Source organism: Oenanthe melanoleuca, chromosome 2 (genome assembly GCF_029582105.1).
Source record: "Oenanthe melanoleuca isolate GR-GAL-2019-014 chromosome 2, OMel1.0, whole genome shotgun sequence".
Lineage (NCBI taxonomy): Eukaryota > Metazoa > Chordata > Aves > Passeriformes > Muscicapidae > Oenanthe > Oenanthe melanoleuca.
Genome location: NC_079335.1, coordinates 67,932,454 through 68,220,811, shown reverse-complemented (window position 1 = coordinate 68,220,811; position 288,358 = coordinate 67,932,454). Strand labels below are relative to the sequence as shown.

The 288,358-nt window shown below is 40.3% G+C and overlaps 4 protein-coding genes and 1 long non-coding RNA gene across 27 annotated transcripts in view; 2 read left to right on the top strand and 3 right to left on the bottom strand.

Annotated features, from left to right (window-relative positions):
* The window catches only part of IKZF1 (IKAROS family zinc finger 1), a 70,265-nt gene extending 25,640 nt beyond the window's left edge, over positions 1-44,625 (top strand). For 3 of the 11 annotated variants that reach the window (XM_056484631.1, XM_056484629.1, XM_056484630.1), the window contains exons 4-10: positions 18,277-18,330; positions 20,154-20,213; positions 22,372-22,632; positions 28,154-28,321; positions 30,877-31,002; positions 35,356-35,490; positions 39,639-44,625. In XM_056484631.1, coding sequence (XP_056340606.1) covers positions 18,277-18,330; positions 20,154-20,213; positions 22,372-22,632; positions 28,154-28,321; positions 30,877-31,002; positions 35,356-35,490; positions 39,639-40,342 — 1,508 coding nt within the window. In that variant the 3' untranslated portion in view covers positions 40,343-44,625. The remainder of the gene's footprint in view (positions 1-18,276; positions 18,331-20,153; positions 20,214-22,371; positions 22,633-28,153; positions 28,322-30,876; positions 31,003-35,355; positions 35,491-39,638) is intronic. The other 8 variants (XM_056484633.1, XM_056484632.1, XM_056484634.1 and 5 more) reach the window with 7 other exon arrangements.
* Positions 44,626-58,911: 14,286 nt separating this feature from the next.
* On the bottom strand, positions 58,912-63,968 carry FIGNL1 (fidgetin like 1). 3 transcript variants are annotated; one of them, XM_056483891.1, is made up of 3 exons: positions 62,973-63,301; positions 61,700-61,849; positions 58,912-61,612 (listed from the first exon to the last, which is right to left on the bottom strand). In XM_056483891.1, exon 3 carries the CDS (start codon positions 61,602-61,604, stop codon positions 59,538-59,540), a length of 2,067 nt encoding a protein of 688 aa, XP_056339866.1. In that variant the 5' UTR covers positions 61,605-61,612; positions 61,700-61,849; positions 62,973-63,301; the 3' UTR covers positions 58,912-59,537. The 3 variants fall into 3 exon arrangements, with proteins under 3 accessions (XP_056339866.1, XP_056339865.1, XP_056339864.1); XM_056483890.1 differs by having other exon boundaries at positions 61,714-61,849; XM_056483889.1 differs by lacking the exon at positions 61,700-61,849 and having other exon boundaries at positions 62,973-63,968.
* Positions 63,969-66,382: 2,414 nt separating this feature from the next.
* Positions 66,383-138,557, bottom strand: DDC (dopa decarboxylase). 2 transcript variants are annotated; one of them, XM_056484728.1, is made up of 15 exons: positions 138,372-138,557; positions 122,398-122,815; positions 116,465-116,702; positions 109,834-109,947; positions 109,057-109,176; positions 104,552-104,686; positions 100,674-100,817; positions 94,338-94,404; positions 92,141-92,235; positions 90,273-90,340; positions 85,140-85,216; positions 81,345-81,364; positions 80,514-80,612; positions 73,722-73,823; positions 66,383-70,251 (listed from the first exon to the last, which is right to left on the bottom strand). In XM_056484728.1, the coding sequence occupies exons 3-15, from the start codon at positions 116,663-116,665 to the stop codon at positions 70,036-70,038; spliced, it is 1,458 nt and encodes a 485-aa protein (XP_056340703.1). In that variant the 5' UTR covers positions 116,666-116,702; positions 122,398-122,815; positions 138,372-138,557; the 3' UTR covers positions 66,383-70,035. The 2 variants fall into 2 exon arrangements, with proteins under 2 accessions (XP_056340703.1, XP_056340702.1); XM_056484727.1 differs by lacking the exon at positions 122,398-122,815 and having other exon boundaries at positions 66,383-67,253; positions 70,009-70,251.
* Positions 138,558-144,353: 5,796 nt separating this feature from the next.
* Positions 144,354-285,199, bottom strand: GRB10 (growth factor receptor bound protein 10). Of its 8 annotated transcripts, none has more exons than XR_008839737.1 (18): positions 285,044-285,172; positions 249,135-249,232; positions 225,548-225,641; positions 199,843-200,059; positions 196,880-197,021; positions 167,962-168,118; positions 162,172-162,287; positions 160,102-160,176; positions 156,937-157,074; positions 156,323-156,433; positions 154,982-155,080; positions 153,453-153,530; positions 152,642-152,794; positions 151,734-151,800; positions 150,672-150,759; positions 147,928-148,021; positions 147,245-147,475; positions 144,354-146,858 (listed from the first exon to the last, which is right to left on the bottom strand). XR_008839737.1 is itself a non-coding variant. In XM_056483510.1 (18 exons), exons 3-18 carry the CDS (start codon positions 249,183-249,185, stop codon positions 147,329-147,331), a joined length of 1,791 nt encoding a protein of 596 aa, XP_056339485.1. In that variant the 5' UTR covers positions 249,186-249,232; positions 284,725-284,928; positions 285,044-285,171; the 3' UTR covers positions 144,354-147,328. The 8 variants fall into 8 exon arrangements, 6 of the variants coding, with proteins under 6 accessions (XP_056339485.1, XP_056339486.1, XP_056339484.1 ...); XM_056483510.1 differs by adding an exon at positions 284,725-284,928 and having other exon boundaries at positions 144,354-147,475; positions 152,678-152,794; positions 285,044-285,171; XM_056483511.1 differs by having other exon boundaries at positions 144,354-147,475; positions 152,678-152,794; positions 285,044-285,199.
* Positions 244,027-249,118, top strand: LOC130249105 (uncharacterized). Of its 3 annotated transcripts, none has more exons than XR_008839741.1 (3): positions 244,027-244,159; positions 245,566-245,700; positions 247,000-248,155. It is a non-coding gene; the product is annotated as an uncharacterized LOC130249105 (long non-coding RNA). The 3 variants fall into 3 exon arrangements; XR_008839740.1 differs by lacking the exon at positions 247,000-248,155 and adding an exon at positions 248,476-249,118 and having other exon boundaries at positions 244,043-244,159; positions 245,562-245,700; XR_008839739.1 differs by having other exon boundaries at positions 244,043-244,159; positions 245,562-245,700.
* Positions 285,200-288,358: the final 3,159 nt, after the last annotated feature.

Genomic DNA, 288,358 nt, shown 5'->3' with positions numbered 1-288,358 from the left:
GGCTTCTGAAGGAATTGAAAAACTTGAAGCTGAAATATTTTAGGAACTTTTAAAAATAGGGAAGTCAGGAATCTCCCCTCTTGTTTGGTCTGAAGCCCCTGTTTCTAACCCCAAAGTAACATTCCCCAGTATGGACTGGTAGTGTATGCTCTGAGAGCCTGCCAGTATGATGTATATTTTTTTTTAAGGAGAATGCAGGAGATATTTTTATCAGGATTATTTTCATTTTGTCTGCAAAACTCTTATGGGGATTTGTATAGAGGGACATGGGAGTGGTTTAGTTGACGAAGGCATGTGACAAATTTCATGAATGCCCTTAAATATGCCATACAGGATATAAGTGATATTCCAGCCTTCAGAGGTATGGTTTGCTTGGGCATAGTGTGAAACAGTGTGTTAGAGTAAGGTGCAGAAGAGCTGGATATATGGGGCCATTGGGAGTTTTCTGTTGTGCCAGAGACAAGCTCTGATCTATGTAATGACTTAGGACTTAAAAAAATGTGCATGAAGGCAAATGGAAAAATGCCTGTTACTGAAGGTGAATTCCTCTTCCAAATTTTAAAACGCTTGCTGCAAGTAATGGAGGGTGACCATTTTCAGAATAAACTTGCAAAAAATTTGTGGAAGTAAGAGTGACCCAGCCTGGAAAACAGCTGCCACAGCTCCAGCCTAGGCTGTGCTACATTATGAGCTCAGTTCTCTCAACCCATGCAAGGCCAGATCAGGCATGTAAAAATCTGCCCTCTTGATGCAACCACAGCACATGACAAAATCAGATCCTTGAGAACAGAACTGATCCTAAAAAGAGTTGTACTTTTACAATGATTTTTATTTAGTTTTTTGATGATTTTTTTTACTCAGAAGTATGACAGCAGTATGATTTGTGTTGCCACTGTGTGGCAACGTGATATTGCAGGAGATGTTGAGGCTATGGGTTTTTTCTCCAATTTCTCTGGAATTGTGTAGCTTTTGGAGCTGCAGCCTATGAGCACCTGCTGGGTAAAGCTGTGTTTTCAGAAGAGAACATCAGTACAAAAGTCAGGAAAAGCCTGGGAATTGTGCAAGTTTTGTTTCTTCAGTGTTTGAGAGTGGCAAGCATTGCTTGAATAGGGAGAGCTGCAGTGTGTTTAGCTTCATGGCTTTAGGTACAGAGGTTGAGTCTGCTGATCTAAACTGCAGTGAGAGGAAGTTCTCTTTATCTGAGCAAAAGAGATGTGCCTCAGAGATAAGCCCCATTCTAGCTGGGGAGTTAAATTTATCTAGCAGGATCTCAGCAGTGGCTGCAGCTCAACTCAGAAACACCAGGCTCTGGCTGGAAGATAGGCATATTTTAAGCTGGGGAGGACATCTGTAACTGCAGCTTGCAAAAATTCTGGTTATTTTAAGGGAATGATTCTTCATGAAAAGGTTGGATTGGCCTGTCCACACCTGCCATCCCTCTGTTCTTTTTTTTTGCTTGCTCCTTCTTATAGGCTTGCTTTTTACCTCACACAAGTTTTCTTTCATCCTGAGTGTTCTTCAGGACTGGATCCTTACAGAAAACTTGATCGCTGGACTGAGGCATGGTGCTGGAACTGCTTGCCTCTACAGAGGTGCTGTTTCAGAACCAGCTGCTCTTTTGGTTTTATTCAGCCACTCCTCAAATGTCTTGTAATTTCAACTCCTGCTATGGTGGCTCCCTGGGCAGAGATGATTTCTGGCTGCAGAGGAGCTGCAGCTTTGCTCTCCCCTCAGGCATGAACTTCCCAGGCTCTGTCCCACAGTAAAATGTGCAAACACAGTGTCACTCTGGCTTGATCCACCACACTTGAGATTTGCAAGGAAGGATATGCAGTGTGGCCATGCCTCCACAGTTTTCCCCAATGTAGAATAAGCCCTTTATGATAAAGAGAGGGGATGGAGAAGCTCCTTTTTAGAGCAGTAGTCCTAAAGCCAGGAGTGAACACCACTCATTGCAGCAGGACAGAGCTTTGTTCCCAAACTTTTTCCTTTGAGCTTCACTATGTGAGGTTTCTTGAAGCTTCAGATGGTCTCTCTTTGCCCACCAGGCAGTAGGTAGGTGTGACATAGCCACCAGTGAAGGCTTACCCTCAGCATGTCATTTATGGTGAAGGTGTGGGACCACAACAAACTTGTGAAGGTGGATCAGCTCACACACCAAGATTTTGGCTTCCAGAGACAGCTTATTGGGAGCTGTCATGCTTCATCCAGCTGCCTCTCTGAACAAGTGAGCAGACAGCAGCCCAAAAGCAGGCTAGAGCTCAGCCAGCAATGTGAGACATCCTGCTACTGCCTCCCTCCCTCCCTTGCTTCCCTCCACACCCACAGATAGATTCTGTATTATAAAGGTGCACATGCAGGAACATAATTCCAAGTGAATTAACCCTGGTGTATGCTTCTTTCTTTGTTTTTTACACATTTTGATGTTAGGAAAAATGCCCAGTTCTTGTATTGCAATTTAGAGTCATGTTTCTCAGAAACAGTAAGGTGTTTAAGTTACTACATAAAAAGATCCCAAGAAGGTACCTAATATATCATTTCACCGTTAGCCATAGTGACACCACAGGCACCAAATAGGATTTTTGGAAGTAACTCTTTTTGGAAGGTACTCTATTGATGCAAATGTGATGTCAATCCTAACATGGCAAAATTGGATTAATAACCTGATTGAAGGATTGCAGAAAAAAAAAATGGCGGAGCAAGCACAGATTTTTTTCGCAATTTTCAGCCAAAACAGCCTGATCCAAAAAGAAAAATTAAGGCACATATTTTTCTCTTTGTTTTTCACATTCCTTTACCCTTGTTTTTTCTCCATCCCCAAAGATAGTCTGAAATTATCTTGCTTGAGAAGAATAATAATTGTAGCAAAAATGGAGAAATATGATGGCATGAATTGACTTCCACTCTTCCAAGCCATACATCAGAGAGACAGGAAAAAAAAAAAAAAAAAAAAAAAAAAGAGGGGAAAAAAAGGAGAAGAAACTGAAGAGTAAGGAGAACTTTCACATGAGCCATTTTTTTTACCCTGGAAATGTTACTTCTGAGGAAGTGGCTCTTACCAGAGTTTTCAGTAACTTCTAGATTATTTCATGGAACAATATGAAACTTGCTTGTTCCCTGACACTTCCTTAAAAAAATAAATAATAATTAAAATTTTTAGAATAAATTGCTAATTCCTTCATATAACAGAGTATCTGCACATGATTTTGCCTTCCATCTTGATTAAGTAACAACAGAAATGTTTAATGCAATGAAAAGGTGGGTTTAAACTAAAGTTGGTGACACTTTCAGCTTGTGTTGCAATTAATAGAAGAGGAAATATTCATTCTCCATATTTCATCATTTAAAAGCATCCTGTGTTTGTAAGAAGCTGTGATCAGCCAACATCCCTGCTATGGATTTGAACTTCCCAAATCTTTGGTGGTTTCTGAGTTTTGGGGGTTTTTGTCTAAGCTAAGAGTTTTGTGTTCTGATTTTTAATAGTGGCTTAGGGGTTTTTTGGAGGGAGATCTGTCCCTTCTCATTCACAGTGCTGTGCATCTCAGCATTAAATGGGCCAAGTTATGGAACCTGTTTTTTCCTGCTGTGAATATGTGTTGCAATGCTCGGAAGTGGTGGCAGTGGCTGGTGTTGAAGTGGGATGGTTTCACTAGCACCAAAATGGGGACTGCAAGCTGGGGAACACTGCTGTTTCTGTACCCCTCATGCTGCATCTGCATTTCAGATACATCTTTCCATATGAAAATTTATGTTCAGGGGAAAAGAGCATATGCACCTATAGAATTCACTATGAAAAATATGTTTGCCTTATTGTGGGGTGCTTGGGTTTTGTGCCCAGGTTTGCAAAGCAAAAGCAGCAATGAGGCTGAGGGAAGTGTCAAACTGGGCATGAACCATCTGCACCCTGACCTCCAGCTGGCTGTTATTCACAATTCAAGCTGTGAATGTCTCTGTCTTTCCAAAGCAGAGCACTCCTCTCAGTTTTCCCAGATTGAAGCCATGAGCAGAGAGGTGAGAACATCTCCTCTGCATTTATATAGCACCTTCCTTTCTGAGTCAGGGTGTGCTTCCTCCTCCCAGAATCCAACTAATTTTTTAACTGGCACCTCCTGTGACTGGACAGTGGAGGGGAGGTGGGGAAGCCCCATTGGCACTTTGTCTGCTGCAGGTGTGGATCTACAACAATTTATCTAGAAGTCAAATGGGAACTAGGCTTTTCTGGGGAGGGGTTGAGTTTCCTGCCCATTTGTCCACATAATGGCAAGTAGAAGTAAAAATGAGAAATGATAATTGTGCTAGTAAAAGGCTTCAGTGGCTTTGGAGCCCAACACATGATATATATGAGGGAGGAATAATGGTAATGAGGCATTACCTCTGTTGTAGTATCACATTTGTTTAATCTTGCCACTACATTACTAGTAGATCCTAGTAAAATTGGTATCCTATCACGGGCTTATTATGGTGCTAAGTGGAATTCTTTTTCTCCTTGCAAAACAGACTAGAGAAGTCTGATATTGTTTATTCTGTAATTACACATTAATGAGTCTGTAAATTTGCTGTACAGTATAAGCATTAATAATAATGCTCTTTCCTGTGTTCAAAGCAAGAGACAAATTTATACCGTGCATGATACAGACCTTGGTGTTTAGAAGACAATGCAAATATGTTTATTATTTCTAAAGCTTTTTATAATACATTTTTCTCTTTAACACTGCCTTTGAAATTTGAAATGGCAATGTATTTTCCAGCCATCAGGAGCCATTTGTTCCATATTCTCCCTTTTTGCATGTTTATATGTACACCTATACACATATGTACATACAAATATGTCTGTCAGCACACAAAATTATGTGCCTGCAAAACCAAGTTCCTCTATGTTTATGTCTCTGTAAAAAAGAACATTTATCTTGAAATCTGAGCTTTTCCTTCTTCTTAAGACCAAGCAAACACACACTCTGCAACATAAACACATGCCATAAAAATATTTTCTTCAAACCTAAAAGAGGAAAAGGTTAGTTCCTGCTAGCTTGTATGTATCCCTATAAGAAACCTAACTGTAAATTCCATTTGGGAAGTGGGTAACAACTGAGGAAGATCCGTTTGTACCCATTGTGGTTTTTTTGTCTGCATAAAGCTGCTGGGCCAAGGCAGCTGTGAAGGTCATGGTACTAGAGGATCCACTAAGGAGTTAATGAAGATAGAGGGAGATGGAGAAAGGAGAGAGAGAGAAACACACAGAGAAACAGCCAAAATCTTCTTGCCAACATTCTTTGCCTGAAAAGGCTCTCCTGCCTGCCCCTAGTGGCTTAGAAGTGAGGGGTACATGGGTCCTCAGGATTCTCTCCTCTAGCTCATAAGTGCTATTCCTCCTTGCATTCAGCTGTTCTGCTTAGTTCCTTGCAGTATAATATAAGTAAGGTCTGTAATGGAGAGACAGGGAAACATTCGTGGAATGTTTTTCTGCAGAAGATTCTTTTGCAGTCCTATACCAACTTGAGTATTGCATAGTGAAACTTTAGGGGGCATATAATACTCATAGCAGAGGGACAGATGGTGACATATAGAAATAATCTAATGGAAAATGCAGATATAGTATCTTGTATCTCTCATTTGAGATACAGCTTTCCACTAAAATCTTATGCATGCCTAACTTGATAATTTTCTTAGAGATGTTTCAGTAGCTAACTAAGCTAACAAATACAAAAGCACAGTTAAAAGTGCTACTGTAATAAAGGTAGTGATGGGCCCCTCTGCTCTTCTGTCCCAGAAAGCAATCTGTATTCAGGAAATCTTCTTATGCACATCTTGGGGAGCTTCAGGTAAGTTCAAAGTATAACTCCTCACAAAGACCAGGCTAGTTAAGCACAATGCAGTCTCCTGCCTTCCTGTGTGAGAACTCATGTTTTCACTGCAATGGTGGTTTTTTTCACCCCTCTTTTTTGCCCTCAGTTAGACAGAGCACAAATAGTTGCCTACTTCCTGAGAACAGAGTGATCCTCACATTCTGGGCTGTGGGTTGTGTTTTTCATGTTCAGGCATAGGATGGGAGTTAATCAGATAGCCATGGGCAGCTCTAGCAAATAGCACATTTGCATCAGCAGAAGCTAGTTTCAGCAGACTTGCTGGGAAGGTTTGCTGCAGCATGCCACCATCCTGCCCTACTGACAGGCACTGCACGTTCATTCGATAAAACAGACAACAGTAGGAAATGAAACTTCTAACGTTCTCTTCTTCAAACACTTGAGAAGCCCCTTATCCTGAAGGTGTGAACCTGTGATTCACATCAGCTTTCCTGGGACTCCAGAATGACTTTGAGGTAAAGGAATTTGAAGCTATGGATGAGCCGTACTTCATTTATCCAGGTGGCAAGGAGAGCTCTTAGAACCACTCTAATACAAGTGAAAATCCTGATGACTAACAGTTTCCAGGAGTCCAAAGGCCTTCAAGTAGAATATTGGAATAACTGGGATTTGAGTGTTTTATGTGCTCAGAAATAATCAGCCATTACAATTTTGTGTTGGACAAGTCACTTTGGACTCAAACTTGACTTCTTCTCTCTTCTAAATGGACAAAGCATCATTCATCAGTCCCAAATTTTTGTCTCCAGTTGCTGACCAGTTTACCAGGTAAAGGCTGATTTTCTGAAAACCAAGTCTGCATACTTTCTGCAGCCTCTGACAGACTTACCTGGCTCAGCCTGTATGACCAATAGCCCAAACTCTATTTCTGGTTATATGTGTTTGTAGGTGATGAAGTTAGCAGGATTTCATTTCCTTTCTCGACCTCACTATGCTCCCCAGTGCAGCACAGCCATGGCAGATGCCAAAGTTTATTTTAGCGAATAAGAAGTAGCAACTTCTGTAAAACTGTTTTGCTTTTTAATGAGGAAGGTTTTTCAAGCTTTCCATTTGCCTCACACTTAGTCCTACCACTCTTTCTGGGTGCTAGTATGAAATTTAGGTGCTTTATGAATGCTGGGTTGGGCACTCCTGTTGTTCTCTCTCTGGCTTGGTAGCAACAAGGAGCTGCAACTTGGTAGTTCATGGGAAAGAAGGTTTCCTAATATATTATGGCACATTAGGACACACATTTGTGTGTTTCTATCCTGATAATCCATCATATTTGGTGAAAATGCAATGCAATATCTTTTTCTGTGGAATATTTGTAAAGCACTTTAAACATAAACTAGGCAGATGCTTTTAAAAGGATTCTTCCAAGTAAAAGGCACTTATGCTGGCTAGGGCGTGCAACTAGGAGCAGAGAGGAAGTTTGACAGAAACTTTGCCTGCTAGACACTTTCAAATATTCCATATATGCTGAGATGGCAGGAAGTGCCAACGATGATAGTCTAAATAGATCATTAACCCTTACAGGAGACCAAGTGTTGATCACCCTCTGAATGCCTGGCACCGGTTTTCACAGCCCAGATCTTGTGCTGCTTGCATATATCTGTGTGTCCTCTAGCTCTTGCTGTTGGTGTAAGACTGAGAAAGGGAGTGAATTAAGCTTGGAGTTTTTCTACTGCCATTTTTTTCCAATTTGGGAGTTTTGTGTCTCTGATTTTACGTTGTGGCACAGGGCTCCTGGAAAAGAACCTCTGTTACTCTAAACACTGCACAAACACCAACAGAACACCCCAAAGAGTTTACAGTCTAATTAAGGCTATATATATACATAATTGATTAATTAGGCTTTACAATTCTTAGCCAAGGTAAGGTAGGGCAGAATTAAATGTAATCAATTGTGCTGTGCGAGCTAAACCATATACAGTATTCTGGAGATCAGAAAGCAAATTTGTTTATCTAAGAGATGCAGCAAAACAATGTTCTTGTGTGTTCTTCTCCAGGGTGCAGTGAGATTGGTTTGGTTCAAAGTACTCAACTTTGTTTTAAACCACATCTCTTTAGCTTGAAAAGTAAGACTGAAAAATATAAAGCATGTAAAAGTAAATAAATTAAGGATTTGGTGATTACACATGAGGGAATAAAATAAATATTGTCAATGAATTATTAAGTCATTCAGGGAATCAGGAAGTAATTAGTTTCCTGACTTCTAATTAGTCTAGATCTTAGTAGAGGAGCAATCTACTGTATCACTTGGACTTCTGGAAAAAGAGGAGACCTGATTCCAAGCTCTGATTTTGAAAGGCAGAAATCCTGGGTTGTACCAGCACAGTGAGTGAAATTCCAGCCTGGTGCTGATGAGACAGAAGTGAGTGAGGCTGGTCTTAGGAGGCTGGGCAGCTGAAGATAAAGCAGGGACATAAGCCCAAATTTCAGGATATCAAATCCATACCCTGCCCCAGACTTTTCTTTATGATGTTTCTAAAGATCCTTTGCATTTAAGAAAAAGTACTCTAGCAATTTGGTTTTGGAGTGAGATTTCACACCTCATAACTGAACATGTATGAGAAGAGCTATGCAGCTGAAGATGACACATTTTCATTTTTAGGTCATTTCCCACACCAGAGGTACAGGCTGAGCCCCTCTTTTCTCTCCTTTCTCAGACCACTGATTATTTTCCATGCTGGCTTCAGTGTGGAGGATAATTAAAAACTGCTTTGGCTAATAAATAGCTTATACTTTTTTCTTTCCTTGAGGTAGTTGTCTTCGGGATTTTTCATCTTTCTTAGAACACCGTGATAGCATGGGAAAAGGTCAGCTGAGGAAAAATACATTTCTTTCCTGCTTCTGTATCAGTCTGAGGAAGAAGAAATTTGCTTTTTGGCCTTGAACAATCCTGGATAAGAGAGAGCTGGCTGAAGGCTCCAAGCATTTGATATCCAGTATTTTATGGGTAGAACCAAGATTTATGAGACTGGACAGTAATTCTACCTTTGTATAATTCTGTAGGATGCATCACAGACTATGAATAACATTGTCACAAATACCTAAGTTACACATTTTTTTTGAGCTACAACTTCTACCTGCGCTATGGTCCTTAGTCTTCTGTGGAACACATACCAGGAGGGTGGCCAGATTTCAGCTTTATGTGTTAGAACACTTAAGAGGCATGTTCCTGAGTATAGGAATCACTCTAAGCAGCAAAATGGCTTTTGAATTCCCCATTAAAAAAAAAAAAAAAAAAAAAAGAAAAAACCCAACTGTCTTCTCTCCATTTAAAAAGAATTGAAAAATGTGCAGATAGGGAAGTAAGGGCACATGATGGATTAAATGCCTTTCCCATGGCCACACAGGAAGTCTGTGGCTAAGCTAGGAATTAAACCTAGATTTCCTCAGTCTGCATCCAGTGCCTTGCCCCCATTTCAGGCTGTTAAATTTTGTTTGTTATCAAATTGTCTGTAGGTTGAAGCAGTAGAACACTGAGTGTGAGAATGAAGAATATTAGAGAATAGATACTATTGATAATTGGTGAGAAACTGAGAATAGTTCTGGATCAAGTATTGCCCACTTCTATTGCTATTTAATGTTCTCTTTTTTCCAAGCTGACATCAGCATAAAAATCCCCTTGTGGTATTGTTCCTTAACCAAACTACTTGTGCCTTTCCCTATGGCTAGGGTTGCAGTGCTTAGCTGTTTCCAACTGTTCTGGTTTAACAGTAAGTAATATTATGACTGGATTGGCATAGAAATGATTCTATTTATGTCTCTCTTGCTTTACATTTCTCATCCAAAGTCAAATAGAAAAATTACATCCATTTCCCATAGAAAACATCCAGATCTATGTTCTCTTTTACCATGCTCATTTGATTTAACAAAATATTATTTTTCTTGAACTGCTGAATGACTGAAATTTATCCTTGGAAATGCTGAATTATATCAAGAGGGGCTCCATTGAAGTCAATACCAGACCAGTAAAGCCAGAAGAAAACAAGTCATGTCCCTCAAATCTGAAATAAACAGAAGCCCATCTCTATAGTAGGTAGGATATGACAAGCTAGGCAAAAGTTTCACAGTGGTTGTAGTTCCTCTCACATGAATGGACTGGGTATTGCACAGCTTGGTCACTGCCAGCCCTACAAGAACAATGCACTGGATAAACTCTGCCCCTGTAGACTAGATGTACTGATGCTGTACCTGTAGAGAACTGGGAGAGCAGCCACAGCTGCAGGATGGGATAAGCAGTGCAGGTCTCCAACAGTGATTCCAGATAAGACAAAAACTGGAGCTTGACTCAAAAATGGTGCATAGCTGTTAGTGTCATGATATTTATATAGGATCATTTCTCACATTTTTACTTTCTACTTAGCTCTTTATCAGACAAATTCTTGCTGAAAAGTCCCCAAGAAATTAAAGAGTGTAAAAAGCTGGTGTTGCTACTCTGTTCTTAAAGCAGTCCATGTTCTGTTTTGTATCTATTTTGCCTGGAAATGAAGAAGAGAAAATCCTTCATGTGAATCTGGAGCTTTCTGCTCCAGCCAAGTTTCATTCTGAACAAGTGGGACACATGATCTCAGTGGAAGGACTTCCTAAGTTGTCTGCTCCATCCACTGCCAGCCAGGCAGGATTGCCTAGTTAGGCAATCCCTACTTAGCCAATTTCCTTCTGTACTCTTCCATCACTCTGTCCCCCCTTCAGCAAAAAAGACCATTGCCTAATTGTTCCTTTGATATGAAGGTAAGAAATTGCCTGCTGGTTAGTTCAGGTTTGAAGGAGTCCAGCTGCACACAGAGCACCACAGTTTGGTGCCTGTCTTAAAGTAGGGACTACATGTCATGTGTGTGAATGTCAGAGAGGAATGAAAACATGGAAGATTAGTGGAGAGGCAAAAAGGTCTAAATCTCTCTATTTTTTTTAATGCTAGTTTTAATTATTTTTTTTTCTGCTAAGCCACTAAGTATAATTCCTGGTCTATGCTTCCCTTTCTGTCACTTCTCCATAATTCTTAGCATTTCAGTTGGGCTGCTGTCTCTCGGCTGCTTCCTCTTTTCCTGCTTTCCTATATTTCATTACTTACCCTTCTTCCTCTTAGAGTACTTTTATAACAGAGTGAGGAGGATGTGGAAATGTTACAATATGACACATAAACTGCAGTGTCACAACTGCAGCTCTTTTGTTTCACCTCCAGGAATGCAAAGAAACAGATCTGAGTGGAGAGGCAGGAGTTGGTAGCTGGTGAAGGAAGGGAGAGATTTATAAATAGGGAAGAGAAATGACAAAAAAGTCAGAAAGTTTCCAGCTTGGTAACTTGAGATAACAGCTTTGCACATAGTTAAAGATAATCCCAAACTAAACCATCACTGTATCCTTGAATGCAAAGGAGAGATGCAGGCAGTACCAGTGTAGGGGCCTCCCCAGTACTGCTGCAACAGAGGATTTGGAAGATCTAGACCTGTATTGTACACAGTTCTTAAAGCTGTCCTTTCAAAACAACAATAAATAGAACCTCAAAAGAAAAACTACTCTTAGGGTCCATGTCTGTATGTGAAGTAAACCTTAGGAAGATAACGTGGCTGAAAATGAGGTACCGTAGCTCTCTTCAGGTATCAGGCAGCTGGAAAAACTCACTCCCAAGGACTCCCAGGGATTTTCTCTATCTGCTTCGTAGGGCACCCATTAGTAAGAGGTTCCCTTCCCTTCCCTTCCCTTCCCTTCCCTTCCCTTCCCTTCCCTTCCCTTCCCTTCCCTTCCCTTCCCTTCCCTTCCCTTCCCTTCCCTTCCCTTCCCTTCCCTTCCCTTCCCTTCCCTTCCCTTCCCTTCCCTTCCCTTCCCTTCCCTTCCCTTCCCTTCCCTTCCCTTCCCTTCCCTTCCCTTCCCTTCCCTTCCCTTCCCTTCCCTTCCCTTCCCTTCCCTTCCCTTCCCTTCCCTTCCCTTCCCTTCCCTTCCCTTCCCTTCCCTTCCCTTCCCTTCCCTTCCCTTCCCTTCCCTTCCCTTCCCTTCCCTTCCCTTCCCTTCCCTTCCCTTCCCTTCCCTTCCCTTCCCTTCCCTTCCCTTCCCTTCCCTTCCCTTCCCTTCCCTTCCCTTTTTAATGTCTGTGGTCTCCTAGAAACCTTCCAACTTGGCTGATTTAAAATGACATTATAGCAACTGGTTTAGGAGTTGATCCAAACTTCTAGGCCATGACAAATGCTAAGGAGACAAACAACTGTGGGTAGGGAGGAAATACGTCCAGGCTGCTCTTTGTGGAAGGAGTTAGAGGAACAGTAGGTAAAGGTTTCCTGTTTTAAGCCAAAGGGACAAGGGGGAAGCTGTAATAGCTTCTCAGCTATGGCTGCAATTGGACTCAAGTTCCACAGCATTCTCAGTGTGGGTTTACTTTTTCTCCACTCCCTCCAGCCTCCCACCACAGTAAGCTCAGGTTGTTTTAAAAATCTGAATATCACTAAAGTCAAAGAGATTTAAGGTCCCAGATAATTTTGATACTTCAAAATTGCTCTCCTCTACCATACAGTTGCCTATCTATGTGATGCTGCAGTGGACCAAGGATTTTATAGTCTCCCTCTGCTGCAGATTGGAAAGAATAGCTGAACCATCTCTGGAATTTTAAATGCCAATACATGTCCTTTATTTAAGTGCTGCACCACTGATCAACTTACAGGTTATAACAAACAGAGTTTGTGAGCAGGTAACCAATGCCTGCCTGCACGCTAAACAGAGGAAGTTTCGGAGATAAATGGATGCCCAGATCCAGAGCTCAAGACAGTGGTCTATTTTCTTAGTGGATCAGCCATTTCCAGGGTGATCTGTTTTCTGATAATCTCGTTTAATTAGTCTCTGAAGCTGGGGGGCCTCAAAGCATTAGTTGCCTTTTGTAAAATTCTTTTGCTGACAGACAAACATAATCTGTAGGCCTATTGAAATGACTGGAAGCGTGTTTGAACACTACTTTTGACCATCGTGGATTCTTCTGTTCTATACCTCATCCAGAAATAAGGGGTATGATGGAATAATTTCTATGGTCTGAGTTACATAAGTTTCTGATGTTCATAATAGTCAGTTTTGGGGTCATTGTCACAGTTTAGTTGAGTGATTTGAGCCATTGAATACTATTCAGTTTAAAAACTATTTTTGAAAAACTTGTCCCTTGAAGTTCTGCCAGTAAGGTGTTGGCTTGGATGATTTTTTGTTCTATCCAAGTTAAGGAAATGTTTGCATTTTGATGTAAGATACCCAGCATGCTGATTGTGACCGTCTGAAGATTGTGATCTTTACTGTGTTTCCAGTGAGTTTCAAATGTCAGATTACTAATTCAACAGAGGTAAAATAATTTTAAATCACCTTTTACACTCACTAGTCTTAGATATTGCTGAAGAATTGTTCAGAGGTTTAAGAAACTGCACCTGAGTGGATTGCCTCTCTCTTCTGGAAGCATGGTAATACCTGCACCAGAAACTCAGCTAAACTTCAACTCTGCAGCATTCTGGTTTTGGACACACACTTCAGGACAGTAATAGGGATTCCTAAATTCAGTGGTTTGAAATCACAGCTGAGGTGTGATTGCAGATCAGAGTTAGGAAGTTCAGGTAGGATGCTGCAATATCTTTTATATATAAAATTATTTTGTCTTAACTTCTGACTCTATATCTTTCTGAGAAACAGATCTTTTAAAAATATTATCTCCTTCAGCTTTTGCAGAAAGCTAGTGAAATATAGGTTTTTCTCTTAGCACTGCCCTCAAAGACCCAAGAAAACACTATTCAACTTTGCAATTGTGTGCCTCACAGAGGAGGCCTCCAATGTCAGGGGTGATTTATCATATATGGTTAAGGATGGATTCTGTTCATGAAGGAGTATGTGTGCTTGTTTTTCCTGAGGTAAAAGCAAGAAAACTGCAAGCATGAAAAATGGTTAAGAAGTAAGGAAAGACAAGAAGTCTCTTAAAAATGTGTACTAAACTGAGTTTGTAGACTTTTAGAATAATCCAAATCTCTGAGTGCTTGAGAGTCTGCCAGGATCATTTGGGGTTTATTGCCATTTCAGCATAGAGGACTGATTGCCAGTGAGAGAATATAGGTCCCTGTAGCAAGGTATTGTCTGTGATACACAGTGGGAAAGAATTTAAATTGTCCTGACATTTTTCCCCTCAGGAACTATCAGGTTTGCCCATATTCAGGGAATTTATTTGAGATTTCTGCAGATTTTTTTTTTCCTTTTCCCCAGAAGATGTAGATTAGGATTTGCTTTTTCTGGAATGTTGAGCACACTCTAACAGCAGTTTAGATTGCAAAACTTTCTAATAAAATTTCTAAAACCCAAAAAGAAAAATCTTCAATAGCATCTGGAACAATAACTGAGGGTTAACACAGCTAAAGCAGGCTTTGTAGCTCAGCAACTTGTTTGCACGATTCTCAGAGAGAACATCTACAAGCATCTACTTTATCACTCATAAAGCATGACTGTATTTTATTTGCTGTAATCTAAAATAAACTTTCAATATCCCTGGGTTTTTTTCCCCCTGTGACAGATAAGGAGGGCACAGAAGACTCTGCTCAGCAATTAGAGTAGGCAAGATAATAAGATTTTCGTAGTGTATTCCCTCCCAAGTGCTGAAATGGCTGGGTTCCTCTCCATTTCATCCTCTGACCTCTTCTCAAAAGAGGACATTGACAGTGCACAGCTTTGGCATGACACCCAAAGGCACCTCCCCAAACCTAAACACAGCTGCTTGGTCTAAATTTAGATCTACTGACCCTTTGACAGCTACGAGGAACTATGTACATTTGGGTAAAATGTTGCTCAAGGCATCATCATGGCAGCTGAATGGTCCCTAGAAAAGTCCTTGGTCTGTTCACTGACAGTGAAGGCACAGCATGGACTTCTTAACACAGATGGACTTGCAAGGGCCTGACCCCGAGCCAGGGTAGCTGTGTGCCATTCCAGGCACTAAAATAAGGATGTGGAAGCAGCTCACTGGGCTGGTACATGAAAAGGGGAGGGCTTGCAAAGAAGGGCTAACTTTGCATGCAGGGCAAAGCAAATTTAGGTTCTCTGAAGCAATATACAAAATAGTTCACCTCCCTGCTTTTCCCTGAACCACAGAAGCAAGGGCACTTCATTGCTCCCAAGTGGTAGTTTTGCTCTTCAGGGCATCTTATCTGGTTTTAATAGTGTTTCTGCACTTTTTAAGCCCTTTGCCTTGTTAAGAGATGTCCACAATAACTCCCAGGTAAGGACAACTTCCAGCCATTGACAGGCTGGCTTCACAGAAGAGCTTCTGTGGAGCTTCTGGTCTGTCTGTTGAATATCAATGTAGTCATTCCTCTTCTCCAAAACACTAATCTTTGCAGGCATGCCACGTGTGATGGCTTTTAGCTAGAATTTTGTTGCATTAGTTGAGGATTGGTTAACACCCATGACTTTCACTAAAGCATGTTTTGTGGAAGGATTAGAGAAGGCAAATGTCTTATAAATGTGTATATCTGAGGCTTTGCTTCTCTTGGATAGCTGTTGCTGTGTGGGGAAGAGCATAAGCCACAATGATTGTAGTTGTAGTCTTTTTGGAAACTATGCAGTTTCAGAGGTTCCAGTCTCAGCACATAAATATGTGTATTCACAGACACACCTGTGAGTTGAGACTGTTTTCAAGAAAGGTAGTGTTTTTATCTCACTATTGTGTGTTGTTACTTAACGTTACTTTGCTTTTTAAAAAATTCCTGCTAAGGGCCTACTTACTATTCCCTCATCCTTTAATACCCGTATTAAAAAAATGTGGTGAAAACAGAAGAGACAAAAAATTTGAGGATGAAAAGTGCTGTTCTTACTATAATTTGTAAGCAAATCTTCGTCTCTGATTTGAAAGTGTTCCCAGCTTAGTTCTCAAAGCAGATAAGTGTCAATAAAGTCTGTAACCAGCAAACCTGCTTTAGTTCCCTTAGTTTCTCCATCATGCAGCCAGTAAAAGATGCAGAGCGTTTCCAATATAGGAAGCATGGATTACACATACATGTAGAACTTGAGAGTTTAGTACAGCATTTTCTTCCAGTGCTCTTTCTCTTGCATTTAAAATTTAATTTTACTTGTAGGTCAGATGATGAACACTGAGCATCCAGGTATTTAGCTGCGCTTTGGAAAAACAACTTGAATCCAGTACAAAATGTACCAGGAAGTCACAACAAAGACAAGAAATATGAACTAGACCAGCCCCTTGGTTTGGTTACAGATCATTTCCTACTGAAACATAAATTTAGAAAGGTATATAAAAGGCACATATCTTTAAGTGTATATTTGAGAGCATTATTTGAATCTGTCTTTATCCAATGCATCTTTACTGGTCCTTTAGAAAATTCCTGTAGGTAACTAACAGGAGACTAGTGGGAGAACACACAATGGAGCAAAAGCCACGTTTTGTACCTAGAGAGGACATACTTTGTTGGTTGTTTTGTTCATTTGTTCAATTCTGTACAGTTTGATTTCACTGCAGCTCCTAGAAAAACATGTTGATGTGCTTTGCAATGCAGTGAAGCACAGTTCCCTGCTCGCTTCTGCTGAGGACAGGCTGTGTTTGCTGTGTGTGTGTGTGCTGGCACATGGGTTGGGCACCTCCCCCAGACAGCAGCAGGAAGAAGTAGCAGTCATGGGTGATGACATGGGTGGAGCTCCTCACACCAGTTGTCCCATGGGAGATAGCTTATCTGTGAACGCCTGGGTTTCTGGAATAATATCCATTTGATTGAAAGCCAGAATTAGAGTAAGGAAGAAATTGGCTGCTAAGGGCTGATTGGCACTTGGAGTCAAAAGAAGCAGCATGGACCCTGCAGGGAGGATCTCCTTATCCGTCAGCACCACCCTCTCTACCTGCAGGTGTGTCCCAGCAGTTCCTGCCACTACTCTTCCTTCTGTTATTTTTTTTCCCTTTGAAAATGCCCTCTAACTTTCAGCTTTTTTCACAGAGAGACACCATAGACAATTGATTAACTGGCCAATGCAGTGCTATATGTAGAAAGGAGGGAGCAGAAAAGTAATTTTTAAGGGCACTTGGGTGCATCTGCTTTTTCTGTAGCTAAATAACCAGTTAGCATGATCAATCCCATCTGTGTTCTGTTGTGTCATCTGAATGATACTGAAGAAGAGCTCAAGGCATTGCATTATGGTTCCTCTGCCCAGATCTTTTGTTGTTATTTTTCACACCCACACAAGTCTTGTCACTTCAGAGCTCATAAGGGAAAGATACTATTAATGGAAACATAATTTAAGTTAAAGAATTCGTCTTCGTTGTTTGTTGTCAAGTCTGGCTGGTAAATAATGACTCCTTCAATATTCTGTGGAAAAACAACTTTCATTTCTGAGAATGGTATCCTCAACCTGCAGTGCTCTTGTGGGGCGAGAACAGAACTGACACCACAGTAAATGACCATGATGTAAAAAGGATGGGGGGAAGGGTTTCAGTGCAGTGCATAAAGCCGAGTGCTAAAATTTTCAAATGCTAATACAAAACAGAATATCTGTTATGTCTTGTATCAGAAATAACAGGTGGAATTGCTGACAATATTCTGTTTTATGAGTACCTATGTAAACAAGAGGAGATCCTGTCTGCATTTATTGACACGTGTTGGCATGCTGAGGTGATTTATATTGATCAGTAGGGTTTCTTCATCTTATTCTGCCTTTTTTGCAACATTTTCTATCATTTGTTAGAAAGGATGGTGTTAAAGATTTTCTTCTCACCGTTACAGTGATACAGTACTATTCAAATCAGTCAGGTGTGATTGCTGGTTGAATAGTTATGGTGTTTTTATGAAAACTCTTGGATTTTAAAGCTACCATTTAAGCATCAGCTAAGGTCAACAAAATACTTTTGACTTATCTTGGAATAACAAGTGAGACATGAAAACAAAAAATTACATGCACCCAAAGTGTTTGTAGGCACTTTAAGAGAGATCTTTCTCTGCTCTCAGCTACAAAGTACAAACAAGACATTGCATGACACAAAACCAAATTATCAAGGTTATTTTCAAAGAAAGTGTAAAGGATAAGGTTTTCAAGGCAGGTATATGCCACAAGATACAGTTAAGTACTTACTGGGATAAAAGGTCAAATCCCATTAAAAATCAAAGAGATTAAGGAAACTATTGTTTAAATGCCTCAGAAACTTCAGTGTGATTTGTCTTTCTCTGTTACTTTTTAAATACCTTTGACAGCCAGGTCTTACGCTTTTTACTTTTTCAAAAATCCCACTGGAGAACAATATGACTCGGGAGGTGAATGCCCCTTTCCAAATGGAATTATGGCCCAGGTACTTAGACCTATGCCATTGCCAAAGTTTCACAAAACTGAAAGACTTTTACAGCTGGGAGGGAGTCCCATAGTTAAAAGAGAAGGTAAATTGGCAGTGGATTGAAAGCAAATTACTAATTGTTCCCGTGCATCTTTTTTCCAGCTGCCTATTTCTCTGTCCTTCGAAAGCCACCTTCTACGTCCAGTTTCCCAGGAGGTCTGTGTGTTTTCTCCTTTCTGCTTACTGTTAACTCATTGCAAAATACCTCCCTTCCTTGTCCATGTTGCTCAGCTCTTTCCAGGGAAGCATGACACTGTGTGCTCTCATACCTGCTTTCCTGACTGCCCTGGCCCAAGTCTGATGTGGAAACAGCAATGCTGCTCTTCAGTGATAAACTATATCATCACCTCTCTCCCCTTCGACATACCAATTTTTTTTTTTTCTAAGACTTGCCTAAATCACCTTTAGCCATAGAATACTGAACAGATGTTTTAACATTAATTTTAAATGCTCTTCAGAAAATCCCAAGTGAAATTCCCAGTAAACATAAGAGAGCACAAGAGACTCAGCCAGTGTCCTGCTTTTGGGTATTTTTTCCACACTCTGGAAAGGTAAAAAAGGAGTGAGGGAAAGCTGTCAGTTCAGTGACATCAAAGAACTCCCCACTCCTTCCATATAAAAAAGGGTTTGTATTAAACACCCCTGAATTGGGATGTGTACAAAGGGAATAAAATGCAGAGCCTTTTAAGGTCACCTTCAACCAAAGTGAAGTAAATTAATTAATGAGAAATTTCTTAGTGGTGTTACAAGGCCAATGAGAAATTATTACCATGAGTTATTTTAAAGCTAATTAATGTCTGCATATGTGTGCACATAGCTATGGATTTCCACAGAAATTATTTCTACAAAAACTGTATCGGAGCACTGTTTCAGAAAGTGGTACAAAGTCTGAGTATATTCTTAATCAGTGCACGTTAAAAATACTGTTTACAGGTATTTTTCACATCATCATTGCTCCATAAGTGATTTCTCCACTATAACAAGGGACGGACAAGAATCACTCTTACAAAAGTAGAAGTGTTATTTCCAGTAGAAGTCTCCATGGGGGAAAAAAAAAAAAAAGAAAAAATTATTCAGATTTAATAAAAGTCCTTAGCATTTCTACTGAAATGATTTCTCTGTCCTGTTGTGTCTCCTGTATCAGTGAGGCCCTTTTCACTAGTTCTCATATTGCAGACAGATTTGCGAGAAATACTACCTGGTCTGCATGGGATCATTCATTGAGCAGTACAGCTGCAGCAGTTATAGCTGCAGCTATAGAGAGCTTCAGTGAATATTGACTGGATCAATATCCCTGTCACTGCTTATGAAGTAATGAACTCCAGCATTACCTGTATCAGCATCTGTTTTTTGTAAATACAATTTGAGGACAGCCCTTAGAAATACAAACCAAAAATATGCCAATATACACAATAATAAATACATATATATGTAAACTGAACTCCCTCTTCTTCCATTGCATAAGACCAGCAGGCATGAGAAAAAAACTACACAATTTCTCGTTTTATAACTGCAGAGACTAGAAACAAGGATGTACAATTTTTCTGTGACAATTTCTGTCACAGAAAGGAGGCATATTGACAAAAAATAAATTCTGAGGAAGCTGCACTGTAGGAGCCTGCTTTGACCCTTTTGAGACACATAGGCAAGAGTTCCTCTTGACTTCAGCAGGAATTAATGCTCAAGCAAGGGGAATACCCAAGAGCACATTATGCTTCCAGATAACATGATAAAACTTGTTGGCTGCTTTGGAAGAAAAGGGCATTTTCGCAAATGGGAATTGTTCTAGACAAGTCAGGATTCCCCTGCCATCTGTCCTTCTCCTGTTCCTCCTTCGTCCTAAACTGCTTATGTTGCTTCTGTGATGATAGTTTTGTCTTTCTCCTAGGTATTTTTCTTATAGCAATAGTGCCATCTTCTTTTACATTTACTACTAGCAGTACCACAAACCAGCATCCTGTTTGCCTTCTTTATTGCAGCTGCATACGAGGCGGAAGGCTTTAGGGACTTTGATGCAATAATTCCCAAATCCTTTTCCAGTAAGTATACTGAAACTCAGTTCACTAAAGAGCATTTCCATCTAGTTCCTACTTGTATGATTTTTGTTTGTGTCATTTCATTTCTGAGTAATGTATGTTTGTCTGCATGCACTTAAGCAGTCTGATCTTTTTGTTTTGTTTATTTGTATTTTATTTTAACCTAACAGAAAATCTGCTTTAAAAGCCATGTTCTCCAAATCCCTGGCAGGCAAGGAGCCTATCACTGTTTAGTATAAATATATATATATATATATATATATATATATATATATATATAAAGATATTATAATATATATAAAATAGATATTATAATATATATAAATATATTGTAATACATATTATATATAATATATTATATATTATTTATAACTGAAAGGAAGAAAATTACACGTAAATTGTGGAAAATCTTGTCATATACTCAAGCCAAATACTTCTATTGCTTCCATTTGCCATGTGAAAACAGCAGTATGAGGTTGTAGCATATTACATCTGCAGAATCACTTCTGTTTAATCATTCATGACATCTTTTTAAGTCATGGTTTGGTCATTGACTTTTTTTGTCTATCACTAAATTATTCCCCTTTTTAAAACATGCTTTTTAAAAGATAACTGCTATTTATGATATGCTCTTTTTCTGTTTTGCATATGATTTCTATTAAAAGTGTAAAAATAGAAAAATCATTAAAATACCTAGATTGGTAGACTTTTTAAGAGGTGTCCAGTCAAGCAGTATTCATAAATGTGGACACCTTTAGACTTATGTTTCCCAGTAGGATTTTGGGTCAGATACTCTTGTCAGGTTACATCTATGCAGTCCTTCTGGGACACCTGTGAGGTTGCAGGATGTATCAGAGAAGAGCTTGTCAATCCTCTCCATTTCAAAGGGGTATCAAGGTCTTTTGGTCTATTGAGGTAATTACTGCCAGTAGCTTATTGTTATCACAGTGCTACACCATCACTTTTGAATGAGGCTACCATAAAAATGTTGTTACACAAAAGGAAAAGACTTGGGCTTTATTGGATGAAACAAATCCCTCATATTCTTAGCTACCCACTGAAGTAAATTCTTTCTTTTTTTGGGGTGGGGTAGGATAAAGGTAGAAGGGTTTTTACTGTATAGAAGGTAAGATTTTGGGCAATGAAATTCTCTTTTTCAGACAAATTAATAAGTATTTTTTCACCAAAATCACCAGATTGGAAAAAAGGGAAATAACAGCAATTTTTTTTTTTTCCTACACAAAACGTAATTCAATCCTACAGAGAAGAGAAATGAATACTGGCATGAACTTGTCTGAATCTTGACTCTTTTCCTTAATGTTAAAGTCTGTTGTGTTCATATCAGATGAAATTTGCTAGTCTCTATGTTGTGAGGTTATGGCAAATTTACACCTAAATTATTCTTCTGGCTGCAAGCAACTGTTATCTATGGGATTACAACGAAAAGGATTTATCCAATAAAGTCATAACAGTTTTCCCAGACACCTTTTTTATTTGATTGGTTTTTAATTATAGCTTCTGACTCTAATCATATCCTATTACTCAGCAATCCTAATCCTGCTGTCCTAGAAACACAACTGTCACTCTTATAATTTCCTTAAATTCTTTCTTCTGTCCTTCCCTACCCTGCTTTCTTTATCAGTGTTTGTACTCTGCTTTCCCATTGCTGTTGCTTACCTATTAGAACTACAAACCAAAAATTTGGATTCAGTACAATCCTTGGAATCTTCCTGCCAAGTGGAGAATGTTGCATTTTCTGTTCGTTTTGTCCATTGAGTTGAGTTACTTGCTTTCACAATTGTTTTGGACAAATCCCTATGAAGTGGATTTATTTTAAGTTTCATTCCAAGTAGCCTGATTATCAGAATGAAAGGTATAAACACAAAACTCTCAAAGCAACCTAGAAACAGACTTGTAACATTATTTGGTTTCCCAGCTCCCTGGATGCCTTGTATTTGTTCTACTGATATTCACTGTTCATTGCTCCATATGTTACAAACTCATCACATTGCCCATAGAATTGTAGTTGAGGTTGTAGCATTTGTTATTTAGTGATATTGTGCCTGCTGTTTAGAAGTTAACTCCTTTCATGTGATTGTTTTTTTGCCACGTTATTTGTTCTGTAACCAAACTGAGTGGCATCCTGTATTGTTTCTTTCAGCCGGTAATATTAAAATAGAGACTCAGAGTGATGAAGAGAATGGGCGTGCCTGTGAAATGAATGGGGAAGAATGTGCAGAGGATTTACGAATGCTTGATGCCACAGGAGAGAAAATGAATGGCTCACACAATGGCCCAGGCAGCAAGGCTTTGTCAGGAGTTGGAGGCATTCGACTTCCTAACGGAAAGCTAAAATGTGATATCTGTGGGATAATTTGCATCGGTCCCAATGTGCTCATGGTTCACAAACGAAGCCACACTGGTAAGGCCTGCCATGGTTTTTCCTGTAGCTGACAAGAACTGGCCACATATTAATAACTAAGATTTATTTTCTGTATCATGCACATGTAATGCAGCATTGGTGAGCCTTTGGAACTCAGTTATTTTGGTACATCCTTTATGGCCTGCACAGGAATTGCGACTTCTTCATGGAGGTCCATCTATTTGGCTAGAAATTGTGCTGTTTGTTTAGTTTGAAACAATAAAAAATTTGAAAAATCAAATTTAAGAGAAAAGTAAAGAAGTATAGTTTAATTTCCAAGAAATTTTTAAGAACTGCAGAAAAAAAAAACATTTGTAGCTAACTCTGAAATTAACCCAGTTGTAGTGTTTCCAACAAAACAGCAAAGCTCATTATGGATTAGTGAATCTGAAAGTGATTGGAAAAATACATATAAAGAGAACTGTATTGACAGGCTTAGTCAAAAAACACTTCAAGTCCAGAGTTCCATGAAGTAAAAACAAGTATTGTCATGAGTCAAATGTGCACTAAAGTGTTTCCACCAGGAGACTAGAAGAAACATTTAAGGATTATGTGTTCCATAGGGGTTTCATTATACAGTGCTGTGAATATTCTTGCCTCAATTTTCTAATTCTGATTAGTGTCAAAGAGGGCCAAAAATGAAGAGGCTGAAAGAAATGAAAAAGTAAAGACTGAGTCTCACTTTACCTGATATGTCTAAAAATTAGGCTTCCAATCTAATGTCATTCATAGCTAAAAGAGAAGAACTGAACTGTACTGTTGCTTCACAAAGGTTGCTTTGAAAATAAAATGGGAACTTGGCATTTTTATGTGAATATTCCAATGAGAGAGAATTTTAAAATATTTTTAAGGTAAGAATGATCTGTCTTACAGTTATATTCAACTGAAATAATTATGCCAATAAACACATAAAGACATACTTCCTCCATATCCTCACAGTCTTGCTTAAATAACTTTCCCAGAATTACTAAATGGAGTGAGATTAACAAAGTGCTGTCAGAGTTTAATGGAAAGGATCCATTAAAAGCCCCAGTGTTCCATTGCCCTCAGTGTTACTGTTTATCACTGTAACTGTGTCTGTTCCAGCTATGGAATGGTGTGATTTGTTAGTGTAACATAGGCTAGTCACGTTCAGAAGCAATGCTGTTACATTGCCTCCCTCAAAGTACTCTTCAATTCTATGTGAAAAATCCTTCTTTCAGGGAAGAGCAGATCATTATTGGAAAAGCCACAACTAGTACTCAGAAGAGAGGCTGTAGCCTACTTTCTAGATATAACAAAGTGCTTGTTGACCTTTTCCTTTTCCTTTTCCTTTTCCTTTTCCTTTTTCCCTTTCCTTTTTCCTTTCTTAATGGTCCTTTAAAAATTGTTAAAATGAAATTACAGAAAATTACTTTGCATAAGGCCTTTTAAACAGACCCATGGGATGAAGAGGATGCTGTAGTGTTTGAAACAGTATGTTGCAACTTGAAATGCAATTAGAGGTAGAAGTCTGTTCTTGTCTAAGCAGACTGCTCTTTTGTTAAAAACTACCCCACTGTTGCTGGATCAGAAGAGCTTTATCAGATCTCTAAGGGTCCATGGCAGTGTTTGCATCGGGGCTGAATGGCCTGGGTGAGGACACACCTGACTTTAAGGGAGGTGGTGGGCACAGCTGCCTTTGTTTCTCATTAACTCCTTGGTACCCAGCCTGCTGTCTTGGAGCATGAGCTGGGCTGCCTGGTCCCTATGGCAATATCCCCAGGGGCCACCTCACTGGGTGCCAGGTTGTTTCTCCAGCACTAGACCTTCAGCTCCCTGAACTTTGTGCCTGGCAGAGGGACCCATTTGCCTGCCAAGGGTGCTTGGGCTACCACACAAGGATTGTCACTTGAAGATTTCTCCACCCTTTGCAGAGCTCTTCCCTTGCCAACTAGACCCTCTTTTTAATAAGGGAATGTGGTTCAAGCCTACAGTAGAAGCACCCCACAAAAGACTCTTTGTTCAGGACGACCCCCTTCTTTTACACTCAATAAAACTAAAAAGTGTGAAGTTTTGTCCCTGGGTTCTTCCATGGGGAGAATGCCTTTGCCTTCCCTCCTGCCTCATCCTCAGCTCCTCCCCTGAGCAGCCTCTTTGAATGAGCTCAGATGGTTTCTCAGGGGCTGGCAAGAGTGGAAGTTGAGAGCTGGTAGTTTAAATTAAAGGGACATCATGGGGAAACCGTGGTGACTGCTTTTCCTTTCAGCTGTGCTGTGAAAATTAAAGTCAAAATGGGATATACTATTACAGACATTTAACTGACTATGCTGAAGCCCATTTCAATACATGCCTGGTGAAGGAATAAGCTTCACAAATGAATTACTTTGCTGCTAATTCATGTAAAACCTGCATATGCAGTGAGGTTTTCTTAAATAAATATTTGATAAGTGAACAAAACTCTAGCGTACTAAAGTGCCAAAATAAAATGACTGCCTGACCTGATAAAAGACGTAATTGTTTTTAATGAATACACCTGCCAAGTGCAGATATGCAGAGCAGCACCTGGTATTTCTGCCCTCTCCTCTCTGCAGGCAGCTGTACAGCACTGACTGCTTCCTAGCACCTCACCTGTTGCTTACATCTGCAGAGCAAATACCACCTCACAGATACCCAATTCTTCTCACTACCCTTTCAGCACATTCATTTTCTACAGCTTGCCACTGTCTTGTTTGGTGTTTAAGAAAAAGGAGATCTTGAAAGGAGAAATAAATTTCTGCTCCTGGGTATATTCAGGCTTCTCTTGCTCACTGTGAATGTATCTGCATATACATACATATCTGTGTATGTGTGTGCATAGGTGTATATATTTCTCCTTATATGCACATTAAGTTAAGTCACCAGTTAGTTCACTCATATCTTGTTACTTGGAATGTCTTAAATTTGTTTAGAAAGAGAGCTCTGCAGGTCTCTGAGTGTTAGGTGATCTTGCCATTGTTTAGGAAATTGGAAATATTTGAATTAAGATGATAAGTATTCTTCATTGAATAAGTGGTCCATGGCCCAAGCTCCATCTAAGGTTTGCAAATCACTGCAAAAGTGTTAACCGTTGATTGAATTCAGGGTCCCATTGCAGTTTTTGTTCCTGGGTCTATGTTTGGTCATGGCTACATGCCTAGGACAGGTATGTACTGTTCAGACCTGGAGAAAATAGCACTGGTTAGACTGTTTAGAAAAAGAGTCAGTATGTATTTTTTCTTTCCTTTCTGTTCCATTCTCATTTTTGGAGGTGTCACTACATCCAGTAACCTTCCATCAATGGGCCAGCCCAAGCTACACGTAGCTTCAGGGTCTTTTGGTGACATTGTTGTTTCCCTTCTACAGCAACATGGGTTCAGGCTTCCCTGAATCCCAGTCTAAGTTCTGTAGAAGCATTTGGTATGCAGCACTCTCATTTGAAATGCTCCATCTGTCTTTTCTACCCAGTGCAAAACTTCTCTTTAATTGGGAGAGCTGTAGGCTAGAGATACATTGCATTCTTACTTTGCTTTACATTTCATTCCTGGAGTACTTTTATGATTCTTGTATTGTCTTCTTACAGTCCTCTGAGTAAAAATAACAGAAGTGAATGCTAGAAAGTCTGTTTAGTAAGAATTAACTATTTCTTCTGAATGTGTCCCCCTTGCTGAGCTGACTTCTTCCATTTACTGTTTCGATCCATTTCTGAAAACCACTTTCTGCACTGAGTAACCCCAAAGATTTAGAAAGACTAAGAAGTTACGTAGAGAGACACTCACCTGTTTTCTTTTCTCCCTACACCATTCCATGCATGGCTTATGAAGTACATTGCCAATTCCTGTAGGGCTTATGCTGGCATTTTTGCATGCCACCCCAGCTGAACCACATGGGTTTAGTTTAGATGAAAGGAGCTACTTGACAGACAAAGAAAGTGAGCTCTTTTGGCTTGACAAGCACTATGCTGCTCTGCTTGAAAATGACCAATGAAAATGTCTTTCCATAAAGGGGATCCATTTTGCTGTTTGCTGAACACTAAAGCTGCCAGCCCTGAGGGCAGTTTTCATATTTTTGGGTTGGGACAGTGCTGCTGTCTAATTGATCCTCAGCTGTCCTGCTGCATTACCCAGAAGTCAAAAATTATCATGCTGCACATATATGCACATAAAAGGTCATCCTAGGTATGCAAAATGATGTTTAAGTGAGAGAGAAGGAAGAAATTATTTAATTTTTTTTTCTTACAGTATCTTAACTTCAGCATTGAAATCTTAAATACAATCTTATTGTTACACACACAAAAAAAAAAAAAAAACTATGAATGGGTCATCTTTGGGCTGTTTCTAATGTTGATGCACTATAATTGCTACAACAGATTGAGCTGATGCTTAAGAGAAACAAAATTCAGCAAATGTATTTTAAAGGCTAGTTTGACTTAGTTGAGGGCTGTACAGAAACAGGCATGCAGAAGCAGTTCTTGCTGATAGAATGCTCTTATGTGTAATTTTTCTTTTATTCCTGTACGGTACAACTGGAAACATATTTTATTTCCCGCTGATTTCAGAAAAGGCCTCATCCATTTAAATTAAAAAAATTTAAAAAAAAAAAAAAAAAAAAAAACAAACAAGAAAAAACCCCAAACTGATAAAAGATCATATTGATTTTAAACAAAACTAAAAAGCAGACAACAGCCATATTAATTTTTGCAAAGGTTTTGATTCACTTCCTTGATAATTGGCACCAGTTTAGATAAATCAAGGCAATGTCTCTTCAAGTTTTTCCACATCTGTCCAAAGTGTAAACCATCAGAGCCTGTCGTTGCAGCTCCTCTGTTTGTACCTTTCCCAGGAAAGGGTTGGGACTTAGGCATGGAAGTACAGGGCTTCCTTTGCACTGTCTCAACTTCTGTGATTTTACTCTCTAGCTTTCTCTCTTTTCTCTGTCTCTTTCCTGATTTGGCTGCTTAGGGACAGACAGGTAATGGAGAAGAAATTGAAAGGGAAAATACAGGGAAAATGTAAATGAAAAGAAGTTATTATAACTGTTATAATGAAGTGCCTTTCATTTAAATATAAGAATGTAACGCTGAAATGAACTTGTGATCCTGAAATGCATTTTTAATGAGTTTCCTTTTTATTTTGCTGCTTCAGTGGCATATTTTAAAGACCCTTTGAAAAAAGCCACATTAAAAACCCCACCAAATGCCACAACATGCAAAATTGGATATTGGTTTATTCCAAAACTGCTGATCAGGAAGAGTGGCTCTTCAACACAAAATGTTGCAGTCACTTTATTTAAATGAGTTTGAATTTGCATTGTGATGTGCCATTCTGATTTAGAAAAAAAAAATTAGATTTTCAGATCAAATTGACCCAGCCAGTGAAGCATTAAGAAACTGGCAGGTTTAGTCTGAAAGCCTCATGTTATATCAAACCTGCAGCTGGTGGAAGTCACAGAGCAGCAGTAAGAAAACAACTTTCTCCCTGAAATCTTTCTCTTGTTACTGTGTAAGATTTTTTTGTTCTCACATATTTTGTCCTTCTTCCCAAAGGAGAACGCCCTTTCCAGTGCAATCAGTGTGGAGCCTCCTTTACCCAGAAGGGCAACCTCCTGCGCCACATAAAGCTGCACTCAGGTGAAAAGCCCTTCAAGTGTCACCTGTGTAACTACGCTTGCCGCCGCAGGGATGCCCTCACGGGACACCTGAGGACTCACTCAGGTAAGTGAAGGTTGTGGGAGCCCAGGGTGTTCCCCTGGCCTCCTGGGGGGTCTCAAAACCCCCCTGGCGAGGGTCTCAAAGACCCCTAAGTGAGACCCAGCTGTCTCAGGCACTGAATTCAAACCCCTGGGGGAAATTACCAACACAGAGGGAAGGGAAGCAAGCCACCAAAATTAGTAAAGTGTAAATTAGACTATTAGAACGTAGATAAATAGACTTTTGGGGATGTTTGTGATAAGGGACACGTGGCCAAGATGGAGAATTTGGGGTGTGGATACCTCTTCCTCCTTCTTCTCCATGTCGTCCATGCTGGGTGATATGCTGGCACTTTCAGATTGGATGGGGACAGAGCTGGACCATTTAACAAAGTTGTATTGTATTGGAAAGTTGTTATAAATATCTAGTACGTAATTTAGAGTATAAAAGATAAGCCCTGCCTTTACCAGGCAGATTCCACCCTGGATGCCCGGCTGAGCAGACCGCTGTTAGCCAGGCAAAGAGTTCCTGAGACAAGAAACAATAAACAATCCTTGAAGCCTCTGAGAACTGTCTCCTGCAATCTCTCAGCAGCAGCTTTGGGAAAAACCAGGATTTAAACCACTTGCATGTCCTCCTGAGGTGATCTCACATCTAAGGCGACACCTCGGGCTGTGGCATAGGTTTGGGAATAACCAGGACTGCTTATCACCATACCTGCTGAGGAGACGGGGGTAGGCACCAATCCTGAGAGCTCTTCTCACCCTGAGGAGCTGAGAAGCCCCATCTTGGGTTTAACCAAGCTGTGAGCTGGCCACAGCGTGTTAGCAGCAAAGAAATGACTAAACACACATCACACTCACGACCCTTCACCAGAAGAGCTGGGTTTTTTCCCATACTTCTTGGCTGATTCAAAGTTTCTGTATTAGAGTTTCTTACAAGCCTCGTGTGAGTAATCCATTTCATGGAAGTACGAACATGACTTAAGTTGATGAATGTTTTAGGGTTAGAGATAATATAAAGTTGAAACACAGTCTTGTATTCATCTTCAGCCTAAGGAGTGAACACTGCCTATAGCATTTAGCAAGAATTATTTGTTGGACTTTGTTATTACAAGTACTTAGAGAGTGGGGAGAAGGCAGAGGGTGGGAGAAAGAAAGATAATAATCTTCCACAAAAGAGGACTCTCATGGAGTTTTTCAGTGTCTGTCTCAACAGTAATATGGAGATATGAATAAATACTTTTGAATAGCTGCGCTTTCCCATTGCCATGAACCTCTCATTGTTTGACCAAGAAACCACAGTCACTTACCTTCTGTGAAGTAAAACCAATTTAGCACATTTAAAGTGCCTTTAAAAGCAGAGTGCCATCTCATCTAGTTTCCCAAGCTAAGCTGCAAATGCAAATTGCTATTTGGATGGGAGACCTCCAGTACACATTGCTGGAATTGACTCTGGTAATGTTACTTGTGAAAGTTGGTTTTGGGTTCTGGGTGGCAGAAGGGGAGCTCTCAAAGTGATTTTTGTGCTCCAAAAATTAGGGAAATTCTTCTCTAGTGCACATATTGAATAATAAGATCCTTAGAGTTGATCCCACATTTCAAAAATAATTCCATTTGTCCTGTTTTTTTCCCAGCCTGATTGAGGAAGGCACATATTTTAAATAGTATTTTTCCTCCCTCTCCCTTGTTATTGATTTTCATGGAAGGACAATTTGAAATATAGTTTTTCATGTATAAACATATATATATATGCGTGTGTCTATGAAATCTCACATAGACACTCTTGGCAAACTGTGAGGATTCCGTAGTTAAGAGCACAATGCCTAAATTATAATGATTAATTCAAGCAATTGGCAAATTGACACCAATACATTAAAAAACAAGTTGGATGTCTGAATCTGATTTTCACCTAAGAATCTGTAAATAAAATTCAAAAATTAAACTGTGTAACTATCTAAAATTGTGAAATCACATATAAAGTGACAGTCTTGTCAAAATTCAAGTCCATTACACAGAAAACTATTGTTGATGAAAAATTCCTAAAACTAGCTAGATCTGAATTGGTATAATATAGAAAATAAATTTTCATGCCATTTATCTTGAATTTCCAGAAGCAGAAAACACGCAAAATCTAAGATTGTCTTAAAAGAGTTGAGCTGGTTCTGTTTACACCAGAATTGACCTCCAGCCAAGCGAGTCTCTGCCTACACCACCAGTTCATCCACTGGCAGTCTCTGTGTGACTGGACACTAAAGAAACTGCTCCCAGACTTTTGAGGGTGTCTCATTTTCTAACCTGTGTAGATGCTGTTTTTAAAGATTTAATGTCACAGTCTTTATCTGATCTGAATCAACTACAATCAGTTTGCAGCACCCATAGAACTGGCCTGTTGATGTAAAGATATACAACCAGTTTTCCATTACTTGTGTTTCATTTAGATTTTTAAGTTGATGAAATCTTCCTACACCACAGCATGGCTTTATTTTTGGGGTGGTCTTTTTGTCTCCTGTCCTTACCATTGTTAATATGCTGTTGAATGCCTCATCTGAATCCCATAATGACTTGTGTTTTCTCCAGTTGGCAAACCCCATAAGTGTGGATACTGTGGTCGCAGTTACAAGCAGCGCAGCTCTTTGGAAGAACATAAAGAACGCTGCCATAATTACCTTCAAACCATGAATCTCTCAAGCAGCATCTATCCAGGTAATAAAGGTGTCCATTTGGGGAATACTGCTGTCCTGTCATAAATGCAGAGAAAGAAGTGCAAAAGAATCAGTAGTACCATTTGTGGCAACTTTTGCTTTGGAGAATCACACATATCTCCTATATGTATGATACTGAGTCTGGATTTATTCTTTATTTGATAAATGTTTCGCTGTTTTTTTCACTTTGTTTAGCTCCAATAAAAAGCCAAAGTACAATTCAAATATGTAGCAAAACACTTGCAAGGCCTGGAAAACATCATTTTGTCAGCTCAAGACAATATGGCTGCATCACCTCACTGCCTTCTCTTGGAGGCCTGTATTGCAATACCTTATGGATGCATTTTTAATAAAGAGTTAATTCCAGTGTTCTAGATAGGGCTGCACATCTCCTCCCCTTCCCAGGCATGGCTTAAAGAGCTTACTTGACCACTGGGACTAACTAATCTAACAAGGATGAGCTATCTGGCTTTGATCTCTGCCAAGCAAGAGGACATAAAGCCAGAGATATTTGATTTAGGCAGTTTGACTTGAGACAGTCCAGAACAGCTTTCTTCCCAATCTTTCCCTTGAAAGAAAACTGGGGGGAGGTAAAGACCTGGGTTTAGATTAGTGTAATGATGAAGGTAAAGTCCCTTTATTGGAGAATATCAAAATGCCCAGAAAGAGAGCAAGCAGATATTGGGGCTTGGATTATATTTTTTAGCAAAGATCCAGAAGATCTGCATGGGATTGATCACAGTAATTAGCCAGAGTCCTCTTGCACGTGCAGTTTTAGATGCACAAGATCCAGCTTCTCTGGCAGAGTTTAAACACAGCCAGTAAGTTCCATTACCTGCATACCTTTTTAATCCTGTCAGTTTAGTTTGTCAAATGGCAAAAATGGAAAGTTCTCTCTGCCCTCTTTGCAATGATGCTTCATTTAATATTTTATATCTGTACAGAACCTGATATGTTTTTACATGCTATCAAATAATGTAAAGTATATGCACATAATGATAGCAGTGAATACAACTGAGATGCTTCTGCAGTCAGCATGTTAGAGCAGCGCCCCTTCTAATTTTATTGAGGGGCTGCAGAATACATGAATAGAAAACCTCAATGTAATAATAAACAGTAGGCAGCAATACTTATTTCTCAAAGAGGTGACAGGATTTAGAAGCAAATATTCTGGTTTGGGATTTCAGTCTTCAGTGTCTGGCACATGGATTTAAATGCCTGCACACTGAATTTGAAAATCTATGTGAATGGGTAGCTGAGCTACTATGAAAGTCTTAGTAAGATAAAACTCATGTCAGGAATCATAAACTTTAATAAGAAATGAAACTGTTTTAGAGACTGACCCTTGTTGGAATCATAAACTTTAATAAGAAATGAAACTGGTTTGGAGACTGACCCTTGTTTACATCAAATTCTGATAGGAGAGCTTGTGATAGCTTACAACTAAATATCTAATAACTCAGTGGGATAAAAACTTGGAGAATTAATTAATGTTTTGAAAGAATCACTTCTTGTATGTACATTAAAATATATATATTTCTTCTTATATATTCTTCTTGTACTATTGTATACTATTGTACTAGTATGTATACTATTGTATATTGACATAATACGACTGCTTTTGCAAATTAGAAAAAAATTAAATTACCTAAAGTGTTTAAAGCTCATATTCAGCCAAAGACTTCACTCTTAAAGAAATTCAATCCTCAGTTAACAAATCAATTCTATACAATTCTAAAAAAAATTAAAATTTCCTGCATTTTTCCTAGTATTTTGCATGATGAAAATGTAGAAAGAAGAGTTGAGAATGAGTGGATGTCCTGTAAATTTTACTGTATTTTATGATATATCTAGATAAGCAAGTAGCTATAATATCACTGTTCTTAAACTATTTCAAGGTGTGATGTGGATCTGGTAGAGCCATTATTTGGACTCCTTTTCCCCCCAGCCTCAAAAAAAGCTGGTACAAAGATATCTGCTAGAGTATCAGATTTGACATTCTGCCACTGCAAGATTGCTTTTTACAGCATTTTTAAAATACCTTTGGCAGTATGCAGTAGAAAGAACCTAAACTTGTAGAAGCTTTCCATCAGCTTGTAAATCTAACTAATGTAATTGAGAAAGAAATAAGGGAGAGAGTAAAATGGAGTATGACAAGGAACAGGAGATTGAACTTACGTTTTAACTTTTGTTTTCTCTCTTTAAGAGAACGAGATATAACACAAAATTGGAACCTGATGAATTTAATGGCAAAATTTTTATTTTAGAGGACTATAATTTCACTGTCTATGTGAAGTTCTTCTCTTAGAAATATTACCTGGAGTTTTGCATCTGAGTTGACTGGAAATATGCTGAAGTTTTACAGGCTTAAATAAAAAGCAGGAGAATTAGTTTATGAAGCTTCACTGGGAATTTTTGTTGAAATTAAAATTATTTTTTTTTAAGTTCTCAGACACCAAAGTTTAGAGACATAGTTACTCATTTGGTAGCAAACTTCAGAGGGTTTCAGTTGCAAGCACTGGGGATTAGTACATGATTCGATTTGCCCTCTTTTTCAATAACAGTTTTAGAAGTTTGAAAGTTTAACTGTTGAATACACAACTCACCCTCTCTTGAACTGATGAGAAAAGGAATGTTATTATATCCTAAACAGATATTTCTTGATCATTTCAAGTTTAACTGAATATTCAGTCTTTTGTGTCCCTGTTGAATGTCTGCTTTAAAACATTCTCTGTAATTCTCTTCCTGAGGTGGTACCTGGAAGCCTTGGTCAGCACAAGATGCTGGTGGTGTGCTTGTTCAATGGTGTCTATGTACCATAAACATTCTTTACTCTTCTACACCCTCATGACTAAATTCTTCTCATTTCCTGCATTAGTCACAATCTTTAGTGTCTTATGGGGCTGGAACATATTTCCATGAAACTCCATGTAACTGGCATTGGCATTGGCATTGGCATTGTCAGCATCACTGTCACTGCAGTATGTGCTGCTGCAGCAGGATCAAGAACCAGTTGTGTACTTCTGAGTTAGGTTGCAGGATGCAGTTGAATAGGACATTTGACCTGCTCCTCACAGTTATCCATCAGACCTGATTCCATATATTTCAGGAACAAGAAAATTTTCACAATCATCCTTTTATGGCTGTGGAATATTGTCAGAATAGCATTGGATTACAACGATGTGTTCTCAGCTGTTGAGAAACACCCAGTTACCAGAGTAATGGGTCCTGTGAACCAGTAAATCCAGTGATAAAACAAATTCTCAGCAGGCACAGAAGGAAAAATGTAGCAGAATGGGGCACTCAATTGAAACAGCTCAAAGAATCAAAGTATAAAAATAATCTTTTGCGTCTTCCTTTCATAGCAACTCAAAAGTTCAGGGAAAATGTCCATATCTTGGTAGCAGATAAAAATAAAATTAACCCCTTTTTCTCCCTTGACAAACAAACGAAAAAAACCCAAACCCCACAAACAAAAAACTCCCCCAGCAAAACAGTTGTACTGTTATCTGTGCATCCACTTTCCTCTTAAATGCTGGAAGTCAGAAATACCTTTCCATACCATTTTCACAGTCATTGTTTTGACAGTGCATTTTCATACATCCCTTTTGTTTCTGCAGGAAAGTACTGAAGTAAAATATACTGAAAGTGAAATAGTCTCCTTTTCCTAGAGCCTCACAGTTAAGCTCCTAATTCTACAGAGTCTCAGCAGCAGCAGGAGGTTGGGAAACAGGTTTGAGTATTGGAAATCAGTGTTCCACTGAAGGTGTGATTTTATCAATTAAAATTGCTAAAGTTTAGAATAGCATCAAGGAAGTATTGAAATATTTTCTACGGGATAAAAGGGGCTGGAAACAAGGGTTGGTGTAGCTTGCAAATACATCTTCCACTTCTGGTATTGAGAAGTTTATCCATTTTTCCTGCTGAGGAAGCAATTATCATAAAGGGGGTTTCACTGGGAGAGGGGCAGAAGGACATTGCGGGGGGGGTTTAGTGGGAGAGTGGAAAGATGAACTGCCTTTGTGTCCAGGATGAAATTAGGACCTCATTTATTCACAGAAATGCAGGGTGGCTGTAGAACAAGGGTGGAGTGATTATATGACTTACAGGCAGAAACCTTGCAGTTGCTATCTCATTTTTGTGTCCTAAATGAGGAAAACATGAGCATGTACAAAGATTAATCAGCGTGAGGGAATTTGTTACGGAGAGTCAGAACTGTCCTGTGTCTCATAAGCTGAGCTCCTTCATCCAGCTGCTTGGGAGCTAAAAGACATTGACTGACAAACAATAACCTAAGACAACAGTTCCATTAAAATGGAACCTGCCTAACCCTTCTGATGTCATTTGATTTCAGTCATAAAAGACGAAAATAACCAGAGTGAAATGGCTGAAGACCTGTGCAAGATAGGGTCAGAAAGAGCCCTCGTGCTGGATAGACTAGCAAGTAACGTCGCCAAACGTAAGAGCTCTATGCCTCAGAAATTTGTTGGTAAGAGTTAAACGTTTGCTGTCTCCTAAAAATAAAATAACACAAAGCCCCCTAAAAAAGTCACACCATTTTTACTTTTTGCTAATAACTTCTATAATTTTACTTGTTTTGTTAAATTAACAATATGTATCTCTATAAAAGCAGATACAGAGATGTACTGGGGGAAAAAAATAACTAAACATCTCCAGCATAAATTTCTGCATGTTTATTTTTTCACATCTGGAGATCAGTTTTAAGTCTTTTTCCTGCCTTTTTAAAAGCTTATGGACCAGATCATTACAAAATCTGGACAGGTTCTTCAAGTTGCCTTAAGAACCTGAAGGTAGGAATAGAAGTTTCTTGTTGGGATAGCATTTGACCACACTTTCAGAGTTATTTTATTGAATTCTTGAATGACATTCAGATCTGGGCATATTGGTGTTTCTGAAAGCATTTGTGAATAGTTGAACATAGACTGGGTAATATTCTTCACCCTTTGAAAAAATCTGTTCATTTTTACAGCCCAGATTGATATGTCTGAAAACAGTACCTAAGTGAAAGGACCTTTGTGTATATTCTATGAACAATGCAAAGACTTAATACCCATTAGCACGTAGCAGTTCTTGTCTTAACAATGAAACATTTTACATTAAGCCTGTAAAAATGTAGGCTACACATATTGTTCTGTTTATTAGGCCTGTGCTAAGTAGAGATTACACCAGTTTTGTGAGATCCACAGACAATATTTTGTCAGCTATGTAAGTTTAGTCTTCAATAAATAAAAGTATGGGAGATCAGAGGATAGCATGTACCGGTATTTAGTTGGTTTCTTTTTTAATTCTCTGTACATTTAAAAAAATGTAATTCTATATGAGACAATTAGAATAAAGTCTCTTAAACAAAATGCACATTAAGAAGGTCTTCAGTCAAAAGTTGAGACAAAAAAAGGACCAGTTTATATTTGCCAGAAAATGCAAATATACTTTCTTCAACAAGGACACAGGGGTGAAAGTAAAATTAGTATTTCCTAGATGAGGAAAGGGAAGTTTCATCTATATCAGGATGTGTACCAAAAGGTTTTAAATTAAATTCCAAGGCTTTTTTCAAATCCAAAGACAACAATTCTAGGAGGTAGTCAAGGATAAGAAATGCTTATGCTTATAAAAGGGCAGTAGTAGAGATAGATACCAAAAATATATCAACTATAATATATATGTAAGGCAAACCAGACTAGTTTAGACACTCTAGTAACTGCTTGCATTAGGCATGATACTAATTCTATGAAAGTTCCAGGAAGAACAGAAGTGCTAAAATTTAAAAGGTACTAGCAAATATCCTTGGGTGTGGACTGGCTATTTCCCTCTCTTTTTCTTTGTTCACCCTGAGAAACAGTAAAGACAGCCAGTTTAACTATGAGTTTTAGGAGGGCAGAGTTTCCTGACAGTTTTTCAGGGTGCAGTGTAGGAAAAGACAACCTACTGACAGCAGATATTTATAGAAATTTGCAAATCTTCAAAAGGAATAACTTTTCTAACAAAAAAATGCTCCCAGATTCTTTACTTTCCAATCCTCATCTGCTGCTTCATACAATAGAAAAATTCCTGATTAATGCAAGGCTGAGCTGGCTGGTGAGAAGAGCTTTTGGGTGCTAAAACATGTTTATTGCTCCTGTAGATTATTATGTTACCCCAAAACCTGTGCTGAAGTACAGGGAGAAGGAGCAAATGGCATCCTTCACCTAAGGGATGGAGAGTCTTCTGCTTCACTAGTTTTTCTCAAGGCTAAATTAGTTACTTTTCAAAAATTATATTGTTCAACAAATTCATCCAGTTACCTGTAAAATTCTCTCTGTATTTCAAACTGGAGTTGTTCCCAAACCCAAAAGAACTGGGCCATCCAAACCAGAGAGTGAGAACTGCATGAAAAGTTGACGTATGGTTATAATGTTTAAAAGAATAGGCAGCTAAGAATGGGATTAAAAAATACCAAGAGGAAAGGTGCCCACGTGCAGTGAGTGCATTTTTACTGTTTAAGTACCTGCTGCAGAATCCTGAGCAGTGCAAACCTTGAAGTGCATCAAACCATTAGCAGTTTAATTTACTTATGCTCTAATAACCACAGAAATGAGCTATTATTTTTAATGAGTGCAAGTATTACTGCATTGCCCAGATATAGAAATAGTACCTGCCTACCCTAACTTTGTGTCTGATTCAGACACTTTGCTTGGAAAAATTTTTCTTATGAACACTTGATCCTCTCAGCACAACTACCAACTAGTTATGCTTCATAAAGCAGATACTACCCAAAAAACATTTTAAAATCATGCCTTCTGGATGCCCAAAATTTTGTTTATAATGAAGACCAGTCCCATTTTTCAGTGGTGTGCCGTTCCCATGGAATATGAATGATTTTGGCTTCATTTTTTCATCCTTGAATAAAGTGTATACATTCATATTAGGAGAGTTTTTCTGTATTTAATTCAAGAGTCTTTTACAATGCCTATTTTTAATCTTAGGCAATTCTGCCTGAAAAATATAACATTCTAAAGGATAAAAAAAGAATGCAGCCTGAATTGGCAGAATGATTGGGTAAGAAAACAAGAGGAACTGGAAGCTTGTGTAGCATAGCAGCTAGAAGGTGTCTGTACCCTACGTCTCCCATAGGAACTTATGCAATGATCAGGGTGTTTCTTTCTCTGCTTGCAGAGCATGGAACTGGTATGAAACCATATCTTGTGGGAAATGTAGACCGCAGGATTTCCTACACTTTAGCTTCCATCATTGCAAAAGTGTCATGCTAGAAGGTTTTTGGTCTCCTCACTGACTTTGAATGGTCAATCTGAATAGAAACTGGGGGGCAAATTGTTGATAAATAATGTGCAGATCTTCTGGTAAAATTTCCATGCTTCTGTTATCATTTCTTTCTACAAATTAGGACTTTCCAAGACCTTCCAGTAAATTTCATGTTGTTCAGGAAATGGTGACAGCATCTTATAGAGATGATTGTGGCTTTTAGTGTTTCCCAAGATCTGAAGAGCTAGAAAATCCATCCAGACTATCAAAAATATGATATTGGTAGACCATAGGAGCCTGTGAAAATCGTTTACCTCTTTAGATTTACTTGAATTTGTTAAGCCCCTGGTAATAACTTTAATGGTTTACATTGTTAGAGAAGACTTCTCAAGTTCATAAAATCAGCATCTGTGCATTTAAATAGTTTTTTCCACTCCTAACTTTTGCCTTCTCTTTTTTGCTATCTGTCCAGTAATTTGGAGGAAATTGTAGTGAAACTCAGTGTTCAATATCTAGATAAATATACATTAGTGCAGTGATTAAAAAAAAAAAGAAACTTACAGATTTACCCCTTACTTTTGGCATCCCATCAGAATCAAAACTACCAGTAACAAGTAATCATGCTCTAGATAGGGCCTTCTACCTGGAAAAATATGCTCCAACTACAAATGCACTTAAATTTATTACATGATTCTAGGTTACTCCTGTACACAACAACTTTTGGACACAAAATATTTAGGAACATGGGTAGCTTCTGGTAATGTGTCTGACACAGCTTATGGTAGGTGTGTGGGGATGGTGACAATATGAAAAATAAAGTTTTTATTGATTTTTCTCCAAAATGCCATGTATGTGACCACATTGCTGATATGGGTTATTTCTAAGAAACCGAAGGTCTGAAACTTAACCATACAATTTCCAGTCAAAGAATGTAATACTTTAGGTAAAAATATTGATAATGTGCTTCATGCTCTGAAGCATCAGGCCAAGCTTGCTGTGGCTGTGTGGGCACACCATCTTCACCAGCCACAAAGGCAGTGCCTTGCTCACTGTAGGAGGCAGATGAGGGACACCAGTGAGAAAGGAGAAAGGCATGACGAAGCATTAGATCTGTAGCTCCCATGAGTCCCCATATAATTTCCAGAATTTCTTTCATCCATTTGCTTTTCCAAAGCCCTCAAATTATTTTTCAAACTAACACAGACTGCCAACCTACCACTTTTCTGAGCAGCTGTATTAGAGAACTGCGAATGCTTTAGGTGGATTTCAGAGGTGTATTCATTCAACTCTCTTCTTCTTTGTTTATTAATCCATGATGTTCATTTCCTTAACCATGTAGAAATCAGCCCTCTAACTCCTCACTGTGTTTCACTGCAGGTGACAAATGTTTGCCCGATCTTCCATACGACGCTAGTCTCAACTACGAGAAGGAGAACGAACTCATGCAGACACACGTGATCGACCAGGCCATCAACAACGCCATCAGTTACCTGGGGGCAGAGTCCCTGCGTCCCCTCGTCCAGACTCCTCCAGGGGGCTCCGAGGTGGTGCCTGTCATCAGCCCCATGTATCAGCTCCACAAACCTCTCGGGGACAATCAGATTCGCTCCAACCTCCCTCAGGACAGTGCAGTGGAAAACTTGTTGCTGCTTTCCAAAGCCAAGTCTGTCTCCTCTGAACGAGATGTCTCTCCCAGCAACAGCTGCCAAGACTCAACAGATACAGAGAGCAATAATGAGGAGCGCAGTGGTTTGATCTACCTGACAAACCACATAGGTGCCCATGCAAGAAATGGCATTTCTATAAAAGAAGAAAACAGGCAATACGATGTCTTGAGAGCAGGTACTGACAATTCCCAGGATGCTTTCAAAGTGATCAGCAGCAATGGGGAGCAAGTAAGGGTTTACAAGTGTGAACACTGTCGAGTTCTTTTCTTGGATCATGTGATGTATACAATCCATATGGGCTGCCACGGGTTCCGTGATCCTTTTGAATGCAACATGTGTGGCTACCACAGCCAGGACAGGTACGAATTCTCTTCCCATATAACTCGAGGGGAGCACCGTTTCCACATGGGTTAAACACTGGCACACATCAAGCTTCAATGGCTGCATTATTGAAGCTGCACGAGCCATGACAGCAACAAAGCAAAAGTCAGCTGGACAGTAAAAGTCACACGAGAATCAGAAGTTCAGCAATGTTCTCCCACAAGAACAGGGATTTCATTTTGGTAGCATGCATTGCAACTCAGTTTTCTAAAATGAGTTTTTACTGAAAATGTTTGATCACCAAAAACCTTTAGTAATGTAAGTAGAGCTTTTGTAGTCACATAGCTGAAAGCCCTTCCCTGAATTGATGCTTCTTGCAAGCCCCCTTTGCCAGAACTCTTAACCACGTGCAGAAGGCTCCACACGACGAGGACACAACAGGCAGCAGTGGCCAGGCTTTCTCTCTTAACACCTTGAGCATAGGGCTCTTCTACCAGATGTGTGGTTTTTTGATTTCTGGAATTATTTGACTCTTTTGAGAACATTGAACTCAACTAAAGATGGAGGGACCTATCTCAGAGAACTTCATGGAGAGCTAGGGTGGGATGAGGTTCCCCCCAGCCAGAGGGTTCTGAGTTGCTTTGGTGGTAAGAATTAGAACATTTCCACCTGCAAGGGTACTACTGCTATGGATAGCACAGCATGCCTTGTTCGTGTCACTAGGCAGGTAAGCAGGAATGCAAAAGATGGAAGAAACACCCTTGTAATATATTCTGTGAAGTATGGATTGCATTTAATGTATAGAAAAAGGGTATTGTTGGCTTTTCTTTGAATAAATATTTTCTCTTCCTATTCAATAAACCCCCACTTTTTGTTAAGCAACCTGTCCTTTCTCTGCATATAAAAGTTACAATGTATTTCATTTTTCTTTCTCTTTAAAGCTTTAGTTATTTAGAAAAGTATGATGTACAGTTGAGAAAGTAGATAAGTATATGTGTGGGGAGTCTCCTTAAGCACATTTTTCATCTTTTTAAACTGTCTGGAAAATATCCAAATGTCCCTCTCTTGGATATAAAAAAATCCCATTTTGCTTACATAGAAGATGTCCTCTTGTAAATTTTGTGGCTCTACTCATAAGTATTGCACTTGATTATTTTTAAATCACTGAGATGAATTAAACCAGCCAGTCAAAATTTGCAGCTGTCTTCTTTTTTCCTGGCATTTGCCGTTTAATGAGGGACCAAGGCCCACAAAAGTGTGGAGAGCCTTTACTTCCTATCCTACCAGTCATAAGTGCTTTGAGTTACTTTTACTTCAGTGGAACTACTCTTAAGATATAAAAATGTTGGGTTTTGCAGAATGGAGACCAGAGGCTACAGAACTTTGCAGAGTACAGAAAAGTCCACCAAAATCTTTCTCCGTGGTGGATTCTGCTGCAGGTGCTGTAGCTTCAGTAAGAATCCAAACTTCTATGACAAATAGATTTTAACTCCAAACACATCTGATAAAAATCTCTATTTTAAGCTTCTACTTAGCTTTCTCTTCCAAATATTTCATTTTTCTCCCTGAACACCCTCATGCTTTAAGACTGGGCAAAAATAAAATTTTTGCAGCTGCATAAAAATCTGTTATTGGTGCTGCAATATATCCTGGGCAACATTCATAAAAATAACCCATCTTATTAACTTAATATATGAATACTTCCACTCCATATAAGAAATGGATATTTTGCAGAAAACACAAATACCCAACCAGACTAGCAGTCTTGTCATACATTTACACATTTTCCATTCACAAGTGCATGCAAGCACTCGTATTTACTATAAAACAGATTGTATGGGACCATGAGCTGCTGGTACCTGGGCCAATGTGGCCTGATACTGCATTTGCAGCTATATTTGATAAACATTTCCTATATACACATACTGTTACAGGCATGCCAAGTTCCTTCTTCTGCTTTCACTTTTGCAGGTGTAGGTCAGGAGCAACAACACTGAAGCTGAGGAAGGACACTGATGGAAAAATGAATCACAAATGTGTGCTTGTACAGCCTCAAGCCTTGGCTTGAAGTTCCTGCCAGCTGTGAGGCACTTGTTTCACTGGACACGTGGGCACAGCGGTGTTTTTACACCAAACATGCAGGAGAGCCTGGCAATGCAGTGACTTTGTCAGCAGAGGTGAATGTGTGTAGGAATGCCCACAGACCAGTGCATACATCCACAGCAGGGAAAACACACTCATTACTAGTACAAGTTATCCCCCAAAAATGAGCAACATGAACTACAGACCCCAAGGTGATCACCTCTATTCCCACATTAGAACTCGATTGCCTCGAGGGACTTTATTGATGCCCTCTACTCCTGCCTTATAACTCAGCTGAGATGTTATTGCTTGTTACCTTCCAGCCCAAGAGGCTGCACAAGGGGTGGGCACAAGGAGTCCCTGGCCCCTTTCATGCCCCAGCCATGGTCTCATTATCAATGCCTGCTACACATTCAGCTTCAAGACAGACCGTACCTGGCAACAAGGTGTTGCCAAATATTTTATATAGGATTGATCTGAAAAGGACTTTGCAGGGGGTAACTTACATGGATGAGTTTCCTTTAATTTTCTTACCTTTAAGTACAGTTGGAATGGGTTCATTTTTCATAGCTGGTAGGGATACATTCAGCTATTCTTACCCCTCTCCTATTTTGACTGATGCCAAATGAGAGGGGGCAAAGTAATTTCCAAGCCCTGCTGCAATGTTCTGTGTGAGATCAGACATTGGCTTTACAGAAATATTCTGCTTTTATTGCTCTTAGAGCTCCTTCCTGTTCTTCTTAGATTTGGGTCACTATGTACCCCATGTCCTAATTTTTTCCACCCTTGATTTTAAGGCTCCCCAGCTGTAGAGGGGAGGGGGACAGCAGCTCACTCAGGTGATTTTGTTTCTTTGCTTTTACCCAACAACCCAAGTAAAGCCATGTTCACAAACCGTGTAAACAAGCACAGCTCCAGCAGAGTTCAAGTGTGCCTCAAACACAGCTTTGAAAGGGATTTCTGATTCCTGGGTAGGTTTACTACCTTCACCACATCTCTGTGCACAAACACACGTGTCTGAGTCCCTGTGTCTCTCCTCTTGTTGACATGCACATGCCCTCTCTGTGGCTTTGTGTATCATTAATATTTTATATACATTTGTATGTGTATATATATCTAAAATGGTTTGTATGACATTGATGCACTGTCACTCACAGTGGGTTTGTTTCCTGGCTCTGGAGTTTTCTTATTTATACTATAACAGAATATGTTGATGTTGTATAATAAAAAATACGGTAGTATAAGTAAGTATATTAAGACACAGTGTATCAGGGCATAGTCTAAAGGCAGAGCAAATGGCATTCTCTGTTCACTAAAGGGCTTTTTTAGGTTTCCTTTTTTCCAGTGTTTTTTCTCTTTTGCACAAAATCATCTTCAATTTGTTTAGAAAAAAGTGTTTCAGTAATTTAATTTATGAACATATGCAAGGATGGCATGAAAATAGGATGTTGTGTATGTGTGCATTGAAACAAACTGTGCCCTCAGAAAAGTTTAGTGTAATCTTTTTTTTCTCTTTTTTTGCTATGGTGCAATACCCTGATATGGCTTAGTTGACCTTTAAAAGGAGTAAATATGTAAGTGGTTTTAAGTTTGTATCTGTTTTTAAAAAGTAAAAAATAATTGCTTCCCATTCCTTCCCCAGGCACTGCCTTTTCTAATAGAAAAAGTTGTATTTACACTTTTTTTTTTTTTGCTGTGGTTTTATATTGTAACTTCGTTTTCTTTGAGAATATTGTATTTAAAACAAAGCAGTTTCATAAAAATTGGAAATGTTATTAAATTATGTCTGCAAGCTGAGATGTATCTTTTGAGACAAGAGAACAAGATAAAAACCCCAAGCCCCAGAATATTTTTGTCACTCGTGGGTGAAGGAGGCGTTGGGCACAGCTCTGTGTCTGTGGGTGGTGGCAGTGTGGGAGGGGACGCAGAGTGAGGAGAGGCGCAGGCAGAGCCCATCCACGCTGTCCCCGCACCAGGGAGAGTCCATGCATGCTGGCCTTGCAACCCAAACTCCACGGCCAAAAACGCCAGGCTGTGCCAGCCCCCTGCCCTCAGCCCCGAGGCGAGGCAGCCTTGCTCAGCCAGCTCCAGCGAGGATCAGGCCCTGAACTGGCTGCTGCTATCCAGAGTGTCCCTGCCCATCCCCATCACTCCGGTCCTGCCAGCAGCTGACTTCCAGCAGTGCTGCCCCTCCAGCCCTCTCCTCGCACCCTTCCCTCCCACCAGCCAGATGGAGTCATTACAGAACACAATTACTTCTGCATGTAGAGCCATGGCAATTCAAAATAAAACACTGAGAAATTATTTCTACTATTTGCCATAACAAAGGTGATTTCTCTGTGGGTGTCCCTGTTTCCTTCGGGTTCCAGCACAGTAAATTTCACATCACATATTTAATGCAAACAAGAATCACTGTTTTGCTCAGAAAAAGCACCATTTATAAAGTTTCAGAAATATTTCCATTTGTTAAACTGTATTATTATGAACAAAATGAGATTTTTAAAAAATGAAAAACAACCCCAAAACAAATCCTAATAGTATTGCAATTAATTCTTTTACAGGTTCCCAAAATCTAAATTTTCCCTAAGTTCCTTAAGTTTTTGTGGTATAGTTTCATCATAAACTATGACTACATAATATAAGAAGGAACTAGCATACTAATTTCTTTGTTCCCCATCAAAGCTGGTTCTCAGCAAATGAAACAAACTACAGACTTCTGTTTCAGCTGGTGACTTTTCTCCAAAACAAATATGACCTGTTTAATAATAATAATAATAATAATAATAATAATAATAAACACAAAATTAGACCAAATTTAATACTCTCAATCAGTGTTATTAAATCCTTGAGCTAGAGACATCCACAGATTTAAATGCAAGTTTGGATACCTAAAAATCTGCTCTGGGTCTCTTATCTATTACATTTCAAAGACTTCCTTCAAATCAACACATTTATATTTTTTCCTACTCCAATAGCTTGATTAATTTACATCAGAAACTGTGGCGGGTGCCAAGATACAAATTGTCACAGAGACAAAACCTGCAGCTACCAGCAGTGATAATTTTCAGCCTGGAGTGCCCAGACTGGCTCCCCAATCCATACAGTGGCATCAAAACACCGAAACAGCATTAACCTGTGCTCAACAAATAATGTTTTTGAAATCGAGAAATACAGTAAAAGACACACAAATATCTTAGAGATACCAAAATGAGAACTCAGAGCCAGACCCAGAGCATGTGGATCTGATAATGTAACAATTTTCTGACTTTTTGATATTGTGTGTGTATTTGTGTGTGTGCCTGTATGTGTGTGTGAGAATCACTCAACATCTTACTTGGGAAAAAGGGGTTAGAAATGCTCCTGACTTTGCCAATACACTGGATATCACACTGCTTTTATCAGCTTGTGAGATGGTCAAAAATAAAGGAAAAGCTTTCACTGAAAGCTTCATGTTTCAGCAGCAGCACCAACAATTTGGAAACTGAAAATGTGGCAGCTAGAAAATCAAAATATTTGATTTCTGAACAAACTGTTCATGCCTGTCTTGTGGGTCAGATCTCCAGGACATCCTTCCTTGCTATGGGCCAGCCAGGCTGTGTCCACCAGCATGAAACACAGGAAGCTTCTCGTCTGGAAGGAAAATTGTACGTGAGAACAAATGCTGGTCAAAACATACCATAAAAGACAAAAATTTTTCAGGCCTGGCCTGTAGAAGGCAATAGAAGTCTTAATCTTAACAGGACATCCATTATCCCAATTTCTAAATTTTGATGCTTGTTTATTTTGGCCATACAAACTTCGACTTTTCAGGGCTGCTGAACTGAAGTCACTGGCAGCAGCAGACATGCAGCATTTCTGAAATCCTGCTTTAATGGCCAGAAGATGGACATGCAGAAAAGAGGAAGGGACAAAAATTTGCAAAGTTTCACAGAAAAGAGGTTAGATGGAAGTGAGAAATCCAATGCTGGGCTTCAGAGAGCAGGAGTCAATCACACTTAAACAAAAAAAGGCTGCACAAATATGACTTAAACCCCACTCTTGCCAAATGAACAGATCCCTGTTAACTACAGTTTTTAATTTTTGCTTTTCATATAGAGAAAGGTCTCACTGCTTTAAAGCCATCCCAGGACAAGGAACAATTCCTGGTTTTGTCTGTCCTGACCACACGTATGAAAGGTGAATGACAGAGAGCAGCTGCTGCTGTTCCTGCTGCTGGCGCGGCTGCAAATCACACAAACCAACGCCTTCCTGTCCCTAGGGAGAGAAGTGAAGGTTCTGGTTTATGAGCAGTTAGAGAAGAAAAAAAAGCAAAAAGTAGAAAAAAAATCTACACCTTGCAGCAGACAGTGAGGCAGGGGCTGGTGGGGGTGAGGAAGTTAATCAGCCCCAAGCAGGCTGTTCGGGATGAGGCCGAACAGATGGCTCGTCTCCGAAAGGGCAAAACGGGAAGCAGATGTGGCCACCGCTTCTCCCCATGCATAACTGGGAACCAGCCGGTGGGTGAGGAACTTTGCATAACAAGGATAATTTGGTATCAAAACTGTCCCTAGAAGTGATCTGAATGGATCTGGGCACAGTTGACAGTTTTCACTTCTTGTTTCCCACTCAAGGTTCGACCAGATTAAATCTTAAATGTGACCCTACTGCTTGCCTGGGGTTTGCTCTCAGCTCTCTTCTAGGGAAACCTCTGGTGGGAGTCCTCAGGTCTCCACTGGAGCTTTCAGTACTAAAACCCTGATCTCTGCTCAGTCAGTTGACATTTTAGTGGCCAATTTCAGCATGCTCTGATTTTTCAATCTGAAGTCCATAAACTTTTCAACAAGCAGCAGAACTGACCTTGAGCTCATCTCGTCTATTTTCATGCAACAAAACTCATAGAGCCTGGATACAGGATACCACAAGCCTGGGCTAACATCCCCTGTAATCTCCTTACCACTAAGAACAGAGCCAAGGGCCCCAGGGGAGCCTGGCATCTCTTCCTGGGGAAAGATCATGTGCCTGGGGGAGCAGAGGGATAGGAGAGCCTCTGGCTGCAAAGCCTCACCAACATGTCAGAGCCTTTGCACCTGCCAGCCCTGCATGGACTTCACCAAAATAACTGGGAAAATAACCTGAGTATTGAGGGGCCAGTTTAAAACATAGATGGGATGTGTACTACAAGTAAAAGAGGGGTTTTTCTTTTTCTATTCCTCCCTATTTTTAGCAAAGGAGATAGTAATGTCAATTTGACTACAGCTTTTACTTTATAGTGTCCCTGTTGCGTCGACAAGGATTAAAAAAACTACAGTCTTAATATGTCATATAAATCAGAGGAGAGATCCACAGAGCTCTTAATGTTAAGGGTTGTTCAAATCTGGATTCAAACACTCCAGGTTAATTCACTGACAGTTGCAGTGTATAAAAATATACCTTTATCACCTTACAGAGATTCTTCAGTGTAGCCATGGGAGAGAATATAGACTTATTCTCCATTGTGTTGAAGAAAAAGAAGAGGGTGCAAATACTTGCCAAAAACTTATTTCTGGGCAATAACCAAAGCCCTGTTACATGAATTTTACTTTTTTTTTAGCACAGCACATAAATTATTTACTCCCCAAGTCCAGATCTGAAACATTCACAAACTGTATTTTTGCTTTGCATCCAGTCACTTAGTTCCTGGCTAATAATAGAGATGGTGTTTTATTTGCATAGTCTAGCAAATGCTCATGGGAATTGTGCTGAGCACTCACATGTACGGAGGGGGTTTTTGGACTCATTAAGTATTCGTACAAATTAGAATGGTTACTTCTGCTTTGGAAACATCTGTCTTGCCACCTCTCTGTAATCAAGGCTGAGACATCAGCCAGTCTTATAGGGTATACTGTAATTATATTATGATATTATGATAGTACCTGACAAGAGAATTTCTTCTGCAGGGACCTGGGTAAAGCCGAGTAAGTGAGAATACTCAGGCTCCTGAGGATCACCCAGCACCAGCAGACCCTGCAGCTGCTTCTCCCTGAGTCACAACTCCATCACTTTTAATTGACCTTTAAACAAAGCTGGGATCCTGATCAGCAGAAAGAGCAGAGGAAGAAAAACTGTAATGGTTTTAGGAAAACAGTTAAATGCATGTGTTAATAGAACAAGTCATCTAAAATTAAGCATTTTCAACAAAATTCCAAAGTCCAGGCCAGGAGAAGGAGACAACAGACATCTGCCTGAGTTTCAATAACTACTTCTTGATAGCTCATTGGTCATTGAAGGTAGGAGGAAATGTACCAGAAGTGATAGGCAGACCAGAAGGGAAATGAAGGGTAGTAGAAGATTGGGTGGAAAAATTAACATATCAAGTTCAGCAGTGAAGAAATTACTCTCTACCATAAGGGTTATTACCACAGAATTAAGAAAAGCCAAATCTAGTGCATTTCAGGGGGAAAAAAATCCACTTTTCTTAATATCTGCATGCATATTATAGTGCCTACTATACTATGGGAGAGCTGCCCTCTTCTCTTGATTATCCTTAAACCTGAAATCAATTTTTGAACTAAAACTATTCTTCCATTTGGATCTTAGTGACAACTCCCTACGCCCCACCCCTGCCAAATCCAGGCAGCCACCACGTGTTCCCACCATACATTCACACTTCCTTTTTGTCTTCAATACCTGAAAAACAGAGAATTGTGTGGCTTAAGTTCTTTTAAATAATTCCTTTGATGCTGTCATTAATTAAAAGAAAAATCTTTTATTATTATCCAATTCTCTGGAAATACAGAGTTCTGGAGAATATCCATTTTTGTTTCCAATACAGCAGGTGTGTAGCTCTGTTGACTTTGGGATGAGTGCATGTCTGTGTGCCTAAGATTATGAATGGAAATTACTTTGAACCAAAAGGTGAAATAATTTCTTCCTGTTATCTTTAAATTTACTCTATAATTTCCAAAATCCAAGATATTTTTTCTGAAAGGTTGAAAACAGCAGCACCAGTGTGAAACAACTACATCCATCCCTTCCCTGAAAGGGAAATTGAAGCACAAAATGCTCCCTGAATTCCTTATGCAAGCTCGTGCAGTAGGGTTTTGACATCAGGATTGGGAACCAGGTCTCCTGATACTTGTTTATTCTCCAGCCACAGATTAGGCTTCCTCTTTGGCTGACAGTAAACTCAGGAAACCCCACTTGTAGATCCTTGCACTAACAGCTAAGAATTGAAAAAAGGCCACAGGATTAAGAAGTCAGGCTTTACATTACATCAGAGTATGTGAGTGTTTGTGCACATGTACTATATGTGTAAATACCACATATCTGCCTCATTCAAAATATTCAATAATTTATACCTTTTAAAGAAGAGCTGCCAGTTTTTCTTCCACTTCTTTGTTAATGAAAACATCTTTAGTTGCCTAAATTTTGACCAAACATACCAAAACACATAATCTGTTCCATGATTAGTTGTTGAAGTTAGACAGCTTTTGCCTTGCAAATGTCTTTAAATGATGCACAGATAAAAAAATGGAAAACAATGCTGGGACAGGGGCTCTCTGTCAGGTGTACAGCCCTGTGGGCCCTCTCTCAGTTTTCCTACAGATATGTCATGTTCTCAAACACCTCTTTTATGGTGACCAACTGATTTGACAAGTTGGGATGCTTTTCTAAGCCTTCAAAAACACAACACAAAATTACCCCATTTGCCCTCCCAACAATGCCAGGGAAGAAACAAACGAACAAACAAAAACAACAACAATTTTAAAAATTTAAAAAAAGAAATTAAAAAGTCAGCCTATGAGGGCTTTAGTTAGAGACTCATTTGCAACTGAAAAGATGAGGCTCGCCCAAACTTTGCACAAATAGGAACGTGCAAAATAGAAACTTCAGATAAGCTGTGGAAAGAGGGTGGGATTTCCAGAAAATAGGGAAGAACTTGTTACACCCTCCTTGTCTAACTCTGCAGGATCACCGCAGCTTCTCTGGAGAAACACTGTGTGCCGAGGGGGAAAGCAAAGAGCTTTCCTTTTGGTTCTGCTTCTCCTGTATAAACTGCTTGCCTAATTTCCTTTGCAATCAGGGAAATATTCGACTCGAACCCCCTCGTTTCCACATCTAACTCTGCTGTGTGCTTTTGTTACAAAGTCTTCTGCTACTCCCATAATTTTGTGCCATGAATATTGTACCAGGACCGTAGTTCTTCTCCAGCCCGGGGCTGCACCAGTGCTAAGCAAGTTAAAGCCTTCAGGGCAGGGGGAAGAGGGAGAGGCTGGAGACACCCAGCCCCACAGAATTCCCTGACAAGTTTGCTAGCATGGGGTTAGGAAGGAAAAGCCTAGAAGAAAACATGCCAGGAGGTTTGGTGGCAGCAGAGAGATGGAAAGAAATTTACACAAGATAAAAATGTATTTTGGAGGGAAGGCATTAAAATACAAAAAATAATTTCTTCAGGTCTACTTGTCTTCTTTAGACTAAGCCTGTCTCTGCACCAGGAAAACACTGGGAGGGATGAAGGCAGGCGTTGGAAACACTGCACTGAGCTTTCTAAAAGTTTTGCAGAAGTGATAAGGAGAAAAAAAAAATATATATATATATATAAATAATAGTACAGTCATCACATGCAATCACAAAAAGTGGGCCTGGAAAGAACTGCCCCAAAGATGGATATTACAGAGAAGGGATTTAAGGTTTTTTTTACGGTAGTCTCATATCAGTTTCAATTTTAATTGTGTATCAGGAGAAAGGAATGAAATAGGGATTTTGGATTGATCTGTGATGATCTCAAAAAACTACACAACAAATTTCTGGACCCCTTAGGGTACCTTGGCCTGCTTTAGGCACGAATATTCAGTACAGGATCCAAGAGTGCAGTCCCGCGTGTCCCCATGTCCACCACCCTCAGCGGGATTCCAGCAGCGCTCGGACCCGCGGGACAGACAGACAGACAGACAGACAGGGATGCTGTCACCATTCCCTCCCCTCGGGCTCTGTGACAAACCCTCCCTTGGGAGAAGGGAATTGCAGCAGCAGCCCCGGGCTCTCCCCGCCCACCCGCGCTGCCTTCCCAAGGATTTGCGGAGCACCAAACCCGCTCCAGAAACGTGCTGGCCCGACAGGAGGGAGGGCTGGGGGAGCTGCCCGACCCAGAGCGTGCTTCCTGCTCTTGGCAGAAAGTGAGACTCCACTGTTCCCCCTTGCTTCCTTTAAAAACAGTGCCAGGAATTGATGTAAATTGGCTTCAGAGCATCTGACCCACAAAGCAGGGAAGTGAGAAACTGCAGGACTCGGGGATAGAGCAGCATCAGCCATCTGAATACACGCGGGGCATCAGCGATATTCCCTCCGAACCTGCCCGGGGGCTGCAGCCTCCAGCGGCTCCAGAGGGTGATTTCTCCGGAGAAATCGGTCCGGTGGTTTCTTCAGCCACAAAAGCTCCGCACACCGGGCTCTGTGCCCGGACACTCGGTGCCAGGCCGGCAGAGGCTGAGCCGAGCTTTAACCCTTAGGCAGCTCCCAGGAATGCTGCCGGGGCCGCCAGTTCGACCTGGAGACACTGCACAGCGGCTTTTCCTCTGAGACACTTCTAGAGAGCAGCAAACGCTGTTTACCATCAACCAAAACTCCAGTGAATAGAGACTTGAGTCAACCGGACTCAGTGCCTCTTACCTGATGTGTATCCACATCTTTTAAAACCCTAGCTTTGTTAAATAGGAAGTTCTAGAAGTGTCAGCCTGGTTTTTGCAGCTCCCTCAAAAGAATTTTAAAAATCGAAGTCCACCCAAAAAAAAAAAAAAAAAAAAAAAAAAAAAAAAAAAAAAAAAAAAAAAAAAAAAAAAATTAATAAAAGTCCAGTAACAAAGCATTGACAATAGATGATTTTAAGTGACAAAACAAGGAAGTAATATTGACTACCCTCGGGCTTTCCTTAAGAGATTGGGCGGACTTCTTTAGGAAAATAACTCCATCTGGTGGCAGGCTACAAAAAAAAAGCAACTCAAACACTACGGCTGTGTTCCCCTCCCTGGAAAAGACTGACACTACTGGAAATGAAGAGGAGTCCTGGGAATAACCATTTCTCCATAAACTTCTAAGATTTCTGTAGGACAGACTGAGCAAAGCATCTTTCAAAGCAGGCTTGTCCTGAACGCAGGCAGAGCTGATGTTTCTGAGCTCACCTGGCTCCCACACCCTGCTGCACATTTTCTGCAGCTGCCAGAGCAGTGTGAGACATCCCCAGGCTGTGGGCGATGAGGAGCAGCAGTGCCATTGCCACCTGATCCGCAGGCATGTGTGTCCTGGATACTGGGATTCACGCACAGACAGTAACCACATCCATTCCTCCCTAGTGACATAAATAAGGCAGCATCACTTTTCCACTGCTCCAGGGGCAACAAAGACTCTTAAAACACGGATTTTTTTTTTTTTTTAAATGGGATTGTTCTAAAAGGTAACATTCCCTGGCATGAATTCCCCTGCTCTGGGATGACTAGAGGTGAGTTCCAGTACCACAGCTATTTTTAAAAGCACATGAAAAATAGTTTTCAAGAATGAAACCACAATGGAGCAGTCCCCAGCATGCTCAGCCTTGTCCCTTCTGAGACATTTACAGAGTGTTAGTGTATATTTGCAGCAGATGACAGCAAAAGTTTCTGAAAATTTGATCTTCTGTTTCTTTGATGCAAAACTTCTGGTTTTGGAATGACTTCTGATATCACAATGTTTTAATTATCACATTTAATTTTTTTCAGTCAGCTCTCAGACTCACTGTCATATGACAGTAAGGCACCACATTAAGCAGGGTAGAACCTTTTAAATTTAGCATTAAAATCACTGAAAAAAAAAAAAAAATCACAAGGTATGTTCAGAAAATAATGAACTGATTACAGAATTGTCACTGCAAGCTTCTTCTTTCTCTCCAGTTGTTGCTGTGCCAGCCCAGAGATTCTGTGACCTTCCTGAAAGTGGAGTTTTCCTGTTTTATCCCATCACCACTCAATGTATGTTTTTATATGACATTAAGCCATCGACAAGTATTGAAAAATATCTCATCAATGACAAAACAGCCTGAAAGAACAAACACATTAATTTACGTGTAACCGATCTCCCCACCCACAGTACTTTTCAATTTTTGATCCTGTTTGAATTTTCTCTCTTTTTTTATTAAGAGAAGCTGGCACCAGAATAGTTTGTAGACACCAGCTTTCAGAGTTTATGCCCTCTCTTGAAAACAATTCTCCATCACTTAAGAAAAATCAGGAGTTTCTATAATGCTTTGTATTATGTTTTGCTGTGTCCTTCACTATACCAGATCTACATAATTCTGTAGTGCAAATAATTGGTGTGATAAAAATACAATATATCAAGTGAATTCAAGCTCCCTATGTAACTATTTACTCTTCTTGTTTTTTCTTTCCATACTTGATAAAACAAAAAAAAAAAAAAAAAAAAATCCACAGGTCAAATAAGTTCTCTTTCTTTAGAATAATGAATTAAGTATGTGAGCATGAGCCATTTCATAACAACTCTTGTAAGAAATCTCACTGGTTACATCAGATCAGCAAGGAGAAGCAGTCACTGGTTGCAATGTCACAAAATAAAATCTGACTCATGTGTGAAAGAAGACAGACTTGTAGGTCTCCACCACCACTGAGGAATATTTGCACTGGAGACATTTATTAATCAATATGATCCTGCACAACAGGCTTAGGTGGAACTGCCCCAGCTGGCAGAGACACATCTGCCTTTGGCTGTAGGCAAAAAGTTATAAAGAGGGTTTTACTTATACCAGTAATCAAAAATCATAAAAAACCCTCTAAATTTAAAAGCAGAAGCCTAGGAAATTTAATCTTATTATATTTTAACCCATAGTACAGAACTCAAAACCTGTAAGAACTGGGCAGGAATTTTCACAAGCCACTGCCCAGAATTTTGTGATCTACTTCTGAAAAGAAAAAAGCCAGCTTATTTTTTTTTCCCTCTATGAACACATAATTGTTCCAGACAGTCTTTCAGAGCAATGCATCAGCAGGCTGGCCATCATTTAATTCTTAGTGCTCAGGTGTTTCCATTTTACAAAACCCAGACAGAATTTCAGATTGCAGCATGCCAGCTCCAAAACCAGGCAAACTAATCTGAAACTGGAATGTTCAATCAGCACAGTTTAGGGAAAGCCTGAGCTCCTGGGAGCTTTCCTCATGGGGCTTTGCTGGAAAGCCTCAGAGCAGCCTGGCTGTGTTTGATTAGCTGCAGCCAAAGGAGGATGTGATAAGATCAGAGGCGTGACTGAACACAGGATGCCACCCTGCCCTGACCCCTGCAAACCAGCCCAACTCAAACAGAAGGGCTCTCTTGGGTTTAGGGTGCTGTTTGGGAATCTGGGAGACCACCTCAGCTGCACCCATGGGCTCCTGGTTGTGATGCTACACCCAAATCACATCCACAGCAGCCCTGAGCTCCGACAGCTGAAAGTTCCCCTTTTCTGTTCCCCCCTTCCCTGCCCAGCTAACGACTCCAGTCATGCCTGGGTGCAGAAAGGGAAGATGTTCCCCTTTTCCCCAGTGACCTACAGTGAGGAAGCACTGCACCATCTCTCCCTCAGCCAGAAAGCAGACCTGTGTCTTCACAGCATCCCTGCAGCTTTCATTGACTTTCCTTGACCCTCAGCTTCTGGAAGAGAACAATATTGCCTTTTGCTTACTGCTCCATCTTTGCCACAAGAAAACAACTTAATATTCCTTTAGAACAGGTTATGTGCCTTGGTAATGTGGGAATATGGACACAGGACACACCTGCTCTGAGTCTTTCCTGTGATACTTTATGAAGATAGAAATTATCAAATTTTTGTAACACCTCTGCCCAGTTAATTGTAAAGCCATAATCAAAGTGCATTAAGAGCCAAACAAGGCATGCCAGAGGCTTCACTTGGTCTTTCCTGCAGCAGTGGCAATGGATGCATTGGTGACTATTAGTGATGGAAGAGGGAGACCCTTCTGGGTAACTTTGCTTTTGAAACCAACCTGGGCAAGATGGAAAACACAGCAACTTCAGGAGAACTTTGCTGAAAATGAACAACACACTGAGAAGTTCATCTACCACCCTGCACCCATGGCCAGCCCTACTCTGCTCCAGTGCCATCCCTTACCACTGACAAGCACTGTCATTTGGGGCATCAACACTGAAGAGAGATGAGCACATGGAACTGGTCACAAGTCTAACCACCAGGGAATTATTAAAAGGAGTGGAAGAGTGACATTTATTTAGTACAGTAGAATTATAGTGTCAAATGATGGTGAATCTCAACTGTTTCAGGTACCTGCTACAAAGGGGATGATTAAACCCTTTCCCATGTCTGTGATGTGAGCAATACAGACAGGATAAGGCACAGAACACTTGCATCACAGTAACAGAGATGAGACATTAGGGAAGAATTTTACTCACCTTCAATCTTGCCAAAGAAGAATCCAGGCAAGAAAGCCACTTTATTAATGGCTAACATTAAACATTTACCACTCTGTGTTTGCATTGCAGCATCTACTGAATACATCAGGTCCTGAGTGTGATCATGTCATTAGTATGGGAATGAAGCCCAAAAACAGACCAAGGTATTTATAAGTACTGAATGTTTTTAAAGAACAAACCAGGCAGAACATGCACCAGGAATCACAAAAATTAATTCACCTTATACAAAGTGAGAATTTGAGGATTTCTTATAGTCCTTTCCAGACCCATAACTCTTTGATAACACTGTGTTGGCTTCACAGCTGTGACCCAAGGTTATATGAAGTTTCTCACCTAATGGAACAAAAAAAAGTACTAGAGACCTATCAGTACTACAGCTGCTTGTGTCTACAGCATCTTACACGACTGATTTTCTACAGATAAGATATAGAATGGTAACAAAATATTAAAAAGCAAAGCTGAGAAATGTGGACTTTGGGAATATTGTGTTTTGCTAAGCCTGCTTTTACATTGATTGTCCTGTGCTGAGTGTAGGAGTGAAGGTGTCAGTAGGGGAGGGCTGCAGGGTGCCCTCCTTGGGGCCAGCAGACCCATGGAGCAGATGCCTGCACTGCAGCCCAGGGACAGACCACACTGGTTTGTGGAATGGGTTGTTGTCCAATGTCACGTTGGCTTGTGACCAGTTCCATAATTTCTCTTAGAAGGAAATGCCTTATTTCTAAAGGACAATCTTACTGAAGCTCTTAAGAGGCCAGTCTGGTTTCCATCCACTCACCATTAGCAGGTGATGATTATTTCTGCCTCATCAGCTTTTTCCCCTACATGTGCTGGCACAGTGTTCTGTAAATGAAAATCCCCCTGGGGACTTCATCCAGCTCAGACAATTTAGCTAACTCAAATCCAAGATGCACTGAGAGTCTGAATTGCCTTGTTTATTAATAAGACCTGACTTTTCCAGGACTGCAATTATTTACCTTTAAAAGAAACTGAGAGATTGTGCACCCAACGTTGCTGAACCACAAAACCAGAGTCCTGCATTTCTTCTTCCAAAGATCAGCCAGCCAAAAAGAATAAATAATGAAGTACATAGGTTTCTGCATACACTAAACAGATCCATTAAAGTGGATTTATCTGCACCATTTCCCTTAAATTACAATCATGCCCTATTTCTGTGCAATTTTCTGTATTTTGTGAAATTATGTTCCTGGCAGTCGAATTGCTGTGTGGTGGCACTGTTACAGAGGGTTATGAAACTCATCTTGGGCTGACACTGCAAGTCCTGCTGCCCCTGAGCTCTGCAGCAAAGAATGCCACATGGCTGAAGAGATGGTTGTGCCCCCTGCATCATTACTAAAACACAGTAAACTTTATCTAATAGTCTCTTTCAATATTTCTACATTTCCTTAAAAAAAAAAAAAAAAAAAAAAAAAAAAAAGGCACATTCATGTAATTCTTGTAATGAATAACCTCAAAAGTAGGAGGAAGAACATATCTGGTTCTACCTTTTATCCCTTTGCTAAGTTACACTTTGCAGAAGACAAACACAGAGGCACAGAACTTTTGTCCCAGCCCTTGTTACCTCAAGAGGAGTTTTATTCACCTTGTAGAGCTCTTCCATTAAAATGTGAAAATTCAGAAAGAGATGACAGAATGCTCAAATAGCACACCAGAGTAATTCCCAGCATAAATAAGGCACTTATTTAATAATTTATAAGGCATTTATTAACCCTTGAGCTAACCTTAATTTGACTAAACAATTAAAATTCTCTAGGGTTTCATTCACTTGCCTGAACAATGAATTTAAAGAAATGTTTGGAGAGAGAAAAAAATCTTGCCTAGTACATGTTTACAGCTCTCTAAAACTGAACTTGTAAGAACAGACTTAATCTCATAATCTTTACCCAAGTGGCACAAAAATCAATTGGTTTGGACAATATCACATATTTATTCTTACAAAATAATCTAATTATTGTATTTTCACTATTTCATAAATGAAGATATATTCCCAAACCTGAATTTTCACATCTCTGCAAAACAATTTCTAATATATATGTCACATTTTACTAAAATCATGACCTATGAATAAAACTGACTCATTTGTTTAAATCAGGATAAGCTGTAAAAAAATTCTAGGCCTTCCAAATTATTCTGAATTCAAGGCTCACTATAGTCTCCTGGGCCCTGTAGTTTCCAGTGTCTTTAAAAAATGCTAGCTAAAAAGCATTCATCCAATTTCAGAGAAATCTGAGGAAGAGCAGCTTTTAAGCTCTGCATTTTCCCCAACAGGAGAAAAAGTTCTTTAGAGGAACTGAAAATGAAGCAAAGGCAGGAGAGCAGCCAGCTCTGCCACACTGACAAAGGAATCCAAAGGAAAGATTTCCATTTATTTTCCTTTCAGGGACAGCTGTGCTCAGCCAGTGGGCAAGGACAGGTTATGTGAATAAAGGCTGTGCATTCTTTCATGCCTTAGGTATGAATGACAAATACAAGATAGCCAGGAATTTTACCATTGATACATGAGGACTTTTTAAGAAGCAGTGGAAGCCAGGAGGTTCATGGGACATGGCATTTCTCCTTGCTGACCACTAGAGCCCAGCACTCCCACAGTAAGGCATCTTCCATCTTAATTGATGGATGCAGCTGCTGCTGTTTCTGCCTGGGGTCCAGCCAGGAGAGAGGCTGAGCCCCTAATCCAAGCCATGGAATACAAACACACACACACACACACACAGACACACAAGGACAGTGAAGGAGCAGTGTCTTACCCAGCACTCCCATAAACCCACCCACAGCCCCACCCTGTCCCTCAGCTCCAGCCTCACAGCACCTGAGGTCACCTGTGTGTGACACAATTCCCACACTCCTCAGTTCCACAAGGACACCTCACTCACAGAGCTTCACTGCCACAGGATTTAAGTTTATCAAATACCCATGCCCAGACCCTGAGCCCCCTTATCCTGCCACTGGGGGGCTCTTTCCAAAACCTTGTTTTTCCTCCTTGCCAGCTTGTCCAGTTTGGCAGTGAGTTTTGGATCCCTAGAGCACCCAATTGCCCACACAGCCTACCCCACAGCTGTGACCCACGGCCTCTTCTCCACCTGCAGGTGTCCAGACCGCCCAATAAAACACACTCACGTGCTGATGCAGCACAGAAAGCAAGGTCAAGCAGAAAATCATCAGAAAGTTTTTAATGAGAAGTTGGGATTGACAGCAGTGATGAGACAAAAGGCTGTCAGACAAGAGCAATGCTCAAAAGACCTTCCTCTTTTGTCCCCCCTTCCGTTTTTCCGTACAAGTCCACATCCACCTCTGCCTTTTCCTCCTTCTGCTCCTGTCATCTCCCAAACAAAACACCTCTAATTACTCTTCCCCATCCACCCCAGATTTGCCATACTCCTACCCAAAATCAGTATTTCTGCTATTTCTTGAATCCCTTACTGATACAGCATGGTAGACTTTGCAAGATTTCCCCAATACTCTTTTCAATTATTTGTGAGGTTTGATAACCTTCCCCTTAAACACCAGTGAAATTTGTCCACCTCTCCCAGCAATCTGTAAATTCTGTCAGCCTCCCAATGCCACTGCTGTTCAGCAATTTCTCCTATCATGACCAGCAGTTCCTCAAGGTCTTTTCAGCCTCAGCCAGAGCCTGGACATTGCCTGCATAACACAAGGAGGTTTAATTCCAGGACAAACACAAACCAAGGAGCAGACACACTCAATAGCCCAGGTTTAACGGCGGCAGTGCTGAAGCCAAGCTGCTGCAGTGGAGCAGCTGAGATGCAGCTCATCTGCCGCAGCCAAACGTCTGGTTCCAGGTTTCATAGAGCTCCAGGTCCCTGGGGGACACGCTGGGCCGCACCGTTCTCAGGGCACTCTCGAAGTCCCGGAAGGAGATGGGCCGCACCTGCTCCGGCGTGATGGTGGCAATGTCCACGGACTGCAGGCTGCGGATGGGGCCCAGGGAAGCCTCCCGACACAGCTGCGTCATGTCTGCCCCAGAAAACCCATCCGACTGCTGGACTATGAGCTTGATCTCCTCTTCACTTAGAGAGCAGTGCTCCTTTGCCATCAGCCGGGTGACAATCTGCTTCCTGGCGGAGGCCTCTGGGAGAGGGATGTACAGCCTCTTCACCAGCCTCCTTCGGGCAGCTTCGTCGATCTCCTGGGGTCGGTTTGTTGCTCCAACCACTAGGATACGATCTTCAGAGGAGGTTGTTGCCCCATCCAACTGCACCAGGAATTCAGTTTTTATTCTCCTGGATGACTCGTGCTCCCCCTCTCCGCGCTGGGACAGCAGGGAATCGATCTCATCGATGAAAATCACCGCTGGCTGCTGGCACCGCGCCACAGCGAACAGCGCACGCACCATCTTCTCGCCCTCACCCACCCATTTGGAAGTCAGAGACGAGGCACTGATGCTAAAAAACGTTGCTCCAGACTGGCACGCGATGCACTTGCCTATGAGGGTCTTGCCAGTCCCAGGGGGGCCAAAGAGAAGAATTCCTTTCGGAGGACCACGCAAGCCGGTGAAGATGTCTGGTCTCAGCATGGGCCACACCACTATTTCTTTTATGGTAGCCTTGGCAAACTCAACTCCAGCAATGTCATCCCAGCTGACTGGAGGCCCGTGGTCCATGATCTCGTGCATGATGAGTTCAACCATTTTCGGTTCTATGTTTTTCAGCCGTTCATCCACAGGCAGCAGTGGGTCTGTCGATTCCCCGACATGAGGTTTACCCTGTGCTCCTCCATTCTCACTTCCATCTTGTCTCGGAACTGGAGGCACAAACTTGCTGAATGGACCTCGAGACCTTCCTGCACCCAGGGATTTTTTTACACCTCCATATGATGAGACTGGGGCACGCTGGTTTTGAGATTTCTTTTGTTGATCCATCCACAGCTGTTCCTTTGCAGTCTTAAACCCAGGAGCACTGCTCTCTTCATTTCTGTTTCTTTGCCCTGAAAAACCATTAGTTTCTGTAGAAAAGGAAGCCTGACATGGAACAAGGCTAGAAATAGTTGTGCTGCCTTCATCAGCCAGACCATAGAATGCTTTTCTTTTCCCAGAATTTGCAGACCAGGCAGGTACAGCTGACTGGTTGAAAAGAGACAAATTTTGCCCATCACAACAGTTACCTGACATTTTCAGAGAACTATTAGTGGCTTCTTTACTTCCAAAGAGCGGAGTTGCCTGGAAACAGGGAGGAACCTGTTTGCTCAAGGAGGCTGAAGCGGCAGGAAGTGTGTCTGAAGTTCTGGTCACAGGAGGCGCACTGCCTTGAAGGGACTTGGAAGATGAGGGGTGCCCAAGAAGATCTGGTCCCTGACTTACACATTTTGCTGAGCCAGCACTGAGCTCAGTCTCCCTGGTACTACTGAAGACATGGAGTTTGGGAAGAGCTGGAGCAGCGGAGGCACTGACCCCTTTATCGGCTCGTACACAGGCAGCTGTTGGTGCCATCTGAGAGCTCTGGAAAATTTTGCCAGCCTGCATCTTCTCTTGCACACACTTCAATTCAAACACGTTTTCTGTTGTCAAGGCAGATTGCCACTTGTCACTGTCACTTTGCTGACATTTTGCCAAAGTCAAAATGTTTTCTGCATAGTTGTTCAAGCCGGTCTCTGCGTTGCCAGAGTCAATAATCGCAGAGTATTTCTCGGCGTACTGCTTAAACAGGTTGGCAGCACAGACCTGGGAGATCTCGGAGTTTGCCCATGCATACTGAATACGCAGGATCTTGGCACGGTATCCATCTGCCTTCTGCCCGGGCGTGCAGGTGCCAGAGGTGACAGCAAAGTAACTTTCCTGCCAGTCACTCAGGTGCAATGCACTGGGGCTGGGGGCCTCCATCTCTGACACTGAAACAGACAGAAAACACCTGCAGTTACAAAATCCCATTTCACACCATTTGCACCAGCTGCTTCCCCCCTTCCCTAAATACTCACACAGGAAAATCTACATTGCTTTAACCGAGTGAAACAGAGCAGGAGATCTTGCAAGCTACTCAGCCAGTCTGGACACTGCTCTTTTCATAAAGCAACCAACTTTGTGGTGGTTTAAAGGCACTTAGACTGAGCTTCTCTTTTCTTCCTTGTCTAAAGAAAGAAAAGAAAAAAGTGGGGGGAAAAGAAAAAAGAGTTTGCTTCTAACCAGAGGTCTCCTGGGGAGGTAAGTAGGCTGCAAAGAATGGTAACAGATGGCCAAGCAAAAACTGGCCTTGTTAAATGAAATCACCAGTGCTTTCATTCTTATTTGACAGAATATGGCACAGTGCAGTGGAGGACAGAGGGTATACCACTGTCAGAATGATTTCATTTATTACAGAGATAGTAATAAAAATGAAACAATTAAGCTAGTAAGTAAAACTGTGTGCAGCGTCTCCGAGGGGAGATAAAAATGGAACGAATAACCCTGAATGTAGCAAACTTTCAGATTAAGAAAATATTAACAGATTACTAGCAAATGTTCAAAATTATTTCTTCCATTTAGAAGGTGCTAAAATGTCCCCATTTTACACATTAGAGAAACAAAGCTCTTGCATGTTTAAAGCAATACTTGTTTCTCAGTTTCAGAAAGCGGGATTTAAACTCCTTTAGTGTTGGGTTTTTTTAGGAAAAAGAAAATATGACATTTGCCTCAGGAGGAGTGTTTTGTTTGACTTGAAATGATTTGCTCACGTTCAGGATGTATTTTCTTTCTTTCTCTGCAAAGTGTCATGTCCATACATTCTGCACCCTTTCCAACAGAGTATGAGCCAAGCTGCAATCCTCTGGATCAGCTACAGACTGCGTAGGAGTGCAGACGAAGGTACAGGTGCAGTGCTCATGCAAGGCTGAGGAGACAGAACTGAAGGAATCCAGACTATGTGGGGGTGTCCTGCCTAATTATTTGCAAAAAGTCTGGCATCAGCATTAAGACAACAGAGAGCACAAAATTATTATTGCTCATATGCTTATATGGTTACAGACACGATAAAAAACGAGTTTGTAAATAATTTTGGTTTGAATATTTTTTTAGTAGAGCCTAAATTTGTAGAGCTATTTAGAAAAGTCAAAATACATTTTATCTGTAAATCTGGCACCTCTACAAGCAAATCCAATTAAAAGAAACAAAAAACCCACGAATGTAACTCTCTCTGAAAAGTTACTGCCAACTTTTGCACTGTGAGAAGTCTAACTTGCACCTAGAGAATCTGATACAAACACACACCATCCATACCTGAGTGGCAGGTGAACAAGAGATGAAAGGCTGCAGCCTTTTCCTTTTCTCTAAACAGCTGTCATGGTAGTGCACATAATTTTTTTGTAACTGTTGAATCAAAAATATCTTAGGTGACATAAAAGCATAAGTTCAAGAGAAATTTAATAGCAGGTATTTGTCCCCATGAAATACTTCCATAATACATAAAATTTCAAGTTCACCACCACTTTCTTAAGGATTCAGTGGTCACCTTCATAGCACTGAGGGAAAGCCATAACAAGTGAACAGTGGTAACCAGTCTGAAATTTCAGTTTGATTATTCACAGAATGGGTCAGGTTGAAGGGACCACAGTGCTCCCTGTCCAACCTCCCTGCTCAAGCAGGATCATCCCAGCACACATATGGCACAGGATGATGTTCAGAGAGTTCTGGAATATCTCCAGTGAGGGAGACTCCACAGCCTCTTTGGGCAACCTGTTCCAGTGTGGTCACTGCCACAGGAAAGTTCTTCCCCATATCCAGGTGGAACTTCCTATGCCTCAGTTTGTGCCCACCGCCTCTTTTTTTTGCCCGGCACCACCAAGAAGATCCTGGACCCATCCTCTCGACACCCACCTTTTAGTTATATACATCTTAAACATCGTCCAGCATCATTCTCTCCCCCTAGTCTAATCCATATTAATGGCCCTCGTAGCCTTACAGCTTCTCTCCAAGAGTGCCCCACGCACACACGTTCAGCCACAACTGTTCCCAGACAAGGCCAAGGTACTCGGCGTGCGTGCCCGAAGCCGGGGGTGTATCCCAGCACTGCCGCTGGATCGGGCCTCAGCGCGGAGCGGGAGCTGCCGCCGGTGCCGCCGCCTCCACCCAGGAGCGCGCCCAGCACGGGGCCCGGGATGACCCGGCCTTCCACCGCGCCCAGGCCAGCAGTCCAGCCGGGAAGCTGCCGGGCATGGCTGAGCCCTTCCCAGCCGGCAGACACGGCCCCTCAGCTCAGGAGCCCTGGCCGGCCCGGAGGCGGGCGGGTCCCCCCTCACGGCACCGGGGAGCGGAGGCCACAGCCCCGAGAGTGCCCCGAGGGTCCCGTAGGTCCCTCCCTCCCTCCGTTCCTTCCTTCCTTCCTTCCTTTCCCCCTGCTCTCCCCCCGTCCCGGCCGTGCCGCTCCCGCCCCCCGCACCCACCGCCCGCCGCCGCCGCCGCCGCCGCCGCCGCCGCGAACCGCGCGCGCCCGCTCCGCGCCCGGCCCCGCCCCGCCCCACCCGCCAATCGGATAGCGGCGCTGCAGAAGGCGCAGCCAATCAGAATTCGGGAGGGCGGGCCGAGAGGGAGAGGGGCGGGCTCGCTGGGCCGACGTCATCCGCACCGCTGAGAGGGACGGCGCGCGACTGGGCGGGCGCTCCCTATTGGCTGCATGGGCGGGGCCCGCTGTCCAATGGGCGCGGGGTCCGTGCCTTGGGAGGCGGGGCCGGCAGCGCGCGGGCCCCAGCACGTGGGGTGGCGCGCGCCTGCCCCGTGGGGAGCGGTGGGTCTGCACCGCGGAGTTCCCTTCCCTGCCGGCTCCCTCCGCGTGTTCCCTTCCCTTCCGGCTCCCTTCGCTTGTTCCCTTCCCGGCCGGCTCCCTCCGCGTGTTCCCTTCCCTTCCGGCTCCCTTCGCTTGTTCCCTTCCCGGCCGGCTCCCTCCGCGTGTTCCCTTCCCGGCCGGCTCCCTCCGCGTGTTCCCTTCCCTGCCGAATCCCTCCGCGTGTTCCCTTCCCGGCCGGATCCCTCCGCGTGTTCCTTTCCCTGCCGGCTCCCTCCGCGTGTTCCCTTCCCTGCCGGCTCCCTCCGCGTGTTCCCTTCCCGGCCGGATCCCTCCCGTCCCCCCGTCCTACCCGAGTCCGTCCCGCAGGCCCCGCCGCAGTCCCGAGCGCTCCCCCCTGGTGCCCGTGTCTCGGCTCCCGCGCCTTGCCTGCCCCGCTCACTCGCCTCGGGAAAACCTTTCTGATCACGGCTTGGTTCCTCGGCTGAAGGTCTGAGCAGCCGAGAAGGAAGAGGGTGGAGAATGTAACAGGTTCTGTCACGTTTATTGCCTGTCCAGGCCATTTTCAGTAGCAGTGGAAAAGGGAAGCGTGGAGCTGTGCCATTTCCGTGAGGCGCACTGGGCCTTTACCGTCAGTTCGGTGACTGAAGGAGCAGAATTGCTGTGGCTCCTCCTGTGTCAAACTCGAGTTTGGCGGCCACCTCCCACCAGCATTCCCAGCTGCCCCCTGTTCGCTCTCTCCTGGCCCTCAGAAGGGCCCTCTGGATGCCCTTCGCTCAGCCCACAGGCGGCCGGGCCAGCGGCATCCCGCTCTGTGCAGGACGGGCTCCACAGGAGGCGGGTTCCGTGAATGATGGCCAAGCAAAATCCATAACTCTAACACTAACCTTGGTGGTGACTTCACATCCCGTGATAGATACCTGGTGTTTAGGCACAAAAGCACTTGACCTCCATGGCCATCGATTTCATCTCTACCGCTGTGGCACCAGCGGGGCCAGCACGGCAGTGTCAGAAGGGGACGATGTCTAACACTCCTGAAGACAACAGCTGCTGCACAGGCCTTTTTGGGAGAACAGCTCTGACAGGGACAAGGTGAATGACACACTGTTTCACAGGGCAAAAGATGGTGGTTGATGTGGAAGTATCCCATGAACTGAATGTGGTGGTGGAGTCCCCATCTGGATCACACCAACCCACGTTCAAATCAGCACACTAATCTAGATGCAAATTAGCACTCTTAAGCTGCAGTTACATCTCTGGTATTAACAGAGACACTTATGTGTGGGTGTTCCCGTGAGGAACCTTTCCTGCAGTTACTGTCAGGTTTTTGTTATACATCAGGCTTGTTATGCCACTAGTGCAGACAGCACATTAAACTGCCTGTGCTGATCTGCAAGCTGTCATCTCAGACCCAACGGGGCTAACATTTAAATAGTTTGTGATGCTGCTGCCATCAAATTTTTCCCAAGGCATGCTTGCCCAATTTCCCTGGGACTGCACAGAGGCAAGGAGCAAAGCAGCCTTGGGGACGCGGGCTGCAGCCAGGCAGGACTGATGTCATGGGTCCTTTCCCTGTCCTACCTGATGGCACTTGAGTTACAAGCCAAAGCTGAAGCTGGGCAGATGGCTCCAGCAGCAGATCCAGCTGCAGCACCGTGCAGAACTGGGCGGAGGGGTCAGCACTGGCCCTGTGTGTAGCCAGTTATTTTTCGGACTCCTGTTGCTGAGGAGGGTATTGCCTGCAAATTTGCAAACTCTCACTTGCAAAGTAATTTGAAGGATGCATTGAAAAAAAGTCCTTGGTGGTGAAAATCAGGGCACTGACTTGATATAAGTGGGGAAGTTGGCCCTCTTACAGTGCATCTGGCCTGGATGAGATAAGCTTAGTTAAGTACAAAGAGACAATATCTTCAGTTTTGTTTCTGTTTATTAATATTGCCAATTAAAATCTATATGTCTAGTAGGTTTTGGATACAGATTTTAAAGGGAGTCAACAGCTCACAAATTACAATAAGAGCATTAGACTTCTGATTATTTTTCCATTTAGAACATACAAACTCTACATATGCTATATAGAAATTATCCATTGATGGTTATTTAACCTGCCCCCACCAACAACCCTGGTCTTCAGGATTCTCAGTTTTATCTGTTTGCTTCTGTCTTTGAGCAATTCAGGTTTATACATCTCAAGGTTTAGACTGCTGTTATAAGGCAACTTCAATGTGAGTAACCTTCAACAACAACAAAACAGACATGAGCAGAATCTTGTATGTAAATGCAATAAAAAATTAAAAATTTAATAATTATAATGCAGTTCAAAGTATAATATATTACCAATACTTCCATAAATACATATATTTTCATTATTTTGCCATCACTAATAAAATATATTTATAATCTGTCATTAAGAATGTAAATACTCTGCTAGTTGAAAAAAAAAAATAAATTGAGGTTCCTGAAAGTAAAAGGTTTTTTCCCTCCTTCTTTAATAGCTGCAGTCTTCCTTGAGATGTGGATATTCTACTAAATTACAGTTCTGGGATTTTGTAATTATTTTTAATATCAAACAGTATTCATCGGCACAGACTGTATTAGCTTTTGCACACAAGGCACAGTAAATCCAGGTTAACATTCACTATTCATAAATACAGTGTTTGTCTCTTACAGATACATTGCAAAGCTACAGAACAGAAACAGCAGTTATGATCTTCTTTCAAAATATTCCTTTCAGTGCTTCTTCTTGAGTTGATTACATAGCCCATATTTCCTTTTCAGATGACCTAATGTTAATAGTGTAAGAAGAAATTATCACATGGAGAAAAGAGGGTATGAGAGACTTCACTAATTAGATATTTGAATTATCCTACAGAAAAACCAGAACTGTGAACTTCAGGTTTCTGTACTGGGCTAACCATGGGGAAATGTAATTCCATGGGTCTCATCACTGTTGTTTATTAGACACATCTACTTATGTCACTTCCTTAGAAAAACAAAACAAAAAATAAATTTTACTCCATCTATATTTTAAATTAGCCTTTCTCTTAAATTTTAAATTCTTTGCCAGCAGGAGTTTTTGTATCTGGACAACAGCCACTTCTAAAACTGATATCCAGATACTGAAAAATATTTAACTGAACGTCAGTTTTGGCAGTATTTTCCCACAACTGTCTAAAGGGATCTAATTCTGGGCTGTTGGGCACATTTCACCTCTCCTAGGTTTGGGTGTGCATCCTGCCTGCATCCCAGTTTTACAGCAGTTTGAGGCAGGCATCATTCATCTCTGCTCTGGTTTCCATGGAGCAGATTTCCAGCAGAATCTTCTTATGTTCAGTTCAGTGGTGCCTTACCTTTTGCCTTTCTTTTCCAATACTTATTAGTCAGATTTTTAATTTCAATTATAGTCACCTAAGTCCAAAGTAGCTCCATTTAATTTCAGTGGAATTATCCTGGATTTACTCTGTGATAGCTTTGATCCAGATTTGATCTCTCTCTCGTTTTCTTTTTTTTTTTCTGGAAAGACCTGGTTATATATTTCACATACAAAATATTGGTCTGTCTCACAGAGGTGGTGTAATTCTTCTTTAGCTCCAAGATTTTAGAGTTTTCATAATGTAAAAGCTGTAAAATGGTATCAGTGTGGAAAATATGTGTTATGGATGAACACTGTTTTCCAGGTAATGAGATCTGAATAATGTTGTTTAAAAAAAAAATAGTAACAGAGAAAGGCAACAACTTCCACTCTTCAGTCTACCAATCTATTCCATTGTGCTACCACAGAAAAGCTAAATTTCATATTGGTTCTGCTGAAGAGAATGATGCTATCAAAATTTCTGACACTGTAGCTGACAGTACTTGTCTTGTGTCAGTCACCTGCTCAAATATTACTGCGTTTTACCATATTAATTGGTTATCCCTTTCTTCATCTGTTACCTGGGAAATCAGTTCCTTATGGAAATAGTAATCCTTCCCAGTCTGCACCCTAGAAGTGAGAGATTAGGAAAGACAGGTAGGAGAAGACCATGTCCCAAATTAACTGATCCATGTTCCTTGGTCTGCTTGCAACTTCCCAGCCATAGGAAGTGTACTTGAAAGAGATAGAGGAAGAAAGCTGAATGATTGTGCACGTTGCTCAAGAGGCTTTAGAAGTTAATATGAGCATTAAAAGGAAGATTGAAATGCAAATGTAGAAATTAATCCTACACTATTTTTCTTGGAGCAACTACTTATGTTGTTCTTATTTACACAGAAATAACTCCCTGTAATTTATGTTTTTAAAATGGCAAAAGTACTTTCTGACTTTTTCTGATTTTCACTTCTAACTTTCATTTTAGCTCTTTACTGTGCCTGTCTTTGACAGCATGACATATCAATGGTTTGTGTCAAATATATATGATCTATTCAATATATATATTCAATATATATGACTTTCTCAGAAAGACGTGTTCCAGTATCTTAATTTTCCATTCATCACTGTTAATAGAAGAAAACCACTGATGGGGGCACCACAACTGATTTTGGGGGTTTGTTCTCTTACTTCCTATTTTTATTGTCACTTGTTTACTCATCTATTAGCTAATTTGAGAAACTAAGAGTAACATTTTTGACATCACATTTCTTAGCACATTTTGTCAAAGATTTATCACACCATGGAGTAATCAAAATGGTAGCCATAAAAACAAATCACAACTCAATTTCACAGAACATACCTTACAGACTATTTTCAAGTAATCACTGCTGATAATAAATTGATTAAAAATACAGAATACCAGGTAGCACGTGTCTTTTGACAAAACTCTTCAGGAGGAGCTTTTCAGGGATGTCATTATGAATGATCAATCTGGGAACCAATAGTCAGCATAACCTATTTGCTGGAATTTGACAAAATGGCTGTTTTAAAAGCAAACAATTTAGGGGAAGTTAGAGAACCTGCCAGAAGGATGATCAGTCAGTGCTCATTCCCATAGGTCTGGTTATGCAGTGAAGGAAGTCTTGAAGTCCTTTGTCCTTTGTTCATTTACAAAATTACTGCAGCAAGTGTATCATGGCGTGATAGTGCCCCAAATCCTGGCAACTGCATTTGTGCATGCCTATTCAGATATTAACATATTTAGAACCTGAACTAAACTTTCCCAACTTGGGTTCTTCCTGCAGTCATAGTAATATTAAATTAATTTGTTATAATATCTCTTAGTTTCATCTGTGAAGAAAGGGGGCACGCTAGAGGTGAACAGGGACAATGGAGGGAGCACCAACCCTTCCATTTCCATTGTTTGGTTGAACAAATGCTCTTGACTACAAACTGGTAAGAAATGACAGCTCGAGTCTCCTTGGCTATGTGCATCCTGGAAACAGGCAAGATGAAACTACAGTACAGAGAAGGAATGACTATGGTTACAACTCAACTTGCTGGCAAGGATTTTGCTACTGCAGCTGGGCTATATAACAACAGGTTTTGTACTTTTCTCCTTCATAGTTTGACTTTCCCACCTGCACCTAAAATAAAACTTGGCAACACAGAGAAAGCCAGTTAATTACCTCATCTCCACTTATACTTCACTGCTGTTACTGCTGGTGGTGGTTTTGCCCCCATGTTTTCAGAAGATCAGTTGCCAGCTGTGAGATGTGCTGCCAGGCAAACTTGATGTGGGTGGATTCCACTGTGCGGGAACAAATAGCAAAACGTAGCACAAACTTCTCTCGCAGGTGGCATGGGACCAGATGGATCTTCTTGGCATCATTTATGCTTTTAAGAAGTGCCTCATTTAGTTCATTTGAGCCCTGAAATCATTGTAATTCAATGGATATGGCAATGAATTTCAGAAACAAGTCTGGAAAATGTAAATCCCACCAAGCAGCCAAGCCCAAGTAGCACCAGTAACAAGCAGCCACTTTCTCATCTCTCAGTAGCTTTACCATCAAAGGATCACAAAAAGATGATGGTGTAAGAGAGAAGTTTTGAGCCACAAAGAGATTTAGGTATTACCTTCAGTTTAGAAGCAGTGTTCACACTGGGGCATTTGTGATAGTTGACTGCCTTTTTGTGACCTAAAATAGTGAGCTGTGTTAAAAGCATTTCTTCTAGGTTCTGTGTTACTACACTCTTCTTGGATCTAATCAAACAACCACAGAAGGAGGTTTTGCAGTGAACTACTCTAACTTTCTTCACTTAAGCATGGCTGCTGTGAGAGATTCTTTCGAATATGAAATCTTATCCTTAATTAAACATCTTTTAAGGTAATACATCCTTGGCATAGTAAGGTTTCATATTATCCATGGAAACTCTAAAAAAGTATTTGCCTCAAGTTCTATATGAGTTATCCACCACAGAATCCATCAGAGGATCTCAGGTATTGTGCAACCTTTACTCTCTCTATTACACAGGTGGTAACACACAATTGCAAGAGATTCTGGGAACATCTGCATTTTTACTGCAGTGTCCCCCTACTGAGCACTGACTGTGGAAAAAGAGTTGCAAATGGACAAATCCCTCTGTTCAGCAGCAGTTGTGTTACTATAGCAGCATTGGTCTTGAAAACATCCTGACCAGAAAACACCTTCTCTCAAATCTGGGCAATTATCTTTCCTGCATAAGGCAGACATTTTCCCATTGGCAGCAAGAATAAATGTATCATTCTCACATTTTAGATCATATCAGGAGTTGAACCCAAATCAAAACCTTGTTCTGTCTTGGTACAAGTTGCTAGAAATTTGGTGCGATGTCCTAAAACTCATGGCTTAGCCTTACTCTTCTAGGAGATATTTATGTGACCAAAATGCTCCCAACTAAGAAAATGGACCAACTTTGGTGTTTTGTAAGTCCCACCTATTACAGGTCAGTCACTGGTGACAATTATGTCCTGCTTTCTTATCAAAGGTAATGCATTATTTACATGACAGTCCTCGCCTTTAATATCAAATGCACAGCACCGACTTTCAGGCAATACAAGCAGTTATATGATGTTAAGTTGGCAGGGGTGAGGGGAGGAAGAAGAAAGATTCATTTATCTTGATTCTATTCTACTCTCGCAGCTCCACCTTAGGGCTGCTGTGACACTAGGGTGTCATGTCAGATTGAAGTTGGTAGTGACTAGTCCTCTCCCAGAGCTTTGAGAAGGCAGCTTTGATTGAGTCTGTGAGCTTCAATAAGACAGCATTCTCACCCCCTTGGAGAAATTACTAGCTTGACTTGTATTCTTCTGCAGTCATGACAAGGAGGCCTAAAACTAACCCTTTGGCATGACATATTTGATGAAATAATTATAATATGAAAGTCATAGGTAATTAGTCCATTTGCTCAACAGTGTGAAAAGAAAGAAAAGTTACAGCTAAGCAAAAAAATTTAAAAGGGCTTTTCAAGAACAAAGGAAGTAAGAAAAAATATTTCATACTTTTACAGCTGTGCAGAATTATATAGCTCAAGTCCCCTGACTCTTAGTCCTACTATAACTACTTAAAAGCTACAAATACCCTGCTTCTAAGATGTATTTCAATACAAACTACAAAAATTATGAAGATTTTTGAAGGAGTGATATAAAAAGCAAATAAAGCTGTTAAAATAGCTCTAAAACCCTCTTAATTTGAAAGCTTGCTAGGCTTTTTTTTTTTTTTTTTTTTTTTTTTCTTTTTTTGGAAAGGCAGGCAAGAGATGAAAACACTTGCTCTTTCAACACTGATTTTTAGTGGAATCAGGCTACAACTTATTCTACAACTTGTCCAAAGGTTTCTTAGCTAAAGGTTCAATATTTACCTCCTATTGTAAAATTATCTTCCCCATTAGATGTGGTTTTTTTCCTCTGAATCATGAGGGACAGGAGAACAGATGTAGATCAGCTACTGGTCTGATCAAAAGTGACAATTCCTGTGTTGCTATGCTCTATTTCACCAGAACTGTTCCTTCAAAGTAAATGTAGAGCACTAACAGCTGTGTCTGCATCTGCAGAACTGGTGTTTGCTTGTTCCATGTGAGAGAGCAGACTGCACCCAATATTTTGTTATTCAGAGACAATCTATCCCTCAATATTTTTTAAAAGCTCTTGTTAGGAAAGAGATTATGTTTGTGTTTCCATTGACTGAAAAAACTACATTCTGTAATCTATCTGATCCCCTAATCACATGGTCTTTTTAGATTTTACTTTAAACATTATAAATTCAAACAAAACCATATTCCTATTCCAGATGAATTCACCATTACTTTATTATTTACTTGTTAGCTTCTTCAGCCAGTTGCATCAAACTCAGGTAACTGGGGCAACTGAATGACTGAGAAACAAATGTATTAAAAATAAACTACCCAGAAGGAGAAATTATGTGTTTACCAGCTTTCAGAAAGGCTAAAAGCTCATTTAGGTATCATGTTAACTAGAAAACACTAGTGCTGTTGTTATTGTTATTGTTGCTTGGTGGTCAGATTCAGTGTTACAATCCAGTCCTTTGCAGAGCCTTTAGCTGCAAGCTCCGCTAAAAAAAGACTTCTTTACCTAAACTGAGACACTGATCCCCTTTTCATGTCTGATTAAAACAAATGAGCTCTCCCAACTACTGCAGCTTTTATACTCCAAGTGCAGAATGAATTTTCTAGTTTCCATTGGGCAAGGTCTCCACATCAATGAACCTGGCACTTTGAGAGATTTTGGGGAATAAAAGGTAAAACAGGGCAAAAGGATTATGTTCAGTAATAAAAAGCTGACCAGGGAAGCTGGCCTCCCACGTAACCTGTTTTTCAACATATCTTAATTCAGTTTTCCCAGTTTCACCATACAATTTTATAGATTAAAATAGTCTTTAGAGAAAACAATAAAAAAGTGTTTAGTGCTCTGATTTTCATTTGTGATAGTAATTTTTAATAAAATTAAATATTACATATATATATGTAAGAAATTAACTTGTCAAGAAACAAGTAATACACACTCATAATACTCAGAAGGCTAGGGAAATATACTAAAACAATCATCTTATCAAAGCTCATCACACATAGAATGTAAGTCATTTTATGTGACTGGTTAAACATTTGTTTGCCTTGACTGTGTATTTCTATACCTTAATATGCTTTAATTTCTCTTAAGCTTTTGATTCAGTTTTAACAAAATTGTCTTAAGCTTTTTTCTCTCATCTGCTTTGTTCTAAATGAACTTGCTTTACTTTCCTTAAAAAATAATCAAGTGTATTAACTACACAGACTGTATTCAATTGCAGGTTATGGTGTTGCTATAAACCATGAGAGAAGAAACAGGAGATGTTAGCTGCCTTACCTTCAGCCGGAAGCAGACCAGTCCCAGGACAACCTCAGCACAGATCTCAAACCTCTCATCCTGAAGGACTAAGTGCTCAAATTGATGCGACAGTCTGATGTGCTGAGAAGAGAAAGAGTATCTATACTGAATACATTTGATTCATCAAGAGAAAAGGTGTGCTGAAGTATTTTCCATTCCTTTGCTCTGTTCCTTCTGCTGATGTGTGATATTCACATACTGCCATCTGTTTGTGTTAACTTCCACCCTGTTTATGACTTCCAGAGACCATATGGAGCCCTTGCTGTATTAGTATTTCAGTCTGTCATAGGCAGCACTGGTCTACTTCTTGAGATACTTCAGCACAATTTGATATGATACCACATTAAGAGCAAATAATTTTAATGATTCTCCTTTAGGTTTTATACCACTGTTAGTTTTGGCTAGGAATGGCTAAAGAATCCAGAAGTCATTAGAGGGAAAGGGGGAAATGCATAGATATACAGGGAAAAATTGTCAAAATTTCAGTGAAAATTGAGCTGGAAAGATACACTTTTTAGAATAGTTCACTTAATATGAGAAATCTGTGAAGAAAGGGAGAACTTGCTCACTATTCTGACCTTTGTGCTCAGGCTCAGTTGAAAAAAAAAAAAGGTGATGGCACTATAATCAAGATGGACAGCAAATCTCAGCAAACCTGTTGAGAAGTTACTGAGGCAAAAAGAATGACATTGGGCACCAAACCAGAGCAATTATTTTGAAGCAGATGAAACCAAAATTCAAATTAATAGGAAAATACCAACAGACATACTAAAAATCAGCTGGGAAGTCTTAACATCAGTCAGTGACACTTACATACTCATATCATGTTTTGCTTTGCCTTTTTCCAAAGAGAAAATTAATTTAAAAGCACTTCCAAAAAACCAACACATATCCTTATCAGGCACCTGTATACCTTATCCAGTCCCCCCCTCCTACTGGCTATATCATTAGCTTAGTGTTCACTATCCTAGAAAAAGCCAAAGAACTAACCAACTACCCAACCAGCCAAAAATGGTAAGACAACAACAGCAACCAGCCATTTGAATCATAGTTTGTCTTCAAACAAAAGCCTTCAAAAAGCCAGTCTATACCAAAAAATTATGTGAAATATCTAAAAATCATGTTCAAAGATTCTTCAGCTTTTATGTATTTAGGATTCCAAATAATTTTACCAAAAATAAACAACTAAGCCCATGCTTTTGCACTTCGACTTTTTGTAAGTTCAAGGACAGCCATTAAACAAAAATGAAACATATCACTTTGGGTAAAGGTTAAATGTGGAATGTTTCATCTCACAGGATCTTCTTCCAAAAGGACAAGGCAAAACAAAAACTACAGAAAAGAAAAAAAAAAAAAAAAAGGAAAAAAAGCCAAAACATTTTGCAATCTTAATCATAGCTTTCTGGTGGCTTTTTGTTTCTTGAAATAGAAAAACATAGTTTAGATTGAATCAAAATATTTCTTCAAAACCTTCATATTGGGCTTACTGGTACCCTACGCAACCAGCCAATTTTCCTGTTGTTACCACTTCCACTCTGCTGTTTGTTGCATCCATTTATCATCTCCCTCTAAAATTAGCCTGAAAGCTCTTTGAGTCAGGAATGAGACCAGTAAAATGCTCAATCCCTTCCAAGGCGTTTGAATATTCTGCTAATACGAAGGGCATGAATTTACAGCTGTGAAATCCAACCAGAACTATATGCATGCATATAGGTGCTTATATGCAAAATAAGTGCATGAAAAACATATATGAAATAGACACAGGTGTTGTAATGATCTTTTACTGTCTCCTAGCCTCACGTTCTAAAGCTTTAAGCAAACGTCTTTTACACAGCTTCACAAAATTCTGCACTGCATGTACCGTATCTTGGAAATCAAAGCCATACAACAAATCATGTTCAATGAAATAAAAATTTCACAACTGTCCAGCTGAATGTAATCACCAGCTGAATTTCATCAAATTTATCTGCATAAGAATTGAATTAAGCAAACATTTATGATCTGGCTAACTGTGAGAAGCTTGTACAAGAAAACTCCAGACACAAGCCATGCATTTTATAGCAGGTACTTATGTCCACTTTTAGAACTAAATGATTTTTCAGGAATTTGAAAGAAATCAAAGCAAGAGAAAATAGAATTTTTTTAGTTAAGCCACAAACCAAAATTCTAGAAGTATTTTGCATTCATGTCTGGATGCAAATACTTTTATCCACAGCAAGGCTTAACAGCAATAATTAGTAAAGACACTGGGGGGCACCAAGTGTTTTAGGTTTTACTGAACTGGAAGGAGAGAAAGAGGGGATTTAGCTGGAACTTCACGTGTATAGCTTTGCCTAAATATAGTTACATAAGGCCCTGCACCTTTGAACCATATGCTATTATCCTGAATTGCTCTTACAAAGATTGCTGCAACAGTAAAGTTAATTATTATTAAGCCTGGAAGTTCAAGTTCTGTAGAACTGCAGGGCATTGAGGTGTCACACGTGCCTCTCTAAGTCCAAAAGCTGTACCCACGCTCTGGACGTGAGCATGGCAATAACTCACAGGAGGACACGTGTGTCTTTAGTGCTTCAGCTTCTCAAGGCAGGCAGGTACACTTTCTCGTTTGGAGAACTGCAGGCACTGAAACTGAGGACAGGAAAGAAGTAAAAGATTGACAGGCTGTTCTCAGTTTTCTGCTGAATGTGTACATACCAAGCCTGTCCTATGGATATCTTAACTCTCCACATGCATTTGATTTTGACATCTGTGTCATACTGTGTCCCTAGCACCTGCTTTATGTTTGCATTTAAATATTATTTAACTTTGCAAAATTATTTTATCTAGAACTGTTATTTGATTTAACAAAATGTGGACATAAGCAAGCCAACTCATATACTGTTTCTAAAACTACCACTTGAGCAATGCCTTCATTAGGTAGGTTCTCAGAGTGGAATCATGTGGACTGTGTTAGTGTCCTGAAGTCTCTTGGTATATAGGAACAGAATAACAGCCACAGTCTTTGCAGTGCAATTTAGCTGATTGAAAATAGAGGTTTGCAAGGAATTGTTATGTGTCACTGTTATCTCAGCTAAATAACCATTGCTCTTCTGCAGAAGAGCGAGAAAAGAAACAAGGGATCTAATTAATTTGGTTGTTCTAGATTAAAGGAAATGTCTTACAAAACCAAAAATAGGAGCAGTAAACTTGCTAAGCACTATGATTTGGTCTCTATTTAAAAAAATAAATATTTTTCTATGTATGACTGTGAGTAAGTAACTATAACTATGAATATAAATATAACTACATCTATATCTATAAATATAAATAAAAATGTAAACATAAATATAAATGCAAATTTAAATGTAAATGTAAATATAAATGCTTCTGCACTGAAGTGTTCAAGCTGAATTTTAATTTTTAGGCAACGCCTTCAAAAGCTAAAATAGCTTTTGACTGCAGGGAGCTTCTCTGAAGCATCAGAATACACTACTGTGTATATGCAGACAAGCATACTGGCCTAGTCTTGATAATTTCATACTTTTTCTCCTATAAATTTCACTTCTTTGCCTGCCTTAGCCTGTATCTCACTACACTGAAGGGAAATGCTGTCAGAAGAGTTTTCTTAACGGCCACTTGGACTGTGCCACTCTCCAGTTCAAATACTATCTCTAGTATTGCTGTTCTTTACAGTTCCAGTTTCTTGGACTCTACTGTTAATTTTTAATGGCATTCATTATCCTCAGTACATTGATTGCTTCTGGTCCTAAGGAGGATTCAGTTGAGTCACAATGTTCATAGGGATTGCATACAAAAACACACTAAACTGAACTTCTAAATTTCTCAAATTACTTCTGAGCTCTTTGAGAGGACTTAAATCAACAAAGGAATAACAAAGAGATGGTCAAGCAGTTCACAAATGGGCTATTTACATGGGCATTTGGATTTCACATTTATATGGACTCTGAGTAGTTGGCATCAGTCCAGAAGAATGTTGTTGTGGGGTTTGCCCTCTTTTACATCTCCTCTGTGGATTTTGGACTTACCTCCAAAATTTTATTTATCTCTCTCCACATCCTTCAAAGATGACTATCCTCCCTTTTACCACTGCTTAAAACCTATACTTTGCAATAGATTGATATGACATTCTGTGTGTGAAAAGAGTGCATAACTGGAATGTTTGGAAAACAAAAAAAGCTCCTGTATCTAAATCCAAGTCACACATTCTCATCTACTGGGAGTATTTTAGTCCCTAAATGCCATCCTCAAGGAAATGCCAATGTTACAGTGGTTATCCAGTCATTTTGACGTAGACCTTAAGGCTGCAAACACAACAAACATCTTTTCCTTAAAATATACTAATAAAAAAAAGGCGGGGGGGGGGAATTTTGTGACAGTTTACATCAAGGAAAAAAGTTTGTGAAAAGACAGTTACAGATGTCTTTGGTCCTCCACACAGAAACGTGCCAACACACAATAGGGTGGGTTCTTAAGGATCTACAGTATTTTTTCCCACTATATCATGTCAGAAGCTCATCACTATTGAAAATCTCAAATCCCTTTGTAAGTAACAGCAGGCTGCACAAAAGAAGCCTAATTAGAAATCTATAAACACTGCACAGATCTTCCTAGAGTTTTCCATGACTTAGGAGCAAACCTCGGCATCTCCTTCCCCAGATTCCAGCCTAAGGAGCTGCTTCAAAGCTCCACTCTTCTGCCCAACTTTGTTACCCTTTCCTCCAGGCAACTCCTTAATAATAGAGGAGAAAGAGACCACTTCTTCCTGCTTCCCCAGCTCCAGCCCCTCTGCTCTCCACTGGAAGGTTGCAATACCTGCCTCTGCCACTGTTCCTAGATCTCTTCTCATTCTACCTATGTCCACTCCATCACCCACTCAAATGCATCTCCAGATCATCACATGCAGCTTCAGAAATAATTCTGGCACCTGCAGGGCTTCCCTTAAAACCCAGCCAAAAGTCCCAAGTACACAGGAGACCCAAGTACCATCCTGGGACCAGGAACTGCCTGGGACTGCCTTGGCCAGCAATGGGAATATAAAAACTGCTATTTGCAAGATGGTACAGCACGTTTAAAAGAAAGCAGCTTCTCAAGGCCAGGCATGGAGATGACCAGTGTTAGAGTTCAGCTAACAAGTGAAGCTAAATTCCAAATTATTTTTAATTTGGAAACTTGGTATAGGTTTGAAAATCTAAACCAATGTCAGGCTGTTTAAGGTACTTCATAACTACGCCACAAAAAGAAAAGTCATCACAATCTACCTGAAGCTCATGATAATTCCTGAGAAAACAGGAAAAAGTACAAGATAAGAAATGCATTTTTAATTTTTATTTTGCAGCTATTGATATAATTTTATCAACATATCTGAAAACTCACAAGAGATGCCTTAAATTCTATAGAGCAGGGAGCAAATGAAATACAATTATTTCTTGAAATTTAAGTTCAACAGAGGCGTGCTGGAGATAGAACTTACTTTTTTTTTTTTTTTAAGATGCTTTGGAACCCACTGAACCAACATTCATTGGGGGTGGATAAGGACGTATGATGAGAAATTAATTTATTGGTTCCAATTCGAAGATGTATACAGTGAGAAAAATTCTTCACCTAATTATCACTCTTGTCTTTTCATAACTTATTTTTATATCTGTACTAAAGAACAATTTAGTCCTTAGAACTCATTTCAACCAGCCCTTGGAAATCTTAGCTGTCTGAATTGCCTTTACAAATGAGGAAACATACAAGGGTTTTACTTTGGAGTCAGTATCTCCAAGAAAAGGTTCATTTGCTTAGCCTTCCTGAACTGTATTGTCACAGAAAATATCAACTTGATCCTCAGCTATGATTCTCTGAAGACAAGCAGCTTTTGACAGGACAGTCAGGGAAATATGTGGGAGACAGGGAAAGAGGGAATTTTTTGGATATAAATACTGACCTGGGGAAACCAGCCTGACAAAAGGCCATGCAATTGGTATGAGTCTTCCAACGCTTTTCTTAGGAATTCTTCTGTTTAGTACCAAAATTGAAAAGAATGTGTGTCTGCAAGGAATTTGGTATGCTAGGCTAGGCCCTTAGCTAATGGATAGTTTTGTAAATATTTAGAGCCAAGTCATGGATCTCCAGTCACTAGAGGTTTCCCTGAACTTCATAAAGATGAAAGGTATGCTTGAATTTAACTTTACTGCTACAGAGGAAGTATATATATAATTTAGACAGGCGCCACATGTGTTTTTTAGTGATTTAAAAACCCTCCTTTTTTCATCAAGAATAAACCTAGTACTTATAACAGTATTAACAAACTATAAATTGTACACATTCTTTTCTTAACAGAAATATGTTTTAAACAGAAAAAATAGCAACAGCAGAGACATACCAAATAAGTCACTGTGTCCCTTAATCATAATCTAAACATCCTATCAGTGCATGCACATTAATAAAGAAGTAATTAATATCCACGTGTTTCCACAATAAAATCATAGATGTGCTCTGGCTTAATTTGAGAAGGATTGAGGGGTACCATACTGTAGAAATCCCAAATTCCAAGACTTTTCTTTCCTAAAGATGAGCACAAGATGAATGGCACCTTTGATTCCGGCCATGATACGAAATTGTGACCTTACAAGTGGCAAACGAGCAGCAGCCCTGTTGAACTGAGCTGTCTAAAACTGTCTCCTGTGCTTTCTGAGGTGTACAGAAGGCATGGAGAGCAGACAGGTATCCAGCTCGCCTCCCCCTGCCATCCCACCAGAGGCACCCAAGGAGGCAATAGCCAGTCACCTTGCGGATGTGCTCCTGCAGCCCCTTGACCCCGTACATCCTCAGCACGAACCAGAGCTTCAGCGAGCGGAACCTCCTGCCCAGGGGGATTTGCCAGTGCTGCAACCCAGAGAGAGAGAACAAGTCAGAGCTCACCAGGGCAGTGACACAGCTGAAAGTACTCTGCCCTGGTTTTGAAGTGAGCCACATTGCCACATCCTGGGGGCAGTTGCTAGAGGTGGATCATATAATGGAAAAAATATCTATTCCTGTTTATTAATAACATTTAATACTCAATATTTTCAAATTAAAATTGGCAAAGGAGGTTGGAGTCAGAATGGAAGGGCCATGAGGCAAATCAAATTTTCTTTGTGCACCCTGAATTCTCCTCAAAGGCTTAAGGAAAACAAGGATCTGAAAAACTCATGCACATTGGCTTGTTTAAAGTTGTGGGGTTAACATCTACAAAGACAGGCATGTTTTCCATTTCAAAACAACAGGGTTTCCATGGTAAAAGATTAAAATAGAGATGCTTTTAATTTTTTTAAAATTGTGTTATTCACTATGTTAAAGAAAAAAAAACCAAACCCACAACTTTAGGAAATTTCTTTCTGCTGCCTAAATCTAAAGATATTGCACATGCAAGACAATTTCTGCCTCTAAGTAATTTTTTTTTAAAAAACAAAAAACCAAAATTTCTGTTGGAGGAATGTTAAAAAATTTAGCGAGCTGCATCCTTCTTGTAAAGAAACATAAAGTTTGGAAGTTTATGTTAGTAATGGAAAATAAAGTCCTAAAAATACCAGTACATGCAAGTAATAGCATTAATTATTGCACTGATACTGTACTTACCCGATAATCTGTTACAAGACCTGGGAATTAAAGAAAAAAATGTTCATATTGCATCATCATCATAACAGCCAAAGACTTTAATCATTCTAATGTTACTGAAAAAGCTGTATCTTAGCTATCCTTTACATCTGCTACAAACCTCAGCAACATCAGTGTCAATAGAACCACTAAATATCTAGCTGGGTACTTGGCAGCATGTTAAATGAAGGTGCTTGTAATAACCTTCGTTCCTTAGCTAGTCAAAATATGCCACTAACAAACAGTTTACAGAAGAAATACTATTTTCCTTTCTGTTATACTGCAGATACTATAGTGATAATAGATCAAATATTATGTTTATTTTCTTCTTGTAGAGATAACAAACAGTAGATAAAACAACTATTATTAATTTTTGTTTAAACAGTTTGCAGAATCCCCAGACTCAGTTAATAACTGAGTTATTTCTCTGCTGTGAAATGTCATTGCCTTTACCCTAGTGAACGGGTAACACTCTTTAAAATAATTCACTTCCAATGACCTTTTATACTCATGCATATATTTGTTGCTAATTCTTCAGGATGTCTAATAAGTGACTGGAAAAACTGACTCATGATTTGACCTGTTTCTGCTAGGAGAATAGTATTCTGCAATTTTTTATGGTTTCTCTTTCGATGGAGTGAAAGCCCCTTACACAGTCTGACTAAGCCACAAAGCAGTCCAAGGAGGCAAGTAGAGGGCATTATTAGCTGTCCTTTATATAAGCACACCATGCCAGGATTCACCTACTTTTCTTTGAATCAAGGAACTAAACTGATTTCACAGTAAAGTAAACTTGAACACAGTCAGTTACTTGCTGTAAGTCAATGACAGAAATTAAACTGATGTAATATTTCAAGCACTTCTTTAGGAAGCATCTGCTTAGCTTCCTTATTCTGCTTTATTTCTCTGCAGTGGAGTATAAGCTTTATAGGAGAGTATGTACTTGGATTCCTTGGGAAAATGTTAAGTACTCCTGGGACTGTTAGCTGGAAGGTTGAATTGTAGCTTCTGAATTTGACCAGTATATGCCATTTACATAATTTTCAGCCTTCATGTTTTCTAGGACAAAAGAAAAACAACAACTTTTTCCTGTATTGCAAGCTCTCTTGCCATTGTTCTCTCATTTGCAGGCAAAACATAGGAAAAAACATGGTCCTTGTTTCTCTGTAACAGGAGGCCATTAGGTTCTTTAACCTATTACTATGTTGGTTTCCAGGTGGTAAAAAACCCCAAACCCACAAAACAACCAACAATCATTAACCTGTTCCTGGACTTCAGGAAATGAATGTGGTTGTCTCTGCCTGGTAACGAGGCAAATTGATAACATTTATATTCTTCTGCATTGTAGCAGCCATTTCTGTTTGATAGCTGCAAGACTGGTAGCAAAGAGAGTAAAGCAACTGGTGACAGATAAATAATCCTACGCTCCTGTAAGGGGCTATGTCTAATGATCCACAACAACGCCTTTCACAAGCTGTGAAGCAGAATGTAATCAATGATTAGTGCTTGATTCCTTGATTACAAGCCTTAGTCTTACATCTGTATTTAACCAGGAGGAATTGCATTGTGGGAGCGTATGTGGCGCTCACAATAGAGTATAAAGCTGCATTCTTCTAACACTGCCATGAGGATTTGACCCATATCCTGGGTTGCCAGGCAAGCTAGTATTATCTTCCTGGTGTGATGATGCAAATCACATAAAATTATAATTAATGACAAAATAAAGACTCTCCCCTTGGGGACACACATAATTGCCATATGGTTATTAAGAGTAATTGCTCACAGATAGAGATATTTTTCCGCTCATTTAAATTCTTGAGTGAGAGATGAGTGAATTCAGAAATACTATTTCATTTACTTAGTAAACCAGGATAGGAATTCTCAGACCTGAAGATACAGAGAATTCAAGACTCTCCATTAGACAAGTCGTATTTCCAAGAGTGCTGACATCCCATAAATCACACAGGATCAATGGGGACTGCAGCACCTTCGTGTAGCAAATTTGACTGTGTTTATTGAAGAAGTAAGTGTGGGTTGGAAGTTTAACCAGGGGAATTTGCATTTGAAAAGTGTTGTACAACTCCTTGGAAAATTGATATCAAATGGGAATGGAGCATAGAAAAAAAATCAGCATTCCTAGACTGCTAGTAATCAGCTGATCTCTTTGAAATCATGATGTTAAATCACATAACATGCTATCACCTTTCTGAAGGCAAGATGAAAGCTAAAAAACTCTTTCTCCAGCTGGGGTGATACAGTTTTTAGGTCAACTAGGTGGCCTTACTGAAACTACCTGTTTTTAAGAAAGATTTGGTTTTCTTCAGTTGTTATTTAACCCAAGTAAGACCTAAAGTTCTTGTATCAGCACTATCAGTTGTCCCAAGAACATACTTTCATTTTAGTTAAAGCTGGATATTTTTTTCTCCTGAAGATAAATATTTTTAATGTATGTTAAGTAAAAAAGCCAATGTCTTAAGTGTATTTGGCGTAACTTGTATATTCCATTAGAAAAGGCAAAAAAAGTTATTGTTTTTTTTTTCTACAGAATTCAAGCCTTTAGAGGGTGAACCTCAGCTCTAGAATTACTGAATGTAATATGTTCCTGTTTATTGCACTGTTCTATATGTTTGTATTCCTTGGAACTGGATGAAAGGAATAAAATGCAAGGTTTATGCCACCTCAGGATTAAGGCACATGAATCCATTTTTCCTAGGGCTTTTTAGTGAATACTGGAATTCTGGATGGTATTAATTTAAATGCCAATGATTTCATAGCCATAACAGGATACACTTCTGAATACAGGTCAGCACCAGCAATTCCAGGAACATGATGAGGTTCAGTATATGGTAAGACCTTCCATTGATGATTCACTGTCTTCAGAAAGTTATGAGGGAGCTTCCACCAGATGTTGACACTGCAGTGCTGTAACCGTCTTCACAATTATTCAGTTAATAACCCAATGTGTAAAAATGGGCTTCAGGAGGGCAAATACCACTCTGCAGTTGCTAGGTATGTGCAAGGACCAGCACTAATCCATTAAGGAGCTTTGTACAGAGCCTGAGATTTTAAAGTTCTTTGTGAGCATTTTGTGAAGAGCTTTCATGAGCATTTTGTACAAGATAGATGGTCTGCTCTTACTGCCTTTCTCTACAGCCAGTGTAAGAGCATGAGGACTACAGCATAATGTCCCAGAAAGCTATCACTCAAAAGCAGAGCACAGGCAGCAAACACAGTTCACCCCTTCTCTGTAGTTTCAGGGAGTATCTGCTCCTTACATGGGTGTCTGAAAAATTTGAGTCAGAGATTGCATGAATAACTAAGAAAATAAGTCACAGACCTTAGAAACTCTAAAACCAAATCAGATCCTGAAATCATTCTGAAGAAAGGTGTATTGGAGAAGACAGGTTAAGGGACTTGTTACACAACACCCATTAATACATTTATCTGACAGCCAAAAGATAATAAGAATTTTCTCAACACTCCTGCAATCAATCAGTGGCAAGTCTGAAACTGGGGAAATCCCAATACAAAAGTAGTAATGCATAATGCTTTATGAAATTACTTTCCTTGTATTACTTTCAACTATCTAAAATCGCACTAGGCATGTATTTGCACTTTAATGAGCTTAGCTCCCTAGAGTGCTCAGAAAATGGAAACAGCCTCCTAAACAACTTGGGTAGTTTAAGAATTGCCATTTTCATCTTAAGTCTTTTTTTTTCCCATTAAATATCAGAGTGCAAACAAAATAATAATAATCTCATTTAATTATAAAATTACCAGACTCCTGATGGTGATGCTGCAGGTAAAGAGGTTCTAATTTAAAGGCTCCTATTAAATCTGATCTTTTTTTCACCCTGTATAAAAAAAAGAGAAAGAAATCAAATTGAGAAATTGAAGTCAAATTGAATGTGTTTAAACTGGCATATTTCCTGAGCACAGCCTGTGCCATTTTCAGTGCTTTTTCACAGCCATATCAGTACTGTACTTACAAGTAGTTAAGTGTAAGGCTCAGCAGGAACGGGCAGCATAACTGCACGACTGCATATTTAAAAACAGACAAGAAACAGACAGAGAGGATCTTTTTATGGTGATAGACACTCACACCAGAATGTGAGACTAGCTGAAGCAATGTTAATGTTTGCAGTCAACAGAAGTTGTCTTGAAATGACTGCAGTACAAAGCTGTGTGGGAAGAGCTGTTGCTACCTAAACATCGCGCAGAGCCATGCTGAGGCTTTGGGGCTGCTGGCCACTGTCTCTCCATGCTGCTATGGAAGCAGCCACTGGAAGGGACAAGTCCCAGTCCTGACTCAGCCCCCCTCATGTACCACCCTGCCATTAGCTGGATCCACTACACAATTCCTGACAGACATTCTACAGCACAATGTTACACTGAGAAGTGTAACCTACTGTTGCCAGCTAGGACTGAGGTTCAGTCAGTGTGTCCCTTCTAGAGAGAATAAACTGTGTTTTGCCAGTGATTAATAACAAGATTTTTCTGGTTCATGCTTCATGCTGAGTAAGACTGACTCACCTCCACAAATGTTGGGGTTTACAGAGGCAGAAGAAGAAGAAACCATAAATCAAAAAGGGAAAGACTGCTACATCATTATATTATGCCTATAAATATATTACAACGTAAGCAAAAAATTATATCAACACAGGGATACACTACATTAAAAAAATCCAAATCTTTTTTTCTATGTTTTAATGGCTTAATGTAGAATTGTAAATTTCTAAGTAAAAGTCTATTTTCCAATATCTTAGTGTGTATGTATAAAGGTATAAAGGCCAGTACTTCCACTCTCCTTCACATCTAGACTGTGGTCATAAGACATCTTATTCAAACAAACAAAAAGCCTCCCTCTCCCTAATGATCAGGGCAGGTCAACAGCTAAATATATGCCTTCAGGTATGGGAAGCACATAGCTGAAAATAAGTAAACTTACATACATAAAAAATAGAAACAGATTTTCAGATAAAATAAAAACAATGAATAACCTGATTATTGCTAGAAATGTCCTGTGGACAAAGGGAAGAAAAAAAAAGCTGAAATAGATTTAATTTGGATAAATACTTTTAACAAATTCTAGGTTGTTCTACTGTAGTTTATTTGAAGTATTTGATTACTTTGATATATTTGTGTTTCAGTAGTTCATTCTCTATGCAGCTAATCCAAGTCACAAGCAATGTCTTTAGATGTTTTGTGAGCACTTAATTTCTTTCCCTGTAAGATGGTGTATTAAACAATGGAACAGATAACTACTCTGCAGCAAGATCTAGCTTAGAAGACACAGAAATGACGTGGAAGTTTCAGTAGGCAGGGCATGCAGGAAGGGTGCTGCTGCATTCTGCAAGTGGGTCCACACTTCAGGCAAGTCCTAAGTGCTAGGAGGTCCACACCAGAGTGCTCAGTGCTCATGGCCTCTGCCATAATGGGGGGGTACCTTGCAATGGATGCCACACAGTTCTCCTGGAGAAAAGGCTGGCACCTGCACAAGGTGTGCACAGGTGGATGACCTGCTGTCAGATGGCTGCATTACAAGACACAGATAACAGGATGTGTGGTGGTAAAGGGACTGAAACAGAGGTAGATGTGTGGTTCCAGAACCATACACCTACAGTGGATAACACTGAGCTTGAGACGACTTGGACCCTGGTGATCAAAAAAAGCAGGGCTCCAATCTCCACCCTCCAACATTCAGACCAAAATCATGTACAATTCTTTAGAGGTTTTAGCTGTCTGTGAGCAAGGCAAACAAGGAGAGCCTACATCAGGAGCCACATAGTGATTACTGTAAGAAGAAAAGTTGAGTGACTGTAGTGGGCGACTCTGTTCAAGGGGCTGTGAGGCACCCATCCACAGCCTGAAAGATGTTCCTTGACTACATCTCAAGATGAAAATCATAGGATTAAATGATCTCCAGAAGTCCCTTCCAACCCTTATGAATCTGTGATCCTGTGAATATGGATTTTACAAATTATATTGGTAAACTTTTTTTAAGGCTGGATGTTATGTTAGAGAGCAAGACCTAGCTTAAGTAGCACAGATTCACATATTAAGTACACATAATACAAAATGCACAACAAAACTCCTGGTGAAATAAGTAATGAAGATCTGTGAGAAGTGACTTACTTGTTCTGCAGCTTTTAACTGCCTCACTCTATTTCGTGCATTTTTAATGACAGATAAAATGGTGACCTCATATTATGAACCAGCAGGGAAATTTCACTTCAGTTTGTGTTCAAATAGATTGGTAAGTTTGTTCAACTGAAGTCAGGAAGTGAAACACAATTTGATTTCAAGCAGTCTTCAACACCAGGCTGGATGGGGCTTTGAGCAGCTTGGGCTAGTGGGAGGTGTCCCTGCCCATAACAGTTGGGTCAGAAGTAGATGATCTTGAAGTTCCCTTTCAACCCAAACCATTCTGTGTCTTATGATTTACAGGTAAGTATTTCCTGTAAGCACCTACAACCAGTTACTGAAACACCCTTCCCAATAAAAAGTTAACATTTAAACCCTGCAAAGGGTAATAAAAGTAAAAAATATCAAGCCTTTGCAAGATTATTATTTTCATTCTCTCTGAATAAAGACACTTCTTCCTATTTTATAACATTCCAGAGTATCAATTAAACAAGTCAGGCAAAACTGACTGTAGTTTCAGGACAAGGTCTCTAAAGGACTCTAATATTTGAATATAAAAAATACACCCTTCTTGGACTGGCTTTATTAAATTCTTTTCTATAGGAAATTGACTGCTCTTTTCTGTACATTATGAAGTCTGAGAATATCTTACAAAAGGTTTATAATGAAATTGTCTTCAAATCATAAACCACATCAGTGCCACACATTTCATTGAGTAGATACATAATTCCATTACAGATCTAATGGGTAGATTATTTTAATCAGCTTGCAGCGAAAAGAAATGCAAATATTTACTGGGGAAGGTGCTGAGGAGTTTGGGTTACTTTCAAGTCTGCCCATCAATGGAACTCAGATTACTTTGGTTCTGAAATGATGTTCAGTGTTTACTGAACTCTTTCCATATTACCATAGTATCATACTTAATACTTTTCATGGATCCTAAGAGGACTACGTATCCCTCACAGTTACTTTTCCTTACCATCCTTCATCCTTTATTATTACTTTTCACCTTCTCTGGGAGTGTTACAGTTGGTAAGATAGGTGAATTTTGGATGTAGATCTTAGAATTAGCTGGACAATGGACTTGGCTTCAAGACTTTAAGTGTATATTTATTCTGTATTAAGTGAATAACCTCTATACATACATGCCTAGCTGAATTGAAGCCCGAGTGGCTATAGTTGTGAAACTTTTATTTTGAGTAAAGGAGGCATTGCAAGGTCTCTCCAGAGTCCTGGAATCTTCATATCTATGAAAACAAGCATTTTATGCAATGCCTAATCTTAAAAGAAGAAAAGAAAGAAGAAGAAGAAAAAAAAAAAAGCCAATACTTTCTTAAGTCTAAAGTTTAAGCTTTACTGGGAATAGCCTAAAATCACCTGAGATGAGAACTCATAGTGTGATTGTATATAACTTGTTTTACTGGAAAGCCAAGTAAAATGCTTTAAACATAGTTCTGCAGGGTTTTCAGAGAAAAGCAGAATTAATGAGAAACTAAACTGTTAGGGACTAGACTGTGGTTCCTAATTGTTCTACAAACATTAAGAATGATAGTGTATGGTCTAATTTGCAAGTTTTTAAGAGTGACTTTAAGTGATGAGAAAAAGATGGGAGGAACTAAAAAGGGTGTTAGTTTCATCATCTTCCTACTTCCTTACACACAGAGACACAGGACGTTATGGGGTCCTGCCATTACTGGTGAATTAGGGTCAGAATGTAAGCCATCTACCCTAAGGAAAAGAAAAAACTACAATATGTTGGAAGATTTAAAATGCCTACATCAGCTGAAATATTAAAGTAAAAACTATAATATATTACCTGAAAAGTCTACTTTGCCAGGGAAATTAAAAGAGACGAAGGTCAACCAAAACCAACTGAGTGCGCACTGTCTTACATTTATTCCTCTTTTAAATAAGGTGACCTATTTCTGGATTATGTTTTGGAGTCTTCATTTTTTGTCTCTTTTGGAAATTTTGTTCTATTATAACTGAAATTAATGTTTTCATTTATTTTGGTAAATAGGCTGCATTTGTTGAATAGCTGTTTTGTTAATAAGTATCATTAATTGTGATTCTGGTAATCATTTAGTTTGGGACAAAACAGGATCATCTACTATGGAATGTTTTAAACAAACCCATGCTATTATTACTGCCATGATACTTTGCTTTATTTGAAAGTATGTCTATGGGTTTCTATTTTGGCATCATTTAATATCAAAATGTCTCTGCTGTCATCTGGGAAAACTGAGAGTCAGTACAAAATTACATAAATAAGCGTTTTTGAAATCAGTCGCTTTTCATCAGCCAAATCTTAAACATTTTTAGAAAAGCTTTTAAAAGAATCGAACCAAAAGAAATGTTATGGAAAAGGAAGAAAAAAAAAAAAAGCCCTGTTTAGCATGCTGTTCATTGCACTGATATCCTTAAAATAAGGGTTTTTTGCTGTTCATTGCACTGATATCCTTAAAATAAGTTCTTTTATTTATGTTTTAAACAGTCCCAAAATGGAGCAAGTATAAATCTGCAGACTTTTCAGGATTTCTCTCTCTGTTTCAAACTTAATACAGAGCTCAGGCCTATTTCAAAATTTCATGGTTTTGAAACTTGGATTAAATGAAAGTTTGAATTCTATAAATAATTTATAAAATTTAAAGCTATGCAGTTCTCCTCATTTCAATTAAGAAAGATAAAATGTCTACTGCTAGAAAGGAAGACTAATATAACCTCATTTTTGTCTTTTGTAATGCTTCCCTTTACTGTAACACTTACCACATTGCAGAGCAGTCAAAATTCACAAGGAGCCATTTGTGAGGATTAAAGTTAAATGAATCTGCAAACTGAGAATGGATAAATAAAAAACGAGTTATGGAAGAGAAAAGGATCCATGTGCTAATGACATGACTTTGTCAAATTTTCTGTGTAACTATGAATCAATTCCTGAATTAGGAATTTATAATGTTCCTGTTGATGTCACCTTATTTAGTAACTGTTGTAGTTAAATCTTCATTTATTTTGGGAGTGGAATTCACGTTAGGTATGCAGTTAGGCTAGTGGCATTATCAACATATTGAGCATCTGTTTACAATTATACTTTCATGATATGTATGTTATGGAAAAGTGTATATTGTGATCCTAAATAAATAAATAAATAAATAAATCTGCATACTCAGAAACATTCACTGGGATTCATATCACATTTTCCAGTAACAATTCCCTAAGATTTCTACTTCCAAGAATATTAAACTAAACACACAAAAATTCATATATAGCAAGAAATTACATCTGTAATTCAGAATCTGCACATCATATTCCTTCAAAAAATTACAACTGACTAGGAAAATTATTTTTTTTTTTTTTTTTTTTTTTGACAGGGTATTTTCTTTCAGTAGAAATTATTCTTTAATCTAAATCAAAAGAAAAAACACTAAAAAGTAAAAGTAAGCACTTGCAATAAATACATGTTTATACACCATGTGCCATGCCAGGTTTACTTGGCATGTTTAGGTGGGACATCAGAAGAAATCCAGGTGGGTAAGATGGAGACCATTTCAGAAAGATTTCATCCATGTTTTCTGTTTTAACAAAGGCAGAATTCACCAGCCTTAAAAAGCTGGGGATGGGGACCTGGCAGCACTAAGGTCTGACTATTCTATACAGCAGTTTTCTGTTCTCATTTGCTTCTCAACCTTCCCTGTCAGCTGTAAACAATTAACAATTGCTCTAGTAAGAGATGGTGGTCTGTCACTCTATATATCTATCTATACATCTATCCAGCTATCACCCTGTACTATGTAAGGTAGGAAACCTATTCATGGTTGTTAAATATTTACTCTTATGACAAATGCTGGCCCAGACAAGGGATGCTGTTTCATTTCCTTCAGGAACCAATAACAATAATTTAAAAAATATTCCCCCACAGGAAATTACAACAGGCTTCATTTGCTGATAAAAAAAGAGACAGAAAGAAATGCTTTATATGTGAGGGGGTTTTCCCTCCTCTTCTTCATTAGTCACTGCCTATCAGGGCTGTGTTTAAACTTCTGGCTTTACCAAACAGTAATATTTTCTCCACTGACATGGAAGACAAGGACTTATCTGAGTGAGGGGAGCTGCAGGAAATTGAAGTATCCTTATCTAAGCAACTGAATGCCAAGTAGCTCAGCAAGGCGAGGGAAAAGGAACAGCATTGCTGTTGGGGGAATATTTCATTTAGGTCTCTTGGTTATTAAACCCTGTCTGTTTGAGATACAGCTACTGGCTCTATACTATATGACTTTCAGAATGTAAGAAGAAAACCAGACATAATAAGCTCATTAGTTTGTTGAAATTAATTTTTTTTCCTCTTTTTTTGTGTAATGTAGAATTAGGATGTTAAATATGTCTTTAGTGATATTTGGTTGAAAGTTCCTCTTTCCTATTTGTTTATTCAGTACTACTTGTTATTCTGAACGACAAACTCCTTATAGAGGGGTACTCACATACTCCCAGTATAAACCATTAAAAATTTAAAAATTTAAGTAATGTAATAGAATGTACAGAGATTCTGGAAGAGCCATTAAATCTTGGGTGTCATAGACACAAAGTCTATGAAAGAGCAAGGTTTCAGCAGGCTGGGTAGAGAAAAAACACTCATTCACCTCCACTCCATTTAAAAGATGCCTGAATTCAGGGCAGATAAAAGCACTTCCCGCATAGGCTGCATCAATATGCATCCAGATATTTTCCTTATTACCTAAAAAAAATAATTGAAGGAAATAAATTAAACAGCAGATTAAAAAGCCCAATTATTTTGCATGAAACCAAGTGCCTGAGAGATTTCTCTTTGATGTTATTATTTTCCCAATTTAAAATTAAATCAAGAGATTAAACGTGTCCACCACCTGGATTTTAAGTAATATATTAAAAATGGATATAAAAAGTATTATTTTTTCCTTCCCACTTCTACTGGAAGAAAGTTACAGAACCACAGAATCATAGAATATTCTGTATTGGAAAGAACCCTTAAGGATCATACTCTCTAGGTTTATCTTACTAAAATAAAGCAACATAAATTATTTTGTGGTTTTGATTTAAGAATCATTATAAAATACACTTTAAAAAAATGTATCTAGAGATTTAGCTATCATTTCTATGGCAAAAAGTCTACCTTAGCAGGAGGAGGTAGAATATTCGGTGTGCTCCCCAGTTCCAATTCATGAATAACGAACACATTTCTAAACAGTATTTTTAACCTATTGATATATGTGCATGCACATGTTTTGAACTATGTGCAGCAAACTATTTCAAGGACTGAGATGCTTATGCAAAAACAAGCACTGAAATTCTAATAAAGTGCTACTTTTGATTGGTCACTGAATGGTTTCTGCAGAAATATTTTGAGCATATGAGCAGCTCATGTATACTCTGTAATTAAGTATTCACACTCTACTAGAGAACATTGTTTTAATGCACTCTGTAACAATTATGGTCCATCAGCTGATGGCTGAAGCCCACATTACATCTTTACACTGGCCAGCAAATAATTCTGATGGGTATTTCCACATACAGAGGTATATCTACTGAGATCTGAAGTTGGGCACCAAGTTCATGCTGAAATTTGCATTCTTGTGAATTAAATTTTCTTTTTGCATGAATGTCTGGGAAAGCTAATAAAATATTATTCACAACATCCACAACCTAGGTTTATTTGAAAGCATATTTAACTGATTATGTATTTTTAAATAACTTGGTTTGAGACACTATATCACAGGACTGCTCCTCATGTATGCTAAGGAGAAAATTAAGCAGAAAAGCTAGCACGAGACTTCTGACTTCACTGGGATGCCATCCTTCTGTTGGGTTGTGCTGCACAGGCAGGGAATCATTGAAATGACCACGTGATTACTGCTACATCTAAACGTATTGGTGTCACTATTTTAATAGTCTATAGGAATAACACAAACAGCAAAGTAATCTGTAGCTGCTAAGCAGACTACTTGGAACGTGTTTAAAAAGGATTGGGAGAAACCAAGTCTCTGGGGCTTGTGCTGAAAGGCAGGAAACCTCATAGAGCAAATGACCACCACACAAGCCCCAAAGTTTTACTAACCCATCTGAATAAATTAACAGGACATCAAATCAAACTGTGTTTCTCTGCAGTTGCTTACAGCAATGGATTTCATGTTCTTAATGTACACTTTAAGAGATACAGTGTGCTTTGGTAACATTTTTGTCAGCCAGAAAACACGGGACTTGACCAAGCCCTGCTGCAGATCAAACATGACACAACAAACCATAACAAACCGAAAGAAATACTTATGAAGAGTCCATGACTCGATCACTGTACAAAACACACTGGTATTTGTCCTATTTTCTTGAAAGAGGAAGGAAATTAGGAAGGGGAGAGTCAGCATTAAGAATAGATGGGGATTTTTGGTGTGTATTTCCCTACCTTTTATAGTTGTTAGAAGCAGGCAGAAACAAAACACTTGGTACAGAGCAGAATTAAGAGTTCAACTTTTCCCTGATATTCAGCACTGCTCTAGATGCCCTTGCAGTAGAAGGGCTTGAAGAAGTATGTTACAAACTGAGGTACAATTCTTAACTGACAGTATTCCAAAATATATCCCCCCCTCAGAGAAGAAACCCTTAAGGCAATGTCCTCTAACTCTTTTAACAGCTTGAGAATGCACATTCGCTGCTTGACCTAATATTAGAAATAAAAATGTAACTGAAGGTCTCATCTATAAATAGCTTCATTGTATTTGGACACTGACACTGCATAATGTCCTGGAAATGACTCAGCATGGCTCAAGCTGGTATCTGCAATTTTAGAAAGAAGCAGCAAAGACTTACAAATAGGACCCAGTTCTAACAGCTTGTCAAAGGAGCAGCAAGGGGTGGTTCCAAGTGTTGCACAGAACTGCAGAGCCAAAAAAAAAAAGTGTTACAGAAAATTACCAAATGAGAAAAACAGTCTGCAAAGTCAGCAATAAACAAAAAGAACAGACATTATAGAACACAAAAAAATTATGTTAGTCATTACCTACCCTTAGTGGAACTTTTAAGACTGGGTGGGTTTTTTTCAAAGTTCCCATAACAGTCCATTGTAGCAGACGCATAAAATAATATTTTTATATAAAACTGAGTGATAAGTACTGTAACAGAGATACATATGTTGTGCCTATGCTATATTTTATATATTTTCTGTATGTTTCACATGCTTATCCTGTGGCTCTAGACTACCCTAATGTATGCAAATCCCATCAAAATGATTTGCACTTCATGGTCCGTAAGCAAATTCTGAACTTGAGCAACTCAAAAGTGCTGGAATTATTGTTGACAGAATAGATTGACAAATGTTGCTGTGTTGATCAGAGCCACAGCTCTGCAACAGAGATTTGTAACCAGTTTATGCTTAAGAGATCTAAAACCTGGAACCTGTTCACTAGTAGCATATGTTCACTATTTGGCTTGCTAGACTTTCACAGTGAAACGTTTTCTCCCAGATTCATCCTAAAACACTGGAACAGTTCTTCATTCTGTTAAGGGCTCATTTAATGCATCCTTCTGTGTGACCAGTGGGCCAAAAGCAGAGGCAACATAAATGCTGAAGTTTCACAGTAGAAAGAGAATATAACTAGGTGAAAATGAGCTATTGTAATTTATTTGGAATATGCAGGTAGAATTTTAATAAAAAAACCCCCAACTGCCAAGGGTATATAAACTGACTTTTTCTTTTTCATTGCTACACTTAACATTTTAAACACCCTGTCTTATTTCTGAAAGCACTAATAAAGGCTGAGTACTGTTTGTGTCTTTTACTAGACTTTTACATAATAAAAGACACTTTAGAGTTTAAATAGACAAATAAAGTATGCTATGTTCTAGTCAGAGTATTGAAGTAAAAAAGAATTAGATAATTTATCCAAGGTCACACATAAACTACAGTACAGTTAAGAGGTGATTATAAAAATGCCAAACCTAGAATTTTGCTTTTGTTATTTTAGTATTTCTGGTTACCTGTTCTGCCAAGTACACTGTCAATGAAATGTATATTGTTCCTACAGTCTTCCCCTATATATCTGGAACTATCCACATTTTTCTGTATGCCCATGTCCCTTCACAAATTTGTATGAGACCAATAAGAAGAGAAAGGAAAACCTAAATTATACTTGTCCATCCACTGGACATTTCAAGAAGCAAAACTTGAAAAAAGTCATTACCAAATAAAAAAAAAAAAGGAAAATTCAGTATTTTTTCTGTATTAAGCTACTAAGAACTGGAGTTTGAAACAAATACAGTTCTGAAAATGAGAAGCACATTCTTAGTGAAATTGTGAGCTAACATCTTTTTCCTTCAAGATAATCTAATCTTTATCTATACTGGGCCTTCCCATATTCCTGAGACACAGGAGAACAGAAAACTGAAGTGTCCTGAGGTACGTTTAAGAGTTCTCTGGAGGACTAATCACACTCTGAGAGAGGCGGCTTTGACACGATCTCAGGGTCTTTTTTTAAACAGCAGGAAAAAATTTGGTCTCTATCTTTCCTAAGAAGGCACATGTGTATGGAGTGAAAATACATTTACCACAATGGAGAGTACCATGATGAAAATGCCAGTTTTCCTATATGCATAAAGAGTAGGGGTTACCCACTGGATTGGGAAATAAAAAGAGTGCACTATAGACTTAACTCTGCTTTTACACATATATTTTATGGCAATATAGTATGAATTTTCTGACAAGATTAGAGTGAAATAGCTTTGGTTAGTTCAGCAATTAAAAGAATGATGGAAATTTCACAACAAAAAGTTACACATTATTGTTATTAGTTTTGCACTGCAGTTAAGGTATTCTCCTAATCAGGATCAGAAGTATACTTTTTCAGTGAGAGATTATGTTAGTTCATGATTATATAAGTTCATATGCTTAGTTGCTGAAATAATACTTTACTCTGTAAAGTATACCTCAATTTCTAAAATAATTTTGTTTTCCTCTCTGCAGGTGTCTAAGCCTCAAAGCTACTTGCTTTAATTCTCAGCAACCACTTAGAGTGACAGCATCTGCTCTTGTCAGGACTCTCATTACCCGCCCCCCCCAGTACTACAGAATGAATCTAACTCAATTTGTAGCCTGTGTAACACCAGAAAAATCACATTTGTGCAAAGGGCAGGGGACAGACTGCATCACAGAAATGGGACTGATGGCTCAGTGTAGCCTGCAGGCCTTTTCCTTTTCAGGTTGTGCACTTCAAATTTGACTCAGCCCCTGGTTGTGAATACAAAGCAGCTAATGTGCTTAACTCAGTCATCTCATGTATTACTTTCCTGAGATGGAGAGCTAAGTCAGGAAACATACATGAATCTTTATGATTCCTGAGAACAACTACTCTCAATTTTTTCAACTGGAAGAACACCTACAGCTGTTGAAAAACATTTTGCATGGTTCCACCAGAAAGCTTTTCATTTGCAGATAACTAAAATGAGGCAGAACTTTCAGTGTTCGCATATTGTTTTTATTTTCTCCTATTCAGCTGTTGCCAGCTTGCACTCATGATAATGCATGTGGCCTGAGAAAAACTGCAACAGTTCGCTAAACCACCATTCAGTATTTTACACTACAGCAATCATTCACAAACTGTGGGTTAAGAAACATCACCTTAGACATCTGTACATGTCTCAAGAATGTTTCTTCCTAATGGAAATCTGTGGTCAGGATCTAAGTGTTCTACTGAAAGGATGGCTCCTCTGTCAAGTCTGATTCTGATTTATTGCTTCCCGAGTGAGTCTGGATACAGAAAACATGCTTCTTAATATCCTGTGGATCATATTCAGAAGAGTAATTTCATCTAGAATCAGAGAGATTTAATGCTGGGCAGCAGGCAATTGTGTTGTAGCAGCTTTATACTGGTTGAGGCCGTTGAAGTATATTGTACCTTGTATATGCCAGCTGCAATGTCAGTGCTGGCTTATGAAAGACAGCACAAAGCTCACAAGCCACCTACACACGTTTAGGTGAGCTAGGCTTGAATGCAGTGGGCACTATGTCTGAATTTAGAAGTGCTTAACTTAGTGGTCTTCACTTTTGAGCACCCCAGCCAACATTCTGCCAACACAGAGGCCTGTCTAAGCTGAGAGCATAGGGCCCAACTGAGAGAGGCATTTGCACACAGGCTTAACCACCAGTGTGTGTTTACAGTTAAGGAAATGGACGTGACTTCAGTATGTGCTTTAAAGCTCCCCTTTAACTGAAGGCCAGATGAAGGACTGCACATCATCTGTGCTGGGAAATAGCTCCTCAATAAATTGTGGCAGCTTTAGTGCCTCAACACCTGACATGGTTAAGTGCTTTGTTTGCACAGTCTGCTTGCTTTACCATATGAAAATATCTCTGTTTCAGTTTCTGCAGAAGTATTTTGAAAGAGATGAATTAACACAAGTCTGAACTCAGAAATAAAAGAAAGAAAACAAAAATAGAGACCTGGGTACCCTAGTGGCAACAGCTTTTACTGAACAAAATGATATACATATTACTAGTGCTACAAGACATTGACAGTGGGTAGGAATGCAAAGATTCCTTTCAAAGACAATATCTCTCCCCAAAAAAGGCTGACTGCCAAATCCTATGTATGTGAAAAGCAAACCTTTAATTAATAGATTGCTATAATGACAGAACCTGTTTCACATAAAGCAAACCTGACCCTTATTCTCGACTCACCTCTACACTGCTACCAAGTTCAGTATAATGATTCTTCATTTATTCATTAACTATAAGAGGAGAAACATGCCTATAAGGCATTGCAATTTACTTGTATTTTCTTTTTAATCCCTTACAAAGCCTTTCCTTGCTTCCAAGGGAGACTGTAGCAGCTTGGATGCAAACAAGACATCTTCATTAGGAATGATGTCTCTGCTGTCACAAGTCTCTTCAGGCAGAATTTCTTCCATCAAACTTGTTGCTTTGATGTTGAATCACTCCCCTTAGTGAAGGATCAGTGAATACAGGGAAACAAGGAATCAAGTGGCGTAAGGTGTTTCCTTGGCAATGTGCATATCTTTGTCGCCAGAACAAAATACAACACCACCAAATTACTCAAGAACAAAAGAAATGGAAAGGCTTTTGAAATCTGCAAGCCAGGAAAGGGAGCACTAATACAGTGCATGGACTGCTGCTCAGCATGACAGAGAATTAACACACCTTTTGAGTTAAGAGGCCAACCATACCGATAATGAGATCTAGTTTAACCTAAGCTGACATATTTTATGTATACAAATAAATGGAAGACTCAATACAGGCTGTATTAACTCAGGCAGAGCCTCTGCTGTCTTTGAAAGCCTGTTTTGCACAGCTAAACAGAGGAAGAAAAAACAGCAGTTAAATCACCCTTTGTACAGGTGTCACTGAATACATAAATTAGAATTTTTTTTCTCTTGCTATTCACAGAAAAATTAATAAGGCATGAATATTTATGTGGGGCAAGTTGCGATTTTTTTGCTCATGGACAAAAGTTGAGGAAAAAATACATTAATTTTATAGTTATTGCATGAAGATGTGATATCCTGCTGTATTTGTAATTATTTAAAATTACCAGTGAGATAGAGAAACAGGATTCTGTGGAAAATATTATGAACTGGGATCATAACACAGAGAAATAAAACATGCCTTGTGGCATGTTCTTTACTTCAATAGGTGCATCCCACAGAAAAAATAGTTCTTTTGGAATCCCTAGAGATGCTTTTTTCTCAGAATCTTTTTACATTGTAAAGCAGTTGACAGGATGTGCTTGGTCATCCTAAAGACTCACTAGTTCTAGGCACCCTAGAAATTAGCAGTGTTCTGCACATATGAAAACCACTTCTCATTCTGGTCATCCTCATATTGCATTAAAAACATTCTCTAAAGGTTAATAACAAGAAGAGTAAAAGATTATATTTTCAAAAGAGCTTGGTGAAATTTAAGCTTCTTTGTCCATTTGGCATTAATCCATGACTATAAGCAAGCCTAATCTTCTAATTCTTCTGAAAACAGTTCATAGAAATTTAAGACACATTATCCCTTTTCAAAATGTTACAACACGAAAGAAAAGAAACAACCATTGCCAGACATGACTTTTCTGTGAAAAGGTGACTTATTTTTGAATCTCTTAAAAAATCCCATTTTAAAGTTCTCAGTTTCTAAGTCAGTTTTGTGAGGATCTTTTCTTCAGTGGAGACCAGTAAAAACATATTCCCTGTAGCATGTTATACCCCTTAACAGATCTATACAGCCTGTGGTCTGTATCAAGTTTAGTAGAGCACAATGCTTGGAAATAAGCAAAGAATTTTGCTGGTGCTGTACAAAACCACAACAGAAGTTACTTACTTAATGGGAGAAAAACCCAAATGGCAAAATCTTGTTTTAACTTGAAGTAATAACATGGTATTCTGAACTGTCAGAAGGAAACCTGATGAATAAGCAATTTTTTATTTTTTTTATCAGGGACTTATCATGGTAGAACCAAACTTCAGAATTTTATCTAATCTAACAATGCTCTATGTCAAAACTTGGGGGATTATGATCTTAAGCTACTGAGACATAACTATATTTGCCTTTGCTGTGCTGCTGTGGAAGCAGGAACCTCTGGGAAAAAAAACATGGACAGATAACAAGAAATGGTGACACCTAAAGTTTCCACCGCTGCATTCCCTAGAGCTTACTTGTTAGAGATTAGTGACATACTCAGAAGTACCTGACTTACAGTGCCTGATCTCAATGATATTTGGGGGATATTATGGAGGTCCATTTCTTTGCTAAAGTACTATGAAGGGAAAACTATTGTTTCTTGAAGACACTTGAGCTTGAGACAGCATCATTTAATTTACTACCTTTAAACTTGTTTTATATGTAAGTTGGAACTTGAAAAATGAAGGTAAACAGTTCAGAATTTAGGAATCAGGAGACTGTAACACTGCAGGGTAGCATGCAACTACAAAATTGATCCCAAACATCATTTTGCTGAGGTGCAACCAGCTGCTCCAATTATTTGTTCCTCCTGCACAAAAAGGCATGTGAAGAACACTCATGGAATCTCTCCTAGTATTCTAGCTCAGCTGCCTATCAGTGCATCTGTTCAGGATGAAATCATCTATTCATGTCAAGAGCATCTTATCAGAAGCATTAAATCCACTGATATGTTAAAATCCAGAACTCACAAAGAATGGTATAAGACCAGCAGCTTTGTCTTCATCCAGAACTTTCTTCAGGGCTGAACCACAAACACTAAATGTTTCATCTGAAGGAACACTTTTAATCTTCACAGCACCAATTAGTGCAGCCCTTTCCACAGATGAATGAGCCTGCAAGGAAATGGGCAAGTTTTAAGATCAACATCTTTTACTGGAATATAAGAAGTACATTTGAATTTAAAAACTAAAAAAGTAAGTTCTTCCAAGTAAAGGCAAACTTGAGATCTTGAGATTGTTATGGTATGTAATAGATACATACTTCACCACCTTTCTTACAGGTAGATGGACACACACATACATACATATACATATACATATACATATACATATACATATACATATACATATACATATACATATACATATACATATACATATACATACACACACAATAAACTAATAGCAACCCTGACATATCCTTGAGACTATTGCCATGATCACATTAGACAAGAGTTCCATTGACCTCAGTAAGAGCTTTTATTTACATGGTAGGATTGATGTCGAGCTTCAGGATTTGGCTCTAGATCAATCAAAAATATGCAGACAATGATCTTGTCTGATAATGATTCAGGTACTTGCTAGCATATTTTTATGGTGTGTAGCTTTTTTGAACTCTAAAGGTATACATGTCACAGTATGGTACAGACAGATATTTTCTTACATAACTATTTTTTTTTGTTTACATACTGACTAAATTGTGGTTTGACCATTCATTCACTTTACTAAGCAAGTATGGATCACTCCCAATATACTTTTATATTTATAACTCACTTCATTTGAATTCCCCTGAAATATTATTGTTTTAGAAAATAAATCACATCTCTGTAAATATAACCAAAGATATCACTAAGAAATTCTTATAAATTTGTGAAGTACAATAGAATAATAACAGGAATAAAAACTCCACTGACAATGAAAGGTACATTAGCCACAAAATAATCAATTTTAAAATATGATTAAAATAAACAAATAGAAAAGCTATTTCACCTTCTATAGTTTCATTAATCATCATTAATTTGAAAGAGGAAAATCCCTCACCTTTTCATATCATGACTATTCTCATTCACAATCTCCTTGCTGACTCTTGCCAATGCCTACAAGACTGCTTATTAATTCTACTTTAATTTAGCATATAATTCCAAAAGTAACAATCCACAATTTTATTGAACTAGACTAGATGAAGTTTTTGCTTTTCAGCTTAACATATCCCTGGAATGACATGTTTTAAAGACAGATGTACCATTAATTTGTATCTCAGTAGTGCCTCTTGTTAATGTGCTTTGGTAACTAATTAGGCACCAATTTGAGAAAATTTGAAAACCTAGACTTGAAATATAACTTTTTAAGTGGAAAGCAAGGTGTGTGGCATAGTAATATACTTCATTCAAGTGTACAATGGAAAAATTTTAGAACTTATATTAGAATTGCAAATAAGCAAACTACAATAATACAGTGAGGTTGCTGGCCAGTCAGAACCCCCAGACTGCTTCATTAAGAGTCAAAAATTGTAGCATGATTCTTTTCCAAATGCATTCTGGCATTGCTGGACTCCATCAGTGAATAGTTTTCAGAATGGCTTACACTGAACTTTATTTCATGGATTATTGCCTATGAGTCACACAGGTGTGTTCTTAACGCGGAAGGAACAGTGAGCTCGGTAACAATCTGCTTGGAAAGGTCAGCAGTATCTTAAGGCAAATCCTTCTGTAAACATAAGATCCTCTGACTTTTAGTAGACAGGAAGGCCTGTCAGTCCTCATTTCAGGTCAGCCTCTTACATGGGACAAAAAAGTCAAAACAAGTGAAAGGTTTTGTGCATCACTGGGTCAGTCAGTGCTCTGGGACTGGTGGTCTGTGCAATACTGACCTTAGGGTCCCCCCATGCCCCCCCCCAAAAAAGAAAGATAAATATCCTTTGTGCCTCTTGCAAGCAGGTATCTTTTCTCATATTTTCTTGTCCTGAATCTTCTCACCGTGCAAGTGTAAGCCCTCTTCCCACCAGCACAGCGCATGTGTAGTGTTAACTTCTACAGTGCTTTCTAACATACACTTAGCAGTAAATCAAAGTGAGGTTGAAACCTGGCCATTTTACTTTGTGCCTTAGATATTACTTTAAAATAAACATTAAGTACTAAACTGTCTCACTGATATGTAGATAAGAAAATGTCATACACATTAAGAGAAACAACATAGCACGGCCCTTCAGTAGGATTACTGTGTCAGAAACATAGCACAGCAGAACTCATATGTGCAGAATTTGTTTTCATTAACATTAAAAGCCTCTCATAGTCATGGCCTGCTGAGAATTTAGTGTAACTCAGGCTGCTAAAAACCACTTACAGTCAGAAATCAAGGATTATGTTTTCTGCTTTCTTATAAAATTTCTTAGTTGGATAGGCAGATAGACCTTAAAGGTTGTCTTTTTTTTTTTTTTTAAACATTGTTTTGGCTTCTTCAAGTACTGCGACCAATTTGCTTTATGTTCATGCATTGGGTTTTTCTGTGTACATGCATCTGTACCCATGCATGCATATAGGGGGAGGATGTATGTGTGTTTGCTTGCACATGTGCTTCTAGGAGGAAAACACTGTGTGCACAGATGGACATAAAAGACTGGGTGCAACAAAAGGAAACCTAGACTTACTAAACATAACTGAAATTAATACCTTATTTAATTATCTTTATTTACTTCAAACAAGCTCTTTATAAAGATATTTAATACTGACATCTGAATATTTAACCTTTATATTATGATGACACACATGACATTCCAGTTCACTTACCACAGAATCATAGAATGGCCTGGGTTGGAAGGAACCTTACAGATCAACTAGTGCAAATCCCACTGTCATGGGCAGGGACATCTTCCACTAGACCAGGCTGGGCAGAACCCCACACATCCTGGCCTTGAACACCTCCAGAGGTGGGACATCCACAGCTTCTATGGACTACCTGTTCCAGTGTCACACTACCCCACAGTGAAGAATTTCTTTAATATAACCACCCTATTCACAGTTTAAAATCATTCCCCCTTGTCCTGCCACTACATGCCCTTGTAAAAAGTCCCCCCCATCTTTCTTATAGGCTGCTGTAAGTCATAAATACATCACTCCAAAGCCTTCTCTTCTCCAGGCTGAACAATCCTAATTCTCTCAGCCTTTTCTCATAGAAGAGGTGCTTCATTCCTCTGATCATCTTGATGTCCATCCTCTGTACTCGCACCAACAGGTTCACATCCTTCCTGTGCTGGGGCCCCCAGAGCAGAGCAGAGGGGAGAATCCCCTCCCTCCCCTGCTGCCCTCACTGCTTTGGATGCAGCCCAGGACATGTTTGGCTTCCTGGACTACAAGTGTATGTATCTGGGTCATGTCCAGCCTCTCAGCCCCCAGCACCCCCAGGTCCTTTTGGGCAGGCTCTCTTGATCTGTTCATCCCCCAGCCTGGGTTGGTACTGGGGGGTGCTCAGACCCAGGTGTAGAACCTTGATTTTGGTCATATTAAAAACTCCATGAGATTCCCACAGAGCAATTATCAAGTTTGTCCAGGTCCCTCTGGATGGCATCCCATGCTCATGTGTGTCAACTGCACCACTCAGCTTGGTGTAATCTCCAAATTTGCTGAGGGTTCACTCAATCCCTTTGTCTATGTCACTAATGAAGAAGTTAAACAACACTGATCCAAATAAAGATCCCTGTGGAGCATACTTATGATGTACAGTGAGATTTAAACAACCAAAATCAAACAGTCACCAATCCAAAGAGTTCATACTAAATTTACCTGCCTATTCAGATGGCTGAAATTGTTAAACACAGATGTTGTGTTTCCATGTTAATGAGCGGTCCTTACCTGATCAGAAGCATAAGCCACCAGCCTGCCCATGATCTCTGCTTCTGTCAGCTCAGGCTCCTCTGACTGCACCTGTTTTATAGTCTTTGTCCTTGCAGCAAGCAGTGCAATCAGGGTGGCCTCGCTTGCACTTCCCTGTAGGATAAATTGAGGGGAGATTTCAAAGAAAACATTTCAGAAGAAGAAAAGCGACATTCATTCTGCACGAATCTGTGAAGTAGTTTAACAGAAAATGAAGATGAGAAAGTGTGCAATGCCATGTTTTTTAAAAATATGTCTGACAGCAAGGGAAGAATCTCTTTGATCCTGGTCTCCTCCATCCTGATTCCTCTGCCTGTTCTCTTAAATCTTTATGCTTGTTCACTTTAGGCAACAGCCTTGTGACCAAGTGCTAGAAAGCTGGACTCACAGATTTAAATATATGAGAAAAGGCTCTTAAACCAGGCACCAATCTACTCTTAACTCATAACAACATCAGAGCAACTGTTGATTTCTCTTACTCTGGACTTCTGCACATTTAAGTTCCATCACAACCTGAATACCAACTCTCACTTCTATCAAGTTACATGCCTAATTATAAGGCCTTCTTTCCTACTAGAATTACCTTGGGCAAGTAAATTATTTGGCTGAAAGAGAAAAAAACACCGAAACCCCAAAACTGCTAGGATTCAGTATAGCTAACTGCACTTCAAAGTATTCTTTAGGTATGTTTTCTTCATCACCAACAAAGTTTAAAGGAACAGTGACACACTACTTCTAAACTGCACTTTGACTCACAGAACATCAGTTTAAAATGTGAGTTGAATACTCTGTGATGACAAAAAAGGAGAAATTTTGTCTTAATTTATCAGTAAACTTCCCAGAAATTCTTTATGTGGTTTCCATCTAGAACACACACCTGAGACATGCCCTAAACTACTTTTTTAAACTATAAGTAGCAGTTTTTAAATACATGCTCATAAATTTCACTCTCTATGCAGGATAAAGTTTTTAGGTACTTTCAAAGTTGATCAAACATCATGTGAATCGTAGCAGTGTTCTGAATAGTCACTTATTTTAATATCTTTGTCTCAGAAATATCCCATGTCAAAATAATTTTGGAGTGATATTTTTTGTCCTGTACCAAAAGTCTCCCCTCCCTTTGTTGAAGACCTGTGCATACTCACTAAACAACAAATGTTTAAGTATTTGGGAAGTGATTTTATTTCCCTGAAGGTGAGCCTGATCTGACAGATTTCATATGTGAGAATGATGCCAGTGAGTTCAGACTTTCTCCTACACTGAAGTTAGCTGAGATATTCATATGAGATCAAGCTTTCTTCTATACATGTCAACATCTCAACAATGAATGAATGCAATCCAGCTGAAATTCAACAGCCTTATCAATGGAATAATCAGGGAAAAGGACAGTCCTGGAACATTTACTGAATGTATTGCCAAGGATGAATATATTTTATCTGCTTTTCTTGTTGTGTAAGATTTGAGGAATGTAGACCCCGGGGCAAAAACACAAGCTGGAAACAATTTTGTGCACTTTTTTGCATTTTTTTGTGCATTTTTAATAGCTGCTTCTGCTGCCTACAGTATTATGGCAACTGAGACAAAGTATTACAGATCATTACAGATACAGTATGGAATTAGGATACAATTACTCCTTTTGGTCAAGAAAGGTAGAACTTCCACGTGGAGGCAAGGGGTAAAGGAAATTCAGTCTATTAATTACAGAAAACATAATTTGGAAATATCCTCATTTAATGTTATTCTGTATATGGTCTGTAGCCATACAGAGCTCTCATCACAATATCAGAACATGGAGAAATCCTACTTTTTCTGTCTAAAAAGTCAAAATAGCTGAAATAAAAGAACCATTTACACTGTTAGTGTATTTCCAGGACATGTACGGAAAACACATATTACAAAAATGGGCATTAATATATAAAAGAAATGGCTGCAAGAAATTACAAAGGTCAAGGCATTAATTTGAGATCTGAAAATTTAGGCCCCCACTATTCTGGTGATCACCTGGCTGGGTGGGCAAATGACTTAGGCTGAAGAACAGCCTCAGCTTTCTAAGGAGTGCATCAAGATATCCTTGCTCTTCATCTATGCTGGTGCTAGTCAATGTATACAACAGTTCTTGTAGGAATTTCATTTCACAGAAACAAGGATGAAAAGAAAAGGGCCTGCTGCCCAGGTGAATTTTGCCTCCTGATATACAGCTGGGACAAAGCCTAAAGGTACCTGAATCCAGCAACTTGGAAATGCTTTTGGACATTTCATAATACAGACAGACTTTTTACCCTTGCCTCAGTTTCCATAAATCACTTATTTTATACTGAGTCACCTTTTTTACACTGAAGCTTTTTACACTGCTTGCAGAACCTGGTTTGCAATGCTCTTCTATACATTTGGCACCAAAGTCTTGTGCTAAATATTTTTGCGGAAAAAAACCCGTCTTGGTTCTTGAACTACTTGGCTAACTGACAAGTAAGATAAATCAGCAGTGTTCTTTGCCAGGCCAAAGATATTTTTGTCTCACCCCTAAAATACTTTTTCTTTGCAGAGCAAGAAAATTCTTTAAAATTCAAAGCAGGTACACTTTCCAGCAATTTATCTAGAATGATCAGCAGGATACAAACTTCAGGAAGAAAGTTGCTTTCTTGCTTATTTTTGAAAGCTGTTTTTTCTCCTCTTGAATGCTGTATTCTGCATTAAGTGAAAGATGATGATACCTTTGCTTTTACCACAGGCAAACAAAGGTTGCCATGGCAAGCAGGCTCAAGAGGCGGAGGAAATATCAGCAAGAGCTGATGTTCATGTCCACCAGAGCTCTGAACTGAAATTTTCTTTCATCTTTTGCCATTTTGAAGTGTCATCGTGCACACAACAAAGTGCTTCATATTGACATAGACTTTCAAATGTAATTAAGAGGCAATTTTCACAGGCTCAGTTTTACCCAATAGCACAATAATTACTTGGCATTTAGAAACAGAATGACTGGCACTTTCATACACTCACGTTGTCTTTGCCTCACGCTTTCTTGCTTGGATCATTATTGTTTCAAGAGCAAGACAAGATGATCTGCAGCCCAAATGACTGCATCATAAGCTGGAGCACAGAGCCCACCTTCGATTCTGAAAATGACCAGTTTCTGATGAAAATTATGGGCAATCCAGCACTGTCAGCCTGGAGGGGCAATATTTCCTGCTGATAACAATCAGGCATAACTGCTTGCTTTAACTGGTACAAAACAGATGCTGTTACAATGCATGAGGGAAGTTTGATTTCTTGAACATAAAGCTCTCCCTAGCTATCATAATGATAAAGATACTAACAGAGCAAGCAGATGAGTAAAGAACTACACTGGAAATACACTGGTGTAGGTACAGGTCCATCTAGGACAATGAAAGCATTTGGGTTAAATTCATTCTTGCCTTGGAAGATATTGGGAAGAATTAATTGGGATATACTATAGGCATTTGCAGCTGAGATCAAAGAAAGAAGCCCCCAGTTCTAGCATCTAAATCAGAAGTATATTAGAAGCCTGTCTTAGGACAAAATTGATTAAGCAATGCCCTCAAATGACAATACTCCAGAGATTATCATAGGAGCACAGAACAATTATTTAAATTTCAATCTTCTTCATAGAAGAAATCTATTTTAGATAGATTAATAGCTGTTACCAGAGTTGTATTTGTAGAATGGCTATGTGCTAGTGAAGCCATGGCTGACAATATAGCTCCATTATGAATGCAAGATTGCCCATTGATGATATATTCATTATTGTTCAGGTTATTTGTTCAGACATTGCAAGTTTCATTCAGCAGTCAATGTCAAAGTTGGGGACGTTTTTCTAGTTTGGATATGCAGTGTAGTCTCAAAATTGTATGATCTATTGACAGAACTGCTTAGGTTCACATTTCAAGCAGGTCGTCCTTTTATTATAATATTCTGATATTTCCTTTTGTTATATAAGAAAAACTTTAAGTAGTTTCAACATCCTTGGCAAAAATTGATAGCCTTTCTACAACATTCTGCTATTTATATTTATCAAAGTTTATCTCCAGTGTTCTGTGCAATGTGACTGAAATAAACAATTGCACATATAAAAGGTAGACTTCTAACTTCAGCTAGGAAACATCACTGCATATTGTTGATAAATATGAGCTCTGTTTACTGAGTAGCAAATTAGTGTCTTCATCCTACACAATTCTGATTTGAATTTTAAGCCTAAATTTTAAACTAATAACTAAATTTTGAACTAATAACAATTCTTCACTGAGAAGTGTTTTAGAAATCAGCTGCTCTAAAAACAAAAGCATTACTTTCATGAAAGATCCTACAGACATTCTCACAGACCATCAGACCTTCTGGAAGTTTAAAAGGATCCCATGTGGCAGCAAGAAAAAAAAGTATTTTCTTTGTTTGTGTCCTAGTATAAAGACTTTATAAAATCATGATTTCATGAAATCAATATATATTCTTTTTTTCATGTCCCCTCTTACCTGAATGACTCCTCCACCTTGGCCATCCTTCCCAGCTAAAAACTCTTCAGGCAAATTAACCATTTTCCCTAGCCAATCCAGCATGACAGTCTCCAGCTCTGTGCAAGCTGGACTTGCAGCCTGTGGTGAAAAACAGAGCAGAGGGAATAGACCATGAAGAGAAATCACTAGACCAGCTAGACCATGAAGAGAAATCAGATCTACTAGAGCAAGAATAATTCTCTTTTTCTTTTGCTGTAAAGGAAGAGACTAGATGACTAATGTCACCAGCCAAGTTGGGGAAGACCATTTTGTGCATGTAGTTTTTAATACTTATTAAAAAAATTCAAAATAGGCCTTACATAGAACCATGACTATGAAATGTAAAAGCTAGGATTTGCATACTGTATATTTTTTTTCAACATCAAATACCTCTTTTGAGAAGAGTATATCTCATATGAATGTTGGGGTTTTAAGATAATTTTCCATTCATCCGGATGAAGAGAGAAGTAACAACAACTACAGCCATACTTATTACTGGATAACCAGTATGTTTGCATTGCTATCAATAATTCTACATGTTGGTGATTTTTCAGGAGCAAAACTTGTATGAGGAAATAGCCTTTTATTCCTGGAATCATTCACGGTGTCTAAGGGAAAACCCTTAATTAATCAAGGAAAGTTACCTACAAAAATACTCCTGTGACTTCACTATTAATCAACAATTTCATTGTAGAATAAAATGCTTAAAATCTTGGCAAGGTGAAGCACTATTACCACACACCAGAGTAAACTCACCCAAGAGAAGCCCACACATCCTATTCCGCCACACAACATATCTGCAAGAAGAGCTGGGAAGGAGGAGGCAGCAGGGAAGTAGGCAAAAAAGTATGGACTGTGCCAATGAGTCACCTGTATTAAAGGGAAAATAGCTCTTTTTAACTAATACAGAAAGCAGAAACAAGTAGTCACAAAATCAAAAAAAGTTAGAGGTTGTGACAAACCAACAGTTCTTGACTAGCTGGCTGTAACATAGGATCCTGTTTTTTAGAAAAACTTAACTTGCTTTTTTTCATTATTTTTTAATCCATCTTTTACTCAAATAAGTAAAAATAAGTAAGTTCTCACCCCAACCCCCCAACAGCTCCAAAATCAGAGCTTTCCACTTATATTCCTAGAAGACAAGAATTGTGTGGGTCATGGCAGCCTGAGCTTTTGTGCAGGACATCATTGAGTCTCTACTGTCAGAGACTCTCTGGCATTTTGTTTTTCCATCTTTGTCATGCAATTTACAGAGGAAGAGTGTCTTCAGTGCAGCAGAGGTCCATAGGATTCTCTTGCCCATGCTCTTGTGTTATATGTTAATTCTCAGGCACTGAATCTGACCAAACAGCTCCTCACCACAAAATGAAACAACCCATCCCAGTATACAACACCTTCTGTAGAAAATCAAACTCTCATCTCCCTTTATCAAGTTGGTATTTACACATAATTCCACTTTGTATGAACTAATATGAGAGGACAACATAGTAACTGCATAATTGGTAGTCAATTGTCTTGCCAATGCAATGCTTAGAATTATCTTATGTAACATCCAAGTAATTTTAAGGATCTCTGAGATACTTGATAGTACTCCATAACTCCAACCTAATAAAATTTGAAAGCAGGAAGCGCACAGCCACACAGCAGTGTTCAGTGGAAATAATGTGATATGTGACATGTTTGGCAAAACCAGCTTTCACATTCAAGGTAAAAGGCAAGTTTTTGGAAAAAGTGCTTCCAGAGCTGCAAGCAAGAATTAAGCACATCTATGTAAGATTTCTTTTCATGGCTGGAAATCCAGAGGCTGCCGAGTTATTGAAGGCTAGCCCTTTCTTACATAATTTTGTTTCCTTTTTAATACTGGAATTCTTCTGTTACAGCTGGAGGATAGTAAGAATATACATTCTCTCTTGCCTGAGGTCAGTGCTTCTGTGCTGTTTTGTTCCCCATTCCCACCTCTGATGAATTTTAGCTGTTATACTCCTCTGTCCCAGTCTGCGATAAGGTTTCTGGTCCTGGAGCTAACTCAGAGATTGCTCTACCACACTGTTCTGCATGATGGAAATAACCCTTTTTTTTCCTTTCCTAACTTTGCTCATGCCAACAACCAGCTCTTCTTTAAGGGATGTTGTCCATGCTAAGGGGAAACTGTCTTAACTCTTGACAGAGTGAATCAGGTATCACTTTCCCTGCTGCAGCGTAACAATTTCAAATGTTCCCATCTTTCATATGAAAATATCACCTATCCATTACAATTTTCCACTGTCTAAACTAGCCCTATACCTACTATGTTCATGATTCCATTTTTACTGGTCACTCAATTGAAACATGTCAAATCAGTTATTCAAAGACAAGCCACTGTGAACCTTTCCAGCTGTATCTCATATTTGGTCAGGATATCTTTCTTTGCTGTAACAAAGTTTTAGAGCGCTTGTGGCAAATGCCTTCCTTCACAAATCAGGAAAAAAAAACCAAAACCTGGATGGGATGTAGTCCTTCACAGGAAAACAATAAAATATTCAAGAAACAGTGGTCCCCGATAGGATCCACATGCACAGACTTTCACTGATGTCCATAATGAGCCAGAGCTGCCACTGTTCATCTCCCCAGCTCTAATCCTCTGTGATCTGTAAGACTTGTGACATTCATCTTGGGTTAATCAAGTTAAACTGACTGCTTGCTGGGAGCCATTTGCTTGATGAAACACAGCAAATTCCAGTTGCACCACTTACACAAAGCAAAAAAAGCTAAAAGCCCTGGGGCAAGAGCAGCTGCGCTTCTTCCTCCTGCCTCCCCCTGTCCCTTGAAGCAGCTGTAAAATTCTCTTTTTCCACCATGTTGGAACAGATACACTCAGTAAGATATTGCAAAGAGCCTGACATAATTGATGCCTGTTTTTTTTAGCCCTCTGCTGATAAATAATGATATACAAATATCTTGGGTTCACTCTAATTACCACTCTAGTGCTTCTCAGAGACATGATATTTCCAAGATTTCTTCTAAGGATGTCTTTCTCTGGCTTGCTTAGTCTAAGCAATAGTCTAGCACGAACTAAGGAGAGGTACTTCAGCTGAAAGTTCATGGATTAATGGATCCAATGTGAGGAAAATTAACATATTGAGTACTGCTATTTCAGTTACAGTTACTCGATCATTTTTGGTTCTAAAAAAGGACAGCAAAACAAATCTGAGAGAGAAAGGCAACTCTGACGGATCCTGTTACATGCAGAGCCTTTCCATGTTGTCTGCCTGATGTGGAGATCAGAGTTCTGCAGTTATTCCCTCTGTGTTAGAATCAGAAACCTAGCACCATTATTGTCATTATCATTTGGTGGACTGCCCTTTGAAGGTCTACCTTACCATAAATAAGTTTCACTACTCATGAACGCTCTTCTCCTACAGAGTGAAGACAGCAATAGATGCTGCATTATTACTGCTTCACACAATTCATTCACCCCTGCTCTTCTGAAGGAACACCATTTTCACACTTTTAATCATTAGAAAATATCTGAACACAACTAATAGTAAAGATGTCAGCATGAATGAAACAAGAATCACTTATGGGCCACCAATAGCTTACAGGCAAAGCAAGGGTTTATGATATGTCATATTACTCATTCTTTCTGAAAAAGCCCTTTCTGAAGTTCTTCATTTATAAAATGGATATAAGATATTCCCTGGTTAAACACTGGGAAAGTGCTATAGTACACTAGATGTAAGGAGAACCTTAAACAAGGAACGATCAGGGAATGAGATGGACCAAGCTGGCAAGCAAAGGGTGAAGGGTTATGTGGTCATGAGAGAACTCAAAAAGAAGCTAAGGCTAATGCAGACCATTCTGCAGAGTATCCACATAAATTAGGAAGTGCTGAGAGGGCATCATTAGGGCAGGGGCAGGACAGAGGAGCTCTCCCACCTTTTCTGGGAAATCAAGACAAATAGGTGCCTCTCCGAAGCACCTATAAGCCGTGGCACAACACACAGAGAACAAACAAGAGGAAACAGAATGCTGTGTGCAGGTACAGGACTGTGATTTCACTGGGATCACAGAGATGCTGTGGGATTGCTCACATCTGAAGTGATGCAGCAGATGAGGACAGGCTCTTTAGCAAGGTCAGACCAGGAAGGTGAGGCAGAGGAGTTGCCCTTTATGCAAGAGAACAGCAGGACTGCACTGGCCTCTGCCTAAAAATGGACAATGAGCCAGTCAAGAACTTGCAAGTCAGGACTGGTGAAGGTATCAAAATAGGCAACATATGGGGGTGTGTGTCTGCTACAGACCACCTGATCAGAAGAAGCACATGAGTGCAGCATTCAGACAGGTGGAAGAAACCTCATGTTCACAGGTCATAGTCTTCACATCTGCTAGAAAGACAAAACAGCAGGACATAATCAGTCCAGGAGGGTTCTGGAAGGCATTGCTAATTACCTAACATGGGAAATTGTGGAAGAACTGATGACAATGTGGGACATGGTGCAGGACTGCACATTTACCAACAGGAAAGATCTGCTGAAGGCAGTGCCCTGGGCTGCATCCAAAGCAAGGGCAGCAGGGGAAAGGAGGGGATTCTGCCCCTCTGCTTCACTCTGGTGAGACCCCACCTGGACTACTGTGTTCAGCTCTAGAACCCCCAGTACAAGGGAGGACACTGGCCTATTGGAAAGAGGAAGAATATCAAGGTAATGAGAGGAACAGAGCACCTCACCTGTGAGGAAAGGCTGAGAGAATTGGGATTGTACAGCCTGAAAAAGAAAAGGCTTTGGAGTGATCTAACTGGCCTTCCAGTATCTAAAGGGAATGTACAAGAAAGAGGGAGAGAGACTTTCTGCAAGGGCATGTAATGATAGAACACACAGGAATGATGTTAAAATGAGAGTAGGTTTAGATTATATACCTGAAACAAAAATCTTCACTGTGAGTGTGGTGAGGCACTGGAACAACTTCCCAGGAAGGTTGTGAGTTCTCCATCCCTGGAAGTGTTCAAGGCTAGGTCAGATGGAGAATGAAGGGGAAAGGCCAGTACTGTTTAAGATCTTCATTAAATACCTGGATGATGGGATAGAGTCCCATAGGATAGCATCCTCAGCAAGGGGAAGGGAGTGTTTGATACACTGTATGGTCATAGCAATTCAAAGGGACCTTAACTGCCTGCAGAAATGGGCCAACAGGAATCCCATGAAGTTTTCCAAAGAAATGCAAAAGCCTGTACCAGGTAAGGAATAACCCCCTGCCCCAGTACAGAGAAATGACTGACTGGCTAGCAAGCTGCTTGGAAGAAATGGACCTGGGGATCCTGGTGGCCAAGCTGAACATGAGCCAGAAATGTGCCCTGGCAACAAACACTGTGACCCAAGAGCATTCTGGGCCACGGTAACAAAACTGCTGGCAGAAGGTCAAAGAGTTGATCTTTCCCTTCTACACAGCACTGGTAAGGCCACACCTGGAATGCCACATCCAGTTCTGGGTTTTCCTGTACAAGGAACAAAGACATGGCCATATTGAAGTGATTCCAGCAAAATACCATAGAGATGATTAATTGCTGCATCTGTCATGTGACAAGCATCTGAAAAGCTGTTCAGCCTGCAGGAAGCTCAGGGGGTACCCTGTTAATGTGTATAAACACCTCACGGGAAAGTGTAAAGAAGATGAAGCCAGACTCTTCCCCGAAGTATCCAGTGACAAGACAACAAGAAAGGTGGACAAACTGAAATAGAGAAAATTCCACCTAAACAGAAGAAAAAGCTATTTTACCATGAGGGTGATCCAACTTTGGAACAAGACAGCAGAGTTTGTCCTTGGACATATTCAGCTGGACATAGTCCTGAACAACCTGTTCTAACTCAGCTTTGAGCAGAGGCAATGGACTAAATGATCTTGAGATACCAGCCGGTCTCTACTATACATGACCTTGTGGTTCTGCACAGGTTCAGACATGAGTCTTCAGAACTCAGTATAAGCAATGTGGGTGAAATCAGAATTACTGTAAGAACTAGGATTTATATTGTGCTCTTAGTCTCACTAACATTTCATACCAATGGAAAAATTTAGGATAGAACAATTTTACTTCAGAATGTATCACTTTGTAAAAGTAAATTTGTTTGCAGGGCACATAAATATCAAGAAAAAGTCAATTTAGTTAAGAGAGAACATGACATGTTGATGACATAATTGGAATTCAGTGTCTCACTTTCTATTCTCAAGTGATTCATCTCTTGTTTTTTAATCCATTATTATTTTATTGAAAGTTCTCAAGTGTTCAAAGTGTTTTCCACTCTACAGACATTACTATTTTCCTCCAATGAAAAAGAAAAGGCAATTATATCTATGAGCAGCAATTAAAGTATTTGCATGTGTTGGACATAATTCTCTTATCTAATCTGCATTGATTTAATTCTCTTGGATTTAAGACTTCATCCACAAACCTTTGAAAAGAGTGCAGAGGTTTCAAGTGACTTCAGTGGAGCTTTTGCCTGTCAAAGTACACCAGGGCTGGCTCCAAGGAAAACAAGATAAAATCATATTGAATATCAAACATTAACATTGGTCAATGAAAAGGAATTGGTATTATAGTACACTGATCTAAGCCATTTGATTGTGATGTCCATTCCCATCACAATCATACCACTTAGCTGCATCTAGAGAAGAAATCTGAAGTGTTTTTTGCAGAGATCCAAAGGAGAGACTCCTCATTAACTTTTACGAATAATTCAGTCCTCTTCAAGCTACTTAAATGCCTTAGGAGGCAAGCACATATTTAAAATAAAAGAGGTGTACCATGAGTGGAAAAACAAGAAAATTTCAGGTCTGAACAAATGCCAGATGCTGTGTTCTGCATTGTCTGTCCAACACTCATCTATTCAAAGACTAATATTTAGGCAGTGGCCATCTGCCTTAAAAGCTACGAGAAACAGTTGACATTTAGGAGAGTAAGTCAACAGAACAAGTATTGGGGAGAATCCTTTCTAGCTAAATCTCTAATAAAAAGAAGTCTCCTAAGAGAATTTTAACATTTAAAGATCAGCTTGAAGAAACACTTTGGGCACAGCAGACTAATAAAAATATTATTTTGTAAAATATTTACTGTGCTATGAAAGTAGTAAAAGTATCACATGAAACTGAAAGTTATGAAGTTTTGCTTTAACCAGTCCAAGGGAGGAAAGGGAATTATCTCAAAAAGTAAACCATGCATGAAGCAAAAGAATGATTTGATTCCTTCTCAGAAGAATGGAAAACATTAGTTATATCATATTCAACATGTAAAGCTGACTCCTGCCCTCTAAAAGTTAATCAGTGTGGGTACTTATGTTGGTAAACCCACACTTTCTTTAAGGTGTTTGAAAACCTAAATGCAGTATTGAACATTGCACTACAGTTCCATTTTTCTTACCCCTGGCATAATGATCTTCTCAATGTCTTTAAAGACATCCTCAAAGCTCTCAGGATCCTGGGGCGCACAGTCTGCGATGAGGGGCCGTAGGTATCCTGGCTCCACATCTGGGAATACCTGTCGTTTCTCTATCTTCTCCAGGTAATCTGCAACATAGTCCACCATCTCCTTCCCTCTCCTGCGGAATTCTGCAGCATCCATGGCTATCACAGCTTAGGGCTTATTCTCAGAAAAACACCTTAAAAAAAGAGAGAAAAAAATAGTCATTTCTGGAAGAAAAATTTACCATTTATAGGAAGACTCATGTGGTCATGATATGATCAGATTAATACAGAGAGGCAATAAGTTTAGCACAGAACAGCAGAAACACACTGATGAAGATTCAAAAATTACAGATTTATTTCCTACAGCTGCTGACTGACACAAGGATATAGCACTATTAAGTGACACATAATCAGTTCCCTCCTGCCCTATAGAGAAGAAGTGTTAAGAAAATAGCCTGCTGTATGTCTCTGTTATAATCTGTAATAACAAGCTGTAATAATCACAGTTATCACAGTGATCTACTGTGCTGGCCTGTCATGTTATCTGCTTCTTGACTCCTGTCTTACCTCAAGATGTAGCCTCTTTACTTTTTCACTGCAAATGCATATGCTGTGTCATCTACAAAACTTTGTTTCTTAGTGAGGTTTCAAAAAGAATTCACTTCAAGTTGATCTGTACTGTGTTTTGCAGGAGAATGTGAGGAAGCTCTGTCTGGGGCTGTCCATATTTCCAAGATGTGGGGCTGCAGCTGCAGGTGTTCTTTGAGATAGGCAGATTGTGTGATACACAATCACACAAGGTGATACATGGCTCAGCTGAGATGAGCTGGAGTTTGCCTGCAAAGTGCTCTGCAAACATAAATTCATGGTATTACGGTGCCTGCTCCCACCACCCTGGCCCACCCAATTTTATAACTCTGTGTAGCTGTGCATTTTGAGTACTCACTGAATATATGGCTGAAACTTTTTATCCACTGAGTACCTAAAATTGTCCCAGAGTCTTTATACACTCAGACTGGGGGATACAGTTCCTTGGAATCCAGTCAGAAGATTGGCAAGTGAAGAAAGGACACTCACTGTTGGTCTCAAGAACTACTGTGCTTAGCTCACACACCTGTTGATCTTCACTTGTAAGGAAACAATTATATTCAGCACAATGTGAATATGAGATAATTAGGAGACAATTTTTCAGATATCAAGTATTTGTGATAAGGATTTCTAACTGAAGACATCATTTTGAGAAAAGAGAACCTCCTGGGCCTCATTACATTTGAATCAGTACTGTAACATCAAAAAATAAATACATCATTAATAAGCACTGTTTAAGATGTCTCTGCTGCTTCAAACAAAGGATCTGGATTTGTGTGGCACAGCTGCTGCTGCTATTTAAGAAGGCAGAGGGCTGCTGTAGGTCACTAAATACTTGGGAGAGCAGGGATCTGCACAGTAGAGACTTCTAGATCTTCAGAGATGACTGCTCTTGTTGAAATTTTACTAGAGTTTTAGTATTCTCTTTAATCATTTTGTAAGTGTTTATTTGGCTCTGTGTATACCTCTCATTATGGGATATTAGGACTTTTCTCTCTACTGAGTTGCTGGAAATACATCACCAGTGGTCATTACAGTCCTTAGAATGTGCAGTGTGTGGCTTTGTGTGTCACCTCCCTTTTAAAAAGTTGTGTTTAAGCAAGTAGTTTTGTTCCCACTGCTTCAAAATCAGGATGATTCAATTTCTTCCATACCCCTAAATCTTATGTGCATTTTCATTTAACACATCTTTGTTTGTTGTTCAAAATTTTAATATACCTTCTAAAGAAATCAGCATGAACTACAGAGATCAATATGCATTTCTGTGGCAGCAATCTACTTACACACCAAGGCTCTGTTCTTTGGTTTAGATATTTTTGTCAGAAGAAATCTAAATATTGTACTGTTGCATTTATTTTTCAATGTATCTCTGACTTAACCCTTAACTCATGCTACTATTATTTCTTTTATGCTACTTCATTCATGGATTCATTGGTATAGCATGCCCTAAAGAACTTGCATGAGGTGAACTGTTATTTTTTCCTCTGGTTTCAGAGAAGAAAGCTGTGAAAAAAAGAATTTAAGACACAACTGACAAATTAGTGGGAGATGCCTGAGAGTGAAATGACTCAGAACATGAGAATTGGTGCTTCCAGCACTGCTGTTGCTCACCACTGCGCTACAGTTATTCCTACAGACCTTTACACATGGATCGGCTCAGCTGAGTATCTCATTCTACATCTGTGGTTCCACTGAACCCCAAGTATAGCATAAAGACAGGTAAGAGCATCACTATATTCTCTCTAGCTTCACTTTGTAGTAACCAAATAAAAGGGACCACTTAACATAAACAACTTCTGTGGATCACGTGGTCTTTTCCTAAAATACAAATCAAATGGCATAAATCAAATCACATTGTGTGTAAGCTCACAACAGCTCACAAACACACAGAAAAAAAATTACTTTATCAGAAAAAAAAAAAAAAAAAAAAGAATTTGCTTTATCACATTACCAGAACATACATTGTATGTTTTGTAGCTTGTGATCATTTTACCACCACTTAATTTTTTTTAACCTGAAATTTGTTGTACAAGTAACATTTACATCATCTTGTTGCTACACAGTATGCTGATATAATCTATTGTTATTTTTACTATTAGAAGTTTGGACAAAGTTCTTGGATATCAGGATAAGCAAATAAATATTATATCTAAATATCAGATACACATTCTGTGTATCTATCTCTTTTCTATTGCTGCGGAACTCAATTTGACAAGATATACATTTTGTATAATCACTAAGATCTTGTTTGTTATTAGCTAACTTTACTTCTTCCCAATAATGGCAGGTTCACTGGCTCATCCTAGCATTGTTTTGGCTGCACTGCTTCTGTCATAAATCACCGCTGCAATACCAAAATTCAGGTAAAGAACTAAATGACAGGGGAAACCCACTGTTTTGCATGGACAAAGTAACTGAACCAGGAAGCTTAAACATTAAGAATCAAAGGTTGAGCCTTTCATCCCAAATGTACCACAATGGTTGCAGTGTTATAAAATGATATGAACTAGTATTTACTTAACTTCTAATACTCTTACAATTCAGTTTGATGCAGTGAAGTATGTCAAGCTGCTTCAACCTGAAGCAAAGTATTTGATTCTTCTTTCCTCCAAAAACAGTATCAAGAAATTAAATATCTACTTTTTTTCCATTCATGCATTTTCCTTCCTAAAAGTTCTTCCCTGAAAATTCCATACCTATACCTAGTAATATATGTATCTCACAGGGGAACTGTGAAGGCACACTCCTTGCAGGAGCACAGTGGTCATCCTTTTCACCTCCTGATTTATATCTGTTCCTCTGTGAGTGACAAGACCCGCTTACACTTTAATCCTTTTATTTAACACTTTTATTTTTATTCTCTTCCTGAACTGTTTGCTATAGATCTCACTCCATTTGCTTGAAAGTACTACTTGCTATAGAAGCCATCTCCAGCAGACAATTGTAATGCTCACTACTGAGTACTATCAAAATGCAAATTACTTCACTTATCTTCCAGTAATACCAATATCTCTACCTCCGGCATGCACATAAAACTCAGGTACAGTGCAACAACACCATGCATAGGGAGAGACTTTCCCTCTATGCCATTATATTTTAAAAATATTGAGATTTTCTAAGAAACAAAATACTTCAGACAACTCAGGGTTTAGGATTTAAAATTAAAACACTGTTTGAGTGAATTTGTATTTTCTGAAGGGATGAGTGTTACAGTCTGCCTGCATTCAAAATATCCACTTAACTCAAAGGAACTTAAACTGCAAAATAATGCAAGCCAAGTTTCCAAAACTAAATGGAAATTTCAGAGAAACTAAGTCTCTCTCTAAAGTATTTAATAGTAGTCTGTCTTCTTGAAGGCACCTAAAGAGTGAGAAAGTCTCCACAGTTTCAGAGATCCTACACCGCCCAGGATGAGTTTCAGCGTATTCAGTATCTGCAAACTGAGCCCCAAGTGAGGAGAGCACAGGTTTTCAGGAGATGCCCTGTCTAATTTTCAACCTCTACCACACTGTCAGCAGTCTGTATGCAAATTCACTGACAGCCTCACTCTGACTGATAAAATACAATTTTACCAAGCATACATTCTGCCCGAGCATTTTTGTTCCCAGCATGAATCAATGGCTATTGTCACTACTGCATACTTCAGATGAAAACCTACTTTACTGGAAAAGATTGAGTTCTGCTCTAAACTGCAGGTAAAACCAAGAAAAATAATCTCAAACCTCAAATTATATCAGTGTATCTTTTTTTACTAATTCATAAATAAACTCCTTGGTCTTTGATTTCGCTGCAATTTGTCAGAGGACAAGTACTCTACACAATCTAAAGTTGACATATCCTTTGTTGCTTTTTTTAAACTACTCCTCCTACCTCAGAAATTAGAATACAGACACATTTTTTTTACTGAAGTTACAGAAAACTGTTGTTAATCTTTAGATTGCATGTGTTCATTTGCAAGCAATTTTCTACTTTATCTGAAACTGAACCATGCAAATGAGTAATTTATGCACAAGTAATTATTAAAGATATTTATAGGTATAGTATTATGTTGATAACATTCAGCTTATTCATTATTTCTGTTAAAAAGGTATTGTCTATGATTTTAGAATCTGGGTGGGTTTTTTCATATTTACTAAATTTGAATGTAAAATATATCTAAATGCTACCAGGAAATTTGCTATGAGAAAGAAAAAGAGAAACAAGATGAAAAGGCAGAAAAAAGAGGGAAAAGAGAAAAAGCAGAACAAATGAGAGGTATATTTGATGCATTATAATTTTATCTCTGCCTCTTCTCCAGTTCATCTAATTGAAATAAACAACAGCTAACAAAATCTTTTATCAGCTCCTGTTTATAAATGCAGACAGGAAGAATGCATAGACACATTAACAACACCTAAAACTATAGCTGTACTTGCTCAAAAATAGCAACAAATGTGTATCTTTCCAGTGCATTAGTCAAGTGCATTTTCTATTCTGCCAAATGATTGTTGCAGAACAAAATGTAATTTAAAGGCTCATGGTGCTTCATTGACACCACTGAAGCCACGAGAACTTCCTGCTACTGATCCCAAACGAAGGTTTTTACATCTGTTGCCACTGTTAAGCTGAACCTCCCCTGCTGGCAATAGGATATTGCCAGAAAAAAAGCCCAAAGATGAATTTACTTTCAGCATGAGTAAAAAGGAACTGGATCTACTCTGTACTTCTATCTTTGCACAAGTCAAGAATTAGGAGTATATGTTACAATCCCTATATTTCATTTAAAGAAATACATTTTCCAGAAGTTGCTGGCTGTATTCATTTTCTATCACTGGTAAAGAGTCTGCAACTTCATAATGCTCCCTGCTGAGGTATTACTACAGTGATGGGAAAGGGTTATTTCTGAGGAAAACTTCACCCTAAAAGTCATGCATTTAATTTATCTTGAAATTTTATTATTCAGAATATTTGGCAGAGAATTTCTCAAGTTCTGCTTGGTTATTACAAGCTCTGCTATACTTGGAAAGACAGGATACAAACTTTTGTATACACGGGATTCTACATAAATGTATGAACAGTTACAGCTGACATATATCAGATGTAAAAATAAGCAAACACAACACAATAGGTGTACACTACATTGTGTAAACTTAGATTAAAAATACATGCTTCTTTTTATTATTATTATCATCCCTAAAATAACACAAGCTGGCTGTTTATTAGCTGAGCTCCCACTCTCTATAACCAATTGTTGCATTTATCCAAATGCACCCTCTTGAATTGAATAACCATAAAACTTTAAGGACAAAGAATGTTACTTACAGCGAGCTGATAAGGATTTTGCTTCTCCCTGCCCTTCTCGCTGCCTTTCTTTGCTCCTCAGTGACAGCTATAAAGCAGAGAGGATGCAGTTGCCAGCATATATAGGCAGAGTACCCATGTCCCTTCAGCCTATCACAGCCACGGGCTTTGCACTGAACGTGCACAGCAGCATCTCCCCCTCCTCCCGCAGATCCTCCGGAACACCCTTCGCAAAGGCAGCTCCCCGAAAAGCAGCGGGACCCGACCGAGAACGGCCCTAGCCTAGGTTAGCTCTGCAGTGCCTGTGTTTTCGTCCAGGGGCTCCATTCACAAATTCACCAGCAGCGAGTGTCGGATCACATGCTCCCCGTCTGTGCTGCACACTCCGGGACATTTCTGCTGAGGCTGCCGCAGTAAAAGCGAGTGCTTTGATCCACTTCTGTGAAATGTTATTGCCAGGAAAGAAACACGGATACGGTTGAAGTACCACTCAAATGACTGCAAGCTCTGAGCAGGAACACAGCTGTGGAATTAACATCCCCAGATAAGCTTTACCCAACTTTTTCCAGTTTCTCTCTTTAATCATATGTACACTTAAAAGCAATTCTAAGTGTTTAAGATTTGTTTTCCAATTCTAGTTTTATGTGGAGTCCTCTTCCCTAAATGAATCCAGGTGGCTTCTTGTCATTTTTATTTCAGTCAAGTTAATCTAAAAAAAAATACTATCAGCATTTCCTAGTCCTGAACAGCTTATAGCCAGGTAGTGTGGCAGATTTGGGATGGTCATTGCTCTCAGACCAATGTCCAGTCCAGTGCAGTATTATTACAGCCAACCTTTTTTGTGAAGGAGGAAGAAGTCACAGCCTTTTAAAACTGTCATGGCTGTGTTTGCTCTTCTAATGTTACAAGACCAATGAAAACTCTGCTCCAGTTCCAGAAGAGCCTATTCAAAATAAAAACAGGACCTAAATTCCCCAGGTGAGCTTTCTGGTGTCACTGCACTTGTTATGCCAGATGTCATTCTATGATCTGACTTGCATTTCCAGTGCCTGAGTTGCCTACTGTAATGATTAGTTCTTAAACCTTGAAAAGCATCAAGAAATCCCAAAGTAAGTTTTCCACCTGAACTTCTGAGTGCACAGGGTTACAAACTGGGCATATTGGGACCCCATCGGAAAACAAGCGTTTTGGACACTTTTCCTGTTATTTCTTTCTTCCTGAATTTGACTGTAAAGACTGAAAATTCAAAATTTGTTGTGAGGGCATAAGAGATGCAAAAATTGAAGTTGTCTCTAGTAACTTAAAGATAACTTAATCTTACTTCAATGTTTCATCCAAATGGCTTGCAAAAGGTAAATAACTTTCAATGGAAATTTAAAATGGAAACTAAAATTAAGATTGGAGCATTAAAATGCTGGTTTAATTAGTGTTGAAATACAACTGCAAAGTCACCTGATGTGTTTTTATTTTTCTCTTATACCTGTAAAGCCTGCCGTGAAGAAGCAATAGCCACATTTTCCACTTCGATATTTCTTTTTGTAATTTCTCAGGAAGAAAAAGGAAATAAATTCTGAAGGTACAACAGGTAAGCTGGAAAGGGGGAATTAAATGCCCTTCTAAAAAAAAAAAAAAAGCACGTTCCATGTGCCTTCTACAATTTAAAAATTCTTCTTGCTCATATTAGTTTCATAATTCTCATCATAAGTGTTGCCAATAAACAAATCTTTGTTTAACAGAATCTTTCTGTGGTGGACAAAAGGAAGATCATTAAATCTGCTATCATAGCTGTTGGCTAAGTCAGACTTGATGTGGCCCAGTGAATTTCTTCCAGACCCTTCAGACTGCTCTCTCTTTCACAGAGAACAATTTCGTTTACTGCTGAAACACCAGAGATCCCCTCTTTAGTGCCAAACTGTTACAAAATCCAGGATACAAGTGTGTGAGAAATAACAGACGATCCCAAAAAGTTTAAAGGCTGGGGCTTGTTGGTAAGTACCCAACAGATCTGTTATTCACAGCTAACAAGAAACAAGCTTCAATATGTTTTTGCACATTGAAGTCAACCATGATGATGATACATAAACGATGCTGTGCCCATGCAGTAACAGCACCAATTTATTACCATTACTGAACCCTTTGGTTTGCAGACAAGGTGGGAGAGAGGCTGTGTTTGAGCAGGAGGCTCCAGCACAGCACCAGAAAATGAAGCTGACAATGTGTTGTCAGTCACTGCAGTCCATTGTCAGCCCTTATGCAAAGACATGGACCAAAGCAGAGGGGATTAAACAGTTTGTACCCACTTTCTAACAGCTTTTGCCTCTTCCACGATTGTGCCATGCAGGTTAGAAATGAAAATGCAGTTTCCTCAGGCTTTTAGTCCAGTTATGATTAGATGGCTCTACTCCCAACTCTGCTTTTCCCTTACCTGAATAGCCTTCTCATGCTAGCTTTGTGGTGTAGGTCTGTAGTTCATTGAGCCTAACATTATTTGAAAAATCCTGTTCTGAGCTGTAACATAAAGGCCTTTAAATGGACTCAGATATACTCACCATCTTAGACATTGAGAAAATAATTTGAAGCAATTAATCAGGGATCTAGCACAATGTTTGTGCCTGTTTTTCACATCTGGTGTCAAAGGAACAGTCACTGTTGCCTATGCATCAAAAAACCCATAGCTTTGTTGTATTTGGTTTACTCTGTGTCTGTAGCTTAAGGATGCTATTTGGAGCCTGCAGGCATTTTTTCCAGTTTTCCTTTCAGCTGCTCCTTCAAAAAGAACACAGTGGTAGAACCCCATCTTTGTCTTTCCTTTTCACCTAGTATATTCTTCCATTAATGTAAAAATACTAGTTACAGGAAATGATCTACGAGAAGGTAAAAGAAACACGAACAAATGAGAATGGAATGAAAAATCCTTTTATGTTCTGTAAACAAGGTCCAAATCTGCATAAGCACAAAGATGAGACAAGAAAGAATAGAGTGTTTTAAATAAAATGTGCAACTAACAATTTTCTAATTAAAACAAAAGGTGTATTTCCTTTGGGAGAAAGTAAGAATTAAATAAAGCCTTCCGACACGAATAGATGGATTATTCTCAACGTATAAGGATAAAGCCTAAGTCTCCTGCAGAACATAAGTAGAATTTGCAACAGATTAGCCAGGAGATGAATCTGAGACAGAGCTGACAAACTGGGAAAGTAACTATCCTCTTTTTTCATAAATATTTTATGTGTGACTGGTTTTCCTTCTTCAGTTCGTATTGCTGGTTGTGTGAACATGTGAAGGTAAACCAAAGAAGGAAAAAAAAGGAACTGCTAACGAAGTGAACATGGACACAGACTCACACACACAGTTTCAGAGGAGTTAATGTACCATTTGCTGGTTGGAGGCAGCTTGAGCATATTACTCTTATGGATGCAAGCCTACAGAAAAGAGAGGTTGTGATGAACTGAAAAAGTGTCAATAGAAAAACTGACAGGCTGTGAAGAGTCACAGAGACAGTGAGAGCAGGCTGCAATCACAGTAGGCAGACTCTTGCAATACAGAGATAGGAATAGCTTCTGCTCTGAGCTGAGATGTGCTTACCTAGGGGCGTAGGCACTGCCAGGGCACTGGTCCAGCCATGTATGGCTCACAGAGAGAGTGTTCTCAAGCATTGACGATTGTGAGCTTCACAGAAGCTGTGGCTGGCAGATGAACTGCTATGAGGCCTTAAATGTGCTGTGAAGATCTCATGTTAGAAAAGCAAGTTAAAGCAGTTAATTTATGAATGGAATTGCCCCTGTAAGGGTGAAAAGACAGATCCAGGTGAGGCATGAGGAACAAAGATGGTCTGAGATACAGAAGGAACACAATGCAGTGCTTGTTCTTCAGCAAGTGATTTGTTTGGATCACTGTCTACAAAGATATCAAAGAACACACAATGCTTGGTGAAGAAGGTATTTTGCCACTGACTGTGATTAATGCCTTGTCACAAGGGCCATGCACTTGTAATAAGCTTGGAAGACCATTTGCCACCACTGTAAGACTTGAGTCATTCTTGAAAGGATGAGAACATCGCTAGAGTCTCTTCATAAAGAGCATGCTGGTGCTGTATAACTATTTGAGATTACAGCAAGTACTATGGCAAGGCATCACACCAGTGTTTCTTGCTGTACCTCCCTGTCAGCTTTTTTGCAAAGGTATCTTTGGCTGCCCTTCAGTCTGTGCTAACACACACATCTTTCCAGAAAAGACCAATGCAAAGCTTCAGGAGACTTTATGCTTAATAGAGCACATTGGAGAAGTTAATGGAGGACTGTGTCCTGTGGGAGGGACCCCATGCTGGAGCAGAGGAAAGACTCCTCTTCCTGAGCAACAGGTAGAAACAACCTGTGATGAACTGACCATAAATCCCTATTCCCTGTCTCCCATCACGACTGGGGAAGGAGGAGGTAGAGTCTGGGAAGGAAGGAAGGGAGGGGCAAAGGTGTTTTAAAGATTGATTTTACTTCTCATTATCCTGCTCTGATTTTGTTAGTAATAAATTCAATTAATATCCCAAATTCAAGCCTGTTTTGCCAATGATGACATTTGATGAGTGATCTTTCCCAGTCCTTATCTCAACCCAGGAACCCTTGGTTACATTTTCTCTCCCCTGTCCAGCTGCAGAGAGAAGCAACAGAGAGGCTTTGGTGGGTACTGGCATCCAGCCAGGTTCAAGCCATATGCACATATCCCAAAACAAGAGCTCTGGAGAACTGAGTGGGTACCAGATCTTCCACACACACAGGGTCTCCCTGGTCATGGACACACACTCACAGCTGAAGCAATAAGGTAATATTTGCTCCCTTCTGCTCGGGGTTGTTGTCTTTGTCTCAGAGCTGATATATGTGATACATGTGCACAGCCCACCTGTCTGAGTGCAGGAAGATGCATTTACACTAAGATGAGTCTTTCCACTGAGCCATGTGACCCTGCTCCTGACTGCTGCTAATATGGTTAACATAACCAATGCCATTTCCTAAGACAAACAGTCATAATATGTAAGTGTGCTGGTCACATATCACCTCCCTCTCTTTTCCCCTTTTCAACACTGTGGTTGTCACCAAGATGTGATGAACCCCATTACAGAACAGCCAGATACCCTGTCAGGATTGTGAAAAAACTATTTGCCCATGCAAGATTGCTACCAGATGTGGTGGCACCTGTTATGGAACACAGAAATGTAAAAGTACATTAAATACTACCTATAAAATCAAACAGCTGCAAGGCCTGATGCTGGACAGCAAAAGCCATGATCCTCCAGTGGTCTGGGACACAGCCACTGCTGTCTTCTTCCTCTGAAGACTGAGTGAATCATGTTCTCCTGGGAAAAGTCCGAGTCCAGATTATGATTATTTTATCATGCACTGATTGCTAAGAATTTGACACGATCTGCAGAGGGTCCAATTGACTAAAAGTGTAGGTAATTAAAGACTCTAGATAGTAAGAAAGCTACAATCATTACTAGAAATCTTGCTTAGCTGAAAGTACAATTCATACATACTGTGCAACAATAAACTACACTAAATCGTAAAAACTGTAGATAACAATAAACTATGGGGAAAGTTAAGTGTTTAATTGTAGTAAAAAAGGTCTAATTGTATCTCAAGCCGTGTGGCAAATTCTCATTTTACCAAGGACCCCTAAAAGAATCCGCCTGTCCCTGTGACATTAGGTGACAGAGCCACCAAGTGTTCACATGCTTCATCCTGCCAGCTCCACAAGAAAGGCAGTCATCTCCAGCTAGGAGGGAAAACACTGAGCCAGGAAAGATAACAGCTTAAGCTGCTGCAGGTAGCTTCACCACAGTGCAGCCAGCCATCTCCCCACTCAGAATTGCTTGCCATCTGTTCTCCTTATGATCTTGTTCACTTCCACACCTCAGATAATCACAGCTTCCACATTATCATTAGAAGAGACAGGCTCTCATTTAGCCAGGATTTACTGGCAGAGAAGGCAGTTAAATAAGCAGGACAATCCAGTGTATTCACTACATTTGGACTCAGAGGCCTTAGTTCAAGCTCCTGCTTTCAAGTACAGATGCAAGTCTTTGCCATATGCTGTGAAATGCTGGGTAAGTTCTGAGAGGAATTTTCCATAAAATATTTTGCTAGAAAGGGTTGTTCTCTTCCAGCTTATTTTTCTGTGCTACCACATTTGGCTCCAGCTAGATTTTGAATCCAAAAAGCCTAAATCTAGGCCAGGTTTAAAGTGACAGCACCCTCTGTCAAAACTCTGGCAGAGTTTGTCGCTGGTCAGAGGCACAAATTTTGAACCTCTCTGTGCTGAGGTCAGATGGTGCCATTCTAGAAGCAAACTGTTTTCACAGGAGTCTGATATTCTGCACAGTTCTCTGAAAGGCAGTTTAGGAAAGTTTTGGAAATTTTGAGATTTCTGTTTTCTTCCTTCCTGCCAACTCTTAAAAAACCACTCTCTTATTTAGCGATCTTGTTCTGTGTAGTCTTAAGAGACATCTCTTCCACCTCTATCACCAGGCTAACTTTTGTCAGAAAATGTCATTTAAGAAATGTCATTTTCCACTGTTTTCTCAGCTCAGAGAACACAGAATGATGTTAAATTATGCTTAAGGAAGGAGAATCACTACCACATTTTATGTTACATACACTGCAAAATATAAGGAATCAAGATAACTTACCTGCCCATAGCTTCTGTTGAATTCTTGGGGATATTTTCAGTTTTCTCTCTTTCAACCACACACCAGTCTAAACCTATTACTGTTGCCCATTGGAGCAAAAAGTAAGAAGACATCTATGCATCTACATTCTCCGAGTTGTGAATGATTTAAAAGCAGTTAACATTTTACACTGGTTGCTAATTTTCTTTCTTAATATCTACGCTCAGCATGTAAAATCACACTAATCTTTCATCAAAATTATCATTTATTTACTTTATCTTACACAATAATGAACTCATACAACCCACGTCTACATTTTATGTGACTAGTCTTCAAGAATAATTGTGAAAATTAATTTACTATATGTAAAAAAAAGAAAAAAAGCCTGACTCGAGATTCTTCAGCTGTGAGTATAATACATATCAACCACATTCCAATCCTGCAACATGGCTAAGATACAGGAAATAACTCAAAGCTATGCTAAACAAAGGATTAATTACATTATCTCCTTACTTCCCATTCACTGAAAAACAATCCCATGAAAAATAGCGTTACACTATATTCAATGGGTACTTACAAAGAAAAGTTGATTTCTACCAATGCTAGAATAGTAGACTGCCACACAAAGCCTGGCTCAAGACAATACAGTTCTCTTCAGCTTGGCAGCTTTCAGCACTGCTGGCTGCTGCTATCCAGGAAGACAAGCTGTAAAACTGTGATGACCAGGTGACTAGAAGCATCCTCAACTAGCATGTGGAAGAAGACTGGGGAATAAGGGATCCAGAATCTGTGTTAAGACTCAGAACATTTTATATAGTTCTGCCTGTTGAATTTGAAATAGAGATAGGTGGAGCTGTGGGTTTTCTTACGGTGAAGCTGTTCACATCCGTATCAGGCATGTAAAATAAATTTTTTTCTTATGTGAAAAATGGGCTGAATATTGTGCCTGGGATCGAAATGGGAGTGTAGAGGCACTGTGCAGTGAAGAAGGGGATGATGTCCAGATTACAGCAGGGGACATAACTTCCTGTACTCATAGCTCAGTTACACTGCATCATCTAGCATTACCTATTTCATATTTCTCTTTATGTTTGTCCTGTTAAACATCTATTGAATAAGCCATTCATGTTCATAACATTTTCTGTTTGGTTGAAAAGATAACTCTCCTACTGTTTTTCAAATAAGTGAATGGTACTTCTATGGTACAACATGTCTATGTCTGTTCTGTTTTCCTTCCTGTTTCGTTTAACTTTTCTTGAGCAAAAGAATGTTTCAGACTGCTTCGGATACAATAAATTTTGATTCATCATCTTAGCAATTTCAAAACATCTCCACTACTTATCAGAGGCATCTGTTGCTAAAGTAACTACCAGTTGTCTGTAGAAACTGTATTTTTTTCCAAAAAAACCCTAATCCTCTCCTGAAAACAAGCACTGGATTCACTTCTCACATGGAATTGCGCTGAGCAGTAGAAACTACAAAAAGATGACAAATCAGAATCTGGCAGCAAGGTCAGGTGTACTAGAAGTGATAATCTTTGTATTGTAATTATGCTGTAACAACATGATGGAATAACATTCAAAACTTCAGTAAAACAAACACCTTTGCACAACTTTGTTTTGTAATCTGTGTACCAGACATGCGTACACTAAAAATAAATACTTGAAAGCAATTGGCAGCAAATGGCCTCCACAGCCTCGTTCTTGTGATGGAACTTGACCCTCAAAACAAGGAAGACAAACTAAAGATGTGCCAATATGCCTTTCCTAGTAAAACAGCATAAACAAGCCTATAGGTCCACCAAAGAACCTGCATAACATCAAGACAATTTGAAGCTTCAAAATTAATGAAACATTCAAATTAGGGATTATTTTCTAAATAGAACGGTAACCAAAAAGTGTTTTTTTTATCAGCCACTATCAAGAGCTGGATAAATACGAACAGGTGAGAAAGAAGGCACTAACACACCACACTTACTGTTCTGTATTAATATTTTTTTTATTTTGCAGTATTAATAACACTGGCTCCCCTATACCATCTTTAATATCTTACTCCTTTCTGTCACCTACAAAATTTTGACGAAATGCATGTGCTTTTAAAATGATTATTCATAAAGAGGTATTACACTAAAAATTGTTGCTTCAAAAGGGAACAATGTATTTTTAAGAAATATATATTCAAAAGCATAAGAAATCTGCTCTTGAAAATTTAAAACAAAAAATTGTCCAAGGGAACCTTCAGAATAAAGCAAAAGCCGTAGCAAAGAAGACTGACATTTTTCATCTTATTTTCTTTTTAACCTTGAAAGGAAATATGTGAGAAAGCCACAGTAGTAGCAAATGAGTAGTTCACCACTCAATCTTAAAGTCATTTAAGGACTAGTATGCAATTAAGTAATTACTGGGCTGAACAGAACAGCAGTCAACATGGTAACAAATTACTGCAATGGTAAAAAAAATTCTTTTTTTTTAGAAAAAGAAAAATTAAACAGACAAAAAATATGTTTGCATCTCAGATATTTGGACAGAGCTAGAATGGAAATCACCCAAATGCAGGAACATACTAATTAGGAATGTACAATAGAAATATGTATCAATAACTTTGAAAAGGAGGAGGCAGAGGTAGGTGTAAGAACAACCCCGGGCATGAATTCACACAACAGTTGTGTGCCGTGGGCAGATATCCTTGAGATCAGCCTTATAACTAGCTGAGCTGCTGATGAAGCTACAGAGAATCCTCACACTTACATACAATCATAATAATGTATTCTATTTTTTGTGCCTTATCTTTCATTAGCACAAAACACATTTGCAAGGCTCTGGGTTTTACCGTTTGAATTTAAACTTTCCATTATAAGAAAAATCATTTTCAGCAGCCTAGCACAACAATAGGCCCCATCCTGGCAGGTGTGGCAGGCTTCAGGATGTGGTCCTGCAAAACTTGCTCAGGAATCAACACCTTTGTACCTGGTCCCCAGGTACCCGAGGAGAATGGCACAATATGGGCCCATTTAAGAGCTGGCAGGGCAGGCAAACGAGGAGACAAGTCATCGCCTCTGTGAGCAGTGCCAAGAAAAAAAGTCCTGGCATGTGCAAGGCAGCAGAAAACAGGAGAGAGAGCGTGTGAGGCACCTGTCATGTTAGCAACCAGCAGATGAAGGACTGCTGAGAGTCTGAAAAGATCTTGTAAGAGAAGCTTAACATACATAAGCATTTACTTCTATGCCCACCTGAGTCAAGGCTGTATGTCGTTAGCCTCAACAAACAAGGAACATATGGCTAAATAATTAAATAAATTCTAGTATGATGATAAAAAGGAGGGTTCTAGGGACAGATGCCTACATTAAATATAAATTTCCTTGGAAGGAAAAGAATACTGAAGAAAAGAAGAATATGCCATAAGCAAAAAAAAAAGATTTAAATAAAAAAAAAAAAAAAAAAAAAAAAAAAATTCAAGAAAGAAAATCACGGCTGTATGTGTAACATGTGCATCCAGTCAGAGGTTGCTGGTTTTTCCTGCTGGCTCAGGCCAGGATCCTGCTGCTGGCTGGGGACTGCCTGGGGATGCCTGTACTGGTGCTCTAGTTGGGGTGCAAAATGCTTTTTGTTTGAGCCTGCACATTCCTCAAAGCTAGGCTTATGCTGTTACTGTTTACAAAGCTTCACAAATGCTTTCTATTGCTTAATAAGTTCGTTTGAATTAATTAATTGAATTGGTTAATTAAGGTGAATGAATACCAAAAAACGTATTTGATCTCAGGACTTCTATTTCTCAGCAATTATAGTTTTCTATCTACATTTGTTATGCAGTTTGACTTTGCCAGTTTATCATTATCCTTAATAATAAGTGTTAAGCAGTCATGCAGAGGTTTTCCAGTTCTCACAATCAAGTATTTCCTCTGATTCTACATTGTGTTATAAATTTCATTTACACATTATTTAGGAAACTTATTGATATGAAGGAATTTTCCTCATAGACTGAGATATCACTAAGTTGCTTTTAATTATTAAACTTTTAATATTTAATATGAAGACACATAAAGTTTCTACCTTTCATGAGAAATGCTTCAAAAAGATACTCTTTAGCTATAATATCTTTTTTTCCAGAAACGAATTCTTTTGTTTGTTCTGAGTGTCTTTTATACTTGGGCAGAAAATATAATCATCTTATGGAAAATTTTCAGTATGTGTCAATAATCCTGGGCAACAGACCACAGAATCACAGAATTGGTCAGGTTGAAGGGACCAGAGTGGGTAATCTGGTCCAACCTCCCTGCTCAAGCAGGGTCATTGCAGAGCTAATGTCACAGGACTATGTCCAGATGGTCTGTGAATATCTCCAGTGAGGGAGACTCCACAACTTCTCTGGGCACTCTGCTCCAGTGTGTGGTCACCTGCACAAGAAAGTTCTTCTTCAGGTTCAGGTGGAACTTCCTGTGCATCAGTTTCTGCCCATTACCTCTTGTCCTGTTGCTGGGTGCCACTGGGAAGAACCTGGATCTCTCCTCTTGACACTCTCCTTTCAGATATTTATACACCTTAATGAGGTCCCCTCTCACTTGTCTTCTCTGAAGACTAAATAGGCCCAGCTCCCTCAGCCTGTCCTCATAAGAATGATACACACAACATTCCTCTTTCTCTCCTACAAATTCTCTTAGATATTTGTCTTTTATTAGAATACATCTCCCATCTCAGACCTCTCACTATCCATCACCAGAGTGAGTATTCTTTCTGGTCCATTCTTTCTATGTCCCATCTCAACCACAGCTGGAGGTCTCAGAGTCCTCTACTTCAGCAGCCTAAAATATATGAAAGCTGCAACACCTGGGGGTCTTTATATTTGTGAAATACAGAAACTTGCAGTGAAAGGGTATCATTCTGCCACCCTGTTATCCCCCTCCCCCCTCTTCTTTTTTTCCTATTAAAGATGCAGCCATAGGAACTGGGGAGAAGAGCTAGGAATGTCACATCTTGAATAGTCAGTACAGAGCTGCAGGAAGCTCAGTACAAATAATCTGAAGTAATGCAGGATACAGAGAGAGTTAAGAAGTCTTAAGGGTCAAACTTAGTCTAACCAATGTTGGTAGCACTGTTGGATGAAAACCTCTGTTTGATAAGCAGCATGATCAGGAATAGCAAGAAGTTTGGATCCACTAAGAATAATTGGGAGAATTACAGGAAAAATATTCTAGTGACTTTTGATCAATTGTTGGAACATTTCTTGAACATTCAATATTCTCTCAGATTTTCACTTTCAAAAAGTCTTCAGTGCCCTCTTGGAGCACAAGAGAAGATTTTTCTTCAAAGGCACTTATGCTGTCCTCTGGGGAAGATTCAAATGAATGGGCCTGATTAGCTTTGAAAACAGAACAACATGACAGAAACCAAGGAAAGGATAAGTGAATGAAGGAGTACAGGGAGAAGACTAAGAACTTCTTTCTGTTTTTCAAATTCTAAAAGCCCAAGAGGTACAATTCTGGGAAATTAAAGACAGCACATTAAAAACAGACAGAAGGACACACTTTTTCATATCATGTGTGGTTAAAACTGTGGAAAATATAATTACCACAGGAAGAATTACAGTCAAGAACTCAGCAAGATTTTGATGGGTTTGCAGATGTATAAGGATATCAAACATATCAAGAGCAATTTAAAACTGCTGGAAGGCACATGTATTTCTTCAGGGAAAACTGTCCAAGCATTTTAAAACTGCACAAAGACATGTGCTAATCAGACTGAGAGACAAAGAAAAAGGTCTCTGCAAGATAATGCACCCACAGGATGCCGTTAAAGAAATGACACCTCCTCTGAAATCCTTTGCATTCATTCTCTCTCCCTCCCTTTAAAGAAGCAGCACAGAAAGGGACAATATCTGCCACACTGAAAGGCCATTTCCTTTAGGGTATTGTCCAAGATGAAAAGGTGTCTGCCAGCCATTCTCCCAGCATGCTGGCATTTCAGCAGTCTTCAGCTTGCTCCATGTGTCTGGAAATGTATATTTGCCTTGAAATTCATAGAGCTGGTTCTACGATTAGCTGGATCTGTTCTACTTCTCTGAGCTCAGATTGTTTTTAAAAGCGCCATATGTAGTATAGCCATAATTTCCCATCTCGCTTTTTTGCATGACTAGTCACAGTAATGATGCTTCCCTCTTGTTATGTCACGTTAACTGTACCTGCATTGTCATGTGTCAGAAAAAAGAAAATCTAAAAACTGTGAGGTTTATTCATTTAAATGAAACAGTTTGTCAACAGCATAACTGAGTGCAAGTGAGGCCACAACACAGGGAGGTGTTATAAGTGACTTTGCAGCAGCATTTCTCTGATCATGAATTTATAGCCTCCCTAAACAGTACACTCCAGTGCATTTTTTTTTCTAGGACCTCTTTTTCCACCAATTTTAGTCTGCTGCTTATATCCTGTCTACCGAGCAGGAAGTGATTATTCCCTTCCCTGTAAAGTGAACTCTGAATTATATGCCAGTATTGCTGACACCAGTGCTTGACGTTGCCCTAGCAATCAGACAGTAGATGGTACTTGGTGCATAAAAAAAAAAAAAAGAAAAAAAAAAAAGAATTCAGAAGCATAAGGAATGTCACAAACCCAAGTTTGGCATGACTGGCTTGAAACTCTGAAATGCTAATAATAACCCTGACTTAGGGTTATACATATTCCAGCTTTAACTGGAATGCACAGTTGCTGTTACTATGGCTTCAATTGCCTCCAGTGTTAAGATCAGATGAGTCCCATGTCCTCCCTCCTTATACTCCATTCAGTGATTGAAACCTTTCCACCTTATCTTTGTTCAGAACACTTCAAAACCTTCCTAACCTCTCTGCTTCATATCCAGTCTTGCAAAGACAGGCTGTACCTAACAGATGGGGAGATACATCCTCTATGAGGCTGTTTTGATAGGTGACACAGTGCTGGAGTCACATCTTTGCCTTGAAGTCATCCCATGTTCCTACACTGAGACTCACAGCATAGCACTTCACTGAGGGAGAATAAATGGGGAAAAAAAACCCAAAAACGTGCTGCCATTAATCCTTGCATCAGTCATCAATTTCTTAGGGACAGAATCTCTCTGCCTCTGAAGCTGTAAAAAATAAATTCAGGAATAAAGCAGTATGTCTGACATAATACAAGAATAGTAACATTAAACTACATTTGACTTCAAGTAAACTACCCAATTCCTCTGAAAACATACAACCAGGAAAGATAAAACTGATTTCTATTTACACCTTCACAAACCTTAGCAAATTTGCCCTGAATTTCAAAACCAAATGTTCTTTTCTAAACAAATGGAGAGTGGAGGGGAAAAGGGGGAATGACACAGTATTATTTAATAGTAAACTGTCAGAGCAACCTTTTAAGCATACAAAGAGCCCAAAACTAAAATCTCATTTTATTTTCCAAGAAATGACTATTTACTATAATATTTCTTCTCCTGTTTATTCATTTGGTTTTGAATAGCAATACAATCCACACAGGATCAAGAAAGGTGAAAAAAAGTACAACAAAACAGTTGTTTCATTCCAAAATTTTCTACAGGAAAGATATCATTGCTAGGAGAAAAAAATATAATCAGCATGAACTGGCTTAATGGGGAGACACACATCACAAGAACACTGAAGGATTGTGGACATGCAGAGTTGAGATTAGTAACAGGATTGGGACCAGGATATGCTGAAAGTAAATTGAGTTTGCTGTCTAAGTTGAACTTTTTTTTTCACTTAGCAATAATGAAATACTGTTTAACATGCATTTTTATGATTACACAATATATTATCTGTGATTGAAAAAACATACTTTTTACATGCCTCAGAAGAATAAGGCGAACAGTTCTTCACAGAATCACAACAAACTAGGTTGGAAAAAAACTTTGAGATCATCAAGTTCAACCTATGACCTAACTTAACACCTCATCAACTAAACCATGGCACTGAGTGCCAAGTCCAGTCATTTTTTAACACATCAAGGGATGGTGACTCCAGCACCTCACTGAGCAGACAATTCCATTGCTCAATCGCTCTTTCAGTGAAGAATTTTTTCCCTGCTTTCCCCAGCACAGCTTATGACTTGTGTCCTCTCATTCTGTCAGTTGCTGCCTGGTGAAAGAGATCAACCCTCACCTGACTACAACCACCTTTCGGGAAGTTGTAGAGAGTGATAAAATCACCCCTGAGTCTCCTTTTCTCCAGGCTGAACAGTCCCAGCTCCCTCAGTCATTCCTCACAGGGTTTGAGTTTCAAGCCCCTCACCAGCCTTGCTGCCTCCTCTGGACACATTCGAGCACCTCAGCGTTCTTCCTAAATTTAGGGCCCAGAACTGGACACAGCATAATTGAAAGAACAGAGTAAGAAACACACACTAAAGCAACACAGAAATTTCCCATTGATGTGTATCAATTGACCAATCAAAGAAGAAGCTCTCTTACAACTTTAAACAACCTTTAGCAATTTTAGCAAGAAATTCCAGTTTCCTCACTTTGTGTTGCTGGTGAGGGATGCACGTTTTGTATACCAGAATTCCACAATGCTCTTCCTTGAGGCATCACCCAAGGAAACCTTTCAGCATGTATCACAAGTATACAGCAAATCTGTCTTTCATTCAACTTTTACTAGAGTATCTTCTTTTTCCCTTTTACCATTGATATAAGCAGTAAATTTCTGTAATGTAAACAGTGATTGTCATTCTATTTCACCTTTCCAATTTCAGCATCTTCTTACTCTTTGAATCCCAGTAATGCTGTAGCAATTTTTGCTGTTTCACATTTAGCCCCACATAAAACTGTAGTGTCAACATATGAGGATCACTCCAGTCCCTGAGCCATAAACAGGATCTCTGTAAGAGGATACATCTCATGGCACAGGTTTACAATGAAACCAAGCTCAATAACTAGGAGAACAAAATTTTCAAACAAATAAGAACTTTTTTTCTGACCAAATTTGAAAAGATTAATAAAGTTACTTTGTCAGCTGGGATCCAGCTTCAAGACTGCCCAGTACACCATCATTTAGTACTGCCATCCCTCCAGACTGCTTCCCTTAAGAAAGCAGCAGTGCCCTGAACTCAATTTTTTAGCAGCAGTTAAGAAGAGTTTCTCTTAAAATGTTGTGAATTGCAAAGCTTTGATTTCAAAATACTTCATGAACTCCTGACTCCTTCACCAAAACTGATTTAAGCACATGTCAATTAAAATATTTACATTTAGCATATTATGCTGCACTTCTAAACATGACTAGTTTAACATCTAACAAATTATGTGGATTTGTTGCATTGTATTATTTGGTGAAAGTGCAGAGGTTCACTTTCAGACATTACCGAATTTATCCTTACCTCTCTGGGGATTTCACTCCTTTTTCGGTATCTTGGAAACAGGTATTAGTTTTAGTCCCTTACAGTTCACAGTCGCCCTGCGAAGAAGAGGTCACCAGGAGCGGCTAGGGAATTTTTATCTCAAGAAATTTCGAAGGCTTTTCCAGCAACTACCGGGGCTCCACCGGTGCTGTGCTCGCCCTGCACTCACTCCTCCGTTAACCATTAACCACGCGTGGCCCTATGTCAGCTCTATCAGCCGCTCTTTCTCAACACGGGCTAACCACAAAACCCGTGCGCTCATTCAGCCGCAATTCGCAGCCATTGCGATGGGAGGGACGTGGCATTTCTCACTTATTCACAGAGCCTCAGGTGAGAACTCCGACGAGATGGAGCGAGCCAGCACCCCCGGCGCGTCCTGCCTCTGCCGAGGTGACCTCGACGAGGATGGATGTCCACTCCACGGAGATGCCTGGCGAGTAACACGAGTGGGACAGTTTGGGAAACCCAGAGCTCCCGGGGCGGCGGCGGCCCGGCGGCTCCCGCCTGAGGGGCACTGCCGGAGGGGGAAACCCTCACGTCCACAACCCGGGACCCTTGGCGGGGACGGGCGGGGGCCGGTGCCAGCCCTGCTGCCATTTGGAGCACCCGGCCTGAGCTCAGAGCTGTTGTACAGCGGTTTCACAGGAGACGAGGCCAGGGTGCCGCCATACAACAAGGGAACCCCAGCCAAGGGAAAACCCAGCACGCCGTGTAGGGCCGGCCCGGGGCAGGGGACGGAGCCCGCCCTGCCCGCCGCCCTCAGCCTCGCCGGCCCGGCCTGCTCCAGCTCTGGGCCGGGCACAGCCCGGGCTTTGTGCCAGCCGGCCTCCCTGACCCGACTGACTCCGGCATTTAGACTTGTCAGAACCGGAGACTAGAAATCAGCAGAATGGGGTTCTTGTTTGTCAGCTGCCCGGGTGAGCCCCCCCTGGGGCAGCACAGAGCCCAGCACCCTGCTACGCCTGCTCTGGGCGGCAGGATCCTCCAGGGCGGGGTGGAACCAGCCTGGGCACCAGCAACTGGTCTCAGCAATGCACGTGAATTGATGTGCCTCAAAGGCAGCTGTCAAGAGGATGGTGTCAGACCTTTCAGTGGTGCCCAGAGACAGGATGAGGAGCAGTGGCCATAAACTAAAACACAAGTTCCGCCTCAACACGAAGAATTTCTTTACACTGAGGGTGAAAAAGGCTGCCCTGAGAGGTTTGTGGAGTCTCTGTGTCTATAGACATTCAAAATTCAACTGGACACGTTCTTGTGTATCCTGATCTAGGTGAGTGTGCCATGGCAGGTGGTTGGGCTGGAAGATCTCCAGAGATCCCTTCCAACCCTAAAAATTGTGTGATTTACTCTTTCTATTCTTTCCCTGCTTGGGAGACACTCGGCAGCCCCCCCGGCCTGCCCACCCCATCACAGCTCCCCCTCCAGCTGCACTGTAGCTTTCAGCAAGAAGAAATCACCTGGCTCTCACCAGAGCCCCTTTCTGTTCCCCAGATGCCAATAGTGTAAGGAAAACCTGCATTTTACCTAGGGGAACCCTTCACAATATGTCCCACACTGCTGAACAAAAATGCCCAGAGATATCTATTTACACACAACTTCTCATATAACCATTTCTGAGTTGAAAGGGAGTAGCATCCATGCTCTGTTTAAAGCTCATTTTAGAGGACACCTCAAAAGCTCCATCCCTGCCAATTATGACCCGGTTTTGAGTCTGAATGAATGAAGCCAGACACTATTCTTGAGCAACTTCAGAGCCCTGATGGACTCAGCTCTGCTCTGGCAGCACCCACACCCGCAGCAAACCCTCCTAGTGGGAAGCTGGAGCAGGGGAAGGCACATGAGGATTCGACAGCTATTGCACACCCTGGAGGCATCACTTCCTCGGGTGGGCTGGTAGGAAGCAAATTCAGTACTTACATGGCTGTTTTGCTAAGGGCAGCCTTAGTTCAGTCAAAGGCAGCCTCCAGTTGACTGTAGAGCAGGTTCTCTTGATCCTTCCTCAGATCTTAAGTGCTACCTTCAGTTGCTTCTGTATGAGCCAGCCCTCATGTGGGCACATTCCTGGATCAGATAAAAAGTATCTTCAGCCCTTGTCTCTAGCCTTAGTAGTGGGCATGCAGGGAAGATGAACTTATATATGTGCTGTCAAATAATGATTCTTCTCCTAAAGACTGCTCCTGGCACTTGGTGACATGTGACCAAGGGACTTTGAGAGAAAAAGATGGTATTTTTGTAGTTATTATCCATCAGCTGAGTTTTCTCTATCATGATGTGATAGAAGCCCTTTGTGAACCCATGTGAACTTTTGCCACATGCTACATTTTGTGGTGGACAATGCAAGAGATTATACGAGCAGTTTACCAAGAAATACTTCTGGTTTTCCTGAATTGGTCCTCTGCATACTTCAGGTGACTTATGTATAAAAAAAAGACTCATAATCAAGTATTTTGTTTCAGCTCAGCTGCCTATGTTTATCTATAAATCTATTATACTAGCTTACTGAACTGTTTTATTATATATTTGATTGTTCCTCTGACCTTTATGTTTGGTCTTCCATTTCTCCTGCATCCTAAGTCTTCTTTGCTGCTGTCATTGGAGTTCCTGCTCTCTTTTATACTTTTAGGGAGAGAGGATCCCTTCCCAGGTACATGCACTTCTCTGAAGCACTGTTTTCTAGAGCAGGTCAAATGCTTGTTCCAGCAACTGATTTTCAATATTTTGAGGCAAACTTTGTGAGCCTTCAATGACTTTCACCCTTGTTTAGCCAGCTGTTCTCACAAACCCTACTGTCTAGTGAAAAAAAACCTCAAAAACTTTTCTGTCCACCAATTCTATAATTATCGATTTACATTATTTCATAACTAGATGTGTTGTGGAGTTACTTTTCAGGAAGCTCTAATCCTCAGCTTGCCTCTTTTCTATATTTGTTTTTTATTCTGAGAGTGCTACAGTAATGTGAAAACTAGGAGCTGGTAAGAGTCACATAGAGCACATTATTATCATATACAAATTCAGCAGCAAAGAGAAGTATCGTGGAGGGAATTGAATAATGAAAAGGTCTAAAAAATTATTTTAAAATAGGATGTGCCTAGGATTCTTTGTGGGGCAATGATACTGTACACTTTCAGAAATGTGCTTAACCATTTGCTTTAGCCATCATTGTTCTTGGCAGAACCATACTACCATACTCTCACCTTCCTTTTCTTCTAATGGCAGTGGGAGGGACAGGCTGTTTAAGAATGGGCACAATTCCACTGCTGTGTCTCTCCTTGGTAATGCAAGATGCTAGTCCTAACACCTCTGGAGAACATGTTTCAAAGGGCAAATACAATGGGAGCCTTTAAGAAGTGTCTTCACAAGTTTGAGGGAAGAGGAGGGGAAACTGACTCTTGGGGAGTGGTGAGCAGCACTCAGGGCATCACAGCACTGTCTTCACTGTGTTTCTTTCCTAGTCACACCCAAACCACCCCTTGGACAATACTGCCCAAGAGAAATTCTTTTCTCCCCTCCACTTCTTTCCCTGACTCTCTTCTGAGCTCTAAGGAGTTGTACTTCTGAGCACATCCAGGCTGAGCTCCAGAGCCCATATAAACCCAGGCTGTATTTTTGCTCAGGGCAAGCAGCTGTTTGTAATTGAACCTTCCTATTCCCCAATTTGTGGCACCAGGTTCTTGCAGCCAAGGGATGGAAAACACCTGATTATAGAAAAGCATAACAAACCTGGGCAACTAACAAGGGTTGTAAGACCTATTAATCACAGCTTAGTGTCTTGTGAGAACCTGTGTTTCTTCCTAAAACATCTGCTGGTATCTGTGCAAAATGATGAGCAATTAGAGCAGAATTGTCTTTGGGTTAAGGGTCTGGAATGAGTGTTACACAAACAAATTAATTTTCAAGTCTCAGATGTGACTAATCACAATATCTAAGGAAAATCATACAGGTCTTGGGCATAGTTGTGGTTATGTTGGATTTTCAAATACTAATTAAATTGTGCTTCAAGTTAAGGAAGACTTAAGATTTAGGATGCAGAAGCAACCCAAATGAAGGCAGCATGGATATTTCAGAGGAAGATATCTTTTTTCTCCATCTGCTGACATTGTAAAAGAAGTTTCCAAGATGTCAGAAAAACAATATCCGAGATGCAAAGCAGTCTACAGACTGGACATTGACAAACCAGATTAAAGCATTACTGAATTAGCAATAACAAAGATCAAAAGTAATCTAAAGTTCAACTTGAAGGGTAATGGCTCAGCTGGTGTTTTTCTCATCTGGTTTTACAGGTACAGGCTGAAGCAGCAATTTAAAGTAATCCTAATTTAATGGTTCTTTGTATCAGGATGAAAGTCCTGCAGCCACATGCTATAAAATAGGAGTCTGATAGGAATTTACTTATGGGCCCAAATGCATTTAAGCTGTTTTGCCTGGTGAACTTTGTGCTAGAATGCTTTATGTGGGATCAGATATCTGATCACGTCTATTGTTCTGCAGCTGAAGTAAAAGAAACACCAATCTATCAGGCAAGTAATTCAAATCTGTACCACTGATCCACTTCTGGCCCAGACTAATTTTGTACTGGTGATAGCCCAAGTACCCACTGCTAATACCAAGGGTTAGATTTCACAGATATCATTTTGCATCTGCTACAGAGGTGGGCAGTTTGGACAAACATGCTGACAGCACTACCTTGCCATGGGGCAGGCTTAATGACATCTTCTTACAATGTTGCTTTTTTTAATGCCATCTTCTTATCTGTTCCAAACGCAATATATACAATAAAGCAAGGTGGGGGTGGGGTTGTGGGTTTTTTTTTTTCCTTTTTTTTTTTTTTTTTCTGTTTTGTTTTTTGTTTTGTTTTTTTTGTTTTGTTTTTGTGTGCATGTGTTTTTGTTGTTGTTTTGGAGGGTTTTTTTTTTCAGATTTGTGTAGAATTATTGTCTGTGACTTTTAATGATCATAGTGGGAATCAGTTTCAATATTAGTATGGCCTCTTCTAGCCAAGCAGGAAATAGTCATCCTCAAACTCTTTGTTAACTTATTAAAAAAGCTAAGTTACTGCATGCAGGATAGTGAATTCTAAGCACTTTAACATGCATGCCCAGATAGAAAGAAAATTTGAGGAATACCAAAATCCAAAGGAAGTACTCTGCCTCTATGTGCTGATGAATGAATTTCATCATGCTAACATATAAATTAACTCATGCTGTAGTGCAATAAGGAGACATAGCATGCAGAGGCCACCAGAGTGTAACAGAGTTTCGAAGTGCAATGCATTTGATGGCTTCTATGAATTAACAAGGAGGAAACAGGAAAGGATTGTGTCCAAAAAAAAAAAAAAAAAAAAGCAAAATATTCCCAACCTATTTTTCTATCTGTCAAAAAAACCATCAATCCCTCCACCCCACTCTTCCACCCTCCTGGATTTTTAAAGTAAAGATGTCTTTTGTGCAGATGGTGCTTTTCTAACCAAATTCTGATGGGGTGGAAATACAAGGATTTCCAGTATATACAAATACAAGGATTACAGGCATAAGCAATTGCTTTCTGGAAGTACTATTGAAAAGTTTTCTGATCCAACAGCTATCAGGCCAGTAAAGTGTTTTATGCATAGTGTGCATTTTTAATGGGTTATATAACTTTATGATCTTAAAGTTGGTCATAATATGTTGTTCTGATATGATTCTAGTAGCCTTCCTAAATGAATACTGTAAATATCACAGCAGAATATCCCCAGTATTTTTTCTCAAACAAAAGGAGTGAACAAGTCTTTTTCTAAATAAAATGCAGTGTTTTCTAATAGGAATCTTAAAGACAGAACAGCCAGAATACAGGTGTCTTGGGAATTGTGTTTTCCTCTTCACACTTCTTTAAAGCTGTTTAACATGACCCACCCAATTAACCCGAATTAAGGCAAGAGATACACAGTGTTACTGATATATCCAAAGGATGACATTCATTCCAATGTAAAATGAATAGCATTGTATTAACGTTTATTTCTAATTACAAGAAACAGAATATCAGTCCCTTATTTGTACAAAAATACCTGAAAGATTACAATTAGGTTCACAAGCCAAAAAGCTATTTACAGTATGAAGCAAAGCATATTGAATAAAGGTTTTGTCTCTTAAGTTAATACCTTTTGCATTCCCTGAAACTTTAAACTTTATTCCATTTTACAGTCACTAAATCTTGCATTGTGACAATATAATTTACGATAAGCAAGTCTTGCCACTGGAAAGGTGCATTGATTGGTCAAACTGTCAGGTATTTAGTGCAGAAAAGATAAGACAAAACATCTAAACTGAGGCACGTGTTTCTTCAAGATTAATTAACAAATAAAAAGTTTTTTTGTACTTTAACACCTATCGTAACATAACTTAACTAGTAACCTCATTACCAAAATGGTTTGGCATTTTCCTTCTCAACATATTCAAGATTGCTACATGAAGTATTTATTTAGAAAATAAAATCACAGGCAAAAAGATAAAAATTCAACAGGCTCCAAAACAACCCTGAGCATCCCCTTTACATTCATGTCATTTAAATACAAAAATAAGAGTCAAATGTCCTTCAGTCCTTGGTATTCTGAGCTGGCAGCCAGCTGAATCTGTTGGAAAACTAAGGTGGCATTGACTGTTTTCCAGCAGAAAGAAGACAAAGCAGTGATCTGCTTAAGTAAGATTGTTGCCACTTTGAAGGTGGTCACTTTCTCAAAACAGCTCACTTTAGCTGGGAAGAGTACAAAATACTAAGTCAACCATCTACATACAAAAATCATGGTTCATAGTCAAACTTTTATTTTCAATTTAAATAAGATGCAAAGTTTTTTTTTTTTTATAAATATGAAACACTGCAAATACTATCCGCCTACTGGGAAAAATGCATGGTTGTCACTAAGCTATGTAAACAGAAAAACTTAAAACTACAGCATAAATGGTCTTATTAAACTGGTAATGTAGTCAATACAAGTATCTTTTTTCTCCTAATAGGGGCCAAATAGAAGCATGCAAAGTGAAGTCAGACTTAAGTTAGCTTAATTTCAAGGTTTTAAAATACATTGTCTAGAAAGCAGGAACACTCATTTCACTATGTACAATTAAAAAAAAGCAAAACAAAACAAAAAAGGGTTCTACTAAAAACAAAATCAAGTTTCTTCATTTTTAGTATCTAGACATTAAATGGAAAAAAATACTAAATGTGTTCTGTAAACTAAAATACAGTGTTTCTATACCATTGACATAGTTTAAGCTGATATGGACGACTCAGGCAGGTTATGGTTTGTCTTAAGCTATTCTTAACACTACATGAAGACCTAAAAGTGTAGGATTGGTTTTCCTTCTTTACCTTTTCAGATGGCTAGGATTTCAAACCCAGTGGCAAATATTAAGGATTAACTAGCCTGTGTAAATAATTTACCATTTTACAAATGCTCCATTCTGTACTACACTCTGCAAATTCCCAGGGTGGAATACTTCACACTGTGGCTAATGGCACCAAGCACTGGGAAGTTACTTCAGTTCAGACAGTTGCTGAAGGAATGGTTGGCTGCAACTGGAGGTTCAAGGTGGGACTTGTCTGACTTTAATACTGATTTATCATCAGAAAGAGTTATTGTGTAAACATTAAATCATTCATTTAAACATTAACAATAATGTAGTTCTGATGACAAACCAGCACCAGAGCAAGATACATGCTTGTCTGCCACAGGTACTGGTGTGCAGTAGCACACATGACACAGGGATCACCAGTTACCTCAATGGATGATATTGCCAGCAGCTACTTCACAATCAAATCTGTTTCTATTCCCAGCATGTTCCTTCTCACCATGTAAACTTTCATGGCCCTACAAAAAGCAGAAGGGGTTCAGTTCTTCTTATGCCCTATCCCCAGGAGAGCATTGTGTCACTGTAGCTTTACTATATTGAAAGAGCTCTTTGAAACAGTCTGAAAATTCAAGGAGCTATAAAGCTAAAAACACTGGTTTTTACTTTTTTTTTTTTTATTTTGTCATACTAAGACTACCTGCAGAAGAATCTTCTCACAAAAAATGGTGGTTTCAAATACAAGTGTAGTCATTCAGTCCTACTCTATTTAGTAACAGTAAATTTCCTCAGGAAAACAGTCAAAAGGCTGTAAAAAACAAACCACCACTCCAATAATAAAAATTTGTGCATAGAATCTAATACAGTCTCTGCATGACTGGATGCCACTAATATGCCATCAACATACTACAGCCATTATGCTACAAGTCAACAGTTTTAAGAGTACATATATTGGTGGTATGTTCTTTTAGAATTGTATCCTCATTGCTTCTTCAAAGACATCTGCAGATCATTGAACCTCAGGTCTCCAGAGAAGTACTGAGACATACGCGGGCACGCACACACACACACACTTCTTGATTTTCTTCTAGATCCTTTTAGGCTGAAGCATTCCATACATTTTAGGGTGCAGATTAATACCCAACTCCTGCATGAATTTTAAAAGCCACATCAGCTCCTAATATAGGCTGCATACAATATCCGAAACAAAGTAGGAGTGCAAAAAAAGTGATCAATACAAAAAGTAAACACACTAGTCTTAATTGTCAAGATTATTCCAGGGCAAGAGTTCTTTTCAAAGATTTCTCTTCACACTTTTTCCTGTTAAGTGGCCCAGCCAAGATACTTTCCAGTTTTGTTTCAAATTTACTCATTGTGTTACAGACCCTCCCCCCATTTTTGGGATGCTGGGACACTCAGCAGCAATCACTCTTAGGTGTTAGACAAACCAGCAATCTTGGTCTGTTGGCACCTGTCGAATCCATCCCTTTCAGAGTCCCAAGGTGCATAATATTTATTTTTTAACCAACTTACAAATCTGCCAATTCCCCAGTGTCAACGTTCTCTTACAATTACTCTTCTATCAAATCCAGTCTTCAGTGAGAGTCAGATTTGAGGTCATAAGGCCACTCGGATGCAGTGGTGTTTGAGTTTGCAGGGCAAGACTCCTTTGTTTAGTTGATAGAATTCAACAAGCTGGATTAGATCACTGAATTTGGTGTTTCCATCATCCAGACTGAAAAATATCTGTCCATCATCTTCACACTAGGAAAACAAAACATCCTTTTCAAGTTAGGCTGCGCATGAAGAGATACACGCATGAAAAAACTTGAAGAGTACCATCAGTGTGTGACATAAATAAATGATGGGCACTTGGCTGGCACTTGGTTGCCCACACAACCCAGTTCTTTATGAAACCATGCATAGCACTAGAGAAAACATACCTTAATCCAACTTGTAATATTTTGCTTATGAAAGTGAAAACTTGTGGGCAGAGTAATTGAAAGTTGTACAGACAGCACTGGAATTCATTAAAATAAAACAAAAATACCCCAAAAGGATTTGATAGCTGTTTGTAAGATTGGCCAGCTGAACAATGGAAGAGGGTTTGGAACAATAGAAAGGTCTACATAATCTTAAATTTTTCATGCTTTTTTGGATCAAGATAAAAATCAAATTGTTTTCCAACATCTCAGTAGCAAAAATAATCTACTTACCGGTAAGATTTGAAAATGCTTTATTTTTTGATGATGGCATAACGTAAGTACAAATGCCTTTGGATTGCTTTGGCTGTCCCGCAGAAGAAATAATCTAGGAGAGAACATTTTTAAGAACAAATTGAATACCCTAATCTACTTGTTCTTAAATAATCTTAAATAGTAATTACTACAAAGTCATTTTGTGCCACTGCTGAAGTCTTCTTCAGTTGCATTAAGAGGTGATTCTGTAACTGGCAATTTGCTTTCAGTTATTATACCACAGCTATGCAACATTAACAGATGAAGAAACAAGAAGTGCAAGATACATTATGGTAGTTCTTCCCATAAGAATGTATCTATGAGGCTTTTTTTAAAGGTTCCTTCTAACTCAACTTTCCATTAATGATATGTACTCTCATGAAGAAAATGTTATCATTTAATTCGAGAGAAAATCTGAATTTCTGTAGATGGAAAAGTAATATATAGGAATCTGTTCCCACTCTACAATGTCTTGCATCAGTTAATAGAAATCCAATGTCAGCAAAATTATGTGTAGGTTAAATGGCTGCAATTGCACAGAAACATCTCAATACTTTCTTAAAACTATTTACCAGTTAAATAGCTTCCACATTACCAATATGGTGAAGACACACTGATTTTTTTCCTCTAGAACAGTCACAGTATTTTTCCCTCAGCATTAGTGGAAAAAATATCTATTAGGCATACAGCTACCAACATCATACAGCTGTCACTTCTAAATTGATCCACAAAACTGAAGTCCTACCCCAAATGGACTTTATTTAACATCCATACTGGGAAGAGGAGAAAAAAAGCTTGATAAGAAAGCTTGTGTTTCCTTGCCTTGACATTTATGAACTAAGGAAGCAAATCCTCTCCATGTCACAGGAAGCAAGAATGTACCTTTGGCAGAAGGCTTACAGCACTATTCACTAATGGATTTGTGAGATGGCTGAGCACAGGACTGGGGCAGGCCTCTTAACTGCTGACCACAAAGCCAGGAACACACTTTTCCAAGGTGCAATTGCAAGAACTGCTTGTAGTCTTAAGAACTCAAAATAATTTACTCCAGCTCCTCAGATCTGATTGAGAAATGTCAGTACCACAAAAAAAGCACCATCATAACCAGAGTCAGTTCAGCAGTCAGGGACAGGCATGTCTTGCCACTCTCAGAAACCATGCATGGTGTTTGAAAGTTTCATTGTAATCCCAGGAAGGCCAGATGTCCCAGGAAAAGGGACAAAAGCCTTTATAAATAAAGATCCATGTGAGTGGGAAGGACCTCACCTCCCTTGTGGTTACTGCAATTCATGCAGGTATCTCTCCATTATTTTTCATCTAGCTGTTTCACATAATGCATGGTATCATAAGCTGGTGGCACAAAGCAAATGTCTGCACAGCTGATGCTGCAACTCAACCTCTGGCAAGCAACCAGCTTCCACACAAACAATGACTACCAAGACAGATGCATCCTCAACGAGAGCTTGCAGAGATATCCAAGATAGCAGCACCAGTTATTTGTATATAGTGTTGAGTCTCTTCCATGAACCACCAGGAGACTGTTAACTTTCTACCTTCTTTTGTTCAAGAACACACAGAACAGGCAGGAGTTTTCCACCCTAAAAATCATGATCCCTAAACCTCAGAGCACATAGGGTAACATGTACTTTTGTCACTACTGGTGGACCTTACTATGGCCAAACTAACCAATTCTCACATTCCAAAGTGAGTAAGCTGATTAGGCACAAATTTAACACAACATCAAACACAAGAACACATTTATGAAGATCTCAAGAATGATGGGCCACCAGATTCCTAAGGCAACAAGACAAAATGAGCCCAAGATTATAACATGAGAAAACCAGAAACTCAAAAAGTCAGCAATGCTACTTTGCTTTCTCAGCTTCCCTTTTCTGTTTGACCTGCTTAGCTAAAACCCCGTCTAGCCTTAGCCTAGACAAACTTCCCCCCCAAAAAAGCAAACAGTGCTTGAATGTATATATTCACTACCAACTTCTACTCCCCTAATGTATTTTAGTCTTCAGAAAGATTAGTGTTGCTTCTGAATAAGAAAATGCTGAAGAAAGCTCCTGCGAAGCCAATATGGAAGTTTCTACCTTAACCCTGAGAGCAGGGAACCAAGGGCAGCCATGCCTTTCCCATCCTACAAATCAACAATGCTGAATGCAGTTCAAGCAACTTCCCTTCAATAACCATAACTCCATATAAATAAGGAAAACAGAGAGGCTTAGAAGATACTTAAATCTCAACCACAGACATTTGAGTGCTGAAACAGGTATTTCCATTTCTTTGCTCTAGAACAGAAATAGTAAGCAAGCACCATTAGCTGCTCTGATTCATGCAGAAGAGCACGGATGGGTGATTATAAATTTCTTGGCAAATGATTAGGTACAGCTTTGCCTGAAAAATATGTCCTCAATGCAGATTACAAGAATTAACTATTTTTAAATTCTAACATCGTCTAAAACTTGACTGCCTGTTAGAAAAAAAGAAAGACACTTAAGTGTATTCCTAAGATTTTACTTTTCAAATTAAAAGTTAGGATCCACTCCTACAAACACACACTCTGACTTTTTGGAATCCAGGCAGGTTGTAACGGGACTACTCGACAATCAGGTAACTCAGAAGTGCTCATAAATCTGTAAATCATTATAGCAGAAGTTGTACTCTTGCCTATAAACCTTATTGTCACATCATAAATACTGAGCAATAAGAATACCTACCCATCTACAAGCCCTTGTTGCTTAATAATCCTGTGAGATTCTTCTCTAGAGATTCTGCCGTGAAACCAGTGCTGTGTCCTATGAATAACTGGAGGAGAGAGAAAAAAAGAGGGAGAGGATGGTTAAAAACTGTTAGACACACAACTATTCTTCCACATACTAATTATTTAAACATTTTAAAAGTGGGTATAGTTCTCTTACAGAATATAAAGTATCTTCCATCAACCTATAAAAAAAAATTTAAAAAATGCATCTACTTAATATACCAAGTAGAGAGGCATTATCTCCATATATTTTCTGATTTGCTAATATACAATTAGATAAACAAGAGAAGTCTCTTATAATACTGCCTTCTCATAGCTTCTTGAACATATTGGGACTAACAATCCTTAGAACTCAATGTATAAGCTAATGAGTTACAAACAAATCCCTCCAAACCTCAAATAAAGAAATGCATTTTATGTGGTGCTTTCAAGAGTGAAGTTAGCTCCCAATATTATCTTCATTGTTTCATTTTTCAAATGGTATTTTAAAATATTGTTAATGGAATAGCAAGAGAAAATAACTGTGTTTCCTCCAAGAAGCCTAGGGGATTAATATGAAACTTTCAGTTGTTTTAATGAATTTACAGTCTCAAAAAAATGTTAAGGACTTGCATATTTTACATTTTTCAGTTATTGTGGAACAAATTCTGTTTTGAAAACTCTAATTTCTACTCTTTAAAGATTAAAAGATCACTCACTGACTTTCCTTGTCCAAAACAGCAAATTAACTGCGGGATTCTTTTAAATGGAAACATTTATGGAGTGTCTATTTTAAAAAAATACAAGTTACAAAAGACTAATCCTAAAGAAAAGCTTAAGTGGGCATCAAAAGAAAACAATTTCCTTCTATGGTGTCTGTATGCGTAGGCATGTTAATGACACAGAAGCTACCGATAAGGATTGTATTTGACATCAAGGCATTCGTACTACATGGCTGTGCTCTGTGTCTGTATGAAATGTACCTTTTCTTTACCCAGAGAGGCCTCTGATACTATGGTTACAAACCATCAGAATTTACCTGTACTCAGTGTGGAAGGATGGAGTGGACTTTGGCTACCCAAGATGTTCATTCTTGTGCTACGTTTCTACAGAGAAAATGAATTACCGTTAAATCCACACTAACGCCTCAGGAGAAAAGAATTAGTGCACATGCAATATAGATTTAATTTACAGGAAACTGGGGGCTGGGCAGATTTAATGCAAGGATGAGAAAAAGAAATGCAACTTTGAAGGGGGCTAATCTACAAGCAGCAGCTCATTTCAGTTGGCTTAAAACACAAGCCAGATGTTAATGATGAAAGCTCAGTATCTTAAAAAAAAAAAAAAAAAAAAAAAGAAAAAAAAAGACAGAAAAAAGAAAAGACTGATATGTTTCTGCTCAGGCAAAACACCAGGCACTCAGTAAATCAAGCAGTATTTCCCTCCCGTACATAAAGCACCAGCTAATGCTTCAGTAATGACTCCTTTTCCCTAAAAGACGAGCATGTGGGAAAACTTGTACTGCAGCTGTCTGTCCACAAGACACTATAAACAAGTTACATCAGTTTTCATTGCAAGAGGTCCTGCCTCTTGTATATTCTGCAATTAAACTTACTGGGAGCAAGCCATTAGTCAGAGCCCCAGCCTCTTCCATGTGGGGAAGCATTTAATTTGACATATTCCTCCTCAGAGACTGGTTTTGCAAACTGGCAGTAAAGTTCTGGTGGGTCTGCTTTCCCCCTCAACTTTCCTCTGGACACTAGGGGGACAGAGAAGCAGTGGTAGAAGGTTGTTGTGAATGTGACAGTTTTGCTAAAGATGGATATTGACTTTCAGATCTGCATGCTTGCAGTGTGATTGCTTCAGGTCGGAGCTAAGCTATACTGTGACCAGCACTGCACTAACATCATAGCACACTCTGTGTTTTGGCTCTCAACAGACACTTACTGATTGCAAAAATAGAAAAGAAGAGAAGATAGCTACCCTCCAAGCATGTCCTTCTTCCAAGGCAGCACTCTGTGCTTCAGCAGGATTTTCAATAACTCTTCCTATTTGCCCCGAAAAATCCATTGCTACTAGTGAGTTTTCAGATACACTTCTCTGAAAAGGAATTTTCACTTGTTTCAAAAAACAGGGAAAGGAAAACCCAGCTTGAGAGTTTCATTTCAAACTGTTTTGGTTTCAGAAGACTGTCCAAAGTCTTCCTTCAACAGCACAGAAAATACATCTTATTTTTTTCCCTTTTCAAAAGATTCACAGAAACAAAAATAGATGGTTTTTCTTTTTCAACCATAGGTGAGGGAGACAGTTCAAAGGCTCAGAATAAAATGTTTGCTCAAGTTGCCCACTTGCCGTATTACTATATTCCAGTCATTTTCAGGGCCAGTTGGGATCCAGATATAGGCTCTTCCCTTTTAGGTAGTTAACAGTCAGCTCTTGGCCCAACATATTTTAGGAAATCTACGTGTTAGTTTTGCCAGACCTAAGCTGGCTTCTGCAGAGACAGCCAGATGTCTCTGTGCCATCCATCTCAAAGAGCATGACGTAGCCAAGATTTTCAATCATGTGGATCATGTAAGCCTAAGATAATGGAGAGCCAACCACGGAAACTGTACTCATGCAAAACATGAACTTTACATTGATTTGCTAACAATGCTGAATTTACATTTCTTAGCGTAAAATTTTCCACTTTTAAAATGCAAAAGCAAATGTGTCTTTTCCAACATCATACATCAGTGAGGTAAAGTTCATCACTTACTACTGGAGTGGAAAAGTGGGGAAGCATGGCTTTTCGCTGCTGAGGAATTCTATAATTCTGATACAGTAGCATTCCATACTGCCAACAGAAACACAAGGACATTATTATTCAAATATATGCCCTAGGAAAAAAACTGTAGTGATTTCATAATACCACTTACACTGGAGAAAGGTGCCACCAGTCCATTATTTTCCTGATCAGAAGATCTCTCAAAGCCATTTGCATTGAGTAATAGTGATTGACAGGTGGCAATCAAAGAGTAAATATGCACAAAAAGTTTTAAAAAACATAACCTTAAGTGATATACACAGGCTATTTTTTCTACTCTCAGCTACCACGTTTTCCTTATAGAATACAAGCTTCCAGTCGAGATCAGAACACACACATTAATTCCCTTCTTTTTACCCTCTAGAACTTAAAAAAATTCTGCACAAGACATTCATTCAAACTCAGTTTTCATAATGAAAACTTTATAATTCACTAGCTCTTTCAATAGATTTCACTATCACTTGGTACTTTTTTCATCCTTAAAAAAATAAGGTGATTGAATTCCAGTCATGTCATTGGTTGAATATGATGAATTTTAGCTGAATTTAGTAGCTGAGATGGTAGGTAAACACCAACTCTGCCTTCCCTAGAGGCACAGTGCTGAAGTAGAGCAACATTGCTTACTGAATGTTCTAACTGAAACATATTATACAATTTCCAAACAAGGTAATATAGGACTATGGAAAGCAAAATGAGATGGTGAATAAAAAGGAGGGTTATGGACACAGCCTCGGGGCAAAGCCTTATTTTTTGCTGACTGTACATCTTTAACCATCTTTTGGCGTATCTTAAAAGCTAAGTAATTTTTTTTCTGGACATAGGACATAGTAAGGTAGAGAGAAAAACACAGCAGTTTTCAAAGCAGCACATTCAGAAAAAGACTTATAACCAAACCAGACGTTATGCACATTTTCCTATGAAGATCAGGAAGTTCTCTCCTTCAAAGGGCACAAAATAGTCAGTTTTTGACTCAGTTCCCTTCATCCTGATTTTGTTTCAAAAAGCAGTGAAGTCTCCTATCATATTATCAAGAAATTTCATTGTGTGCTCTCAGATATGAGTAACTTTCCCCCAGATATAGGGTTACTTATTTTTGTTACTTCTTCTAATAGAATCTTCAGAAAAATGGGAATAAAAAAATTAGCAAAAGGCATTCTGTTCTGGTAAAGGGAACCACTGACCATTATGAAAACATTTTCTTTAGCTTTTTAGTAACTTGAAAATACCTTGTTTTTAATTCATTCACATATCTCAGATTTGGATCCAAAACTAAAATACACTTGATTCATATGTGGAAGGAATAGATCTCAGTCCCGTGCTTAAATTGTTAGGTGAGACAGGTTGGCTTGGAATTTTGCTCTTATCCATACTGTTTTGGAGCAGATGATATTTAAGAACATATAGGTAATTTCTCATGAACAAAATAACAAATGCCACTTAACTGTAGGCGTAGTTTTGCAAAAGTAGAAGAGATTAGGTACCTTGAGGAGTCGGAAGGCAGTCATCCAGCACGTCCTGCTTTGCTCGTCTTCAGCACACAACAACCGCAGTTCCTTAGTTTCATTTCTCACTCTGTTTGGCTTTAAAGTATTAGAGGCAAGTATTCATTAGAAAATCAACAGCACTGGAAGCTTAGAATCACTGTAAGCAGGGTAAAGGCAGGTACAGTATTAGTCTAAAGAACTAGCCAGAAAAAGCTCCCAGCACACTGAATTTAAAGCTCAGCAGAGGCTGAGCATGCTTTGAAGGAAATCACTTTCTCTGCTGGGTCCAACAAGACCAAATGCTGGTGCCTCCTGACTTTCACTGATCCTTGTAGATCCCCTCCAACTCAGGGTATTCTATGATTCTGGTTGGAAATAACCTAGCAGTCCTAGCAATTTATAGGAACAAGGTACGCAGGCCATATTAGAACCAGACCTGGGCACTTAGTTTTGTTGGTTTGGTAGTTGGAGGGGATTTTGGTGGGTTTCTTTGGGATTTTTTTTTTTTGTTTAGTTTTTTTCTGGGGGGTGTGTTTTTTGTTCTGTTTTGTGTTTTTTTTTCAAATCTGAGAGAAGTTTTATAAACCCCCCTTTTGAAATGAAGGATGAAACTTTCCATAACTGTGGGTAACTGAAAGTTTGCTTCCATCAGTTCAGAATCTGTCCTGCAGCCAGTCCCTTTGATGCAAATCCTTGTTGTCTAGCTCTGCAACGGCTAGGAAGGAGACTACTTCATTACTGTCATAAAACCAGCTCCCAGCCTTATTTTTTTCTCAGAAAATTACACTTTTCAAACCTTTGAAATACTTTCCAAATGAATCTTTCAGCACAACAGTTTTAAAAATCTTCAAAGGCAACTTAGATTATTCTTACATTCATTTTTCCAAGACAGTCTTCCTCTTTATATAAAAGCAAACTCTGGCCCATAATAATGGTAAAATTGCACCCCATCAGAATTTGATCCTTTGCTGCTATATAGTTTTGGTGCTTGCTGTCCACAGAAACTTTTCTGTTTGATTAGAGAACTTGGAAAAAGGTTTCATCTGTGAGGTGAACCAAGGCCACCTCACAAGCACACCATGCTCCAGCACTGAGCTACTCTTGCACAAAAATTTCCCAAACCAAAGGAGCACCAGATAAAGTGTTAAAAGTGTCACATAAAATGATGACAAGATTCACAGGACGTGCCTGCCAAATGAAAGATGTTAAAGATCAAGTCCTCATGACAGAAAAGGCTTGCAGAGTTTTACATACAAATCCCATTTAGCTGGGGGCTGGGGTGACTCTGAGCTACCAGCACTGTCTGGAACTTGCAAAGAACTCAGTGAGAAGATTTACCTTTATACAAAATCCATACTCTGCAGGGGCATTGTACAACTTCTTGCCTGCTATCAACGAGAAGATATTGCTGTCTTCTAGGTCAGCCAACAATTGCAAATGTCTTGGCTCCTGGAGAAATAACATGATTTAGCACAGGTAAGTGAAAGGTTTTGGAAAATGTTGTGCAAGCTCTGCAGTCTCTCAAGCCCAGCCTCCAACAGAGGGCAGTGCTTGAACACTGCTCCTCTCTCAGGCAGCCTCAAGTGGCCATGGCACACACCCCTTATGCATCAGCCTACCAGCTGAAAGTGCTCGGTACAGGAAGCTCACAAAATACTTATGCAAATCCATCACATTAAAAATGGCCTGGCCTATTACATTGATCCAGAGAAATCTGAAGGTTAGCACAGCTTTAGTGGCCACAATGATGTTGCTTGGCTGGTTTGTATTTGTTTTATAATGAAACTGTATGGCTGTGCTTATGCATTGATCATGCTTTACTTATCTTTTTCTATGGAATAGAAAAAGGGAACACTGTGTGGAGATTTTTAACAAACAGCAAAAAATACCCACTGTAAAAGCAGAAAATGCTTTCACATGCTAGTACTGTGCAACTTCTTTTTTAATCTTACCTTTGAAGTTCCTTTTGTAGAACAATAAAGTCCTGATCTCCTCAAACACATAAACAGTTTCTTCCATGATTTCCTACCCAGCTCTTTCACATGCAAGAAACCTTGAATTTCAGGGCAGCTACTGGAGTTTAAAAAGTTCTGTTGGAGAGGAAAATGTAGATGAACATTGTATCCTATGGGTGAATTATAAAATTGTCACTGTATTACCAGAACAGAGTAGAAAACAGCAAATCACTTTGCTGACTCGAGGTGCAGTTTCACTCTGGGCTTAAACTGACCTAGATATTTATAATCTGATTTACCAAAATGTATATTCCTGCTCCTCCATTGTGTCTACCTGGCCATCTCCTCTTGCAACTGACACCACCTTCCTATTCTCTGTGTCAAGACTTAAATCTCAAAACAGCTATTGTTTCTCTATATCCCAATTCACTCTGGCCTGAAGAGAGGGAAAATAAACTTATTAATTCTTAAAATAATACCTTGTCACAGCAGTTTTGACAGATTGTCTTAACTTGGAAACATTAGCCAAAATCTCCATCTTTAGGATAAAGTTTTTGAAAGGAAAGAGCCTATTTTAGGATTTCAACTGTCCCAAGACAAGAGGTATAATAGACAACAGAGTATATGACTGAAAATGAAATGTAGAGCAGTCAAGTGCCAGCAATTATACCAGACTTCAGGATTGAGAAGCATTTAAATTCTTGACATAAGCAGAGGAACCACATACAAAATAATTTGATTTGTGATGTATCACAGGAAGGAAGAATTAATTATGGTAGGAGAAGTGATGGATTGCTCCCTTATTACAACAGGCCAGGTTTTTAAATGACAGAGGGCTTGATCATTAAGTTAAATGCCGAATTAATAAATTCAACAAGCATGAAGAAAAATCCATAAACCTGGTTGGCCTCTGCAATTCTTTAAAGTTGTGTTTTGGTGTGGACAATGTCCATAGGAAACAAAATCAAAAACAGTGCCCTGTCTCAGAATTCTTACTTGCATTAAACCCTAATTTTTTTTTTCCAGTCCTCCGCCTCATCTCATCTAACACAATAGGAAAGACCAATCAATTTTCTTGCTATTTGTACTATGAAAATCCAATTCTCAGCTGTGAAAAGGAAAGACCAGATTTTTATTCAGTCAGTTAAAACAAAAGTAAACTAAGATGGTAATCTTTTTTGCATGTCTGAGCCAGGCTGAGACTAGGGAAAACAGATCCCACTGGTTTTAATGCTACCGTCATGACTAAAAATACTAACTCTTAATGCAGTATATGATATCATGAAATGATATTTAATATTCTTCCCTGTTATGTGTGTAATTAAAACTACCAAAATTGCTCAGTGTTTAAGGTGGCCTAAGATGCAACATTCTTAATGACTACTAGGTTTCAATAAATTACAACTGCCATTGAAATTCTGAAAAATGGTTGCGTGTATTTTAAAAGAAAAAAAGTACTTAATATAAAAATTTTAACAAAAAATAGATTTTTATGGGTAAGCACTGAACTGGAGGTAATATGCTCACCCTTTTCCTTCCACCCTCTTGCATTGTTAAAACTCCCAAGACTTATACTTCTCCAGGACTGTACCTTTCTGAGCCTTCCCAGAAGCAAATTTATACCTCAACAAGGCTGTAAGGTTTTCCTTTTGCTACCACTTGAGTTGCCTTCAAAACTTCTCCATCTTCAGTAACATCTTGCTCTTTTGGGGAGTCCTGCTGCTTGTATTAAGCAACAAATCCAGTTCTCCACTTAAACTACAGGAAGAAGGGTCCAAGGCGTGAAGACCTGTCTTCCTACTAGTCTGTGGCAATGCCAGTCCATCCCAGTTTTGGCTCCTGATTACAACCTCATTGCAAATGACTTTCATTTATAATTCCAGAAATGGCTTGATTTTTTTTTTTTGTTTGACTGTTTCCCAGATGTAAGTGGATGCTAATGTTTTAAATTCTCCTCCATGCACGTGGAACCAGAATTTAATGGACTTTGGTATGGTAATGGGACAAAATGAATGCACTGGATCAAAGTCAGTGGAAACTATCTTTAAACAGTCAGTGCATATTTGCAAACATGCAAAATGACAGCAATCAAGCTAAAATCAATTACTTGTATGTTTATATTCTTCATATATTTGTGCTTCTGCTTTATAATTTGCCTGTGATTCATGATAGTCTTCTAGGCATAATGGTCATATGTTCTTAGTGCAGTACTTCTTTAATAAACTGTGTTTTCATTTGGCTCTGGAGTTGAATGTCCACAGGTTGAGAAAACAAGTGAAGTGAAAATGATTTAGACTATGGGGCTTAGGCTGGAGTGCTAAAATTGAGAAATTTAAGCCCACCCTCCAGCACCATCCTTGAAGGCCAACCAACTATGCCACCACCACGGTTCCTTTATGAGCAAGCAAGAAACTGCAGAGTGACACTGAAGCTTCAGCATAAATGCAGCACACATGCCACCACCACACAGATTGCACAACTCTACCAACACATACACATAAGGAACACACCCCTGCAATTTAACCTGGGGAGCTTTAAATGGGATTACTTTGCAAATACTGTGTATAAATTTCTACTTGCACTTACTTCTTAGGGCATTATTTTTCTATACAAAAGAGCAGCTAGTTGGCTGAATCATGGGGAAATTGGTCCTTATTGTTAATTCTTGCCAGGCACAAATATGAGACACAAAAAGCAAAAGCAAAAGCTCTCATCATCACAAACTCATATTCTAATATCCACTTGCTTTTTTGCATTTTCTCCTGTGCTGTGATGTGGAGTACAGAAGAGTACTTCTGTTCTGCCTTTTATAAAAGGTATGTTTGTTTTTCTAGAAATATATTTGCCGAGACTGTTTGCGAGTAACATTAGGTGGCTAAACCAGATGCCCACAGAGTAAGTTGAGTATTAATGGAACAAATATCTATGACCATAGCTATGAATACTTTGTGTTTACAATTTAGACCTCAATGCCACTGGGTAAGATCTTTGTCAGGTATTTTCAACATTAGTCCCATATGCTAATTCACTATACTGGTCTTTCTCTGACTGACTGTTTTCCAGACCTTTGAATTGTCTGCCTTCCTTCCTTCCTTCTTTCCTCTCAACACCTCCCCCTCCAGCTGCAAAACTTTCTTTGTCCATACAGATAATTTACAGTACCTGTAAAAGTTGTGACTGTGGGATACTGCCATTTGTTTGCTGGCACCAGGCAACCATTTGTTCTGGAAAGAAATTCTAGACACAAAAAGAAGACAATTGGAAGTCACATAATATTTGAACACTTACAGAGAACTAGTGACATTTTCTTCCAGTCATTAAGGAACTATCACTATTAAATCAATTTGGAGATCCCCTGACACAGAAAGTAATACTAGGGCTTTTCAAGTGCAGTTCTTCCCTTCCTTCTGCTCACCAGATGCCCATGCAGACAGATCCTGGGTTTTTAAAATAACTGATATGCAGCATTTTGTAAGTGCATTCTCCTCTCACTTCCTCTTCTACTGAGGACTTTTGGGGATCTCTAACAGGCTCTACTTTCTTGGGAAGGAGAGTATGAATGGTCCTGCAAGTTCAGTATGCAGTGACTCCTTGCTTATTGCACCAATGACTCGACTTCAGATTTATTCCTCCAGTTCCCATTTCATCTGCTATGTTTTAAAATTCCTGTATAATTTGGTACACTGAATTTACTATACACAGCAATGACATGAAATCATTCTTGAAGTTTTTAAACATTATTTGAAGCATGGATACATACAGAAATGCCTGAAATAAAACAATGACTGATTATAACAAGATGAATCACAACAAAAACATTTCCAGTTTAGAACATTTGTCATTCTTCAGGCAATATGAATTTCAGTCTTTAGGGCATAAAGAGAAGGGCTGAAGAGGAATCACCCTTCTGCCAGGTAAGTTGCACAATGAGTTATGAAAGCTAACATTTACCAGCCTCTCTTGAGTAGAAACAGTGCCATATGGCAACAGCTAATGCAACGGATAGGGAGCCTTCGCATTCTTACACCACAAGAATGATTTATTCTGTGATTGCAGGAGCCTGGGACTGAATGCCAAGCATTCTGGGTTTTATTCCCATGCTCTGTTACTTAATTAAAATATACCACTTGAAACTAATGCACTAGCTCCTCTGATACCAAAACTTCTGTAGATGTTCCTAGGTTATCAGATGGTGAGATCAACAGAAATGTTTCACAGAGTAACTCAAGGCACAGACTCTGAAACAATCACTAGCAGATGAAAAATGTACACATGAGCACACGTGCAAGGATGCAGCAACTGTGCACTTGCATCTAGGAGGAAAGGAACGAATTTATCACCCACAGTTACTTCAGTAATGAGTTTAAACATGACCTTGAGTATCTTTTTTTCTTCTCGCACCACAGATGCCTGACTGACCCAAAATCTGTTCTCTCCTAACCGCCTCTGGATTACCCTTCCTCAGCTATCTCAATGGGTCACACCAGCTGACATTGGTTCATGCCAACAGTCTGCTCCAACATAATTGTTTAGAGAAAATGGGAAAAAGTCATCCTCAGATACGCAGTTACAGAGTAACCAGCTTCAAAGGATCAGTTACAAGACGTAAAACCTCAAAGGATCTTACAAATCCAGAAATAGGTAGAGCTATGGCATACAGTACTTTTCAAACATGGGTATACCAAGGACGTTGAGAGGCCAAGCTACTGTGATCAGTAAAGAAGGCAGAGCACACTAGTAAAGCACAGCCATAGGTGAAACAAGGTTCAATATATGTAACAATAAACTGGAAACTCCTTGGATGGAGTAAGTGCTTTAGGGTTACCCAGATGGCTTTGGGGTTTTATTGTTATGGTCAGAAACTAAAAGGTTTGGATACTACTTGTTATATGATGAATTTCCTTTGAATCAAGTAACTTTGACGATAATGAGTAAATTGCACTTCTGATTGCTTTTTTTAAACTAATGAAGATTTCCCTGTCTTGGTCACTCTCCAATGTAACTACAGACATTTTGAAACAAGTATATTTGGTAACTCAAAAACACTTGAGGTTTTAAGGCTGGGAGGAAAGTACAAGGAATTTAAACATTGGTTAAAATTTCTTTGGAAAGAATTCTGTTAGTTGGTTGCTATTTTTTTTCTTATAATAAATGTTTAAGACTTAACAGTGCCCAGCAATGTTATTGCAATCCACCCCTCTGTGGTAAAAACAACTAAGTAATGAGACTCACCATGGGATTTTTGAAAAATTCGTATTTTGCGTAATTCTTCCTGAACAAAAATTTACTTTCACTTCCCATTGTGGATTCAACTTGAACTATGAGCTCATGATCTTCCAAGCACCTCTCTGTGGAAAAAGAACACGATGTTAACACACAGGCAACCAGCAAGAGTGAGACCAACTAAGAACAGAAGTTAAAACAACCCAGTGTAATTCTATTATCTTTTATGAAATTAGCAAAACACATTCTAGCTTTCCAACCACACTGCCATGAGGAAATACTTTGCTTTGTAAAGTATTACAAAGTTTAACATTACATGGCAGTGTTCTTCAAGGAATTCTTATATCAAGGCTTCAAAAGCACTGAGACTTTTGAGAAAATAATATAATTTTTTTGTGTGCAGTAGCTACAGTAATACAGACAAACCTTTTGGCACTGGTTGTATGCTGTGGAACTGGCAAGGTGGACAGGTTTAAGGTGGAAAAAAGTTACAGAAAGGCCACTGTTAGGTCTCGAACTATCACAGAAATACAGTGTTGTATTTGATCACACTCTATAAAACCAGTTCATTTCAAGGTGAACTGCAGGCCTTTATTGTAGATGCTAGACAATGGGGTTTATTATGAAAGAGGTCACAGGATCTACTTTACAGGAATACTGACAGAGACAAATGTTTTGTACACATGACAGGGCAATTTTCTGCTCTAGATTTGGTTACAAGGTAACTCCCCATAACCACCACTTCTCTGGTCAAAAGAATGGCACATCAAAGCATGAACAGATAGCTTAACAAACCCAATTCACTGAAAGCAGTAACTCGAAAGAAGGCAACTGGTGAAGTGTGCACTACTTAATGAACTCATTATCTTGACAAGTCTCCAGAACTTTCTGAGAAAATATTTAGGTATTTTTCAAAAGTTTTAACTAGTCAGTGCTTTCATGCCTTATATAATACAAAATTTAAAAATCAGATCAAACAAAACATAACTTTTGCAAAGCTTTAAACAAAATGCCTTTGACTTGCTGATCAAAGAAGTTTGGAGAGTCTCTTTCCCACTTTGTGTTCTGTATTCCTATAGTATGCCAGGATGCCACCCAATTTCTCTTGGGGTGTTTTCAGAATAGAAAGCAAGCAGTCACTGGCATCTCAAAAAGAGCAAGCTCTGGAATATCATTTCAATTCCTGAACTCAGCAGATTTTGTGGTGTTCCTTGACTGAAAATTTAACCTATGACTGAATGATCCCATCATCTTTTTCACCTGCACTTAGGTTGTCAGTCATCACAGCTCACTGATGACTTCAGCATTTACTGTGCTTTTGTTATGTCCAGCCTTGTTATAGACATTGTTTTCAAAGGGGTTAACATTGGAAAACCTCCATAGTGTTCTGCTCTCAAACAAAGAGCTGTTTCTTAGTGCATCAGGCACGTGACTTTGAAGGGGTAGTTCTCTGACTAATGTGCTCAATCTATACCTGCTACAGGGTGGCTGTTAATAAAGGACATTTGGCACCACCTCAGCATTCATCACCTAAACCTACATATTTCTAGGGCTATGCAGATAAAGTTTCAGGTATTGCTAATCTGGTGCTACTTCTAGAATGGTTTTTAAGCAACTGGTGAAGTCAAATCTCCTCCACATTGTGATGAGGACTGTGGGCCTATGAGGGTGAAGGACCTGTTTTCTAAACAATGCTTCCTACAGAAAACATTTGATTACATTAGTATGAAGCTTCATCACAGTATGAACCCTGAAAGACCACAAATTCTGTTACAGTCTTGTTCTGCCACCACCCCAAGCTGTGGTCTTTGCTTTCCTAACACATTAAAAATTGCTTGTCAGAGACAAACTGATTATTCTGTTCTGAGAAAATGAAGTATAGATGAACATTTGTCAATTGTTTTGTATTTCAATGTTTAGTTTGTGTAAATATAATTAGTGCCTGTTTCTTAAATGCTTTAGACAACTGACCTAGATTATGTAGTATTCTGTTACTACATCAAGACCCTTTTGAGATTCTGCAGTGATACTCCTGCTGACTTAATGCTTATATTTTCATTTTGATGGTCAAACCATCTTGGAGAAAAGGTGCAGCATTTCATAGCACACACATGTAAAAAAAGGAAGCTAGCCCTGGTCAGTTTGCTATTACTTCATAGAAGTTGTACACTTGGGAAGTGCTTGGTAATTTGCACTCAGTTGGGATGAACTTGACACACGAGCAACCCAGCCCCAGCCCTGCTTTGAGCTTCCTGCCACAAAACTAGAAGCACAAATGTCAGCCTGTTCAGTTCAATAGGCCAGTCTGTCTTCAAGTGGCATTGCTGTTGAAGTGACCAGAAATGTGTCCTTTCAGTTTATCTGATAGGCCCCACTCAGTCTCCTCTACACACTTCCTGGAACAGACTTTCCCCCCACCCCACCCAAGTTAATCTGCATTATTATCAAAACTTCTACTGAACTGTAGCAGTGATACAAGGTGGGAAAAGGAGCTGGATTCCATCATGAACAACTCACAGGCATAGCCAAGAATTCCCAATCAGAGAATCACTACAAATGACAGGTGGATCCCTGCATGAAATAGCCCACCTTGATTTTGCATTTAAGCAAGTGCTATGTTTAACTATTCCACTTTTAATTCACTCATATTAAGGGAAATCAATGCATGTAAACCAAAAAATCTAGGTACAAAACTGCAGCAATGCTCTCTTCTAACTCTCACATAGTTCAGAGCCCTACTATGTTCTCTCCTGCTTCAATTGTATTTAGTAAGGTGTACAGTCAATTCTGGAACAGTAAAAACAAAGTTTGTAGGTAGGGAGGGATTCTTTCAGTGTCAGGACACATACAATCACCATTATTATTTTTATTAATGTCCAATACACAGATCTCTGTCCTCATCTGATGATAGTTAAGCATGGAATAGGGAGATTACCACATTTTATAAACAGATTAGACTTATAGCAGCAAATGAAATGATGGGACCAATTCAAATTTCATAGACTGCTTAAATATTTGCTACAACTTGCTTTAGATATTAGCAGTATGGTGCAGCAGGAACCACTTCCAAGTGTCAAATCAAGAAAGTCAGATGTCAAATTCTCACACCACTGCCCCCAGTGAGACCACGAATATTTTGTGCAGTCAAATAGGTGTTTAAAGTTATGTGCAAGCACACATTTTATCTGGAATATACTCAGCCATGTGTGTGAAGTGAACTGTGAGGTGAGGGCTCCTTACAAAGTGGGATCTCAAAGACCAATGCAATGATAAGTATACCGCTGGCTTCAAAAATTTGATCTTGTCTTCAACTTGTCCAATAGTAAAACAATGATTTGGTTCTGCAAACCAAGTTCTTTTGGAAAGTACTATTAGGCTAAATATGGGGAGGAAGAAAAAGATGGTGAACTAAATGAAAGAACTCCTCTCTTTTGGTGGGTTTCAAGACTATCACCTAGAGCATTAAGTCAGCAAGGATGTATTGTATAAGAAGTAATGTCTTCTAGAAACACAGACTTCTGACTGCTCTTTCACCATATTTCTCTTCACACTAAGTATTTTTTCACCATTGTTTCATACTTATACTAGCAATGTTACATCTAAAGGAACAAATATGGACCATCAGATAGATGATGATAATTTCATCCAGGTTGCAGATGGATTACTACCTTGATCTGACAAGTCTCTGAAATACAGGAAACCATTTAAGCTACAGAGGAGTTGGATATAAGCAGCCAAATAATAAAAAATTCAAACTGCAACCAAAAATGGTGGAAGCATGAAAGTTGATATTTAATGTTTATTGAATATCTATACTTTAGACTCCAAATTCAAGAAACTGGATGATGTTGTCTCCTGTTAAATTAACTCATTTATTCTCTTTTCTGTCCTCATCCTTTCAAATATGTGAAATCTATATAATTACATTTTTAAAAAATTATTTAAATATTTTTTCTTTGTCTATTGGCTTTACACCCCCAAAGGTTGCATTACTTCTCACACAGATCTACTGTGTGGCCTACAGGGGACAGGCCTGGGGCTGTCCCTGTGGAACAGAGTTTGGTGGCTGCTGAAGCCCCAACCTGCACACCCTGCTTCTCTGGGGCCCGCTTTGTGCTTCAGTGTGAAACAGAGGTCCAAGGCAGGCAGGTCCCCATGTATATAAATGCAGCCCGATAAGTATCTTGCTCTTTTCCCATCATTGTTAATTACCAAGTTATTTGTGTGTAAACAGAAGCTTTTGATTTCCTAATCAGCCTCCTGCCCGATTCATTCAGAGATGTCACACACCAGAGTTTGACAGCACAATTAGTCACCATGGAAGCTATTGTGATGTCACAAACACTGAATTGTGGCATCATTGAATGAATCTGGCAGGAGAAGGATGTTGGTTACAAAGGAGAAGGCTTCTGTTTACACAATACCTTGGTAATCAGCAATGATGGGAAAGAGAATATAGAAAAAGAGAGCCTGGTAGTTTAATGAGCATTGATAAAACTGAAAATTTGTAAGGGTTTTTCGAAGCGCATGTGGCGTATTAAGCTACGGAGATAAAGATTCTGTAATTTATACCTCAATTCTTCACCTCATCATATGTCTTCAGAACTGAGAGTATATCACAGACATAGACCAGTGAGTGTTTCATGGTAATTTTTTCATATATTTCTACATTAGGAGAGATAATAAAACCATTAAATAACCAGAATATCCTATGTGTTTGATTTTTTTTTCAAGTCTTGGTTCTGTAGAGCAGTGAATTTATTAGTGTTCAACAGTATTGGTTTAGGGCACCACATTTCCAGCAAATCATTTCCTTTTTTTATTCGTAAGGGTTCTGAATTACATTTTTAGACATAAACCCCCTCTGTTAGCTACAGATAGCATTCACAATTCCAGTGCTGGCGATTGCAGCTTATGATTTGCCTTCCTCTGTTTTCTAGAAAAAACATTCCCCATGAAGTATATCGACTAATACTCCAAATGCTACACTTTTTAAAGCCTTATTGTACGCTATGGAGAATTATAGATAGCATTATCTGCACGATACGCTGTTGCAAGCTGCACAGCAGAACCCTGTAACTAATCAGTGCCACAAAATAACAGGAAAAGCAAGACTGAATAACATGAGATCCTTTCAGGTACTGTAATTAAACCAATTCACGGTGTTATTTAATTCCCCACGGTTCTTCCTCTTGCTGCCTTCTTGAAACTGTAACCATGACACCTTAATTTCAATCAGGTGGAGGAGCTGCTGCCTGGAGAGCAGATACCACCGCTGGTCCAGAAATTGCCCATGGATTTGCGGGTGGTGCCACCATTTTTTCACTGCCTGAAGTCAAGTTTAGCCAACCCCCTCCCCCACCTCAGCATGTCAAGCTTTCATAAGCATTACTGTAGGTACGTAAGGCTGAGTCTGTTCACCCAGGTCTCCCAGCTGGTGATGAGCTGAGCTGCTTCATAGGACCGTACTCTAAGGATCAAGCTTAATTTGCCTAAGCTGTTTATTTGCAATAGCTTCAGACACAGCAAGGTAGCAACAGAGCGCTAGCGTGAAGATTAGACAATTCTTCTTTTTAATATAATAAAAAAACAGAGGATGGGAAATAAGGGAAGGACTTTAAATGGCTTAAACGCTTAACACATCAAATTGTAATACACAGAAAGCACGTATGTGACTTCAGCTAATTGTACAAATAAAAGCAGTGGAAAAGAAAACGTTCCGTCTGGAAGCACATTTATATGAATTACACATATTTTATGTTCCCAGGTAACCATGCCACCCCTTTGACCATTCCCTACCTAATCCTAGGTGAGGGTGATGCTCCACTAGAGTCCAGCTGTTATCATCCACACAATGACTTTTGTAAACGAGCAGCTGACAGAGGTCCCTGGCTGTCATGTCTGCTAGAATCTCGACCACTTTGCTTGTTCCATCTTCACTAAAGACTTTTACATCCTGCAACATAAAGGGTACACTTACAGATCAACAGCTCTGAACATAGGCAAACCACACAGCTACTGTAGAAAAGCATCATCCTCTCGGTGTGAGGGTTCCAAGCACCTTGGCAGCCAGGACAAATGAAATGGATGATTCACTTTATAACACTTTCTCTCGATGCCCCCTAGACCTATTTCCCCTCCCCCCTCCCCGACACCTCCCTGCACTAAACAAAGATTCAGCAGGGTTAATATGATCACATACACAGGAAAAGTGAGAGAGCAGGTTCTGTATAAAGCTGTGTAAGGTAAGCAAACGTGAAACAATGTCGAGAGAGTACTTTGGCAACAGTGGGCAAGAGAAATCACATCCAGTCAAACACACACAATTTTCGTTGTGATCCCTTCGGAGGCCTCTGCACATTCACAGAGGAGCAGGCCAAGACCCCAAAGATTAAAACAGGCTCTCCTGTTCCCCACTAACTTTTTATTGTTTCGTGTGGGAAGTCCCACTTGCAGTTTGCCGGCAAATCAATTACCTAGCACAGTCCACGCATTTCTCTCCCTGCCCTGACTTCTCTTTTGATCCTAGCTTGAAAGTAGTTTGCAACCAAATGTGCATACGCTGCACATCCTAAATATCAATAGGGATGAGAGAACAAGTCAAGAACCTTCTCCCCCACCTCCTGAATTATACAGATGCTTTCCTCTTTGCATTGTTCTGCTCAAGCGAGAGACACTTCCCGCAAAATTATTTCTCCGGGCAAACGTGCAGGTCCCAGATTTAAATCAACTCCGTGTTTAAAACGCTCCGCATACTAGGGAGAGAAGGAGAGTCTAACAAAAACCTGGAGGGTAATTCGATATGGAAAATCTTACCTCAACGGCACGTAAAAGGCAGCAGTCGGAAGAACAAGATGGCATTTTAAATGGGGATTGCCTCTTGAGAGTTAGTTCTCTGCCTCCGCCGACCCTCTGCAGCCTGCGGCTGGGCGCCTGGGGTGCCGGCGGCGTCAGGGGCGGCCGTGCCCTACCTGTCACGTAGCCCCTGCTATGGGGACTGTTTCTGGGGAGGGAAACAACTCTGCCAGAGCTCCACTCAAAGGGTTACACGCAATCTTTGCGGTAGTGAATCAAACCACACTGTGCAGACCAATCCTAGCCCTCCCTCCGACTGATGTAATCATTTCCCACACACTATCAGACTTCCAAATTATTCCCGCCTCCCCCATCCCCCCCAAAGAAAAAAAAAAAAAAAAAAAAAAAAGGAATTACAAAGGAAATGCGTTTCGGTTTTTTTTTTTTATGACGACCTCGGGGCGCCGGCGACCCCTGGGGCGGGGTGCGGGAGCCCGGCACGCGTGTGCTGCTGCCGGCGCCGGTGCCGGTCCCGCCCGCAGCCCGGCCTGCCCGCGCTGATGTCATCGCCTGCAACTTGGGCACTTGAACTTCTCCGCCGCCGCTCCCCGCCCGGCCCGGCTCCGCTCCGCGCCCCGGCGGTGCCACCGCGCCGGGGGACAGCGAGCGCGGCGGCGCCGCCCCCGAGCCCGGAGAGCGAGGAGTTAAAGCCTCATCCAGCCCGAGTGACTCAAACCCGCGCGTTCAGGAAACGGCTCCATCTGACAGCAGGGATGAGCCAGCTCTTTCAGAAGTGGGCTCTGGAGAGGCGAGGAGGGGGAATCCCGGTTGCTCTGGGGAAGGCATGCGTGCTGTGCAATGTTACGGCTGCGCTCCTGCCAACGCTTCGCCCAGCAGAGGTTTCCTCGCACACGCAGGAATCTGCTGGGCGTGGGAGTGCCCCGTTTTCTGTCCTGCGGGCAGGTCTGCGTGTCACTAGCGCCGTGTCGCAGCGGAGCCCCGCATCGCACCGCAGCGGTGCCGGCCCGCCCCGCCGCCCGGCAGCGCCCGTGGGACCGGGGACTCGAGTGGATGGGCACGGCAGGGAGCGACTGGGGAGCGCAGCTCCGTGTGCCCCGCCAGGATGGGCACGCACACCGAAAAGCCGGCGTGCAACAGGACAGAAAGTAGCTATTCTGTCTGGTTTAGTGGGGAATGGGAGGGAATAACACCCGCTTGATTTTTTTATTTTATTCTACTTTTTACAGTATAGCCATCAACTGGACCGAAAAGCTGGCGGTGAAAGAATTCCTTTCTACTTTCAGCTTAGTCTGTGCACGTAACTGCACTTTCCGTATTGAAACTAAACGATTTTGGACAGATTTCCTGCCTCGGGAACCAACCTGGTGACATCATTCATTCATTAGTCACGAGAAGCACAGCCCTGTGCTCTCTGCCTCAGCTTCCACAGGGGAGCCCGAATCAGGAATACGCCACAGCAATCGCCACTTTTGCAACACCTGGAGGACAAACCCCGCCTCTTTCCCTTTCCTGCTGGGAACACGGCAGTGATACAGGACAGACTGCACCTGATCACTGTCAGTGCCAAGTCCCAGAAGAGAGGCAAAGCTGTGCTGCTGAGGTGCCTCTCCAGCCCGTGCAGGTGGAACAGAGAGAGCTGTAGGACAATCACCACACTTCTCTGCTCCCAAGCATGGAAAACCTTAATGCCGTGTGGCCACTGGAAGAAAGCTGCAGCTGTCTTTTATGCTCATTCATGCTGTGCTCTCTCAGTATGAAGTAAAGAGGTCATGGGTACGTGTTCCACCCTCCCCCTCCTGGCCCAGCGTCGGAGCTGATGCTGATGCCAGCCCCCCTGAAGTACCACAGCGTTTCAAACTACTGGATACCCAACGCTGCAGTTTGGAGTGTGACCGTCCCCTGGAGAGCCAGGTCCTGCAGGCAGCACCCACTATCCTCACACCACAGCCACCATGGGAGCTGGGTTACAAACATGGATGTGTTCATTCGAGGGACCTGTCAGCCCCTGGGATGTTCACAGTGCCTTTAAAGCCCAGGGACTGGAGTGCAGTGGGTGGGCAGTGTGAACACAGTGATGAGCAAGTTAACTTCACTGACTATTAATAGTGCTGTGTTTGCCATCAAGGACAGTGCAAGGCCACGTATCACCACTGACATCACAGATATAAAACACTGCATCAGGAGGGGAAGTAATGGCCTGAGCTGAACCCTGCCCCAGGGGATGGCAGAGGCACAAGTGAGATGAAACCCCGTGCCTCTGCAGAGGTGAGAGTGCAACAGCCCCTAAGAGGCTCACATGGAAGGCAAGGGGATTTTATGCCCCTACACAACCCTGCAGAGTTATGAAGTATAACCACAAATACGAAACCAGCTTGACCACAAAGCTTCATCTCCAACTTTCTGACAGTTTCTGTGACAAAAGATGCAGATAACAGTATTCCAGTATCACAGAGGGGACTGCATTTAAAGTCAAGTGGTCAAATCCAACTCCCTCACTTCTCCTTTTTCTCTCTCTCTTTTTTTTTTTTTTTTTTTTTTTTTCCCATAAGAAAGTACCTCCCACTTTAAGGTCTCCCTATTCAAACTTCTTCCAGCAGAAACACTGTTTCACTTCCAAAATTAAGGAAAATTGAAAAATTGAAAAATTAAGCAGGATTATTTTGAATAAAACACTCCAATAATGAAAACAGCCTGATGAGAGGTTCAAAAAGTTAGTCTGACACTTTTGCCCTGCATCTCTCCGAGAAATGCAGTGAAATGCAACAGCAGACTGCCTGCAACAGTGATTTACAAAAGGCCCTAATTACGTCAGCAGCACAAGGCACCTTCTATTCAAAATTAAGGTTAAGAATGCTAAGCCAACCAGAGCACTATATTGGCTGAACATTCAGTGCTTTACAGCGCAAAGGAGCAGATAACAGACTGCACCATTGTTCTGGGAAGAAGTCTTCCCCCAAGCTTTTCTTTTCTTTTCTTTTTTCGAAAGACAAAAAGACTTAAAAAATTAAAAATTTAAAAGAACATTAATATTCATCACTTCAGTGGTTTCATATAATGGGTCCCGTATCTTCATGGCTGTTTCATCTTCCAGCCTCAGTTCCTCAACTCACTGCAGTATTTTGTGTGTATCAAGTAATGCAAATATTTTAGGAATGTGAAGGGGGAAAAAAAAAAAAAACAACACCACAAACCAGAAAACTCAAACAGTCATGTGATGGTCACATCATTTCTCTCCACTTTCTATGCTATTTCTTTCCTTCTTCGTCAAAACAAAACCTATGACTATACACAATGATCACAGAAATCCACTCTTTTACATGATATTATGGTGGAAATCTTCAGTGGCAAACAGATGTACATTTGCATTCTACAATCTGAAATTAAGCAGTGTAATTTCTATCAGTTCAGACCAACCTGTGTTATCCTGGGTTATGACTCTAAACATAAGAAGGAGGCAGCAGTTATCAGAAGGCCCTCTGACTGAAATCAAATAGATAAAAGGTTTCAGTACACTAGTTCTTTGAGAGTTTCCCTTTATAAGAGGTGTAGATCAGAGATTTCACAGAAAGTTATTAAAATACACTGAAGAGTCATTACTAAGACCTGCACAAACAGAAAATCAGTCCAGCAAGTTTTTACTTCCATCCCCCTATTTCATTCATCAAGAGTGTTCAGACATGACAATCATACAATCAGTGAGGTAAAGAGAAGGGAAATGGAACTGAAATGCATGCATGCACCTTGTGCAAGCAGAAGCAGCTATTTACTGCAGAAGGCACCTGTGTACCAGACAGGTACTTGCTGTTTTCACTGGAACCCTGTTTTGATGAGATCTTTTTTTCTAAAAGCTTTTTATAATCAAAGCTTATCAGCTCACAAGAGCAGAGTCAGTCACTGGAGGAATGAGGAAACTTTCAATGAGGATCAATCAACTCAAAACTGCTGAAGACTCAAGCTCAGCCTGCAGGCTACCCTTGAACTGCTATTTGCCTGGTTGAAAAAGCAACAAATAAAGGAAGGTTTAGCTTCCTAAAGTTAATAACCTTTGAAAAAGAAAGGCCTCTAAGCATGCTCTGTGCACACCTGACAGGCAAGCAACTCAGTCAACCACATCACATGCTGGAGCACCAGCCAGTCCCCCTCTACTTGCCCAGCAGCATTAGGGCAGCTTTATAAGACATGGAAATTTCAACTGCTGCAATGAAATAAATATACAGGTCAACCCTATGGCTCTTTTTGCCTTCTTTGTTGCAGTGCTCGTGCAGGAAAATAGCCTTCAGACAAAGAGGTAACAGCAATACATCATGGATAAGATCACTTATAAACAGGACATCAGATAGTACTTCCTTATAAAACAAAAAAAACTGTGAGGTATTTGATCATTGCTTTTTTTCTCCCCTACATATACACATAAAACCCTTGGAAATGCTGAGGTTAAGGTTCTCATAGCAACATTAACTCTCTCCTCTGGCATACACTATATTTAGGTACACGTTTAAAAGCCTATGAACAACAGAGAACAACTGTTGTACGATCAAGATCTTAGTCTATGACTTTCATATTCAGAAAAGTAACCTCAAGAAAAAAAAAAAAATTCCACAAACCCCTTCTTTAGTTGGCCATGTTTCAAACCCCTCATTCTATCCCCCTTCACTGGGCTATTGAATTTTAACTCCATTTCCAAGAGTCAGAGGAAAAACCAGACCTGAAGGGGAATCATAATATTATGTTCAGTGGTCATCAAAACCAACACTGAAGTCATAAACTCCATGAGGGTTGTACCAGCAAGAGAGGTTTTGGGAATCACAGAGATGGGCAGGAGAGATTAGCACCAGGTTCAAGTCAGCATTGGTATTCAGAGGTTAGCTCTTCTGAAGCACAGCCAGTCACACATGCATCCAGTAATTCTGGACAGTTACATTCCTTGTGAAAGTAAGGGAGAGAGATGGAGCAACTTAACATCTAAAGCAGATGACAAAGGCTCCTGATTGTGGATTTAAGATGGAAGCCATAAGCTATTTTGGTAAATTTAGGCCACTGTGGTAATTAACCACACAAACATCCCTCTGCACTATTTACATCACGGTTTAACCCCAGCCAGCAGCTTAGTCCCACACAGCTGCTCACTTACTGCCCCCAGTGGGATGGGGGAGAGAATTGGAGGGAATGAAGTTAGGAAACTTCATGGGGTTGAAACAAAGAAAGAAAGCAAAAGCCATGCACATGAGCAAAGCAAAACATGAAATTCAATCCCCACTTTCCATGGGCAGGCAAGGAAAGGTGTTCTGCCATCCCCAGGAAAGCCTACAATGAGTAATGGTGATTTGGGAAGACAAAAACCATCACTTCAAACATTCCCTCCCTTGCCCCTATCCTTCTTCTTCCCCCAGCTTCATATGCCAAGCATGACACCAAAAGGTGCAGGATTTCCCTTGGGTTAATTGGAGTCCACTGTCTTGATTGTGTCCCCTTGAGCTTCTTATGTTCCACTCCCCTCCTTGCTGGAGGGGTGGGGTGAGGACCAGAAAAGACCTTGCCTCTGAGCAAACACTGCTGAGCAGTGACTCAAACATCTCTGGAATTATCAACACTGCTTTCACCACAAATCCGAAACATGGCCCCATACCAGCTACTAAGAAGAAAATTGACTCTACCCCAGTCAAAACTAGCACAATTGCACACTGCAATTGTTGACATTTGAGCTTAAAGAAATAAGCAAAGTGCGTTATGTTGCATGTATACAAAACACATTTAAAGGAACATATACAATGAGCACATTTGGGGTACTATTAAAGTTTAAAATAGAAATATTGTAATTAACAAGGCAAAGATTTTCCTCCTCTAATTCAAAACTGCATGTGAAAATGATTATTTGCTATGCAGGCACTGAATTATCTGCTTCTATCTTCTCAAAACTTAAAGCAATTCTTAAATCTAAAAGTAGTGCTCTCTGTATAGCAGTGTATAGCAACTGCATCAAAGCATCTTCAAAAATCTCAGCTATTTACATACAACTCTGCAGAGCACATTTTCAAGACATAACCACTGCCTGCATGAACAAAAGATTTATTTCAACGTGCACATACTTAGAGGCTGAAGGTTTGAAAACTGTAAGCTGCTACCCTGTAATTTCCATATTTTAAAAATAAATAGCGGAATGCAGTTTTAAGTGATACATACCTACATACAGACAACACATCAATTTTGTGACAGTATTCCCAAAAGCTGTTTCAACTCTTTCCCACTTTAGTTTAATGTTCAGATGTTCAGATAGATCATTTGACCTGTTTGACATTTTCACGTCTTCCCACTCAATTCCTCATTTGCCTCTCATTTTTAGGTAAGAGAAAGGAGAAAGACTTTTTCAATCCTTCTAAGAGTAACAATAGGCCTTTATGAATTTTGCTGAAGCTTCAGGGTATTTGCAGAATGCTGGAAGAGAGAAAGCTTGGGAAGCAGTTTGTATAGGCTTTGACAGTCCACACCAGCAGGAAGGGAATGCAGCAACAGCCAGCTCAGTCCTGGATCTGGGGGTCCAGACTGTTCCAGCATTTTCTGTTAGTTTTGCCTGTAAGTCTGTAAATGTGCTCCCTTCTCTCCACACAGCTCCTCCTAACAGCAATTGCTTTTTATGCAAAAATCCTCTCTGGTTTCAAGATCCTTCACATACATTAAAAAAAGACAGTTACAGACACTGTTACACTCCTTTGATTATGTAATGAAAGGCTTTAAATGATTTTGCTGGCATTAACCTTTATCTTTCATATATTTTATAGTGCAATTTATCCCTAGATAGTTTGCAATTCTCCTCAGCTGTGCTTACAGAATGCATTATTTATTGTCTGAATTTTCTCCAGGAGAAGGGTTTAATACAAAACTTCTTGCAAACATAATTTAAAGCACTAACAACCTTAGAAGGGGTAATACAAAGAAAAACCATAATAATTCCATGATTAAATCCTTAAGTAACCAAACTAGTTACTGAGTATTTTAAATTGCTTTGCCATTAAAAATTACTCTGCAGAAAAGGAATTATTACCACATCTTCCTTCCTGCACAGGCTTCCAACCACAAGAACCACATTAATTTGAAGCTTGGCAGAGAGTGCAACAAGGCTCCAGGGAGCAGCTTCCCATAGGATTTAGGAAAATGGTTCAGGTCCCCAAGCCTTGGATGGCTCCTTGTTTCCCAGTAGGACACTGTGACAACAGCAGCTGAGGCCCTTGTCATCTAGGGCCCAGGCCACCCTGTGAGCCAAAAAGCCATTTCAGCACAGGGCTCAGCAGCGTGCAATTGGCTTCTCACTTTGATTTACAATTATCCAAGCAGAACTTCTGCATGGGTAGCCCACAAACCCCCCTTCCCCTGCATGTTTTTCTGAGGAGAGAGGAGCAGAGAGGTTGAAGAGCAGACAACAGGAACACCTTTAAGGGCTGCACACACACCTAGATGTGGCTCCAGCACTCCATTTGCATCCACAGGTCCAGCCAAATATTATGAGGAAAGGGACCAGATACTGCTTTCAAAGATGTCTTTGGAGACTGAAGATTAGTATTTGAAAATTTATGCATTTTTAATGCATGAGAAAACCTCTGGGATAGTGACTGTCTCTTATGTGATAAAATGGGACCTTGGGATTTTGATTGTGGATGATGTAGTAACAGAAATAAAACAGAACAAAACCAGCAGCCCAACAATAGGGAGAAATGCCAAATAAACTGTACTTGGAATGTCCAGACACAACAAAACAAACGCGTTATTTTAAGAACAAGTAGTTATGAAATTTGTCCTGAACAAATGCAATCCAATTTACCTAGTCTGGTAGCAGAGGAGTCTAAGCTAGCATTAAGATGTAGGGCTGGACAGAAATTGAACTTAGAATGCAATACAGAGTAAGACAAAGATAGACCCTTTTCCCACACCTGTGTCTTCCTCCACCCTCCCAAAAAAGTAATCACAAGGAGTGAAAAAGCCAAGGATTTAAGGACTTGCGAATCTGTTCCCCAGTGCTTGCAAGAGCAGAGCTCCTAAGGCTTCCTCTGCATCCCTGAGGGCTAAAATGAATTAAAAAAATTAATGAAAACAAGTTCTTAGCTGAAGCCCCAGCTCCTAGACGTGCTTCAGCAGCATGAAAAGAGTTTTCAGAAACAGATACAGTGGTGCACTAGATTAAAAAGAAAGAAGAAAAAAAGAAAAAATTAATTATCTATCTTTACAAGAGTTTCTTTATTCCTCTCTCTCTCTCACACACACACACATCCTGATGAAGCAATGACATCCCCGAACAGGAAGTTACACCAAAGATGCCAGGACAGAGGGGGAAGCTGGAAAGCAAAACAAAAGAAACTTTTTAAGAAAAACCTCTATGAATTCAACACGCGTAGCTTGATGAGAGAAGAATAGAGTATGATATGTCACATGGAGGCAAAATACAAGAGCTACAACCAACCTAACTGTGAAAATACGAAGATGAGAAAAACTTAGGACAGTGAAAAAGATAATGGAAGCTACTGGAAAAAAAAAGGCAAAACATGGAGAAAGACTCCTCATGAGAAGTGGCCATAACCTATGGGCACTCAAGGAATGATGACCATTTAAGCTATAAACACCCTATGAAATTTACAGCACAATGGCTGAAAATCCCAAAAGCTCAAGCACACCCTGGAAATACAAATCTCCTGCACTCCGACAGTGTCGGGCACAAGGCACAGCTGGTTTTTCCAATGGGGCTGAGCTCATCCTGCTCTGACAGTGGCAGCAGGGTGCTTTGTAAGGAGAGGGTGACAGGCTTCACTCCAGCAGCATGGCAGAGCATCCCTAATGCCCAGCCCTCAGCTGCCTCTGCCGTACAGTGCTCAGCAATACTGCTTAACTTCCCGTCTCCCCAGCTACCAGCTCTGGAAGCCGGCGATTCCAAGCAGCGAGTATCAGCTAATTGTGGCTGCCTGCAACGTTCAGGATGTTTTATGGGTCAGTTTGTCACATGCACATAATAAATGCTTTTAACAGAGCTGCTCACGTTGGGCGGGGAGGGGATTTCTGTGCAACTGTGTAAGCATCGATTGTGTGGCCAGAATTAACCCCCTGCAGATCCTTATCCAGGAAAAGTTGTGTCAATGGAAGAAGAGAGCTTATGTTATCCTCTCCCCAAGGCATGTGTAATTCTCATTTCCAATGATTTCTTTAATGGGAAGAAAACTGTTCCATTAAACTGCTCTGCTGTTTAATTTTTGGTAGATTTAAGTATCAGAGGAAAATAACGGTGTAATATAGCAAAAGTTTGCAGGGCTGATGTAACATCTAGGGTTATGGCACCATGATTAAGCTGGATATTCTCTCTTGAATGCAGCTAGCCCCATGCAAATCTCACTCCCTTCCAACCTGCTAAGAATTATTCATTTTCAGTAGAAAAAAGTGAGAAAAATACTGGCATAAACCCAAAACCAGTAATACAAGAGATTTATTAGCATACAGTGTCTAACTATCCCACCCCAAAATACTTCATGTAGAGATCCAAGGCACCAAGAAATTTTCCACATCTCTCCCTGCTCTGCTCCACTGCTGCACCCATCCATCTGTGCACACTACAGGAAGATCAACTCTTGAGTTTTAAGTCCACAGCAAGCATCTCTAACTTATCTATTTCCAAGTTCCCTCTCCAGGGCTTGCTTGAGACCACTTTGCACACCCCTTCCTCCAAGCAGGGGCACTACAAACAAAAAAACAAACACAAAAAAACCCCACACAACCCAACCCTTTGCTTAGCTTACAGGGACAAATTCCCTGCTGCCATGGTTACCACTCCAACTTCTCCTGTGGAACTAGAAATAAAAAAAAAATAAAATAAAAAAAAAAACTTCCTTGAGAACAGACGGCTATATGTTAGCTCTCCCTCCCCTCAGTCATCATTGTTAACCACTAAATCAGCTACATCTGGCATATTTAATTTGGGCTAAATAAAATGTCACTAATTAAAAAGATGCCGAACAAGCAATCCCTGACATTATAGAAACAGCTTGGTATTCAGCCTATTATGAACTGAAAGGAATCAACCAGTTTTTACCAAAAGCTGAGAAACAAAGGCAACTAAATGGTCCTCTATACAATCCTACTCACAACAATGTCCTCCAGCTCTCCCCTATCATCTACATGTACTGAGGTTTCCAGGCATTAATTCCTGGAGCAGCAGTGGCTCAAAAGTGAAGTAGTTAGCTCATTATAGATTGCATTATACAGCTTGAAGTCTGCAGCATTTATGCCAACTTTTAAAAAGAAGGTTACTTTGCTAAAGCGACAATAAGACATTCAGCAGGCATACACACAAGTTGCTTTAGAGGACCTGTGGCCACATAGTGGATGAACAGTAATAGCCTCTCCTCTCTTTCTTCCCAGTTCTCAGCAGCCTGATTTGAAGTATCACAAAATGCTCCATCCTTCCTCTCTTCAGCCTGCTCCGGAAGATTAACGTGTCAGCTCTCTGCATCTCCTGCTGCAGGGCACAGTGCAGAGATGTGAGTGCTGCTTTGTACCAACACCTATTCCAGAGCAGCTCCTCTTACCCTGACATCAATACACCCTCCCCACCCAGTCCTTCCCATCATACTACAGGCATCTTTCTCCTCTGCAGGTACATCATTATCAGTATTCCTCTGCTGCTTATCAAACAGATTTCAGTGCAAAGCTGCACTGAATCATATAAACCTCTTTTCACAGCCCTTAAATGTTTTCCATCATCTTTTTTGCCAACTGGTAATCCTTCATTCTATCCCTTGTGACTAGTTGAATAAGCATTTGAGTGATGTTATTTTTAGTGCCTCTAAGGCTGAGGATTTCCCAAGAGAACAGATCATCTTCTAAGTGCTCTGGTCCAGGTTCTCATCATCTATAAATCAGACGACTGGCTCCTCTATTTTTACTGATATATGACATAGAACACATATTTTAGATGTACTTTGATTGCCATTGTTCCATTTCAATACTGTTCATAATCAAATAAGATCCAAATATTCAACACAGAAATCCCTCCACTAAAGTAAATTTTAATAAAATTCTTACAAGATATTCAAGCAGATTATGTTGGTAATGCTGGCGCATGCCAGGCAACAAAAATATTACTCTTAGAAACTCAGTAGTTATAAATTAATTAACAGGGAGCTTCATCATCATAACTCCAAACTTTATTATTAAAGTCAAGAAACAGAGATGATATGTTTCAAGATCAACACACCTTTAACTGTTTTTTTGGGTTGAGGTGGATTTTTTTCATTATAAAAGTTTAAGAATGATCACAGGCTCACATAGGGTTGAGGGATGGAAAGGCTCTCTGGAGGTTATCTGATCCACCCTGTAACTCAAGCAGGGTCACCCTGAGCCCTTTCTCTGGGACAGTGTCCAGGGGCCTTGGAGTATCTCCAAGGACAGAGATTCACAACCTCTCTGGGCTGTGACAGGGAGCAGTCAGTCACCCTCACAGTTATCAGAGGGAACATCCTGTGTTTCCATTTGTGCCTGTTACCTCTGGTCCTACCCTGGGCACCACTGTAAGGAGCCTGGGTCTGTCCTCTTTGCACCCTCTGCAAGGTAATTATGCACATTCATAAGATGCTCCCGAGCTTTCTCTTCTCCAGGCTGAACAGCCCCAGCTCTCTCTGGCTTTCCTCACACCAGTCCCCATATCATCTCTCCAGGCCTTTCTTGGAAATTCTCCAGTTATGTCCATGTCTCTTTTGTGCTGGGGAGCCCAGAACGGGATCCAGTACTCGACATGTGGCCTCACAAGTGCTGAATAAGCTCCCTTAACCCACGGGTGATGCTCTGCCTGCAGCAGCCCGGGATATCATCAGCCTTCTTGGCAGCAAGGGCATATTGCTGGCTCACATTCAACTTGGGAGCCCACCAGGACCCCAGGTCTTTTTCTACCAAGCTGTTTTCCAGCTGAGTCCCAGCATGTACTGGTGCCTGAGGTTGTTCCTCCAAAGGTGCAGGACTTCACACTTGCCCTTGTTAAACTTCGTCATCTTTCTTGCAGCCCATTTCTCTAGCCTCTAAGACAGATAGTGAAAAGTTACATAACCACAACACTAACTAAAAGCATAAAAAAGATCTAGTTTGATCATAGATCAGGAACCCTAAATGGGTCTTTTCATCATTGTTTTCTCAAGCCAAGCCAAAGTGGTTCAAAGTTCCCTTTATGTTAGTGCTATGGTCTGTTTGTCAAAGGCTGATGAACTTAACAGTGTAGGTATAAATATGAAATAGTGTGCTGAAATCCATGTCATGATAAAAAAATGCTTCCTCATATAGAACTAGATAACATAATGCCAGAGATCTGATGCCAAAGCCTGCATGAAAGAAAATGCTACTTCTTCATTCAGCATCTGCTTCAGATTATTTTACATGGAAGTCACTGCTGCTCTGAAGCTGTCAGGCACAGTCAGCTTCCAATTAAGCTATCTTATCTTTGAAGTTAATTGGAAGCAAAGCTTTCTCCTCCCTATAGGCATCCCCCTACAAGCAGGTAATCTGAGATAATTTCCAAACATATTCATTCTGTGCTGTCCACCCAATTAAATATCTTATACAAATGCAATCAAAGAGCCTTCTCTCTAATTGAAAAGTTTATGCAACAATTTTCATGAGGATCACATTAAACATTTAAAATAATTACGTGTATTAAAAAGACAATTATATTCAAACAGCTCACATGCCTAATTTCTTTGTTTAGTGTAAGCAAAAGGGTATGAAAAAATCCCCAGAGGAAAAGAGCAAACATTGGGTGAATCTTTTAAGACAAGAGGCACCCTCTAGAAACCAATTCTGCATGATATTAAGTGGGAAATCTTTAAACACTGGCCTTTCTACTGTAGCTGATCATAGAGAAACCAACCATTTCCAAGACTCTGAAAGGCAATGACAAGAGAGCTGACTGTATTTTAATGTGCTATAGATAACACATGAAAGTCATTACCTACAAGCATGTTTCCTTCTGCCCTTTTCTCCCTCCCCTCCCTAAATTATTGTCCAGAGGTTAAAGAAATCCACTATGCAAAGATACCAGTAACTTTATCTCTATCATGGCACAAATGATAATTTTTGTCTCAAAGGATTTTGATGGCTCTGTATTTATATCATGGATCTTCTTTAGGATTATGCTGAGAAAAATCTGGGTCATTGAAACCTTCTTGAACTGAACCACAGAGAAAATGAAAGAGAATATAAAGGCACTGGTGTCAGGTTTATTAAAGGAAAATGCCTTTCCCAAGCTCATTTTTCCCCCCAGATTGACTGGCAGAAGGTAGATCAACCGTTGGACATCTTTCTTATTCTGAAGTTTCTATTTCCATGAGTGCATAATTCCATTCCCTTTCAAAATAAAACATTTTTTAAAATGCTGTGCACTTGGCTCACAGACCCAGCTACATAAGTTTAAGAAAGCTAGCCTCAAAAGGCAAAAGTACAATTTAGATCAATATATAACGGAAGACAAGCAAACATCTCAGGATCTTAGGGTCCTGGGCAACATAATAATTTAACAGTCTCCACTAGATAAAACTTGAATCAAATATATTTCAACGTAAACAGTGTTTTTCCCTTCCTTTCCTTCCCCAAACAGTAGATTTGGTTTGAGATGAATCTGAATACTAAGATCTGCTTCCTTTAGTCTCTATGCTTATGGCAGTCTTGTATTTATGTAAACTAATAAAATGCACTTAAATACCATTCTATACATTTCATATTTCAATATCTAATTATTCCATTCAATTGCCATGTAGAATTTCATAGGTTAAATACGTAGTTGTACATGAGGAAACAAACCTATTTTGAAGTGTCCTTTAAAAATATATCATATTAATAACTGACAAAAACATTAATTATTAATTATTATTTCATTTCTAACTGTGTCAAACTAAATCTGCTGACTTCAGCAAATCTCACTCCTCACCAGTTTCAATTCACTCATGTAGAGACAATTCTACACATAAGAAAAGCTTTATTGCCTTTTCAAGCTTCAGAAGGTTGGTGGTTTTGGGTGGTGGCAGAGCATAAGGTTTCTTACTGGAGAAACATCTATCTTGCCTTTTGTACAGCACAGAAAAGTGTCAGAACACTTGCTTCTTCCACAACACCCCCATCTTCCTGCACAAGATTTCACATGGCAAAAGCAGAATTTTTTTGCTACCGCCAGAATATTAACAAAAGATACTCAGTACTGAAACTATATTTGGTTCAACTGTTGCTTATACACTCTTCAACAAAACTGAAACTAAAGAGTAACTTGTAACAAATAAGCGATTTTTGTGGATTTGTTTCCAGAGTTCTGCAGGTTCTTCTTTCAGTGTACCCAGCTGAACAGGAAAGAACCAAAGTTTGCCTGGCTGACATCAAACAAGGCTTTGCCAACCTGTGCACCCTATGAACTTCACTTTCTAAAGCATAATAAAATAGCTATTGCATGAATTTCCTTCAGGTATATCATTAAAACCCATTTAAAGAAGTGAAAAGGTACATTCCTCTTCGAGTGTGATATAACACATTTCACTTCCACGGACAGTGCCCTGTTAAGCCAAATATCAATCTTCTCTGCAGACACCATTATTTTCCATATGCACAGACTGGATTAGATAATTACCAGATAGCCTCATTCTGGGGCTCAACATGGAAAGCACCTTGAGATGACAAATTCAGCTTTTTTAGTTAGCTAAAACATCAGAAAGAAATCTTTATGACTTTGATTGTCCATTACGAAGATAATCAATTGGGGAATTAAACCTTCCTTTCTTCACAAACCAACTCGAGTTTCTTGCATTTGGTTTTCTACACAAAACAAGAGCTCAGGGCAGCTTTCCCTAGTACAAAATCAGAAAGCAAATCAGAGGTAAGTTACTTTCTGAAATGGCAGTCCAGTTCTTCAACTCTCTCCCTTAGAAGCTCTTGCTATTGCTCCCCCCTCAATGGCCTTACTGGCTCTTGAAGAGTAGGTATTTCCCCAGCCCAGATTCCCATTTGTTACTAAATTTTCTTTTTTCTCAAGAATTGGCATCACTACTGCGTATCAAGTACCAATGTCTAAAACTATCTGTCCATGAAAGTCTGTATTCCCTTCCTAAATCTTATCTATAGTCCTCTACTGAAAAGGCTACCTCAAATGTCAGAACACAGCACAGGGAAGTGAAACTGCTCAACAGATGTGGAAGAGTACTGACTTGAACTTGCACAACAAGACTGAGACATGAAACTCACAATTTTTCACAAGCCCTTATCAAATGATGGAAAAGAAACAGCCCTGGAGCTGCTAGCATCTGTCCAGATAAACAGACTCTGCTGTTTCTTGCAGAAGTAACTGAGGACATTGGCCATTCAGGCACATGGTCAACATGAATTTCCCACTTAGAAACAAGGCCCAGTTTGGTCCTAATAAAACAGCTCAGTAACTTAGAGGAAGAAAAGGATCTTCATGATCACAGATCACTACTTGGTTTGCATCCCACCTGAACCACACAGAGCTGGCAGTCATCTCAGCTGTCACTAGCACCTCAGTCAAAGCACATCCTGTCATTTGTGTTCCCACTGCAGCCAACAGAAAGAGGAAGAGGCACTTGTACAACTTATCTTTTATAGCTTGGCTACCCTAAGACAGCATGAAAACACTTGAAAGGTACTTCTCTATGTCACCATTAACTGGAGACAAGCAACCCAAATAAGAGGTGAGGAGGAACAGCACACACTAAGGTCCCTTGGTCAGACTGTAAAGCTCATCAAGCAAAATGTGGAATGCAACACCTTCCCAAAATAGCACTTGCTGTTATTTTTTGACAGGAAGTAACCTGAAGAAGTCTGTGAACAGAAGGACAGTAAAAGTCTGGGACTACCAGCCTGAATCTGACAGCAGGGATCTGAAAACTGAAGGGTGATTAAACCCAAATCTCTGACAGAGCTTTTATGAGACTTATGCACTAAGACTGAGCCAACTGCTGATTTGACCACTCACAATACGAAGTCAGACACAAAAAGGTGGATTACCTTCACCAAGAAATCCCAGTATCATCCTTTGAAATTAAAGTTTTTTATCTCCACTTCTTCTAAGCTGAGATTAAAAAAGTGCTCCGTGTAGGTGGGCAAAACAATATGCTGGATATGTTCATTAGTCTACATGCCATTTTCCAGCAGTAAAAAAAAATGGCACTGCACAGCAAATAATATGAAAAACATGGCCATTCCTACTACTTGTCTGTTGTAGATAAAGACCTCCCAGTTTGTTTTAAATTAACGCACATGTTTTATAATTCCATATGCAGTCAATAATCAAAGTAGGTATTTCATTCCAGATACTGATAATTCAGCTACAGCATACAAACCTAATTTGCAATCATGTTATGCAAAGTCAAATATGTCCTTAAAACATACTTCAGTTATAGTTGTAGTGCAAAAGCAGAATTGCCCAGCATATAGAAATATGGTTCAACAACCATTCAAAAGATCTGTTAAGTCATTGTAGGAAAATCTGTCTTTGCACCAACACAATTAGGTTTGTACAAATAATGATGGAAGAAGTCCTTCCATATCAGGGTCAGAGTTCTGCACTGATTGCAAGTCTAAGCCAAGCAATCTGAGCTACTATCCAGTCAGACTTTAAATACCTTGCCTTCAAATATTTCTAATGTATTTCTTGAACTCTGTGAGACTTTAATGGTTTGAAATTTTATATAAATATTGTGACATCATTTAGGAAAAAAATAATAATTTTCTCCTTCCCTACATTCATGTATTTTAAAATAAAGAAATAAAGATAATTAATTCCCCCATCAGTCCTCATACCTAGATACTGCCACTAAGTTGCACCTAATATGTTCAGAAAAGACATAGCTGTAGTAGAGATGAACTCAATTATGCAGAAAGCAGAGACTGCTGCAAACTCAAAGAATGCAGTCATTATGAATAATGCCTGACACTGTACACATTTTTTATATTATTTTTGCTGGAATTTTACTAGGGTCTCCCCTTTCTTAACGGCTAGTATTTGAATGTAGGGCTATTAGCACTTCCAGGCCTCTGGCACAGGGATAAAACAAGCCCTTTGCATGCATATCATCCCTGAGCATTTTGATAGACAAGTTAAACATCACAGCTTTTACAGCTGCACATTGGAGAAAGCTTGGGAAAGAGGCAAAGCAGAGAAACTGATGGATGTTTACAGTGCTGTAAAATTAATTTCACCATCTTCAGAGCTACTAGGTTATTTTATTATTTAAGGGATAATAGAAAGCTTCCTATGAAGTTCATTCAACTCTTTCATTTTAATGATTATACACCATCATAGAGTCTTTCACCTCAGAGCCATTCAGACATCAATGGATGAACTGCTGGAGACACTCAAAGCCAGCATCTGCTGCACAGGCAATTTCTCTACTCATTGAAAGACTCCATCATGCTGCCTCACTTCTTGCAGGATTTCTTGCTGTAACTGAAATGCTGAAAGGTTTCTCTGTGACCTCTGAAGAGTGCCCAAGATTGCCAGGCTATTCCATGGGCACAGAGGGCAGGACACAATGAAACCTCACAGAGCACAAAGTTAATTTCTCGTTAGCCAGACTGGCTTGAAGTTCCTCTGTATTACTTGAAGTGTTGCAATTAAGTATTGCTCTAAGCTATGCTTAATTAGGCTGTAAGCAAATGCTCATTTGTAACTTGCATGCAGCGTAAGGCAGAACTGAATGTTCACTGGGAGCAAAGGGAAATTGCACTGAAGGTACATTTGCACAAATATAGCTGGCAGCCTCCTGATTTTCTCCTTCTTATTCATATCCTAGAAAATATTGAAAAATGTGTTACATTGTACAAATGGCTAGAAATTGACAATCTTTATCCCTGGCACTGAATGTGGTGCTCTCATGGCCCCCCAGCTGACAAGCACACTTCAGTTCCCTTGGAATTACAGTCTCTCTCTGCAGAAGATGAAAGATTCAGGATTTAGATTACCTTTTCCATCTGTGCAGACAAAAAAAACCCCTCCAATAACTCAATGCCAAAAATAAAACCAAAACCCCCAACAGACTAGGATGCAAATCATGGTGGGTTAAGTATGCTCAAAGGAAAACAAAAAGCAAAAACCAAAACTTTCATCTAAAACATTGACTGGATCCACATTTAGGAGTAAAACCCAGTCTCAGCACCGCTCATGAAGACAACAGATGAGGTTCTCAAATATATTTAAGGACTTTTTAAATGCTAGAAATGGAATGACATTAGTTTCAAGTGCAGCAAGAGATTTTTCAGCAAAACATTATTTGAGTTTGCCTTTTAGAGCATGCTCATTTGACAAGGCTGCAGCAAGAGCCAAGGCTCAGCCTCGCTTGTATGAGCTTTACAAAGCTTTAACAAGCTAGTTTGTTAAAAAAAAAAAGTTCAAAGGTCAGCCATGGGAAAAAAAATACATAGAACAAACCAGCAGAGAACACAGAAAAACACACAGAGAATATCAAACACAAAGTTTTACCTGCATGACTAGATGTAACATTCCTGTAACATTATTCCTGTAACTATTCCTGTAACATCAGCTTTCTTTTCTTTGCCTCATGAAGAGGAGGGTGATCTTTATATATTGAATGTCTATTTCTTTTCAAGCTGTCCCATAAATCCATTATAAGGTGACAGTACTGCAGGAAATCTTTTGATTTTCTCCTATACACAATCATATAGATGTATGTGCATACTTTAAACGTTTAAACATAACACTGCTCTAGAGTTTGTCACAACTTAGTAAAAAGCATTCATAAACAGAAGCACAACAGGTATTTTTCAATGCTAAAACTGTGTACCTGATACTTATCAAAGATCCCATCTATAGCTTGTTCAGCAAAACTGAGTACTTGGTGAATGAGAACTGCTGAAAACATCTGTAAAGCTATTTATAAGCTCTACAAACACTGCGGTTGTCTTGCTTTGGGTGGATTTTAGAAAGCAATAGGGAAAATAAGTGCAACTGGCAACAATGTGACAATCAAGTTACTCCAGAGTAATTAGCTGCTCTTAAAGTTTGCAGGCAAGGACATGTTCCCAAATGACTCATAAAAGCCTGAGGGCAACTTGTCTGTAAAATTAAATCCAGGTGTTTTACTATGAGGACACTCTTATGCTAGCTCAGAATACTTTCATTAATGTTTTGCACCTCCTGTTTTCTTTTTTTTGTTTCCTCAGCAGTTATTATTTTTAAGCAATGTTTTTTCCTTATGAACAGCTTTTTCCTATTCTTATTACCTATTCTGGCAAGAATGGTAAGGAAAGACAGTTTTTAAAGGTGAACGTAAATATAATGTAAAGATAACATTCCTATGAAATGTCTGGATGGACAAGGCACACTGTAAACTTCCTGTGTGTGTGTGTGTGCAGGGTGAAGCAGTGTCCTCACAGCCCATCTCTAAATAACCCAAAAAACAGAGCAGATCCTCACTCTGCCCAGACAGACAAGAGATCTAGGCAGATGAAAGGGGTAGCTGAAAAGACCTGGATGCTATAAAGTGGCCCCTGTTTGGTAAGACACAGAAGCAGCTTTTAAAGGTCTCTCCCACTTTCATCCCCTTCTCCCATAAAAACTTACAGAACAGTGTTTTCTTTACTGTTAATGAAATCACACTGGAAGTCTGCTGTGACAAACCTACTTTATTCACATTCCCCAGAAACATCCCACGGTCAACATGGGATCTTGGATCCAAACTTCCAGCTGATAGTCAATCCATTTTGTTTGGGAGTGCTATTCACTTCTCCCTCAGCAACACCAGAAAAACCCAAACACTCCAGGCATGAAGCACAACAGTATTTCCAATTCTGTTGCTTCCTGAAATGCAGCAGGAGAAATCAGCTCCAGTAATCCTGGCAGCTTCAGGGTCTGCTGCTGGAGAGAACAAGCAATCCTAATGCCACTGGAGAAACATGAGATGTAGCTTCCATGAACCAATGATGTCTTGTCCTTCATCAAGTCCAGATAAAACTCACTTTTATGTAAATTTTGTAAATGATGTTCAGATACAGCTGGGCTAAAGCAAAAATTGAAGATACTTACATTAATTAAACAAAATTACTTTTTAGTACAGTAATTCTGTACTCCTATTAGGAGGAAGAATAATATAATAAGAATTTGATAGCAATAGGAGGCTATAAATCAAGAGCACAGAGAATTGAAACTCATCCCACAATGATTTAATTAACTCAGTGGTATTCTTCTAATACAAAAATGCTATTAAATTCCAAGTGACATTTCCCTCTGTTTAGGAAATGGAACAAAACTGTATCTGCAAGCTCTGGCACAATGCAAGAACATCCCATTACCAAAACAATCAACTAACTCCAAGTTCCTTCTTCCCCATGTATCCACACACAAACACCACCTGAGTGAGGATGGACATTTCAAATAGACTCCCCCTTTAATTGTGGGCACAGGGCACTGCCCAGGAAATTAAAACAAGTCCAAAGAAGCCTTTTACCTGCTCTGAATGAACAGCATCCTTCCTCACAGTTAAGCAACAACTGTGCTGATGGGCTGGAAAGAAATAAACTAAACTCTGGCTTTGCCTTCCGTCCCTAGAAGTAGATGCCAGCAGCAAGGAAGAACTTGGGTGTCTTCCCAGTCCTGCACTCCATACATGCACAGCATCCACCAGGGATCACCAGCAGCTCAGCTGCAGGTGCCAGCACAGCTCTGCAAGAGCTGCCACAGCTCACCTTGGGAAGAGCCTCATGGTCAGCTCACTCCCAGCTGCTGGCAACAAACTGGTGCCACAGGGTCACATCGGATACACACAGCAGAAGCTCTAAATTATGAGCTGGTGCCTTCTTTCACCTGCCCCACTGGGTAGCAGAGGTCCAAAAAAGGCTTCAATCCAAATTGTCTAAAGTTGACCTGAACTCACACCTCGAGTCCAGACAGCCCAGATGTCACACAGACTCAGTGTGGCTATTCCTACCTTGTTGAATGACTCCTTAAAGGCTATCAGCACAAAGTTATGACATCTCTGATTCATCTCAACCATTCGTTTGTGGTATAATTACAGTCACTCAATACAGTTCTGGGTTTTTTTTTTAATTCCCTACTGCACTTATGTTTACACCAAAACCCATTCTTGCCTGCCTCACTAGGCACAGAGAGAATTAGAATTGCTCTCATATTATGCTTTCCCATTTTTCACTGCCTTCTCAGCTTGATAGCTCCTCAGTTCTGTCAATTCCTGATCAAAGCACAGAACAGCAAAGTTACATTCTCACTTTGCCATTAACAAAATACAGCAAGAGGAATGTGCAACAAAATGTGCAAGAGCACACATATCTAAGGTGAACACACAAAAACAAAGTATGAACACACTAATGCAGTTACTGGTGCAAACACTACAGACTGCTCAGTATCATTACTGTGCAACAGCTTTGTAAAACAAAGAGCAACCATTACTATGTGGCTGGAGACCCAGTGGGGGTACAGGGAGCAAGGCAGGTTGGGCCAGGTTGGCTCCACCCTGCCCTGGGTGCCAGAGCACTGTTGGACACACAGTGCCTTCCCTGATGGTCCTGACCACACAGCCATCCTCCCAGCACATCCCCACAGCCAGAGCATCATTTCCAGGTAGGGAGCCAAAACATTCCTGGGAGCTGGGCCAGCCTTGTGTCATTAGAAACAAAAAAATTCCCAACAAATAACATAGTCTTGGGTTTGAGCATGAGATGCCCTTAGTATTTCCAGTAATTCATGTTGGAACTGTAACTACTGTACCGGCACTTTCCAAAAAGCAAGAACAAAGAGACTAATTTCTTTCTACCACAAAGCTTCGTGCTGTAAGACGCATGAGGAAGGAGAAAGAGCAGCTTTGCCTCTGTGCTGAGCCCATGCTCAGCAGGGCACATGCAGGGCTCCAGCTGGAGAGCTGCAGACCCACCTGGTGACCTGCACTAACAGCACCAAGGGCTGTGGCCTTTAGCTTAGCCCAGAGGGCTCACCAGACCTCAGACATTCATCACTCTCTCCTTCAGTAATGAATAAATGCCACTTTCAGAATGATGTGAACTCACCCCCACCTGATTTCAGGACATGTTTCCACAAGAGAAGAGATAAGGTGACAAGTAATGCAACATCTTTCCTACTCTGGCCATCAAATTCAGCTTGTTTAGTTTGGGAAAGTGCTACTTCTCCAAATGACAGAGGGGCACCCAAAGGCAGATCACAGCAGTCAGATCACAGCTCTGCAGCAGAGGACAGCTCTTTCCCTATTTTTTCCAAACACAATTGCAACTGCCTTTTAAAAGAGCACCTGAGTTAAACATGCTACAGAGCAATTTATGCATGATTTATTTACACAGCATAACAGACTTTCATCAAAGGAAGATTTGAGAGAAACAGCACGATGTGTCATGGCAGATACTCAAGAAAACCCATGTTTTAAAGTTGGACCAAAGGGAATGCCTGCACTTGGACCTAAGCAAACGACCAGATCATATCCAGCTATAGATTTGGCGTGTTTAGAGAAAGTAATTCCCTGGTGACTCACTTAGATGTCAATATTTATTTTCAAAATGTCTTGTTGCTAAAGATTTTTCCACTGAAGGATCAAGTACAAAATTTGCTGTGACACATGCAAAATATTTAGTACATAATGCCTGCATTATACAGAAGTTCATATTTTTATACAGCTTCTCTTTAAAAAATCAACATCCTCATCTTCAAAAGAGCCAATATAAAAGTTTTATGGGAAGAAAAGTAAAAAAATATTCATCATAACACGTAATTAAAACAATAAAAACTAAGAAGTCTGTTTACACAAGTTCCCTTGAAGGGTAACTAAATCTGGAAAAAAGAATGACATTAATTCATACCCATTTGTGAATTTAATTTGCTAGAAAAGAGTAAATAATTTGGGTACATCAAACTGCTTTTTGGAAGTTTGCCTGGGCTGTATAGAGGGGGGATGTGAGAAATTTGCCCTATTTTTACAGTTGAAAGCTTCATTGACTCACACAAGATACTTAAGCCTAATATCCTGTGGCATTGCAGTGACCTACATGTAATTATTGCATGCTTTTTCCAAAATATTTGTACACAACCAGAAATTATAACCTAAGTTACCAACTAGCTCTTCGTCTATACCAGCAACACAAAGATGGACTTCAACTGGCAGTAAGGTAGCTGTCTGATGTTTTTAGCAACCTTTTGGACAAATGTTTGGTCTTGGTTTGGTGTGATTTTCTGGTTTCCATTTTTCTTAGACAAACATATTTATCCTGTTAAGTAAACAATGTTATAAAAACTTTCAGCTGTCCCTTCTCCTGGCCTTCAACCACTGCCCCACCTCAGACAGGGGGTGGTCTTGGGTTGTAGGTGTGCATGAGCCTCACATACAAAGACGTGGGGAAAAGGGAGAGGAAAATACCAAGTGGTTTTGCAGTGCCCCTGGTATTACCCAGACCATGTCCTTCCTGCTCCTGCCTTTTCCTGCCCTTCCTGTGCATGGAAAGTGGGAGTGCTCTTGGAGGTCTGCTGGAGTTCTGGGCTCTGTGGTGACGGGCAGATGGGTGATACTCAGAGGACAATCAGGCACATGATGAAGAGGAGAATGCTTGGGCATGCACTGAGCTCCTCTCCTGTCAGCTTCCTGTCCATGCTCACAGACAACACTGCTCTCAGCTCAAGGAGTTCAGAGTCCTTTGTCAGCTACCACTTGAAGGATCATGGTTTCTCCAAGCACAAGACATCTGCACTGTCTCACTCACCACACCAGCAACTGAAATAGCTACTGACTCAACAGCACAACCAGCTGGCACTTTTCACCCAGGTGCTCACCAGCTGGTTGGCCACATTACCAAAACTTCAGCTGTGCCAATTTTTACAGACCCATGTGCTGTTCACTATTAACAACCCAATATCTAACATTTTGCACTGTAAAACTAAGCTCAAAGTGGGCCATTTCCACCTGTAATAAAGGATCATACAGCTGAACTCCAGAGAGGCATGTATCTCTTTAATTACAAATAATTTATGAATGTCTATCACCAAGTTTGTTTGGTAACACAACCCTATTAGCACAGATGCTGCCACTGTGGATGTTGTTCAGTGCAGGATTCTTTGAAATGTAACCTGAAAGTTCACAGTTATTTCTCTTCTAAGTCTTTTATTACTAAATAATGTGCCAGTTTTTCAACCTTTGAGCGCTCAGAAAAAAATTATCCACAAGATTAAGTTATTTTTCTAAAGCAAAGAAGATTATCCAGAATTAAAAAAAAAAAAAATAAAAAAAGAACAAAAAACTCAAACAAATCTGAAATTATTTCAATAAGCCTAACACTCCAGTTTTGCCTCCCAGATTGCTTCTCCCATTAAATGACTATCCCATTTGCCTACAAGTGTTTTCAGTTTTGTACCTGTTATTTCCCACTGTTGTCTGTCTTCTGGGGAGCAGCTGCAGTACACTGCTCCAGCCATCAGCTTTAAAAGCAGCATTCAGTGCCTGACTAGCAGCAGAGTTAGAGGTGGCACACTGCTTACTGCTCTGGTGAAATTAGTACCAACAGATCTCATAAAAAGATTTTCAAATAAATTAAATTACTGCACTTTATTGAATACAATACAGAAAATGCTTTGTCAGCATGAGAAGACAGCAAAAAAACCTAGCACAAAAAAATAAGAAAGGTTTATTTCAGTTATTTTTCACTGTTTTACTGTTTTTACCTTTATTTTCTAAGCCAAGAGTATGAAATGAATGCAGAGCAGTGCATAAAGAAACGCAGTGAACTGCTTGTTCAAAAAAAAAAAGCAGTGGCAACTGCACTAAAATAATCAGGAAGAGACTCAGAAGCAACAAGAAATTTGTATCTCGGGCTCTAGCTACAGAATAAAGTTTTGCATATGAGAAAAGACAATATCCATTTTTTCAGCCAAAATTATAATTCAAGCTGTATGACCTGAAAGCTCCTTTACTCACTCCTTCACTCACACATGAATCCTTTCCCTATAGGGAACAATATATTTGGAAAAAGTATAACTTTTAGTAAAACTTAAATAGAGCTGTGATTTCTTTATGCCTAAGGCTTGGCAATATGACAAGAGACTTCTATGTTTAACAAGACTGGATCTTTCAATTCCTCTTGCATAACCACTACTAGATTTTATCATTGCAGAGTTGTATTTACAATTACGAAATAACACTGAGGTGTTCTAGGAGGAATAATACTAGCATTTCCTTTCTTATGAAGTCATCAAACCCTCCAGCTTCTCAGTGATCTCTCCACTGTTTAACATAATAACAAGCTACTCACTTCTTTCTGAAATCCCTGAAGGCTACATTAACCTGAGACCCTCTCAAGTGCCCCCAAATACTGACCAAAGGGAACACTTCTTCCCATGTGTCCATGATCACCATGTGTGTGATCAGAGCTGCAGCACTGCTGGCTGGAACTGCTGTTTGCTTATTTACCTGCAAATGCTTCAGAAGCACCAAAGGAATTCACTAGCACCTCATATATCCCATGTAAACAGAATGGCTCATTCCAATCTCCAATTTTAATCCGTGTTCATAATTTGCAAGCAGGGAAACTGCAATTAAGCATCTTGATGTTTTACCTTGGTTAGCTTTTAACATTGTATTTAGATTTTCCTTAAAGCACAACTTATTCTCCCAGATATTAAAACTTGCTATTGCAGTTCTTTAACTAAGCTCATCACTCATTTTATTAACCAGTATATCTCAGCCAGCACATGTCCTAAAATAATTTACTCAAATTCCCAAACTCTACATTTTTTAATGGGTTGAAGTTGGAAAGATGTATAACATTTCTTAACCTACTAATTTTTTTTACTCTTGATGTTTAGCAGTCTCCCGTGAAGGGAACTAAAACTGAGTTAGACAAATTATGAGGAAGCTGAACAGAGAGATTATTTTGTTATCCAGTGATATTCTGTGTTTAAAATTGAGATAGTTTTCTTCCTTCATGAAGAAACCATACCTACTCTCTTTTACTATTAATATTTTAAAACTAGAAGGTTTTTTTTTCAGTTTTGTTTCTCTAACCCTTCATTAAAGAGAGCAAATTACTTTGTTAGAGAGGAAAGAATACTTTCCTGTTCTTCCCATACCCCAAGCCAGTGTTTTTCAATTGCCTACAATGAGTTGATACGCTGAAATGAACAGTGCATTTGCATCTACAAAAAAAAAATTATTGCCCAACATGCTTAACTTCCTCAGCTTGTACCCTAAAAGGTTTTACCACTATCATGGATTGTCTTTGATTAAAAAATTCAGTAGCAAGCATATATATACAATATAAATGATTTCATTTTAGGCTTCCAAAACATCTGTCAAAATTTTCATTTTACAGTAAGGTAAAATAATTTTTAAAATAATTAGAAGGTAAAACTTGGGAAAAGAAAAGATCTTCTATTCTGCCTTTATAGACATCCTCTTACATACATTAAAAGACTGGTTATTTTTATATTTATCTGCTGTTAAACCACTAGTTTCTAAATTCCATCAAAAACTGACCCACAGATCATTTAGGGCTCCTTAAGGTTTTACAGAGCCAAGTTTAGGGTGGCTTGGGTAATTTTAGTAAAACATAGAGCTAAAAGGCAAAGAAACCCTAAACCCAGGCAATATTTGGAGAGGTAAACACAGGTTCATCAGAAACTAAAGTTTATTTCAGAAAGACAGCTATGCTGCTGTCCTGCTGTCAAGTGCCAGGAGGTGGAATTGCCCCTGGTTTTATCTCCCCAGAGTCACATCAACACTGCCTTGCAAAAAAACTTCTCTGCTTAGCCAGTACCCGGGTCACTGACAGGGCCCTGCGCTAAATTCCCAATGGGATGGCTCAATTCTTTTTTTCCCAGGGCATGATTTGGTTACCTGTCTGTCTTGTATGTGTAAGAATACAGTAAAAGCAGTGAATATGTAGTGTGTCTCTCAGGAAAGGAGGCAGCTGTAACACAACACAGAACATGCAAGGGCACACATCTGGGTCTACTGCTTGTAGCTGAACTGCCCACCCAAGCCCTTTATCTCTCAGAGAGGATGTAGGAGCTAATCAGAAACTAATTGAGCAGTGACACAGAACTTCTCAATATCTTTGGGTACTCAAGAACAGAATTGTTGTAAGCCAATAGCCAGCGTAACCCATCCTTTCATTCCCATGTGGGTCAGAACAGTTTACAAAATAAAGGTTTTTGAGCCCAGTTTTAGCCTTCAAGTGCACTTGAGGCATGATACAAAATAAGAGGATTGTTTCTTATAGACTGGTGTAGGACAGAGAAGAAAAACTGCTATGTCACAGAGGTTACTGCTCTGGACCATGTGAGAACTCAGTCTGGGCTATCTTAACTGCCAAGGAGCCAGAAAATTACTCCACCAGCTTTCCACGGGACAACCTTCCCCTTAAATCCTGTTGCAAGAAGCTGTGCCGAGTTACAACCTCTAAGAACACCTTTGCTTTTTGAGCAGCTTCATGAAAAACAGCAAATAAAGCATCACCATGTCTTTAAAGAATTCAGCCGTTCAGTATTTTTGTGGCACCTAGAATATGCAGTATAAAAGGCACAGATCCTCATCCAACTCTAAGCTAATTAACTTGACTTAAGAATTAGTAATTCTTTAGGCTGAATAACAAAATTTGAAGGATATTAAGCATTACTGCTCAATTCACAATGTGCATTTACCAGAAAGAGGCTTACTTCATTTTTACACTTTTTTTCTTACATACCTTCCAAAAAAGGCCTGAAGCCCTATCTGAAAATACTCTCTCGGCCAGTGCTGCCCTACTCACAGACAAAGTCTACAAGTGTTTTTACTTATCTGGAAGATTTCTTTCTGCCTTCAAAATGAAGTAGTCCACTGCTGGTTTGCACGAGAATGGATGACCCAAAGCTTCATCCCATACTCACATGCTTACTAGCAGGTTGACTCTGAGGTAAAGATCCAGGGGCCAGCACTGGAGAGCTTGCAGGGCTACAAAGTTCTGGGAAGGGATTTGGGATGGCTGGCAAAGACGACGTTCGGAATTGCTGCTCTTCTTCTTGAAGACGCCTATAAACACAGAAGCACTACACATTAAGAGGAGCAAACTGGCATCACCAGACCTGGCTCTCCTGCCCCAGCCTTTGTGGTAACGGCACCAAAGACAAAGAATCAAACCCACTCTTTTTCTAGGTAGCTACCATACAGTTACAGCAACTTCTAGCACAAAGTAGGCAACTGCACGTGAAAAATGACCAGTCAGGCATCTATGCTTGTTTTGCTGCACATAATTTGATTACTTGGGTGAGTAACTGAGGTAACTGTGCAAATAAAATTAACAGGAATATCTATCTGCACTGACTGTTGTAAGCACTAGATTACAAGCTTAAGCTGTTTGTGCCAGAAAGTCAGTAAAGCTCTTCCAAACCAATGTGAAAGAGGAGAAAACAATAGCAGTCACTCAGAGCCAAATTCCAAGTGGATCTGAAAACAAACATGTAGCCCACTGTAAAGTTCTCTAAGCTGAGACTTAAACCAACATTGTCACCTCATTATAATACCAGATTCTACCTCCAAGCAACTCGGCATTTCCTGGAGAAATGAAAATGCAAAGATGCAGCTTTAGCAATAAGCTGGAATTACACCCTCCCACCTTATGCCCGTTGTACAGTTACTGTTCAGACAAGTTTGCATCCACATAAGTATACCTCATGAGTGCACATGTAACAGAGTTTCAAGCTCCAGTTTATAATACTCCTGCAGTGTCCACACCATCAAAAGAAGAACTACAACCTATCAGAAAAGCTGTAAGACCATTCACAACTACACAGATGGCTTTTGGTTTCCCTGCTGCCAGGGCATCCTCACTGAAGAGGCACTAGCTGACTGCAGCAGGCTGCCCTTCAATGCCTAAGCAGAAGGCACCATCTAGTGGCAATCATGAAAGTTTCTAAATCAGCTAACTCCTGGATTTGAAAGGCAAATCATTAAAAACTCAGTTTGCTCTTATTTTTCTGTATGCCTTCAGCAAGCAGAGCCTCCTTAGCAGAGCTGCCTGGGAGACAACTGCTGACTTTGTCTCTGGCAGCACGTCCCACTCTGGGTACTCTCACTGTCTTGGCCTGTACCAGAACCTGGGGGATAACAAAATATAACTGCTGTGAAATCTGCTCCACAGGTAACTTTGTCATGCAGTTTAGTTGCCTCAGTGTTCCTTAAGTGAGTCTTAAGATCTGGGGGGTTGCAATAAATAGCAGGTTCCAACTGTAACTATGAACTATGCCAACAACTACTTGACCTGCTTCATACGTTCTTTTTTTTGTGCTCCCCACGTGTGCAGCTCTCTACAGTACAGGGTAAAAGGACAGTGTAAGATTTCTTCAGACCAGTAGACATGTCATCTCTGCGACAGTGCACTGTATTGCAAGTTTTTGACTGACTTCCACTGAAAGAAGAGGAACCAGTATAATTAGAAAGGTGTGGTTTCCTGAAGCTGGGAATTCTCTGTGCTGTGCTCTGTTGTGCACGTACTGCTGCCAGTGGATCATTTATTTTGTAACTGATACACACAAAATCCTGTGCTCCTCAGAGACCACAGTCAATCACCTTGTTCTGGTGGCAAACAAGATGGGTCCAGATAACCCTGAATAGAAGCTTCACCATTACCTTCTTTGATGATGATAAACACAGGATGTTTCTGGTGTGCATGGAAGTACAGATTTCAAAAAGGCAGAGTGTTCACAAAATAAGAGTTGCTAAGTTTTTAACTACCAAAAATAATTTAAGTGCTTTGACTGAGATATTCACAAAACATCAACAGTTATAGTACTCCAGAGAGTACATTCTCTAGTACAGTCCCATTTGTGATTAGCTATGAAATATCTGTACAACTGATGGCATCATCAGCTGATGCAGTTGCACTGCACACCCATTCAAATAGAAAAGCTTCCTGCCTTAATTATACCATTCCTATAAGCAATATATCAGTGTAAACAGTTAGAAGCCACCCCTTCCACACTCGGAATTTTTCTTATATTATTACTTTTCACTTCCTTCAAAGAAGAAACTGTTTACTAGCAGGAAAGAAATTAATTTACCTACTCATGCTGACAAGAGTTCCCTTCCTCCTGCTGCCTAAAAAGATTTTGAGAACCTGTACATCACCTATATACTCTCCCATCACCATCAAGTTTCCCACTTGAAGCCTGAATGTCAGTCCTCAGCCTTATAACAAGGGGACAACCTTAACACTTTTTGTTTGGTAATGACTTACACAGTTCACCCAAGTGAGTGAGTTGAAAGTGCCCTGGGAGGAACAGATAAACAACTAAGACACACTCCTTTTTTGTTTGTTGGTCTTAAACCATTCAGGAAACCTCCATGGAGAGGCGCATATACTTTTATATATCAAATAAATACTTTTTATATGTCAACTATATACTTTTTTTATATTTTATAGATCAAGTATATATCAAATATATATTTTTTTATATTTTATATATCAAGCATATACTTTTGTATATCAAAAGTAGTTGAGCACAGCCTGATCTCTTATGTTTAATAAACCTATAGGCTGTCAGTAGACACCAGACTCTAGAGCACTGGTTTTAACAGTTTAGAAAAAAAACACAAATATGGATACAGGTTCTGCCAATTGGTACTAATGACACACTTCTACAAATCATCTACTGTAGAAACAGCAAACTTTGACTAAAAGAAGGGTGATAATACATAGAAATATCACGTCCTTCACCTACTTAGCACATTTTTCTATGCAGTAACCCAGTCTAACACTGCAAGCTGGCACCAAAGCGGATCCCCAGTTTTGAAACCCAGCTGTTCCGGAGCCAGCTGCCGCTGCCTGGGGAAGGAGGGGAGCGCGCTGCCGCACCTGACTGCCATGATGCGCACGGGCTGGGAGCGCTGCACCCTCTGCCGGGGGGACATGGGCTGCAGGGGGCCGGGGCCCGGCGAGGGCAGCTGGCTGCGGCTCAGCTGCCCGTTCTGCAGCAGCGGCGCCGTCTCCGACTGCGCGCTGCACGACGAGTACAGGCTCTCAAACGACGAGTTCATGTCGTTCACCAGAGCTTCCAGGTCCACGTCGTCATCTGAAAGGCAAAATAAAGGCAGTGAAACGCAGCTGGGAGTCCCAGGCAAAGGCAATGTGGCAAGAGCAAAGACAAAGTTTCAGTACAGTTACTGCATAATTATTTAACTACATTTTTACAGCGAAAATTATTATTGCAGAAATAATGTGTCTCTTTTAGAGTAGAAAGCAACAACCAGTAAGAGCCAGCAATGGACATTTGTTTTGTCTTCCATGCTGAAAAGAAGCTATGGACACAGAATAAATATTACAGCATTTACTATATATGTGTGTGTGTGTGTGTATTGAACCAGAATTTGGTGGGATTTTTAATAATGACAATGCTAACGTGAAGGACCACTTCACTTACTGATAAACTGCCATACATTTCCGAAGCATATCACTTACAAACACCTCAGTTTGGCTTGGCAATGTATCAAGTTTAGATTGCCCAACACTGTAATAAATACTTTGCAAGACCAAATAATTTAGAAGGAAAAAAAAAAAAAAACAAGACAGTGCTGCAGTGCTGGAAGACATCATTATACAAGTGATCATTATATCTTGTTAAAAATCCTACCATATTTTTTTGATACAGTATTTTGAAAGGCAGTCCTGCAACTTTCATATAAAAAGATCTATCTGTATCCTTGCTCTTGCAGTGTGATAGATGGACTTCTACCTTAAAGAGTACAAAGTAAATCAGCCAAGGATGTGGCTGGTTGGAGGAACATCAGCCCCTAAAAAGGGCACTAACCTTTCTATATACGCCACCATACCTCACTGTAAATAAGTAACTTGTGTTCATTCCTCCTTAACAATCATAATTACTCTGCAAGACAAGAGAACTCTGCAAGCCCTTTGCACTAACCACTCTCTGAACTCACACAGCACTGCAATTACTCCCCAGCCACAAGTTACATCACTGCCTATCAGGAGTTCAGCAGGCTGATGAACACACACATCGATATCTGCTTCTGGTTACAGCACAGCCACTGCCTGAACAGCTACTCCTGACCAAACAGAGCTCTGTGCAGCCAAAAATGTGCCCTTACTTTCCAGCTGTATCAACTGGCCTGGCAAAACATACCACTGCTGCCTGCAAACTTTCTGTCTCACAAAACTCTTCATGACAGGGATGAAAAGTAGAGACAAGAGATGGAGCTGGCAAATACACAGTGCTATGCAGCTTAAACACACTGTACTTTCCAATATCCATTCTTTTGCCATGTCTTCTAGGTAAATGAACCATCAGAAGCAGCTTGCAACCAGCTGCAATATTTTCTTTTAGATACCATAAATGATTTTGTACAAGTATCACATTTCTTGAGGATATAACCTAAAACAGCATCACTCAATTTCTGTCCACCAACAGCATGCCTTGATAATCATAATGAGATCTGAACATGGCATTTACATGGCAATTGTTTTGGGATGCTGATGACCTCCATTCTCAGTGTTGGATGAACAAAAGACCTGCTCAGAATTAAACAGGTTCCCGGTCATGCCCCTACACCTGAGCTCTATTTAGTGACCTTAAACACCACGTTTCTCACTGAAAGTCAGTAGGCTCTTTACTATATAGTAACAGCCACTTAGCCTTCACTTAGAATGTACTCAAGGATTTCAAGGTTTGAACACATGTCAAGAAAAAAAAAAAACAAACAAAAACAAACAAAACCAACAAAAAACAAACCACATCACCCCACAAACAGGTTTCTTCCTTTCAATTCTTTATGGCAATTTCCCTCAATTTCTGTATTTAACAGCTACTACACTACTAAGACTCACCTTCACTAGGTTACAGCATCTTCTCTGTATGTCAGCTAGTTGATGCATTTTCAACAATCTAAGCTTTGCTTTGTTTGGACAAAGTCTACAATAATTTTCCTGCTATTTTTAGTGATCTTGAGACAGAGCTGCAATTTAAATTTCATTCCATCCTCCAGATTCTTATCCTATTTAGAAAGGACATATTGAAAACACTTCTTGAGCAATCACAAGGGAACCACAGAAGTAGGAGTATAAAAAGGGAGAGGCCGAATTACACGGCTTTTAAATTTTATCATTCATCTAAAGTACAGAGCTATAGGGTGTCAGGTGGCTGTCAAGTAAAAGCTTAGGGGCTGGATGTAGGAGACATAAAAGACAGACCCTGACCACAGAGTCAGGGAGTAAATTGCAGCAACTAACAGCAATTCTTTAGCATGGTGAAAAGCAGAAAGGGAAGAAAGTCGAGGTATATATTCAGTGGAAGTCCATATGGCTCGGTCCCTGAGGGTGCTAATTTATTAACAATTAAGGCAAAGCTATTAGAGTGCAAGATGATTAAGTTTTCAGGTAACCTGGAAGGAATGATTAAGAGTCATCTCAAGCTATCCCTGAAAAAGCAAATCATTGCAAAGGTGTTCTATGTAGCCTAATATGCATAAAATGAGGCACTTCATGCAAAACACTAAGCAAAACAAGTACATAGTTTAAAGCATTGAATTACCATTAGCAGGCTTTTAAGTATATCAATTACACACCTAAGTTCAATTTCTAACAGGACAGGCAGTGACAAGATGCATATAGAGTTCTCCTAATAATATGCTGCACTGAAGTCTAGAATCTGGTTTCACTCCTCTGTCAGCTCCTTTTCTCTGTGGGTGCAGCACTGTTAATAATAGCCCTCAGTCTTGCCATAAAACTTTTGCAGGAGCAAAAGATCCTTAAGATCCTTAAGCTTTTTAAAGACAAAGCCTGCAATCTTGAATTTCATACAGTTTCATCTCTATACAATGGCATTTACTACTAAATACCATTATGTTTTGGAGAGATTTCAGCATGATGCAATAGGAAACCTCACTGCTGTAGCCTACACCTCGGAAGTGCCAGCAGATGTCTCAGCCTGCCAAGTAATCCAGTATGTTACTGTGATGGCTCTCCACGGAGCTTAACTAAACAAAAATCAAAGAAGCCCTCCACAGGATTTCTAACTGTTTCAACCATATGCAGGTACACTATTCAGAAGGGTATTTCATATACAGTGTGATCCTTCAAAGCACCTTTTTTACCAACCACTGAGATCCCACCTCCATCAAGACAACCCTATGCAGAAAAAAAAGATGTTGATAAAACTGACTTTGAGAAGGCTTGCTAGTTAACAGCAAAATTTGCAAATCATTGGACTTTGAGCCAGCATAGCACCATGCTGGTCCTCTAAGTATGCACCTACAGATTTTGTGACTGACCTGAAAGAATCTAGCAGGCAGAAGTACAGGCAGCTGAGGAGCTTCCAGCTCCTCAAATATCTTGCACACATGCACTTCCAGGGATACAAAATTATATTTTCCTTAATCTGTATTGAATTCTGCCATAAGATCAAGGAGCATGAAAGTGGCTATTCAAGGTCTGTTCTTCCATTTCAACTGAACAGCACAGAGGCCACTTATCACTTCCATGCAGAAACATGCAAAGAGCCCTTAGCTGCTTTTGACTGTCATTTTTAAAGGAGAACACTTGCAAAACCTAGCTCTGACATACTTTTGGTGGTGGACAGGGTACTGGCAGTTTTGTAGGCTCTTCTGTGGAAATGTTCTTTCCCAAATTAGAACCAAAGTGCACACACTGGCAGCTGTCTGAACTTCCTTTTGTTTCTTCCACAAGTTCTTCCACAACTTGTTAAACTTTGGCTTTGTTCAGAAACCAGCTCTACTGGATGTTGCAAGTAATATTTTTGGTAAAGTAAATCATGATTTCAATTACAAGAAAAGGTTTAAAAGTTCAATTCAAGGAAAGAGGAAAACTTTGTTACAAAAACTCTACTAAGCTAGTGAGGTATGTTACCATGCTCCATTTAAAAAAAAAGACCTTGAATATATTTTTAATGTTTTCAAGCATAACACAGGAGAGATGATAACCCCAAAATTAGGCCTGAGCAAACTTTAATCTGTACTTAACCATGTCCCACTTGTCTTTCTGCTTCTAGCCCTTCTCTATTCCCTAGATCCTCATTTATTTACTTATTTTGGTAGTTGTTGGCCTTGACATGCTAAGCTCAGCTAACAAGACTAAGCAGGATCCCACTTATTCTGAAGCAACATAAAGCTGAAATGATCCTGCTCATCTTCAGCTGTGCCAGCTTCCTGAAGAAAGCAGGTATTTTCACGGCTGTCAAGGGGCTCACTGCATCACAGAAATTCTATTTACTAAAAAAGAGATGAGCATGGAAAGAATCTCAGCTTTGGACTACAGACCAGGATGCATTTCATATCTCTAAATGACAGTTCAGCAAATACCCCTCCCTCTCACATATGGTCCACAGTTCATACAGAACACTTTGAAAAACATCACAGCACCTAAATTAGTTGTGATTTAAGAGGCTTGTAAAAACATTCTATTTTAAAAAATAAATAGTTTCCTTCTTGCTTGCTCATTTTTTAATTTAATCATCCAGCCTTATCTCTCATTTCAGTTCCCAGCATTATCAGTTCCCAGAGATAACTGATGCAAGAGCTACTAGGAATCCAGTAGATTTATAAAAAGGCTACAGCACTTTTCTGTCTCCATGGAATTAAGTCTGATACTCCATGAAACCCAACAACATATATATAAACAAGTATTTGACACAGTAAGGCAGATGTTGACTGACCACCTACTCCTATTTGACAATCTAACACCAGCAATCAGTTCCCAAAAATGAGTTTCACAGCTGCACATTTCAAGAGCCATCTTGACAAAACAAAAAAGCTAAGATATACCTAATATAAGACTTCACTGAAGTTAACTGAGTAGAACATAGTATCAAAGTTGTGAGCAGCCCCTCCAGCGCACATGAATTAATCCTCAGAGACAGATGGACACAGTCAAAGAAAAGGAACACACAGCTGCATACAGCCTACTGTCCTGCATTGATGATGGATGAAACACTATGCAAATCACAGGTGATACAAGCAAAATACATTTACAGTAAAATGAACAGAAAAACTGGACCAGAATTTCAAAAGAGAAAAAAAAAAAGACATATAAAATACTTGTAGTATCTCCTTCAAGATCCTGTTTCAAACCCTCTAAAACCACAGATAAGTTATTCTGATTCACACGATAATGTGATTATATTTGCAATGGTTTTGGCATTGTGGAAATCTCATGTTTTACAACCAAAAATGCAGGTAGGGATTACCACAGTGAGATGTGTATACAAACACCTTTTATAAGACAACCCCTCATATTAAGGGGATCCCTTGCACAAGAGTACTGCAGCATGTCCCTCCAGTACCGTGTCCAAATGGCATTTTGAAAAGACTTTCCAGAAATCTCCATCACTAAAATTTTTTGAAAGTGAACTATTACTAACAACACCCAGTTGCAACAAAGCAAAAAGAAATCCATTCTAGGTAATACTCTATTACTTTCTCTGAGCATGTAACTACATTTGAAGTTCTATTTGTTTACACAAATGTCTCATATCCCTCCATACTCTGCTTTCAGCTTCCACTAAAGCCACAGGCACCAGTTGATCTGCAATTTTCATACAACTGGTATCCACAGCCCCCTACGGATGCATGCATTTAGTACTTGGCAGCTTCTACACCTCCGAGAGACACATGCAACAGAAGGTGGATGATAATAAGCAGATCTCTGACAATTTTTTAAAAACCCCACAGTGTCCTCTACAGTGATGCTATAGCTGAATGACACCCTCTGTTCCCAATAGCAGCTTCAATTCTATGCAATCTCTCCCCTCCTGATTTCTTGAAAGCTCCATATGGATGAGAAGTTTAGAACAAGAAACAAAAAGACAATATAAAAAAACATTTGCAAACCCTATGCTTTCACACTGTTCTCCAGATCAGAGAAGGCTGTCAGACAGAATTATAAAAATATCAAGACTGCCTCAGCTGAACATTAGAAGCTTAGAAGATTTTTTTGTTCATTTCAAGTGAAAGCAGAAGACACAAACACAACTTTGTGTCCTAGAGGCATCACCATCTCCAGAGTAGCCACAGTCTGAATAAAAAATTACAAGTCTGAACACCAAAACTTTATGTGTCCTCTAAGTCTCCTTATGGGCCTCTCCACTCCTTTCCTTCATTGCATTCTAATGCTCTTCAGGTTAAGTGAAATCCTCTTTTTTGTACTGTAACTATGGTTGCTGGCCTACAAAATGTCACATCAGTGCATGTGCAGACTTGCAAGATGCTAAATAGACCATGCTGTGGAGAGAAGGGCAAAAAATAGAGATGCTGGTTGGTAAAAGAGCATGAAATTGAGATAGGCATCTGTGCTCTTTGAGCACATTGAAACACCACACAGAGAAACCAAGAGTGGACTTGCAACTGCCCCAGTATTCTCCAGGTAATTTTTAAACACCACACACATCTATTCCCATTTCTGCCAGTTTTTGCTGTGATGGCTAACACCAAGTATAAATACACTAATTATAGGTGCTGGAGAGAACCCTCTTTATTATTTCACACCTCTTTAAAGGTTCATGGTTGGACTCCAGATATGTTCTCAAAACACACCTGACAGATTTCTTGAAATAGAAGACAAACTAAACTGAACAAAACTAATGTTGCTAGGTAACAACTATAGGAATAAGCTACATATGAAAGGTGCTCATAAAAACCAAAGCTTCAATGACTAACAGGAACAACTGGCTACAGTGCCCTGCAGCAGGGAGGAACGAAGCTGTACACTTGGATTAGTGGATAAAATGAGTCTTAGGAATTCTGATAGAAAAACATGGAAGGTTAAAAAATGAAAAATTCCGTTTTTGTCCATTTCACACCCAATGCTTGGCATCCTAAATAGTGAAGATGATGAAAGCCAGGTATTAGGGGAAAGGGAGGGTAGACAAGAAGGGTTTATTTTTAATTACGGGGACAAACTACGGCAAAGCACATCTCTGATGGAGATTTTACTGGTTTTGCCCTTTGATGGTGCTGCAATTATTCACAGGCAAAATTCAGAAGCACCTCCCACTGTACACACTCCCATTTCTAACCCAAGGACTGCAGAGTCAGGATGGCCCTCCTGTGGAGCAGATGGATACTGTAGGTGGGTATCCTCATCACCACCACTGCTGAACTTGCTTGACTCTACTGCACACACAAGTGTTGAAGCACTAATGGCATCTGTATGAGAGAGGGGCTTGAAATCCAAGACCATCTAAACCATCTAGAATTCTGATTACACATGTTCCAACTAAAAGAGAGAAGGTTGAAATATTTAAGTCATGGCCAGTCTCTTTTCCAGACTTACGCAGACCATTTAGAAAACAGAATTTCTGAAACTCTTTTCTCAAGCAAAATTTGCAGCTTTAGCAGGGAAAAAAAAAAAAAGGAAAAGAAAAAAAAAAGAAAGCATACCTTCCTTCCTTCCTAAAACAGCATCAGGTCAAAGTCTGACCCCAGAGTCAAAGAGGATACCAGCTGATCCTCTGTTACTGCACACTGGGACTGCCCATCTCCTGCTGGGTGAGCACACCTCGTCCAGCTATGGCTGATGACAGCAATCAGCTGGTCTCCTTTCAAAACCCTCTTTGCAGGCCTGCACAACCACTGCTGTACAGTACCTACTGAGTGAACACATCACTTAAAGCAGAATACCAGACTAAGCAGACCTCCGGGAAACCGTAATTCTTGAGCAGATTACAAAATCCAGAGAAAAGATGAATTTACAAGTAACTGGTAACATCTGAAATTGTCTTCCATGAACAGGAGGCTCAATGGTTTTCCTGTACCATTTTCTCAAGGCACCTGCTTTCAATTCATTGATTTAAGAAAAAGACTGAAAAGACCTTTAAAAAGAAAGCATTTCTTTATTTGGGTTTATCAAGACAAGGAAAGCCCAAACCAGCCTCAGTTACTCAGACAGAAGCAGCACCATAGAAGGCAGAATGGGATACTCTTTCAGAGGACAAACCTGGGGTCAGAGTAGACAAATCCTCAAAAAACCCTCAAGGACAGAGTGGTTACATTGGTGAAGGATGCAACACATCACAGGGTGCACAGGCCAGGTGGATTTTCCTGGTCCAAAAGGAGACAGGAATAGAAGGAAAGCTAAAGCTTAAGTCATAACTTTGTGAGGAATAGTCATGAACCCATAGCCTTGTTGTGGCCCACCCTTAACTCAGGACAAAAATTAAAAGAAAGAGTCAACATGAGACACAGGCAGATGAACTGACCCCAGGGATTCTCCATTCAAGTCTTACCTTCCTGGTGAGGTTAACTGGGTGCTTCATTCTTGATGCATTCATTACCCCAAGAGCAAAACTCAGAAAGCAAGCCCTGTCAGTATATCCCAAAATGATGATCAGATGATCATAGAAAGACTGTCACTTATGCTTCAAGAGGATATGGGTGCTGGAACACCTGGGCTGCAGAAGGGCTCCTGGCCATACAAAGCAAACAGAAAACCCACTGGAACTTTTCAGACAGCAGGCAAACCCATGTTAACCTACTGAGCCATTAAGGAACTTACAAATCAGAGCTCAAGAAGCACAACACTGGGTGGCAATGAAGAGGTGAACTGAAATACTGTCAGCTGACCACAGGGTAAATGTTTGACTGCATATAATATTAATCAGTCATATTTATGAGAGAATGGCTTTAACAAGATATCTTGTATCAGTAAGAGCTGCAATTTGACACAGAAAAGGTCAGGTTTAGTTGCATTTTTAGAGATTACCTAGTCCTACACCAGAAATAGAATAAAAAGCTTTAAAATACCTAATAATTAAATCTTTTTTCTTATGTTTACATGAATAAAGATTATTATTTTTCCTAATTTATTGTACCATTTCCCATATACAGATTTCTACTCACAGTACTTCTCTAAAGTTTTACTTAAATATTTTATTCTTATTGCCCGTGTCTGACAAAAAAAAAAAAATTGAGAGTGCATATCAAAAACAGACAAATAATACTACTACATAGGTCACAGTTCAAAAGGAAGTTAAAAATTCACACAGATGACAAGAGCTACACATGCAAATCTAAAGCCATTAAAGGCAATGTTAAAAACAGCCAAAGCATCTATTGCTTTCCTTTCGGGAACCTGTGCTCTCCCTCCCTGATTAAACACCATAATGCCCAGCTGAGTAACCCCAGTTGAACAATCCTTACGAATCAATGTAAGTACCACTGCAGGATTAGTCCCTCCCATGCTGCCAAGAAAGCCCAAGCTTTATCCCTGCCCCGGGAAGCATCGTGTGTAACCTCCTATCGTGCTGCTGCAGCTCCAGCCAAGCCTGCAGCCCCTGCCCTGCCTGCTCCAAGAGAGCATCACCCACTGCTCGGGGAAGTCCCTGCCTGGCAGCCAGCAAACCCCAGGCTTCCTGCATTGCAGCTCAAATCCACTCCACAACAACTTCAACCAAGCTTTCAGGTAAAAAGTGGTCGGATTAACCCACAAAGTCCATTAGCATTTCTCTTCAGGAAGTGATGGGTCTGCAGAGCTGGTGCTGAAGCATTATTATTGTTGTTATTATTATTATTATTAAATTAGGCGTGTCCCTCATCACCTGATACTCGAGCTAACCTTTACTCCTAGTAAGGTTAAACCATGAGTTTTAAATTCTGCTTCAAACAGGTTTGTTGCTGGCTTAGAAAGCATGTTTGAGGATGCAATATAAGTTCTAAAAGTTGCACACAGCAATTAATGAATCAGCTATTCTTCCAAGTTAATTAAATATTGCATTTTCAGCACACAATAGTTACCTAGCTATGACCAATGGACTTACAAAGCAGACAACTGGAATATTTCATATTTATGGTACTTCTTGTCAAACTTAACAGAACCAAAGTTATATGAAAAAGTAAAATGCTTAAATACCACAGTAATTTTGGTTTCTTTTTATCAGTTGCTTTAATAGTTTAGTATTAACTGCAACTGTCATTTTGGTAAAATATCTACAAGAGACTAAACTAGGGGAGAGTTGTTTGCAATTGCAACACTGCATTAAAAAGGCCTCCTTTAAGAGCCTGTTGGGGATTAAAATAAATTCACTCGCAGAACATTAGAAATTGCCTTTGACTTGACTCTTAAACCCAGCACCCGACAAATAAGGATGAGCAAGTGTAACTACTTTAGCTTCACTTCAGAGATGAAGGCAGCTGCCATCCAGATGTCCTCTTATTGCATAGGCAGCACCTCAATATAAGCTTTCCCTACATTTCTTTGCCCTACTAAAGGAGCAGTGTTTTGGGGCACACATTTAATTTCACCTGCACACAGATACGCTGTCCCCGAATCAGCTGTCTATTTCAGGCCAGCCTTTCAGGCAAGCTGAGCAGCTGCTTCTGAAAAACCACACAGCCCTTTGGGGTGCAGAATAAGGAGATCTCCTCCCTTGGCCTTGTCAGCAAAGGGTGGATAATTTGTGAGGAATCACTGCTGTAACAAAGCGTGAACCTCCACTGCACGAGAAGGGAACGCCACAGTCCTGCCGCACGCATCCCCAGATGGCAAAGCATATTGCTGCAGTCTCATCCCAAATGGCGGTGTGGAGCCACCCTGAAGGTGTCTGTACCCCTCTCTGCTCAGGAGGAACACAGTCATTTATAAAAGCTCTGTGATGCCTCCTTCTGCCGTGACTACACTGATTCCAAGAACTCCCATTAGTCAACTTGTTTTGGTTTTTTTAACATAAATAACAACCAAAAAACCCCCAACCCCTATCAAGGATTACATCACCAACAACAACCCCCAGAGCACCAACAATACAAAAGAACAAATAATCTACATTTAGCATTCAAAACTTCATTGAAAATCAGTAACATCAGCCTAACTTTACTTAGGCCTAAGAAAACCATGTGCTAACATTTCTTCTGAACTCACCAAATCAAGTTTCCTTTCTTTTCATCTAGGCAAAGCCTGGTCCTTCGTGATTTATATCCCACAGGATAAGCTGTACTAGTGAAAATCAGTCAAGATCAAGTTCACCCAGGGGCGAAATCTGCAGGTGTGCTATGCAGAAGCCTCATCACAGCTTGGCGTGAGTCAAAACAAACTTGTCCATTATGCCCGTTTTCCTCCTGAGATCCACGTGCCTGATTCCACAAGCTGTGTGCATTCCCAGCTCAGGTACGCAGGGCTTACCCTGTGATTTTGGGAAATCAGCCTTCTCCATCTAGTTGGGGTGCATGGAGCCCAATCCCCTGCCTGGACTCACCTCCTTGCACGCCCACAGAGCGAGGCTGGAAGCAGAATACAAGGTATTTTCCCTTAAGGGTACTCTGTTAACAGACCATTGCTTCTTATGAGACTGTCTTCACTTCTTTTACCCCCATGACAAGGGTGTCACCGGCACCCTCAAACGAGCTTGCAGGACACCAATGTCCTGCACAGTGCTGCTTTAACTCACCCCACCACTCCTCCTAGGAGAGACGCCCCAAAATCCTGTGGACACAGGGTCAATGTTCTCTAGAGGTGAGACAACCTGCTCACCTCGCTCTGTTTCACACCTGAAATACAGCCCAGAAAAGCAGAGAAGACTGGTTTGCTCCGCCAAAAGCACGCCCACGTATTTACAGACCTAGAAAGGCTTAGACCTAGAAAGAGGCAATGCGTCAACAGGACACAGCTCAAGGTAGGCCAGGAGTGTTGCTGTAAAGCCTGAAGGCTCTGAAGGACATCTCTCAGTGGCTTTTTAACAAAGTCAGCTCTTCCAGGTTAGCCACGACAGGAATAACACCCATGGGTGTCCCAGCAGCAAGCCTTCCCAGCTCCGGCTCTCCGACCCAGTGACACATCAGTGGTGCCACGCCAGCCTTAGAGGTGACCTGTATTTGGACTTTATAAAATTCCACATTCTCCCACTGATGTGTACTTTCTCTGCTTAGGCTCTAAAACTAATTGTCATCTTACTGAAGAATATTTATGGTTATTCTGGAGCCCAGAAGTTACTTAACTCCAGCCACTGGGGCTCATCACCCAATTGTCTTTGAGTTGCAGACCTTGCAACTTAAAAATCCATCATCTGCAGCACTTGAGATTTCAGAGGGACTTGGAACACTCTACAGTGCCTGAGCTCTCCAAGATTTTTCAACCACTTCAGGACAAACCACAAAAACATACACAAAAACAGTAATTCCCTTTTGCCCTTGAACAGCAGCAAGATCACAAATTAATTGCGAGGATAAACAAAAAAATTAGCAGCCCCCACGAAGCCTTGTTTTAAATATAAACTTATTACCATCCTGGCTTTCAAAAATTTAGAAATGCATGCACATGTAAATTCTCTAGCAAGGTATGTTAATTGGGAGGGCAACAAGGCACAGCCAGCTGAAGAGGCTCCTGAGCAGTTACAGACCCACTCAGACAGTGGTGCTGCAACACACCCAAACATCTCACTGCTCCTAACCTCATCTTGGACCTGGCACAAATTGCCTGCAATCTTGATTTGGACAGAAAGACTTAAATATTGTTACTGCAATCCTAACGCCATTAATGAAATTACATACTAATTGCTTTGGTCAGTAGCACCTTATATACTTTAATTACTTAAGCAGCTGCTTGTTGTTAAGAACTCCAAATTTAGCTACATCTCATGCTATATTTTGAAAGGGTTTTTTTGTTTAGCTGGTTTGCCCCATTTAACTCTGGCCCTTTTTTTAGCTGAAAATGCAACTAGCTTGACAGAATCTTGTCCTTTTTAATAGGCACAAAGAAACGTAGAAAACGTAACAAATTCAGATTGATCTTCCCCTTGAAGCTTCTTGGCTTTAAGAGAAGTGCTGCAACCTTCTTCAACCTCAATGCAAGAATGTCATCTCCTTTGATGCATTTCTCAAGTATCCTCACATGACACAGCTTGCTGAAGTGCTGTCATGAACGACTTGCAGCATAATGTTTACATAAAGGCAGAAATAAATACTGTGCTGCTTATCACAGTCAGGTAAGCTGAAAGACAGTGATGACTGAAGCTTATTGTTACAATGGTGCACTGTGGCAAAAGATTTTAGTGCAGAACTGACAGCAAATTACAACAGAGTTGTTTTTCTACAGATTTTGCTTATTTTATTAAGCTATGAAATTTGAGAGGTTTTCTCCCCTCATCTTATTACATGAGCTTAAAACAAGTACCAAGCTTGCTCTGCTTTATAGACAAAGTAAGAAATCAGAGTTACAGGAATGCACAATTCCAGTTCATTCTGGGACAGCCTTAACATCACAAGATTTTTTTCAAAGCTACAGGCTCCATAAATAATGCAAGACTACAATATTATCTTTTGCTATTTTACTCTCCTTTAAAAAATTCAAAAGCATTTTCTTTGATATCACAACATATTTTCACTGATGTTCCTCAATCTTTTCCTAGATGGACCTGAAGACCCTCTGACTGAAAAAACAAACAAACAAACAAGCACAGACTTTGTTTCTTTATTTGACAAATTTACAACTTAAAGCACAAGCCAAGGCACCTGCAGCATGACATCAGAATGTAGATTTACCTAGAAGTATTTTTAATCCTAAGTAGTGAAAAATAAATTAAGGCTCTTTCTCTTTTCTGATATGTTTATGCACCTAAACACACTTAACTCTAACCATAAAATTAATAAAACACCAACATATGGTCTCAGAACAGGAAAGACCTGCACTAAGAGCTTCTGCACCACATAAAGCCCTAGAAACCACTTCAAAGTTCCCTCCATCTCCAAGAGTCCTCCAAAGTAGACACTCCATATGGGCTTCCCTTCATTTCAGTGAACTAATTTTGAGTTATCTTGCTGAAGTGCAACACATTCTTTTATACTTGACTCAAATGGATTTCACATTCTTACTGTCTTCCTCTTTCACCACAGTAGGGTATCTTTGAGAGCTACTTATGTTCTTTTCTACCCCATTAATCTCTCTAATGTCCACTCTGTCAACAACACTTCCCAATTCTGCCCTCATTAGTGAGTCTGTTGGCCCTTCAAAACTGAGGATGCACTAGAAGACTCTGTCTTCCCACATGCTCCCAATAAAATACATTCTGTATAGGTCTGCCTGAAATACAAGGAAAGATTGCAAACAACCAGTTCAGTAGAAATGACTCCACATTTCTACTATTTTTCCTGTTAAAATATCTGTATTTCTAGCCCAGTAGAAGTGTCTAAGAATGCTTTTATTGCTGCATTTCATTTCACTTGTCAAACCAGAATAAACTTCCTTCAGAGAAAGTGGTTTTTTGCTGTTACAAGTACATTAGGAAGAGTGCCAGTGCAGCTGTACCACCAAACCCCTGGGAGACACCAGACCCTGGGGAATGCAAATGGTCTGAGAACATCTCTTTTCAGGGGAAAGTCATCAGCACGGAGATCACCAAGCCTTCTTGCTCAAACACCCTCTCTGTAAGAAAGGAGGCATTCACACCAGCCATGCCTTCAGCAAATTTCTCTGGTCGTCTCAGTTTGCCTTGGAGCCAACAATCTGACAGATTCATCTCTGAACTTGCTCTTCAGAAAGAGATCTCTCTGTTTTGTATTTCAGCAGCATAACACAGCAGGAGACATGTATCCTGGCCCAAAAAATCTCTGCACTATTGCCATAGGGAGGAAGGGTTGAGAGGGTTTTTTGTTTTGCTTTGTTTAGTCATTTTCTTAAACAGAAAGTTTATAGAGATACACAATGGTAGAAAGATATTACCACAAACATAAATGCTGTATTAGTAGACATCTTGGCTCCTACAATAATGAAAACAAATTAGATCTTTCAATAGTTTCATTTCAGCTACATACTAAAACCATCTTAAAGAAACTCCATTTTTCACTTATGCCTCAAGTGTTTTTAACTTATCTCTTTATCTCACATTTAATGCCTTTATTTTTTGTAGTAAATGTTCCTATGTCATCTGGCAAGTCAGTTCACTGTTTCCAACTTTAATTTCAACCCCCACAGGCACAAAGCTTCAAGTACCCTTCAGCTTAATTCACTGACCTCCTCCCTACTGTGAGTCAAGACTTATGCACCATCAATCAAAGCACATTTATGGTACTTAGAAGCTGCATCATCTCTCATCACTTCCATGTCACAGACTACATACAAACAAATCAATTTACTGAAAGGCTACCCCTCATATCAAAGTAATACCCTGTGGTTTACCCAATGCATTAGGACACAATCTCACATATGTTCTCATTTCAGCCTTGACTTCATCTCTGCAGAACTGGCTCTCTACTTAATACCATGAACAAAGCTGAAGTGAGACTTCATCTTCAAAAAGACCATGCACACTACTAAGCAGATCTCAACCACATATTTGACAGAAGTTCTGCAATTGCAATATCCTTATTTTGCTGATGGGGAAAATGTAGGCAGACATCTACAGTTATCTGTTTAATTCCATGTAGAAGCTGATTCACTGGACAAGTGCTTCTAACTCTTTGCACTGCTCCACACAGGCACAGTGGCCAATCCCAGCAAGTATTTCCCGACTTCTACACAGAGAGGGTTGTGGGCTGTGGAGTGGAGAGTCCATGGCTGCCTCTGCACTGCAGCCCAGTTACTCTGAGCAGCTTATGATGCCTGAGTCATGGATGGTTGGCTATCATCAGATTGGAACCATGTCTGCTGCTCCATCATTACCTGCTACAGTGTGCAACCACTCGTTCCCACCTGTGCCTCAGAGTCCATGCGACCCCACAGCGCAGGCTATGGATGGTTGTTACTCCATGCAGCTTCCAAAAGGAGTGAAAAATAACCATCCCCCCAACAAGGACCCTGCTACCTATAAAGCTGCCAGCCAGCCCGAGGTCAATCACATTCTGCCAGCAAGGACTGGCTGTAAATACAGGCAGGATACTCTGCAGAGATGCAGGGCTTACAGAAAGAACCAGAAAGTTCCTGTAATCAAAGCCTGTGCCATTTCACACTCTTCTTGGTATCTGAAGTCTGACTTCATTCATGAATCTTAAATAATTTTTAAAACATAGAAAATCATGTTGATACTTAAATAAACATAACTCTGCCACTTAAAAAGCCTACTTTCACTTTCACCCAAACCCACAAAAATTTATTAGACAAGTATTTTTAGTGACATCCTTTATTTTTTTTTGATACACCACAGTGTATGTTCTTTTTGACATAACTAAGTTAAGGTATACTTGCTGATATAGACCATGAGTACATTCCAGTGTAATTTGGTTCAACTAGAAGAGATACATTCCCATGCTGGAAAAAAACCTTAAAATCTGCAGTCCTCGACTTCCCAGTCATCTGGCAGAACCAGTCTTTATTTTATATACAAATTAGAGAAGATATTTCTAAGGAAGATCATATTTAAGCTATAACTTGAACTGGGCATTTTCCTCTCAGCTGTACTATGTGTTATGTCTTTACACGACAATCCCATTTTTCTAGTACTTAAGCTCCTGGAAATTGTTTTAATGTGCAGAAAAGGATACTAAAACCTTACATTAATTCTATACTTGTTCAGACTGCTTAACCTAAATTTGCTATAATATTGTCAGCCAACTCTTAAAATCCATTGAACTTTTAAGCACAAGGACAACCTTTGTTTAGCATTTATAATTCTTCTTCTAATTAAGACCAACTAACAAGTGAAAAGGAGGAGCATGAAGTAGTTGAATCAAGGAATCCTGAAGCACCAGAAGCCCTTGCCAGGAGAGCTGCAGTATCAGAAACACATCCCATTTCACTACTGCAAACAAGTCTAACCTCACCCTTGTTCTAATCCTCACCCCTAGAAATGTTACAGAGCTAGACATTGCTTGGTTGGTTGTTTTTTTTTTATTTAATAACTTTTACCTTTTTAAAGGAGAAGCAAAGTGAATTTCTGTATTAATTTCTAAGATGACAAAAACTCTGCTTTAAAGATGAAGCTCATAAAAAGTAAATTGTACTTTTCTTCACCTGAGGCACTGGAAAGAAGAGACAGAAACCAAATGTTAGGACACTTATGAGGACAAACAATGGAAGGAAACTAAGAGCTGTACTGCCTGTTCTCCACCCTCTCACTCCTTTGACAGAGACCAAAAATATAACTTTGAAGGTCAGGGGAAAGCAAAAATCCAAAATTCAGATACATGTCTCTCAGAATTGTTTGCAGACAAGAGGGCTGCACTGTGTCAGCTATTAAAAATTACCATCATCACAAGAGACATCAAAGGTGCATGGCTGGTCAGAGACAGAACAAAAATCAGTTCAGTGTGCTTTGACGAGGGATGAGAGTAAATCTGGACTTTATCTGGCTAAATGGATTTCATTTTGAATAAAAAGAAAATCTGATTTCAAAATCTTAAATGTTCAGGTGAAGTAAGGCTGTTAAAAAGCACAGATCAATTCAGGGAGCAGTTCCTGACATTACATCTGCCCCTATCTTACCACACCACTGCTACCACACTCCTGGAAATCAGTTTGATTTCCAAGAAAATGGGGTCCATTTTCCCCCATCACCTTCAGAAAACACAGAAACACAGTTAACACTGTTCTCTTGAGAAATCTGTCTGCTTTTACCAAAGCAGAACAGATTTATAAAATAAAATAGCCTCCTCTCAACAGTCACAGTGATTTCAAACATTCCATGTGCTGCAGATAAATGGCAATCAGTTTCTGACAGATGATACTCTGAAAAGTCTGAATAAGCAGAATAGATTTATTTCAGACTTGAACACAGTCATGAAACCAGATTAAAGCCCTAGAGCTTTCCATGTAATCAGATACTGTAAGACCGTTCTCTCTCCATTAAAGCTGACCTTGCACAGTGACATTGTACTTTTATCTCAAAAATTAGAGATACTTCTTAAAATATCATTTTCAAAATATATAACAGTATAACTGCAGTGAGTATGGATTGTTTCCATCTCTAAATATATCCTTCTCCTTTATATAACAAATTGCCTTTGAAACTTAGAATTTGGTTTTGGTTAAGGTGTCAGAATTCAAAATTAATAATCTGATGTTCCAGAGACACTGTTTTACTGAACAACTGTCATTGTTATGGCGTGATTAAAAGCCAGGCTACATAATAAATCAACTTTCTTAGCTGGAAAGCTCATTAGTACTGAGACAATTTTAAGTGCCCACAGCCATGTTTTGACATTTGGCTGTAACACCTTCACTGAAAGGTTCAAAAGCTTCTTACATAAAATAAATATACTTAAAACATTCCTCCTAACAGGGAATATGCAAAATCCAAGAACGTGAAGGAAGAGGGTATAGTAGCACAGGCAAGAATTCAACTCAGCCACCTTAAAAATGTCATCCAGAAGCTATCAAAAGAGACTGTGTTGATATATTAATTTCCATCCTTTTGCTCTAACACGTTGACAGTAGAAATTTAGTCAGATTACAAAAAAATACAAAAACATAAAGGCAATACAGTTATGCCAGAGAACATAAGAGTTAAGTTAACTTTTAAAGGTTTTTACATTTAACTTCCTTTGATTAAATTAGAAGAGGGCATTTTGGATCACTAAGCTCAGTTTTGGACCACTAAGTCAAATGGAAGAAATAAGCTGCCTGGGAAGCAGAGGAAGACCTGAGACCAGAAATGTTCCAATACCTGTTGGACAGTATAAATAATTATATAAAATTATTATAAAAATAGTGAAATCTATCACATTTGACTGCTCTAGCAATGGAATGGTGCAATTTGCTACACAAGTACACTTAGCTTAGAAGGGACTGGAGAACGAGGGAGAAGAAGGAGTGCACCACCCATAGGATAAGAGACTTTTTTCTTCTCATGAAAGACAAGAGATAAATGCAAGAAATGAGCTCAGCTCTGATACCTGGGAGAAAAACCTCATCACAAGGTGGACACTGAACCACTGGTTTCCCTGATACCTGAATTTCCCCAGGCACACCATTTCAAACAGATGTGTCAGACCCACGAGCTCAAGCCCGAGCAATGGAATGCCTGGAACAACACCATCCCCCATGAAGGGCTTGCAGGCTGCTTCCCTCCAGGAGCCCTCTCTCAGCCCATTCAAGGTGCTCCCAAATCCTGCTGCTCCCCTGAGCCACCCCTGTGCAATGGCTGCAGCACACCCACCTACAAAGAGAGAGGGCATCCTGTGCTGCCTCCTGCACTGCCCAGCCAAAGGATGCAAAAAGAACAGGTGATGTGCTCTGCTTCAGTGGCAGCAGGAAATGCACATACTTTAATGTTAAAGGCAACAGTGAGTTTAAAAGGACATTTGGTTTTACAATTGATTTTGCAGTGTCTCTCACCATTTGATTTGTGGTGAGTTTCTTAAAGAGTCACCTCTGTACACTTATGCTAGTACTAAGCTAACTTGTTTTCAAGGAGGTAATACAAGGGGTGAGGGAAGTGCCCTCTTTTTCTGAGATGGATGTGTAAAGAAGCAAGAGAAGCTCATTACCCAGATGCCAAATTTGCACCTTCCCCTCCCAAAGCCTTAGACAAGAATTTAACAATAACAAGAAAGGAGCTTCTAATTACCCTGAATGCACGCTTTGTGAATTTACTCCCATCTGTGCCATGGTAACTGCAGATACAAATCTTGACAGAGAAGGTGGAGGAACACCTATCTGCAGTATTAAAAAAATCCCAAACCCCTCTTTCAGATGTCATACACCCAATACAGCTTCAGTCCCTGAGGGATGAGTATTATATGTCCCAGTCCAGCTCCATTGCTCTTCCAATGCAACTGCACAGCAAGAAGGTCATTGCAAACCTGGTAATAACTTTACCATTCTTTCATAGGTAACATAAACAAAAAAAGAGGCTTAAAATTAATTTTTAATATTGTAGTACTTCTTGGCTTAGGCTTACTTGAAATTCTTAATTTTTTCTACATCTCACCTTGCAAAACTTCCAATGAACGAAGGCCCCAAGGCAAACACTATACAAACAAGACAGTAGGCTCCTTCCCCACACTGAATCCACTGAATTCTACCTCGTCAGAGAAATTCAACAGATTGAAACACTGAATCCTGAGATTATACACAGGCTTAAAATACCATGCTTGCCAATTATGAGATATAACAGTGTTTTTTTATTTGTATCATGTGGCTTCAGAGGAACACAATTAATTTTAAATACATCTAAAACTGATGATTTGCAAGATGATACTACAAAGTTGATACATGAAAAATAAAATAAAAAATAAAATAAAAAATAAAATTAAAAAATACCATAAAAATGAAACAAAATCCATCAGTTACCTACAAAATTATTTTCTTTGAATATGCTACAGTTTAAATAATTTTTGGTCTGCTTCTTCTCATTTCACTGTTTTCACTCAATCATCATTACATTATGTACAGAGTCTTCCAGCTAAACTCAATCAGTTCAGTTCATCTGTCTCCTGCAGCTCGCTGCAGATCTCTGAAACAATCTGTACTAAACACCAATCTACTGTCTTCTCTTTTCATAATTTTTTTTTTCAGAGTTCTGTCAGCCCAAGGGTTTGGAAATTAATCTAATGAGGGAAGTTAAACTTCTACACTGCTATTATGGCTGCCCTCCTGGTAGCCATGCTAACAAGATTCATCACCAAATATAAATGGAAGCATTCTCCAAAAGAAGACAAAGGTACTGTAATGAGCTAGGCAGGAAGCAGGGCCTCCGCTCTCCGCGTAAGATTAGTCAGTGTAAATCATTTTGGCACTAATGGTGGTTTTTTTCTAAGGCTGGACAATGACAACAACATTTATACAAAGCACGAGAATTCATGAATGTCTGGCAGTATTGTCTCCGAAACACAAACAATGTTTGTTTTTCATTCTACACTTTCAATTCAGTACCAGCTGGATTCTGCAAAAAACATGGGTTAGTTCTGATACACCAGATAACCAACTCACCCCAGTCAGATCCCACAACTGAAGCATTTCAGAAGCAGCTCTGACTGTTACCAAACACACTCCTTAGCTACAGAATGAATAACAACATCTCCTCAACCTCCCATGTCTATCCTGAGGCAAATACAGAAGAAAATATATTAAAAGCAAGTAGTAACAACAGTGGTGGAGAAAAAAAAGAGTGCTACACAGTATTGTTATTCTGGGCTAAATCTTAGGCCTTGTAATACTTCACCTACAGCCATGCTCATTCAAAAGCCTGCCTGTATTTACATGGGCTTATATTTTTTGGACATGGACTGTTACAGTATGCTAGAAAGGAAGTTTCCACCATGCTGACATTTACTGTCTCTACGAAAATTAATGTATTAGTGATTAGCCAGCAAGGTACAGTACAGCATGCACCTCAAGAGTCGACTCCAATATGATGCAAGTTTTGGCAGATGCCCTGGATCTCTCCTGTTTAACACAGAGCCAAGTGGTCTATACATACAGGCAGGAAATCTAACATCCATCTAATCTGCAACCCAAGCATATTCATCATCTCTCTACAGGCAAGACCTGTACCAAGCAAGAAAGACCAAAGGCTGTTGAGAAAGGACAGCTCTTGGCTAAAACAACCTTTATCATAATTTCCTTTCTACTGCTGGAGCAACCTGGCTGTGGAGCCAGAGGCACCATAAGGCTCAGCTCTGTCTGCAAACTGCAGGTATAAAAAGCATCAAGTCCAACAAGAGCTGAGAGAACCTTGGGAAAGGAAGACTTGGTGTGAATGCATTAATAAAAGGAAGATAAATCTTTCATCACAGACCCATGGCAAAACACATTTGAACAGAAACTGACAATCATCCCACAAGTACATATATACAGAAAGTGCCAGGACTGCATGTCTAATATTTCCACTAAAAGGCAGGGTGACAGAATGTACCTTATTTATGCCTGGCTTTAAAATTCTGAATAAGAAGTGGCTATGCAATCTCAAAAAGTACCAACAAAAAAAATTGTCCATAATAGAAACAATACCTGTCATAGCCTCCTAAGCATGCTCTCACTTCCTCTTGGTGTGTTTGAAGATGGTAAATAATTGTTTTGCTTGTATCTTTACCTCCTACCTTTTCCTCTACAGAAAAGCCACATAGTTTAGACACATTTTTCTTCTTCAAGCCTAGAGGCTTTCCTACAGCTTCTGGAAGGAGTGTTCCAGAAATATTCAGACTTGCTGGTTTTTAAATGCCAAATCCTGGCTGGCTGTTCTTAACTTTCTCTAACTTTTAATATGTATATGAAGCACATCTGTTTCTTTAAATTAGTGGATACGAGTATTTTTCAGCAAGGCAGTCTGTTCTTTGCTACTGCATTTGATTTATGACATATCCTATGGGGAATACAGGAAAGACATCACAGTTCACACTCTTTGCATTTAGTATCTTTACAAAACTTGCCCAATTAGGAGAATCATTGAAAAGTGATAAACTAAATAAGGTCTATAAACTAAATAAGGTCTATAAAAATGCTTATTGTTAAAGTAAGCAAGTTTATTGGCATACCTACACAAAAGCAGCTATTGAACTATTTCTAGGAAAAAGTACTATTCCATCTGCGCTCAATTTTGCACATTAGTTTCACATGAAACCTTCCTATTCTAAAGACTCCTCACTTTACAGAACTATCTTCTGCTCCCCAATCTTTACAAGATATTCTTTTGATACAAGAAGCTGAAGAGTTATAAAGCATCTGCTTGTGTAAAAACAGTGATTCAGCAGGAAACACGTACTTGAAATACCCTTCACAAGAAAGGGCTTATTCACATGGGGACAGTTGGCAGGGCTATCTCAGTCTCCACTTGAATGCTCTTTTCCAGTTTGTGTTAAAGGGATTCAGATGCCTGGGAAGAAGCTAATCACCATTTTTATAGGCTGTGGAAAGCAGTCTTGGTTCAGAATTGCAGGTGCTTGTACCAAAAGCTCTCCCAGCGAAAAGCAAAGGACCACAGGTTAATGTTCAACAGAAACTGGCAAACCTGCTGCGCTCACTGAGCAGTGTGGTCAGGTGTGAATTGCAAGTGCACACATAAAACAACGTAACAACTATGGCTGCTCAAAGTCCAGCTGCACCACGCAATACACCAAGGAGAAAGAGACAGAGAACACCTAACACAGGAATTATTTTAGCCAATTCTAATCCTTTCACAATTTCTCCTCGTGCCAATCACAGAAAGCTTTAGGTCTCCTAACAGAAATGTGCTTAAGTCAGCAAGTAATGCTGCATATAACTGGAAACAAAAATTGCCACAGTCTGTTGCAAATGTCTTTATCATCAACACAATCAAGGCATACCACCAAACATTAATTTGCAGTGGTTCTGCAAATTGCTTCTGGATACAGGTTTACTCTTCTAAGCTTTAAATCAGTATCAGTGCCAGCAAGGCTTTAATAGAAAGTAATGGATAACAAAGTTTAGTATAAGAGTAAGAAAAACCAAAGCAAATAGTGGCCACAGAAGAGAAGAATCCATTTCACGTTAATAATCTAATCTTCCTATCTATTATGTGACTAATATGACTGCATGGGAGCTAGTTCAGACCACGTCACAACTCCCTGAAATGAAGCTCTTCATGTCACGTTTTTCTATTTTCTGTTTGTTAATCTGGAATTCTAGAATATGTGCCAGCTCTAAAAATACTTGTACGTTCAAGTTCTTGGACGAGAATATTTATTTCATATGCTATGAAAAGAGCATAGATGCTCCTGCTTGGACAGAGCAGACACTCAAGACATGGTGTAACATCAGGCTTACAGGCACTTCCATTCCCAAGAGAGTACCAAAGCAGCAGGTACCTTGCTTCCCTTCAACACTGCAGAAAGGCAGAGCTCCTACAGCCCAGCTCAGCATTAAAGGCCAACTTTGAGCATTTAGGTTTCAGTTCTTAATCCAGACCACTAACATAACAGTATCAAGACTGATACTGTACCATGCACTTACTGCAGCAACAAAATTAGAAAGATTTTAGAAATAGAGGATTTGATTGCCGTCAGTCAGCTGACCTAGAGGAAAAATCCCAAACAAATTGTGGATGCATCAGCAATCTTTACTTCAAAAGGTACTGGGGAAAAACATTAACAAGGTTTTGCTCGAGAAACAGGCACTGAACTGCCAGTACCCCCTATGCAAACCATTTTCTTTAAAGACAGCTGTTTCCTGAATTAATCTGGACATTTGTCTCAAAGTGGCTGAGAAAGAGCCACATGCCAGGTGACACTGTATGGATCTTTTTGCAGTACAACAATACTGATAGAGGAAAAGAAGGATCTGAAAAGGAAGTGGGAAAATGTCAGGCTGCAAAGCTGGCATTCTGCCATCTAAAACAGTATTACCTATTTCTTCTGTAAATGTTCAGACTTCAAAATCAGCAGACACATGCACTACAACACATGAACCCAGACCACAAAGGATGTGCTCCCCCCAAAAATCCCTTGATTAAAGAGGGATATTTACAAATAGCTCCAGAAGTCACACATATAGATCTGTTCCATGATTTGCACATCCTGACATATGTGAATATGATAGAACAAAGCCACTATTAATTCTAAAACACATGAAAAATTGAACTTTTAAAATGCGTTCTATGCATGCAAACATGCATGCAAACTTCTCACTGTCTCTGCTACCGTAAATTTTAGACTGAATTACATTGCAACCTGCTACCTTCTCTTTTCAATTGAATGCAAAGCTTTAAAAACACCAGAACACTTGAAGCAAGGAAAGGGGAGCAAGTTAAAATACAACCTTCATTACACTCTGGGACTTGTTTGTGCAACTTCAATTGTCTTGATAATCTACAAGTAATGAAATTCTAGTATTGCTGCCCTTGACAAATTTTAAAAAGCTGAATTTTTAAAGGACAAGTTAAGCATGTCATGTTTGGCAAATATTTTAAGTAATATGCTTGTAATCTTTTTTGTTTCAATAGTCTTGTTCTGTCTGTACTACTATTAGTTGTTGCACTGATGAAACAACATTTGAAGATGACCTTCAAGGACTTGGTTTCAAATTAAACCATCATGAAGCCTGAGGGTAAGAGGGTTCACTGCTTAAAAGAACACTATTATCAATTACTTCAAATCTAGAACAATACAGCTGAGCTGAACAGTCTCTGTAACAATAGTAACTGTTGTCTTTTAAGTCTCTGAACAGACAGAATCAGTGGAGACAGAGTTTTAAGATTTGTTTTAGCTTTTTATGAATGGTCCTGTTGAATTACAGAAGCTCAACTAGTACACCTATATTACAACATCTAGTTCAGGACTATCTTTTCACAAATGAGCTGACTTCTGTCATGGAAAGCAAGTAAACACGCTTTTTTTTTTTTCCTTCTCCTACTGCAGACATTGAGCCAGAGGCCATCTTATGGTAGCCAAAGATTTTTTTAAAATGCAACCTTAACATTACAGATGTTGAATTTAATGTCAGCACTTCCCTCCTCCCCACTCATAAAAACAGAATATTCCTATGATCCAGGCTAGTAATCCTATCTTGGGCTACAAGGTTTGAGTTGCATACAAGTCCTTTGTCCCCTCCACTCACAGCTCAAAGCACAGTTGTGACAAAAACCAATTTCTTCAGCTCTCCTTCTCCAGCCATCCAGAACATTTTCTTTTTCCCCCCAGTGAGAAGGACAAATGGCAACATGGAGGCAAGCCCATGCCTGGACTCGCCTGAGAAGCCTGGATTTCCACACACTGTTCCTTACCTTGGTGGCTCAGGGAGATGCGGTTAGACGGTTCTTGGAAACCCGGTTCCACCAGATCCCGCCGACCATGAGCTGAAGTCTGATCTACATTGTCCTAAAAACAGAAGAGCAGAATCTCGTATCAAAACCAGCCATTCTGTACTCCCTGCAAGCTACATTACTTGGCGTCAAACCACCAATACAAAACAAAAAAACCCTGCCATGCCTCTGAAAGGAGAAACCAATGTCAGAGAAGGTGGGGAAGCTGATCACAGGGGGACACCAGGCTGTCACATTAATACGTGTGGCATGGATCCAGAATCAATGACTGTGCTGTTGGCTCATCTGTACACCAGTTTGTGTTTCAAAGGCGAAACAGTGATGTAAACTTCCCAGTTTAACAAAAGTTTCTTCTTGAAACAAATTATGCAGAGGCTTGGGGCTTTGTTTTCTTTAATTCCAAATCTGTGGCTTAGGGCTTTGTAACTAATTAACTGGACTGAAACAAATTCAGTAGTGAACTACTAAACCTCAAGAGAAATCAGAAGCTCAGTTTAGATAAACATCCATGGCTCTGGATGCCAACCTGTTGTTTTTTTCATACTGGAATTCTCACAAGATCAAGTTTCATGAAGTTTTAACACAAACTGAAATTGGCAAAGTCTAAAGTACCACCGTTTCTCACAGATCTTGCCAAAGAAGACAACTGGGAGAAAGCAGGAAAATTGAAATATAAGCAAGAAAATAGGAAAAGCAAGACAAGTCACATTTTGGAAATATGAGAAGGAGATTTAGAGCAGGTGCATGGTTTAGCAAAACTGGCATGCCTTTGCATATACCAGTTAAGGGTGGGCATAGAAAAGTGCGCAAAGTTGACTGCACTGACGTATCACCAAGCATAAACTGCTGCAGTGATATACGTGACTATACACATGATCCCACTGGGCCCAACGTGTGGGCTAAATACAAAATGGCATGACCTGCTTTTATGTCAAAACATAGGAACCACCTTCATGGCAAATGACACTGTAATTAATGCAGAGCAGAAACAAGCACACAGTGAGTGGCAATTCAACTACGCACAACCGTGTGCCCTCAGTCCAGCACCGACAGAATATAAGCTAATGCTCAAAATCATAATGGATGTAGTGTCTGGGAACTAGAACAGTATATAGTCATACAGTATATGAAATAAACTCTCTCTTCCCCAGAGAGACTGCCTCAGCAAATGCTTGAGCTTTGATTCAAGTACTCAAGCACCGCTCTCAAGTGTCATCACCATCAGGGAGCAGTTCAGGAGCCCACAGGCATTTATAAGACAGAAACTGACAACAGTGGTATGACTAAGGAAGGTTTTTATGAGTAAACACTGCATGATAAGATACAAATGGCATCCATCTATCTATGCCAGATACAACTGGGACCACTCAAACTTCTGCCTCCATCCTGGCTATCTCCCCTTATAGCTCTCTACATTCTTCGCACTGATTTTCACAACACTGGCTGTTGTTTCATGCGCCACATCTCGCTTATCTCATGAGTTTTTGTTATTGCTTCTCAGGAATCAAAAAAACCCCAAACCACATCAGACCTTCTGTCAGCACAACTGTCTTTGTTCTTGCTTTCTTGAAACACAGCAGTATTTGTTAGCTCTTTCACTGGAGCTAACTGAACACTTACTAGGAACAAGCAACCCACGAGCTCCTGTTTTCATCAAATCCCTTGCAACCACAGAGTATCACATTCTAACATTATTAGTACTTTTAGAGCACTGGTCATTCTCACTGGATTTATCTCATTTTCTTTGGGACACCACACAGCCATCACTGACCTGACCCATATCATCTCCATTTTAAATCTGAGGCACAAAATTTGGAATTTGCAGCACAAGAAGGCAACTGCAAAAAGGACATACAAAATTATGAATCTGTTCCCCAGAAAGTTCAGTTTTAATTTTTCTAAGATGCAAAGGGCAACAGTAGGAAGGAGATGCTTATCTAGGAAAAGTTTCGGTCAAAACTTAAACCTGAACCTGACTGCTGTCAGTACAAAGGCATCACAGGCATGGATAACTCAGCAGAACATCCCTCCCCAGCCGAGAGCTTTTCTCTGTGTATTTCACTACATGAAATTCAACATGACCAATTTTTATGGGTAGCTACCAGCTCACACATGCAGTTTAGCAGCATTAGTTCCACTTCCCAGGAAGAAGTCACAATGTCTAACGCATGGATGCAGTGACATATTGCCTTTTGGCTGGGAGGAGCATCAGGGCAACCCAAGAGAAATAAAAGTTGGAACAAGAAAACCAGATATAAGCTACTTGCCACATACCTATATGTGTTTTCAGTTGCCCCAACATATGAAAGTCCCTTTTGGAAGGCAAGATTCATGAAGTACCATGTAGTAACAAAGGTGAAATGGGGCTGAGAGGTATGATTGTACATTTGGGCTTCCCACAACAGTAACACATAAACACTTAACTGAGAGACCTTATTTCAAGGTTTCACCTGGCTCCAGACACGTAACTCTTCAATTAAACCAGACTTTTCTTTCTTTTTAACTAGCAATCGCCAAAAATTTGCAAGAATAGGATACGCCCTCTCTGGAATCACCTTACATCTTGTACCAGAAGATGCTGAGAACCACAGGCCTTACTCACAAAGTTAACCCAAAGCCATGGTAAGGTAGATCAAAGTTTTCAGAAGCAGAGGTTACAGTGACTAATGACTGCTGGTGCTGCCCTCATAAAGCTGATGCCCCTGCAAATGCCTGCCCACAAGATCCAGAGAGTTCTCCTGCAGCTTGAGAAAACCGGGAGGCAAAGGTTTCCTGCGGACACTGCGGCTTTCCAGCAGGACCCAGGTGCTAAAGCAAAGCGACGGGCCGTGCATAAACAAAGCCACACCTGCTAGAGCAATGCAGGCAGCCGAGGGGAAAAGGTAAGGGCGGTGAGGTTTAAAGAGCCAGGGCTGGTTTCACATGACCCTCCGGAATCTGTTTGTGCCCGTTGTGCACAGACAAACACTGGCACTCGGCCAGCTGCACTGGAGAGCACAGGCTGGAACAAGGGTAGGAGAAGTAAGGGGAGGGGGCAGGAAATAAGGTTATATAATTACTCTGTGCCAGCAGCCTTGCTGTCGGGCCCCAGCTCGGGGCTGAGGCCGCGGCCCTCAGCAAGGTGGGCACCTGCTTTGGTCCGTCACCATCCCCCTGCTGCAGCTGAAAGCGGCCTCCAAACAAATCATTTGTTTGCTCCATGGTTTAATCCCCAGCTCTCCCTCCTCTTCCAATAAATGCTCTCAATATGAAATTAAACCATGTTACTTAACTTACTGTACCATCCAGCTATTGTAGTATTTTTAGAAGCTAGCTGAGCATTAGCCCTCGCTGAATTTTGCGTGTGCTGTTTTCTCTGTCAGTCAGCCTCGGCAACCAAGGATGATTTAAAAAAGCGACTAGCAAGAGTGCTAGAAGGACCTGAAGCAGGGTCCTTTAAAGCATTAGCATTTCATAAAGCCAAACACATCATCATTACAGGTCAGATTACAGTGTCCTTTTGCAAACCTATGTTGCACGACACAAAATGTGACGTGCTCGCATCGCCTTAAGAGCCAAAGTCCACTCACAGACAGTGTTATCTCTACGTACCAGTAACCAGGACAATCTAGATTTATTTTTCAATCTATAACCAAGCCTTTCAAGTTGCACTCCTTAAACTATGACATACAATGTTTGCTGCTGTTTGTGCTAGCACGATAAGCATTTCAGTTATCTAAGAAAACATTAAATCTCATCTTTTAATCAGAGAATCAGCCAGACATATACTACAGCAGCTCTGCTGTCCGCACATGTGCTCTTTAATCACCTCTTTGGCTCCGAGTGCCACTGTTCCCACCTGCAGTTTAGTTCAGGAGAGTATTTATCAGTGTGAGACAGCATTATTAGACAGACCGGTGTGTTGCTACCACTCCACTGCTGCTTCTCTCATCCTAGTTTTTTCAGCAAAGGTTATCTAGTCAGTCATTCAGGCTAATCTTACAGGTAAATAGTGCTTAGACAAGGGAGGAGGCAGATTTGAATGTAAAATAATCAAGTATCACTTATACTTCCCTTCTCCCTCATTCTTTCCGAAGAAAAGGGTCTAGCATTACAGGAGACAGAGCAGCTTGCTGGAGAAGTCTGGAAATCCCCTGAAGGCTTCAACTTCTTCTAATTTCAGCAGTCTCTGGAAGTTTACAAGATAAAGAAAGGCTGCAAGTGGCAGCACAGCTTCTCGGAAGCTCCTGGGAGCATGGCCAGCCTGAGGACGTCCAGACCACCAAGACGACAGTCCCTGGTTTTGGATTCACTGTAGCTGTCAGCAAACCCACACTGCCGTGCCCCTGAACAAAAGGTTCAATTGAGCAAGAGTCACGCGTACTCATGCCAGCAGCCCCACAGCAACAAATTAAGATCATGACATACTTCTGATGTTTGTACACCGTCCAGCACAACAGAAAGTAAAGCCAGACGTGCTGACGGGTCTCACCGCAGTTTAGGAGACTATCAAGGCAGATATGCCTCAGTTTGCAGAGAGGGCACTCCTGCCAAACAGGAGCTCCCTGCCAACCTGGCGGTGCTCCTTCATCACACCAAGGTACAGGTCCTAAAAGCAGCTGAGCGTAAAGAGAAAATTAGCAAAGTCATTACTTGAACCACCACGGCTTTACTCTGCTCAGGCAACTTGTGTAAAGCAAAGTGAAGTGCCTTATGTTAGCACAGATTGAGGAAGCTATGGCAGAGTGCTGAAGTGCAAGGGGTTCCCAGGAAAAAAAGCAACTACAAAAATTCACTGAAGAGGTGAACACCAAGGGCTATAAGAAAGAGGACACAGCTCCGGGCTTCAGAGCAGAAAGGGGATCCTTTGAGAAATTACCTCTCTCTTTGTATCTGCAACTTGTTGCTCTTAGAAAAAGGACACAGATTGACAAACATTTCTTTATCTGACTCAGTACTGTCTTTCTTAACATGCCCCTGGAGTTTCCTTAGGCAATGAACAGATTAGACAGCATTTCTTCTGAGGATGCTTCATAAGATTCCTCACTTTCCACACAAACTACCGTTCGCACTTCTGTAAAGTAACTTCCTGCACTGTTTTTTAAGCTATGCTTATTCTTTACACCATGATTTTGCAGCTTTGGTTTATTTCATGCATCAAATGTACAAAGAGGAAAATAGACTCAATTATGCTAAGTGCCAAGTAGCCAGCTATTCATGTCAGTAAACTTTCCTACAGCTTACTGGTATCCACAGCCATCCAGAGCTTCTGCTCACTCAATTTTACTCTTAGCCCTGTGGAGGCAAACACACAGTCTATAACAAGAATAAATCTAACTGACATATCCAGACCAATGTTCAAGTTCTAATCCAAACTCCACAGTCCAGATCAATTAGTAGTTCATGTGACGCTCCTTTCTTAAAAACACAGCAGCACACTCCCCTCCCAGACAGCTGTTTGGTACAAGGTATTGTCAGCAAGCTGACACCCCAGAGTTTAAGGAAATGTGTTCCAGCTAAGAGTCCTGAGGGAACTGCAAGGTTCTTGGGTTTGTCCAAAGCCACTGCTTTACAAACGATTTCAAGTTTACTCAGACAGAGTGTGTATGTTTTACTGTTTTCTGCCAGAGTGTTTAACATGTCATACAAATAAAGAAAACACAGGCTTTGCACACTAGGCAAAAAACTTTAAAGCACATTCTCAGACAACCCACATATTACATAATTAAAGACCTGTAACCTGGTTTCCTGCCTCTTAACTACAGTCATTTGACTAGGTAAGAGCCAAGTGAAAGGCTCAGTAAGTCAACAGAGTAACTGTGAACCTAGAATTTTAGCATTCCCATTGCTAAGAGAGCTTGTACAAACAAGGGCTTAAAATAAAGCCACTTAGCTTTGTCAAAAGTTGGGCTCTCTCTCCTGAAGTAGCAAAGCCACTAACTGCAGGAATCCTTCTGATTTTGCAGTACTGGCTGTCAAGACTGGGAGCAATAACCCTAGAGACCAAGAACAAACAAGCCAGTTCAGGATTACAGGAGCAGCAAAAGCAGCAGCAAGCACATTCCTCCCGACAGACCACAGCAGCTCCGATCCTCAGTGCCACAAATCACTGAAAACACACGATAACCTGGCAGGGCACACGGACCTGTTGTGATCCACACGCTCCTACAGCCCCCAGCAGGCTCACCAGCCCACCATGCAACACATACAATAGCTACAACAGACTGGGAATTAGCAAAGGGAGAAGGAAAGTGAGGCTGACAGACAAGACAGACCTGCGTCCGTGGTCCACGTCTCTGCAGTGGCAGAGAATTTGTTAAATGAATCACAGGAATTATATTACATCCCATGATACAGGGGAAGGCAGAAAGGCTTGCCAGTCTGACCTTGGAAAAACTTATCTCCTGACCCCCCTCTGGGCTTTAGCAACTCACTGATCAGAAAAACCTTCAAGTCTAAAAAAACCTGGGGGTTCAGGCCCTGTTGTGAGCACTGACACCCCATAGTGTGCATGCCCCAAGCCACTGAAGTGTTTCTTTCTAAAAGCTATAGCCCAAAACAGTTATAGAAGCCACTGCTATAGCTGAGCCAGAAACTTATTTTTCTGAAGGTGCTTCAGATTTATTTTTAGGAGTCTAATGATGTGACTTATCACTACCTGCATTGCAATTACTATCAGGGTAAACCAAAAACCACCATCATCCAGCTTCTTCCTGTCACCCCTGCCCCAACTCCCAGTGTCTCTTTGGCATCCAGGAAATTAATTAATAAATTAATGTAGTCTAGCAATATCTGGACCACAGCTAGCAACCCCCAGCAGTATCTGGAAGCAGCTGTTTACTCCTGAAAGGCTTTTCTCCAGTAAGGCAGGAGTGAGCATAAGTGAGTGTTAGCTGACAGCTCCAGCAATGCACTTCTACAGCATGCACACAAGCTAACATTAGAGATGCAGCTTCTCCAGGCTGATCTCTGCAAAACTGTCATTAACAGGGCTTTCAACATTCCTGAACCCAAAATATGGCAAGAACTGTCTTACTAGATGCAGAAGTAAGAACTTCTGCAAAAATTGAGCTGTCTCCCCATCCTCTGCACAGAGAAAATGGATAGTATACTCCACAGTGTGCACTTTTTGGACCAGACTGCCATTTATTATGGTAGAAGAAGATTCAGTGCATCATGGTTGCTGTCTTTTAATCAGCTAGCAATAAGGGAATCCAACTGACAGGCTTAGAAATGCTAAAAGCTTTGTTCTATTTTTAATGAGACTAAAACCACTGTGGCTGTTAGTGACAGTTTACATGGTTTACAGCTAAAATAAAGTCTTGAAATACAGAAAAGAAACAATTGCACAAAGTTCTCAGTGAAAGCAATCACTCCTTAGAGGTGTCTTCACCTATAAAGTACTTAGAAAAATGAACTGTTTACTTACTGATAAAGTATCCTTTAACTTCTTTTTTAAAAACAAACTAAGTTTCTTTTCATTTCTAACAAAACACCACTGAATAAATGAAGTTCATATTAAGAAATTCTTCACAGTAGGAAAGTCACATACTTTTATGGAAATTTTGTTTCTTCTGCTGGAGCCCACAGAACTTGATAATGTATCTCTAGTTGTACTCAACAGTAAATTAGCCTTACCGCCAAAGCAAGGCACTCTCACTGGCAAGGGACTGCCACTGACAATTATACATGTTCAAAGCTACATCCTTTGCTGCATGTTCTAGGTTCTTTGGTTTTGGTCAATACTGACTCAAACATTAAAGTCCCTGAAAAATTAGCTTTTTGTGAGAATGAACCATACTTACCAATAGGAATTGAATTTAAAAAAATGAGTTTTGTTACCATGAGAAAGTATAACCTAAAGCAGTATGTCATATTCCTATTTTTTTAAAAGAAGCTTTACAGTGAGATCTTGTATCAAAGAACTGACACTTAACAGACTACAGTACTTGACTTGAGCCAAAAGCACAAGTTCATACATGTTTACTATACTGGATGGTGTCCACGCAATCTAAGGGAGCAATGCAACCCACAACAACGTGTTGTTGCTCATAAAACCTTCAGCCTATTCAAGAATCCTTACCAGGGTCACTTTCCATGTGTTGTCCAAATTTCTGAAATGCTCAGTCAGACTATATTCCTTCTTCATCAGAAGGACAAAAAGAAGCATAATGGGAATGAATATTTGTACCCTGGTGCAATGGAAAATTTCAGCATTATGCACTAGCTAACACACCCATCCAGTTTTAGAAAACATCTTCAAAATTATTTCCTTTAAGCTTGTATTTAAAAAAAAAATCTCATATAATCTTTTGGGGGAAGCTGTAACACAGGAAGAAGATACAGGATATTTGATCCTTTCCAACACACTGGCCTCCCCATGCTTGGACCTGTGAAATACAAGGTAGCTCATCTGTTCTACTTGTCATCAAATCTACTACAGCTTTGGTTATAGCAGCACTGCTGGCCAGCTGCTTCCAAGAACACTGGCTTTGGGAGTCAGGTTTTGACAGCATCCTTCTCCCACATGGACAGAAGCCGTTCCGCAAAACGCCTCGGACAGTCTGTCCTAGCACAGGCTAATGACGCCCTGAATTAACCTTGGAAGGCTCAGTGCTTGAAAGGATGAGCTGCTGGACTCTGGATCTGGCACCACAGCAACACATTTGTGTTTCAGGCCAGGGGAGGGAGGAGAGAAGGGAAGATGCCACCTGGGTTGAAGGAATTACTGTTTCCATACAAGTGCATTCTCTTCAGGAATTCATATTCAAATCTCTCTGCTTTGGGAAGTGGCAACCACAGCCAGACAACCTAAATTACATTTAATGTATGTAAGCCTGTAGCTAGGAAGCCCTAGACATCAAGACAGATGAAACTCAACAAAGGAATGCAAGTAGCATAAACACAAAGGAATTCACACCATCTGAATGTGGGTCTGCTCTCTTACCAGCAATAGTGCTACCCCCGTTTTCTTTTTGGGATGGTTCAGGCTCAAACTGAGCATCCAAAAGGGCCAACAAGTGAAGATAGCTCTTCACAGCCCTCGACAGAAGTGATAAAATGATAAACCTCCTCTGGGGAAGGAGCCAGTGTGCCCACATAGACCATTAAAATGTCCTGGATGTCAGTGAGCAAAGTAGCTCTCACCTGCTAATGAAATTGCTCTTCAGGTCTTCAAACTGAATCAGACCAATTTCAAGTGACATGTTGAACAAATCCATACAAGACTACTTTGCTATCCTTCCTTGCTTCAACTATTAGCAATATGGATCTCATCACTCTACTTTCCAGACAATTTGCTGAACTGCTGAAATTTAGGGTGTGCTTGGCATCCCTCTCTTCCTTCCCAACAGTGATCATTGGCACTAGATACACAGTCAACTAGGTCTAGAAGTGCCTGTCCCATCTGACCAAACCTATGATCCTAATTACCTGGACCATACACCTTGCTGCTCAGATAAAGATCCATTCCCCTGTTACATGGTGCCCTCTGCTCCAGAACTCACTGCTCACTTCAGTACAAATTAACTCTTTACACATCTCCAAAACAGCAAGCCTTACAAAAAAATAAGACATTTCAGAATCTCAGATATGGAGAAAATGTTTATACACTTCAGTTGACTGTTCCATACTACCCTACTTAAACCCCACAGAAATCACAGACACCAGTCTAAGGCACTGTAACTATTCACAATTAATAACCTAGCATCAGATCTTGTATTGGAACAGACTGCTGTATTCTCCCCATACCAAATATCAGAGCTACAGTCAGTGCACATCAGTAATGTAGTTTATGCAAAAAAAAAAAAAAAAAAAAAGTGGGAGTCTAAAACAGTCTGGAATACATGGGCACTTAAAATAGTTGTTTTGTACTGCATATTTAGCAGTAAGGGGTTACCTTGCAAGTCTTCAGAATAGGGAAAAAAAAAACAAAACAAAAAGCCCAAACTCCATATCATTACCAACAGAATGTCTGCACTTCTTTCCTTAATCATGTATGAATCTCATTTAACCTGTGCAGCTCTAAGAAAGTCACATACATAACTGCACCTTTCACAGTAATGCTCAAAACAGTTTTCCTGAAAAAAAAAAAAAAATCCTCACAGTAATGCTCTATCAAACTTCATTAAGTTGCCACCCCTAAGTGTTAGCACACAATGGTTGGTTAGTATGCAAAATTTCTAATGCAAATGATGTTGCAGTCAGATACAGAAATACCTGCATAGAAATTGTCAACTTGTAAAAGTTGGAAAGGAAACAAAAATTAAGAGTAACCACAGGAGCCATCCTGACTATTTCAGTGCATCACTGTCTTATTCCAATTTCTCAAAATGAAAGAAAGTTACAGGGTTCAATATAGAGCCCAGTCCTCTTCAGTATCTTTACTGATGATCTGGATGACAGTATTAAGTATGCCCTCAGTAAGTTCATGGGCAACACTAAGTTGGGTGGGAGAGCTGATCTGCTGGAGGGCATGAAGGCTCTGCAGAGAGATCTGGATCAAAGGGACAATTATATAAGGTTCAACAGTCCAAGTGCCAGCTCCTGGACTTGGGTCACAAATAAGCCCATACAAAACTCCACGCTGTGGAAGAGTGGCTGGAAAGCTGCCCAGCGAAAAAGAACCTGGGGGTGCTGGTCAACAGCAGCAGAACATGAGCCAGCACATGCTCAGGTGGCCAGTAAGGCTGGTGAGATCCTGGCTTGTATCAAAACAGGCCAGCAGTGCCAGGGCACTGATCATGACCCTGTACTCAGCCACACTTTTGAGGCTCTGTGTCCAGTTTCAGGCTCCTCACCTCTAGGTGCTGGAGCAAGTCCAGAGAAGAGCAATGGCACTGGTGAAGGGTCTGGAGAATGAGTCCTATGAGGAGCAGCTGAGGAAGCTGGGGTTGTTCAGCCTGCAGAAAAGGAGGCTCAGGGGTGACCTCATCACTCTCTCCATGAAAGGAGGCTGTAGCCAGGTAGGGGGTCGGCCTCTTCTCCCAGGAAACAAGCAACAGGATGGGAGGACACAGCCTCAAGCTGCTCCAAAGGAGGTTCAGGTCAGACATCAAGAGGAATTTCTTCATGAAAAGGGCTGTTAAACACTGGGACAAACTGCCCAAGAAGGTGATGGAGTCATCATCCCTGGAAGTGTTCATGAGTGGACATCAATCCAGTGTCTAGTTGACAGGATGGTTATCTGAGAGGTCTTTTGCAACCTAAATGACTCTAATTTTCTCCATTTTCATTACCCTTAGAAAAACTAGTGTCTAGGTTCGACCATAGCAAAATCCAAGCACCTCAAAGGTACTTTTTAGCCTGAGAACTTCTCTCAGTGCTCTGCCTAGTTTATTTCTCTCTAACTTTCAGAAATCTAGGTACCATATGGTATATGCCTCATTGTAACACTTGCTCCAGTATCAATAAAAATATATGCTTGTATCTATCCATCCCAAGGTAGTGGCTGCCATGTTTTCCTTTCCTTAAGGAAAGGGAGTTAATTGCAAGTAGCTCTACCAGTTATCCTGCATTAAGAAGATGGCTTTATCAGAAAATCTTTATTGACTTAACATTCTCTGAAGGAGGAAAATTTACAAAAGATCAGCAATTTGCATTTAAATAGTAACAAATTACATGTAAAATTGCACGCTGTCCCAGAAAACACAATACAAAGTATAAATCTTCAGTTTTTGCAGAAGCTGGCACACTAAAAGCAAGCACCTCAATCACTTCTTCATGGTTGGAAGGTTTTCTTTTTGTTTTGTTCTGTTTCAAAGTTGTTCATAGTTCAAGTGTGTCAAGTGACCACTTACTTTATACAGCTCCTCCCCACTTCTTTTAACACCTACTGGACACATCCAAGGAGGTTATCCACAGCACATCAGAACATAAACTGAGGCACTTCTACATGTTTAGCAGCAGCTGCTTTAATTCCACACAAAGCCTCTGAGGCTACATTAAAGCCCCAACAGATCAAAAGGGTTTCATAACTACCAGTATGCTACTGGAGGAAGGTCTGGTGTGCCAAATACTGCCAAGGCAGCACATGAAACAAAACAAGCAAACCACCTCAAAACAATACCTGCCCAGGTAAAGGGTCTCCAAACAAGGAGATCTGAACAGAGATTGCAAAGCTGCTCAGCCAGAAGAAAAGCTCAAGAAATCCCACAGTTATAGTAAGTCCATATGTGCAATGTTTGATCATGCTGGCTTTAGCAACACTGAAACATTACTGCTATCAACCTCAAGGACATCTCTGCAAATGGATTTCCACCGCTGGCTCCAAGAAAACACGGGATGCAGCTGGATGAGCTGCTGCTCCATCAGTATTGAAGTGGCACTTCTTTCTCTTCTGTGAAACCACTGCTGGAGACTAGGGAGGGGAAGTAATTTGTTTACCTTGCAGTTCAAGGGGCTGGCAGCTTGCACATGAGCAGCTACCACACTTCAGCTGAATGGCAATTAATTCAGGGTGGTACCTTTTACAGCACAACCAGTATTTATTGTACTGCTTCCTCTAGTTTTGAGCTATTCTTTCTAACCCAAAAATGCAGGTCTATGAAATAAAAGGTAGTGGAAAAGATTCCTGCTGAGATTAAAGTCATATCAGAGATAAACAAAAAAAAAAAAAAAAAAAGGAATCATAGGATGAGGAGGGGAAGAGGAAAAACTTTGAACTAGGCTTCAGAATCAAGCTGTGGGTGAGAGGAATGGGCCACCTCCTGGATACAGATAAACAGAAGACTACTTATTTAGTTAAAACAAGAAAATTAACTGTGACAGATTACCTAGAAGCTCCTTAACACAATACTGACAGCATGTGTGTAATCTTCCATCATAATAATGTTATTATTCCTGTTTTAGAAGATGCTACTGGCACAGTCAGTGGATGAGAAGTTTCTGGTCTTGTGGGTTAGGGTTTATTTTAATCTTCAGGGCAAGTCACACTCAAAAGATAAACTATTCCTCCAACTTTCTCTCATCCAGCACAGCAGTTATGGTTTGTGACTTAACCATACAGACACTTCATGTTCAACAGCCAGCAGCTTGTCATAATTCCAAGGATACATAGGACTCCAGAGAAAAGAGGATTACAAGAGATGCCTTTTTCAGAACATCTCCAGCACACTCCAGCTAGCCCTTTTGCTCACATCATGGCAAAAAGTAATGTATTTCATGCAGAAATTTCACCAGCAAATACATTGGAAGGAAATTTTTTCTATCAAATTTGCAATACACTGCCTTATATACTTCTATATGGTCAGAAATAGAGAAACAGGCCCTCTGAAGTCTTAATTCCCATTTACTTTAGAAAATAGGCTCTACAAATGCTTCCAGATACCAGACAGTTACAGTGACTACCACAAATATTGGCTTTTATATTTGGTCTGTCCTGAATTGGAAAAAGAAAAAAAAAATTCACTTAACTTGAAAGGGGCATGTGTGGATGACTAAACATGCTAAGTTGCTTTAATAAATGGATTATTTATATATGTATGTAATATGTGTGTTACGTATGATCCTGGAGTTACCTTCCACAGAAATGTTTCCAAAAGGTCGTGACAAGAGGTCATGGTGGCGTGGCCAAGAAGAATGAGCCCAAGAAAGAGCTCTGGAAGAAGGAGGATATGCAGAGGGGGAACAGGATATGAGCACACAGAAAGACAGTGCAGATAAAAGGGCTTCACTCAACCAGGTGGCAGGAGACCCAGAGCCCACAGAGGGTGAGGAGGAAAGATGCTCCATGGAAGTGGAGTAGCCACAAATGCAGGTAACTGTCTCCTGACACCATCATTGCCAAGATGTCTTCCCAAAAGAGCCCGTGATCTCCTTCCAGGAGAGCTAGAACAACTTCTCCCAAGGCTCCCAGGCACTACTCTCCATCAGCCTGAACATAACTACTCAAGGAAACCCTGGGAGGTCAGGTCTGCCAGAGATGGAAGAGGTAGAAAACCCACAGGCAGGAAAGGGAGATGTTAGCCTTGCCAGGCTAGGCACCAACCCCTTACAGACAATAAAACAGTCCATGCATTTGAAGGCTTTTGTCAGCCCTTGCTCCCTGACCTGCACTGCCCCTGTGCTCTCCAGGCATGCAGGTGGCATCTCCTCTGCAATGGGCGAGAGGAGAGGGAGAGGGAGAGGGAGAGGGAGAGGGAGAGGGAGAGGGAGAGGGAGAGGCCAAATGACTCAGAGCCAGAGGCAGTCATGACCAAAGGATAGCAGCATCACTCAGATCTGAGGGTGGGTGCTCATAACCCACCCAGCAAGGGGAAGCTTCCCTACACCATCCCAAGGACAGACCTGGGCAGATACAGAAGGCAATAGGTCCTTGAGAAGGCAGCATGAGAGAGGACAGTCCACTTGGATGTAAGCCTTGTGAGAGAGAGTAAACCTCAGGGAAGCCAGGAGAGAACCATGACAGCAGACTGAGTACCAACAGCCTGGAGGGGAAGCCCCAGTGCTGGGACTGGAAACACCTGAACAACTGGCTAGCACCTCTAGGTGCTCCTTTGTTCTGTCACACTGCCAAGTTCCTCAGTAGTTCTTCCCAAAAGAAGCACTCACCATCCTTAAAAAGATTAATGTTCAGAATACCTGCCTTGCTCAAACCAAATGAGTCCAAATTTTGCAGCCAGGTGCATGGAATGGGGAAAAACTTGACAAAAATCAGCTAAATCACGTTTCTGACCCACTCACAAGCAAACTGAGCCATTCCAGCTGCAGCCAGCACTGGACTCTACAAAGATTTCTGGAGTGGGTTGAAGATAACTTCACAAGTGATCAGTAAGCCAACTGGGAAAGCATTTTCCTGCTTTAACAACAAGCTGGCAAAGCCAACTGATAGACAAAGAGTCATTTGGGGAGGAAGAGGCTGATGGCAGTGGAGATGATGCAGAGATGACAGTAATAAGTAAGCAAAGAGAACAAGAGTAGCAGCAGAATTACAGTCCTGGACTGTGGGAAAGCAGATTTTTGGCCTGTTCAAGGATCTGCGTGCAAGGTTCCCATGGCAGACTTCTCTGAAGAGCCAAGGCACACAGGGCAGCAATCTCCTCTTGCAGGACAGCCTCCTCAAACCTCAAGAACAGTCCATTGTGGCATGCAGGAAGTCACAGGGGAATGGCAGAAAGGCAGCTGAATGGACTGCTGAATCTCCTGCCTCAGCTTAAATGCTGAAACACAGGGAAGATTGAAGCAGGAAGAGGTTATGCAGAAAGAACATGAAGATTGTGCATGGAGAACATGCAGGAGAGCTGGAGCAAGAAAAGGATGCCAAGAAAAAACAAGGAATTGTTATATAGGCATGTAAGGACAAAAGGATGGCTGATATTAGTTTAGTTAGTTCTCAGTTGATTTTTTGCCTCAGTTTTTCTTAGCTCCTCCTCACACCTCCCAGTTCTTTGAGCACAGTGTCAGCATCTGGAGGACTGAACCACTACTCACAGCAAAGGGAAGTTAAGGATCAGACAAGCTAACTAGGAGCAGACAGGATGCATGAGAAGATGCTAAAGATGCTTGTCAGTTCTATGCTAGCAAAGCTACTCTCTCTTATCCTCAGAAGAATAAGTCACTAATCAGAGGATGATCCTGGTGACTGCAGAGGCAGAAAACACATTTTTCTTCAGAACAGGTGAGGATGACAATATGAAGAACCAGAAGCTAGTCAGCCTTGGCAAGCTGGCAAAAGTATGGAGCAAGTCCTTCTGGAAGTCACTGCCAGAAACTCAAAGGTCAGAAAAAAAAGCAATCCGTAAATCTCTGCTGGCTGTTCCAAAGAACAAGTCACACTTGTTTGCAATTTTATACCATTTGTACATTTCATGGGTCTTACCTCTCAAGAAACCAAAACACTTACACAGATCCTGGGTCATTGTGCTGCCTTCTGATTTCATCTAGCTGCACATAACTAAGTTTTTTCAAACACATAGTTAAAATTTTAAAACACTGGACAATCATATGGGATTTTTGGAACATCTATTTTTGTTAGAAGAGCAGGCACTTCATTTGTACTCCCCACAGCCCAAAGCAGCCTCCCTCAAAATAGGTGAAGGCTGTAGAAAAGTCAGTTGAATACTTGAGAAGAACCTACTACAGAAGCATAAAATTCATCAAAAATACCTCTTTGCCTCCACTGAACTATCAATTCCACAAATCTCATGCGAGCTGAAATAATGGCCCGTCACTCTCCTACACTAATAGCTTCAAGAACTTCTTCAAGAAAGGTGCCAACACCACTTTGTCAGAAACCCCCTCCTGAACTGTACAGAAGTATTCACTATTCTGGGGAACTTGCCAGCATGACAGTATTTACTGTATGACTAATATGCATTAATGAAGCACAAATGGACAACTATTTACTTGTGCTAATAACTAAAGCGCTTTATTAGAGCTAAGGCCTCTAGCATGAAGGATTGCCAGGCTCCCCCACTTGCCAAAATTATGTCAAAAAATGGAGCCAATGTGTAAGACATCAAGAGCTACAGCCAGTGTGTAGCAGAGTCTTAAGTCATTGTTTAACATTCAGCTTGGAAAGGACCAGCATGCTCCAAAGCCACTGGCTGTTTCCGAGGGCTTGTCTTTTCATTGTAGAGGCTAGAATTTCAAATATGCACACTGGCCGTACCAGTACTCAGGCCAAAGCTATCTCAAAATAGCAGTAAAGCCTGAGAGCTTTGCTGAGCATTTGTGTTCTACCTTTGACTGCTCGCTGTTCTTTCAAATCCAGAAATAAGAACACTGTATCTTAATGCCTCAGATTAAAATATCAATACCATCTAGCATAAAAGGCCATTAATACCAATAATCTGGCCCTTCGTTCATGAAGGATTCCTGAAAACTGATCAATTTGGTAGAATTCCATCCTGAAAAAGCAAAGTCAGCTATACAAGAACAAAGTCCTTGCTCTGTGCAGAACTTTCCATCCCAACTCTCCACGAAGGGAACATATCTGCAACACTAGGAATGAAAGATACACCTCAAAAAGTGGCAGCGTTTTGTGGGAACCCAGGAATAACTTTTTAAAAAGACCACTTCAGATTACATTGTATTAGGAATGTAAAGAAAAGTTCTTAGGGGATGCAAAAAGAGCAGGTAAAGACTGTTTTCAGTCATAGCTAGTACTAGGTGGACCTGATATATTTATTCCTAGCTTTACAGAGTAGAAGGCACCTTCACCACACCAAGGCTATGGTGAGTTCAGGCTCTCCACTCTTCTTTCAATCAGTACTTCAGCCTGGAGTAGAAAATCTGCAAGTCTAGAAACAAGGTCTCTGCTGTGAGCTATCACATGAACAATAAAGTCTAGAAAATGAACCCACAGCTTCTTTCTAGAAACAGGAAAATTCCCTTCTCAGATTTGATCATACAAATAGCTTCATGCAGAATCACAGGACCAGGGGTGGTAGTTTGAAGGAGTTTTTTCCTCCCTTCTTTTTTAACTTAAAATATATAAATAAGTGCTTATGAAATATTGTCCTTCCTTTGATCAAGCAGATTCTCTTTAGACTATGTAAGGCAAGAAAATGTACTGGGCATAACTTTACACAAGGTCTCTATCTAGATATATTTCTTGGAAATACTTAAATATAAGGCAACATTATATCACTGGTCTTTTCCAAGGATAGAAAAGATCTCTCTGAGCCAACTGGCATGGACAACAACACTAAGTATTATCCGAGCCACAGTGCTTTCTTGAACAGTGACAGCTCCAAATACACAGCAATATTATCTCCCTCTTAAAAAACAAAACAATCTTCTCCACTGGTTACTATTTACTCATATGTAGAGCACAGAACATCTGTAGGAGGAAGGTTCATTAAAAGCAGATCCCCCAAACTATCACTAATGTAATTCCAGTTGGCTATAACCAAAACAGTTTAAAAAAAAAAAATGCTTCTATTCCTTTGTATTTCAGGTTTCTATCTTCTTATATTTATGCAGGCATTTGAAGTGTGAAGGTGCCTTAGGACTGGTACATCAACCCTCGTCTGTTAAATTAGAGCTGTTATTAACATGAAAAAACTCATACTGGTACTTCTCCAAAATAACCAGTTGGTAAACAGCTTGTTAAATATTTACTCATTTGGAAAAGATCCAACTCATGAAAAAAATAAGCAAGATTTTGTTCGGTGCTATAGTCTGCTAAACTGATTGTTACCATTGCTTCAAAACGTTCTCAGGAAGTTTTGTGAGAGAACAACAGAAAATGGTCTGTTCTTATCAACGTGGGTATGTTTACAGTCTCAATGTATCATCTTAAAAGTTGCATGCAAGTCTGAACCTAAAGACACCCACTGCTTTTGATTCTCACACCATCACTGAATGATTGGGGTTGGAAGAGATCTCTGGATGTCACCTGGACCAATCCCCTGCTCAGGCAGGGCCACCTACAGCCAGTTGCCTGAGATCATGTCTGGATGGCTTTGGACAATCTCCAAGGACAAAGATTTCACCACCTCTCCTGGGCAACCTCTGCCAGTGCTCAGTCACCCTCACAGTGGAAGAGCAGTGCCTACCATCTAGAGGGAAGCTCCTGTGTTTCAGCTCATGTCCATTGGCTCTGGTCACCAAGGAAGAGAGCCTGGCTCCATTCTCTTTACAACGTTTCAGGTATTTATATACATTCCTAAGATCCCCTCTCAACTTTTTCTCAAGGATAAAAGTAGCAAAACGTAGGCTTAAACATGAATGAAAACCAGAGCTAAATCATGAGACTGCTTGCACTTAATGATAGGGTCAGTCTAGTGTTTAAGCATGAAGCCATTAACAGGAAGATGCAAAATTAAACTTCTCTGCTTTATTTCCTTACTTGATTTGCAACATCTATGCTGTTCCCTGACCAATGGTAATGGTAATGTAAGTAGCAAATGTTATGACTGACTACTCTAGAGTGTTTTGAGTCTTTTTTCTCCATGGGTTTAAAAAGTTCATATAATTGAAACATGTGGATTGAGCCACTTGAAACTTCTTGCTTGCATTCGCCTTCAAAAAAAGACCTCATGTTTTGCCCACCAACTTCTCTAAATTAGAATATAAAAGCAGAAGTGCAAACAGTAAGGTACACACTTGTGACTGGAAATGAAGAAAGATAAACCAGTACATCAAAAACCAAGAAAAAAAAAATTTATGACTATTTACTGTAAGAAAGGAAACCATAATTAATTGTACATCAGCTTAGCGCAAGATACAAATTTCTTTGACATTATTCTGTTTCATATAAAGTATTCTGATGATATACCATAATGGTGAAGTATACTTGCACTCCTCTTTAGGAGATAAGCACCACACTTCTATTTCAATGTTAAGGAAAATAACTGGTTTGGGGACAATTTTATGAACAGATTTCTTTCCAAGAAAAATAAAGGCTAGAAATCTAGCTTCAGTTGGTCCTCAGCGAAAACTAACAAGCAGCATCAACTCTATCTGTAAAAAACATTTGCAGACTGCATTCAAGGAGACAGATTTCATAACTTCATATTGGAGGCAACATGTCTTGTAAAAACATTCACTAATGTTCACGCTGCTTTGTACTTTGTCTGCTCCAGTCCATCAACCCTCTACACCGCGTGCGTGTAAACTGTTAAAACAAGAGTACCGTCAATAAAAGATCTGTTGACTGACACCATATTTCACAAATCTGATGACTTTCTGCATTGGCAGTAGCAACATTTCAGCTTTTCTTTATGCAATATGTAGAAGAATGATGCAATGTAGTAATGCATCTGGTGTTTTTTCGCTTGGCTATGCCCAAGGACTTTGAAAGGCTGCTTGCGCACTCTGGTCCTTCCATATTGTCCTCTTGGCCTGAAAAACCCAAACTCCAGGACTGATTTTATGCAAACAGAATCCTTTATATTTAAGCCTAATAAAAGCACATTAAACCACTGTTTGTTTTGAATACTGAAAATCATATCTTGGGTTTGCATGAGAAGGCTTTGACAGTGGGGGGAGGGACATGTTGAGGGGAAAAAAAAAAAAAAAATCTGTTAATTATGTCCTGGTTCTGACCAAGGCAGATGTTTGCAGCAGCTGGGAGGCAGCATTGCTAGGACAAGGAGGTTATTCTATACCACCACACCTCACTGCCCAGGGTGGAAAAAGGTGGATTCTGAGGAGAAAGGGTTTCTTCCTGATGAGCAAGCCTGACACTGGTCAGGTCCACTGAGCACTTTGTATGTGAAATCACTCTCTAAGAAACACTCTTGTTGTCAATATGGTTGCTGTTACTGTTCCTTTTCTTATCTCATGGCTGCTCCCAGTAAACTGTTCTCATCTTAACCTGTTATCTTTGTCTTTTGTGCCTCCAGTTTAAGGGTGAGGATTATTGCATCCAGCAAGGTAATTCTCTAATTAAATTAGAGATTTATTAAAATCAAAAGGGTTTTTTTTCTCCCCCTTCACTACAAGAGAAACCCTCACTTCCCTTACTGCCCAATCTAAGCAAGCCACCCTTGAAAATATAAAAATCAAGCTTCCCAAAAAACCAGTCACTAAGATGAAGCACTCTAGAAAACAATATGCCACGGACTTTGACCAGATGACCTCCAAAGGGGTCTTCTAACTTACTGTATCATTTTATTGAAAACAAGGATCAAAGCTGCCATAGTAAAACCTGGAGGAACCTCTGCCTAACTGTGCTCCAGATGAAGGCAGAGCAAGGCTGCTACTGCAGCTCTACTATTGGCATCAAATCACCTTCACATCCACACATCTGACATCACTGAAAGAGGCTTTCATTACAGTAGCTAGCCTCTGATTAATTCTCTTATGTATTTAATTCCTACTCTTGATGTGCACAAAGCTTCTCAAGTATGATGTGCAATATTCTGTACTCTTATCTGATCAAGAGGATTATTAGCAATCCTGAAATCCACAGCTCTGTACACATAAGAGAAAGCAATTTCCATTTTCTCCCTACTTTGTGGCCAAGTGCTTGTAGCCCATTTTATACCAAGTTACAAGTTCTTTCTCAAATAAGAATTCAGCTCACTAAAACCAAACTACACTAATTAATACTGAAGTCATACCTGCAGCTTGGTCATGAGAAAACAAACAGAAGGCAGAAGGTGGAAGATGAACAGAACATTCATGTGTGCCCAAAATTTTATCTTCATAAACTGAGAAAAAAAAACCTGTCTTTTTTGTTATTTATGTCACTGAGACTTGTACAATTGAAGCAAAGGGTTAAAGAACCAAATATTCCCCAAGAGTTCAAGTCACTGCACATAAATACTGTTGTGACTACAGATTGCAAAAGAACGGAAACACAGTAAATCATCCCGTTTTTTCTGAGAAATTCTGGGACTATGTTCTGAATTTCCAGGAACAGAAGACAAATACTGCCAATTCTCACTGCAGGATTTTTATTGAAGAGTTCAAGAATTTGGAAAGGACTCCTGAAAGCCACTGAAAGATAGTATTGATTTTTTTTTTTTTTTTTTTTTTAACAGAGCTAAAAATTGTTTCTAGGAGAATGCACTCAGCGTGACTGTTTACGTGCTAACTCCTGAGAAGGTTAAAAGAAAAAGAGGAAAAAAAGCTCTTAAACAAGACCTGAAAGGTTCTGAAAGCAGCAAACCTTGCAAATAAAGAGCCCAGTAAGAAAGTCGGAGATCTGTACCTTGCCCATCTCTCCAAAAACATTTTAAAAAATGAGAGAAGGCGGATTGGCAGAAAGACATTCTAAAGGATGCTCTGTCAGGCATACTCACTCACCCAGGTTCTCGTTTTTCTTGTCTTGAACATAATTCCAACCTCCAACATGCCAATTTATTCTAATACAGAATTTATAGCATTAAGGTCCCAACCTGTGTCCTTCATAGCTTTTCATTTACTTTAAGTAAGAAAATGTGCTGAAAAAATAGAATACTTCTTTACACTCTAATCTAGAACATATTTAGTTTAACCTTCTTTCAGCCCTTTACCAACAAAATGCTTTCACTGCAGCCAAATTTGAAAGACAAGTTGATGAAAGCTCCTAAGTCAGATTTAGCAGGGGTGGAAAAACAGATGTTCAGGGATTTTTTAATGCAAACTTCAGTTCTGACAGAAGGCACAGTAGTTGTGAATGGGCCTCCAAAGCTAGTCTTCAAACTGGTTATAAGCACTTAGGGTAGTTAATACACAGTAAGCTTTGACCAAAAATAACTGAGTCACTTTCCCACCATCTTAAGTCACCCCATGTTCCAAGCAGACACTTCCAATCTGCTGACTGCCCCAGACTAAAGCAGATTATCTACAGGGTTTGTCAGAGAAAGGGAAGTAACAATAAAAATTCACGTTTTTACTTCCTATGAACCACTAAAGACACTGTTTTCACAGGAGAGATTGACACTCAATAAAGAGTTTGCAGCTCAAAAATGCCTGCCTAGAATGCCAAGTTTCTCTTACATAGCTCTCCTTTCCCTCAGCTTCACATCATGACTCAGATGATGCTCTAAATGAATTGGAAGCATAATTTCACAGTGCATCAAAATTATGAAGTCCAGGCACATCTATTCACATCTTTAAAATTCATAGATCCAAGTATAGTAACAGATTTTCAGGACATCTAATTTCTCAAAATCCAGTCTATTTTTATAGCTGCAAAAGAAGCTGTAAAAGAACTGTTATGTTTTTTCCTGCTATCAGGAAAAGCATTCAGGTACATTCAGCTGACAACTCAGCATATACTAACATTAGACTTTTAACTAATTAGAGGTTTCCCGTTGGGGAAAAAAAATCATAAGTTGACATATTACACAACATGTATGAATCCTAATCCTAGAGAGATTTTTTGGAAAAACTGTTGTTTTTATCTGTTTTTCTGCTTTTCTTCCAAATGAGTAGCATGACTGTAGTAATCACTACTAGCAATGTTTCTCTTGGGACAGAAGGAAAAGGTTTTAATGTCACATGACACTGTTTAATTATTTGTGTATCTGCAGGGTCCAAAACCATAACTGAATCCTCGGGGTGGTAATCATATTATGAAAAGAGAAGATAAAAAGTGCAAAGAAAAGATCATATCCAAACCAGCAATTTACAGTTTCATAAAAAATACAAAGCAAGCATTATGTCAACTAAAAGTGCCCAGGGAAAAAAAAAGAACTTCTACATGCATTTTTGTTGAGTACCTTTCAATTTAGCCGAGGGTTTTTTAAAATATACTCTTTGTAATATGCCATATTGGCTGCTTAGATACAGCACAATGACTCAAAAAGCATAGGATCTAACCAAGTGTAAAAATCTCTGCCTTTGTTCCTACAAATATAGCATTCTGCAAACTGATACATTTTAGTGCAAGGCATTTCACTGGTACTGTAGCTTGCCACCTTTTCTTTGGAAACAAGTGCCTTCTCCCAAATAGGAAATGGCTATTTTAAAGACAAATATCAAATCCATACATATTAACAACCCAGTCTTTTTCAGCAGAACTTGAATACAGGATGGTAAGAGAGGCTCTGTTTCCAAAATGTTAGCAAAACCCAGGGAATTGCCAGACAGCTATTAGCAGTTTGATGAAAAGTCTGAATGCACAATCAATCACCAGCACACAGCAATATGATGCTTCAAGCTGACATGAACATGCAATTTCACAACTTACTATCCGATAAGGAAGATGTAAAAAGGAGTCTGGGCAGCCAGCTAAAGCCATTTGTTCCTTCAAATTTTCTTCAAATTACATCTACTGCTTCCCAGGACCTGCAGAGTACAAACAAACTGTCAGAAACCATACTGAAGACATTTCATCAACTTATTATTGAAAACAGTTGGAGGAGGAAGACCGAGAAGATCAAGATGAGGTGATGAGGATTTGCATCAACTTGAAGTAGAAAATGTGCACATTTGCTGTCTGTAGCCTAGCAAACATGTTCAATTGGGTATTTCATTTAAAAACCAACATAACTATTCTCAGGCTGTGCAGCTCCTGCTTTATCTCCACTGTTTAGGCAAAAATTAAGGCCTCTCTTCACAGCAAAACTCTAGCCATTTGAAAACTGGCTCTCACCACCTGAGGCTATGTATTCAATTGTGGAAAGACAACACTGAAATCTCTGAGTTAATTAAGATGACAGTCACTTATCACAGAATCATTTAAGTTGGGAAAAACCCAAAGATCACCAACATCATTATGCAGCATCAGCCTCAATGCCTGGCTACACAACTTCTAACCTTTACCCTTTCCTGCCTGCCTTCTTCCCCATGGTTTTATCCTCACACAATATATCAGACAGAGTGTCACATACAAACTCGTTCAAGTCTTGCACTTGCCCTTCTGAGTGATTATTCGCAGCAGCTTTGCAAGGTAGGTTGTGTTTTCTTTAAAGCATCACTTTGTGATCAAATAGAGCCTGAAAAGAAATCTGCAAATGTTTAGAGGTACATATGGCTAAAAAACTAAAAATAAGAAGGCAAGACGATGTCAAGAAAGTTATTATAACTGCCTCATAGCAAAGGAAACAAAAGTAACCCTAAATAAATAAATAAAGCACTATTTTCTACTCCAGCAATTTTTCCTACCAATGGTGGACACATCCCTGCAGTGTAAGATAAGCAATGCCACCTCCAAGCAGACGAAAAAGGCATGATAGGGGAAGAGAAAGCAGGCTGCAAAGCAGAGCCAGAACTTTTACTTCTACCAAAAACAAGCTCCTGTCTGGTGTGCAAAATAAGAGCCTGAGTTTTAAACAGGCTATCCACTGCCCTCTGGTAAGCACAATCTGTCACCAAACCAAAGCTGCCAGCAAAATTTATGGGACGGTTAAGTGAGGGACAAGGGTAAAAAACATCTTGGACAAACTGTTCCCGGACAACTTCCCGCCTATGGTCCACAAACCGTGCACTCTTCAAGGAAGCTTTATTTTGCCTAGTTCCAGGATGAGTTTGGCTGAGGTATGGTGGCCTCCTCTTCTATCAGTAAGGCATGCAAACTTCTTTCCAGGAAGTAGTTACTGGACTTCTGCAGTGATCAATTCATACAGCCAACTACCCTGGGAGGAAACTGGTTTTGGCAACAGCAAGTCTGAAAATCCATTTAACCAAATATGCACAAATCCAGTTGTTTATTCTAGGTAAGTAAATACTATGGGAAAAAAAATTAAACCCAAAATCTTACAGGATTCCAAGGAAGGGGGAGGCCACATCAAGCATCCAACTCTGTAGGCACATTACTCAACTTGCACTATTGCTAGTCTTCAAACATATAAACAGTGGCCTACAGCCTTCTAACTACTTCTCCAGACCTAAAAGTTTGCAGTCAGTTTTAAAGATTGATCTGAAAATTTCACTTCATTCACCCAGTTTTTTCTTAGGAGAATTAAACAAGATTTAAGAAAAGCCCTTAAAAATCTTGTCACTTGGGCAAGTACCATTCTTTTTTTCTTTCTCATAAGCACATCTACAGAGAAATTAAGCAAACCACTGAAATAGCTGTTATGAAATTGGTAAAACACATCAAGAATAAAGAGAACTGTATTATTAGCCTCTAAACCCACCAAGACTAAAGAAAGTTTGCATAAAGGTCTAAGGGAAAAGAATTGAGCTTTACACTGCACCAGTTTTACGTTCATTATCACTTCAGTATTTAGACATCAGGAAAAGGCACAACTGCTACAAATTTAATGTTAAGTTATTTAGGACAGAATATCAAAATACTGGTCTTTTGGCATTTCAGCAAAAGGATCCAGTTCACTTATAGCAAGATAGATTAAATATGTTCCTCAACAATACCAGACCAATTTGTCTACTCCAGGGCGTGCTGCAGTTCATGCCACAGCCCCATTACACCAGTGGAAGATCATAAATTACTTCAAACAATAGTTGGAGTCAAGACTGCATAATTTATCAAGAACCATTTGCTTTGCTGCTACATTCTTGAGTATTCATTTGTTAACACTGCAGAAACAGAGGAAGGCAATAATCTCTAGATTGTATCATTCCTGGTCAGTCACACATTAACACTGATTTAAGATCTCATCTCTTTTGTCTGTCTAAAAACAGTTTATCAACCTAGTCCTACCCCAGGAATACAAAAAGTCTTTGCTCACCTTTAAGACCTAAGGTCCTTTGTACCACATCAACAAGTAATAAATTTCGTAGGGACTGAACTCCACACCAATTCACGTGTTCAGTAGACAAATATTAGAACTTAAAAAGAAAAATAGATCAATTTTCCTGTGCCATTGTCTTCAAACATGGTATCTAGTATGACACTTCTAGTCAGAGATTAGCTGCACACAGACACACATGTTCTTTCCAGACAAGTTACCCAGCACAAATCACAAAGAGGTATTCAAGTGCCAAGTTACTGCCCTTTTCCTAAAATGCCTTAGGTGGGGGAGGGGAATTCCAAAGGATTGTAAATAGGAAACAAGCTATGTAGTCGATCACTGTTACCAAACTCAAGGCATTCAGTGGTGAGAACAACCCATGCAGCACTGATGGAGACAGCCTGAGCACATTCAGAACCAAGCAATTCCATGTGCTTTCATTGGCTCCAGAGCTCTGCCTTGGACAGAGGCCCTGACAGAAGGACAGTCGTGATAAACCACATTTCAAAGGTCAGGAGACTAATTTTTAGAATGACATTCTCCAGAATAAAGAATGGACTATTGTGAGGCACAGCTTTGATGTCTCAGCCTCTCAAAAATGTAAAACAAAACTCTCACCATCTAAGAGATTGATATTAATTCTGCATGGAAAACACTGCAGATATTCACCCTGGAGATTGTCACTGCTCTGAATGGGTTGTTTAAGCCACAATCAAATTACTCAGCTAACCAGCAGATTAAGTTGTCTATTAACTGCAAATTAAGCCCATCACCAGGTATGTTTTTCTGGTTTATCACTAGTTATCTGCACATTCCCAGCAGAGGAAGCAGTATCTCGCCCAGCACTCTGGAAGCACACACAGCCTACGCACCTACAGATACTGGGGTAGGAAAATGGCAGGGGTATGGTCACTCTGCCAATTCAGGAAGTTTTCCAGGTTCTACATGTGCCATCTGTCAAAGTCTTTAAATTCAAGAGAAAAATAATTTTTAAAAAGCAATTGCCTGTAGATTAGTTAGGAACAGGAGGAGGAGGAAAAAAAAAGAAAAGGATTTTAACCTGGCAGAGTTGCAAGACAAGCTCCAGAGCTCTTGAAAACTGGATTTATGCTCTTTTATGAAAGGTAACTTAACAAATTTGTTGAATGTTATACCCTTTTAAGTACATCGTAATTTTTCTTCTATTATGTTCTGCTTTCTATAGCTGAACTATTGTGAAAGAGGGAAGGGGAAAAAGCTTCAACATAGTGTTAATTTTGACCTGAAGACCTTTATCTAAGATCTGGGGTTTTACATACAAGTTAAAAACCTTTCCCTCCCTTTAATTTATATCTTTCATTCTCTCTCAGACACTAAGTATTACTATTACATTTTTCCCTATGACACTGAATGAGGTTTAGCAGACTAAACCTGGATTTTCCTAAGAAACTAGAACAAGATCTTGAAAGTGAATCAATACAATATTCTCCCTTAACTTACCTTCAGGACTGCCTGAGTTAAGTCTACTGGACTTAAAATTTAACATCTTGAAGACCCAGGAAGAAAAAGAGCCTCTCTTCTTGGTCTACACAAGGAACAATCTCCAAGACTTCAATTGCCTGTTCCCCTGGCTGTAGGGTCCCCACTACTTTATTATATCATCTAGGAAAGTGTTCTGGTTTATTCTGCAGACATGTACGTACACACACACACACATATATATATCTACACATACACACATCTGTTTATCTGTATCACCAAAACAGGTTTACAAGATGAGGTGAGGCAGTTAAATGGATACACCAAGCAACCCTCTGCAAAACAGGCAAGAGCACCCATACTCTGACACTTACCAGTCTACTCCTATTGCCATAGTTACAATGGAAATACAGTTGGATACAAGCAGCATGAGGCATGCCAGTGAGTTTTCTGTAGTTGAAAGACCTAACAGCTAGCAATGTCCCCAGCTGCACTGAAACTGCGGGACCCAGATGTGCTTTTGCATGCAAGATCCAGACAATTTCTCACAAAAAATGAAGCCTGAATGACTATGTGGGCTGAAAAGAAAGTGCCATCAGATTCCTGAGCTGCCTGGACCAAGGAGACTAAAACACCCTTGGCAGCACACAAGCTCGCCATCAGATTTCATCATAGCTTCAGCAACCAGCACATGTAAGGATTTCTAAAGCATCTTCCACTCTTTGAGCATAGCTTCAGGTGGAGTCTGTGTCAATTTACAACACTGAGAATGCCCCTAAGGCATCCTAAGGGACCACTTGGTCAGCAGGACTAGATTCATCACCTCAAACATCTTACTGACCACTTTCTCAACTTACTCAGTTCAAACACACACTTCTCTCCCAGCTCTGAATGTCTCTCCTCACACCCAAGGTCTCCAGCCTGCCCATGCTGAAAAATAAGACCTGGTTAGTTTCCCTTCAAACAAACAAGGTTGGTCCTCCAAAACTCGTCCCTGAACACTCCCGAATGGAATCACTCTCCAACCACAAAAGACTTAATGACATGATCTTCAACACCCTGATGGCCTACTGAGATTAGCAGCAGGTAATATTTAAGAATACCTGCAGCTTTCCCAATTTCTCCCCATTTCCCTTGCAGGAATTGGTATCTTCACACCTATATTGTTATACATATGTATCCAAAAGGCATTTGCAAGTCTATGATATGGAGCAATTGCCTAGCTAGAGGAATACTTTGAACATCTTTGAAAACAAAGCATTGTTCTAGCTAAAATTTCAGGCGAGTGTTGCGCACTAAAATGAAAAGCACTCTTCAAAATATAAATCATCAATCAAAAGCACTTCAGTTACGTCCAAACACTCCCACGAAACCATACTAAAAAATCTGGTCTTATAAAATAAGGGAATATAATTCTCTTTTGCCATTCTTAATTGCAAAGCTGTTAGTCTAAATATTACACCTTGTAAAGGAAGCCATTTGCCATTGTACTTTTGCCAGAAAGTGAAGAATCTTGGCAACGGCAATTCAGGCTTCTGAAAGCCAAAACAGATACATACTTCAGAAGAAGCACAGAAGAGCTGATGCCATCCCACTTCGAGCCTTGCCAAATAAAATTAAATAAAATATATGCAGTTCAGCATTTTTTGGTTTCCTGAATCTGCCTAAAATTTTGAAAGGGCTCAAGCCTCCTAGCCTGTGAATTCATGGTCACATCCTGACAGAACAGCTTCACTGACAGCAAAAGTAAGGTCCTGAGAAAAAAAGCAGTATTTAGCCCAACAACATAGGACTACAACACCAAAAAAACAACCAACCAAGAAAAAAAACAAACAAAAAACCCAACAAAGCAAACAAAATCAGAAAACCAAACAACAAATCCCAAACCTATAATGAACTTTGGAAATATTTACAAAACTCTGCAGTTTCACTGTCTCCTTTGATTACTGAAAATCCTCTTCTGTCTCCCAATAGCTTCAAGTCCATAGCAAAGAAAATGAAAGCAACTAAACAACTTTGGCAACTAAACAGAGACTTGTACCAAAGTCTAAATGAAATGTTAATTAGACAGAAACTGAAACAAAAAAAACATGTAGTACAACAGCAGACAACCTCACCAGCAAGCCACATGCAGAGGTAGGGAAGGTGCAAGGATGCGTGACTGGACATGAGATGCACACAAGTGAGGCAGCCCAAGGTGAACTTCATCTGACAATGCCATGACTAGTGGTCTCCAATCCTGAATATATGGTTTCTCACTATGTCCTGTGCCTCCAGAGAACCAAAAAAACACTCTCCATTCTCTGTGTCATCACTGTCTTGCCTCCCCTCTCCACCCGAATCTAGTTACATTTCTCATAAAACAGAATCCAGAATTTTATAATTTTGGGAAACAGTCTAAATAATTATTTCCTTATGTTATTTTAAGCTTTTATTATCCAACCTGAAGACTTAGAGTGAAGTTATACAACAGTCAAGATGATTTAATAGCTTGTTACTGCCAAGAACAGGACAGACAACCCACTCTCTTCATCAGCCCTTGCTCTGTTTTCTTCCTCCACTTCCTCCCAGCAGCTTCATGGCACTCCCTCCTTCTCCCCCTTTTGTGTCATGTATGGTCCTTAATGAGTTCAGCTTGTGTTAATTAACGCATTTGTTGTGCTGGGTTAGTGCTCTGCTGAGGAAGTAAATGCAGTAAACTTAGATCTGACAGGCAGTTCAGTTGGCACAATGTGAACGGCAGGAGACCATGAGCAAGAGGGGAAGGGAACAGGATCACCCCTCTCCAGTGGCAGCAAACTATCACATTGGCCAAGGCAACCTGTGACCTTTCATTTTCTTTGTTTATTGCCATCAGGAGCTGGCAAACCTTTCCTACTGCACATCCGTGAGAATTAATGCTTTCCAGGCATCTCACAGAAGTTAAACAATCAAACAGATCTCCAAATAAAATATGAAGTTTTTCTCAAAGGCACTTTCACCTTCTGGTACCAACTCAACCAAAGTCTGTTTTGTTGCATACTTACCAAAACATTGCTTTTTGCATTCAACACACCACTGAGCCTTTTTGCTTCCAACAGGCAACTGGTGTGAATGGTCCTTCCCTCCGCTCTGCGGTGGGATTTGAAAGCTGAGGGCTCTAGACCTCCCAACATAGAGACTAAACTACAAACAAGACATTTTTCTAAACAATTAAGGTCCACCAGCCTCTGTAAAGCATTGGTTTTTGTTGCTGTCTTAAAGAAAGTCAGATCATTACAGATTCTGCTTGAAATCATAGCTTCATCTACTTGCCTATTCATAAACAACCAATGGAAAGATCTACCAGACTCAACTTGCCTTTACTAAGGTGGCAAGAGGGTAGCATGCACTCCTCAGCTGCTGCTTTTACAGCCTCCTGACATAACCTGGAAGGCTGAGGAGTGCATAATCATAGCTGAAATACATATACAAAGGTTTGATAGAGAGACTTTTAAACTCAGAGTAGCAATCTGCAGCAATGATGCCCGGCCCTCAGCTTCGGTTCCCTTATTTCTCTACAAAACTCCTTCATTTTGGAGGAGAATCTTCCAAAGCATGCAGAAATCATTTTTCCCCTCCTGACTGATGCAAAAGACAAAGATATAAAAAAAGGAGAAACAAAGAACAAAAGAAAATCTCCTATCACATGACCTACTGATCACTTTTTCAAGCATTTTAAGTCTGTTTCATCCAAATGATGCACTTATCAATCATCACAATTATTCAATTATTAGCCTATTTTTCTTTACTTGGACCTTTATGCAGGAGGCTCCATAGCTTCTCAAAGAACTTCTTAAGTATTTATTACACCACACTAGCTACAGAGGGCTGACCACAGAGCAGACTTCAAAACCAACACTGACACTTGTGCACATAATCATTCACACCCCTCCTTAGGGTCTCTCCTGCTCCCTAGCGTTTTCAGGTGGGTCAAAATACTTTTCCTGGATTTAAAACTATTATTGTGGACCAATGATATCAGACATTAGGGTTTTTACTTTGACAATTTACAGGGTTTAATGCTGACAGTTAACCCAGTAATTGTACTTGTCTCATTTGCTGGTCTCTTGCTATACGATTTTTTGGGAAGAGTTATTAACTAGGATTATCAGAAGCTTTTATATAGCTTCTATATTTTATATAGACATCAAGCTTTGTGTTTTTGAGGAAAATTAATTGAAAGAGGCTTTTACAGTTATCTATGATTTATATTCATGAATAAGCACTGGTTTATTTACATAGTCTCATCCAATACAAATGTTTGAAGCTAGAAGGCAAGTTTAGACATTCCAATTCAAACTGCAAACTACTCACTAAGATGGTATCTTTTTGAGATACCATAAAAGGTACACTTAAGTGAGAAGGTTACTCTCAGTATACCTCGTTTGTATGGTTAGAACACTCAAAAGAAGAACTTTCTGCTTAGCCTCAGAAAAAAAAAAAAAAAATCCCATTCTGTGAGCAGGGATGCATTTTCCAGCATCTACAGTAGGTTAATTCACCCTCCAAATAGTTTCGTGGTAACCAATCGCAAACATTATTTATTCCAAGGAATTCAACTGCTGGAACAACAGTTTGACAGGTGACAAAGACACCAAGTAACAGTAACAAGTAGCAAAAGTAAACAAGCAAGCCCCTTTTACCTCTCCTGCACAGCAGAGTAAGGGTTACCACAGAATGGCTTCTAAGTGATAATTCAACAGAGCCAGGAGAGCTCTGGACTACATCAACCCCAAGCAAGCAGGCAACGACCAACTCTGCTTCTAGCTGCAAAGAGTGCAAGGAGGCAACTCCAACAAATACAGTGCTGCTCTTGAGATGAAGAGAAAATCCTGTCTATTCAAGTGGGCTGTAATAAAGAAGTGCAAGTAGTGCAAGTGGTAAGACATGGAAATTAAAGGAATTAATTCTTCGTACACCCTTGATTGACTGGACCATAAAAACTGCACCCAGTTTGGAGACTGCACTCATCCACTCCCGTGCAATGAGGCGCCAGCAGTGCCAGAGCCTGCTCAACTGCAAAAATACTGCCTGTGGTTTTAAGATACTGATGTCACAGATACCCCATGTGTACTTTAACACTGCCTCACTAACAAATCACAGCAATCTCTTCTTAGAGCAAAGAGACCATTTTGTAATCTCGAATGCATTTGCTGGCATTATGCAACACACAAGCTTCAAATCCACGGGTGGCTTAGGTTAGCAGCAGGCAATCAGTGCCGACTTTCAGAGCACACTGAAACCTTACTGGGGCTCTATTCTTGAATACAGGCTAAGAATTTCTATAAATAAATAAATAAAGCATATCAGCAATGCAAAAGTCTTTCTTACCCTATTATGTTTTTTAAGCCTTCAAAAACAATTTCGAGCTGACATCTCAAAAGGGAGTATGCTGACCTACTTGCAAATATAATACCACCCTGGGACAAACAGGGTACAGCTTTTTCAAATAAGTGTAAACAAAAGAGAAAATAAACCTACAGAATAGGTCAATATTTTGTACAAGAGCTAATGTTCAACAAAAAGCTGAAATCTGGCCAACTGACCACACATTTCATGTGCATTAATGAACATTTATTTACTGCTATTAACTTGTACCTGCAGAGAGGAAGAAAGAGAATATTCTTCCTTTGATTCTGAAGGTCACAAGGTGACCAAAATCCCAGCTTAATGAAGACTATGGTGAGGTTGCAAGTGTCACAGCTTCCACCAACCCTTTCAAAATGCAGTGTTGGAAAACACAGGAAAGAAAATTGAAGTAATACCACCCAGGCTTCACAGACCATGTCAACTTAATTAGAATGGTATTTTGGCAGTACCAAAAGATTACATATCGAAGGCTGGGTAGCAGGCCAAATAACTTGACTACAATATTTCGCCAAGCCACCTACATTAAGAGCTACCTCCCTGCACTTTCAGGGTGCCATAAAGGAAATCTGTTGTTTCAGGCCTTAGGAGGCTGCTTAACAGAGGTATGAAATGTTGAATATCCCCAGCACTGAAGGTTTACTAGGTATGCATTAAAGAAGGAATATCCCTAGCTAACCTTCAGACTCCAGAGTTGCCAAAGGGGAACATTTGCTCTCCAAGGCTCCAGATGTAGCCAAAGTGCCTTCCCTGTGCCCCAATGTACTTTAACCCACAAAACACCTGTACTCCAAGCCTGGAACCCACACACAGGTCCCATCTGCATTCTCCACTTCCAAGGTTGTCCAACTGGTACTGGCAGCAGTGGAAAGGAGGGAGAAGACAGTGAGCAAGCGTCCTGCCCCACAATATCGTTTTATAGACTTGTAGTACATTGCTCACAGAAGCCAATCAACATCCAGGCTGCACAGGGAGCTGACCACAGCACTATTACAGGGTAGGAAGGCAGTCACATACCCTAGGTGGTGGTGGTGGTATGTGCACAGAGAAAATGCACACGCCTGCACTGCTACATCAGTCAGGGAGGAGAAACAGGCTCTCTTTATGTGCAGTCCATCTCATTCCACAGCAGCTATCTGGATGTCAGGGAAAACTGGGGCTTACATGAGATGAGCTCAAGAAGCCACTTACAACCTACACAATTGAACAAAGCACTGGAGCTACCTAGTTCTTCCCATGGACAACAACAGGAATATAGAAAACTGGCCCAGATGTAGCCATCCATGATCTGGAGACAAAAAGCCAGCCAAAGGAATCTTTCCCCAGTGTATAGCAATGAAACTTCTAATTCTCAGCACCTCTGGACAAGACTGACAATTATGCCAGGCCAGTCATGCACTATCCCCAGACTTTCGATCTCTGTCCTGCAGAAGAAAATCCTGACAAAGCTTCAGTTTCTCCCAGCAACTTTTAGGGTTTAATTTCACTCAGTGTGTATAATACATATACTATACACATATATTACACACATGCACTTACATGTGCCTGTGAACTCCATGAACTTTATATGAAGAGATTCTTTAGCAGCAGCACAGAATGCAAGATGCCAGCAGACCTCATGAAAAATAAAGTCTCAGTTCTCTTCCTTAAGTTTACTTCGCTGTTTGATGCAGAGATTTTGTTCACACTTTGCTCCTCCAAAAAGTTCTCCCTCTCCCAAAATACACTGCAGTATAATAAAACAAAATGTTTATCAAAGGAGCAGATGAGCTCTCTTGCAAATGCCTCTGTGAATATCAAACTTAAATTTATAATTGCTGCTGTTAATTCATAAAATAATAATTCTAATTCTTTTTGCTACTTTGTAATTTGATCTATAAAAGCATTCACTCATTGTTAATACAATCAATTTGACAGATGCATCAGAAAAGTCTCGATTTTCATTTCAGCCTTGCTAATTAGCAGTTCTATTTTATTAAAAACCAGCTCTGCATGAAGAGATGGCTTCACGCAACTGCCTGTTTTACACAAATACCTCCCACAGGCTTTCATGCTACTTTTGTCACTGGTAGAGGGAGAATATTCCCTTCACCTAATGCTCTGATGCTTACAGATCTCAGCAATCACTAGCTTGCTGAGATTCCCAATCTCCTTCAAATGGACAGCAGTACCACAGAATTTGCCACCAATGCCCGATATTCCCTCCTCTTTATGGCATCACTGGTCTTAGATAAATTGCATTACGGCTTGGAAACGATCACATTTGTTTCCTGCAACACTATTGCCTACGCATCTTTTCCAGTCCAATAACTTGTATAAGTCAACAGCCTAAAATGAGCAGCACAATTTTCATGAGGACTCTCCCATTTAAGTCAATGACAACCTCCTCATTATACAAGCCCAAAAGGTTTCTCTCCAAAACACAAGACAGAAGCAGAAGTTCACTGAAGCTGGATGCCTCTTAGGAGTCAGGTTGGAGAAGGCTGCCCCGTAAAGAAGTGCTCTTCACCTGTGGCAGGTGATGATAGCCACTGTTCCCAGAGAAGCTCCCAGCTGCAGAACTTTCTAGTCTTGTCTCTCAAGCTGCAGGCATACCCTCATATTGTGCTCCTGCAGAAACACAACAACACATTGCCTAACGCTGCACTCCGGTCAGTCTCAGTGGGACAAGCAAGCAGCAGGAATGACACAGATATAATTTTTCCCATGACAGCAAGTAACACCACGTGGTCAGAAAAGACCTTGCAGGTCAAGTTAAGAAGTGCAGGATTATAGAAAAATCACTACCAATACACGGGGAGGAAGAAATACTGAGCACACCAGGAAACAAGCACCCGAATCACTCCCGTGGTCTAAGGGACAGAAAGACAGGGCTGATTTTCTACCAGACTTTGATGATTGATCCCCAAGTCTTAACACAGATCTGTCATAGGCAGGTTAAACCTTTTAAGGTCTAAATGCCCAATGAGATCCACTTCTAAACACCCCAAAAAAGACAACTGGAAAGCGCAGATCCACTCTGCTTTTGCACCAAGTCAGAACACAAACAGCTCCCTCCGCGGAGGCCATGCATGCCAAGAAGGACTAGGCTCCAGCTCCTGGCACTTGAGCAGAACTGAAGTTTTCCTTCTCTGGATGGAAAGTACAACACTGCTGATCATTTGTACTGCAGACAAGTTAAGAAATCACCCTGTATAGTCAGACAAAATTAAGCGAATGTGTCATTCACTACCGGAAACCTTGTCCCTGATATCCAGTGACAGGATGTGTGGGAATGGCTCACAGCTGAGTCAGGGGATGTTCAGACTAGATACACAGAAACAGTACCAAGACATAGTCAAACACTGGAACTGGCTTCCTAGAGGGGTGGTGGGGTGGTCAGTGCCCAAGCCTGACAGTATTTAAGAGGCACTTGGACAATGCCCTTAACAACATGCTTTGACCTTTAGTCAGCCCTGAAGTGGTCAGACAGCTGGACTGAGTGATCACTATGGGTACCTTCCAATTGGAATGTTCTATTCCATTCACCAGACATTCAATGTTCCATTCAAGGAACACTCTTTTACACCAAAAATCGCCTCACCTATATTCAAGTATGGTCTGAACTGAAGTTGAGGACTTTCTTTCATTTGTAATTTTTTTTTTCCTGATACAAGTCAGGCTTTGAGGCAGCTGGAAATAACTACTTCTAGAAATGTCCACCTCTGAACACTCAGGCGCCCTCTTGCCATCAAATTTCAGTTTATGCAAAAAATTTTTTCTCAGCTAGCTGCTGGTAACTTTCCCATCAACAACCCAGTTCTGTCTCAAAGTAAGAGTAAAACCAGTCACAGACAAGAACAGTTTAGGAAAAATGGTTTTATTTGACATTGAAATGGACTGGGAAGTTCAGAGGATAAACTGCTATGTGCAAGGTAAGAGTTGATGACATCCCACAGCCACCTCAGGAACCTGACCCCCCACAGCCACAGTGCCCCACACTTTACACTCACTTTCCACTTCTCATCCAACACCCTTTCACAGCATGTGGCTCTCGGGAAAAGCGTGCAAGCTTGCACCGACTGCTGACCAGTGATGCTGGCCAGCAAGGGACCAGTTAACAATACCAATTTCACAAGCCCACAGTTACAAAACAGATATGAGCAAGTACTCTGTTGGCAATTAGAGCTCCAGCTTTATTTTATTTATTTTAGTATAAGAACAGATGTTGCAGTTATTCAAAGGTTTTCACAACCTTAATTGCTGACCTTAATTGTTGTTAATCTTTCCCATGAAGTGGAGACAGACAGACGCCACCCGTATTTTGTGAAGATCATGAGCTGCAGGGTATGAATAATAAAAGACAGTATTGTCTGCCTTCTCCCTCCTGTGTGAAATACAAGGGTATTGGGATTGGCCAGCAGCATGGAAGAAAATGAATGAACAAGTGACTCAGCTGTTTTATTTCTTTTTTTTTTTTTAAGGATGCATCTGCTACAGGGTTGAACCTTGACATGGACATTTCTTCCCTCTCCCCAGGAAGGGATGAAACTTCCAAGTGCCACTGAGGAAGTGCTGTATTTAGCCTTCACCACGCCTGAAACAGCTGATACACAAAGCACCCGGTCCACCTCATTGAGTATCACTAAAGCTGTAGTATTAAGCAGCAAAGTGTTGAGTTTCACAGGGCAATACTAGGTTTCATAAACAAGTTCTCAGACTGGACAAGAAAGCAGAGCTTAATTATGTGCTAGAAACATTGCAAAAGATACATGAGAGCCTTCCAAGTCTTTTCCTTTGCTAGTGGGAAGCCTGCCTGACCTTCTTACTCAGGTATGGAAATTTTATATCCACCTTTTTGCTGCAGAACTTGGAGATTTAAGTTTTCTAACCAAGAAGTACATTCCTCTGACTTTGTTCTGCCAAATGTGCTCAAAGATGTTAACTTGGTGTTCCAGTAATTTGAGACCAGGCAACGCAGAGGAGGGACACAAGTTCAGAAATGAAACCTACGATATCTGATGTAGGCATGCCCTATAACCTAAGGCAGGAGCCCCAGAAGTCAGGATAGTGAAGATCAATTTCATGTTTATGGTGCCTCCAAGCAAATGTCCAAGAGTGAACTTGGGGCACAACCCAAACTTGGGACTCAACCCAAAGACCAGACTAGAATGGTATCAGCTACCAGCTCTGCTGCAAAATACAAGAAATCAAGTTTTCCCCCTACCTATCATGTCAAAGCTCACCTTAACTGCAAACATCTTCAAGGATTCTTGACAGAAAGAAAACGTAAGGACTGTTTTGGTTTTAGTTACTTAAGAGATGTTATGTTTGTTCATTAAAAAAAGTCAAAACAGATAAGCCAACCAGGCAACATGTATACTAAATAACTGCTCCCACATGATACTTTAAGAGCAGCATTAAAAGATAGTTATAAATTGCACAAGAAAAATAATTCAGTCAAGATTTCTAAAGGAAAACATCCAACTACCAAGCTGTTAATTGCTGTATATACCCTGTCATACCTAAAGGGACCCGGACATAGCATGAAAGACACTAAGTTATATGTTTTTAGAAATGAGTTCAAGGTAGATCCAGGGAACTTAAAAACCAAGAAGGAACTTATTTTCTGAAAGAACTAGCTAAAACTAGATAACATAGACATGAATAATCAATAACATGGCATAAGCAAATGTCAATACAGCTTCTGCAGAAGTTGACTCAAATCCACCCCAAATTTACGATACTGCATGAACAATACACAAGTGGGCATTATCCCTGGGGACTCTTGGAAGGACCTGAGAAGCTGTAGCTTGCAGGAGTGGTCCTCCCTTAATACCCAGATAAAGGGCAACAGCTAAAGGTAGGAAAACACAGAGCTTTTTCCTATACAAGAAGTCTTCAGAATTACCACAGTGGCCATTCTTTTCAACATATCCTTAAGCTCTCTGAAATGTGACAACCACGGAGGTGACACGAAGTTTGCCAGCAGTATGATGTGTTCAGTCAGAGCTGGGGCTTCATGCAAAGCACAGCAGAAGGATCTCATGATCACAGGCAAATGGGTAGCCAAAAGGGCAACTCTAATTTCCACAAACTCAAGCCAATGTGCTAGAAGAATAACCCTGCCTGTGTGTACCACTGAAGGAAGTGTCAGGAGACTGAAGTCTTATTTGAAGTATCATCTTAGAGGAAAGAGGGAGGAGAGGAAAAAAAAGCAGACAATATATCACAAGGAAATACAGTATTAAGAATCAAGGAACTGCCACAAGCAAAGCAGAATCATGACAAGTCATTAAACCCAGGGCACACCCACTTCTTGAAAACTGTGGGCTGTTATGACATTGAAAGGGTAAAACAGAATTAGAAAGAGAAGAGGAATTCCTAAAGCAGAAACTAACAGTCCTGGATCATTTGGCACAGAAAAGAGACAGCCGAAGGAAAAGAAGGAAGACATCGAGTCAGTTATAGAGGACATGGAGAAAGTGCCCAGAGAATAAGCATTCCCTCTCAAAAGAAAAATTCAGAAAATCAGAAATCAATAGGAAACATAAAAATCTTTCCGATGGGGCAACTGGATTTATGGAAGTGTTAAAATAGTAATAATAATTTAGACAAGCACTGGAGGAAGCTCATAAAGGATAGCAATGATAGGAACTCCAGACAACTGCAGCACAGCTCGCCATGAAGCAAAAGGGTCTAAAAGCAGAGAAAAACCACTTGCAAGCTTCCTACCTAAGCAACTGCAATTTGAATCAACATTTTTCTTTTTCAGTTAATATTCTTGTCGAGAATTGTGGGCACTAGACATCAAGCTAACGGGGATGGTGGTGAAGAAGAGCTGGAGGAACAGCCACGTCACCGTGGTGCCGAGCAACACCTCAGCACTGCCACACCGCATCCTCCAGAAAACACTGCACCCATCCAACAGATCTGCACCTTTCACAGTTTGGCACAGACCTACAATCTACAGTTGCTAGGCATCCTCCATGTAGCATTTACTTTTATCAGCAAGTCCTGCAGGCTGCTGCAGTATGCAGAAGGTAGAATACACGTAGCCCACAAGCTGACAAACACATGCCCAAATGCTGGCTCTCTACAACACTCAACGTGATCCGCTTTGCCAGAGTGCCTCTCCCACTGTTTCCCTGGGAGTTTACTACATCCATGATGTAACACATTTTGGGACCAAATACAGAAGTGCTCTTTTCATAATGGGCATCTAGGAAGACCCCTCCTTTGCATTTCAGGCCAGGACAAGAGCAAACTGAAACCTAAGGTTGTAAAGAACATGATTTCTGCAGGATTAAGGAAACCCGATTAAGTCCTCCCAAAATCACAACTTAAGGCAAACAACATACTGAAAGCTGCTAGGAGACCACAGCTGAACAAAGCCTTGAACATCTCTTATCAGCTTTTTATTTGGAAAAAAAAATGTAGAGCTACTTTCAAAACAGCACGAGAGTCACAACACCAGAAAGATTATGGCTTTTTCATGTTCTCAAAATAGCATGCTAGAAAGACATCTACAAAAATAGAAATTTTAGGTGCATTTTGCTTTCATCTCGAGCATCAGCTCATCTATCCAATGCAGCATTTGCTTAAGGCTCCATAAAGCATTCCCTCATCCACATTCCCACTCTGATCAGTGGAAGAAAACCGTGATCTGATCAGCCAATCACTTGACAGCACTCCAAGACCAGAGGATTTGGATGTAGGAGCATGCTCGTCCCCTCCCTGTCACCCCACATACACTGTGCACTGAGAAATTCAGATTCCTTCAACTTGCTTCACTGATATCCAAGCAATCTAATAGAAGGTGGCAGCCAGCAGCATCACCAAAAATAAAACCAGAGAGAAACTAGCGAAGTGTAAAGTAATGCTTTGTTGTAAGCTTTTTTCACTGTATTTCTTGACACAAAAAAGCAACAGCAGCAGCAACAAATTTCAGGAATCATGCTCTCTTCTCCTCCATGCCCAGGAGGCAAATCAAGGGAAAAGCAACTGTCTTCAAACAGCCCTTCTGCTCCTTGACTGCCCAAATTCCCCCTCACTGCCCTTCTGTGTGGCAGAGTGAAGCTCACTCGGTGTGTCAGGGAGAGCATCGCTCCTCGCCTCCCGCTCCCTGCCTTCTAGGAATTTCCCAAGCCAGCACTGGAGGATTAGGAGCTGTAATGCTATTAAACACTGCAATATCAAAATGTGAACTAAAGCACATAAAGCCTGCCTTAAGAAGAGGGATATTTTGGGGTGGGGGGTTTTGTGCTTGTTTTTTAACCTCTGGAAAAGCATCTAAGGAAAAGAGCGAGGAAGCAGTGTCGAAACTGGCAGCTCCGCAAGCAAAACAGCCGAGTTTACGTGAGCACTGCAGCCTGCCTGCTACTTCAGATTACTTGCTGCAGAGCAACAAGTCATTCTCTCCCTAATTGGGTCCCAGTCTAAAATAGTCCTGTTATTTTTAGTACAGTACTTAAGTATCTGAACTGTGCCCTGTACTGCCAAAGCTGGCATGCATCCCTGGCCATACCAGAAATTCCGATATTAAACAAGAACACACATGCCACATACCCAGGCCGACGTTTGTTCTTCTGCCTTGTCTTTAGTGGGCAGCTTTAAAGACTTTAAACATTAGCAGCCAGCCAAAAATGGCACAGGCTTATATGCTAATTCTGCATTTAAAGCCTCTCTCCCAGCTACTGTGCAACAAGAGAATCAACCCAGCAAGGAAAGACAGAGTTGCAATACAACTGATTGGTTAGAGACAGTTTGTTTTTAAGGCACAGAAAGAAGATAAAATCTCATTCTTATCTTCATTTTGCTTGGTTTGCATCCACACAAGTTCTGGGGCACAGGAGAAGAGGATAAATCTAAAATGCACTCTAACTCACCCCTCTTTTGTACCCTTCCACACTGCACATCCACTATGGATTAAATTTAAACTAGTCAAGAAACAAAAGGCTTGTGTTAAATATGTTTACACACACCACAGAAGGAGGATTATGTAAGCTCTGTCTCACAAACAATATGCTTCTTCTGCAGAAGAAATGAGATGATCAAAGCAAGACTTGTGCAAGTTTCAAGTCAGTCTTCCCACCTTCCATCACAGGGGTGACAACCGTCCTGCAGCATGCTAATTCTGGTGTGCAGGGAGCAGAACAGAATCTAAAATACCCATAGGCTGCTCCAACAAAGCCTTACCTGTCACTGTGAGGTGACTGTCCCTCACCTGGTGCTTCCACTGTAATCTTGCTTTTGTTAGACCAGGAAGAACAAGTTCCCAGGAGGAATTTACTCTGTCCTTTTACCAAGTACTTTGCAGTGAGGAAGTCAACTCTATGAAAGAGCTTTTAAGACAAAATCCTAACCTGAAAGACGGCTGCCAGCCAACAAAAATTTGTTAGTCTCTATTACCACTAGACCATCTGTTCTTGAAACTGTACGTTCCTTTTCAGAAGGGTTCTTATTTTGTGAACAGCATTAGCATTGTTCACTCTCTCCACTCTGTCAACATCCCCTTATCCAACATGCTTCTAGATCTGCTGGTGACACAAGACTAAGCCTCTAGTTTATCGTATCATTATCTAGTCATTTTGGGTTCATCAGTATATTTCAGTATTTTCTATTTTCAATTATTCTAACCTCAGACAGTAGCAGAAGCAACAGATGTAAAACCTTTCCAGGGTTCTGAATTATGGCAGAGCTGATCAGGAGCACCTACTTAACCTTGTTCTCAAACCCAAGTCTGACAAAAAAGCTGAGGCAAAAAATTAAGTCTTTTAGCATTTACCCTTTAACCATTTCAGTATATTGATTCTGGATGAAAGAACTTGCTTTGTATTTAAAGACAGCCTTCTGCCACTGGGTGTTCATTCTCTCTCACCTTCAGTTTTTAGTTAATCCTCAGACCCAAGATATTTAAGCTTTGCTATTGCCCATACATGACAAAAAGCATGCAACAGTGTGTCTGTCTGTCTTGCTAGGTAAAGAGGTCAAGCAAAGGCCACCCATCTGGACTCCACTAAAACAGCAATAACCCACAGACAATTATTGCAATAGCAAAATAAGTGAAAGTGAAACAAGAGACATAAACTCAGTCTGTAATTCCACAGCAATAAAATAATGATTAAGGGAAAGGTCAGTCAACTCATCATTTTTTAAGAGAAAGCTACAGGTAACAAGACCAAAACAAAAAACAAAACAAACAAACAACAACAACAAAACTCCAAACAAGCAAACAAACCCAAACTACTACTAGTGATGATAGGAGAGAGGAGATTTTAAAAAAAGAAAAAAAAAAAAAAATCAACTTTCTCATAAATTAGCTGGTTTCCATGAAACTCAGTAATGATCAGTTTGCATTTTTTTTAACAAATTCGAATCATTAGCACTTATTTTTCAAAGTCCATAGTGGATTGACAAGGTAGCAGAGGCTGGAGAATGGCAAACAGTGATTTCCTTCAGAAGTGGGAGGGGAAAAGAGTGGAAAGAAAAACATTAAAAATGATACTTGTTGCTTAATTCGCACATTTGCCATGAAACCCATCTGCTAGCACCAAGAAGAAAATAAGAGACTGAACTCGACAAAAAATGGTTGTACTTGTATAAGCCAAGTCAAACCAACTCAACATCCTACTATGTCAGAATAATGTATTTTAGGAACACAGAAGCAGTAGACACTGAATCTGAATCCTGACATTAGCAAAACCACATCAAAAGATCCAAATTGCATTCTTACAAAAAGATAAACAAACATTGTCATACTATTATCAATGCAGACAGTCAGCTTATGGCAGATTTGAAAGTGACTGAGCAACTGCACTGACTTGTATTTGCTTGGAACGTCAAAAAATATTGAAATACTCACATAATAGCCTGACATACTGAATAACCTCTGCAGAGATTTGTCCTGGCCCCACACTATTCTAACACTAATGAAGGAGAAAATGACTCTTAGTAAACTTGGGGAAGGTGCTAACTTAAAGCTGTCAGCTTGCTGGAAGACTTAATTCAAAGCAAGTTTTAGAAACTGGAAAATTCTTTGTTGAGGAAGAGGCAAATACCATAAAGGAATGTATAGAGGAACACATGTGAGAATCATGAAGCAACAGTTCTGCTCTACTGTGGCTGATAAAGCTTCCAGCATGAAGCTGTACCCAATCTTCAGCAAATTTCAGAAAAGATCAACTGGAAAGAATCCAAGCAAAAGGAATAGGAACATCACAGAATTAGAAAAACATGACATCTGGGAGGAAAAAAGAAAAAAACAGAATCAACTGGAGCTCAGCCAAAAGAAGCAAAAGTAAGGGTCATGATGAAATCACTCAAATCTATGAAAGACTGCTGCAAAGAAAGAGGGAATAATACCTTGTCCATAACCAGGACTTTCAGAAGAAACAAAAGGTTTAAAAAGCAAATATTTAGGAAAACATTACTGTACTGGGTGGAGTGAGGACATAGGGAAAAGATAAAAGAGAAGCACCAAGTCAAATTGCTAAAGGGGAAAAACAGTGAGTCAATATGCAAGACTGTGAGGAACAAGCAGTTTTCCCCAACCACCGCCACCAAGCTGCCATCAGAAACACAGCTACACACCAGCTTTTTGTTCACTAATTTACCTGTGTCAAGTCCCCTATGCAGCTCTAGCACTGTGCTACAAGAAAAATAAGCTTAACAGATCCATTGTCTCCTCTCTCTCTTCCAAGCACAGCACCCAAAACGAGAATACCAACAAGCTGCATACCAACTGTAACTTTCAGGACTGAAATGTCCTAAAAAAAAAAAAAACAAACAAACAAAAAAAAAAAAACCCAACCAACTCAAAACCTAAGGTGTTAAAATACCTTTTCAAGAAGTGTAACACAGGCACTTGCCTCAGTTGATACACAGATCCAGCTATATCCTAACACCATAAACAAACCCAGAACCTGACAACAGAGACACATGGGCCATACCCTCAGCCCTATCAATTCTGCCTTCAGTCTCATTCTGCAGGACAAATAGCAGAAACACCACTTTGAATGGAATGCCATGTGCATTTTTTAATGTTTAGCCTCAATCTGCAAGCTGTAGGTCAAAAACTCACAGTTCTACTGCCTGTCGGGGTTTTGAAGGATACAAGGAACAGAGACATTTCTTCTTGCAGAAAAGGGTGGAAGATAATAATCTAAACATGGCTACCCCAGCACAACTAACTGGAGTCAGTACTGCAAGGTGCAATCCCATCATCCTGAAGCTTGGCACTAACACCTATTCAGCAGCAAGCATCTCTGGAAGCTGGGGGCAGGGGTAACCAAAAAAACCTCAATCCCTTCACATTTTTTTAGCTCATGGACTGTGAGCACCAGTGTATCCCAAACTGCATTTGCATTTGTTCTCACTATGCAAAACCTCCAGGAATACCCACAGGAAATGAACTCTGATTAGACATGACTGCAAGCTCTCTCATTCAGCTGATTTTCTCTCTCCAGCCCCCCTCCCCACACACCAGTCTGACCTCCACCATTTGCATCAATGGAAGTAGCTGGGGATAGGCTTTTCATAAATCTCCCAAACCCTGGGTGTAAGACTTATTTCAGCCTTTAACCATGCAACTGAAAGATATTTAAGCATGCCACACAGGCTTAAGGGAGGCTTTGAAATCGCATTTGCTTTATATTGTGCATATCAAAAAGACAGTCATTTGTCATCTTTTCTTGAGTATCCCTGAGTAAGATGCTGATGCAGAGATAAATATTCATAGGGCTAGCTCATGTAGTTTTCCTCAAATCTGACTAGATCCAACTCCCTCTTGTTTTAAGAGGAAGGAATTATATGTAAATATCACAGCAAAGGAAGGAGATGTAGATATTAAGACACAGGAGTTAAGATCAGGTTTCTGTGCATGGGAGGGACCCATTGTGGATTTACAGGATCAGTGGCAGTGCCCATCCCTCTCTACCAGGAATGACCCTCTGCTCTTCTCTTTGCATATTCACAACTCCAGATACTGGGATCCTGGAGCATGAGGCTGACAGTCCACAAAGGCAAAGCACTAGTCACTCCTAAATAGTAATAGGGCTGGAAAATAGAAGAAAGAAAAATAAAATGGCTTTAAAAATAAAATCCATAGGTGTAGACATTTGAAGTCAAGAAAGGTAAGCTCACATTACCATTTCATGGAGTTCAACCCTGCCACTGTTTGCATTCAGCAGAAGCATCTTTGCTCAGGTGCCTCACCATGTGGCTATCCCTGGAATCCCTGACTGTCTAAATGGCCACCAGGCCACAGGACGTGGCACATAAACATCCACTGCAAAGAAACATCAGTGGTTTAGACCAGGACTGAAGCCAGGCTAAGTTTTAGACACAATTTAGCTACCTGTATCACAAGTGGGATGTTTACTATGGACTGTGGTATAAATACTCCTTCTCTCCCCATTTTTTTCCCAACACTTCCTCCACCTTTGGAGAAGCCATCATCTCTGAGGGAATTTAACTACCATGAGCTGGGACGTGGGAGCAAACAGAGTGATAAAACCATCACACAGGCAAAACACATCCACCAAAAACTACAGGCTTTTCTCATACAGATGCCTCACAGCAGCTCCAAGAAAGTGTTAGCATCACTCCAAAGAGATAATCATACCAGTAATCACTTTCAGAGTCATGATTTAGCCATGCTGTGAGTTAAGATATTCCCCCAGCCATCACATCATCTTCACCATCTTCACACTAGAAAGGACACACATGACTATGGAAGTCGATTTGATTCCCTCTCATCTCACATGCTGGGAAGTAGAAGCACTATGAGGAGGGAAAAAAACTCCTAAAGATCAAGGGGATGAAAAAGTTGAGCTGTATCAATATTGCCCTTCTTTGTGCCTTCTCTTCTAGGTTCTCAGCACAGCTCCTTTAAAGCAGCTTTCCCCTCCCCTCCCAATGCTACAAAACACACATATAACCAGAGTGGTCACTTAGAAACTGCTAATCAAATGCTCAAAAACAGACAAATAGTTTCTAATATTTCTTTTAAAGTGTGTATTACAGTAAAAAAATTCAACCATTTTTAGTTGGCCTTCATTTATACTCTTAGGTAAATTTTAGATCTTTACTCTGTATTCAGTTTTTCCTGTCTAATAATAAGATGGCTCAATACTTTCTTACAGGATGCAAAAGAGCAGGAGACTTTGTGGTGTTTCCCAGTGAGAAATGACATGAAAATTCAAAGCTTTATAGGTTAGGTCAGTTTTAGGATACAGCTACTTCAGATTGCTCTGCTTTGGTTTACACAAATCCTGTTACTCCTTCATGGACCAGACAAATCTTTAGGAAGATTACTGCCATGCTACAAAATCACCTCCACTGATAAAATAAAACACTTGCAGTCCAGGCTGCACTTAAAGCAACAAGGCTGTAAATAGACTCTTCTTATAGAAGTGGCAGAAAGTCATTAAAATTCATTTAAGCTACCTAGAATATTTGGATCATTTTAAACTGCTAATGGATTTCAGGGACAGCACCTCAGGTGACAATCACTTTTAATAAAACCTTCCAGTCCCTTTCAGGTTTGCTAGGGACCTCACTTGACATGGCTAAGGTGCCAGGTATCCTGAGTCACCCCTTTACAGCACTACTTTTAGAAGGATCCCAGAGGAAGACTTAACCTGAAGCTCCCTCCTCCAAGCCTCTCAGCTCCATGCACAGCCACCTACAAACTTCCACATGACCACCGAGCCCAGCAGCCCCCAGCCCATTCAGAGCTTCAGCACAAACCAGCCCTGCATACACCACACTGCTGAAAGGCTGCACAGGTCCCACAGATTCCACAGAAGGGCTGGATGCAGCATGCACTAACTGTCTCTCAGACACCATAAAAGAGCTGTATAATATAGTAACATATCTAGTGTACACACACATATTCCAGTTTGGAAACCTCCAGGTTTTCAAAATGGCAAGTCAGGATTTAAGGAGTTCTTAAGCTCCTCACACAAAGCACACGCTTCCTTGCTTGGTTTCACAGAGTTATAACTGCAGAATTAGAGGATATTGGCAGGAAGAGGTGACTAAGACCAGGTACTGGAAGAAAGCTTCACTGCCTACACAGTCCAACAATTTATGGCTCTAACACAGGTTTAGGGAAAAATTCACTCTGACCACATGACTTGACCTGTAGTCAAACATTGACTTTAGACAAGCCACAGTTGCACACAGGAAGAAAGCTTCAGTCCCCACACACTTAAAAAAAAACAAAACAAAAAAACAAAACAACCAATTTTTTTAAGTACTTGTCCCATGAAAGCTTCTTTGGCTGGATGAATCTTCTCTGAACCACTGCCAAAGTCAATACAGATATGACATGGTTAAAGGCAAGCAGACAAGTTGGCCAGATATCCCAAAAAGAAGAAGAAACGTGCTATTTGTACACAATCCCATTAGTGTGCCCATGGAATTACTGATCATTCATTACTTCCTTCACCTCAACAGCCCCAAAACCTAACACAGCTATGCAAAGCAACTGAAGCATCGTGAGGAGCATTTGTTACCTGAAATTCAGTCAGAAGCTGATAGAGAATGCTCAAAGTAAAACACAGGGTATGGGGACAACATTTAATACACATTTTGTCACTCCCCAAATGGTCTTGCAAAAGACAAACTGTTTCTAGATGTCCCTGTAACAAAGACTGAGAAAAGATCTCTTCCTCCATCCATCAAGAGTCCACATAAAATGGAACTGGTATCCAGCCAGAAGGATTTAGCTAGTCAAAACCCAATCATTTTTGGGCTAAAATTATGGAAAAACTATTCAGAAATGTTTATGAAGAGAAGCCCCAGTCATCGCTGTGTGATCCTGAACCCAAGAACCTGAAAATCCAAGTCTTCCCAAACTCTGTTTGGCAAAATGAAGAAAATCCAGGGCATATCACCTTGCCCCTAAAAATCACTCTACATTTACCACAGACAAGAATAATAACTGACAGTACTGAAGAACTTATTTTGGCTTTCAGTCTGCAGAGTTGTTGGTTGCTTGGGATTTTTTCAGGCTAAAGCAGACCAGCTTTAGCACGGCTGAGAAACTGCAGCTCTCTAAGGCAGCCCCCCAAGAGTCACAGGAGTTCATGGGCAAGAGCTGACACACAGCCATCAAGACCATTTCCTAGCAGACACCAGAGCAGTCACCTCAAATGCCTTTATTTGACTTTGGCTACAGAAATCCCTCTTGATCAGAGCAGAATGGCTGAACCAGCTCACAGGCAGTTCTGGGATTCTGAGACTGGGAACAGATGAGACATTCCAGGAAAAAAAACATTTCAGCTGGTAACTGGTCTGAAACAAATATGTTTTACCACTACGTTTCAGAGCAAGTCAACCAAATCTCTGGTGTTTGAACAGCTATTACGCTTGCTGTTTTTCATAATACAAATAATGATGGATTTATTACCAGTTGCTTCCTCAGTTGCTCTGTTTCATGACAATCATATATTGAGACACAAGCTACACATTCCTTACATAATCTCCTGAAACTCTGAAGGTGCCTTTTTTATCTTCTTTAAATGTACAAGAGCAATAGTAACATTTTTGTTACGGTCGAGTTGCTTGATAAAAAATCCCACCTAGCACTGACACATTTCGTATTCATTTTAAGAAAACAACCCAGCACCACAGGTCCATTTTATTAAAATAAGAAGTAAAATTAAAAAGATATGAATAAAGACAACATTGCTTTGATCCACATTCCAGGGCAGCAAAGAGATCAAACACAAGGTTAACCCCCACACACTGCAGAAAACTCCCTTCAACAGGTAAACTTTGCAAATACAGGCAGGCTCTGGATACCCTCTACAAAGCCAGGTCTAGTCTTTAGCTTGCTTGCTTGTGTAGCTCCATCAGATTTGTTGAAATTCACAAAGGAAAAAAATGTTGATGGGTTGCCAAGCTGGCCCAGTAGTTTGCTGCCATTGAGAAGAGATGGGATCCATTCTTCTCTTTCATTTATCTTCCTTTCCCTGGAAGAGCACCTCACCTCAGCTGCCCTACCACTTGCTTCCAAGAACTGATCCTATTCTTTAACCCAGAAGAAAACCAACACCAGAAAAAAAAAAAAAAAAAAAAAAATCAAGTACACAGGATAGCTTTCTTACCCAGTTAGAGAGTCAGCCATGCACACAGGTAGTGCACCACCAAGCTGGCCCAAGGAAAGGCACCCAAACACTCCAACAAAACATCAGCAGCTTTTGGCAGCAGTCAGCTCTTAGCATGGCACACATCCTTTGAGAAATGAAGACGTGCCTCTCTCCCAGGGGAAGGGAAGCTTTTTCACCTCTTCAAATTATAGAGCTTCCAAACACAAAAAAAATTAGCATTTAAATACTCAAAGAGGTAAAAGTGACCTGCCTCTCTGACAGCTACACATGCACTGTCTTCCTGAAACTCCACTGAACACTGTCAAATTGACCTAAAAGGCAACTTCACATCACCTACAGACATGTCACCTTAGCTCACATGAATTCCAAATGAGACCCTGGGGAACAAATCATGACATGAAGGATGTGAAGGACGCAAGAAGTTCTCAGAGATGAATACAAGGAAAACAAACTCAGGCTGTTACAGCACAGGACTCTTTCACTGGATTTTTCAACATCATCCATTTTCCAAACACCTGTGAGAACTTCTCCTGCTCCTGGGAAGAAGAGTGGAATAATTTCCAAGTAAATGAAGACAAATTACACGTTCACCAAAATTAGCTAAGGCTTAGACTAGCAAGACATTTTGCAATGCCATTCTCCTATTGAAGGCTGTATCAAAGGACACTGGGGAGGAAAATTATCAAAAACAACTCAACCAGGCTTTACAAGTGTTACCACACACCTAAACTGCATCAGCTGTAACAATGCTTCTCCGACTTAAGAGTCTAACCCATCTTTGCTAGAGAGAAACTCCACAGAGATTTTTTCCTGACCTTTATTAGCATCAGCTCTAGAACAAAAAAAAACAAACACGCAATCCCAATGTGAGATGTCAGCAACTCAAACAGCACTTGCTCTACACTCCTATAGCTCATCTCAGTCTCGCTGCTCAATTCTCTTGAAGCCCTTTGGAAAACAAATACAATGCCTCTTTGAAAACTTTCCAACTGCTAAATGTGATGACTACATGTAATGTTATAACAGCCTACCAGTAAAGAATATCAAAAGAATCAGTTCATGAACACCACACATAGACTGTGACATTACAGTCTATTCATTTCTAGAGCATCATAAAGGGATATTTTGATTGCTTTCCCCTCACAGGGCTGTCCTGGTTTCAGCTAGGGTAGAATTATTTTCTTCCTAGAAGCTGGTACAGAGCTGTGTTTCAGATTTAGGATGAGAATAATACTGATAACACACTGATGTTGCAGTCATTGTTGAGCAGTGCTCACACCAAGTGAACACCTCCTCAGTTTCTCACCCCACCAGTGAGGAAGCTTGGGGTGAACAACAGGCTGGGAAGGGATAGAGCCAGGATAGCTGACCCCAGCTGGCCAAAGGAATATTCCATACTACATGGCATCATTCTGAACAAAAAAACTGGGGAGAGGCAGTGGCCTGATGCTTAGAGACTGGGTGGGCATCAATCAGCAGGTGGTGAGAAATCATACTCTCATATATTATATATGAGACAGATACTCAAATATTATATGAGTACTCTTGAATATTCTTTTTCAGTTGTTACTATTTTATCTTCATTTTCAGTTCTCCTACACTGTCTTTATCTCAACCCAGGAGTTTTGCCTCCTTTCCAATTCTCTGCCCCATGCCACTAACATGGGGGGAAAGTGAGTGAATAACTCTGTGGTGTTTAGCTGCCTGACAGGTTAAACCACAAAGGCCTTCATTACAATCATCATTTAAAAAGTAAAGCTAGGTGCCCAACAGCCAGGGAGAGGGAAAAAAGCAAACCAAAAGACATCAATAAACCAACCTCCACCACAAAACCCACCCACTTCTGGCTTCAACTTTTTTGCTTTGGAATTCCTGGAATGACTAACAAAATAATACAACAAATAACAGAGCCAAACAAAAGATGACAATGTTACAGCTGGTGAGCTTTTTCATACAGCATTAAAAATGCATGCATTGTGCATCTAGATGATGGCAAATCTGCCTCTAGCACAAGATGCAGAGGCAAGAAATACTCTGTCCTCACCATCATGCTGCACACATATGCTTCTCTTAGAAACTGTTTACTACATCTCTTGCTGTACAGTAACTGGAAGATCACAGTTCAAGATGGACAGGATAAAAAAAAGCAACCTGACCCACCAAGAAAGCATCTGCCAGCACTTGAGCCATTGTTCTGCACAATATCAAGGCTTGAATTCTGACATAATCCCCTGACATCTCGGGTGATGTCAGCACAAGCAGCTATTAGAATGAAGAATGATCCCCCACTAGACATTAATTCAGAAATAATCGATGGTCTTGCAATACACATTTCTCCCTTAACATTCTCCTAAATGGACTTTAATACATTTGAGCCAGAAGGGAAAGCAGGCCTTTTAAGAAAGCTTGTGATATTTTTGTCTTGTGCCAAAGCCTTCTGAATTTTTAGCTTTTCCAACTCCTTGAAGTTTAATTCCACACTTGTGCTTTGATATAATAAAAGCTCCTCATTCCTTTCCAAGGATGCTCAGAGCTTTAACAGTACACTAAGCAAGACCAACCTACAGATTTTACCTTCCCCCAGTCCTTCTCACCCCCTCTCTCAATTCCCATTTAAGGAGAGAGATCGTTCTCCTATCTGAATCCGTACCTAGTAGTTTGGCAGAGATGAACATCACAGAAAAGAAGGAAAGAAGAAAGCACTGAGGAGAAAAAAAATCACCTCCCCATTTTTAATTCAGCCTTGAAAATCTCTGCTCCAATCTTTTCTAATATACAACTATCTTGTCCTACCATCCTCCAATAAAGTCAGTGTCTGGGAAAACTTTTCTAGCAGTTTTTTCTCTAGTAAAGGATTCAAATCCTTGCTGCCAGTTAGTTTTGACATCTACAAATATATTAAGCATATACAGACAGAGAGTCCAGTTGCAACTCCCTGACCAAAAATACATGTAAGTGTCAAATCAGAATCACAGAACCACAGATTGTTCACTAACACCAACATCAGCAGTGAAAGATCTGGGTGACATTTAATGGATTCTCTTTCTCAGTTTCAAAATTTAAATTAATACCTGAAGAAGACCTTGAAATAAAGCCAAGCAAAGCAAAAAAGTAACTTCTGAAAACTTAGTCTATGCTACAAACCAATAACATGAGTTAGGACAGAGCTGCAGCCACTAAATCAAGTCATCAAAAGAGAGAATTTAGATGCTGGGCACTGAAAGAAGTCTCTAAGTGCTCATCAAGTGCTAATCTCCATGAAAAGAGTCTACAGACTCACAGATTCTCCCTGCTTATTGATTTTCTCACCAGGGATGCATAATGGAAGAATGATACTGGTCTCATGGAGTATTATCCACCCTTACTTAGCTGCCTTCAGCAACCACAGGCTCAGCTTGGATGCAGACACTCAGTTTCTCAGATTTCTCTGCTGGCACAAATTCTGCAGCAGGAGCAAGGGAGTGCAAGGACCATGCTCTGTGTTTACTGTGTGAACAAATGCAGAAATCCCCACTGCTGCTCAGCAGGAGAGCGCCTTCCCACTGGGCTATAGGTTTATTCCAACAGGATGGTATGGTATTTCCTCTATGGTCTGTCTGCCAGGAAAGTAATTTCCTATTTTTGTCCTGTTATGAGCTAGTAGAAGCTGGCGTTGATGGAGGCTGGGAAGAATGAGAGGTTGGTTTGCTAGTGGTTTAACCAAACATGTGTTTACAATTACCCCATTCATCCCTGTCTGTGCAAAACTATCTTTTTTGGAATGTCCCCATGGTCCTTAGATTTGGTCTCCAAAAAACTGAAATAGACTCACTAAGAAATACATTGTTTGAATATTACAGCTAGAGCAACAAAACTGTCCAGTGGTTAATACTGCAACCATTAATGCAATTGTTGAGCATTAAGATCAACATAGCTGCTCAACTTGTTGCTGTTGGCCTAAGGATGACAGCAAAACAGCAGGAGGTAAGATAATGGGAAAAGCTCTTGCAGTCTTCCCCTGGAGTCCAACAAAAGAATATAACAGAAACAGCACACCATGCTTCTCAAATATTCTACAGCATCTGCCCACAAGAAGAGAATGCAGAGATGGCTGTGGTGTTCCCAGTAAGATTGTCCAGGGCGCTCATCACCTCTGCATCCGAGGACTGGGACTATCACCACCATCCCAAAGCTCTTTTCATAAATACAGAGCACAACATAATCAAGACTTTCAACCCACTCACCCTCTCCCCAGTTCTCACTTTAGGGAAGAATAAACAGAGTCTGTTCCATCATCATGTGGTAAAGGAGGATCAGCAGTGAGAAATTCCCTTCTCCAAGAAGTCAAACTATTCTAGCAAATATGCCTCCATCCCATCATACCTGAAACAGACATCTCAAAGACAGCAGTCTTCAAAGCTACAGAGTTCCAAAAGAGACACTTCACCTCTCTCAGTTCCAATGAGGTAGACTTTCATACCATGTGCCTAGATTATTCCAGATCTAGTCTGGCAATCTACAAGGCTCATATAACCTGTAATTTTACTTCATATCATATGTCAGAGAACTACACATTTTCCTCTACCATTTCACTCACTCCAAAGTTATAATTTGATAGCCAGGGATATAATGACTTACCAAAGGTTTCTGAAAGGATTCAGGAAGGTCCCTCACACTAATTTACAGCAGTAGTTACATGTTGTACTATCCATTACACAGGAGAAGGTGTCCTACTCTGCTAAAAAGATCATCCACTTTAAAATAGCTGATCTTCATGACAGCTTTTGCTGTAGCCATTCAGGAGAAGTAATCTGCATTCCCCATGGGTTAACTAATTGGGATGCAATTAGCAGGTTTCATTAAAAGCTCTCTTGACTTGTAAATGAGCATCAGTATTGGGCTTTGAGAACCCATCCTTATTCATCCTGACTATATTTGTGCCCAATCCACACCTGAGTCTCTGGTCAGTGCCACTACAGGTTGCTTGCCTGTAAAAAAATCTCCAAGCAGCAGCCATAAAGCTGCTGCCACCTTCTAACAGAAAGTGGCTCACCCAGTGCTCACAATCTCCTATTTCTGTGAGTGACTCCTCACCATTAAACACAATTCCCTGGTCTTTTCTGTACTGAGAACTGTTCACAAGGGCACTACTCTAAAGCAGAGGATGAACTTGCAATGCCTTCAGTCCAGAGAGCCATGTCCACATGCTCTGTATGAACTAATCCATCTATGATTTATGAAAGATCCTAGGAAGGCAAAGAGAGAAGGAAGTTTTCAGTCAATGGATGCACATTAGCGTGAATGAGAATCTCTCTTTATTAAAGAGTTTCAGGATACCTTGGCACTGATACTCAGTGCCCCTGTGTACATTTGAAGTCCAAAAGCTGGTAGGAACCATAACCACCACCATTTTCAGACAAATGGACCCATACAAAAAACATAATGTCTATCTCTCTACACACATACCTGCTGACAAGATGGTATCCAGGGGAATAAAGCATATAAGAAAAGGGAATGTTGAATATATCCAACCAAATGTTATAAAGTCAGGCTATTCTAGTTGTTTCATCACTGAAGACATTAAGAGACTGTTAGTAGACAGGATGCCTCATACTGATCAACAGGTTTTTTTAATGATGCTCTCACAGTGGAATCTGGCTCTCTAGGATAGGACTCTCCCCATTCCCAATGTGACAGAGGAGCCATATTGAGCTAAAGGGAGAACTGCTGTCCAATTCAACAGATGGCAGGAGAATAGGAAAGACCTGGCACGGGACTAGTTCAGAAGAGTACAGTTCAACATGTACAAAGAAAGAGATGCCAGTGAGGTGGCATCTGTTTACTTCATAATACTGTGTTTCAAAACAACCACTGGTTTGGGAGAAAAAGTAATGGGAATCAGGACTATTTTGCCACATCCAAGTTTAGATTGCAACATGCTCTCCTGACCAGCAGGCAGTGTAAAGATAGCAAACCTGTAAATAAAGCTCAATGCTAATAAAGGGATTCCTTGGCAACCTCATTCTTTGCAATTCCTAAAAAAGGATTGTGGGGTTTCAACTTTTTGGTAAAGGATCTCCATTCCTAGATTTCCCTGGGTGAAGAGTTGCAACTGGTATATTTTGGACAAGGCCAGGAGCAGGTCCAGTTTCCAAGAAAAACAATCCTAACTTCTTAGCCTGCTTTCCTACAGAAGGAGGCTTATGCAATCACACTGTAGCCAAGCCAGTTGGCAAGCTGCATGCAAGCCTGACAGAGGCAGAGGTCTTAGGAGTTATCTTCCTTGTTTATGAAAACACTGGGCCAGGTGGGCACACTTAAGAAACACTACACTGTGAACTGGCAGCAATACACTCATAGCTGAGATAAATCCAAAGAAAGCAGGCTTCCTTAGTCTTAGTTTGGACAGAAATGCTGGCACAAAGTGAAGAGTAGCTTTTCCCCTGACCCCATTAATAAAGTTCACTCAGAGGTTTAGAATAAAAAGGCCAGCAGAAAATAGTAAGGGGTTTCAGCACAGTGTTTGCTGCAACCAGTGAGATTTTTAATTGAGCAAATACTTAAATGCATCCTAAAAATGCACACCACTGGACATGAAAAGGCACCCTCCACCTATTTCCCCACTCCACACTTCAGTGGTCTGAAGAAGCACCTGAGTGCATTTCACACACAAGCATACACACACACTTCCCAAGACAGAGCTGAGCTGGTCTAAGCAAAAGTTATACCTAGAAATCTAGCCTCATTTAGCACCATCACCTCCATAACCACGTGCAGGGAGGAACAGCAAAAGGGAGCAAGAGCAGGGTCCCACCCAGAGTGACACCACCCAGGAGCCCCTCAGCTTGCCTGCTGCCACTGCTGCACGTGCCCAGGGAAGCTGACAGTGACTCATAGTCTAGAGGGACATCTGCTCCTCTGGGGCTGTCAGAAAACAAATTCCCAGCACAACACTCTGGTGCTGCTGGCAGAAGAAGTGCATGACCCAGCTAGCTTCTCCTCTGCCAGCTGGGAACTCCCTGCCTTGGAAGGATACCTTTGCCAGAAAGATCCAGATAATTTTTGCCCATTTACATCCCAAGCACAGATGAGAACATGACCAAAGATTTCTAAAAAGCCTCTGTAATGATTCTTGCTAGAGTCATTTAAGCACTCGCAAGACAGAGGGCTGCAAACACTTGTTTTATTCACAAAGTGCACACTATACACTTCAGCAGAACTGAGATGCAGAGATCCATTTTGCATTTAGGCACAGCTTTTGGACTACACATTAAAAAATACATGAATAGGCTACTGAAACGCAGGTGTGGCTGTACGTGAGGAGAAAAGCCAACTCACACAGTGCTAAGAGAGGGGATAGTTTGATTAACAAAACCAAGGAAAACCATGGAAGTACCTCAAGATCTTTAATATGTAGCCAGGGCAAACAAGACCTACTTGAAGAACAAATAACGTCCAAGTGAAGAAAATAAATCAGACTGTAACATGGTAAAATGATCACCGGAGGCAAGCGTCAGGGTCTGCTGCTCTGTCAGTTTACTGTTTGCAGCAAGGCTACCAAACAGCACTCTGCAGGCTCTGCTGTTTGCTCTACACCGTGCTGAATTTTAGAGTCTGGGGATAGAGAAAGAAAACCCAAGCAGCTCAGATACTAATGCATACCTGTACAAAAGCAGTCAGAGGAATACAGCTGTGGAATAGCTCTCCTTCTCATGCTGCTCTGAGAGGTTAAGCCCTGGAGGAAGACTAACAGCATGGGAAGAGCATCCTGCTTACCTCCCGCACCCTGCCTCAGCCCCAAAACAATCACGAAGCACAGCCAGAGATCTCACTCAAAGTTTCAAGCATATTTCCCCTTTTCCAAGCAGGTTTTCTAATCTCCACGTGTTTGTGGTGGTTTTTTTTTAACCTGTCCTCATAACTCACTCCTTTTAATCCTAGGATTAGCCTTGTTGCCCTTCTCTGTACCTTTTCTAGAGCTGTAAGTACAACTATTAGCCTCAGAAAGCAGGAATAGATGGAGCTGGAGTGTTAGTGCATCCTCACTACACATCCCACGACATCTCCATTAAAACACATAGGCACCTTTACAAGGCAAAACAATTTCAGCTGCCCCTTAGAAGAGTAACTGAAGGTAGCAGATGCCCACATCCCTTCTATCCTGCCCCAACCCCAAATTCATTCTGCCTTGGTGAAGAGAAAGGCAAACCACATTCTTCAGGTCTGTTTAAAAAGCCTGATCAATGCTGCTCTGACATACCAGTAACACATGTTCCCATTTACAACAAATGGGAGCATTTCAGGCAGACCACCACTTCAGATGGAGTGGGGCTCCTGGCTGCTGAATCAGCACTTTCCATCCTGCTGGCAATACAGAGTTATGCGACGCTTCAAAGGAAAGCGGGGAAACGGGGGAAAGGGGTGGGAGGGGGCGCTGGCACTTAACAGAAGCGGGCAAGAGGATTGTGCAGGAGTTCATCTGCCAAACCAATTAACTGCAAACTGTTCTTACAAAGATGCCACAGTTCCAGCCCCGGCTCGCGGTGCCACAGTTATACAATGAGAGCCATGCGTGCGCGCCTCTCCCGCGGGGAGCCGGGGCAGGAGCAGCTCCGCACTGCCCCCTCCCACGGAGGGAGGGTCTCCGGGCCGGCCAGGGGCCGTGGCACGGCCGGGGCGGCTCTCCCGCGGGCACACGCCGCGCATCCCCGCCGCCGAGAGCAGGAAGGCGGCAGCACTCCGGGTGGCACGGCTGCGAGCTGCCCATCCGCCGGCGCTCCGCGAGCCCGGGCGGAGCGGGGGAACACCGGCAGTTCCGGCGGCAGCGGCACCGCCAGCAGTTGGCGGGGCAGCTCCGCGCTCCGCTCCAGGAAAGCTCCGGCTCCCGGCACCGCCGGGGCGAGGCGCGCAAACAAAACGCGGCGAGGGAGCCCCGAGACGGGGAAAAGGGCCGAGCCCCCGAGCCCCGCGGCCGCCGGCCCAGCCCCGTCCGACCCCGGGGGCTCCGCGCCGGGCGGGGGGCGCTCCCCGCGGGCACTGGGGGGGGGCTCGCCGGCGGCCCCAGGAAAAGGAAGTTTGCTCTCCTCCTCCTCCTCCCACCGGCCTCCGCTACCGAGGAGCCGGCGAGCTCTCACCCACCCCGGCCCGGCCTCGCCCCGCCGCGGCTCCCCGGGGCAGCGGCCGCCGCCCCCCTGCCCCGCGCCGCCCCCCGGCCCCTTACCTGCAGGGCGGGCAGCGGCCGGACCGGCACCGGCACCGGCCCCGCCGGGCGCCGCGCCCCCGCCAAGTTCGGGGGAAGGGTCGTGCGCGGCGGGGACGGAGCGCGGGAGGGGAGGGGGATCCTCCGGGCGGCAGGGCGGGGGAGAGCGAGCTCCCGGAGCCACGCGCCTCAAAACCAACAGTAACAAAAGAAAAAAAAATAAAACTGGGGGAAAAAAATCGAATTAAAAATCGAACAATTAAAAAAAAAAAAAAAAAAGCAATTAAACAAGTAAAAAAATTAAAAAGGGGAGGGGGGAAAAAAAAAAGGCAAAACACACCCAAAGCGAACGGGGACGTTCGCGCCTCCGCAAGGCGTCCCCGGGCTGCGGGAGGGATCTGCGGAGCAAACTTCTGCCCGCCCGTCCGCGCTGCCGGCTCCGCTGCTAACGGCGCCCGCCGCCGCCGCGCTCTCCCCTCGCGCCCAGCTGACTCCCGGCGCCCCGCCCCGCTCCCGCCCCGCTCCCGCCCCCGCCGCACGCAGCCGCAGCCCCGCCGAGGGCAGGGGGCGGCCGAGGAGCCCCGGCGGCCGCGGGCGCGGTGCCGGCGGCGCTGCCCGCCCTGCCGCGTCCCGGGGCGAGCGCATCGTGGGGCTGGGCCGGGGCTCCTGCCCGCTAACAAAAGCTCCCCCGCGGGTAGCACCGTGCTTTTCTTGGGAAGGGCTGTTTTATCTTTAAAATAAAACCAGCCGAGCATCTGCGCTCGCGAGGCATTTGTGCTTGGACCTTTTCTTTAAGCTCATCGGTCCCGTTTCCCCGCGAAACTGCAAGTGCCCCAGCTCCCCTTGCAGGCTCCCGGTGTGTGCCGGCTGTACGGTGTGCTCTTCGGAGCTCCGCCGTGCTGCAGGGCTGCCTGCTCTCCCGGGATCCTCAATGCCGCTCCCACAGACTGCTGCTGCGAACTTCTGCGCACCGGCATCTTTGCATTCTCACCGCGGTACCTCCGAGCCATCCGATTTGCAAGTAGCTTGCAAATAACTCGGACTGTGGAAAAGCTCTTTAAAGGGGAGCAAAGCTGTTTTAAAAAGTATTGACATCCAATGGGAGCCGTCACACTCTGAGGAGAGGAATATTTACTTCACTAGACGTAAAAACACCTCTCATAAGAAAGTGGTCAGCCCTATAAAAGGAAATTGAGCCCTAGCAGAAGTGGGAGAAATCTCTGGGCTTTTCCTCCTAAACAGATGCATGTACACTAATGGGAGTATTGTGGCCGAGCGCCCGAGCTGAATTTATTTTGAAATGTAACATGATACCTTCTTTGCTCTTGTTCTTTCTTCCTCCGTGGCTCTTCTTTACTGTATTTAAAGGAATGCTTTTCTTATCAGTCCGCCCCTCCGGTCCCCGTGTTTGGAGCCGCGCTCTGGTCTTGCTCTGTTCTCACCACTCGCTCTCCCTGTCCAAGTCCTCAGCTAATCTCTCCAGTTTCCTTGAGTGTGTCACCTCAGCCTCTTGGGCACACGTGCCACTCTGCTGCCTGCTGGCTGCTCACCCTGCTCATGCCACCAGCCCCCCGGCCTCTCCTCGGCACCGCTCTTCCCTCGGCCGTCTCCGCTTGATGCAGCGCTGAGCGCTGCTCTTCAGTCTGTCAGCACCCCTGCTGCCCGTCCCGTCCCGTCCTGTCCCGTCCTGTCCCGTCCTGTCCTGTCCTGACCCCATCCATTGGGAGCTTGTTCTGTGGGCCATCACTTCCCAGCCCCGTTCAGCCCCCCCTTCCCATCACCGGGCTGGTCTGTCCTGCCTTCCTGTGAGCCGCTATTCACCCCGATTCGCGTTTTGTGCGTCCAGCCTCAGAGTGCCCGTGCCTCACCAAAGAGAAGCTGTCTCCTGTCCAGCTCACTATTTAGTGAAAAGGTGAATGCAGGTGGTATAAAATTCTGCCTAAGATTACTCCAGAGGCAAGGAGGCCCCTATTCACAGTAGGCTGGCATCACAGTCTCATGTGCTTGTGTAAGAAACTTTGCACATGTAGATCCAGCCCAGACGGGAACTCCAAATATCACCTGGTCCAACTTTTTATGGGAAAGGGATGAGATTGTCACCCTGTCCAATCGCATCTTGAAAGCCTCCAGTTGTGGGGACTTCACTCCATCCCTGGGGATGATTTTCCTGTGGGTGATTGTTCCAACTGTAAAAAAAAAATTTTGTTGTAGCTGTGGATGTACCTGTATGGTTTATGCAATAGGTGTCCAGTTCTTGCCGCTTTCGCAGAACCCGCTGCTGTGGGCACGGCCAAGGACTGCACCACATGCCTCTCCTACACACTGTTTTAATGCTATTTGCCCCCGGCACATTCCTTAGCTGCGCAATGCAACAGTTATACTTTGTCATCTGTAGTATTTCCACCCTAGAATATCAATTTACAGCCCTGCGTTACAGCGTGTCCTCAAAAAGCGAGAAGTGAAAGGAGAGAAGTTATATAACTGGTCTGGTGCTGCAAAGCCAGCCAGCCACCAGCAGGATTGCATTGCAGGGATTCCCGCCTTCTAAAGCATCCCCTTCTTCCCCAGAAGTCCTGCTACCTCGACCTCTAAGGCAATTTACATGCTTCATCTCGAAACCAGACCTTTTTGACTGTGATGTTCTGCATCTGACACTGAAGGGGAACTGGAGGCATAAAGCTCAGGTATTTTTGAAGCATCACGCAGGCAGCCACCTGGCTGCCTTCCAGTATGCTCTTGCTTTGAGTGTGCTCACTGTTTCTCATATGTAAGACTGCTGATCCATCAGTTAATCATATTAAGTACCTAAAATTAACTTTTAAATTATTAATGCATGAGAACATATCCGTTTGCCATGTACATTATTTTAAAGGATTACAGTGTGTACACTGAGTGCCATTAACATTACATTTTGAAGACGGTAAATTGACTTGTATGGAAATCAGAAGAGTTGATGGATTCCTATAAAGATGCCTTTGACAATGGTAAAATGTTCAACTGAATTATTATCAAGCATGTTTCTGTACATAAATTTCTTTCTAATGCATACAAAAATAAGTGACTGCTCAAGCCTTATTAGTATAATATTTTTCATTTTGTGATGGGTTAAAAAAATAGGTACGCATGAATATTGAAAATACCCATCTGACAAATAAAAACACTAGGAAAGATATGTTTAGTTTCCTAGACTACAGCTGTATCATTCAAGACAAAACTGTACTGTCATAAGATTGTTTATCCAAAATAGCACCACTAAAATGGTTAAGTCGAGAAGTAGCAATGCATCTTTTCAGTAGCAGTGAAGGACATGCTTATCTTTTCTCTTAAATAAAAAATCTCTGGCAACACCCTACACAATGCTGTATCATGAAAATAACAGCTTAAAATGCTGATATTTTCTCTTAGAAGAAAAGATGATCATTTTCTGCAAGAAAAAGCACACAAGAAATAATGTTGGCAATAATGTACTCTGACTATGTAAACATTATTCCTGCTCAAGGACAGTCTGAAAAGTAAAGGCAATCAGCCTTGGCAAAAGCCTTGATGCCTTCAGAACTTTGTGCCCAGGAGAAGTTTGCCACAGCTCCGTTTTCTTCTTCTTTCCACAGTGGTTGAGGTGTAGGTTAGAGAAGACAGGTTCCTCTGATCAATGATG

Bases quoted from the DNA above. Each gene is read 5' to 3' on its own strand.
- FIGNL1 (XM_056483889.1), bottom strand. From the start codon at position 61,604: ATGGAGGCCCCCAGCCCCAGTGCATTGCACCTGAGTGACTGGCAGGAA.
- DDC (XM_056484728.1), bottom strand. From the start codon at position 116,665: ATGGATGCTGCAGAATTCCGCAGGAGAGGGAAGGAGATGGTGGACTAT. The intron at 104,687-109,056 runs GTAAGAGGGGAC...TTTATCCTACAG, and splicing joins AAGGTGGAGGAGTCATTCAG to GGAAGTGCAAGCGAGGCCAC. The intron at 90,341-92,140 runs GTGAATGAGTGT...ATCCATTCTCAG, and splicing joins ATCTTTTAAATGGAGTGGAG to TTTGCAGATTCATTTAACTT.
- GRB10 (XM_056483509.1), bottom strand. From the start codon at position 249,185: ATGGCTTTAGCTGGCTGCCCAGACTCCTTTTTACATCTTCCTTATCGG. The intron at 168,119-196,879 runs GTGAGTATGGGA...TTTATGTTGCAG, and splicing joins GTCAACCTGCTAGTAAGCAT to GATGTAAAAGTCTTTAGTGA. The intron at 147,476-147,927 runs GTAAGTAGATTA...TTGTTTTCCTAG, and splicing joins AGCATTTTCAAATCTTACCG to TGTGAAGATGATGGACAGAT.